The sequence below is a fragment of the Nycticebus coucang genome, chromosome 3, assembly GCF_027406575.1.
Source record: "Nycticebus coucang isolate mNycCou1 chromosome 3, mNycCou1.pri, whole genome shotgun sequence".
NCBI lineage: Eukaryota > Metazoa > Chordata > Mammalia > Primates > Lorisidae > Nycticebus > Nycticebus coucang.
Genome location: NC_069782.1, coordinates 133,617,806 through 133,864,755, shown reverse-complemented (window position 1 = coordinate 133,864,755; position 246,950 = coordinate 133,617,806). Strand labels below are relative to the sequence as shown.

The window sequence follows — 246,950 nt, the reverse complement described above, 5'->3', positions numbered from 1 at the left end:
GACAGTGCTCCTGGCAGTGGGAATGGTGTGTGTGAGCTCCCACAGCAAGGGAGCACAGATATGGGCTGGAAGTTGGAGCCAGGGTGCCCTGAGGACAGCCTTCCAGGGAGCATGAGAGCCAAGAGATCCAGACTCCAGAAAACCTCAGAGGTCTTGCAAAAGCAATTTGGGATTTTTTCCTAGAGGAGCAAAATTAGAGTTTTACTGGGGGAAAAGGGGAAAGTAAGGGGATAGGATGAGCTAATCAGACCTATCTTTAGAAAAGATTGCTCTGCTGCTTGGACAGTAGGCTAGAAGAGGCCATGTCAGCATGGGCCAGCCCAAACATGGCTTCCATTTATGTGACCATTGAGTAGAGTTGAGAGCTGGGCTTTTTCATAGTTGCTGAAGATGAAAATCAGTCAAAATTAACATTATCCTCAAAAATCCCTTGATAACCATCAACAGTGAGCCCAGCTCAGCCCACCCACCACTGGAATAGACCACCAGTTCTTCGGTAGAGCCCCCCAAGAGTCAACTGTGATTAGGGATAAAGTTCTCAGAAATAGATCAAATCAGCTCGCCAGCTGATCTTCAAACTCTTGGTTCCCCTCAGCACGGAGAGGCCTCACCCTCCTGGAAGGCTGGGGGATCTGAGCCTAAGCAGGGAAGAGCAGGCTCAGATTCACACTTTTGATCTCACACTCACTTCAGGACACACCGTCAGTGAGTGTATCTGTCTGCTCAGGCTGCCATTATAAAACACAGAGATAGGTGGCTTAAATAACAGAAATTTATTCTCGTACAGTTCTGAAGTCTGAAAGTCCAAGATCAAGGTGTTGGCAGGGGTTTGTTGCTCCTGAGACCTCTCTCTTTGGCTTGCAGACCATCACCTCCTCGCCCTCTCATGGCCTCTTCGCTGTGCACACACATTCCTGCTGTGTCTTTGTGTGTCCACACATCCTCTCCTTATTAGGAGACCCGTCCTATCAGATTAGAGCCCTCCCTAAGGGTCTCCTTTTAACCTAATCATATCTTTAAAGGCCCTTCATATCTCAGTCACATTCTGAGATATGAAGGGTTAGGGCTTCAACTGGTGAATTTGGAGGAGAAAGACAAAATCTTTCTCTCCCCCTTTCCTCTTCCCTCTTCCTCTTATTCTCTCCAACTGTGCAACAGTTGTGAATTTCCGTGAGGTCATTGCACATACCCCAAACATGAGCTGTTTCAAGGCACCAGACCCAGCTGAGTAGATAGCAGGTACAGTAAATGGCTCAAGTTGAGAAGATAGTAAGCCCTCCTTGAGTGCCCTGGCAGGCACATTGGGAGATGTGACTTCTGAGGGCACCTGTGGACAGATACCTAGGAAAGGAGCAGCCTGCTGACAGAGGGGAAGGGCAGAAAGAAGTGGGAGTTCTGCAGTGGTTGACATTGTCCAGGGGTGTGTTACATCACTAGAGGAGCTGCCAGTGGCAGAGCTTTCACATCAGGGAGGCAGGAGAGATGCTGGTCCAGGGGAGAAGTTGAATTGGGCCAGACTCTGGAGGACCTTCCATGCTAGAACAACAAGTATGGACTTTGCCCTGTAAGTGATGTAAATCCATTCAGAACTTAAAAGTCTAGAAATGGCACAGTGAGGGAAGGGAGGGGACTGCTCCATGCAAACAGTCAATCAGAAATAATACAAGGTTGCAAATAGCCAAAGATTTGGGGTGACATAAGACTTCCTGCAATGTTCTGCTCAAAGTCAAGTTAGAAATAGCTATGATGATCTCAGTCTGAATACCCTGCTCCCAAAAATGACAACAAAAATTAATTTCTGTTTTGCCCTTTGCTTCACAAACGATCTAGATTTTCCAAGGGCAGTAGAAGAAATAAGGTTAACTTTTCCAGTAAGATTATTTCATGCAAGAAACAGTCTCCTTTTCAATAAATAGTTTTAGACCATTCTCCCTGGTTTCTGAATCACACTACTCTCCAAAGATATATAAATATCAGGTAGCAGTTTTATTTCCTATGAGTGGGGAGCTTTGGTTTAATAAGGAGGAGAGAGGCAGGGTGATAGACTCTTGGAGATGAAGCAAGATCTATTAGATCATCTCGGCCATTTCGCTGTGTCCGCCTGAGATTGCTCCCAGCTGCATTGGCATATTCACTGCTGCTCAGGCTAGTCCAGTTTTAAATGATTTAAGGGTAATATATTAAGGACTCATGACTGGCTGTAAAGAGGTGCTTCTTTCTGAGACACTAGCACAGATTTGGCTGTAACTGTACATAGAAGCTCATCCTAGCAGAGGTTGGAGGGCACTTTGCTGTCCTTCAGGTGATGCCAAGGTCACAGAAGTGATGCCCTCCTGGACAGCAGTCAATGTCCAAGGAAAAAGACAACTGCATTATGCATTTATCAAAACCTGAAAGCAACCATGGGCTGTGCTGCTAAAGTAAAGGCCTGAACTCTTAATGTGACAGCACTCAATACAGATATGGTCATTCTGCTCATTTAGAAACCTGATTTGTGCACCAGTTGTGGATGTAGATGGGCAGCTTCCAGGCCCCATTGTGAGGTTCGCAGGGTGTAGCAGGGCCAGTGCGGCTGTCTCCTCCTGTTCCCCACTGAGCATACATATTATCCACCCACCCACCCCTCCCACCCTGACCCCCTGCTGAGACCAGGGAACAATCCACACAGGCCTGGGGTCTCCAGAACTAGGAAAATCTGTGCCTCACATACCCCAAAAGGCCCACAAGGGTCAAAGATGCTCTGACTACATTTAACCATTTGAAAGCCTTGGTGGTGTGGCACAGCCTTAAAAATAGAGAGGGCAAAAAGAAATGAGGTTACTCAACCAAGGGACTAGCGGCCATCCATAATCTCCTAACACAGCTTGGAATTACAATAATGATCACTAGATTCAGCAAACACTTACAACACACCAGGCACATACACAGTTTCTCCTCTGTTGGTAACATCCTTGAGTACTTACTACTATTATTCCTATTTCACAGCTCAGGAAATTGAGATTTAGAGCAGTTCATTCGCCCACTTTTATTTTCATAGCCCTCTACCACACCCACCCAAACAGAAGTTTTTAGGCCCCTCTCAGACTTGCTGTCACAACTCTTCACTTGGATCATTGGCAGCCCAAGATACACACATACTGAAAGCCCTGGGCTCCCTGGTGTGGGATCTGTTTACTACAGGAGATATTAAAAGTCACATCTCTCACTATTTCCAATAAGGCCTTAATTATAACAATTGTAGGAGAGTTTCTTCCAGCCTCAGTACCTGATATAACCACAAGTCTACTGAACAATTTGCTTTAATCTTTGGACATTACAAATTTCTATGAATGGCCAGACATCGTGGGTCATGCCCACCATGAGTAATCCTAGCACTCTGGGAGGCCAAGAGTATAATCTTAGCACTCTGGAAGGCCAAGGCAGGTGGATTGCCTGAGCTCATGAGTTCAAGACCAGCCTGAGCCAAAGCAAGACCTCATGTCTAAATATAGCCAGGTGTTGTGGCAGGCACCTGTAGTTCCAACTACTCATGAGGCTGAGGCAAGAGAATTGCTTAAGCCCAAGAGTTTGAGGTTGCTCTGAGCTATGATGCCAGGACACTCTACTGAGGGTGACAAAGAGAGACTCTGTCTCAAAAAAAAAAAAAAAAAAAAAAAAGTTCTACAACTGACAGTGTCTCCATTTTTACAATCATGACTAGGAAGGCTAGGGATAAATTTCTATCCCACCTCTAGCAAACTGTACAAGACACTTCTTCTATGCACTTGCCATGTAACAAAAATAGAAAACAGGCTTTTTTCTTTCATTGCTTTCCCTCCTCCCACCCCACATTCCTCAGTTAAAATTATTTTTCTCTTAACACAATATGCATTTTTGTAAGCCACGATGAGTAATTTTTGAAATGAGATTAGATACAAATATGTTTTAAAACACAAAACTACCTAGAGGACAATCACAGAGGTGTATATATCTTGTGAAAATGCAAAAATTATCCAACCACACGCTTATGAATTATATACTTTTATGAATGCACATTGTACTTCAATTTAAACATTTAAGAACCAAAAATCATTGGAGTGGATAGCTCTAAGAGTTCATCCTTTCACATATATATTAAAATATCAAGGAAAAACTGTGAGAATCACTTTGTCAGAATGCTAGAAAGCAGTCCAAAGCTTATAGCAACCAAGTGAATGCTGAATCAAGAAAGAGTTAACTTTAAAGTAGAAGAAAACCTTCGTGGCTTTTTCCTTGCTCCAGCCCCATCATCTTCCCAGCTTGGCGGTGGTCTTGTATGCAGCAGCCTGTATTCTCAGTATGGGAGCATGGTCCTGGCTCTGAAGGAGGAGAGCAGACCTTATTCACAAAGAACCATGTGTATCTGGGAGCTACATCAAAGACCAATGCAAGGTGTTTGTCTTCGTTTAGTTTAACCTGGAACTCACTCAGGATGGGAAAGGCAGGGGTCACTTCTTGAAAACTTTGCAAAACAAATGAAGAAATTACAGTTGAGGTATACAATAGAATGCCTAATGCCTGTGAAAAAAACTGAAGAAACAATTACTCTGGGAAATTAGAATATTCCAAAGGCCCATGCACACCAGGGATTTAAGAAAGCCACATACATGCCCAGAGCAAAAATGTGTGCTCAGAAAAGATCTGAGAAGATGCTAAGCTTTTACTTATAGCTGATCTCTTAAGATCAGTGAAGCCAAATATTTAAGTTTAAGGCAAAATTTTAAATGCCCTGACCGAGCTTTAAAGGAGTTCCTTAGTACAGACCCAATCTGCAAAGACTAGGTGAGATGAGGTTTTATTTGTTTCTTTTGCATTTCTCTTTCTCTCTCTCCCTCCCTATTGTTTCCCTGTTCCCCCCCTACCTTCCTCCCTCTCTCCTTTTGGCTGCTGGCATTCAAGGAAATCTTTTCCAAAACATTAGCTGAACCTAAGCAATGAATAGAGACTTCAGAGACCACACAAGAAAAAGAATACAGACTTTCCAAAATAATTTAGGAAAATCACTAAACTAATAGCTAAAGCCTACAGCAAGCAACAAAAACAAACCCTGAAGAAGGGGAAGAATCTGATTTCCAGAATTACTATATTACAATATTTAAAATGTCCCATTTTGTTTTTGCAGTGGTATAACAAATTTTAATTCAAAATAGACACTCTGAAAACAATACATTAAAAAAATAATAATAAAGTTCAACAAGCTCTTTTTCAATTTACAACAGAAAACACCAAAAAATCACAGATCAGTTTCACAATTGCTCAAAAATGCACATTATAGAATTACATGCAAGTATATTTGTAAAATTTTTAATAAAAAATTATGATGCATAAGAGGAAACCAGTATAGGACATTCACAAAAGAAATGAACAGAAACTTTCCCTGAGTAAGCATAGACATTGGACTTACTAGACAAAGACTTTAATTCAACTGTCTTAAATATGCTCAAAGAGCTTAAGAAAGCAATAAACAAACAGCTAAAGGAAACCAGGAAAATGATGTATAAACAAATAGAGAAATTAATTAAAAGGTAGAAATTACAAAAAGAAACCAAAAAAATTATAGAGCTTAAAAGTAAAAGAACTAAAATGAAAAACTTATTAGAAGCTTTCAACAGCAGATTTGAGCAGGCAAAAGAAAGAATCAGCAAACTTGAAGATAAGCCAATTAAAATTACCCAGTCTGAAGAGTATGAAAACCATAAAGAAAATACAAAAAAGAACAGAGGAATCCTAAGGGATCTGTGGGACACATTCACATGTAACAATATATACAAACTAGAAATCCCAGAAGGAGAAAAGAGAGAAGAATCAGCTGAAAGTATATTGAAAGAAATAATATCCCCAAACATCCCTAAATTGATAAAATATACAAATCTACATATTCAAAAATCTCAATGAACTCTAAGAAGGATACATGCAAAGAGATATACACTGAGACATAAATTGTCAAAAGATGAAGACAAAGAGAGAATCCTAAGAGAAGAAAAAGATAAATGACTCATCAGTGCAAGACATCCTCAATAAGATTTATAGATAATTTCTAATCAGAAGCCAGGGAGATCAGAAGGGAATTGAATCAAAGTTTTAAATGTTAAAAGAAAAAAAAAGAAAAGAAAAACTGTCAACTAAGAATTCCATATCCAGCAAAACTATCTTCCTAAAGTGGAGAAATTAAGACATTTCTAGATAAACAAAAGCTGAAAGAGTTTGTTGCTAGCAGACTTTTACTTCATGAAATGATAAAGGAAGTCCTACAGGCTGAAATGAAAGGACACTAGACGATAACTTAAAGCTGTATGAAAAAAAATAAGAAACTCCAGTAACGTTAACTGAAAGTAGACATAAAATACAATATTATTAGATTTTTGTTTATAACTCCTCTCTTTATTTCTCACATGATTTAAAAGATAAATGCATAAACCAATAATTTTAAATCTGTATTAATGAACATGCAATGTGGTGAAACAACATCATAGGAGGGGACAGAGATAGTTAGGAGCAGAGATTTTTGTATGCTAGTGAAGTTAGGTTAGCATCAATTCTAATGATATTGTTATAAATGTGATGTTAATTATAATGCCATGGTAATCACTAAGAAAAGATCTATAAAGTACAGAAAAAGAAAGAGAGGATCAAGATGTTGCAATACAAAAAATCAATTAAGCACAAAAGAAGGCAGTAATGGCAGAAATAAGAAGCCGCAATGATATAAGACAGAGGGGAAAAAGTACCAAAATTACCTAAGTTAGTTCTTTCTTATTTGTAATCACTTTAAATGTAAATATCATTATACTCAATGATAAAAGATTGAAATCTTTACTTTTATGATCGGAAACAATGTAAGTATTTTTACTTTCACTACTGCGATTCAACATGTACTGCAAGTTCTGTACAACAGAATTAGGTAAGAAAAAGAAACAACATTTACCCGTCAGTACCATTTCTATAACAATGAACTTTATCAAAGAAAATTTTAACCAAAGAGGGGAAAAATCTGCACTCTAAAAACTATAAAAAACTGATGAAGGAAATTGAAGATAACACAAATAAATGGAAATATAGCCTATGTTCATAGATTGGAAATATTAATATTGTTAAGATGTTCATATGATCCAAAGTGATCTATAAATTCAATACAATCCCTATCAAAGTATCAGTGACATTTTTCAGAGAAATAGAAAAAACAATCCTAAAATTCATACTGATTTACGAAAGATCCCAAATAGTAAAAGTAATCTCAAGCAAAAGAACAAATCTGGAGGCATCACACTATCTGACTTCAAAATATACTACAAAGCTTTAGTAATAAAAACAGGATAAAACACACATGTGTAGAGCAATAGAACAGAAGAGAGAGCCCAGAAATAAATACACATGTATGCATGGGTCACTACAAAAGTTTTGAGACATACTGTGTTATAATTCATTATTTCACTTCTAAAACACAGTAGACAGTTTCAACTTGCTCAGCTTATTGGCATAGCTGGGAGGGCTTCATTTGTTTCCATCTGCATATATTTTACATTTCTTGATTTTTGTGTAACTCAAGACTTCCGTAATATCCCCCCAAATATCTGTAGTCAACACACAGTGGGGAAATGATAAGAATTTTGTGCTGAGACAACTGATTATCCATATTCAAAAGAATGCAATTAGATCATTGTCTCACACCACATACAAAAACCAATGCAAAATGGATTAAAGACTTAAACATAAGACCTGAAACTGTAAAACTACTGGAAGTAAACATAGGATGAAATCTCCATGAGATCAGTGAGGGTAATGATTTTTTCAATATGGCCACAAAAGCACCAGCAACAAAAGCAAAAATAGACAAAGGGATTACATTAAACTAAAACACTTCTGCACAGGGAAGGTAACAGTCAACAGAGTGACGAGATAACCTACAGATTGGGAGAATATCTTTGCAATCCACATAACCGATAGGGAGTCAATGTTCAAAATATATAAGAAATTCAAATAATTCCATAATGAGAGAATAAATGACCCATTTAAAAAATGGCTAAGAGAGGCTGATAGATAGTTCTCAAAAGAAGATATGCAAAGGGTCTGTGAAAGAATGTTTGATATCATTAATCATCTGGTATCTTAGTCTGTTTCTGCTGCTATAAAAGAATACCTTAGACTGGGTACCTTATAAACAATAGAAATTTATGACTCAGTTCAGAAACCAAGGTGCCAGCAGATTCAGTGTCTGATAAGGGCATTCTCTCTCCTTGCTGTGGTGCCACATGGTGGAAGGGGCAAAGGAGTTCCTTTGAGCCTGTTTTATAAGGGTACTAATCCCATTCATGAAGGTGGAGCCCTCATGACTTAATCACTTCCCAAATTCTACATCTCTTAATACTATCACATGGGGCGTTAGGTTCTCACACACAATGTGCATAAAACAGCACTATTTAGATCATGGCGTCATGAAATGCAAGTTAAAACCACAATAAGGTATCTCTTCATACCTGTTATAATAATTATTAGCAAAAAATATAAAAGATAACGAGTGTTGGCAAGGATGTAGAAAAAAGGGAACTCCTGTATGCTGCTTGTGGGAATGTAAATTAGAACACCCATTATGGAAAACAGTATGGGGGTTCTTCAAAAATTAAAAATAGAACTGCCATATGATTCAATAATTCCACTACTGGGTATATATCCAAAGGAAATGAAATCAGTGTATTAAAAAGATATCTGCACTCCCATCTTCGTTGTAGCATTGTTCACAACAACCAAAATGTAGAATTAACCTACATGTCCATCAAGAGATAAATAAATTATACACACACACTGTCACACACAAAAAATGGAATGCTGCTTTCCCTTTAAAAATATGGAGGCTTGGTGCAGTGACTCATGTCAATAATCCTAACACTCTGGGAGGCCAAGGCAGGAGGATTGTTGAGGTAAGGAGTTTGAGATCAACCTGAGTAAGAGAAGACCCCTATCTCTATGAAAATAGAAAAGAAACTTACCCAGACATGGTGGTATGTCCCTGTAGTCCCAGCTGTTAGGGAGGCTGAGGCAGGAAGATCTCTTGAGCCCAAAGCCCAAGAATTTCAGGTTGCAGCGAGCTATGATGACACCACTGCACTCTACCTGGGACAACAGAACAGGACTGTTGTTAAAAAGAGAGAGAGAGAGAGAAACCCTGCCATTTATGACAACATAAATGAACCTGGAAAAAATTATATTAAGTAAAATAAGATAGACATAGAAAGACAAAGATAGCATGATCTCACTTACACGTGGAAATCTAAAAATGTTAAACTCAAAGAAGCAAAGACTAGAATGGTGGTTTCCAGGGTCTACACAGTAGACTATAGTTTAAAAAAAAAGCTATGAACAAATTCCTATGCACACTGCATATATCTTATTTTGAAGTAAAAAAACAAAACGGGAACAAATACAATCACACGGCCTCATGTGGCCTGTGGGCCACAGTTTGAGGACCCCTGAATGGGGGGTTGGGGAGATATTGGTCAAAGGACACAAAAATCTCAGTTAGGAGAAATAAGTTCAAGAGATTTCCTGTACAACATGGTGACCACAATTAATAGCAATGGTGCCTGTGACTCAAGGAGTAGGGCACCAGCCCCACATGCTGAGGGTCGCAGGTTCAAGCCAAGCCCCAGCCAAAAAAAAAATTTCCTCAGGTTTTATTTTTCCAACTACCAAGCAATTCTCACTCGTTGCTACAAACCATCAACAGACAGGTAAGTATGCAAAGAATTCCCACCACCTGCCCACTGCATCCCATAACTCTGCACCTGCGCACCCTGACAGCAAACCCTTGGTTCCCAAGATTACCAGTATCTTCTCACTGTTTTCTCCATACTTCATGCTGGATTGTACCCAGAGGATGAGTGTACTACACCTCTCAGTTATTATCTTGGAATCAATATTCCAAAAATGAATTACTCTCATGTGCTTTATAACCTTCATCTCCTCCCCCAAGATGCTGGGGGCCAAGAGGAAGTGATTGGGAAGCATTTTTCCAGGTCAAAAGAATGACGGTTCAAGGTTACATGCATCATCCAATTACACAAAGTAGGAGGTTGATTTGAAACTTAAAATGAGAGAGCTTAAGTGGGTGAGACATTTGGCAACACCCATTCTCCCACCCCTAATATATGCTATGTGTTATTTGTAACCATTCTCATTCATCAGCAGAGACCATCTGCCTCCCAGTGCGGATTTTATCTGAAAGCACTTCAGCTGTTACCAGTTCAAAGATGGAATTTCATCACTTTCCAATATTTGCTTACTGCCTGCCTTCCTCACTAGCATGTTACCTCCAAGAGGCAGAGATTTTAACCTAATCCCTTCACTGACAGATTCCTAATCCTAGAATACTACCCAGCATATAGTAGGTGGTCAAAAATACTTGTTGGATGAAATTCTACAAGAACTCCTCTTCAGGGCCTCTAGAAAAGGCTGGGGAGAGAAGTCTGGAACATTGTTACCTCTCTCCAATCTTCATAGGAAATCAGGAAGGAGGAAGAGAAGAGAAAATGTGCCAGATTTCTTCCCCCAACCTTTCTGGAGATCCCAAAGAGGAGAGTAAGGGAGATGGAGAATTGATTGCTGACAAGGCTCTGATTTGCCTAGAGCTCTATTCTCTCACCTTACTGGATCCTCAGTGGAATTTAGAGATAATGTCCTCCGTCCCTGGAGAATCACTAGGCCCCTCCACACAATCTCATGGAGTCCTGAGATCCTCCTGTGAAGAGGCAGGAAAGGGTTATCCCATTACAGAGAGAGATGTCAGGGAGGCTTCTGAGTGACATGAGGAAGCTGAGACCAGAACCCATGTCTCCAGCTGCTTGCTCAGGACTCTCCATGTACAGAGGGGAGAGCCATTTCCCCCTTAGGAGGGTGCATTTATTTTATTTTTAAGCCAGCAAAAGTTTACTTCTTAATCATAATTTTTTTCAGATTAATATAAGGGTACATACAATGGGTCACACAGTTTGTTATCTTTTTAAAACCCTAATTTTTGGCTCGGTGCCCGTAGCTCAGTGGGTATGGTGCCAGCCCATGTCGGGGCTGGTGGGTTCGAACCTAGCCCAGGCCTGCTAAATAACAACTACAACAGAAAAATAGCCGAGTGTTGTGATGGGCACCTGTAGTCCCAGCTACCTGGGAGGCAGAGGCAAAAGAATCTCTTAAGCCCAGGAGTTTTAAGGTTGCTGTGAGCTGTGATGCCACAGCACTCTACTGAGGGTGATATAGTGAGACTGTCTCAAAAAAAATAAAACCCTAATTTTCTACCCCAGCAGGCAGCTACTCCAAAAGCTGTTTGGGGACCAATCAAGTACAAAAGCAGAGGCTCAAGCTTTCTTCAAAAGGTGTTGGCCGATCCGCTATTTTGTTGAATGTTCCTCCGTTTGTGTTTGTCTGATGTTTTGTTATGATCAAACTGAGGGTGTACATTTTGGGAGGAAAGTACCACAGAGGTAAAATCCTGTTCTAAGTGCAATACTCTTTAAAGTCTCAGGGTTATAAAAGACAAGGAAAGACCAAGAAATTTGTTAGACTTCAGAAGATGAAGGAGAAATAACCATTAAATGCAGTGTGGAATCCTGGATAGGGTGCTGGGGTAAGAAAGGAGGTGAGTGGGGAAACGTTCCAAGTCTGCAGTTTATATAATAGTATTGCACTAATATCTATTTCTTAGTCTTGGTGACTGTATTACAGCTATGGAAGGGTTGTTGGTTGTTCTCTCAGTGGAAGCTGAGAGAAGGGTCAAAGAAACTATTATTTTCCAACTTTTTCTGTAAGTCTAACATTAGTTCAAGACAAAAGGTTAAAAAAATGGTGTTCATTGTTCTTTGCTCTCCTTACCTCTATTTAACTGGAAAGAGAAAAGGACGAATTTCTTAGCTTTTATCATCACACAGGTAGCACCAACTGAGCTCAGTTGGGTGACCAGCCAACAGTGGTCTCTTCCTGGAATTCCAAGATGCCCCAGCATGAATAGTTGGCTGAAATACGTGTTCCCACAGAATTAGCTGTACCCGATAGTTGGTCTCATCAAACTCTCAACGCACATGGGGAGCCTACCTGTCTGCACAACCTACTCCTTGTCCTATCCATATGCTGAGGCTCTAGTGGGCACGCAGTTTTAGCATTTCAGAGGATTTATTCCCCCTTCCCGGTCCTGACCCTAATGCTTCCCCAGCTCAACAGTGTTGACATTTTCTGCCATCATCTCTGGTGGCAGTAGCATAGTCTGCGTACTTTGTACATGTTACCCACACCAGCAATTTTCTACTTATACTGTATAATTGTCATACCAACAAGCCAGACTCAAATTTATATTTTGGTGATGTTTGTGACATGGAATTGAGTCAATTGTGGGTAGAAAAAAATCAAGAGGCTTCCAACAAACTCCTATCTAACCATCTTATTCAATATTGTGTCAGATAACGTGGAGCAATGGCAAGTGACTCTCTTCCGATTCTTCCTTTTCCAACACAGAAGAGGTGAATGCTCTCTCCTGAGCCTGGACCCATCCTGCAACCCATCCAGAGGTCTAGATTTAGTCTCAATCCACGGGATGAGTGCACACCCATGGATATGAGGAGAACACGGGTTGGGATCAAAGTGACGGAGGTTTTAACGGATTGAACAAGGACACTTAGTTATTAATTGGATGTGGATGTATCTGGAAGAAGAAAAGAATCACGGAGCCTGTCCTATGGTCCTGTTTTTGGATGCCCATGGCCAGATTCCAGCAAGAGCCTTAGGTCTTAGACCAAGGAGGATTTTTCACCCACCAACCTCAGTGCCCGCTTCTTCCTGTACTAGATTAAGCCCTATGCTCACCCTTACATGAACGCTTTGGGCCCACCCTGACATGAATTTGACTCTCAAGTTCCTGGATTGTTTTAGGGAAGAAGAATGAGGAATGCATAAGCTTTGAGACAGATCCATGGGCTGTCAGAACTCACTTCACTGTTGTGTGTATAACCATGTTGCCTCAGAGGCCTCTGACCCCATCGCATGGTCCCCCCTCCTCCACTGCCTCCAGACTGTTTGGGCTGCTGACCTGCAAAGGTGATGTTCAGGACCACCTTCCCTGAGTGCTGAGGGGAGCTGTTTTTCATTTAGTCCCCTAAATGTGTCTCAGTGTGAGTGAGATGCAGCCAGCCACCTTGTTGCCCAACATGTCAGGGAAGTGAGGCTGCCCCACATCTGCTCAGCCCATGTTTTTAATTGCTTAATAATAGTGAGTGGGCTTCCCTCCTCCCCTCCAGCTCAGCAGCGTGGGGGGCTTTGACATTCAGGGCTCGGTGTGTGGGCAGGAAACACAGATGAGGCAGAGAAAATGTCAGCCTCCTACAGCTTCTCTCCCGGTGAATCACCACGCTGTATGACAGGGCACGCCTCCTCTGAGCAGCACCGGGCTGGCAGTCCAGGGAGCTCTGATCCAGCCGCAGCTCCACTACCAAATTAGCCGTGTGACGCAGAGCAAGCGGCTCACTCTGGGAGACTCAGGTTCCCACTGCTTTGAAACACTTAAAAAGCAGTGAGAATTGGCAAAAAGGATATTTAAGGGATGGTTTTATGGAATAGAAATTAAGAGCACAGGTTTAGCACCCAGACCACTGGCACTTCTGAATCCATCATTTGCCAATAGTAGGACCTCAGAAAATTATTTAACTTGTTTGTGCCACGATCCCCTCAACTGAAAAACAAGAATAGTAGTAACCTATAGAACAAGGAAGGACTTGGAACTGTGCATAGCATGTTGTACCCATTCACAATGCATGTTAGTTGTTACTATTATTCTAATTCTAGTCATTTCCAAGGGAAGTATTTTCATAGATGAATACAGCAGTGAAATAGAGTCTTATGGAGAAGATAAACATATGTATAAAACGTTGTGTGGGGTGGGGAGGTGGGGGCTGCCTGTCACGTGCCCTGTGACAGATGTGAGTGGTTGTACCATGTGTTTAGCATGTCCCAAGGACTGTGCAAGGGGCTCTGCCATTATCCCGCCTTTTATAAAGAGGGAAGCAGTCCCAGAGAATTGGCCTTAGATCACACAGCTTCTAAGTATCAAAGACAGGATTCCAACCCAGGTCTTGATCATTGCTCTTAAAATCTATAACACTGGAGGACTGGGTGAGATTTGAAAAGGCTTCACAAAGGAAGGGGGCAGCCTCAGCCTGCCCATTATTTCTTTTTTTTTTTTTGTAGAGACAGAGTCTCACTTTATGGCCCTCGGTAGAGTGCCGTGGCCTCACACAGCTCACAGCAACCTCCAACTCCTGGGCTTAGGCGATTCTCTTGCCTCAGCCTCCCGAGTAGCTGGGACTACAGGCGTCCGCCACAATGCCCGGCTATTTTTTGGTTGCAGTCTGGCCGGGGCTGGGCTTGAACCCGCCACCCTCGGTATATGGGGCCGGCGCCCTACCAACTGAGCCACAGGCGCCGCCCAGCCTGCCCATTTTTTAGTGTGAAAAGTCGGGATTTCTAGAGCAGCCCTAGCAATTCTTCCTAAGCAGGAAGAATTACACAAGTGATTTTTTTAACTTGAGGCCCAATTTCTTCATTTCTGAATGATATTAATAATAGTGCCCAGCACAGAGTTGACAGGAGGGGTAAATGAGCTTATAGATGTGGAGCTCCTAACACAGTGCATGGTACTGGAACACTTGACAGATGTTAGTTGACAGCAAGACCATCATGTCATCATCATTGTCACTGCTTTTATTATAATCATTATCTATATTCAGTTCCCCTTCAGCCAATAGTCAGGACCACCCATGGATAAAAAAAGAACTTCCATTTTCAAAAGGGCCCTCAATGCCACCTCCAACCCACTTCCTCGCAGGTGCTGAAATATGACAGTCAGCCACTTAGTCCTTAGATGAAGCATTTTTCATTAGTATGGGGGAGTCTCCTTGTAAATATTAAAGCCACCAAGGGGAAGAAAACATGCAATAGATTTTCTTTTCTTTTTTTTAGACATAGTCTCACCCTATTGCCCTGAGGTTGAGTGCCATGCCATCATCATAGCAACCTCAAACTCTTGGGCTCAAGAGGTCCTCATGCCTCAGCTTCCTAAGGAACCAGAACTACAGGTGTCCACCACAATGCATGGCTAGTTTTTCTATTTAGTAGAGACGGGTTCTTGCTCTTGCTCAGGCTGGTCTCAAACCCCAGAGCTCAAGTGATCTACTTTTCTCAGCCTCCCAGAGTGCTAAGATTACAGGCATGAGCCACCATGCCTGGCCACATGTAATTCTTAAAAGCATTCAGTTATTTGAGAAAGGAATTCATGATCTAGGCAAAAACAGAGGACTAGGAAGATAAAGCAGGGACAGGGGAAAATAGGAGAGAAGCCTAAATGTGGCCTGGAAAGTGGGGTGGGGAGGGCGAACAGCTGTCACCTTTACAGTTCCCCCAAGGCTGCTCTGACTCTGTATCTCTCTTCCTAGAGGCTGAGCCCCAGCCTTGGGGCAGGGGCTGTACATGAGTCAGGCCCTCATTATCATGAGCCACCAGAGCTCAGAGGGTGAGTGATGGCTCCCCCAGAACGGAGGCATATTTGATGTTGGCTTGTCAGCCTCACCATCCTTCACCAGCACCTGCAGCCAAGATTCATAGCCTCTGTCAGAGGCTCATCCAGCATCCCGAGATGGCCTCCACCAGGCTCCAATTTTTATACCCTCTCCCTGAGAATGGCAGGCAATCTTGTAGGTTCTGGAGATGGAAAGACACACAGTCATGCTCCATTTTTCCTGGGAATTTCTTGGAGATTGGAGTCAGGATAAACAATGAAGAGGAGAGGGGGATTAGTAAGGAGTGTATTAACTACCACCTCTTCCTATTTTCTGCCATTCTCACTGACGTCCTCACTCCCCCAGCCCCATGCCCGGTTTCCAGGCAAAATCACCTTGAATAATGGTATATTACTGCTTATCTGTTCAGGACACTACGCCCTCACAGCAGGCAGCTGCTCACCAAGAGAGAGCGATGCCATCTCATGCCAAGATCAGATTCACACGAGAAATAAAATCCTTAAATTGAGGTGAAACCGAATATTTGAGTTGAAAGGTCTGTATTGCCTGTCCTTTTCATGTCTGTGTCTCCATGTTTGTATTCACGAGTCCCCATCATGTGCTGGGCAGAGCTCTGGGCACCGGGAGATACTCAGTGATGAGTACGGCAAAATCCCTTCTCCAGAGCCACATCCTGAGCCTGTGTCTCTAAGCCTGCCGAGGGCAGGTGGTGGGGTAGTGCTCTCTGCCTGTGACTGCCATGGTGCCTGGCTCACAGTAGGCACCGGGAGTTGCCTCTTCAATGCAGCATCTTCATCACAGAAGTGATGCTGAAACCAACATGAGTAAAGTCTTACATTCTTTTCCCCTTTCTAATCCGTTCTGTGCAGAAAGGTGTTTTCCTCATTTTTCATTGAGATTGGACAAGAGTAAGGATGCTATAGAAACTGGCGTGACCCCCTCAGCCAGTATCACCACTTATTTGTGTGGTCCTGGCTGAAAGAAATCTGGGCCAGAGGCCTCAAGGTAGTGCTGGCTCCACCCTAGGTCACATGTGATCATTAGACCCCCGGACTTCTCAGAGCCTGGTACCCCATCTACCTGATGGATCGGGACATGAGAGGCAGCAGGAACACAAGTCTGCTTTAAAACAAGAGTTCTGAGCCAAATCTGGGGGTTCAGCTCTCAAAGTCTGTAGTGGAGGCAATAAAGGTAGTCTTCAGGTTACAAATAAGATACGTTCTGTAGGTTTGTTCTTAAGTTGAGTTTGTATGTAAGTTGGAACAGGTACATTTACCTATTACCTATAATAGGTAATATTCCTAAATTCGGGTCATACTTCAGTCTGATGTTTGTAACTCAGGGACTTACTGTAATAGCCTCCATTCATAAGTGCAGGTTGTACAAAAGTCGGATATTTGTAACTTGAGGACTACCTAGAAAATGGTGGCCACTGGAGGCAAGCTGCTGGACCACATAATGTTTTAAAGAAAATTGAATTTATTCCAACATTTAAAATGAGGAGACTTCACATTTTAAAATCAGTTGCTCTTACAAACTATCAGAAAATACGACACCACCAAGACGGAAACTGAACACAACAACAGCCTTTTGTAGTTGAAGATTGTCTCTTTTAGAAGGGGCCTGTGCTCACTGGGTCACCACAGTTCTCACCACAACCAGTCTTCCTCTTACAGGCCACCTCCCTGAACCCTGTAGGCATTTGACTGGTTAATAAATCTGACGAGTTTCACTAGCAGCCCAGGGCAGCCTGTGCCTGATACCATCCCAGGATTTACAGTTACAGGCACAAGGTGGCCCCCGAGGATCCAGAAGAAAGACTGCTCCAGGGTGCTGGGAAATAGTCAAGGAAGGTGGTGAGAAATGCATGTGTCCAGAGTGGGGCTCCGTGTCGGGGAAACCTCGGGGTGGGGGGTGGCTAAGGCTGAGATTGGTAAGTTGAGCCCACATTGTGGGAAGGACAGCCCTGAATGCCAGGTAATATTATTCTCAGTTTTCATGCCAGAAACTCCAGATATAACATGGGCTTTAGGGACTAAGGCTGCCAACCTCACCCCACGCACACTTCCACCCTCACCTTCGTAATGAGAGTTGAAGTGGAAGTCTAGGCCTCAGGAAGTACAAAGATGAGTATGAAGTTCTGGAAACTCCCCTCAGCATTCACAAACCAACCCTCTTCCTGTAGGTTTTCTGAAGCAGCCAGAGGCATGCCACAGAGACCATGGCAGCGTGAATTCTCCCTAAGCACCTCATGGAAAAGAATGGGAGAAAAAAAAACCCTTTCAGCTTCATTAGAGCCCTTGCTTAACTGAGCTAAAAATAAAACTAATTGCTTTTGCTATTCTAATATGAAAAATCAGTTTTTAAAGGATCAAGATTCTCTCCCTGGCTAGAGAACTCATTGAATCGGTAATAGACTGACTGCCAATGAATTATGAATGTCGTAATCAAGCCGTCTTGGAAGGCCAAAGTCTTGGTTACAAATGGGCACTATAATTAGAAATATGTTGAAGCTGCCTAAAACCTACACCCCCTCCCCAACTCCTTGTCTCTTTTTAAAGAGGTATCTGGCTTATTCCTGGACAATGTCTTGTTCTTACCATTTGAGGATACTTCTACACAAAAGAGCAGAGGAAACCACAGGGAGAATGACTCAGAGCTCTTCATCTATTACCTGGGATCCTACAAACTGAAGGTATGCTAGGACCAGCAGCCTCTTTCCAAATCCAAGGAGACCAGGATAAGGGGTGCCAGTCATCCACCTCTTAACCAGTGGATGAATCAGTTTGAACTGGCTGAGCTTTGTAGGATTGGGTGCTGGAGGGGACAGAGTAGGTGTATCAGGGAAGGAAATGAGAAAGGCCCTGTTGAAGATTGAGGATCAAGGGTGAATCACTGTGCATACAGCTGCCTCCCAGCCCAAAGCCCTCAACAGAGAAGGAGGAGCCACCCACACACACACAAAAGCTAGACGATGTGAAAAGCCCATCTGGATTGACAGAGCCAAGAAGATCAAGGACATTCCTCCAAAAAATTATCATGCCTGAAACGAATTACCTTACCTCATTTATTTTGGAGGATAGCTTTATTTTGAACAAAAATGGCTGGGAGTTGCTATCTTTCCTCAAACCCTTTGCTTTTTTGTCTTGGCCTCTGGAGATATAATCAGTTCTAACCAGAAAATTCCTTCAACAGAAGCTACTTCCAACAGCTTAGCTTACCTCAGCCCTGAGAGATCCACTTCAGGGAAGGTCGGGTTTCTGCTTTTCTCTGAGCCTTGAATTGAAAATGAACCATACGGCTTCAACCCCTTTCCACTTGCCAAGTGAGTGTGGATAATCTTAAATGACTGGTTCTCAGCTCTCATTGCACATTAGATCCACCTGCAAGATTTTTAAACGTTAATGCCTGGTCATTCTGAAGACCAATTAAATGGAATGTCTAGGGGTGGCTTCAAGCATCACCTGAAAATTTTAACAAGCTTCCCAGTAATTCTCAAGTGCAGACATGGTGGAGAACCACTCGCTTAATCATTCCCTTCCACCACCTGTTCTCTCTCTCCCTGCCCCTCCTCTCGTTTCCCAGACCCAGATGGAAGGGCTTCTCTAGCATGCAAGGCTCTGGAGGCACCCTGCATCTTTAGAATGGGTGCCAGGTTCTGGGGCATGACTGTATGGCACCCTGAAAAGCTCCCCAATACCCTAAATCATTCCATTAGGAGAGACCTAAGGGCACATCTTATTCAGAGTAGCAAATAGGATTCATCCCTCGAGTCAGCTGTTGGACTAGAAGTGGCTCTCTAGGGCACTATTTTGAGAAATCTTTCTCAACAGGACATGTCCAAGCTCAGTGGGGAAAAAAATATCATATTCAATTATCAATGTCAGCCAAGGGAGCAGAGGAGGGAAATGATGACACAGAAGCCTAGCATTTACTAACCATCAAAAAATTCTCTCATCTGGCTTCTAAGAAAAAAAGAGACACAGAGAAAGGAAGCAGTGTGCCCATTAAACAGTCTCATAAATCAAAAAGTTAGCTTAAAAGATTTGATTTGTGTCTAATACTGCAGAATGGTTTTACTCAAAGTGAGGTCTGTAGACCCTCAGGGTCAGCAGCCCCTGGAAGACTGTCAGATGCAGGGTCTCGGGCTCCACACAAGGCTTACTCAGTACACCTGCATGTTAACAAGTCCCCCATGTGATTTGCTTTAAGAATAAATTATTTGAAAAGTCCCAATAGAAAGTAGACAGAAGATGAAGTAACAGTGGGATCTGCCACAGTCCAGATAAGGAATACAAGGGTGGGGGGGAGGAGGATAAGGAAAGAACAAGGCTCAGCAGAGACGGGAATGCTGCCTGAGCCCAGGAAGTGGAGAGGTCCATGTACGTGAAAAAGTACCAAAGGCTCCAAAGAGCAGGAGGACTTGGGGTGGGGTCTTAAAGGATGGGTGGATTGAAATGAGTGGAGAGGCACCAGCCACTCTCCATCAGCAACCTCTCACCTCTGGGAGCCCCTCTGCCTCTTGTAGCTCTGGACATAGATCCTTTGCTTCTAGCATTAAGGTTCTCTCCCCAATAGTCTGGGGAGCTCTTTGATCCAGGGCTGGTGTCTTCCCCTTGCCCCATCTCCTGTACATGTCCACCTAGGACAGTGGTTCTCAACCTTCCTAATGCCATGAGCCTTTAATACAATTTCTGTGTGTCATGACCACATGTTGGGAACCTCTGACCTAGGACAAGTTTTTAAAAAACCATACGAAACACTTTTTGAATGAATACATGAGTGAATGAACAAATAAGAAAGGACTGATTGACTGTAAGAACATAAGACCCAGCTCCATTCTGCCCCTCTCCATCATTGCTACCCCAAAGTGACCCAATGGAACTTAGACTGGTGCACAAAATGATCAGACTATGACTCAAAAAAAAAAAAAAAAGAAAACTTAAATATAAAATCCCAAACCTCACTCAGGTCTGTCTTGGCAGCTAAGCAGCTGGGGTCCCTTTGTTCTGGGAGAAAACTTACGAGGCACTGTGGTTCCCAGCACTCAAGCCAGAGAGAGAGAGAAGATAATAAGTTTTATAGAAAAGGTGTAGCAGCCTTGCCTAAAATGTTATGGGGTGGGGGAAAGTCGCTCTGGAGGGCCAGTGCTCCAGAGGGCCAGTGAAGACATACTTTCTGATATGACAAGGTACAAAGGTACATTGGGTTATGAGGACCCTACATGTCACCAGCCCAGTCCACAAAATCAGCACGTGTGGAAGTACTTTGTAAAAAGATGTGCATCATCACTGCTGTATGATGGAAGTCCTCGGATGGAATCATGAGTCATGAGTATTTTCCATATATTGACTTCTTTTCCCACTCATTGGGGAACTGTGCAGAAAGAGACAGTGCAGGCTCTGAGGTGACACAGCCTGTATTTGAATCCTGGCTCTGATGCTTTTCAGTTATGTGACACTGAGCAAGTTGTTTTTTCTTCTCTGCTCCTCAGGAGCCTCATCAATAAGATGAAGATAAGAATAATACCACCTATCTCACAGGGTTGCTCTGGGAACTAAAGAACTGGATGCATATATGAGTGTGCAGCTTGTTTCCTAGAACCCATTGCCCACCTTCTCTGCAGGGCCCACCCCATTGCCCATCCCTCCCCAAAGCCTACCCCATTGAGTTGCCTCTGATCATTCACATTCTCCTAGAGATACCACCAAGCCTAATACAGGACAATGTACCTCCTACATTTGACTTTTCCAGCTACCATTCCTTTAGGATATATTCTTAGCAAGCTGGACAAAAAAAAAAAAAAAAAGTGATAATCTAATTTATGTGGAGATGTTGTAGGCTTATAGCTGTCTACATTCTTTTAAAGGTACAGAATATCTGCTCTTCAAAAAGGAACCTAAAGATAGCAATCCCTGTACAAAAAGAGATTATGCATTAGCACTGGAATTTTAGGAACACTTACAGATCAGGCAGATAGGTGTTTTTAAATTGAATGAGGAGAGAAACTTGAATGCCCAACTGTATGGACAATCATCTTCCTAACTCAGTAGAGAGAACAAGAAGGCTCTAGAAAGAATTTTAAGGTAAATGGATGATTTGGTTAGTTTGTTGTTTCTAAATTTAGAGTCTATTTTTTTCTGGGTAAGAGTATATGAGGAAATCTGGGTGATCCCTACCAGTAAGGAGTCCTTCTACAACTGTAGACTGCAGGGACCATCTCTGCTGCTAAAGTCAAATTCCCCTCTGGGATAATAAACCCATGAGCTAATCCTCCCTGAATGTTCCTCGAGCATAGATCAGCATAAACCTCCACCATTTTCTCACCTCTATCCAAGAAAAATATCCATCCTTCCTCCAGGTGCCAGAAGATATGGTGACAATGGCAGGAAAGCTTAACAATGTTGTTCTGCTTTCTCTAGGGCAGACCCTGTTTGTCAGAAACACATGTAGAAAGAAACCCAGGAGGGCAGAGAAAGTGGTACAGGAGCAGCTGGGGATGTAGGACTGCCTGTGCACAGCATCTCAGGCCCCACTCAAGGGTGTTTCAGGAGTCCAGAATAAGACGTAGAACTTTACTTTCTAGCCTTTCCTACTCACCTGACTTCCTAAAGCTCTGGCATCACTTCCTTGCTGCCATCATGTTGTAAAACTTCGCACACATGCACCATCACACAACCAAGACATCATAGGAGATGCCACAAATATACTACAGAGGGCATCAGAAGAATTCCTGGCCCCTGAATGGTAGAGATTTCACCCTTGCAGTAAAAAGAGATGAGCAGAAAAGGAGCAGCTGGCCCACTCCTTTAACAGAGAACTGCTCTGGGTCTCAGCACAAGGGTGTTTCTCACCCTAGGTCAAAACTAGAACTGTATTCTTTCTTACTATCTCCTGCTAAGAGCTCCTCTACTGGGTGACTTCACACAACTAATTTCTGGCCATGTCTGAATAGATATCCAAAAGATAGACAAGTCTGCAGTTTGAGTGTTCTTCTCATCTTGACTTTAACCTGAACCTCCTCTGATGCAATGAAGTCTTGGGTGTGTGCATATTCCTAGCCTACTTTGATACTGTTACTGACTTTTCCCCCTCCTCGGACAAGGGGCCAGCCCTCTAGGCTGCTGGAGATGTTCCTATTCAAGCAGCCTCTACCCCAAATATGAACAATGATAGCAGAAACCCCTGCCCAGAACAGAGCTAGCAGTTGTTAGGGACAAACCTCACTGATATAGTCATAGCTACCATTAGAGAAGTAGATGCGCAGAGAGGAGGCAACTAGTTCTCTAGGCTCTCAGCCAACAAACATCCTCAAATAGCAACCAGAAGTCTCCCCATGCTCAAACATTCATCCCTCTCCATAGTCTATAAAAATGCAAGACTGTTCAGGGGAAAAATCAGTAATATTAGAAGAAAAGCAATAGATTCTTATCTCAAAAATAATTGTCTCACTCCTATCTCTTAATCGTATCATCTGCATTCTTGATGAATGTGCCAGTTCTGTGTACTGCTCATTTGTTCCTTCTATTGAAACAAAGAGTCTCACGCTAAAAAAGGTGAGGCTAAGAGGATTAACTAGAGGAAATTGCTCTTGTCCCCTCTTTAAATGCTACCCAAGAAACAAAAATGAGGGACTCTCTTTAGGCTCGAGGGATCTGAAATACGATAACTGATCGCTTAAGAAGGCTAGAATCTCACCTGGTAGTTGGCCATCAGGAAAGGAGGCTGAATGACATGAAAAGGGACAGTAGTGAAAAAAGAATGAGTTTTAAAATCAGAAAGACCTTGATGTGAATTCCAGTTCTTCCATTTACTTGTTGTGTATCTTTAGATAAGGTTTTTAAGCTGTATGGTACTCAGTCCCTCCATTTAAAATAGAATCATACTATATGACTCCCAGGAATTTTATTAAGATTAAATAAGCTACTGAGTGTCAAGTGGCAGGGCTGCAACAGACACTCAGTAAATGGAACCCAATTATGTAATGACTTTTCAGTTTTCCTTTAAGGTTTTCAATCTCCCTAAAATCTCCCTTAACCAAGAGTTGGCATGTTTTGCTGCAATGACTTTCAAATATTTTTCACGAGCAAAATATATTCTTCAAAATAAATCAAACGGACAAAATTGGAACTTTTATGGTCCCAGCATCCACTTGTCTCTTGAAGGGGCCCCTGAGACAGTGCCCCTGAACCCTAGGAAACTAGTGGTGGAGAATAAGCCAATGACATGGTAAATGGAAGATTTTCTGCATTCTAATACCTGTTATGCCATTAATCCCCAAAGAGACCTTGGACAAGCCACTTCCACTCCCAGGGTCTCAGCTCTTTCAGTATTGAAATGAAGAGGCTTGGGTAGGTGAATACTAATGGTTCTCTGACTTGCAGAACTCAAGGAAGACCCTCGTTACTGGATCTGGTTATTGGTTTCACTGTCTTTTTCTCATGCCTACCCCAAACTAGAATGCTGAATAAATATTTACTGGTACTCTATGAGCTACTATAGCCCCATCACTAGAGTATGCCTACTTCTATTATCAACAGTTCTCAACTGTTGTGACCCGCAGGAACTATATTAATAGGGCCACGGCATTAGGAAGGGTGAGAACCACTGTATTAAATGAAGTAATATCATCACAAGTTGCCTTGCTTTTCATCTAAACACTTAAGTGGGGAAGAATGGAACATGCAGCCATCCTACTGAGAGTGAGCCAAGGATTCTTGGAATGAGGCTGTGGCTTTGGTTATGAAGGAGAAAAAAACAAACAAAAAGTGATGGAGCTACCTTAGTCCAAAGACCCCCCAAAATAGGAAATCAGGAGTGGGAATTCTGTAGGACTTTTAAGAACACCTTATTTCTCTTCAAAAGAAAGTATACTTTATCTCAGAACTACTTTTTATGCAAGAAGATAAATACTTTTCTATTAGTTGGAAGTTTTAGTTTATGTCCAGAGAGTGCATCACCTAGGGCAAAATTGTGCTATGTTCAGTGAATGGCAGGAACTTAAGCAGGAGACATGGAAAGGCAAATTCTTGATGGGTGGGGCAGGTGAGAAAAGACGGTAAGGCAGGGGCCTGGCGCAGACAGGACTTAGGGAGTTTAAAGGGTCAAGTGTAGGTCTGAGCAAGATGACTACTACTAGATTAAAGTCCATAATCATGCCATTTCAGAAAAATCTACTTGAATATAGCTGAACTAAGGGCATGATAAGGTTTAATTTGAGATTGATAGCAAGGCTGCAATTGTGAAAACACAGGCAGGGCAGGCATGGTCATGTGGTGTTCAAGAGATGTGAACTACTTCCAGATCCTACACTTAACCTACACAAAACTCTGTTCTGTAGACCCCTAAGAAATAATAGTATGATTGAGTGGAAACACATTTTAGAGTCCCTTGAAGACAGTTTTAAAATGCCTGACAAACATAAGATGCTATTTATTAAGGGGTGGGAATCAAGGGAATCCTGGTTTGTGGTCAGCACCACAGAAGCTGCCAGCTGGGCTTGATGCTTCCTGGGTCTTCCTTGAGCTGTTAGTCTTCCAGGATGGGCCTTATCTCCAAAATGACTCTTAGGGTTTAAAGGGCCATGATTATCAGAGTAGGTTCAAATTGCCTGTAAAGAACACTCAACATAGGTGCATGTCATGTGGTAGTGTGATGCTTTCCAGTAAATGAGTAGCTCAACTGGGGACCTTACTTAGTGGGCTGTGTGGAGTTAATTCCTCAGTGTCCTCTTGGAGCTAAGGAAGAACCTTGAAACACATCAGTAGAAGAAAATAGAATGTATAGTCAGTAAATTTTTTTTCAAAGGACCAGATAGGAAATATTTTAAGTTTTGTGTCCCATACAGTTTCTGTTGCAACTATTCAACTCTGTCATCTTAAGACAAAAGCATCCATAGTAAATTTGTAAATAAATAGGTGTGGTTTTGTTCCAATAAAGTTTTATTTACAAAAACAGATGGTGGGGCCAGTGTGGTGGCTCACTCCTGTAATCCCAGCACTGTGGGAGGCTGAGGAGGGAGAATCGCTTGAGCTCAGGAGTTGGAGACTCACCTGAGCGACAGTGAGACCCTGACTCATGAAAAAAGTGGAAAACCCCAGTTGGGCGCAGCAGCGAGCACCTGTAATCCCAGCGGCTTCCGGGAGGCTGAGGCAGTGGGGTGCCCACAGCCCGAGTCTGAGGTTGTGGTGAGCTACCACACCCACTGCACTCTGCTCAGGGGCATAGGGTGGGACCCTGTCTCAACAACAACAACAAAAAAAAAAAAAAAAAAAAAAAGATGGTGGGATAGATTTGATCTTCAGATTGTAGTTTGCTGACCCCCAATCAAGAAAATCAATTGCAGATGATTGTAGCCAGCACTGGGTAATCCCTACTGTTAGATATCGGATACATCTGTGTTTCCCAACCCCTGGACCATGGACCAGTACCAGTCTGTGGCCTGTAAGGAACCAGGCCACCCAGCAGGAGCTGAGCAGTGTGCAAGCAAGCAAGGCGTCATCTCTATTTACACAAATCCCTAGCACTTGCATCACTGCCTGAGCTCTGCCTCCTATCACATCAGCAGCATTAGAGTCTCATAGGAACATGAACCCCCCTATGAACGTACATGCAGGGGATCCAGATTGTGTACTCCTTAGAAGAAGGCCTGACAATCGGAGGTAGAGTTGTAATGCACTTGAATCCTCCCAAAACCATCCCAACCCCTGGCCCATGGAAAACTGCCTTCCACAAAACCAGTCCCTGGTGCCAGAAAGGTTGGACAACACTGAAATACATGACCCAATTTGGTTGTGTGATAAGGGGATACTTAACTAGTATGAACCATACTGTTAGTATCTTGAACCTCATCTTTGGGCTTTCTTACAAATAGCCATTTAGGAAATCTCAGGTAATCCTAACAAATAAGTGGTGAATATGGAAAAGATCAAGAAAAGGCCAAAAAAAAAAAAAAGTTAAATAGCTATGAAAGATTAATGGAAAGGAGAACCATGGACATGGGGAGTTTTCAGAGTTGACCTTGTAAAAGATGTAGTGCTTCAACTAGTGGAAGCATTTCCATAATAATTAATAAGAGTAGACCACTGAGAACTGAATGAAAGGGGAAAAGCTTGATGTAGCAGAGGGAATTTAAATCAGATACAAGAAAAAGAAGCTCCACGTCAATTAGGCACTTCATGCTAGGACTAGCACTGGGAGATTTGCCTATGTTATTGAATTTAATCCTCACCACTCCCCCGCAATGGTATATTACGTCTGTTCAAACATGAAGGGAGCCAAGGACCAGGGGGATAAAGTGACATATGCAAGGACATGCTGCTAATGAGAAACCAAGGTGAAATGTAAAATGATTTCACATCAGAGCCCATGCTCCTCCCTAACCCACTCTCTGACTGCCTGCAGGTGCAAAGGCCTAAATGAGTTAAGGAGGCTGATGCACTTACTCCTAAGAGACTCAAGTCCAGAGATCTTGGAGCACCTCTCTCCTCCAACCCACCTGCATTTTAGCTCAGGCCACTCTGGCTAGTTTCCCACTCTCTAGTGCCTTCTCTGTGCAGCTACCCAGATTGGGAACCATTAGGAACCACTCTCCCCCACCCACAAGGACTCACTCTCTTCCTTACATGCAGAGGTCCATATGACCTTCATGCAGTGCCCTGGACAAGACCAGGCGCACAAGACCTACCAAGGAAAAGTAGGGGCGAGCTTAGAGCAGATGAGACTGTCTAAAGACCTCGCGCTCCCAGGGTTATTCCTCCACTGCCCTCCCTGCTCGAAGTGGGCCTGAGTGGCAGCTGCAAACTGCATATGAAATCCATCCCTCAGTGCTGCCAAGGCAGGTGAGGGATGGTGTTAAAGTAAAGCTATAATATGCCTGCAATAAAAGTTTACCAGCTTTTATATAGGTTCCCGATAATGAGAGGAGATATTTCAACAGCTCAGATAGCATCGTGAGAGGAAAAGTAATTCCCAGCACCACTTCTTTAAGGTGAGAATCTGCCTCCCCCACATGGTTCATAACTGGGAGTTTTTCCCATTTAAAGGAAACTACATCAAATTATGTCTGCCTTTCGTTCTTTAGCATGGTTTGTAATGATCCCTGTAGCGAATTTAGAAAGGGAACTTTTCATTGAGGTGGGTGGTGAATTTTTATGCCCCCAAACCTTGGAAGAGTTAAGAGTTACAGCAACGGAGTGCTGAGAAGGTGAGGAACTTTGGAGGGCTGTAGTTCAGGGCCACAGGCAGGAGTATCAGTTAGTATGTTCTCGAGTTGTAGACCTTGGGAAATAAGTTAGGGGTGGATCCTAGTGCTGCTGCTTTAGACGGGGACTTTAAGAGGTCATGTCCCCATGAGGTGGTCAGAAACTTAGAAAGTATGGAGAAGAATCTCCCAAGGTGACTGAGAAGGGGGTGCAGCTGGGGAGGCAGAGAGAGAATGAATGCCACCTGGAAGCAGAGGGAACACGCTCCTAGATGCTGGTGTGGGACAGAAGAGGGAGGACGCCGAGGTAAGGAGCAATACAAGGAAGCCGGGACGATGGCAGATGAACCTGCTATGGGTCCAGGAGAGAAGCCTGCTCTACCACACCAGCCAGAGCAGGAGGACCCTGTCTCCTCTGCAGGAAACTGGGCCAGTGCTGAGATGCCCTTGTGATTTAGCACAGCCCCATGCAATCTGGTGGTGTTCACTGTCTAATGGGCATCCTGTCAGAGCTCATTAACAGAGATATGCCTGATTTCAAATGTATGATCATTTAGACACAGACAAGACTCAAGTTGACACATGAGCTTTCAATGAAAACAGAGTTTGTTACACAAATCAAGAGTGTGAAAGGATCAGGGGCAAGAGGGATAATTAATCTACTTGGAGAAAACCAACTGGTTTCAAGAACTTTGAATGACATTAGCTCCTCTCTCTTTGCATCCAAACAGTGTCACTTGCAAATGACTGCTGTCTAAACCTGGGGTATGTCCATCAGGCCCTGATAACACTTCATTAGTCCCTAATTGGTGCTGCTGCTCATGCCTAAAATGTCAGTAATAGCTCTCTCTCTCTTTCAAGGTCCAGCTCAAATCATCTTTCCTCCATAGGACTTCTCAGCCACACGGCCTTCCCTAAAGCCTCCAGCACATGGGCCACTATGCACCACTTACAGGTTACTTGACCTGTGAGCTCTCCTGTCCCATGCCCAACTCTTATAGCCCTAGTGGGCCTGGAAATCCTTGGAGACAAAAAGTGAGCCTTATTTATGGCAATTTCCACTTGCTAGCTCACCAAGAGCTCTGTGAAAGGGATGAGTGATTTTCTAGCAAAATCTTTACACATGGACACTATGAAATATTAGGAAGCAATCAAAAAGAATGAGTTCGCGCCTTAGATATGGATTGACCTAGAAAAATACCCACTTAATTTCTAGTGAAAAAAAAAAAGTTGATTGTAGGGTTGTGTACATTATATGATTCCATTTTTGAAGAAAAAAACACTTCTTGAATAGAGTAGAACCTCTGCAAATTGACCACCAAAGGCACTATATTAGACTGGCCAACATTGGAAGTGGTCAACATAAGGAGCTACGCCTACTGCATGGCTACATAGACATCCGGTCTATGAAAATTAGGTCAACTTAAGTGTGGCCAATGTTAGGGAGGTGATCAACTATGGAGGTTCTAATATATTTTATAAACATTGAAATATGTTTGAGTAAGCAAAGAGAAAACTAACAAAGGATATAGGATATATGCCAAACTGGTAAATTTGTTTCCTTAGACTGGAGGAGTGGAATTGGGAATCGTGAAAAGAGTTGACATTTTCTTCATATGACTTTTTGTTCTTTTTTTTTTTTTTTTTGTAGAGACGGAGTCTCACTTTATGGCCCTCGGTAGAGTGCCGTGGCCTCACACAGCTCACAGCAACCTCCAACTCCTGGGGCTTATGCGATTCTCTTGCCTCAGCCTCCCGAGTAGCTGGGACAACAGGCGCCCGCCACAACGCCCGGCTATTTTTTGGTTGCAGTTTGGCCGGGGCTGGGTTTGAACCCGCCACCCTCGGTATATGGGGCCGGCGCCTTACCTACTGAGCCACAGGCGCCGCCCTTCATATGACTTTTTGTCATGCGGCTTGTTGAATGAAAGTGCATCACTTTTTACTTTGAGAAGAAGTTGGTAAGCCTTACAAACAGTGCATAGTCAAGCTCTGTCAACCTTTACAGTAACCAGACACCATTGCCTCTCCCCCACAAGGCTGAAGGCCAAGCTCGGGGTGGCAAGGGGCTTCATAGATCATTTGTTCCCCCTGTCTCCCCAAGTAGCATCCACACAAGTCTCCCTGGGAAACTTTGTAAGGGGTCTTTGTAAATGCCACATCCCACATTCCCAACTTTCAGGTTCCAGTCCTGACACTCGCTTCTCCTCGAAGTGACCATGAGTGGGTTTCTGTTTCTTATATCCCAGAAAGCCCTGTCTGAAACAAGGGGATAGCATTGCAGAGCCAGACATTGTTTTTTCTTTTAAAACCCCTCTCTATCCTCCTCCACCCTGCGTGATACCATCAGGAAGCTGGTATCCACAGACCACATCAATAAGACCTCCTCATGGAGTTGTGTTTGGCCAACACAAGGATCCAACAGATAAGAGAGGCAGAGTCTTCCTCCCCCCAATTCTCACCCAGCCCAGCCACAAGTTGGCAATAGCCACATTCCTCTATTGTAAACAGCACCCTCTTCTGAGCTGTAGCTTTCTTGAAGTGTGGTGTTTTCTGTTCTGATGGGGAGCGGGTGGACTAATGGTTTCTGTTACTAATTTTAAGGTGCTTCCCCCCACCTTGCTTTTCCCTTAATTATCCCTATGCCTTTGTGAATTGTCCCCTTATTAAAGTCTCTTAACTATTATCTCCCTTTGAGTGTGTCATCTTTTTCCCACCTGCCCCTGAGCAGCTTCCCTTCTAGCAAAGGGCCCTGGGGCCATCCAGCAGAGAACAAGGACTGTCTCCAAGTGCTTGCCCTGCCACCCCTCCACCCTGGACATCTGTGCACCTTCGAAGTACCACTCTCTGGCAAGCCTACCAGCCTAAACCCAAAGAGAGCTTTACCAGGCACATGGATGTGCCTTATATCTCTTATCCACTAGCCATGGAAAAGTGGTAAACAAGCCCAGCTTACCCCTTTGCAGTCCATTTAAACAATGGAAATGAAAGAGATGGACATCTCCATACCCACTTACAGGCTGGAAACAATCAGAGGGGTGCCGTGAAGCCAGCCACTGCAGCCAAATGACACCCATAGCAAACTTCTGCTTCTGTGCCTCTCACCCAGCAGGTGTCAATCAGGCAAGGAACAGGGAGAGAACAGATGCAAACAAGCCAACTAAAAATACACCCGTTGCAGTCTTCGTTAATGTTCAGGAACATTCTCAGTCCCTGGGGCAACAATGGGACCTCAAGATCTCAAGGGGCAGAAGAGGAACGGCAACTAAAGTAAGACCCAACAGAAAAACAATAGCAATAACGACAAAAATACATACCAAATAACACACACACACAAGCCACAGGAACAACTGTTCATCCTCAAATCCTGGGAGATACTGACATCTAATTATTAATCAACCTGAACAAGAATAAACCATGGCCTCAGAATCAACTTCCTTCAACTGTTTAGAGCTTATCATTAAATATGTGGATGTTGTTAATCCCATGTACTCCAGGAGATGTGGGATAGGCATCCATCTCAGGTCTGCTCCGAGATGCAGCAAGAGGTTCCAGCCCAGTGAAGCCTGAAGGGCAAAGATAGATGATAAGAGACAAGCAAATTGACCACATCCCACTAGATCCTTGGTAGCAAGGAAATGAGGATGCTGTAGACCCAGGTTTAGAATAACCCCTGGGACAAAGGATAGTTTTTGGTATCCACGAGGGCAGATGTGTTATTGTCATGTTAGTGAAAATACTGATCGTATTTGGAAGAAGTTCAGCTTAAACTGGCTTAAGCAAAAAGGGGACTGGTTGGCTCATTTAAATGAAAATTCTGGGGTAGATCAGTCATAGCTGGACCTCAGTCTTCAATGATGTCACCAGGAATCCCTAGTGCACTGACTCTTAGATCTGCTTTCCTTAGTGGAAACTTGATTCTTACCATCCCTAGGTGACCCCATGCAGCACACCTCCCATTCAGCAACTCAAAAGTGCATGCTGCTTTCTAAAAAGTTCCCACCTACATCTCAGATATGCGTTTCCACTGCATGTCTTGTGTCACCTGTCCAACTGTCACTGATATCTGAGAAGTCTGGCACACAGTAGGCACTCCATAGATGGATGTGGATGTTGAATGCACAAAGGAATTAATGGAAGGTCCAGAACTGTGACAGTTCATGGCACACTTGGGAACTGAGTTGGCTACCATGGGGAAAAGACTGTAGCTGGAAAGCCGAGAATGAATGAATGGATAGTATCTGGGGTGGTGGCCACGGGCAAGCACTGAGATGTGCAGAGAAGCTCTGAAAAAAGCATCTGCCTCCTGGAACTTCCACTCTGATAGGAGTCACATGATGGGCTCTACCGGGCAGAGAGGGTGACTTCCCACTTTGGGAAGTCAGAGACCTTTCAGTGGACAGGTAAAAACAAGGAGGAACTCTTTTCAGGCAGAAAGGATGCTTGCGAAGTTGGGTCAGGTAAGGTAGGTCCTCGGAGGAAAGTCCTGAGAGGGAGCCAAGGAAGTGGGGTTGTAAATGGGCTCAGGAGCCTCCCCAGAGAAGATTGAGGTTTTCAAGCCAAGAATTTAGAGCTTTTCTCTGTTGGCTGCCAAGTGCTGCTATCTCTTCTTGGACCAGTTCATTCCAGTCACCATCCTAGAAATTTCTCAGGGACACTTATTCAAATTCATGGTTTTAAGAAATCGACAGCATCTCTCCTGCCCAATAGGCTGCTACCTTAAGAGTGGGCAATTCTTCTCTGAAGGGTGACATCTTCAAACTGCAAATCGGCTCCCTGGCTTTCAACCATTTCCAGCAACAGTGGTATAGCTCATCTTAAGGAGCCTGGTTTCTCGGCATGCGTGATAAACTCAACTTTAAACTGATTATTGAAATCTACAAGCTGTTAATCCAGTGGCTGCCAGCAAAGCCCCGTTCTTTCCACTGTTTAATCTTCACTTACCATGACAGAATTCATATGTTTTCTTGGCAGCTCTCAGCAGCCCCCACCATGCCTCTCTGAGACCTCTCCAGCAGTTATTGCACACAATCTTCACCCCTTCATCTCTCTTTTCCTACCTGTCTGTAACTGAGGCTGATATGGAAATAGCATAAATTACAAGTGAGAAAGTCACTTGATGGGGTAAGTTCTGTGCAGGGGAAATGTGTGGGTTCCCAAGGACTTTTAGCAGAGTTTGCTGCCTTGCAGGGAAGGGGTGCAGAAGATTGCTTGATTTGATGAATGGCCTTGGCTGCCCCTCTGGGTTGGGCCCCTCAACAGTGGTGAATCTTGTCAGGGGCTTCCGTGGAGCAACTGAGGAGCATCTGAGTTGGTGTTGCTCTGTCCTCCAATAAGCAGCCTTCCTGCTGGCCTGGGACTCACAGATGCCAGGACTGGGCCCTCACCTTGCCAAGTCAGAACTGCCTGCCTGCTCCCCACATCAGATGAACCTCAAGCACAGAAGCATCATTTTCATCACTGTCTTTCTATCTGTCCCTTGCTTACACCCAGCAAGGAGGCCTGAAATGGTAACCTGTTGATCAACCAGATTGATCCCACTCACTTCTTAAGGCCTCTCTGCCTCCCTCTTCATAACTCTTGGATTCAGCTAAACTAAACTACCGTCTATTCCCCTCAAGCTCCCCCACCCCCACCCCACTATTTCTCATCTCTATGCCTTTGCTCCCTATGACTCTTCCATCTATCTACTCACCCTGAAGCCATTCCACCCTGACAAATAGCCAACTCTCAAAATCCTACCTAACCTTCACACACAAAGGCCATTCTTCCACAGGTGTCTAAGTGCACATGGGTATCCTTCTCTGAACTCCTGTGGCACTATTTGTACATTATGGCCATTCATACTATTCTATTTTGTGTTACAAGAATACAGCATAGAATCTAAGAGTGTAGAGTCTTACTGTGTGACCTTGGAAAAAATGACTTAACCTCTCTGTGCCTTGATTTCTTAATTCACAAAATAAGAGCCATATTCCTTCCTCAAAGAGTTGTTGAGGAAAATAAAAGGGCCAATATCTTAGAGTGTGTGTGGCAAGATCTGACATAAATTAACTATTTAAAAATCACCAGCTGTATTATAACTGTTAGGGTACCTGTTATTATAATCATTTATTTCCCTTAAAATTCTGTGAGTTCCTTCAGGACAGGACAGTGTCTTTTCATGCTTGAATCTCTCTCATTGCCCAACCCATTGCTAGCACATGGCACGGACTTATGGGTTAAACAATCAAGCAAAAAAAGCACCTTCATAGACCTGTCCTTCCTGCTTATATTAATCAATATTTTAATTTCTTTTTCCTTTGGCCCCTACACACACACACACACACACAAACACACAGGCTGGCTACCTTAGTTACAGAGAAAGAGCAGAGCAAGAATAAGCCTCCCTGGAGTCTGGCAATGGCTGTTTTTCTGGGTATCATGCATATATGCTGCACAGAATGTTACAACAGGTTCTTCTCATCCATTAATTTATTTCACTCAATCAGTTAGTCAACAAACCTTTCCTTAGCATTTACTCTGTGCCAGGTACTGGACTAAATGCCAGGCCAAAATATTCGTAGTACTGCCCCCAGGGAGATTAAATCTCATAAAGGAAACAGACGTTCATGAATATTTACTCAACTATAAGATTATAACAGTACATAGACAACAAAGTGGCATGTAACAGGAGGGACTTCCCCTAGCTGGGGAAGGCAGGCAAGCATCAAAGTGCAGCTCCAGGGGCCTTCATTCATAGCACTGTCAAGGTGCACCAAACAGAGCCAATGGGATAGAAAAAGAGACAGATAAGTGAGAATTCATCATGGAAAGAGTCTGAGAAGTTCCACCATCTGCTGTCTGCAAGTTGGAGAACCAGGAAAGCCAGGGATGTAAGTCCATGCCCAAAGCCCTGAAACCATTGGAGCTCTGACATCTGAGGCCAGAAGAGGATGAAAGAATGTCACAAGTCAAGACAAAATAACCAGTTCACCCTTCCTTTGCATTTTTGTTCTATCCAGGCCCTTAGACATTGAATGATGTCTGCCCACATTGGTGAGGATACTCTTCTTTACTCAGTCTACTTATGCAAATATCTACCGCTTTCAGAAATACCCTCATAGATACACACAGAAATACTGTTTTATCAGCTATTGGGGCATCCCGTAGCCCAGTGTAGTTGACACACCAAGTAACTATTACAGCTTCCATTGGGAGATATCTGTAGGCTAAGACCAACAGAATGAGTAGAGTTCAGCCAGGAGAAGAGGCAGAAGAGAACATTCTAGGCAGAGAGGACAGACTGTGTCATGGCCCTGTGGCAAGAGAAAGCAAGGTAGCTACAAGACCAAGCTGACAACCAAATCAAGAACTTAATCCCATTTACAAGAGCTGCAAAAAATTAAAATACCTAGTAATATATTTAACAAAGGAGAAGAAAGGTCTATAAGAAGGGAACTACAAAATACTGATGGAAGAACTAATAGATAACACAAACAAATGGGAAAAATTCCCTCACTCCAGAATCCCATGATTCTTCCCATGGATCAAAAGAATCAATATTGTTAAAATGCCTATACTGCTCAAAGTGATCTATAGGTTCAATTCAGTCCCTATCACAATATCAACTTTATTTTTCACAGAATTAGAAAAAAGAATTCTAATATTCATACAGAACCACAATGAACCCAAATAGCCAAAGCAATTCTAAACAAAAAGAACAAAACTGGAGGCATTACATCACCTGACTCCAAATTATACTACAAGGCTCTAGTAATAAAAACAGCATGGTACTGGCATAAAAATACTCACACAGATCAGTGGAACAGACTAGAGAACCCAGAAATAAAACTATATCTGTACAACCAACTGATCTTTGACAAGCCACACAAAAACAAACAGTGAGGAGAACAAGCTGCTCAGTAGATGGTGCTGGGGAAAATTAGGTAGCCATATTCAGAAGAGTATCCCTGTGCCTAACTCTCACCATAAACAAAAGTTAACTCAAGATGGAGTAAAGAGATCCAGCGTTTGCGCATGCGCAGAGATTGGACTTCGCCAACGTGGACCCTGTGGCAGAGGGAGAGACTCCCCCCAGTAGGAGAGTTAAAGGACAAAAATTCAGCAAGTAACCTGGTGGATTTGAGCTTCACTAAGAGAGAAGGTTGAAGAATGCACGTCAACCCTGCTGAGGTGAGCTGCGACCACAAGGATACAAACAAAAGCTGAGACTTCAATCCAGAGTATCTGTTTCACTAGGGTGGAAGAGAAACCAGCTAAAAAAAAGACAGAACCACTTAGCCCCACCACACAAGACAGGGCCCCAGTTTCTCAGGCCACAACACTGTACAGGCCCTCAACAAAGCCCCAGGGGAAAAAATCAGAGGGAGTAAAACAACCATGGGGTGGAATCAGCGGAAAAACTCTGGTAACATGAATAACCAGAATAGATCAACCCCCCCCAAGGAAAGATATGGCAGATGCAATTGAAGATCCCATTCATAAACAACTGGCTGAGATGTCAGAAATCAAATTCAGAATTTGGATTGCAGACAAGATTAACAAAGCGGAATTAGGAATTCGAGGAGAAATTCAAAAGTTGTCTCAAGAATTTAACGAATTTAAAGACAAAACCACCAAAGACTTAGACACACTGAAGCAAGAATTTGCAGCCCTCAAAGATATGAAAAATACAGTAGAATCCCTCAGCAATAGAATGGAGCAAGCAGAAGAAAGGATTTCTGACATCGAAGATAAAGCCTTTGAACGCTCTCAAACTCTCAAAGAGGAAGAGAAATGGAGAGCAAAAACACATAACTCTCTCAGAGAGCTCTGGGATAATTCGAAGAAGGCGAATATCCGAATCATAGGAGTTCCAGAAACAGATGAAGTGGCCTCGCTGGGCACAGAGGCCCTTCTGCATGAAATTATGAAAGAGAATTTTCCAGACATGCCTAGAGATTCTGAAATTCAGATAGCGGACAGCTTCAGAACCCCAGCAGGACTCAACGCCAATAAGACATCCCCCAGGCATATCATAATTAACTTCACAAAAGTTAATATGAAGGAGAAAATCCTCAAAGCTGCCAGGAGAAAGAAAACCATTACCTTCAAAGGGAAGAATATTAGAATGACTGCAGATCTCTCTGCTGAAAGTTTTCAAGCCAGAAGAGGGTGGTCACCGACTTTTAATCTCCTAAAGCAAAATAACTTTCAACCCCGGATCTTGTATCCAGCTAAACTGAGTTTCATTTATGATGGAGAAATTAAAAACTTTAATGACATTCATATGTTGAAGAAATTTGCCATAACCAAACCAGCTCTTCAGGATATTCTCAGACCTATCCTCCATAATGACCAACCCAATCCTATACCACAAAAGTAAACTCACTCAGAAACTTCAGATCAAACTCCAATTTCCACATTGGTGAAAGGATTAAAAATGCCTACCGGACTTTTGAAAAACTCGATACCCAAAACTTCACCAGACTTACCAATATTCTCCATTAATGTGAACGGCTTAAACTGTCCTCTAAAGAGGCATAGTTAACTGACTGGCTACAAAAACTCAGGCCAGATATCTGTTGCATACAAGAGTCACATCTTAACTTAAAAGACAAATACAGACTCAGGGTGAAAGGATGGTCATCCATATTTCAGGCAAATGGTATTCAGAAAAAAGCAGGTGTTGCAATTTTATTTGCAGATACAATAGGCTTTAAACCAACAAAAGTAAGGAAGGACAAGAATGGTCACTTCATATTTGTTAAGGGTAATACTCAATGTGATGAGATCTCAATTATAAATATCTATGCACCCAACCAGAACGCACCTCAATTTATAAGAGAAACTCTAACAGACATGAGCAACTTGATTTCCTCAAGCTCCATAATAGTCGGAGATTTCAACACTCCTTTGGCAGTGTTGGATCGATCCTCCAACAAGAACCTGAGCAAAGAAATCTTAGATTTAAACCTAACCATCCAATATTTGGATTTAGAACACATCTACAGAACATTTCATCCCAACAAAACTGAATACACATACTTCTCATCAGCCCATGGAACTTACTCCAAAATTGACCACATTTTAGGTCACAAGTCTAACCTCAGTAAATTTAAAGGAATAGAAATTATTCCATGCATCTTCTCGGACCATCATGGAATAAAACTTGAATTGAGTAACAACAGGAATCTGGATACTCATACAAAAACGTGGAAGTTAAATAACCTTATGCTGAATGATAGCTGGGTCAGAGATGAGATTAAGAAAGAAATCGCCAATTTTCTGGAACAAAACGACAAAGAAGACACAAACTATCAGAACCTCTGGGACACCACACAAAGGCAGTTCTAAGAGGGAAATTTATAGCACTGCAAGCCTTCCTCAAGAGAACGGAAAGAGAGGAAGTTAACAACTTAATGGGACATCTCAAGCAACTGGGAAAGGAAGAACATTCCAACCCCAAACCCAGTAGAAGAAAAGAAATAACCAAAATTAGAGCAGAATTAAATGAAATTGAAAACAAAAGAATAATACAACAGATCAATAAATCAAAAAGCTGGTTTTTTGAAAAAGTCAATAAAATAGAAAAACCTCTGGCCAACCTAATCAGGAAAAAAAGAGTAAAATCTCTAATATCATCAATCAGAAACAACAAAGACGAAATAACCACAGACTCATCAGAAATCCAAAAAATCCTTAATGAATATTACAAGAAACTGTATTCTCAGAAATATGTAAATCTGAAGGAAATAGACCGATACTTGGAAGCACGTCACCTTCCAAGACTTAGCCAGAATCACATGGAAATGTTGAACAGGCCCATATCAAGTTCGGAAATAGCATCAACCATACAAAACCTCCCTAAAAAGAAAAGCCCGGGACCAGATGGTTTCACGTCAGAATTCTACCAAACTTTTAAAGAGGAATTAGTACCTATATTACTCAACCTGTTCCAAAAGGTAGAAAAACAAGGAAGACTACCTAACACGTTCTATGAAGCAAACATCACCCTGATCCCCAAACCAGGAAAAGACCCAACAAGAAAAGAAAATCATAGACCAATATCACTAATGAATATAGATACAAGAATATTCAACAAGATCCTAACAAACAGAATCCAGCAACACATCAAACAAATTATACATCATGACCAAGTCGGTTTTATCCCAGGGTCTCTAGGCTGGTTCAATATACGTAAATCTATAAATGTAATCCAGCACATAAACAAGTTAAAAAACAAAGACCATATGATTCTCTCAATTGATGCAGAAAAAGCTTTTGATAATATCCAGCATCCCTTCATGATCAGAACACTTAAGAAAATCGGTATAGAAGGGACATTTCTTAAACTGATAGAGACCATCTACAGCAAACCCACAGCCAATATCATATTGAATGGAGTTAAATTGGAATCATTTCCACTCAGATCAGGAACCAGACAAGGCTGCCCATTGTCTCCATTGCTTTTTAACATTGTAATGGAAGTTTTAGCCACTGCAATAAGGGAAGAAAAGGCGATCAAGGGCATCCATATAGGGTCAGAAGAGATCAAACTTTCGCTCTTCACGGATGATATGATTGTATATCTGGAAAACACTAGGGATTCTACTACAAAACTCTTAGAAGTGATCAAGGAATACAGCAGCATCTCGGGTTACAAAATTAACATTCATAAATCGGTAGCCTTTATATATACCAACAACAGTCAAGTTGAAAAAACAGTTAAGGACTCTATCCCATTCATAGTAGTGCCAAAGAAGATGAAATATTTGGGAATTTATCTAACAAAGGAAGTGAAAGATCTCTGTAAAGAGAACTATGAAACTCTAAGAAAAGAAATAGCTGAAAATGTTAACAAATGGAAAAACATACCATGCTCATGGCTGGGAAAAATCAACATTGTTAAAATGTCCATACTACCCAAAGCAATATATAATTTCAATGCAATCCCTATTAAAGCTCCACTGTTATACTTTAAAGATCTTGAAAAAATAATACTTCGTTTTATATGGAATCAGAAAAAACCTCGAATAGCCAAGACATTACTCAGAAATAAAAACAAAGCAGGAGGAATTATGCTGCCAGACCTCAGACTGTACTACAAATCGATAGTGATCAAAACAGCATGGTATTGGCACAAAAACAGAGAAGTAGATTCCTGGAACAGAATAGAGAACCAAGAGATGAACCCAGCTACTTACCATTATTTGATCTTTGACAAGCCAATTAAAAACATTCAGTGGGGAAAAGATTCCCTATTTAACAAATGGTGCTGGGTGAACTGGCTGGCAACCTGTAGAAGACTGTAACTGGACCCACACCTTTCACCATTAACTAAGATAGACTCTCACTCGATCAAAGATTTAAACTTAAGACATGAAACTATAAAAATGCTAGAGGAGAGTGCAGGGAAAACCCTTGAAGAAATCGGTCTGGGCGAGTATTTTATGAGGAGGACCCCCCAGGCAATTGAAGCAGCTTCAAAAATACACTACTGGGACTTGATCAAACTAAAAAGCTTCTGCACAGCAAAGAATACAGTAAGTAAAGCAAGCAAACAGCCCTCAGAATGGGAGAAGATATTTGCAGGTTATGTCTCCAACAAAGGTTTAATAACCAGAATCCACAGAGAACTCAAATGCATTAGCAGGAATAGAACAAGGGATCCCATCGCAGGCTGGCAGGGGATTTGAAGAGAAACTTCTCTGAAGAAGACAGGCGTGCAGCCTTCAGACATATGAAAAAATGCTCATCATCTTTAATCATCAGAGAAATGCAAATCAAAACTACTTTGAGATACCATCTAACTCCAGTGAAACTAGCCTATATCACAAAATCCCAAGACCAGAGATGTTGGCACGGATGTGGAGAAAAGGGAACACTTTTGCACTGCTGGTGGGAATGCAAATTAATACATTCCTTTTGGAAAGAGATATGGAGAACACTTAGAGATCTAAAAGTAGATCTGCCATTCAATCCTGTAATCCCTCTACTGGGCATATACCCAGAAGATCAAAAATCACATCATAACAAAGATATTTGTACCAGAATGTTTATTGCAGCCCAATTCATAATTGCTAAGTCATGCAAGAAGCCCAAGTGCCCATCGATCCACGAATGGATTAATAAATTGTGATATATGTACACCATGGAATATTATGCAGCCTTAAAGAAAGATGGAGACTTCACCTCTTTCGTGTTTACATGGATGGAGCTGGAACATATTCTTCTTAGTAAAGTACCTCAGGAATGGAAGAAAAAGTACCCAATGTACTCAGCCCTACTATGAAACTAATTTAGGGTTTTCACATGAAAGCTATAACCCAGTTACAACCTAAGAATAGTGGGAAGGGTGAAAGGGAGGGGAGGGAGGGGGGAGGTGGGTAGAGGGAAGGGGATTGGTGGGATTACACCAGCAGTGCATCTTACAAGGGTATATGTGAAACTTGGTAAATGATCTGTGAAGCTAGTGAATAATGCCCCATGAATATATCAATGTACACAGCTATGATTTAATAAAAAAATAATGACAAATAAAAAAACAAAGATGGAATAAAGACCTAAATGTAAGGGGGAGGAGCAAGATGGCGGCGAAGTAACAGCTTCTTTACAACTGGCCATGGACTCATCGAAACCCTGGTCCAGAGGCATGGCAACTTAAAGAGCAAGAGGAAGTGAAAGGAAAATTAGGGTAAGGAAACAGATAAAAGAAATCACTCATGAGAAAGAATTAGCAAAAAATCCTGGCAACATGAAAAAACCAGTCCAGAGCAACCCCCTCAAGGGACCATGAGGTAGCTACTGCAGAGGATTCCACCTATAAAGAAATGTTGGAAATGACAGAAAGGGAATTAGAATACAGATGATAAAAACAATGAAAGAAATGATGGAAACAATGAAGGAAACTGCTGAAAAAGTGGAAAATAACAAAAAGGAAATCCAAAAACAGAATCAAATAAGAGATGACTGATATGAAGAATACAGAAAGGATATAGCAGAGCTTAAGGAACTGAAGCAGTCAATTAGGGAACTTAAAGATGCAATAGAAAGTATCAACAACAGATTAGACCATGCAGAAGAAAGAATCTCAGAGGTAGAGGACAAAGCTCTTGAGATAACTCAGATAGTTAAAGAGGAAGAAAAGAAGAGAGATAATTGGTAGGACCACACCTACAGTGCATCTTATAAGGGTACATATGAAACTTAGTAAATGTGGAATATAAATGTCTTTTTTTTTTTTTTTTTTTTTTTTGTAGAGACAGAGTCTCACTTTATGGCCCTCGGTAGAGTGCCGTGGCCTCACACAGCTCACAGCAACCTCCAACTCCTGGGCTTAAGCGATTCTCTTGCCTCAGCCTCCAGAGTAGCTGGGACTACAGGCGCCCGCCACAACGCCCGGCTATTTTTATTTTTTTGTTGCAGTTTGGCCGGGGCTGGGTCTGAACCCGCCACCCTCGGCATATGGGGCCGGCGCCTTACCGACTGAGCCACAATAACTAAGAAAATGCCAGGAAGGCTATGTTAACCAGTGTGATGAAAATATGTCAAATGGTATATAAAAATAGTGTATGGTGCCCCATGGTTGCATTAATGTACATAGCTATGATTTAATAAGAAATTCAATTTTTAAAAAAAGAAAGAAAGAAAAGAAGAGAGAGAAAGCAGAACGTTCACTGACAGAATTATGGGATTTTATGGAGCATTCAAACATACGAGTTACAGGTATCCCAGAAGGGGAAGAAGAATGCTTCAGGGGAATGGAAGCCATACTAGAGAATACTATAAATGAAAATTCCCCAAATATCACCAAAGATTCTGACACACTCCTTTCAGAGAGATATCAGACCCCAGGTCACCTCAACTCTAACCAAGCTAAACCAAGACACATTGTGATAAACCTGTCCAAAGTCAAGACAAAAGAAAAGATTCTTCAAGCTGCCAGGAGTAAGCGCCAGTTGACCTACAGGGGCAAATCCATCAGTGTGACTGTAGACTTCTCTAATGAAATTTTCCAAGCAAGAAGACAATGGTCATCTACCTTCAATCTACTTAAAAAGAACAATTTCCAGTCCAGAATTTTATATCCTGCTAAGTTAAGCTTTAAAATTGATGGAGAAATCAAATCATTTACTGATATACAAACATTGAGGAAATTCACCACAACAAAACCAGCTGTACAGGAAATACTTCAACCTGTTCTACACACTGACCATCACAATGGATCAGCAGTAAAGTAAGAACTCAGAAATTAAAGGATACAACCTAACTTCCACAATGATGCAAAAGATAAAACTAAGCAATGGACTCTCACAAAATAAGATGAATAGAATACTACAATACTTATCAATTATCTCAATAAATGTTAATGGCTTGAATTCCCCACTGAAGAGACATAGATTGGTTGACTAGGTTAAAAAACACAAGCCATCCATTTGCTGTCTGCAGGAAACACACCTAGCTTCAAAAGACAAATTAAACTCCCTAGTTAAGGGTTGGAAGACAATTTTTCAGGCAAATGAAATTCAGAAGAAAAGAGGAGTTGCAATCTTATTTTCAGATACATGTGGATTTAAAGCCACTACAATCAAAAAAGACAAAGATGGTCACTTTATATTGGTCAAGGGAAAAATACAACAAGAAGACGTTTCAATTCTAAATATTTATGCACCCAATTTAAATGCTCCCAGATTCCTGAAACAGACCTTACTTAGTCTGAGCAATATGATATCCTATAACACCATAATAACAGGGGACTTTAACACTCCTCTTACAGAGCTGGACAGATCCTCTAAAGAGAAATTAAACAAAATATAAGGGACTTAAATGAGACCCTAGAACAACTGTTCTTGATAGATGCATATAGAACAATCCATCCCAAAGATAAAGAATATACATTCTTCTCATCACCATGGAACATTCCCCAAAATTGATCACATCCTAGGACACAAAACAAACCTCAAAAGAATCAAAAGAATTGCAATTTTACCTTGTGTCTTCTCAGACCACAAGGAACTAAAGGTGGAACTCAATTCCAACAAAAAATGTTCAACCCCACACGAAGACATGGAAATTAAACAATCTTCTGTTGAATGACAGTTGTGTGCAGGAAGAAATAAAAGAGGAAATCATTAACTTCCTTGAGCATAACAACAATGATGACACAAGCTACCAAAACCTGTGGGATACTACAAAAGCAGTTTGGAGAGGAAAATTTATCACTTTAGATGCCTACATTCAAAAAACAGAAAGAGAGCCCATCAACAAACTCATAAGCCATCTTATGGAATTGGAGAAAGAAGAACAATCTAAGCCTAAACCTAGTAGAAGAAAAGAAATCTCCAAAATTGAATCAGAGATCAATGAAATTGAAAACAAAAGAATCATAAAGAAAATTAATAAAACAAGGAGTTGGTTTTTTGAAAAAAAAAATAAAATAGATAAATCTTTGGCCACACTAACTAGAAATAGAAAAGTAAAATCTCTAGTAACCTCAATCAGAAATGATAAAGGGGAAATAACAACTGATGCCATCGATATACAAGAAATCATCTCTGAATACTACCAGAAACTCTATGCCCAGAAATTTGACAATGTGAAGGAAATGGATCAATATTTGGAATCACACCCTCTCCCTAGACTTAGCCAGGAAGAAATAGAGCTTCTGAACAAACCAATTCCATGCACTGAGATTAAAGAAACAATAAAAAACTTCCAACAAAAAAATGCTCTGGTCCAGATGGCTTCACACCAGAATTCTATCAAACCTTCAAGGAAGAGTTTATTCCTGTACTGCAGAAATTATTCCCAAAAAATTGAGGAGGCAGGAATCTTCCCCAACATGTTCTGCAAAGCAAACATCACCCTGATACCAAAACCAGGAAAAGACCCAACTAAAAAGGAGAATTTCAGACTGATTTCATTAATGAATATACATGCAAAAATTCTCAAGAAAATCCTAGCCAATAGATTACAGCTTATCATAAAAAAAGTTGTACATCATGATCAAGTAGATTTCATCCCAGGAATGCAAGGCTGGTTTAACCTACACAAGTCCATAAACATTATCCACCACATTAAAAGAAGGAAAAATAAAGACTATATGATCCTCTCAATAGATGCAGAAAAAGCATTCGATAAAATCCAATATCCTTTTTTAATTAGAACACCGAAGAGTATAGGCATAGGTGGCACATTTCTGAAGCTGATTGAAGCTATCTATGACAAACCCACAAGCCAATATTTTACTGAATGGAGTAAAACTTAAAGCTTTTCCTCTTAGAACTGGAACCAGACAAGGTTGTCCTCTGTCACCTTTACTTTTCAACATAGTGCTGGAAGTTCTAGCCAATACAATTAGGCAAGACATGGAAATAAAGGGAATCCAAATAGGAGCAGAAGAGGTCAAACTCTCTCTCTTTGCTGATGACATGATCTTATACTTACAGAACCCCAAAGACTCAACCACAAGACTCCCAGAAGTCATCAAAAAATAAAGTAATGTCTCAGGATATAAAATCAATGTCCACAAATCAGTTGCCTATGTATATGCCAATAACAGTCAAGATGAAAGGACACAACTCCCTTCGCCACAGCTTCAATGAAAATGAAATACCTAGGAATATACCTAACAAAGGAGGTTAAGGACCTCTATAAAGAAAATTATGAAATCCTCAGAAAGGAAATAGCAGAGGATATTAACAAATGGAAGAACAATACCATGCTCATGGCTGGGAAGAATCAACATTGTTAAAATGTCTATACTTCCCAAAGCAATCTACCTATTCAATGCCATTCCTATTAAAATACCAACATTGTACTTTCAAGATTTGGAAAAAATGATTCTGCATTTTGTATGGAACCAGAAAAAAAACCCATATAGCTAAGGCAGTTCTTGGTAATAAAAATAAAGCTGGGGGCATCACCATACCAGATTTTAGGCTGTATACAAAGCCATAGTGCTCAAGACAGCATGGTATTGGCACAAAAGTAGAGACACAGACATTTAGAATCAAATAGAAAACCAGGGAATGAAGCTAACATCTTACATCCACCTAATTTTAGACAAACCAAACAAGAACATACCTTGGGCAAAAGACTCCCTATTCAATAAATGGTGCAGGAATAACTGGATATCCACATGTAGAAGACTGAAACTGGACCCACACCTTTCCCCACTCACAAAAATTGATTCAAGATGGATAAAGGACTGAAATTTAAGGCATGAAACAATAAAAATCCTCAAAGAAAGCATAGGAAAAACACTGGACGATATTGGCCTGGGGAAAGACTTTATGAAGAAGACTGCCATAGCAATTGCAACAACAACAAAAATAAACAAATGGGACTTCATTAAACTGAAAAGCTTCTGTACAACTAAGGAGGCCACAACCAAAGCAAATCAACAACCTACACAATGGGAAAGGATATTTGCATATTTTCAATCAGACAAAAGCTTGATAACTAGGATCTATAGAGAACTCAAATTAATCCACGTGAAAAAAGCCAACAATCCCATATATCAATGGGCAAGAGACATGAATAGAACCTTCTCTAAAGAAGACAGACTAATGGCTAGCAAACATATGCAAAAATGCTCATCATCCCTAATTATTAGAGAAATGCAAATCAAAACCACCCCGATGGGCGGCGCCTGTGGCTCAGTCGGTAGGGCGCCGGCCCCATATACCGAGGGTGGCGGGTTCAAACCTGGCCCCGGCCAAACTGCAACCAAAAAATAGCCGGGCGTTGTGGCGGCCGCCTGTAGTCCCAGCTACTCGGGAGGCTGAGGCAAGAGAATCGCTTAAGCCCAGGAGTTGGAGGTTGCTGTGAGCTGTGTGATGCCACGGCACTCTACCGAGGGCCATAAAGTGAGACTCTGTCTCTACAAAAAAAAAAAAAAACCACCCCGAGATATCATCTAACCCCAGTGAGAATGGCCCACATCACAAAATCTCAAAACTGCAGATGCTGGCATGGATGTGGAGAGAAGGGAACACTTTTACACTGCCGGTGGGACTGCAAACTAGTACAACCTTTTTGGAAGGAAGTATGGAGAACCCTCAAAGCACTCAAGCTAGACCTCCCATTTGATCCTGCAATCCCATTACTGGGCATCTACCCAGAAGGAAAAAAATCCTTTTATCATGAGGACACTTGCACTAGACTGTTTATTGCAGCTCAATTTACAATCGCCAGAATGTGGAAACAGCCTAAATGCCCACCAACCCAGGAATGGATTAACAAGCTGTGGTATATGTACACCATGGAATAATACTATTTAGCCATTTAAAAAAAATGGGAACTTTACATCCTTTGTATTAACCTGGATGGAAGTGGAACACATTATTCTTAGTAAAGCATCACAAGAATGGAGAAGCATGAATCCTGTGTACTCAATTTTGATACGAGGACAATTAAGGACATGGTGGGGGTGGGGGAAGGGGAGAGCAGAGAGAGAAAGAAGGAGGGAGGGGTGGGGAAAGGAAGAGCAGAGAGAGGGAAAGAGGGTGGTGGGTGGGGCCTCGATGTGTGCCTCGATGTGTGCTTTAGGGGGCAAGACATGACTGTAAGAGGGACTTTATCTAACAAATGCAATCAGTGTAACCTGGTTTCTTGTACCCTCAATGAATCCCCAACAATTAAAAAAAAAGACCTAAACGTTTTTTAAAAAACCTTTTAAAAAAACCTTAAAACTCCTAGGAGAAAACCTAGGAAGTACTGTTCTGGACACTGACTGGCCAAGGCCAAGAATTTATGACTAAGACCTCAAAAGCAAATGCAACAAAAATAAAGATAGAAAAAAGGTATGTATCTAAACTAAAACCTCGGGACAGCAAAAGAAATAATCCAAGGGGCAAATAGAAAACCTACAGAATGGGAAAAAATGGTTCACAAACTATATAACCAACAAAGTACTGATACGCACCATCTACAGGAACTCAAATAACTCAGCAAGAACAAAAAAATGAAAAACCCCATGAAAAAGTGGTCAATGGATAGGTTAGAAAATGTATCCAATGTCACTATTATGTGTTAGTCACACTAAATGGTATAAAGTGGATTAAAATACCTAATATGATACTTTTATACAGTGTATATTGTTTATGATATGATACTTTATATAAACTGTAAAACGTTTGTTTCCTGTATTTAAAAACAGTGGACTAATGACATGAGTAGGTTTTTTTTTTTTTTAAAGAAGATATAAAAAGGGCAAAAAGAAAAATAAGAAAGTAAGAAATGCCCAACATCACTAATCGTCAGAGAAATACAAATCAAAATCACAGTGAGATACCATCTTACTCCAGTTAGAATGACCATCAGTATTAAAAAGCCAAAAAACAATAGACGTTTTCACAGCATAGAAGCAGTGAAAGGAAACACACACTGATGGGGGAAATGCAAATTAGTACAACCTTTATGGAGATCAGTATGGAGAGTTCTCAAAGAACTACAAGCAGGTCTACCATTCAATCCTGCAATCTCAATGCTGGTTACCTACCCAAAGAAAACGAAATCTTTGTATCAAAAGGATACCTGCACTCCTATGTTTATCATAGCACAATTCACAATTACAAAAATATGGAATTGACCTAACTGCCCATCAACTGTGGATAAGTGGATATGGAAAATGTGAATGCTATGGAGCACTATTCAGCTATAAGAAAAAATGCCTTTAGCAGCAATTTGGATGGAACTGGAGGCCATTATCCTACATGAAATAACTCAGAAACAGATAAATAAATGCCTGGACACAATAGATGTTGGCACCCATACAATGAACAGGGAATACTTATGCACCGTTGGTGTGTATGTAACTCAGGAACGGATAAATAAATACTATGTTTTCACTTATAAACTATGCAAGGACACACAGAGTGGTATAATGGATATCGGAGACTCAAAAGAGGAGAGGGTGGGGGTTGAGGAATGAAAAATTACCTATGAGCTCTAATGTACACTGTCGGGTGATGGGTACACCAAAAGCCCAGAGTTTACCACTGTACAATATTTGTGCATATACATGTAACGTAATTAAACTTGTACCCTGTAATTCTATTAAAATGTTTTAAAAGGAAGAAAAAAAACTTAAAAGCCTGTTTAATTTTGTTGACCCTAGCATTGGCTAAAAAACTTTTTCTCCTTCAAACACTATTAATAATTTGTTTTTTCCAAAACACAGTTATAAAGCGATGCATTCTAGTGATAGTATTTATGATTTTGTTGTTGTTTTTACTCTTGTTTTGAAAAGTAGAAATAGCTGAAATTCATATTAGTCGTTGTCTTTGGGACCCATAATATTAAATTTTAATGTAACCACAGAGAAGGCTGGGAAGTACAGACTTTATTCGAGTGGCCATGTGCCCAGATAAAAATCAGATGTTCCACAGAGGACAGAAAAAAAAAAAATACACATTGGAGGATAATCAGTAGCCTCTGCTGAGGGTAACGAGAGGCTTAGACAGTACATGTGCACTTGCCAAGCACAGCTGACCACAGAGAGGCCAGACTGGTCCTGGAGAATTGCAGAGGAAAGGGTCCCTTGACGTGAAAGATTACCCAAGGAAAAGTTTTTCCGGGGATCCTGATTTCACAGATGAGCAAAATGCATCCCCATGGCGGCTGTGTGGCAGCTCAGAAGCGGCAGAGCTGAGATTCAAACCCAAGGCTGCTTAGATGTGAAGCTCTGGTGCTTTAGTTGCGTAACAGAGAAAAGGAAAGGGAGGACAAGATTTGCCTGAAACAAAGAGCCTCAAAAGCCCCCAGAGGCCTTGCTTTGCTTACATAATTTTCTGGATCAGGTGCTGAGGACCTCCTGTGTCCTTACTTCTGGGTTAGGGTATTGCCCTAAACAGACAGGCTTCTGGGAGGGACTGATATTAAGTAGCCATCAACATCAGTGTTTCTAAATATTTGGGCCACTTCCTTTCTTGATGGAGAAGGTGGGGATGGGGAGGGGCAAAGAACCTAGAAAGGAAATTATCACATGGAGTAGAGGGAGGCTTCCCTAGAAAGGGGCAGGTGTCCTCCTGAGAGTGGGGTAGCTGGGCTGGGCTGCTTGCTTATCTTTCTCTGTTGAATTTGATCCATTTATTCTCCTTGATGCTGGGTCTTTCTTCACTGAGACAGTGCCCAGAGTGAGTTCTCAGCCAGGTTCAACATACACCACTAGGTGAGTCTGCTTACACCACTCAGCCAATCAATGGCCCGTAGGTTATTGCAGACTGATGACATCCAGAGCCTGGTGCTTAACTTGGGCTGGAGGGAGGGGGCATGACATGGGGGAGGTGTTTCTTGCCTCAAAAAAACATTTGCCACATTGGAAAGACAGAACTGACCCCCCACAAACCTCCCAGACGATAACTAAATTACAGCAAAGGACATGTGCCAGTTGTCTTAAGAAAAGTTCCCAGAAATGGATACGTGACACCTGCTAACATCACCTCTGCCAGATATGAATGCACCTGCTCTAAGCTGGGTCAGCCAGGCTGGTGCTGGGGGTGGGATGGGTGGTCCAAGAGGCCTTCATAAAACACCTAGACTAGGCAAGTGTGTGTGTGTCGTTGTGTGTGGTGTGCGTGTGTGAGAGTACATCTTCAGCCTGGCCTTTGGCCAAAGTGTTCAGTGGCTGATTTGTCCCTTCTCCCCCTCTCCTCAGCACCACCTGCCTCCCTGCCTTCTCCTCTATCTCCCACCTACAACACACATAAGAACCTGTCACTCCTCCTGCCTAAGTAAGAGCCCATTTATGGTTTTTTTAATTGGCAAATAAAACTTATATATATGTATAATGTACAACATGATGCTTTGATATATGTATACATCGTGGAAGGGCTAAATCAACTTAATTAGCATATGTATTACCTCAAGTACTTATCCTTTTTTTATAGTGAGAACACTTAAATTCTACTTTCTTGGCAATTTTCAAATATACAACATACTGTTCTTAACTGCAGTCACCATGATGTACAATGCATCTCTCAGACATATTCCTCCTTTCTAACCAAAATTTTGTGTCCTTTGATCAACATGTCCCCAACTTTGCTGTGTGATCTTACTTATATGGAGAATCTAAAAAAAAAAAATCAAAAATCAAATTCATAGGAACAGAAAGATAAACAATTTATGATGGTTAAAGGCATGATCCCTTACCAGGAGAGTTTGCCTCTGCATTTTGAAAAGGATAATGCTTAACCACTGGACTGGATCTCTGATGGAGAATGAGAGGGGCAGGGGGATGGCTTTTCCAACAGCTCTTAGAAGGCTTCTCTAAGTCATGTGCAGCACTGGGCAAATTTTGTGCATTATCTTTGTCAACCCTCAAAACAATTCTGCAAAAGATGCAGTCCTCAGCCTCATTTATCAGAAAGGGAAACCGAGGCACTGAGCCAGAAAAGGGGCTTGCCCAGTGTAACTCACTAGTGGAGCAGTGCCTGTTTTCACTACCCAGTGCCTCTTTGGGAACAAAGTATGAGGGTGGGCATGGAGCGGGGAGACATGCCCCTCAGAGTCCCTCCAGACTTGCTCCTCTGGCTGGGCTGACCCCACATCTCACAGGCCCCAAGTCCTCCTGGAGGCATTTCCTCCACCTGCCACCACCAGCAGCCCCCATCCTTCCCTCCCTGATTCCCCTCTGCTCCCTCGCTCTCTCTCTCTCCTCTTTCACTTTGGGAAGTAATTAACAAGGTGGGGTTATCCTGCCCTTGCATTCACACCTCCCTGAAGGAGGCAGCTGGTACTGGGCCATCCCCAAGCAGTTTTTAAGAAAGCAATCTAAGATGAATAGAATGTACTTCCCCCGCCTCAGATTTTAGCAACAGAGTCATTTCTCCGGGAAATAATGATAATGAAAAATTGCCTCCAATTATTCAAAGGCTGTTTCCATGAATAATTCAGGAGCAATAGAGCTGGGCCTCCTTACCTGCTGTCACAGCACCACTGCTCCATTCCACCCCCTCCCTCGCTCCTGGGTGCTTCTTAATTCCCCAGAAATGATTGTCACTCTGGCAAGGAGGCACCTACAGACTCTAACCCTTGGAAATGCCAGCTAAATACCCACCAGTGCTTGTAGAACCCACTCCATGTGCCCGACACTGGGCTAAGCAGGCTGTGTGCTTTCCTCATTTAATCCCACTGTGATCCTTGGAGCTAGGATCTCATATTATCCACATTTTACAGATGAGGAAGCAGAGGTTCAGAAAGGATTAGACATCTGCCCAAAGTCATGTACCTAGAAGTGACACTTAGAGCCTTCCTACTGCAGCAATCTATGGCTGATGTCCATTTACACAGTGGGGGCCATGGCCATTTTCTGGCTGCATTTGCCTCCCGCCCTCACTCTCAGTTGTGAAGCAGGATAGCGCTTTTGGTTCATTCTGAATTTAAAGTTTACACAGAATAATTTCTCTTCCTCAGATGTTTCTGGATCCTCCCATTTTACACACCTATGAGTGGATAGAAACCTGAGAATCCTCAAGATTGCTTCATCTCAGGTCCAGTTCCTCAGAGGGAACTTTCGCAAAGTTTCATGTGTGGGTCAAAACAGCCTCAGCACCCACAACCCCCTCCCACATCTTCCCATCACCATAACAACCTACATCCCAGCAGAACTAGCAGGAGATATGGGACGCACAAGCTTGCAAAGAGGACATGTGCCTTCCACTCTAAGAGCTTTGTACTTGGGTCTGCTCTGATTCTTTGCCAGTTCCTGTGGGACAGGCGCCTTGGTATCCTCAGCATAGGTCCCTGTGGGGGACCAAAACCTAACCCCAAACTTTCCCAGAAAGAGGAAGATGGCACAGTTGACTCTGTCTACACTAATCGTGACGGGGCTCTAATCAGTTCCAAGCAGAGATAGCCACTGAACTCCTGGTAGCCACTGCCCCTTCTTCCTTGGAAACATAACCCTAAGGCTGTTCTGACACAATGTCCCCAGGAATAAAGACTGCATTTCCGGGCCTCCCTGGGCAGCTGGGTTCTGACCACATGAAACGTAAGGAGAAGTATGGCAAGGAAATTCCAGGAAGTCTTCTATAAAGAGGCTGGGGGAGGGTCTCCCTTTCCTTCCCTCTTCTAATCTGCTGCCAGGTGTCCAGCTGCCAGAGCAGCAGAGGACCAGAAGCACACCACAGCAGCAGGAGAGGGCCCGGGCCTCCCAGCTCCTGCCCTCCTAGAACCTGCTGCCTGCCCCCACCACCACCACCACTGGCCAGATCTACCTGGAAGTCAGAGCCGTCCTTCATGGTTGGCCTCGGTGCTCAGAGCAGGGCAGAGAGGAAAGAGGATGGGTGAAGAAAGGCAGATGGAGAATAACTAGCACAGCCACTAATGTACAAGCGTCTGGTCCTCGCAGCTGCAGGCAATTCTCAATGCACACCCACAGCACAAAGGGCACGCAGGATGCCTCCCAGCCTCCTCCTTTATGGATAAGAAAATGAAGATGCTGCCCAGCAATAATGCTGATCCTGGGAGCACAGACAGATGACCTCCAACCAAGGCAACCATGACTCCAGAAGGCAGGAGGCAGAATCCAAATAGTTCCTAACATTTCTGCTGAGCCGGCTCTCCCCCCACCTTTAACCCCACCTCAGCACTCCCAGTCTAAGACATGTGCCAGTTCGCACACAGACTCAGTGTGCTTGTTAATTCTTCTTGTTGTTGCTATGTTCATCTTCAGTTTCGTTATCGTGGTGAAATATATGTAACATAAAACTTACTATTTTAACCATCATTAAGCGTTAAGCGTACAGTTCAGGGTGTTAAGTGCACTCACACAGTTGCAGAGCCATCATTACTATTCAGCTCCAGAACTTTTTCCTCATCTCAAACTGAAATTCTGTACCCACTTAACAACTACCCCCCATTTTCTCCTGCCCCCAGCCTGTGGTAACCACCGTCCTACTTTCTGTCTCCAGGAGTCTGACTATTCTAGGTGCCTCACAGAAGTGGAATTACGCAGTATCTGTCCTTTTATGTTGGGCTTGTTTCACTTGGCGTAATGTCTTTGAGGTTTATCCACATCGTAGTAGGTGTCAGCTCTTTTGTAAAGCGAATATTCCGTTGTCTGTACATACCACATTTTGTTTATCCATCCATCCATTGTCAGGAATGAAGGTCTTGTTGGCTGCCTTGCTTTGGCTTTATTAGGAGGTAAGGGGAGCCACTGAATAATTAAACGGGGAGCCACTTTAATAATTAAAGCAATAATGGTGCAAAGGATAGATTAGCAGGCAGGGAAGAGGTCAGAGGCAGGAAGATAAGTTGAGAAGCCATTGCAAGTTTAACATGTACCATATCATGCACATGTTAAAAGCAATGCTGAGGACAAGATGGTCTGTATTTGGGACTCTGATAGAAGAGTGCACTTATCCTTATCCTCTCCAAGCTGGGGGGACCCAACGTGTGCTGTCTTCCCAAGCCTCTCTCAATCTACATGGGGTGTCAACACCAAGCCAAGTATCAGTTGGCCTTGTGTAGGGCCCACCATGGCAGCATGGCAGTAAAATGACTCCACTTCAATGACTGGAGAGAGGCCAGCTGGTCTGGGCCTAGACAGAGGGCATGGCAGCAACACAGCATGCCCTGTTAGGGAGAGCTCAGGGGAGGCCAAGTCAGGATTTCTCCTGGACTCCAGAGTCTGAGAGATGCTCCACCTTCACCTCCTCCTCGAGTGCCAGCAAGGGAAGCAGGCTCAGACCAGTAGGTGACATCACTGGGAACCACACAGGGCCAAAAGCTCCCACACCTGGAGGCTTTAAGAGAGGCCCCCACGCTTCCCAACAACAGCTTGGTGGTGCAGAGAAGAGAGAACGTGAGCAATAACCCAGCTCAGGCAACACGACTTGTTTCCGCTCACCAGAACGCCAGGTCTATTACAGCTAAAGTGGAAAAGCTGCATGTTCTGTACCAGACAGAGAAAGGCTCTTATGTTATCTTGTATTCCCTGCACTTGGACTAGGACTCCACCTTCGGCACCTCGCATGTGCAGCTCAGTATCCATGAACGTGCAAGGCAGGGAGGCAGGTCCATCGCAGAGCTGAGAAGGAATGAAACACTGCAGGCAGAGCAGGGGAACAGGGTCCCCCACTGCACAAGGGCACCTGGCAGACAAGACCAGTGCCTTTCTCTAACATGCACAAATGCTCCATACAGAGTAGCTCTGACCTTGGTAAGATAGGCTTTGAGTGGCAAGATGGTGCTTCAAAAGTCACTGTTTGTGGTCCTGACATCCCAAAGGCAAACCCCTCTATTACTTGCTCTCATAGCCCAGTGTTGCCCCTGTCGTAGTTACAGATTTACATTTATTTGTGTGACTATTTATCAATGCCTGTCTTCCCCCACTCATAATCTCCATGAAAGGAGGGGGCTCAGGGGCTGCTTTGGTTCCTGACCATGCTTGACACAGGATAGATGTTAAGTAAAAACCACCCTCCCAGCTGTGGGCACCAGAAGGCCCCCCAGGATGACTTCCAGAGCCCAATTTCCTTCCCTCCCACTGGATTCCTATTCTGTGATGAAGGGCTGTGGCTCAGGAATGGGTGATAACCTTGGCTAGAGAAGGAACGCCACCCCCACACCTGACCATCCCCAACCCAAGCTTGTGCTCCAGCACTTCCAGATTTTGAAGGGTGTTTGAAAACTCTCCAGCCGCAAGAGAGGGTGGAAACCCAATTAGGCGCCCTCACCTCTTGTGACCCATCCCTTATGCCGCAGCAATGCCATAGCTGGCCAAGGAATGCCGTGACAGAATGATGGAAAGGTCCAATTTTCTAAAAGCCATCTAAGTCAGACTCTTCGTCTGAAATCCATATACCTTCACACACATACAGGCATTATTTTAGGCTTCAGGGTTACTCAGAAGTCAGCAATGGGAAACAACACCTTTTGTAACAATGGTGGGGGATTCGGCTTTTCAAAGAGGGCTAATTTCTTTTTTCCTCCCACAAAAGTCATCATCTTTCAGGTTTTAACAGCAGCAAGCTTGGCTTATAGAGGAAGGACCTTTGAGAAAATGTTTACACCCATTTGGGGAATAACCAGCCACTTCAAGTCCCTCCTCAATGTTTCATTCTTTCTGAAATGTCTACATCAACCCTTCAAGATGATGAGCGCCACAGAGCTGGCTGTGCTTTTCAGGCTACATTTTGGGTTAACAGTTGTATTAAGTGATGGTTGCTGCATAATAAGCAGCCTCCAAATCTCAGTGGCATCACACAATAAGTATTCATTTTTCACTCACAAGCATGTAGCTTGGCTGGGCAGCTCTGCTATGTGGTTTTCATCCTCCTCCTAAGGATAGGGTGAGTCAGGTGACAGTGAAGCCCAGGGAGCAAGTCAACTTCACAAACATTCTAAGCCTCTGCTTGCACCACGTCTATGAGCATTCCTTTGGCCAAAGCAAGACCAATGGCCAAAGTCAAAGGGAAGGCAAGTAGAATCCAGCTTTGTGAGAGGAACTGCAAGGTAGGACAGCAAAGGGAATGGAGAGAGAGAAGCCAACCCAAGCAGGGGTCCACCAACCCCTGAACATGCTGAGTTTCTGCTACATGCAAGGCATTATGGGATCCCACATTGAATTAGATCTAGTCTCCACACTCAAGGAACTTACAATCCAATAAGGAAAATAAATGGGTCCATTAAAATGTTACATTTGAATGTGAAGAAAGATCTTGAGAATTGGGGAAGCAGTGACACATTTTGTCTATGACAGTCAAGGAATATTTTGCAGGAAGGGAACATCCTAGGTACAAGAATGATTTTGATTCTTAGCTCACCAGCCAAGAGCAAGAAATCCAAGATCAGATGATGATGGTTAACACTGTGTTCTTTTACATTGTAAACTGCTTTAACAATACTGGAAAATAAGGATCCAGAGGATGCCAGACTCCCAGTGACAGCATTGGAGAGGATTTGAGAGGTCCAAGCCTGTATCGGGATCCTCAAACTTTGCTGCAAGGCTCTGGAGATAAACAAAGATGAATAAGACAAGTTCTCTGCTTTCCTATTAGGCAGTCTGTAAAACACTCACAATAACGCAGGCATGGTGGCTCACACCTGTAATCCCAGAATTTCCTGAGGCAAAGAGGATCACTTGAAACCAGGAGTTCAAGACCAGCCTGGACAACGCAGCAAGACTCCTTCTCCACAAAAATTAAAAATTTAACCATGCATGATAGCACACGCCTGTAGTCCCAGCTACTTGAGAAGCTGAGGCAGGAAGATCACTTGAGCTCAAGAACTGAAGGTGTCAGCGAGGCAGGATCACACCATTGCATTCTAGCCCAGGTGACAGTCTCTGTTTATAAAATAACAAACGGAAAGACAAAAACATTCCGCAGAGGATATAAATAAAACGTAACAGGCTTTACAGAAACACCTCTAACAGCACAGATGAGAAATGTCTGCACAGGTATGGCAGGACCTGGCTCCTGATTATAGGAAATCAGTGGGACCAGTTAGTAACAGAAAAAAGACACAAAAGAGGCAAGAGCTAATGCGGCAACCTCCAGGACAAAGAAATCCCGAGAGGCATCTCAGGGTCAGAGTCTCACTCTGCCCCTTTCCCTGGAGGAAGATCCAAATTCTCTGTCTGCACAAGTGCCTGGAGTGGAATTTCTGTTAGGCTCCCAGGTTACAAAGGGTCCAGATCAATTCTGAATATCTTCTAAGAAGTTGGGAATTCGGAGCAAGCTCAAAGAAACCAAGGAGGCATGGCAGATCTTTCTCTTACCAGTGATCAGCCCTCACAAGTTCTCAAGGGCATCTGGAGGTCAGCATGGCACAGAAATTCTCAATGTGAAATCTAGGAATGGTAGTCAGTGTCTGTAAATACCCTGAAATGACATGTAAAATGTGTTTCCTTGAGTGCAATTTTGGAGTAAGAATTCATAGTTTTTATTATATTTATATCCTCAATAGAATTACAAACACTCCTTCCTTCACCCATTTATCCAATGTGCCCACAAATACTTACTAAGGCTGGCAATTTGGAGACCACATGCCCAGCACAGGGGGCACAGGGAGGATGAAGACCGCTCCCCCATCTTAAGGTGGGACAATGTATATGCCATTTTGCTCTTCCAAGGGCCCTGTCAGATGAGTTGGCAGAACTTGAAACCCTTTCAAACTGTGTGCCCATCTGGCCACCCAACATTATTTGTCATGATTCCAAATCCTCTCCCCTCCACAGCTCTTCCCTCCCTTCCTGTTTTCAATTAGTATTTAAGGAGCACCCCCTTTATGCCTTGCCCTGGACTGTGAATCTTGCTTAAACGTTGGAGCCACACTTCAGACTGAGCCAATTCTGACAGAGATCATCTCTACAGCAAAAAGAAAACTCTGAGGTCTCCCTCTTCTTCGACTCTCTTTCCCTCTCCCTGCCACCCTGTCCTGCCCCACTCAGGGAAAGCTTTGTTTTCCCCTTGAAGAAGCTGTAATGAAGACGCCTCCCTCCGTTGACATGGATGGAAGAAGAACGTTACAGCATTGCCATGGTTACAGGCCTGTTCTGCCTTCCTCTGAGGACCAGAAGGGAGCTGGAGGAGAGCACCTCGCAGCAGCTCCTGGTGCTGCTCAGCTGAGAATCATCATTAAAAAAAAAAAAAAAAACCGTTTACATCAGAGGAGAAATTGCTTCTCAAATAGCACAGGGAAAATGCAGGTTTGATGAGATTGTTACGCAGAATCTTGGCCTGGTTGTTTCTCCCTTGCTCTCCCTCCCTCTGCCCCATTATTATTTAAGGTTATATTAAATCAGGCAAAGGGAGCAGATGAGAAAATGCAACCTGGTGTTGGCAGCTCTGGCAGGACGCCCAGGCTCAGTGCTGGCCCCACAGCCCGTCCTCTTCAATCTTCAGCAGCCGCGGCAGCAGTGGTGGCAGCCACCGGGATCAGCATCTTGCAGCAGGCCATGCTTGAAGACCAGCCCGGAGCTGATAATACGGACCTGCCCCAGCCCCCCTAGGGACTGCTGGGCTCAGGCAGACTGTGCAGATTCTGAAACAGAGACAGACCAGGCCAGGACCTGGCACCCACAGTCCTGATCCCTCCCTGCTCCTTACTAGCTGAGTGGACTTGGGCATGTCTCTTTGTCTCTTGGATTTCCTTTGCTTTAAAACGAGGGCATAGATAAGCATCCTGAAAGCAAAGCAAGGGAATGCCATTCCAAGGATCGGGTCACCTGAGTTCAAATCCGGACTCTACCACTTGCTAGTTAGAGCAACCCTGAGCACCCTGGCAAGGCACTGTACCTCTCCATGCCTCTGTTTCCTCACCTGAGAAACAGGAGCATGGACAGCATGGAGTTGCTGTGAGGACACCCACAGTCACAGGTCTGGGCTGGCAGATGTTCAGTGAGTCAGTGCTATCGTCACCATGGCGACGACATAGAGTGTCTCCACTCTTCAGAAAGCCCAGAAATTAATGCTTCCCTCAATAGAGTGTTGCCTGGGCGATGTTGACCCCTTCTCTCTCCCCCTTTCTTCCTCCCAGCCCCTCCTCGGAATGGATGAGTGGACATGGGGTCACTGTGCCACATTCTGAAGGGCTCAACCTGAAGAGATCTGCCTTGGGGAGACCAGATTGCTGCGGCAGGTGTGAGGGGCCCTGAGGGGCTGAAGGCTCCTCCCTGGAGTCAGTGACCACTGGCAGGAGACCTGAATTGATTCACTCTATGCACCCAGAAGCAGAGATGTCTTTGGCAGTGTTCCCTAAACAAGTAAACCAGGAGCTAAGAGATGGCTCTCCATGGGGAAGCCACAGCTGAAGGTGAGCGAACCAGACCACGTCTGTTGAAACGATGGACCCCTGTGTCTGGCAGCGCTGAGTGCCCTGCTCACCTTGCTGCAGTCCCACACCGGCTTCCTGCTGCACACACTATTACACTCCCTGTTTTGCATGTGAAGACGCTACACTATAGCCTCTTCCCCAAGCCCACACAGCATCCATGTGGCCCAGACTGACTTTGACCCTTGGATAGTTTGGGTCTCTGCCCAGTTTCCAAACATGAGGCCCACTGGAAAGTAGGCTGTGGTCATTTCACAAAGTGCTCGAAGCTTCGGACCCCAGATGGCCACCCCCAGCCCCTCTGTTCCTCTTGTCACTGCTCTGTTCTCTGTTGTCTTGTTATTTCTGAGAATTTAATGAAGTCTGGAATATCAGCCTTACCTGGACCGTGTGGAAACTGTGAAGGAGAATTTGGAAAGACAAAAGGCAGTGGCCCACCCCACACGGAGACTCCCACCTGGAGGTGATCTTGGAAGAACCAAGCATCAGTACCTCCAAGAGTGGGGATTCCTCCACACAGGCCTGTAGGTGCCTTGTCAGTTTAACTGGTAGTGGGCTTTACCAGAGGGCGCTAGGCTGCGGGCACACAGGAGGCATGCGCAGCCATCAGAGCACTAATTACCCTTCACTCCTGAGGCCCCCGTTCTGTGCCAGGGGGGGTATCAGCTACTCTGCTTCCATCATATAGCACGGGAACCTCACAACCACAGGAGGAGACAAAGACTAGCTTATTCCTGTTATGTAGCTAGAAAGGTTAGAAGGGTTAGGTACCCTCTCCAAGTTCCTGAAGCAGAAAGTGACTGAGCCAGGATTTCAAGTCAGAACTGTCCAGATCCAGAGTTCAAAGTCCTGCTCTATTCCCTCAGGACCCCTCTTCAAGGCAGACCATGAGAAGAACTGTCATAAGAGCACGAGGCAGGTCTGTCCAGCCCCAAAGCCCTTGCTCTTAGGCATTAGAATCAGTCCCTCTCCTCAAGGAAGTGTGACCAAGGTGGAGGGACAGGGCAGCTGACAAAACCAGCCAGGCAGCACTTCGCAGGGTCCACAGTCAGGGCGAAGGTGGGAGGTGGACAGTAGCTCACAGAGGAGCGATCCCTGAGGGCTGCTGGGGGCACTCCTGGGTGGACGGGGTGGCATGCCCGCAGGATTGACTCCCAACACAGAGGAACAGCTAAGTAAAGGGGGAGAGATGGGGATGTGCTTGGAAGGAGCAGAGGGAAAGGAGGAGGTCTAGAGATGGGGAGGAGGACCCCGGAATGATGAATTAGAATAAACCCCTCCCAGGGGGAATGAGGAGGAAAGGAAAGTCTCCAAGGTCGAGGTCAGCATGTGGTGGACTCCAGCATCAAGACTCGCTGATTGTCCCACAAAAGGAAGCTAAACCACTAGGCTCAGGCCAGGAACCCTGGCGCCCCACATACCTGTAAGCCCCCTTTTCAAAAGGAAAAGTAATTTTCCATATTAATGTATCTGAGTCCCAAACCTGCTGACCTGTGAAAAACCCTTCCTAGTGATTTATTTGTCTCCTCTTGCTAAGACAACTGCCTCATTATTTTAAGTTGCACAAACAGCAGAGGCTCTCACTCGCTTCTGGGATCAGGCTGGGCTTGCCATGGTACCAGAAAGCCCAGGAGGGGGGTCCCCGGGTCCCTGGCATCAGGGAAGCATTGCTCAGCAAGGTTGTTTCCCAGCACTTTGGTCCAGGGACCAGGAGGAACTCTTAAGAGCCCTTCATTCTCCTGAAATCTGGCCAGGAAGGGCCAGACAAAAAGAAAGTCTGGGTTCATGACAGTAGCCAGTAAGATGAATGCTGGGAGGTTTAGGCTACCCATCTGTGAAACAGGGTACTCATTCCTGGCAGATGTCCTAGGATCCCTTTCATGGCGTGTACAGTGGACTAGGCAGGGCATGATCAGGAATGATCCTATACTTAAAAGAGCGTATTTTTCTCAAATAGCAATAAAAATGATAAATAACCCTACCCCCCGTTTTTCTCTCCTTCACTGAGAAAAGATGTGTATGTTAGGTGATGGGTGTTAGGGCCCGTTCAGATCAAAACCAACTCTGAAAGAGAAACTCATTTCCTAGTGGAACAGACATTTATTTGGCACCTGGTCCATGGCAGCCAGGCTTCCCAGCCAGCATCAGAAGGAAGGGAGTTGCACAAGAGATGGCGGGAATGTCCTCCTGGCCAACCTTGGCCAGAGAGGCAAGGAGTGGGAACAACGTGAGCTTTGGAGTCTGACAGTACACAGGCTCAAAGCCAGCTCTGTTCCCGCATTGTGGCACTGGGCATGTTATTCACCTTCTCAGGATGCCCATTTCCTTGTCTGCTAAATGGGGATACTAACCCAAATGGGGATACTAACTGAGAAGATACTCAGTTAACATTATTTCTCCCCTTTCTTTTGTCTCATCTCATTCATTCCACTTTGTGAAACCCTTTCAAACCTCTCCTCCCCCTTGAAATATGAACTGACTACCTCCTGGGGCTTCTTAGCACTGCTGACTATCTACAGGCATTTAAGTATATCATCAAACACTTTGATATACTATACATGCTCTTTCCAGACTAGGTGTGTCATCTAAATTACAGGTGCAGGTTCTTAATGATGAGGCTGTCTTTATAGCTATTGTTGATCCCCTCTGGGATCTGACATAGGGAAGGAGGTGTCGGGGGAAGGGGAAACTCAAGCAAGAGTGTTTAACCAAACTGGCCATGAGGGCAAAAGTGGCCTAAGGGCCAGAATACTCGGACTGCTGGACTGGCTCAATGGGAATGGAGGATGTGGCTTGTCCATTTCCCTGTAAGTGACAGGTGATGGATGGATGGATGGATGAAGAATGGATGATGTGGATAGATGCATGGACGCAGATGTGCATGAATGGGTGGTTAGAATGACCTTCTCCTAGAGATTTCGCTGGTCCCTTAGTCTCTTCAACTTTACTGTGAATCTTCTTTTCTCCTCCACTGGCTCAGTTATTCCAGCCAGGCTGCACCCAAAGGCTCCAGGGGAAGGCTGATTAGTTTTCTCACTTGCTTATGATGTGTAAGTAAATAATATAAAAACAACTCAGTGTCATGTCTCAAACATTTCTGCTGGTGCTGTCAGCCTCCTAATTAATGCCATTGCCTGGCAGGCTCTCAGCAGCCTGTCCCCCTGAGTTGCCTCTGAACCCTCAGCAGGTCACGCCAGGCCTGGCACAGCCTGTGTCAATCCCCAACTAGTTATTTCCTCCCAGAGACACAAACATTTCAGACAGTGAGAGGGAGCTTGATGCCATCACAGTCCCAAGGATATGTTAGCAATTTAATGTAAGAAATAGGCTCTCTCTTTGAGAAAAATGCCAGAACAGACTCTCTATAGCTTCCTTCCCATAGCCTCAAATCTTCCCAGCCCAAATCCCATCCTCTGGGAAGCCTTCCCTGATTTCTCAGCTTTCATCATTTAAGTACGTCATTTAAGTATGGCTATAGGCATTTAAGTATGTCAGTTTCCTCCTCTGCCCCCTTCAACTTTCCATCTACTCCGTAGGGAAGATGAAACTCATTATTTCAACATTGGCCCATCAGAAAAGGCATCTCTTACTAGTTTTTCCCCAATTAATAAGGAGTTACAGGTCAGAATCCAGACCATTCAATGGGCTAACAGGCCATGCTCCACTTCCTCTCTCATCTAATGACTTGGGAAGCTTTCATTCAGAAGAAATACAAAGTTGCAACTAGGAAATTAGGATCAAAGCTGCAAGGAACCCATGCAAATAATGAGCTCTGAAAGCTTTGTTAGCTGCAGGGTAAAACTGCTTCTTTATAGCTCCCTGATGTAGTGTGCTCTCATCTGCTTCCTGCTCCTTCCACAGAATGGGCAGCCTTCAGGGTATGCTGGGGCTGTGGTCTTGGGAGCACTCATTTCCAGCCTCTGTGAAAGCCATCCTGCTAGATGTAAGGCCATCCGCTAGACATAAGGCCATCCTGCTGGATGCAAAGCCATTTTGCTATAAGTAAGGCCACCCCACTAGGCATAAGGCCATCTCACTAGATGTAAGGCCATCCTGGTGGACCTAAGCCCGTCTTACTAGAAGTAAGGCCATCCTGCTAGCTGTAGGGTCATCCTGGTAGAAGTAAGGCCATCTCACTACAAGTAAACCCATCCCTCCAGACATAAGATCATCCTGGACGACGTAAGACTGAGCCAATGCTCTGCCCCGCTCTTCACCCATGTGGCAGGTAATCAGATAAGTGGGCACAGAGGCTGCTTTATAGATCTTGTTTCAAGGAGGAGACATATGTAGGCACCCAGGCCCAAGCCTCTTGCACCTGCACAACTTGCCTTTGCCTGAGCTACCCATCTGACAGCATTATCTTTCACAGCTCCACTGGCAAGAAAAGTTAATAAGGAGACTTTTAGTTTCAACAGAATAAATAAAGTAACATAAATATCCACAAGTCCATAATGATTTAAATAAATGATCGAATAAATAAACGAGACAAAAGAGACAAATCCTCTGCTAAAGAATTCCAAATAGTTTATGAAGAGCAGATTTGGGACTGACTAGAGATATCATCCCAAAAAGAAGAAAAAGTTTCAGGTATAAAAAGCGTAGCCCCAGGGAAATACTGAGGGAGAGTGGCCAGAACTGACCGGAGATCTCATGGGAAGAAGTTGCAGAGCAAGATGCCGACAGAGACGACCCTGAGGATTCAGAGTCCCAGTGGACAGAGTGGGTGGGAGGATTCACTGTTCCTCCCCACACACCTGTGGCAGTGCCCAGCTCCCAATCTGTCCGGGAGCTCTTTCACCTTCACGAGTCCAGGGACTGTTGCACCCCTGAGTCTCTGTATCACTGGATCCACAGCAGCCTTGGCGGGGGTGGGGGGACCAGTGAGTCCCAGGGAACATGGGTCTTGTGGAGCATTCAGGGTGGGTGGCTTCCAGCGTAGAGTGCAGCATGCCAGACGGGACCAGGGACCGGCTCCTGGTAGAAGTAAGGCCATCTCACTACAAGGCCCCATTTAGGGCCTTCTCCTTCTCTTCCTCCCTACCCCTCCCCACTGCTGCTTAGGCAGCCACAGCTGTTTCTGCTCAGGACAGGTGAGGGTTCCACAGGGGATGCTGAAGCCAGGGCCTTGGGAACAGCTTCCCTGCCTCGGACAGAGTGCCTATCACACCCACAGTTCCACAGAACTGCGGGCTTTTACTCCTTTCCTCTGAAAAGCCACAGTAAGTACTTTGTGTGTTCCGAGGACAACAACTACTACCTCTCTGGAGGGACGGTGGGGCCAGCGGTTCCCAGTCCTCCCCTGAGCTTCTAGTCTCTTCAGGGAGGACCCTACCCTCCCTCTCCCCAGAGTCCAGTTCCAGGCACAACCACATCTCCCACACCAGATCATATTAGCCACAGTGCACAGCCAGCTAGCAGCCCTGCACATGGTGGGTTGAGCTGCCCTGACCACCTCTTCTGCAGTTGGGTCAGGGTGGAAACAAGGAACTGTGGAGGTTCTGTGCTCCAGAAGGACAGAGACCAGCCCCACTGCTGAGAGAGGGAGATGTGAGCAGCTGATGCACCTCACAGCTAGCTACCTCTGCTAATGTCATCGGGGGGGCCCACCCCTTATGTTGCAGGCTCACAGTACAATTGCCCTTCTCCTTCCTGAGTGCTCTTCTGGAGCAGGAGCTCACCCCACACCTCACTATTACAGGCAGCACCTGAACTCAGGGAGGCCTGAGGGGAAGTCTGTTAGTCTAGACTCAGTCTGGCCTCTCCAGGATTTAAGCAGACCATCCAGGGGCCTGGAAACTGGAGATTACCTAACCTAGTCCACCACTGCTGGCACTCCTCCTGGGGTTCTGAGGTCCAAGTGACCCAGTGGGCGGCACCAGCACGGTGGGGACCTACCTGCATCTCTTCCTCTGTGTGCTGAGCAGCAGAGTTCCAAGTAGGGGAGGACAGGTGCACTGCAAAGCTATCTGTTTTAAGCTGAAGGAAGAGGTTCCAGATGAGAAGGAACCGGCATAAGAATCCTGGCACTACACAATTCATCTGTGTAACCAAAAATATTACTTGTACTCCCTAAATCTATTCAAATAAAAAATAAAATAAATAAAAATAACTTATGAAAATCTTCACCCCCAAAGAAGATTTGGGGTGAGCTGTACATAGTGACTTCTACCCAAAGAGTACAGTATGAAAAGGGGGGGAAGTGCAACTTTACAAAGGAGATGTACCAAGGTCAACATCAACAGTGACCTTGTTAACGATCTGTACCCTTGAAACTATGTGATGACAATGGTAATTTACCTCCGTGGTCTTCTTCCCAAAAACCTATATCCCCAGTCAAATCATTAAAAAAAAAAAAATTAAGAGACATTCTCCAAAATATCTAACCACTACTCCTCAAAACTGTCAAGGTCATCAAAAACGACAAAATCTGAGAAACTCTCACAGCCAAGAGGAGCCTAAGGAGATGTGGCCACTAAATGTAGCGTGGTACCCTGGGGGGGGATTCTGAACAAGAAAAAGGGCATGAGGTAAAAACTAAGGAACTCTGAATAAAATATGGGTTCTAGTTAATAATAATACATAAATATTGGTTCATGGGTTCATTGCACTGATACAAAATGTCGATCATAGGGAAGCTTGTTTGTGGTATAGAGGGTGATTGATGTAAGGGAAGGTGATGTATCCAAAAGGAAATGGGGTTGCTGCTCCCCGATGAGGCAAGAGAGACCATGTCCATAACTATAGGGGAAACTGAGCCCTGACCTATAGCATAAGACTCACTTCTTGCTTGAGAGACCTGGAGAATCATAAGAATAGCATGTGAGTTGTATGTGTACAGGTGATCAGAAAACTGGCCTCCAAGAGAAAGTGTATGTGTGAGGTGTGGCAAGAATAATTATGGTAAAGATTCTTTAGATCCAAAGGTCTCTTGATGCTGGAGGTAGAGGTTGTGCTCGAGGTCTGCACTTTTGCAAAAAACAAAGGTGGAGACATTCTATCGGACCTTCCCCACGTCCTCCCTGATCAGAGCTAATGTTGGCCAAGCAGCTTTTGTCTATTTCTCCCTGTTTTATGATAATAAATATGGACCCAAGTTTTACTTGGGAGGGTTCCTCCCAGAGTTCTTCAGTCCCCCAACACAGCTTTTGTGTCAATCCTCTTCATTCCTACCCTGTTTCCCCAAAAATAAGACATCCTCCAAAAATAAGACCTACTTACAGGAAAAATAAGACGTCCCCTGAAAATAAGACCTAGCGCATCTTTGGGAGCACACCTTAAAATAAGACATTGAGGAAACAGGGTAACACCAAGACCTCCTTTTCTGGTGACCCCAAGCCCCTTCACGTAACTCAGGGCATCTCTGGGGCATCTTTGGTATTCTTGTGTGCTAGTCAGTGGAAAAGGCAGCAGCCTAACAGATAGATCCCAGGGGAATGAAGGCTTAGGGCACTTGTCAGGTGGGTCGCCGCCCAGCAGGAGCCCACCCCACCAGCACCAACCCTTTTCTGAACTTCTTTCCCTCTGTGTCCAGAGGGAGAAGTCCAACCACAGTAACTACCGGGTGCTTTTTCGTTTTGTTTTAAATCTCAGGGATATTCTCCTATAAGGATTGGATTACAGAATCTTCATTTTTGGCAGTCACTTCAAAAATAATCCCAGTTCAGAGGTTCCTAGAATAGTCAAATTCATAGAATCAGAGTTGCCAGGGTTGGGGGGGAGGGGATGGCAAGTTGGTGTTTAATGGGTAGAGTTTTAGTTTTGCAAGATGAAAATAGGTATGGAGACTGATTGGATAACAATGAGAATTTACTTAACGTCCCTGAACTGTGCACTTAAAAATGGTTAAAATAGTAAATGTTATGTATATTTTCTCACAATGAGAAAAAACAATTCCGTCTTAGCTATCAGCACCACCACTGTTTGGCTCCACTGTCCTTTCTAAGAGGTCTACTCGTCAATGCCACTGACCCTCGGAGAAGCGCAGAGCTCTGAACTGAAACTGGGCACACTTAGTGGGGGTGGAGGGAGGAGGAGGGGCTGGGGGAGGGAGACTGGGGTCGGCAGCGGGTGGAAATGGCTGGTGGTTCTTGTCCTCTATACCTCTGTGATAGGAAAGCATAGACGGTCATATTTTAAATACATCCACCCACCCAATCAGTCACACACACACACAGGGCCATCCTGGCCCTGCCTTTCTCTGCTCTGCACAGAAGACGACCTTGGAGACAGCCTTTCCCAGGCTCCTATGTCAGCTGACTTCTGGCTGGATGGAATAATGAGAGGCATTAGTAGGAGACAGGAAGGCAGGAGAAGCCAGGGTATTTTCTCCCCCTCCTTCCCTGTCTGCGGCAGAGCCTATGGCAACACATGCTTCCAGCTCCCAGCAGAAACACCTGCCCCAGGGATCCAGTGTGTGCCAGGTGGAAACCCCTGCCCTCCACCCCTGCACCCTGCTAACACCACCTCATCCCTCTGCTGCTCCCAGTCTCTGGGTTGCCTCACTATCCATTTCCACTTGAAGCTTTTGCACCATATTGCTTGAAATACATGGTCTGTGTTTTCCTGGTAGGACCCTGGCTTTGGTTACCAGCTTCCCTGGTTAGGTCAGAATTGCAAGCCTGGAAGGCAAATCATCTCTGCAGCTTATTAATGGGCCTGTACTCTGTAACCTCAGACCCCAAGCGGCTAAGGAAGGAGTTCAAACATCTCCTCATTCTGGGGATTGGAACTGCCAGCCCTAGAGCTCCCCACCTATAACTCAGCCTGTCCACTTCTGTGGGCCCTACCCTGCCTCCAGGTACGTGTGGGTGCTCCATAGCCACCTGAACCTTAGAGTCCACTGAGAGTAGGGGGCTGTGGAAGAGGGGATTTGGAGCAGCTTGGGGCAGCCTTTAGAGAAGCCAGCCATCTCCTCCCCACTTCCATGGTGGAGCAGCATAAGCCCTTCCCAGGTGTCCAGGGGTTCTGCATAGACATCCAGACTCCTTCTGAGCAGGAGTGACCTTGTCCAAAGGCCTTCACTGTCCACAACTGTGGCCGTTACCCAGCCACAAGCAGCATTTTTAAGTGTACATTTAAATGAATTAAAATTAAAGATTACAATTTGGTTCTTCGATTGGACAAGCCATGGTTCAACTGCTCAACGTGTGGCTTGTGACTGTCACGTTGGACAGAGCCGACACAGAACATTCCCATCAGCACAGCAAGTCCTACTGGGCTGTGCTGTTCAGGGACAAAGCTCTCTGTCAACAGGAAAGAAGTGAAACATGAGTAATACAAATTAACCAATTACCATTTAAGAACCAAATATTCTCTCACTATGTGTGTTACCAGAGGGTGACTGGGTCTTTACACAGAAATGGCTTTTAGCTGGCTGGATGAGGGGCTCAGGCAGAGTGATAGAGGCATAATTTTCTGATGTCTCTTCCAAAGACGCATGAGCAGAAAGTTGATGGGATTAATGTAAGTGCAAAAACCCAGTGAAGTGAGGAGTTTCTTGAAGACAAAAGAAAGATATTTACCTAAATGGAAAAAAGAAGAAACAACATGTTTACTCTTCACTTGGCTCTCTAAAAGAAAAGAAACAAAAAAGCATCAGCTAAAGTGTCTTTACAGCACAAGCTTAGCAGGCCAGGACTCTGAAGGTGATGCTAGTGGTGGGTGAATGAGCTATTTCACCTGTCTGCTACCATGAGAAAATTAAAGACAGTTGAGTAGGGCATTAAAGTTGGAGAAACAGAGATGGCACCTTCTCCCACTGCAACCCATAGCTAGAAACAGAAGGTTCTACTTCCATATCATTAAAAATTCTACATACCGGGAGGCGGAGCAAGATGGCAGCCGAGTAACAGCTTCCTTGCATCTGGGCACTGTGAGTCTGGGGAGATAGGACTCCAGGCATCTCTGGCTGGTGGGAACTGCCTATCATCACTCCTATGAAAATACAGGGAGTCAGCGAGAGACTTCTGGACCCCAAGAGGAGGACTAAAACAGTGGAAAGCCGGCAAGTGGTCGCGTGTGTTCAATCCGTCTAAACCCGCCCACAACTGTAAGTTCAGTAGCAGCGAGACTGCAAACCAGAAAGGCCTTACCTGTGAACTGTTTTGATGTCCTTGGACTTGGCACTGAGTTGAACTGCCTTGGGGAAGGCCTGAGCGGGAGTGCGGAGAACTTTGGCCGTTGTCTAGGGCCCCAGTCTGAGCCGCTGAGCCAGACGGAGCTGATAGTGTTTGGCGGTGGGTCACACGGATCCATTGTCAGTGATCTGCCCTGGCAAGCTCTGCCCTCAGGGTCGCAGAGCTAGAAACGGGTGGGAGCTGGTAACCCAGCAACCAAGTAGCCTAAGGGTGGGGTCTGAGCCGCCTTGCAGCCCTAACCCTCAGGGGCAGAGTGAGATCGGTTTTGGCACACTGAGTAAGTGCATAGCCACTTCAGCAGCGATTCCAGCGAGAAAGCTGGGAAAGCTTCTGCTCAGCAAGTTTACAAGTTCAAAGTGCCTTTTAAGTAGGCTGAAGAGAGATTTAGGGTGTCTACCTGCTGGGGTTTGAGAAATCAGCAGCCTCCAGTCGTATCAGAACTGTGACTAACATCTCATACCCCAGAAGACCACGTGTTGCCCAGACAATATTCAATAACATATACAAACTGCTTTGTTTTTGGTTGTGTATTTTTTTCTTCTTTTTGTTTTTGGTTTGGTTGTTTTTTTTGTTTGTTTATTTTGACGTTGCTGATGTTCTTTTGTTTTTTTAATTTCAATCTTTTCCACACAGATCCCTTTTTCTTTCTCAATTTTCCTAGTTTAATTATAATTTCCCATTGCTGCCTTTTTTAATAACTTCAACTTCATTTTTGCTAGTGTTTCTACCGATATAATTTGGTTTTTCACCCAATTTTATCCCCGTAAAGTTTTCTGTTTGCTTCTTTTGGTTTGATTTAAAGCATTTTTGTCTTTCCTCTCTACTTGGTGGAGGTGGGGTACTGTGTCTGATCAGGTTAGCAAAGAGCTGCTGACCTCAAGGGAACCACACAACTGGGCATCCCCAGAAGGTGGGGTTTTTTAAGGTTGTGTCAAAGTACCCTACTGTACACCTATATTGCCCTGTCTCCCTCTTTCTGTGCCTCTCTTCTTTTTGTCAATATTCCTTATACCCACCCCCTCTCCTTTCTCTATCTTTCTTTTTTTCTTATCACTCGGTCCTCCTTTCTTTCATCCCCTTTTTTTGCTCTTCAACCTTCTCACCCTTCTGGTCCTATAACCCTTAGTCCACAGGCACAAGAACTTAAAGAGCAAGAGGAAGTGAAAGGAAAATTAGGGCAAGGAAACAGATAAAAGAAATCACTCATGAGGAAGAATCAGCAGAAAACTCCAGGCAACATGAAGAACCAGTCTAGAACAACCCCACCAAGGGACCATGAGGTAGCTACTGCAGATGATTCCACCAGTATAGAAATGTTAGGAATGACAGAAAGGGAATTTAGAATACACATGTTGAAAACAATGAAAGAAATGATGGAAACAATGAAGGAAATTGCTAATAAAGTGGAAAATAACCAAAAGGAAATCCAAAAACAGAATCAAATAAGAGATGAACGATATGAAGAATATAAAAAGGATATAGCAGACCTGAAGGAACTGAAACAGTCAATTAGGGAACTTAAAGATACAATGGAAAGTATCAGCAACAGGTTAGACCATGCAGAAGAAAGAATTTCAGAGGTAGAAGACAAAGTTCTTGAGATAACTCAGACAGTAAAAGAGGCAGAAAAGAAGAGAGAGAAAGCAGAACGTTCACTGTCAGAATTATGGGACTTTATGAAGCGTTCCAACATACGAGTTATAGGAATTCCAGAAGGGGAAGAAGAATGCCCCAGAGGAATGGAAGCCATACTAGAGAATATTATAAAAGAAAATTTCCCAAACATCACCAAAGAGTCTGACACACTGCTTTCAGAGGGCTATCGGACCCCGGGTCGCCTCAACTCTAACCGAGCTTCTCCAAGACACATTGTGATGAACCTGTCCAAAGTCAAGACAAAAGAAAAGATTCTGCAAGCTGCCAGGAGTAAGCGCCAGTTGACCTACAGGGGCAAATCCATCAGAGTGACCGCAGACTTCTCTAATGAAACTTTCCAAGCAAGAAGACAATGGTCATCTACCTTTAATCTACTTAAACAGAACAATTTTCAGCCCAGAATTCTGTACCCTGCTAAGCTAAGCTTCAGAATTGACGGAGAAATCAAATCATTTACGGATATACAAACATTGAGGAAATTCGCCACAACAAGACCAGCTCTACAGGAAATACTTCAACCTGTTCTGCACACTGACCACCACAATGGATCAGCAGCAAAGTAAGAACTCAGAAATCAAAGGACAAAACCTAACCTCCACACTGATGCAAAAGATAAAATTAAGCAATGGACTCTCACCAAATAAGACGAATAGAATACTACCACACTTATCAATTATCTCAATAAATGTTAATGGCCTGAATTCCCCACTGAAGAGACATAGATTGGCTGACTGGATTAAAAAACACAAGCCATCCATTTGCTGTCTGCAAGAAACACACCTGGCCTCAAAAGACAAATTAAAGCTCCGAGTCAAGGGTTGGAAGACAATTTTTCAGGCAAACGGAATTCAGAAGAAAAGAGGAGTTGCAATCTTATTTTCAGATACATGTGGATTTAAAGCAACTAAAGTCAAAAAAGACAAAGATGGTCACTTTATATTGGTCAAGGGAAAACTACAACAAGAAGACATTTCCATTCTAAATATTTATGCACCCAATTTAAATGCTCCCAGATTCTTGAAGCAGACCTTACTCAGTCTGAGCAATATGATATCTGATAATACCATCATAACAGGGGACTTTAACACACCTCTTACAGAGCTGGACAGATCCTCTAAACAGAAATTAAACAAAGATGTAAGAGATTTAAATGAGACCCTAGAACAACTATGCTTGATAGATGCATATAGAACACTCCACCCCAAAGATAAAGAATATACATTCTTCTCACCACCCCATGGAACATTCTCCAAAATTGATCATATCCTGGGACACAAAACAAATATCAACAGAATCAGAAGAATTGAAATTTTACCTTGTATCTTTTCAGACCATAAGGCACTAAAGGTGGAACTCAACTCTAACAAAAATGCTCAAGCCCACCCAAAGGCATGGAAATTAAACAATCTTCTGTTGAATAACAGATGGGTGAAGGAAGAAATAAAACAGGAAATCATTAACTTCCTTGAGCATAACAACAATGAAGACACAAGCTACCAAAACCTGTGGGATACTGCAAAAGCAGTTTTGAGAGGAAAATTCATCGCTTTAGATGCCTACATTCGAAAAACAGAAAGAGAGCACATCAACAATCTCACAAGAGATCTTATGGAATTGGAAAAAGAAGAACAATCTAAGCCTAAACTCAGTAGAAGAAAAGAAATATCCAAAATCAAATCAGAGATCAATGAAATTGAAAACAAAAGAATCATTCAGAAAATTAATGAAACAAGGAGTTGGTTTTTTGAAAAAATAAATAAAATAGATAAACCATTAGCCAGACTAACTAGAAATAGAAAAGTAAAATCTCTAATAACCTCAATCAGAAACGATAAAGGGGAAATAACAACTGATCCCACAGAGATACAAGAGATCATCTCTGAATACTACCAGAAACTCTATGCCCAGAAATTTGACAATGTGAAGGAAATGGATCAATATTTGGAATCACACCCTCTCCCTAGACTTAGCCAGGAAGAAATAGACCTCCTGAACAGACCAATTTCAAGCACTGAGATCAAAGAAACAATAAAAAAGCTTCCAACTAAAAAATGCCCTGGTCCAGATGGCTTCACTCCAGAATTCTATCAAACCTTCAAGGAAGAGCTTATTCCTGTACTGCAGAAATTATTCCAAAAAACTGAGGAAGAAGGAATCTTCCCCAACACATTCTATGAAGCAAACATCACCCTGATACCAAAACCAGGAAAAGACCCAAACACAAAGGAGAATTTCAGACCAATCTCACTCATGAACATAGACGCAAAAATTCTCAACAAAATCCTAGCCAATAGATTACAGCTTATCATCAAAAAAGTCATTCATCATGATCAAGTAGGCTTCATCCCAGGGATGCAAGGCTGGTTTAACATACGCAAGTCTATAAACGTTATCCACCATATTAACAGAGGCAAAAATAAAGATCACATGATCCTCTCAATAGATGCAGAAAAAGCATTTGATAAAATCCAGCATCCTTTTCTAATTAGAACACTGAAGAGTATAGGCATAGGTGGCACATTTCTAAAACTGATTGAAGCTATCTATGACAAACCCACAGCCAATATTTTACTGAATGGAGTAAAACTGAAAGCTTTTCCTCTTAGAACTGGAACCAGACAAGGTTGTCCTCTGTCACCTTTACTATTCAACGTAGTGCTGGAAGTTCTAGCCAATACAATTAGGCAAGACAAGGAAATAAAGGGAATCCAAATGGGAGCAGAGGAGGTCAAACTCTCCCTCTTTGCTGATGACATGATCTTATACTTAGAGAACCCCAAAGACTCAACCACAAGACTCCTAGAAGTCATCAAAAAATACAGTAATGTTTCAGGATATAAAATCAATGTCCACAAGTCAGTAGCTTTTGTATACACCAATAACAGTCAAGATGAGAAGCTAATTAAGGACACAACTCCCTTCACCATAGTTTCAAAGAAAATGAAATACCTAGGAATATACCTAACGAAGGAGGTGAAGGACCTCTATAAAGAAAACTATGAAATCCTCAGAAAGGAAATAGCAGAGGATATTAACAAATGGAAGAACATACCATGCTCATGGATGGGAAGAATCAACATTGTTAAAATGTCTATACTTCCCAAAGCTATCTACCTATTCAATGCCATTCCTATCAAAGTATCTACATCGTACTTTCAAGATTTGGAAAAAATGATTCTGCGTTTTGTATGGAACCGGAAAAAACCCCGTATAGCTAAGGCAGTTCTTAGTAACAAAAATAAAGCTGGGGGCGTCAGCATACCAGATTTTAGTCTGTACTACAAAGCCATAGTGCTCAAGACAGCATGGTACTGGCACAAAAACAGAGACATAGACACTTGGAATCGAATTGAACACCAAGAAATGAAACTAACATCTTACAACCACCTAATCTTTGATAAACCAAACAAGAACTTACCTTGGGGGAAAGACTCCCTATTCAATAAATGGTGTTGGGAGAACTGGATGTCTACATGTAAAAGACTGAAACTGGACCCACACCTTTCCCCACTCACAAAAATTGATTCAAGATGGATAAAGGACTTAAATTTAAGGCATGAAACAATAAAAATCCTCAAAGAAAGCATAGGAAAAACACTGGAAGATATTGGCCTGGGGGAAGACTTCATGAAGAAGACTGCCATGGCAATTGCAACAACATCAAAAATAAACAAATGGGACTTCATTAAACTGAAAAGCTTCTGTACAGCTAAGGACACAATAACCAAAGCAAAGAGACAACCTACACAATGGGAAAGAATATTTGCATATTTTCAATCAGACAAAAGCTTGATAACCAGGATCTATAGAGAACTCAAATTAATCCACATGAAAAAAGTCAACAATCCCTTATATCAATGGGCAAGAGACATGAATAGAACTTTCTCTAAAGATGACAGACGAATGGCTAACAAACATATGAAAAAATGTTCATCATCTCTATATATTAGAGAAATGCAAATCAAAACAACCCTGAGATATCATCTAACCCCAGTGAGAATGGCCCACATCTCAAAATCTCAAAACTGCAGATGCTGGCGTGGATGTGGAGAGAAGGGAACACTTTTACACTGCTGGTGGGACTGCAAACTAGTACAACCTTTCTGGAAGGAAGTATGGAGAAACCTCAAAGCACTCAACCTAGACCTCCCATTCGATCCTGCAATCCCATTACTGGGCATCTACCCAGAAGGAAAAAAATCCTTTTATCATAAGGACACTTGTACTAGACTGTTTATGGCAGCTCAATTTACCATTGCCAAAATGTGGAAACAGCCTAAATGCCCACCAACCCAGGAATGGATTAACAAGCTGTGGTATATGTATACCATGGAATACTATTCAGCTATTTAAAAAAATGGAGACTTTACATCCTTCGTATTAACCTGGATGGAAGTGGAAGACATTATTCTTAGTAAAGCATCACAAGAATCGAGAAGCATGAATCCTATGTACTCAATCTTGATATGAGGACAATTAATGACAATTAAGTTTATGGGGGGGGGGAAGCAGAAAGAGGGATGGAGGGAGGGTGGGGCCTTAGTGTGTGTCACACTTTATGGGGGCAAGACATGATTGCAAGAGGGACTTTACCTAACAATTGCAATCAGTGTAACTGGCTTATTGTACCCTCAATGAATCCCCAACAATAAAAAAAAAAAAAAATTCTACATACCGGGCGGCACCTGTGGCTCAGTGAGTAGGGCGCTGACCCCATATTCCAAGGGTGGCGGGTTCAGACCCGGGCCCGGGCCCGGGCCAAACTGCAACAAAAAATAGCTGGGTGTGTGGCAGGCACCTATAGTCCCAGCTACTGGGGAGGCTGAGACAAGAGAATCACCTAAGCCCAGGAGCTGGAGGTTGCTGTGAGCTGTGATGCCACAACACTCTACCAAGGGCGATAAAGTGAGACTCTGTCTCTACAAAAAAAAAAAAAAATTCTACATACCAAGTGGGGGGGTGCAGAAGGCTAGAAGGAGAAAAGGAGTAGGTCATTAAAAAGTTGACACCTTCATTACAGATGGAAAAGATGAGAAGGCTACAGAGGTATGGTCCTGACCTGGAGCCAGAAGATCCTGTTTCCCAGGACACCTGTTTTCTTGTTTCCCAGGACACTAGCTGTTTACTGGTCTTCACCTTCTCCCCCAATCCAGTAGGTCTGGGGTGGGGGCCACAAATATTCACTTTAACAAGTTCTCAGGTGATCCTGATGCTGTTGTCAGTGAATGAAGAGGGTACCACTGCCTGTCACTGTCAGCCAATTTGCAGAGAAGGGGACAGGTCCACCAAACTTTGTCAGAAGGCCAGCAGCTCTGGAGGACAGTCAGAGTAACCTCCTCAAGACTGCTCTGTTCTTCCATTTCCAAAATCACAGTTTTACACATAGAGGTTCAAAGCAAAGATCACATTCCCCCTTATTTTAAATAATAATCAACATAACTTAGTGACCTATTACAACATTTCCAAGATAGACATCTTGAGGGTGGGAGCCAAATTTACAAAATAATGAGAATAGGAAATGTGAGGTAAACTGACCAGACCAGCTGTGTCATGACGGCCTTAGCCTGACCTACTCCATCTTATTCTCACTACACGTGCTCTCACCGTGGGTGGGAGCCACACTTTAAGAACCACTTCTCCAAAGAGAACTCCAGATAGGGCAGCCCACGTGAGAGTCGCACTCACTGTCTATCCACCAGGGCAGGAAGCAGGACTTCCCACCGAGGGAATGGGATGCATTGGGTTTGATTTGATTTAATTTATCTTGACTACTGAGATTCTGATGCCTCTCAAGATGAGTGTCTCACTCTCCTCACCCTAATCCCAGCCCTGGCTGCAAGATTGGCCCAGTGATCTGTATTTTCTCCCCTCTGAGGTGCTGAGATGTGCAGTGACTTGCCCAAGACCACACAGGCACTGCAGGACCCTGACTCAAACCTGGCATTTTTGACTCTCAGAGTCAAGGACCCTTTCCCCCAGCCTCTGGGGTGACTGTGGTTGGTACACCTGTTTTCTTGTTGCTCCTGTGACTCCTTTGAGCCATAGCCCTGTCACCAGCTAACCCACCATCAGAGCCACATGTGAACAGGGAAGTGCCATGTCCTCTTTCTGTCAACACCCTCAGTCCATGCCGGAAAGGCCTGTTCATCTCTTACAAGCATCCAGCTGAGAAATGACAATTCGCAAATCATAACAAGTAACTCTGAGAAGCAATGTAAGGTGAATCACTAGCATTAATTTAACATTGAACACATCACCTGCATTATCTCATTCAAGCTTTACCTCAAACCTGGGGAAGCAGGTACTTCTGGCCTTCCCATTTCTCAAATGAGGAAAGCATCTTTATTTAGAAGTCATGAAAAAATAAATAAATAAATAAAAGTCATGAAGCCAGAAAGAGGAAAGTGGAGGACTCCAACCTCTATGGAGCCTTCACCCCCCACCATGAGGGAAGAAAGAAGGTACCCATGGTGTGTGTATTAATCACATATTTCATGCAAGAACATTCCAGTTTCTTCTTTCAGCCAAAGACCAGTTGCACACCTACTGTGTGAAGGCACTGATAAAATCTTAGGTTACAGTTCTAGTCCCTGGAGTTTTACATATTTACCTTTTTCAGACACACAGAGAGGTTGGTCCTTCATGGATAATGCCCAGATCATTTTTCTTTTAAACAAAATATAGAGAAAAATAACGACACATTTTTAGCAAGAAAGAAGATGCCAGAAGGTAATTGCTTTGCAAATTACTGTAAGTTATAAACGGATCAATGATTTTCTCCAAAGTCGGAATCAACTGTAATTAGCAATATGCAAATCCCACCCTGAGCCCTCTGTGGCTTACAATAACGTGGGAGGCAACTTCAGCAGCCGCCCTTTACCCTCACCCAGAGAGGGCTGAGTGGATCCTCACCACTGGAGCTGGGTGCCGGCTGTGAGCTGAAGGGAGGGAGGGAGGGTCCTCCTGCCTGAAGCTGGGGACCAGGCCTGAGATGCTCCTCCGAGCTCTTCCCACAGAAGCCTGCTTCTGTCCCCAGCTCAAGCCCAAGTGGGGATAGCAAAGAATGGTTTCAGAAGTTTGGATGAGAGATGACTTTCCTTTTACACTATAGAGTAAGGTTGGGGGAAGGAAGGGAAAACTGTTAAGATTTAATTTCTAAATGAAACCAATATAAACTGTCACACATGACCGAGGATGTCAGGCTGGGTGTGAGGAATGAGCACTGGATGAAGGGTACAGAAACCCCGGTACGAGTCCTGGCTCTGCACTGTATCCCTGTGGCCTCGATCAGGTCACCTGACCTTATAGGTTCTAGATTCCTTACATGTCAAAACAGGGGATTAGATAAGGTGTTCCTTAGGCTTCCTTCTATTCATTTAGTCACCAAGTCCTTATTCTGCCTCCTAGGTGCCAGGCACTATACCAAGTGCTAGGGATAAACAAAACCCCAGAACTACTCATTCCCACAGCTAGGAGCTTCAGTCTGCGGAGAGCAAACGATATGTGCTATGGCTCAAAGAAGTCACATGCTTTTGCAGTGTCTGCTAAAAGCCTTGGTACATGTAGCAACAGTTTTGTTCCAAGGGAGTCAGGAGGGTTTCTCTGGGGATGTGACATTTGCGCTGGGCCTAGAAGAATAATTCCATACTTCATTTCCAAACAATTCACTTACAACTCCATCTAAGGTCACAAAGGGTTTAAGACAGTTAGTGCTTCTTGAGCTTTTGTGAACACACAGATCATTTGGAGAGGGCAGTTACAATACTCAATCTTGGAGCCCATCTTCCACAGGTCCTGATCGATCATCAGAAGAGCCTAGGGAGCTCCATTTTAACAAGGTCATTAGTGATTCTGCAGCATTTGATCTATGAACCATATTCCAAGAAAGTACTGATTTGAGCCTTGTTGATTCTATCCATTTTATTACCAAAAAACAAATATGAAAGCTATTTTCAGACACTTCACAAGAAGCTCCACATTTGAGAACAATTCTAGAACCTTCTGTATAAGTGTCTCCTTTCAAGAAACAAAGCAACAGCTGCTGCCACAATGGTGGAGCCACCCAGGCAATGCAAAAAGCCCAAGTTCCATTCATCACTCCAGAAGGGCCCATGTCTCCTCCCCCCACCCCACCCCACCCACCCCCACCCTGCAGTCACTATTTCTCAGAGGCACTCATGAGGCAGCCTGGGGAAATGTCCCAGGCTGTTCCTTCAATCCTGGTTCTCCTGAGCCCTCCTTGCTGGCTAATGACTGGCTCTATGACCCTGAGGGGCCTGGTTTTCCTACCTCCAGTTTCCTCCTTCTGTTTTTCTCACCCCTGTCAAACATGGAATCTTCCTCCAAATCCCACCTGGAAAGCAGAAGGTAAGGAGGACGTTATAGTAGAGAAAGTTGCACTATCCTGATTAGAATGTTCATACACCCCACCCCACAATCTCCACCTAGCTGGCTCCACACTGTCAGTCAGGCTCACTTCTCCAGGAAGACCTTCCCCCAACAGCCCACTGCATTAACCTCACTATCCTAACTACCATATCTGGGATAGTCCTTTAATTGGTGGTCCCAATACACCATGCCTCCCAGTATTCATGTCTTACACAGTCCTGTTCCCTTCAGTCCAGGCTAGAGTGTAGCCGAGATGATGCTGTGCATTAAGAAGTCCGCATAGCTTCTGTTTTTGTGCTTGTAGAAGCCCAGAGCCCTAATGTAGGAGCGCCCAGTGTTGGGGGCCTAATGCAGCCACAGAAAACCCTTTTCCCCTCCTCTTCCTACTCTCCTCCTAAAACAAAGACACAGAGGATTTGGCGAGCCCCACCTCCCAGAAGTTTGCACCAGGAGACCCTACCCTGGCAGGCAGCCTGGAGATGTGCCCACCACCTGAGGCCATAAAGGTCTATAACTGCCCCAGGGTGCAGACACCATCTTTACACTGCCCAGGCATCACCTTCCCCTTTCAATAAACCTGGCCTGAACATCTCCTCTGCAGCCTCCTCTCTGGGTGCTATCATTTACACCTTTCACCAAGGAGCTCCCCACCTGAAAAGACTACATGGGGGAGGGGGTCTCCTTGATCTCAGCTAACCCCAGGCACCTGTTGACCAGTCAACTACATACAGCCAAACAGATGACTGACACACTGTTTGGGAGCAGGACACAATTATAAGAGGGACTTTACCTAACAAATGCAATCAGTGTAGTGTGGTTCTTTGTATCCTCAATGAATTCCCAAAAGTGAAAAAAAAAAAAAAAAAAGAAGAAGAAGAAAGATTAGTATGGAACCACCCTGCTGAGCCCAGCCCTGATTGTACAATTGTGAAAAAAAAAATCAAATAGTTATTTTAAGCCACCGAGTTCCAGGGTGATTTATTATGCAGCAGTAGTTACCTAATACCATATCATCTGTTTCATTTTTCCAAAATAATTGAAAAATATTTGTCCCCGACCTCCTGGAGGTCAGCTTTATCAAGGACAAAAATATTTGTCCCCTCCTCCTGGAGGTCAGCAGGGGCTGTTTCATCCTTGCTATATTCCCTGTACTCTATCCTTACCTGGCACAGAGCGGGAGCTCCCTACATATGAACTGAATGAATCCACCCCCAGCTCCCCCAAACCTCAGGCAGGACCAGGAGAAAAATGTGAGATGATAATCGAATCCCCAGCAGCCTCTTGGCCAGAGCCAAAGTCAGAAAGATATGTCAGTTTTCCATTAACGAACTTTACACTAATCAAAGCAAACTTTAAAGGAAAAAAAACAAAAACAAAAAAAAACCCAGCCAGTGAGGGATTTTATGCTTGTTTAGAGGCATCATAAACAGCTGGCTTACAAGCAGCAAATGCTGCAGTTCCCCAGGGTCACAGGATGCAGCAGCCGAGACCAAATGGCACTGGCACCAAGTCTTGCTCAGTCCCAGAGCCAACATCTGGCCTTCCGTGCTCTGGTTCACCCCACCACGCACAGAGCCTGCCCATACTGACTAATGGCACTTCCCAAAAGGAGCCTAGGCTGCCGCCTCCCACTGGGAAGAGACAGCTGACGAAGTAGAAGGGAGGAACTCAGCCTCCTCTGGGGTGGGCAAGCTGGCTACATTTGGGACAAAGGATAGTAGTGCAGAAAGATGCTCCCTGGCTGCCTTTTGCACAGATGACTTCCTGACACCAACATAGTCAAAATATATGTATAAACATCTACTGTATATACATACACATGCACACAGAAAGCCCAGATTTTCTGGAATTGTCCCAGGTTTTAGTCAATGGAAATATATAAATTATTTTAAACAGCCCCTACTATAGCCCTCAAGGGGCTGTCAAAGCAAAACAGCCTTGCAGCAGAGTGATTGTAAAGGATGCACAGAGGAGAGGGGAAATATTTCACAGGCTCAGAAATTGGTATTGCTGGCTTGTTTGGAAACAGGCCAGTGAGTTAAGGGAGAGGGAGAGGAATTGTGCATCTTCTGAATCCACTGACTAGGGAGCAGTAGTTCACAGCCCATTAGCTGAGGAAGACTCCTAGGTGGAGGTGGGCGTGGAGGACCAGGGGAGTATGGGTCTACTAGGATGGGGAGACCCATCAGTTGCTCTGAGATCCCTGGAGCAACTACATCAGGATCACAGAAGCACAGACCTCACTCCAGACCAGCGGGATCAGAATCTATGCAAAGGGGATATAAGTCTTTATTTAAACATGACTCCCTGGTAGGACTTATGTATACTTGAGTATTTTCCTAGGGTGTCATCAAGGACCTGCAGAGCTGAGAGTGGGGCGGGGTTGGGGAATGGGAGATTGTTGCTTAATGGGTACAGAGTTTCAGTTTGGAAAGATAAAGTTTGGTAGAAATAGTGGTGAGGGTTGCAGGACAATGTGAATTACACTTAATGTCACTAAACTGTTCACTTAAAAATGGTAACATGGTAAATTTTATGTTATGCATATTTTAAACACAATAAAAATGAAGACCTATCAATGTGATAAAAGTGTAATAAATCATAAAAGTTGAATCCGATTGATTATAAGTCACATTGATAAAGTTATCATAATGTATTAGACATTATATGGAGAACAGAAAGACAAAAACCATGGAGAAGTAATATTTTGAGTACCCCTGTCCATTTGAATAAGTGCTCTGATTCTAACAAAAAACACTTCTGAATGAGCAAAATATCTTCAGAATACATAGGAGGCAATATTCCTTGTGAACACAAACTCCCAGCACTCCTATACTGGGCTCCACAGGCAAGACTTTGACATATGGTTAGGGCCTTCTCAAGCACTCTCCCCACCCTCCCAGGAGGCAATGCCCTTTTCCTGCAGGTGCATGTGACTGGCCTCTGACATCCTGCTGGAAAGGCTTCAGTTGTAAATTTCCCCATCGGCCACAAGCCCCGCTCCCCCGGGAGTATAGTCCTGTTTTGCCACACACACAAAAATCTGTTCCCCAGAACCTCAATCCCTGGCCAGTAGCAAAAACTGAAATTCTAAACCTACCAAGCTAAAGATTCAAATGACCCCCTAAAGGAACACAAATTCTGGGAAGCCCAGCCTGGAAAGTCCAACTCCATCCACCGCCACCTCCCTTGCTACCACCAGCCCCTATAAACACACCTGTTTACAGTGAGAGCACCAGCCAAGCCTGGGAAATGCTCTCATTTGCCCAGCAATGAAAGAAGCATTGTCTGCTTCTGTTTTCCAAGCTCATCACAGTGGATCTGTCAAGTCCCACTTTAATCTCACATCCTCTTGGCTGAATTTTCCAAACTCCACTGATCTCCCCCTTCCCTCTCTTCTAAATGCCTACAGAATCAGAATCAAGGATGTAGCATTTAATTAAGCGTGGCCTTGTGCCTTTTCCTGCCATAAATACCTTGATGGGGTGGGAAAGGCATGGGATTTATAGCCAGATTTAGGTGTGAAGCTACTTTTGCCACTCCCTGGCTGTGACCTTTGACTCTAAGGCAAGTCTGCACCTGCTCGGAGAGTTTAAGAAACTCGGTCAAGGCAATAGAAGTAGGAAGGGGACACAGCAGCTACAAGGGTAGCCAGCCCTGGGCAGGTGCACAACAGGTTCTCTCTGAAGACGCTCCTATGCTTCTGAAGGGTGAGGAACTCTTCCCCCAGAGCTGTTCTGCACCTGGGCTACCTATAGCTTCTCATGCCCAGAGGTCCTGGGGTGGGGCTTGGGCATCTGTTCTTTGAAAGTTTCCCCAACTACTTCCCTAGAGCTCACAACCCAATATTGGGCTCCATAAATGTTCAAAAAGGCTTCAATAAGTTGATTGAGATGCAGAGTTCTGTGATCAATATGATTGACAAGGAGGGATGATTACTTGCAGGCATTATTGTTATTAGTTTCCATTTTAATATTGGAAAAAACCTACAGAAATTAGGTAATTCCAGAGATGCCTTAACTGAGCTGCCAAGCTGCCGAGCATCCCAGCAATGTTTCTGTTAATTACTCACATCCAGCAGCAGCGTCTCTTCACATACTGAGAGTCATTTTTAGGGAAAAAACCATCTTCTCCAAGCTATACTTTGTTTGCTACAGTGGCTACACTCTCAGGAGTGAAGGCTGAGAAGCAGGCTACATAGTTACTAAATTTGACCCCAGAGTCATGTAATTAGAGAATTAGGGGTGAGAGCAACCTCATTAACACAAAAATCATTATCAGAAAAAGAAGGGAAAGGGAGGCCTGGAGGCAGAGGTGTTGAGCTATGAAGGCAGGCGTTTGGAAGGTGCAGGGAGGTCCTGAGGAGCTGCACTGCACTGACACCCACCACCCCAGAGCTCCCATGAGAACAAACACGGCAGTGGAAATGCTCAAGGCACTTTAAAAGCCACCACCTCTGCTTCCCAATGCCGGAGTTGGAGTTGTAGGGAAACACTCCTTGCAGGCATAGGGATCTGCAGAGGTGTCCCTGACTCTCTCCCCTTGGTGCACAGAGATAAGGGGATCCCTGTGATCTGGAAAGTAGCCGAGGCAGGAATCAGAATGAGGCTAAGGACCCAGACCAGGCTGGTCCCAGCTAGTGAGCCCTCTCTGATACCTGCTCCCCCAAGCCCAGCCCCCTCTCCCACCCACCCAGCCCAGATTCTGCCTGTACCTAAGGAGGGTGACTGCTGGCTCCTGGCAGGTCCCATGATCTAAGGAGTAATTTGTGCCCTTGGACTGACCCATTCAGCTAACACACACTATGTTCTTAATCTGTAGCTGTGGGCAGGGAAGTACAGACAGGATAAATTCTGATGAGTGAAGGCGCAAATAGTAAATATTAATAACAACAATAATAACTAGCATTTATTAAACATGGGCTAGGTACTGTGCTAAGTGCCTTATGTTATTATTATATCCTTAAGACAGGAGTTTGAAAGGTGCAGAGAGGTACTTATTATATACTTAAGGAGGATTATATCCTTAAGGATACCATCCCTGAAGAAGGTAGTATTATTATTCCAGTTTTACATATCAGGAAGTTTCAAGAATTTAAACAACCAGTCCAAACATCCAGGAATTGAAAGACCTAAATTTAAGTCCACATCTACCTGCTCCAGCATTTGAAGAGCCATACAGATAAACTAGTGAAAGAACCAGAAAAAACACCACAGACACTCAGCAAGAGGGGAGCAGAGGAGGGCAAGACCAGGGCAGGAGAGGCCGGGGTGCCCCACAGCAGGGAGAACCCACAGATGTTCGGCCAGCAGTTTTTTAAGGTTTGACTTAAGCCATCTTTGGATGCGAAACGCGTACCCTTCGCTAGTGTCTTACCATAGTCTGAAACTCACAAGTCTTTTGTCCAAATCCTATACCCATTCAATTTGGGAGCCTGCAGAAAGATTGTGAGCCCCTAGCAAAAATCAACACTCCCCCCTCCCATGGTGAAGTTAATATTATAATACTCTTTATTTTAAAAATAGCCAGGGACAGGGCAGCGCCTGTGGCTCAGTCGGTAAGGCGCCGGCCCCATATGCCGAGGATGGTGGGTTCTAACCCAGCCCTGGCCAAACTGCAACAAAAAAATACCCAGCGTTGTGGCGGGCACCTGTAGTCCCAGCTGCTTGGGAGGCTGAGGCAGGAGAATCGCCTAAGCCCAGGAGTTGGAGGTTGCTGTGAGCCATGTGACGCCACGGCACTCTACCGAGGGCAATAAAGTGAAACTCTGTCTCTACAAAAAAAAAAAAATATATCCAGGGACTATTTTCTCTTAACCTATTTGAAGATGCATGTGTGTGGGGGGGATTAACAATGTACCAAACAGTTAAGTCCCTGAGCCCTGGATGTGCATACGCTGTCCATTCTCCCTCAAAGCAGATGTTCGGGGCCACACCTACGGTGCATCTTAGAATGGGCACAAGCGAAACTTACTAAAGGCAGAATACAAATGTCTACGTACAATAACTAATAAAATGCCATGAAGGCTACGTTGAACAATTTGATGAGAATATTTCAGATTGTATATGAAACCAGCACATTGTACCCCTTGATTGCACTAATGTACACAGCTATGATTTAACAATAAAAGAAATAAATACATAAAATAAAAAATGTTTCTGAGTAAATAAACAGAATGAATAGAAAAAAAAAAGCAGACATTCACATAACCTACAGGATGCAGTAGCCTTGGCCTACCTTGTTTCATAACTCATTAAAATCCTCTGCATCTTTAGAAAGGAAAAGTTCATTGCATGGCCATTGCCAAGGATTTCAAATCGTTTGTAGGATTTTCCCAAGGATCTTTATGGTATCTACCCATATACTTCCTTGAATATACGAGAAGGAACTGCACAGGAGCATGCATCCCAGCCTGGCTAATCTAGGATGCCTATTAGAGAGCATCAAGCATCCCTACACCATTAGTCAGACGTACTATTCTTAGACGCATAGACAGACCGACACAAGGGGTCAGAGGAACAGGAAACAAGAAGGAGTGGGGCCTAAGCTGCATCAACTCTGGACTCAGACCTGAGGAAGTGGTGACTACCTTTCAGAGATCATTACAAGGACTGCAAGCCTTCTGGCCCTGAAACTCCCAAGAGAAGGAGGTAAGTAAGGAAAAGCTGGACCCAATATTAAGTCCTCAGGATGAGCGGGGAGGTGTGATTCTGCTGGTAGTGTCTAATCTGCCACTTGCCCTTGTCCTTGCCTGGCCTCTGTGCTGAATCACTGGGGCCTTATTAGCTAATTGATGTCAGCTAACATCACAGGGCATGTACAAGGCACACCAAGTTTGGCATGTATTAACTCATTTTGCCTGAAAATAATCCCAAGTTTAGTGCTACTGTTATAGTACTATTTTACAAATGATGATTTTGAATCTTAAATAAATAAATAGTTTTCCCTAGCATGGACATCTACTGATCTGATCAGGAGAATCAAGCTTCAAACCCAGGCAGTTTGAACTCATTGCTCAGCTCTAACCTCATGCTACCCTGACTCCCCAGGAAGACAGACTGAAATGGGAGTTGAAAGAGCTCTAGGCCTGAGGCCTGAGCGTGCTTTAAGGCAGCAGAACTGCTTCAGACAAGCCCAAACCAGAGCCAGCATTCCCCTAACGTTGCCACAGACAACCATGCTTAGTGTCCAGAAAGTCCCTGGGCATTAGTGAGAGAGCAGGTGTTTTTGAGGAAGACAGTGCTGCTCTTTGGAAGGTAGTGGTCGAGGCCAGGAGAAGGACCAGAGCCCTGCAGATGTGGTGATGTCCAGCAGAAGTAGAAATACACACACAGCTGGCCCAGTGGCAGCCTGGGCAGCAGTGCCCAGCAGAAGCCTGCAGCAGGTGACCAGGTAAGTATGTGAGCTCACGCAGGTACTCCCTGGATATACCCAAGAATACTTGAGAGGCTGTACTCAGGGATTGGGGTCTGCCTTAGCAGGAGAGGGAAAGAGCTAGGAAAGCATAGGCGATTATCAACGGCTTGAGCCATTTTTAAACTCAGGCTGCAAAAGCTTGAAGAAATATTTTAAATTCATGGCAGGGTGGGGGGAAGAGAGAGAGCAATCTTGTGCCCAGCCTGACCTTTGTGTTTGAGTGGCCTTGATTTCTTTCAAACCAAAAGGCCAAGTTACACATTAAAAATAATTCTTGGGCGGCGCCTGTGGCTCAGCGGGTAGGGCGCCGGTCCCATATGCCGGAGGTGGCGGGTTCAAACCCAGCCCCGGCCAAATTGAAAAAAAAAAAAAAAAATTCTTGCATCAAAATCAGAGTAATAGTATCCAGTTACCCACCCCAGCCCCTAAACTATACTCAGTATTGATGAGAATCTTTGGCTTCAGTCTTTCCAAGTGTTCTGACCAGCCCTGGGAATGACTGACCTCCTGAGCAGGACCCACACCCCACGGCCCTCAAGCTCATGCAGGTGTGTGCTCTACATATGAATCCAAAGACACCCACACTGTGGAGACCCACCTGCCCACAGTAGAGTTGGCACAGAGAGAGTTAAAGACCTGGGCTTGCTTGTCTCAACAGATGCCAAGTGGGAAAGTGCTGGCCTGGCAGTGCCCTGTGGCTTCAGCAATCAGGCAGGGTAGGCTAATTAGTCAGTCTGAGATGCGTGGGGGAAATGCTGACAAACTCAATGAGCAGTGAGTGCCTGGTCCCGCAGGGGGTGCTGGAACCTTGCAAAGGCAGAGGAGCAGCAGGTCCAGGGGCAGGGGAAGGGCAAACAGGTGCCTCCTGAGAAACACTTACCCAGTGACCGACCTCTTTGACCTTTATTCCAGAGACTATTTTGAAGGAGCTTTAAAGAAGCCTTACCAAGCACCAAGCACTGTGCTGACACTTTCTTGGATGCCTGGGCTTCTAGAAAGCACGAGAAGTAGTGATGGGCAGTTCATGTCAAGGGCCCCAGGACAGTAAAGGTGGATGGGAGAACTTAAATCCCTGTTTCTATGATCCAGCAAGCCCACTACCAGGTGCATATCTAAAAGAAATGAAATCAGTATGTCAAAGAGATGCCTGCACTCACATGTGCATTGCAGCACTATTCACACTGGCCACGGTGTGGAAACAACGTGAGTGTTCATCAGTGGACGGACGGATAAAGAAAATACGGTATATGGACAAGGGAATGCTACTCAGCCTTAAATAGAAGGAGACCCTGATACGCGCAAGAACGTAGATGAACTTGGAGGACGTGATAAGTAAAATAAACTAGGTGCAGAAAAACAAATACTGCATAATCTCACATGTGCAATTTTAAAAGTTGAACTTGTAGAAGTAGAGAGTAGAATGATAATTACTAGGGACTGGGCGGGAGTGCTGCAGAAATGTTGGCTAAATGTTACAAAATTTTAGTTAAGTATAAGGAATAAGATCAAGAGATCTATGAAACAACACAGTGCTTATGGTTAATGAGAAGTACGAAGTAGCTTGATTTAGCCATTCCACAAAGTATACCTATTTCAAAACCTCATGTTGTATACTATAAATACACACAATTTGTGTCAATTTACAAACTTCAGAAAACTAAGTTTAAAAATCCTGTTCAGTCTGCAAGGAGGACATTCAGCCTCCCCAATTATTTCCCAGGTTTTCCTGAGAGCACTGAGGGTACCGTCCAGGTGAAGAGAGATTGCTACCCAGAAAAAAGACACTGGACAAGCCTGACCCGATGTCCTAAGAGCCACTGCACTAGGAGGGGTGTGAGCTGACCCCACCAACTGAGCATAAGGAAACCCTGAAAAAGATAAAATGTGCCCCTTTTCTTGGGGATCAGGGGTAGTGGACACTGGGTCATACCAAGAATAAAACATTCCTTAATTTTTCATTTCTCCTGTTACACCTTCCTTTTGATGAATTGTGACTCAGGACATCACAGAAGCCCAGGAGGTGTGAAAAACTGATTTAGGTTTAATAGTATATTCACACACTTTCTGGACTTAGCGGAAACATTAAATTACAGTGGTTCCCAAGTATTTCTGAAGATTCAAATACATAAAGCTTGGGTGAGTTTTTTATTTCACTGATTTCCTTGCTCAGCTTCCACATGGAAAGACAGACTGCAGGCAGCGGAAGTGAGGTCTGGAGGCTCCCAGGGAAGAGACACTTGGGGGGCGGTGGGGTCAGCCACCAGCAGTGATGCACCTGCCTGGGGAGCCCAGGGTCTCCCACCCGGACAGCCCTGCCCATAGGTGACACCACGCAGAGGGGCGGAAAGTACACTGCTCTGGAATTCAACCATCCCACAAATAGTTGTTGTGGCAGGCACGTGTCCTAGGTATGGGGACACCACAATGAACTAAATAGTCAAAAAGGCTTGTCCTCAAGGAGTGACAGAACTGGTGTAGAACTTGACATGAGTCTACTTGTAACAGCAGCAGCCCCAGCAGTAGCAGCTGGGGCTTAACCTGCTGTTTAATTTATTTCACCTTCACTCGACTTCAACTTCTTGAGCTTCACACAGTTTCCTAGCCTGTAAATGAAGACGGGAGTAATTAGTCATTATTATGAGGGATGTGACAGCTAACTAGTTTAACACACATCGTACAGGAAACACAGCAGAGCCCTGTGATAATGCTGTGGGCTCAGGATCAGAGACTTGAGTTTATGGATGTGACCTTGAAGTCGGCATCCTTTGAACTGCAGAGGGTAGAAAAGCAGGTGAGAATAAAGAGGTACTTTGAACAATGCCTGGCATATTGCACTCCCTAAATATTAGCTTTCAATATGACCAATAATAAAAAAACAAGAAGATACAGAACTGACTGCTCAATAAACGACATCTAATAAATGTTCAACAGATGAACACCTACTGCCTCTCTGTCACCCCCTTCCTGTCCCCACCTGGGTGACAGAGGTGACTGGGAACAGGCTGAATGCAGTGAATATGTCCATGCAATCTCTGAATTCACCACAAACCAAAGAGAAAGGGGTCTGAACTTCCCTTGGTTGTCGGTTGTCACGTCACTTGTACCTGGCAGGTGGTACTGGACTCTGCATTAGGCCAGTCAGAATTGTCCAGGTGCAGGAGGCCAAATGCAGGGATTTTGTTAAAATTTTGCTTTGTTTACCTCCCAATATTCTCCTTTGGATGGGACAATGGAAGCAGGTCACCTTCTATAATGAAACTTAAACACATAAACATAGGAAGGGGGTACTGCAAATTCTGTCAGTTGAATGAAAAGAAAATCTGCACACTATTCCCACACAGAAACGGGCTGCGCCCACCAAATGTAACTAAACTAAAAGCTCGGCTCCGAAGCACCCACCTAGAAGTAGGGAGGAAAACGTCACGCATCACAGCCCCACTCACTGCCTTCCCTTCCCCTAGTTTGACCTCCGCCCCAGGCCACTGGCCTTGAGCTGGGAGGAGGGACCCTGCTCTTATAAAGCAGCAGCACGAAAGAGCCTTGTGAGGCTCTGAGGGGAACAGATGTCCTGATTTCCTCCCTGGGCTCCTTTAATGCTGCTTTCAGCTTAATTAGCCAGCTGTGCTCCCTCACACCTGGATGGGATTCGGGGGGCTGAGCAAACACCCACTGGGCCCCTCCCCACAGGTACCTCTATACCTTCTCTGGTCTCCAGCACTATCTGAGCTACCAAAGGGAAACCACTGAGCTGGCTGGGCCTGTCCTGGGACTTTGGGCCATGGCCAGTATCCTGGAGGGACAGCAGAGGCGAGCTCTGCCAGGAAACAGGCTCCCAAAAATGACCCTCACTTCTCAACTGCTACCTCAGAAGCCAACCCAGCAGTGATCCTTCAGAAGGAGAGGGAGGATGATAAGGGACAGGAGAGAATTAAGGGAGTTCAAGGAAATGAAGACGCCTGGCCCAGTGCCTCAGGCTCACAGGTATTAGGTATAAAAACGTGGCCCCCGCCCATACACCTTGCTGGTATCTTAGTGCCATTCAAAACCCCAACAGTCGTCAGCCCCATCCCCGGCCAGCCGTGAGACCTTGGGAAAGTATTTAATCCCTCTGGGCCTTATTTCCCTTCTCTGTAGAAAGAGGGATATTTTTACTTCCTACATCATCATAGGATTGTGATAAGAATTATGTGACATAATGTTTGTAAGATGAGTCACCAGGCGCCACCACAAAGTGGATATACTCAGCAAACTACTATTTCCATTACTATAATCATTAAAGAGAGTTTTATACAAGACAGAGCTCCTAACCTCTAAGTCAATTTTCATCACTACCTTACTTCTCTGTTCATTGATTAAGAAAAACCAGTTAGGGACAAACAGCTACTCTGAATTTAAGAAATCTTTTTAATAAATTCATATTTTTAAATCTAAAATCTAAATCCAAATAATATCTAAAAACTTAAATGATCTAATAATCTACACATACTGATTAACTCTAACCTTAATTTTTTAATCTAAATGAATCAAATGAATTCAATCTTTTTAATAAATCTGTACTTTTAAAGTTAGATAGAAAAAATAGGGTCTAGTATTCAATATAGTCCAGGCAGAAGATTACAGTTATTAACAATTTCTTGCATATTTCAAACTAAATAGAAAAGAAGAATTGGAATGTTTCCAATATAAAAAGATAAATGTTTAAGGTAATGGATATCCAATTACACTGCTTTAATACTTATTCATTACATACACGGATCCAAATATCCCACGTGCCCCCCAAAATATGAACTATTACGTATCAATAACAAAATTTGTACTTTTAAATAAATTTTATAATCATAAGAAGAGTTGCATATATTTAAAATATCAGTGCCTGTGTGGGAGAGACGTGAAATTTAGTCAGCCTTCCTATCTGCTAGTTTGTGCATGGGTTTGGAAACTCACCGTGGAAGCTCCAGGCCACCACAGGAGTGTACCATAGACAAGCCCACCGCCAAATGCCAACCCCATCTCCAGAGTGTCATTGCATGCAAGTTCATAGGACAGCACGTCACTTACCTATCAGAGCGGAGGAATGATGTGTGTTCCATAAGCACTTTCTAGATGAATGAAAACTTTCCTCATTTTAATGCCAATATGTTAATGTATTTTTTTTTATTTTTTTATTAAATCATAGCTGTGTACATTAATGCAATTACGAGGCACCATACACTGGTTTTATATACAATTTGAAATATTTTTATCCAACTGGTTAACATAGCCTTCCTGGCATTTTCTTAGTTATTGTGTTAAGACATTTATATTCTACATTTAATAAGTTTCACTTGTACACTTTTTCATGTTTACATGGATGGAGCTGGAACATATTCTTCTTAGCAAAGTATCTCAAGAATGGAAAAAGTATCCAATGTACTCAGCCCTACTATGAAACTAATTTATAGCTTTCATATGAAAGCCATAACCCAGTTATAACCTAAGAATATGGGGAAAGGGGAAAGGGAGGGGAGGGGAGAGGGAAGGATGGGTGGAGGGAGGGTAATTGGTGGGACCACACCTACGGTGCATCTTACAAAGGTACATGTTAATGTATTTTGATAGCAATCTTTCTAAGATTTAAAAATTTTTTAATTTTCCCTGTTGTGTTAAGAGCACTTAGAATAGAACTGAATATTCCTTCATCAAATCAAGATCATCAAAATTCAAATATAATCCCATGTACTGCTTTATTCAGAGGCTACAAAGGTGTATTGGGATTTTCACCTCTGTGCTAAATGTTTTCCGATTGCTATGTGTTTGTCTAAAAGCTTGGTGGATGAGCTCACCAGGGACCAAAAATAAGCCAGTGTATTTCAGGTCTGAAGACAAAAATATAGATGTTCAGTCCATCTGTTGGGGGCTGGGGTCCTGATTCCCCATCCAGTTGACCTGATTCAATTACTCAGCTGAGGTAGAGCGTCCAACCAAGGCATGATGGTAAGTGAAAGCAAAAGTGAGTGGAAACTGAAAATCAAACTGGAGCGGCACAGGCAATGTGGATAGAAAGCAAAGTAACCTACACAAGTTTCAGGGTAACAAAGGGATTTTATTTGGGAAGAACAAAGAAAAAGTTTAGAGCACTTCCAAAGAGCGTCGGAAGGGAAGAGGGTCCCTTTCATGAAGGAGCAGAGGTGAGAAGCACTCACAAGGGCAGTGTGGCGGTTAAATACCCCTTCCTCTGTCTTTCATGGGTCTCTTTGCCCTGACAGGCACTATTGCCCTTTTCTATTGGTTGGATGGTGAATGATCCTACAGGCCCCCCAGACTTCCTTGTTCTGCAGGCCAGGTTTTCTTCCCATCCCCCTTGAACCCTTTCTTGGTGTCCCTCCTCACCATCAGTCCAGTATGCCAGTATAACAAGAAATAAACAGAGGTAGAAAACCTGGTTTCTGCCTACAGAGGTTTACAGCTTAATGATGGTGGCTGACCCTTGTCAAGCATTTACCCATACCTCAACCATATATTATATCCGTTTTACAAATAAGGAAAACTGAGACTCAAGGAGGAATATGGCCAGGGACATATCAATCATTTGAGATAGAGCTGGGATTTGAGAGTGGCTCTGACTATCTCCCAAGGAGGTAGGCTTACTCAAGCCACGTGAAAACACTCACCCAGGGACAAGGGCAATCAGGAACACAAGGATCACTCTCCCAAACCCTGCTCCATGCTGTAGATAAGCCTAGGCCAAAGGAGCTAAACTGGATCCCTGTCCCCACCAGGCCCGACTTTGGCTCCTCAGCTCTTCCTGGGGAAAAAGGCAGAACCCTGGGCTTCAGCCTTGTCTCTGGCCAATGCAGCCCCTCTTTGCAAGGGGACATCATGTTCCCTACAGCATGTGTCCACAGGAATCTGCATTCTCCAAACCCTTAGAGCATCTGATCCTCCCAATCTTGAACTTAGGCCTACCCTATTTCACCTGCTCCAGCCACCCTGTCCTATTTCCTCCAGGACAGAGAAGTACAACCTCGTAGCCTTTCCTGGGAAGTTCTCTGTGATTCCAGATTTTTGTAAAAAGTCTTATTTGGCAATTTTTAAGGCTCTTCTGAAGCTCTGAGCATGGAGACGCACTGAGGTTTTTCAAATTCACAATCGTTTATGTTACATTTCAAATAACACCCAGCCTAGATGCCCTCTCCCACCCTCACTGGAACCAAACTAGTAGGGGGATGGACTTGGGGGTCATTTGAAATGTAAAATGAGCCTCCATTTCCTCCTATATAAATAGTTTTGTCTGTGTCCTAGAACCTCCAAATGGATCCTATGGGTACTCAGCCTCGGGCCTGGCCAAGACACATGCTCAGTCAATGGACCTCACCCTGCCTTGTGTCTGCCTTTCCCTTCTTATCCATAAACTAGGGGTTCCCAAATGGTTCTGACCACTGATAATTACAATGAACCAATTAGAGGGTGTCAACTTACAAATTCATATTTAAGTGTTCTCTTTACAATGCCACTGGGTTCAGGAAAATCACAGTATAGCAGATTCAGAATGATTTTTAAAAACCAGAGGTTCTCAACTCTGGCTATATTTAAAATACCTGTAGAGCATTTTTTAAAAGTAGGCAGGTGCCCAAGCTTTACCCCCAGAGATTCTCAGTAGCCAGTCTGCAATGTGTCACTAGTGCTGCTGTGTTAAAAGCTGCTGAGGTAATAATTCCATTCCAGCTCTTTTCCTGCCTATCCAGGCTGTCTATTCCTCTATCACTGTGTCCCTCGCATACAAGCTACTTTCTGTTCTCAGAGGGCCCTGGTGCATCAGCAGATAACTTTATTTTGCACCTAGTTCTATGTATAAGGTGATCCCCTTACACCTGCCTTTAGGAGCTGACCATCACCATCTATGTTATCATTTACTGAGTTTCTATTATGTGCCAGTCCTTGTCTGGAGCAGTCTCACTTACTTCATTACAGGGTATTCCTATTCCAGTTTCAGAGTTTGCTACCAAGAGGTCCCACATCCTACATCCTCAACATCATTTTTTCCAAAAGAAATTAGGACAGTCCAAAGTCTGAGTTGAGATCTAAACTCTGCTATCTACTATCCTTGACAGGTCAGAAACATGACTCCCTGCCCTCTGATTTCCTCTTAAATTTATAATTTGTCCCATGGAAAGGGTATAACCTGGCTTTAGCACAAAGGACGTGTTGTGATAAAAATAAATAAATTTTAAGTAAAACAATTTTTTTTTTAATTTAGAGCAGAGGCATTTGTGTATAAGCTTTGGGAAGGGAAACCCCAAGGATATTCAAGTCTTTGAGGAAACAAAATTCCTGATGTTTCTGAGTGACTTGACTCATTCTGAGTATTCTGATCTAATCTTAGCTGTAGTAATAATACAGCAGAACAATGAAACCAAAAATTCGGGGCACTCTGTCCACAGCTGATTCAATCCATCAGTGGTGGCTACCTGGCCCAATGTCATGGCCTTCCATATACCTTTCCAGGAATCTGAAATGGAAACTTTTGAGAGAACTTTGCCATGTGGAGCTCGGCTGAGTCATGTTAATGGCAAAACACTAACGCTAAGGCCAGGAACCTGCAGCTGCTGTGGTTCTGGGAGGAGCCCGATTCCCACCTTTTCTGTGACTGAAATGGTCAGATTTTACCAGCTGGCCTTTCTCAAACCAGCATAGGGAAGGAGAAATAACCTGAGTGGAAATGGTGGGGAGATAAAGAGAGATCTGAGAGACAGACACAAGAGACAAAAGATCGGATGGGGGTGGGAGGTCTGATGGAAACAGCTTTATTTATAAAGTATCTCTAACAAGGTAAATCTTAACACCTGGGATAAGGATTAACTTTAAGGAGGAAAAGCTGTATGCGTGCCAATAATAAGGAAAGTATGCATGGGCTGCATGACTTCTGATTTGTGAAAAGAATGTTTGTTGTTAAAGGAGGAGAAGCAGCTGGGTGGGGGTCATTCCCTGAATGCCTCCCCAGACTGTGACGGCCCTGCCACCTCACAGCCCATTCCCCACACATGCCCATAACTTTACCATATTATTCCTTTCTTAGGCAAAATCCCACCAACTACTGTTTCTAGCAAATCTATGATTGCTAATAATAAATTGATTTTGCTTAGAAAAGTAAATGTACCTCCTTAACAAAAATACATCAGACATTTTCTCTAGACCTCCAAGTCCTACGTTGAGGTTTGTGGTTGAGACTGAGGAAGGGATAGAGTGATGGAGGTGGTAGCCCAGTCCTACCCTATCAGGGAGGAAGGGTCAGGGATGAGAACACAAGGCCTGGCCCAAAGAGGAAGGGCAGGAAGGAAAGGAGATGACTCTGTTCCCTACTCACTCCTCACTTGCTGCCAGAAGGACAAGCTGGTTTACACTCAGCCAGAGCCCTTCTCTGGGAGCCGGAAAGAGAATAAAGCCATGACCAAACTGGCTTTGCCAAGCCAGTAAACTGCAGTCATGAGAAAGGCAAGCTCAGGCAAGGCCAGTTATCACTAGCAAGAAATGATGCAGGGTATGAAACAAGCTCTCTCCTAGGAGGCTCAGGGACTGAAAGGAACAACTTTTGAAAGCTGCATGTATCTGTATGTAGAGTAGGTGCTTGTGTGTGTACCCCTGCTACCTACTGTGTGTCCTTCAATGAATTACTTCTTAGACCCTTAATTTCTTCACCCATTAAAAAAAAAAAAAGATAAGAAAATCCATATCATGTGGTGATTGGGAGGCTTAAATGATCTAGTGCACAACGGCCGGCAGATACACATAGTAAGTATTTCATAAGCAATGGCTGTTTTTTGTTTTTTGTTTGTTTGTTTGTTTGAAATAGAGTCCCTCCTGGTGCCCTGGGTAGAGTGCCTTGGCATCATAGCCCACAGCAACTTCAAACTCTTGAGCTTAAGCAATCCTCATGCCTCAGCCTCCTGAGTAGCTGGGACTACAAGTACTCACCACTATGTCCAGCTAGTTTTTCTATTTTAGTAGAGACAAGGTCTTGCTCTTGCTCAGGCTGGTCTCAATCTCATGAGCTCAGGCAATCCACCTGCCTAGTGCTAGGATTATAGGCACGAGCCACCACGCCTGGCCAGTTGCTACTTTTTAAAAAAAATCAAGTTGCACATGGGGAGTCATGTCTTATCCCCACAACAAGATCCATCCTCACCCCTTCCTAGCTAAGTAAGAAAGAAATTTCCACCAGCCATTCACTCTGAAACCCCACGGCATTCTTCTGGCATAATTTCTTTTCCTTCACAGGAAAGTTGTTGAGGTGTGCAGCAGAAGAGCAAGTGCAAGAAAATGTGTGTGTCAGTACTTGGCCCCCTTCTGAGTCTGTGTGGTCCCTGCAGAGTTCCATGGCATCTCAGAATGATGCCACAGAAGAGGTGGGGATAGTTTCCACCCTCTCGGCTCCTTTTCTTCATTCCTCGGAAAAAAGCTGGTTCCAAGTCTGGTGCCCTGAGTGTATGAATTCCTTGTTCCCCACATCATCCCTCCGGACTTCCGTCTCTCCCGTGCATTGGGAGAACTGGAAGAGAGGTACTCGGAACTGAATTTGGCACTAACTCAACATGAGGCAGAGTCAGTAACTGCCTGGCTCATTTGGGAACAGAACTGCGTGATGACTCCAGGGGCCACACTCATCGTTCAGAGCTGGCCATGCTCTCGAGTTCCTATTAGACACAGGCCAAGCAGAACACTCCCAGGCCTTGGAGCCCCGCAGTAAGAGGAAGATTAGCCAGAAATCTTTGTTTCTTGCTGTGATGGTTCGTTTACAACCCAAAGATGCATGGGGCGGGGGCAGAGATAGTGGAATCACTTGTGAGCCAGGAGAGTGATAAAAACTTGGAGAGGAAATAAAATAATAAAGAAAAACATTAAGAGCAGGAGGGGTGGGGGAAGAGAAAGAAGATGAAGACAGAGGTGCCCCGTCACAAAGCTGCAAAATTCTGAACTAAAAAATTCACCAGTAAATCCTGGGAAACAAAGACAATAAAAAGGGTCATCAGTCATGTTGTGACTTATTCTGGTGCCACCCAAGCTCGGGGTGGCAGTTACAAGTTCAGGGCCTGCTGTCCTGCCTGTGCTGTGCCCAGGGTGAGTGGGCTCTGCCCACTGCTCCTCATCACCCCTCCACCTTCATCTCTCCCCCTCCAAACCCTGGCGGCTTCCAAATGAGCCCTCAGTTCTGTAAGCCGTTTTCTTAGATTGCATCTAATGGAAAATGTTTCACTAGAATAACTTTGTTTTCATTTCACCAAGCAAGAGAAAAGAACTGAGATGCTTTGAAAAAAACAGGCAAACCCAGGCAGTTTATAATAGTCTGGTGGATAGGGGAATGAAAGTGCTTTAACACAGACTTATAAATAAGTCAAACCTTCAGAGAGATGGTCAGGGACAGAAAGAGCATGCAACGTTAGAGGAGTGGGTTTTTTGAGAATCTCTCTCGAATTCTGACATTTTGCCTAAAATCCAAGACAGGCTCCTGGAAAATGAGTGTCCACAAAGCAGCCCCAAATGAGAAGGCCTATGGGTCACAACTGGAGAGAACTATGTGTGTTTTCCCCAAACACATATGAAGCCCTTGGTCTTTTGGGAAATCATACTAGGGCTCCACTCACCCTGAAAGTGCAATGAGACACCAGGGAGATCTAAATTCAGTCAATTCGTGAATGGAGAGTGGTCCTCCTCTAACCCTGAGTTCTGGAACTTTCTTTGGGAGAGTGAATCAGAAGGGAGTCATTCCCTCCACTGGTAATGAAAGACTTCTTGCTCACTAATGGCCGTCTGCACATGTGACCCCTCCAAGCCGTCCCCCTCACTGCAGCCAGGCTTACCTGGGAAACATGAATCTGACTCTATCAGGGGAGAATCTCATGTGCTGAAACCCTGTTAGTCACTTCCCCTTTTTCAGAATAGCAAGTTTAATATGGCCCAAGAGGGGTGGCCATGGCTATATATTCTATCATCCAAATCAAGACACGGTTGAAAGTATAAAAGGATACTATTCTTAATTTCCCAGGAAAATAGGAGTAAACCAGGACTATCCTTGGCAAACTCAGATGTGTGGTCACCCTCATTCAGGTTCTGCAGTCTCTCTCTCCAGCTCTGCCTGAGTCTCTTGCTGCCTTTGCTCTGAATCCCAGCCAGCCTGGCCTTCTTTTACTCTTCAGAACTCTTCATGCTCTTTCCTACCACAGGACCTTTGCATGTGCTAATCCCTCTCCTTGGAATCCCTTTGGCCACCATGTAACTCCAACTCATCATTCATATCTCAGCTCAAACAACACTTGGGTCAAAAAATGTTTATTGGGACCTCACCATGTGGTGGGAATACATTAGAGGACAAAAGGAACATGGTCCCTGACTTGGAGGGTCCCTGACTTCTTCAGTCTTTCCAGACTCGCAGAATGTGTGTTGAATGAATAAAGGGCTGAAGCTGTGTCTGATGAGATTGGCCTGCCTCTGGAGACAGCGAGTTCTCTAATACCGGAGCCCCAGGAGCAAAGTCAGGGAAGAAAGCAAAGGGGTCTCTGCATTGCGTAGCCTCTAACTGCTAGGGCAGTGCTTTCCGTGACGGTATGTGGGGAGGCATCTCCCAGGGAAAGTATGTTTGTTTAAGTAACTTGTGGGCCATTTTTAGATTTGGACCAGGTGCTGATACACATAAGGAGATCTAATGGTGAGTAAAAACGACACAGCCTGTGCCCGGGGAGTTTACAGTCTACCTGAGGAGACAGAGACCTTACGGGGCCATTACACAACACCATGCTAATAGGGAAAGTACAGGCCACTGTGGGAATGCCAGGAGCAGCAGCTAGCCCAGACTCGGGAGCCCAGAAAGGCTCCCTGGAGGCAGGGAGATATGACCTTTGACCCTGAGACATGAAGGATGAGTAGTCAGCTACAAGTTGTGGTGGAGGAAGGGTGCTCCCAGTAAAAGAAACAGCATGTGCAAAGGCTCGGCTACAAGAATGGGCTATCCAAGGACCCGAAAGAAATGTGGGGCAACAGGATGGTTGGAGATTAGGAAGAGCATTGGAGGGAGCTTGCTGAGGGTCCAGGCCACTTTGCACAGGCCCTAGGAAGCCACGCTAAGGTATATAGATTTTATTGCAAAGGATCGGAAAACATTGCACAGGTATTTATCAAGATTGTGCGAGGCACTGGGATAAGGAGGACAGCAGACAGACGTGCCCCTTGTCTTCGTGAGCTTTACAACCTAGTGTAGGGAACAGACACGGGTGCCAAAGTAGCGAATGAGTAAACGTCTAATCGTAAAGGGAGACAAACGGTCAGGCCTTTCTGTGATAATGGAAGTGTTCTATGTCTACACTGCCCAGCCCAGTATAGCCACACGTTTCTGGAGCCACTTAGAATGTGACTAAGGTGACTGAAGACCCAAATGTTTAATTTTACTTAATTTTTAACAGCTTACATTCAAATTGAAATAGCCACTAGCTACTCCACTGGACAACACGGAAAAGAAGGAACTCAGTTCTCAAAACTGAGATTTTAAAGCTACTCTCCTCCCACCCCAAGCACCACTGCTAGCATGTTGCTGATAATGACAGTCACTGTTGATTGCACACCCAGTGTGTGTCAGAGAGCACAAAACAAAGGGATCTGGTCTCAGCAAGGGGACCAGGAAAGCATTCCTGGGGACGTGACACCACCTAGGACCTCCATTACAAGGCAGATCTCGTGGACTGGCTTGTTGCAACACCCCAACATACAGTGGAAAGAACTAACGTTCAACTAGAATAAATGAGAATTCCATCCAGCCCGGGCCCAGTGTCTTACCAGGTAGCACATTCTTCAGGTCCCCAATTTGTTCTGAACCTCAGTTTCCTCTCCTGTAAAATGAGAATACCCATTCTCCACAATTCATGAAACTGTTAGGAAGATCAAATGAGAGAATTTATGTTAAAAACTGAACACTATAAATACTATAGGAATGTTAAGACATTAAATTTTAATATCTCTTTTACTCATTAGAAGGAAATGCACGCCTGTTGAGGAAAATGTGGAAAATGTATTAACAGAAAGTGTCAAAGTTGAAAATCTGAGAATACACACACGTATGTTAGCTATCTTTTCTGACATTTTTTCTTTGCATATGTGTGTGTCTGCAATTTTTTTTAAACATATCCTGGGAGGACACTTGTGTGCTGTTTTGCAGGCTGCTTTCTCCCTTCGCAATATATCATGAACCCTCCCCCAAGTCCTCAGGTGGTTTTCCTACAACACAGTTTTCAACAGCTGCCGAGAACTCCGTAAGATGTCATTTTACCTTCAGAGCTCATTACTTCCTTCATTAGCAGGTTGAGGGAAGTCCCCAACCACTTTCTCTCCCACCATGAGGCTGGCACTGGGCCCAAGGACGCTGCCAACATATTCAAACTCCAACGTGCCAGGTTCCTAAAATCCATTGCCCTTATGTCCCCAAGTAATCTGAATATGAACAAAGAGGTCTCCTGACCTGAACATTCCCCTGAACTCATCCATATCTAGGCAATCCCATCCCCAGACCTAAAAACAAAGCCCAGCCCAGCTTTGCGGGGCTCACCAGAGATTACATATCAGCCCTGGTCACCAGAGCTGTGTGGGTGGAATTCCCCAGGGGGTGACCCTCAATCTCCCTGTGCCAAACCACTCCCATGCCAGTCATTTGGGGGAATAAGCTTCCTTTCTTTGTCACCAGTAAGCTTCACTGAAATTTAATATTCTCAAAATTCAGGTGGACCTGGACCCTCCGAGCAGCACTCCTGCTGAATTGGTTTTCAGACTGTGCCACTTTAAACATGATTCAAGAAAAATTACCAGAGCCGCCACTCCATCTGTCTCTAGAAATGGTCTTTCTGCTCACATCATTTGCCAGCAACACTCCATCTCCACAATTACCGTGGCTATTTTATCTTTATCTGTCTGGAACACTGAAGGGAAAGCAGCAGATAATGCTGTTATTTAAGTGACTTGTTCAGCTTAAATACTTTTGTACCTCCAGAACATAAAATACCCCCACTGCTGCCCTGGTCCTTCCTGGGGGACCAGGGCCTGCGCTGTCATGGGGTTTAAGTATGATAAAGGGGGCTGCCAGTGAAATGGTTGATGTGCACCAAGGTACATCCCTCGGGAAGGCAGGCATGGGGCTGAATCTCTGGCCATAATTAGAGCTTCATGCGCCTCCTCACCCCCAGTCCTCACACGCCTGCTCTACAACTGGAATTATTTTGCAACGGACAGAGCTTTGGGGTGCCTGAAAGGTCGAGAGGGAATGACAAGGACCAGACAGCCAGACGTTAACCTGCCTCACAGCTCTCTGCTAATGTATCTTTTTATACACTTCCTGTCTGAGCATACGATAGACACTACCACCTGCCTCCTGACTACAGGAGATAAAATATAGAAAGATAATGAACAAAACCAGGTAGCGCAGGCCGGGTAATAATAACAGCCAGCATTTACTGAGCTCTTACTACGTGTCAGGCGTTCTACGAAGTGCTTCATCACATCTTCTCATTTACTCCTCCTAACTATGCTATCTGTGGAGCAAGATGAACCTCGTTCTTCAGATGGGGACGCTGATCTGCAGTGAGATGAAATGGCCTGACGCCACAGGAGCAGGCGCTGTAGTCGGAGCTTTCGGCTTTGTAAGCAACACGCTGCTGCTTCCGAAGGAAGGAGCAGATAGGAGGCAGAAGAGAGGAAGCCCAGCCCTGCTGTCTAATAAAGCCCACGTGGCCAGAAAGGCAGAGAAAGGGCAGGCGGTGGCCCGGGTGGGTGGAGAACCCAGCTCTCTGTGGGTCCCTGTACATCTCCAGGGAAACACCCCCACTTATCCTTCCTGAAGTGTGGGTGTTCAGTATTCTCTCCTTCCTCCCCTTCCTCCCTTCTTTCCTCCCCTCTCTTCCTTCCTTCCTTCCTCTCTTCCTTCCTCCCCTTCCTTCCTTCCTTCCTCTTCCTTCCTTCCTTGCTTCCTTCCTTCTTCTATTCACTTATCCCCTAAAAATGAGATTTGATTCCTTCTACTCAAGATTGAGCCCAAACCAGCAGGAATTCCAGCCACCTGAGAGTCCAGCCAGGTCATCGCCTGGAACATGAGCCAGATCTTCCCTGGAAAGTTCTGTGATTCAAGGTCGGGAAGGGAGCAGGAAGACGTACAGGACCACGAGCCACATCCGGCCTAGACCAAGCTGAAAGAGTCAGGGCAGAACCAGGAAACAAGGTGGGAGGTCTGGTTCAGGCGGGGGGAAGGGGGACCCAGAAGTGGGCTGAAAGTGTGGGTAGTTTCTTTGGGAGGTGATGCCAAGACACAACAGCAGGGAAGGGGCCACTGAGACAAGGACAGGAAGGAGGCAAATTCAGGGTATAGTGATGAGAGTTTGCCGTTTGGGACAATTGGGCTCCACTGCACGGGGGAACTCTGGGAGACCACATAGAACATGCCTCAAGGTTGTGCCCCACCGTGAGGGTCAGGGAGCCGGGGTGTTTACTCCTAAACCCTTCCCATTAATAGTTGAGGTTTCTTCTATCAGCAATGCCACTCAGCCTGTTGGCTCACCCACCTGCTCAGGCTGAGCCAGGTCCTCCTGCAGCCATGGGAAGCCCACAGGCAGACAGGCTCAGTGGCTCGCAGGAAGGGCCATGGCTGGGTATGCCCAGGAATTGACCAGGTCAAAGCCAGAGCGGACAAGGCAAGAACGTGATTAAAACCTCAAGGCTTCAAAGGGGACAGAAAGACTGTGAGCTCACCAGCTTACCTGGCTGATGGCCACATGACTGAGGCACAGGTCGGGCAGGGAGCTCAAGGGTCAGGGTTGCGCAGAGGAGAAGCACTTCCCTTGGGCAAGTTACTTGGGCCATGCCCTTCACACACTTGCCCCCTTGACCCTTTCCTGTCCTAGAAATGAGCTGGTCAACCAGCCTGGGGATCAGATCCCAGGAAATGGCAGGGCCCCTGTGAGTCCTTGGTCCTCCCTCCTGTCACCTTCTAGGGTGTCTCCCCACCCCATTCTGCTCCACCTGACTCCCCATGCACTTCCCCAGGTCATGGGCAGTGTTACTTTGCTGGGATGATACCTTCTCTCCCTACTACCCAGACCCACAGCCTGACCCAGAGCCATCACTCTGCAGACAACTGTGGCTACATGAGAGGTGCTGAAGCCAACCTGACAATTGGGGACAGACACCTATAATTTCATATTTGGAAAAGCCCACCCAACCCTTCAAACAGAAGGCTATTTCAATTTCTCACTCCCATTCTTCTTTAACCTCAGACTAATGAAGGAATAAACCCTCTTTGACTTGCAGACTGCATTCGTTCAAAAGATACTTTATTCTTTTTTAAATGTTTGTTGTTGTTTGTTTGTTTTGCTTGAGACAGACACAGAGGCCCCAAATGAGAATCTGGTACCTCAGTCAGATGACTCAAACTGCCAAAGTTAAGATACAGAATATTGTACTTGCTAACAATCTATCTTTCCTGCTAATTCAAAAGTCAGATAAGTCCACGGAGGTCTTTTTTTTTTTTTTGTCTTCTAGAATTTCAGGCTCCCTGAGGGCTAATTTCTCTGAAAGCTGCATTAAACTAATAGCACCATAAAAGGCCCATTGTGAGATGTAATTGGTTTGCAGGACTTTCCTATAAAAATAATAAAAAGACTGCCAAAGGCAGTTTCCAAAGGTCAATTATCTTTGTGTGGCTTGAGTTGAGTGGAGGTCAGTCCCAGAATTCCATTTTATAGGTATATTAATCAAAACAGGGCCTGCCCTACCCATCTGGACCCCATCAGCTATGAGAGAAGTCACAGGTTTCACCCGTATGCTGGTCGCCAAAAGGGTGCTTTGGGCTCGTCTTTTCCCAGGAAGAGACTGGCCCACTGTCACCACAACAAATGCAGGACTAGAACTGAAATTTTCAAGGCAAACTAAAGGGGGAAGAAACTACCCTGAGCACAGAAAATAAGAGATGAGAATTTAGCAGTCACACCGGCCACAGGCCAGGTCATGTGCTCAGACACCAGATCAGACGGTGAGGGCCCTGGTCACACATGGAAGGCCCTGTCCCCCACATGGCTGGAGAAGCTGGCTGAGCCATGATTCTTTTTTTTTTTTTTTTTTTTTATATTGTTGGGGATTCATTGAGGGTACAATAAGCCAGGTTACACTGATTGCAATTGTTAGGTAAAGTCCCTCTTGCAATCATGTCTTGCCCCCATAAAGTGTGACACACACCAAGGCCCCACCCACCTCCCTCCTTCCCTCTTTCTGTTTCCCCCCCCCATTGAGCCATGATTCTTGATATTATATTTGACCCAAAACAGCTTAAACTATCTTACATGTAAGTGAAGTTTTGTTGGCTGATGTAAGTGAGAATCTCAAGGACAGATGAGTTCAAGGGCTCAAACATTTCAATTGTTTCTCTCGCTGTCTCTGTCCCTCTGTCTCTCCCTCCCTCCCACATCTATGCCTGCTCTGCTGCCCCCCCCTCCCCAGACAGGACGTCTGCCAATGGCAGTCAAAAAGGCCTCAGGAGGGATAGTATGGGATAGTAGGGGGACCACAACTATGGGGCACATTGAAAAAAAAAAGGCTTCAGGCTGCCCTTGTTGCCCATATGCCCCACTGCACTATCTCAGCATAAAGGGAGGCTTTTTCTACTAGTGTTCATGTACCAATTCCAGGAAAAGACTCTGGTTAGCTCTCTTTGGATCTCATGCCCACCCCAGAATAGTCATTATACTCAAGGGTTTGTAAGAACGTAACTTGCACATAACACATCCCTATCCCTGCTCATCTACTCCTGGATTCACAGGAACAGGGTTTTCTGCTTCTTGTCCCTGCTCCGAATGAAATCTGAAAAGCAAGTGCTCTTACAGGACCTAAATTTCTAAGAGGATGAATTTATCAACAAGATGCAAAGGATACAAGTCTCAGTAAGGATGCACAGAAAAGCATGGAAAGAGACACCAGAATATTAACAATGGTGACGTCTAAGTAGTAGGTGGGACTCCTTTTTTCCCTTTCTGAGTATCACATTTTCAGATCTTTCTACAGTGAAAGTGCGTGGCTTGTGTAATTTTAGAAAGGAAAAGATAACGTTAGAAACCTACTAATGTCATTACTCTGATTTTAGATGCACCGAACGACCCTTTCGATGATGCCCAAATCAACTTTGCTGCTAAGGAGATAATGGGCTGACAATCTAGAACACTGAGTGGTTGTGTTTTCCAATGACGCTCTTAGCCAAGCTGTTTTACCAAGTCTGTTTCTGGGTGTTGGATGTATATATCTCCTGCTCACAAGGTGCTAGCCCAACAGCCTGGCCTCTTCTTGGCTCAAGTTGATGGCAGCATCATAAGGCCATAAAGGATAAAAGTGAACAATTTCTCACAATAGCCCTGCTGTATCCAGCCACAAAGCAATTACTCATTAGCAGCCAGCGAAAGCCATGAGGGGGTGGTCTCTGGGTGCAATCAGTCGCCGTCCATACTGACTATGAAAAGGACATGCCCTCCCTGGGAACAGCGGCAGAAATATTCCAGCTGGGGTCAAAAGTTCCATAAAGAGTCATTTCTGTGTTGAGAATAAATGTAGAAATTATCAGACCTTTGAAAGAGCTTAAACTTAGATCTTAATACATCGAATAGAATCAAAGTGGCTTGCTATGATACAGTACTTTTTATGGAGTCCTTTGTCATACAGGTTTGGAGACACACACGCATGTCCGTCAAAAATATTTTTAAACTTTTTCACCAGAGTCTTTTTCATCAGACTTGTCTTGAAAGAGGTAGAAATGCTGGCCAAATAAGAAATAAAATGATTAAAAGGTGTTGATGCTTCTTAGATGTGAAACTGTTAAGTGATTAAACACCCAGTCACATTTATAAAATTCACATGGACTCTAAATCTTACATTTTCCTCAAGGAAAGTAGCTATTGATCAGAAACAAACTAACAGTTACCATTCATCTTTTATGATTTATACATATTATTTCAAGTAGCCCCTTATAACATCCCTGTACATTTTTGAAGATGGGAAATTAATTGAAAAAAACTAGTAATTGAAAGAATGAGAGTTTAACCCCGGTCTGTCTTAACTCTTCCCCATCCTTCCTTCCAGGACACCTGCAGGCCCGTCTCAGCAATCCCCCAACTATATCTGCGCACGGAATCCATACCCGTAGGCATCGCACATGTGACAAACTCATGCAATGTTCAGGTGCCATATACTCTGCACCTTCCGCCTATTAACATGGAGGCAACAGAGAGGGATTGAAAAAATAACTCAAATGAAAAAGGAAACCTCTGAAAGGGTAAAATCCATTTAACTCAAAGACTCCTCTGTCCGCTGCCTAGGAAGTAGCAGCTGAGCAGGGGCTTCTGAACCAGCTTAGCCATTTCTGGCTTAAATACAACCACACCAGAGGAAATTTCCTAAAGTGCCGGGGGGGCATAATTCTAAACATAATGCTGAATATCAATAGGGAAATAAGCCCTGAGGTTATAAATCCCATAAGGAAATAGTAAAAATGTCTCAGACTAGATAACAGTGCGGTGCCACAATGCTCCAGAGACAAGCATAAATGTTAGTTGCTGCTACTTTCAGGAAGCAAAAGTAATGACAAATTCGCTCTGGCTACTTGGCTGAGTCCTTCAGATCAGTGCTTGGAAAGTTACAGGGCCTCAGGGTCTGTTCTCAGGTACCGGGTGCTGGGAGGGGTGCTGGCCAAACTGGGCTTATTTTTTCTCATGCTCAGACTGGGGAAAGTACAAATCTTTCTTTAGAGGTTTATAGAAAACAAGACTGGCTTATTGAGAATACGGCTTTTTGTTGTTGTTCTTTACAATAACAAGAGGATTTGGATACACACTTGAGTTTATAAAATACAAATCCTGCTTGAATCTATAGACGTTAAGAAGACATGGGATGGTTCTTTAGAGAAGAAAGCAGCACCTGAGTGGAACTGCACTGAGCAATGTTCTTTGTTATTGTGAGATATTGATAAATCTCCAGGTCTTCAACAAGGGGAGTCAAGAAGAGGAAACTCATTTCAAATCATATCTCAGGTAGGTGTTTGAGCTGAAATAAGATGAAAGTCATTAATTTTTTTTTTTCTATTAAGCCACCAAGCACAAGTGGAATAGTTCTCTTCATTCCTTATTTTGTCCTGAAATCTGTTAAGGACAAGAGCCAAGATTTCCATTCCAAATCTTCAGAGAACTGCACAAAATTGTTCTTTTCCTTTAACAAAAACAACAAGGTGTGAACAAAACTGTCACTTAATATGGTAATTAATACAGGGAGATATAATTAGCATCTCCAAGCATTTTTTTTTCCGCCTCGAACATCACTGACGCCAAAAGGTTAATATCTCTATTGCTTTTATTGTAATAAGCCCATCTGACAGATAGATGTGTTCTACTCGTCTTAAATGGGTAACACAATGTCCCAAATTAATTTCTGAATGATTTCCCAAATGCTCTTCATAGATTAAAAAAGAGTTGCAGAGACAAAATTCTTCCTCAGGCAAATTCTCTATGTTTTTATCTGTAAACATAAACAGCCTTATACCAAACCATAAACATGGTGAAAACAGTAAGACTGACCCTACAACTCAGAAAGAACTAGAACAATCTCTAAGGGAACAAATCAAACAGTGCTCATGTATGTAACCACCTAAACCAAAAAACACATCACCATCAGTTTACAGGACAGCACAGAACAAAAAAGGTTAAAACACCATCTTCAGTAGGCTATAATTAGATAAAGCTGTGCAGACTGTTTATACTACGCTTCACTTTCCTTGTGCTACAAGAAAGTCAAGTCCGCTCCATGAGAAAGTAAAATCCAGGCCTGCAGTTTGCCTAGTGGTGAGCACGCTGCCTCTTTAGTTGGGTCATTCGATCACTTCCCCATCTTGTCACTTCCCCAGCCAATCATTTCCCCAGCCTGTCGCTTCCCCATAGCATCACTTCCCCAGCCAATCATTTCCCCAGCCTGTCAATTCCCCATAGCATCACTTCCCCATAGCATCACTTCCCCAGCCAATCATTTCCCCAGCCTGTCAATTCCCCATAGCATCACTTCCCCAGCCCATCACTTCCCCCTCCCATCACTTCCCCAGCCCATCACTTCCCCCTCCCATCACTTCCCCAGCCAGTCACTTCCCCCTCCCATCACTTCCCCAGCCAGTCACTTCCCCAGTGCATCACTTCCCCATTGTGTCACTTCCCCAGCCTGTCACTGCCCCTCACTCTTTCTTTCCAGCTGCTTGTGTTCCCATTTTACCTTCTCCCTGTGCCCAGTTCTCTCTCCACATCTGTCCATTGTCACCATCACCTGTAGTTTTGCATACTTCAGTTAGTTCACTGTAGTCTTTGTTTCCCATATTCTTTTTAAAATTGAGAGTTTTAATGTGGCCGTCCCCATCTAATCAGTCATTAGGTATAATTACTTCTTTATGAGTAGAATTACCATTCCATTAAGTTTATTAATTCTCCAGGAAAATGGGGCTGCATAAAACTTGAGTTGGAAGCTCTTCTTCCAATGTCTCTGCGCCAAGCTTTCTCCAGTGCTCAAATCTTGACTTCAATAGCCCTGTCACCATATCGGAGGCAGCCTGTTGGATTGCCAGACCAGGAGCATCTGTGGAATACTCTGCCTTGCATTTCTGATGATGGTCTCTTATGACTTGAGTCTTTGATGCTGGTCCTACTCTCAGGAGCTGTACAGAAGCTGGTCCTACTCTCAGGAGCTGTACCCCTTCTGAGTCAGTATCCCCTCAACCAACAAGGAATGGTGATTGAGTGTTGAGGTCAGACAGCTACAACAGCCAAAACTCACACCAGGTAGGCTTGAGGGACTGAGGGGGGCCAGAGGATGGCTCCTTTATGGGGAGAGGCAGCAGGTGTGACCCCGTGTCACCCCGTGTGATCACTATCATAGAAAAATGGAGATCCAGGGCTACCAGAGTTTTCAACTCTCCAAGAGAAATGCTGAATGTGACTTGGTTGGTCAAATTTCTCAGTTGTTTAAAATTGACAATAAATCATAAAATAATTTTAAACACCAAAGGAAACACATCCACAAGCCAGATCCAAATCCCAGAACACAAGTTGGAACCCATTTCTCTAAAGCCTTCTCTTCTCCAAACCAGAGGTGTGGTGGTCTCTATGACAATAGCAAATGTTGTTTGGAATCCCTTTTTATTTTTATTATCCTACATACTGGCCTGAAGAAAAGGTTGCATCTTGCTGAGAGTATATATTTGCATTTTCCTGGAGGGTTTTTTTTTTTTTTTAAAGCATTTCAACCAAACTAACCTCTCATGCAAATTTGCCTGCATAAATACAAGTTAGATGGTTACAAGTTATTTAGGTAATAAGCCAACATCATTAATGAAACATCCATGTCCTGGGAAATTGGACTTAACCTCTCTGAGCCTCACCTTCATTGTCTGAAAATAGGATTAAAATATCTTCCTTGGTGGAACTTAATCATTACCACCCCTTACTTGGTTGAGGTTGCTCCAGAATTAGTGACTCACTTCCAAACAGTAAAGTAGGGAAAAATGAGGAATAGTGATTTTACAGTGCAGAAACCTGGTAAACCTCTAACCAAATGATGAAGGTGAACATCACCAGGGAACTCTTGTGGCTGTCACATACCTCCTGACACAATGAGACTAGAAGGGCATTCTCCCTTTGTGATATTCCTTCTATAAAGAAAGAATGTCAATTTTAGACCAAGGAACATTCTATAAGATAGTGTTTTAAGAAGGAGGAAGTAGTCAGTTCGGCCAATATGGTTGAGACGTTGTACGATCAGGACAGGAAAGGTTCTACTGTACCTGAACACTTACAGAAGTATAGCTGGAGGCCACAGCTAGATTGGAGAGGGCTGAAGGGCGATGGAACCAAGGAGAGACAATGGGTTCAAGAAGATTTTTTGGAAGACAAAAAAAGAGAAATTAGGGTATGGGCTGAAAGGATGTGAAATCTACGAAGACTGATGGTTTTTTAATGAGCGGTGCTGATACAAATATCTATAACTGATGAGGCAGGAGCAAGTCCTCGAGAAAGTGAGGAGCTGGGATTCAAAGCATCGGGAGAGGGGTTTGGCCTTTGATTAAGGTAAGGACACATCTTCTTTAAAGGGAGGAAAGCAAATAAGACAGGCACAGCTGAAAGTGATTTGCGGGTTTGTTGGTGAGAAGATCATGGCTTTTACATTGTGGATGGAACATGAAGCAAGCCAGGAGTTGAAAGTCAGCATGTAAGGGTTGAGGAGGGGAGGCAGGGGAGACAGTGAAGGCAGACCCACCCGAGGAGCCCTGCCAGTCCATTACAGCACAGCTGGTGGGCCAGGATGTTCAAAGTATTTTCATGGAAGTAACAGCAGCTGTGGGCCCCCAAATCAAAGCAACCCAAGGCAGGAAGGGAAAAAAAGAGATGATTAGTGACAAAACCATGGAGTCAATGTTTCGAGGAGCTTGACAATGTTGGAAAAGTGCTGCACTGGTTATTCTACAACATTTTATCTGGAAGAACAGGAGGGCACCATCAGAGGGTAGATTATCTAAACTCGAGGTTTCATATTCCTAGTGGAATAATTAATATGATGACTCGAGGGGGAAGGGAGAGAGCCTCCTTGGCACTGAGGAACTGAAGGCAACGAGAACCCCAGGCCATTGTGCGCATCATCCAAAGGACCGCTGAAGTCACCAGAGCAATAAGAACAGTCAGTTTGGAAAAGCACACCCCAGACCAAAAGCCAGGGGCACAGGCCTGGGGCACGAGCAGAGGGCCCAGCAGGCAGGTGGGTAAACAGCTGCAATTGGAAGCATTGGTGGGTGGTATGGCTTAGTGACCCCACTTCACATACACTGATATTTTAAGGCAAAAATGAATGACAATGACAGCAGAAATGCAGAGCAAAGATGGCACCTACCCATGTCTTCAATCCAAAGAGCATGGCACACATGAGGCTTGATGAAAAGGTCTCCATCCTAGAGGGCTGTGAGAGAAAAGGAGGAAGCAGAGTCTCCATTAGGGCAAGGAAAGGAAGGGGGACTTTCACTCAGAAAAAAGCCCAAGGACATACAGAAGTTTGCTGATGACAGGTAAGAGTTCAGAGGGCACAAGGAGGGAGGGCTTGGGGACTAGGCCAACCCCATCAGATTAGAGATTACAATAAGCCATAATGTGGGACATGATGAGATTAATCACAGAGGCTGAGCAGTTCAGGTCTTGCCTCCAGAAATCAAGTTCCATGACCCAGCAAAGGTGACACCTACCTCTCTCTCTCACTGGTGACTTCCTCTCTTACCAGAGAGGCTGTGTGAGTGTGAATGGGTGCTTCTCCCAAGGAGGAGTGGCTGTATGTAAAATGGCTCCCAAGCCTGGCTGACCACCAGAACCACCTGGGAACTTTAAAAAAAAAAAAAATCCTGATGGGGCGGCACCTGTGGCTCAAAGGAGTAGGGCGCTGGCCCCATATGCCGGAGGTGGCAGGTTCAAACCCAGCCCCAGCCAGAAACTACCAAAAAAAAAAAAAAAAAAAAAAATCCTGATGCCCACACTACAATCAGGCCAATGAAATCAATATCTCTGGGAAAAGGACCCAGACAGCTGTGTTACTGAGAATTCCCCAGGTGAGTCCCATGTGCAACCAGTTTGAGAATGTGCAGTCCTCTCCCAAAGATTCTGAGTTGTGGCTGATGGACATCAGAGTTTCTACAAGCCTTTGCAATAGTGGCTATTACTGTGATTGTTACTGATTACTGCTTATTAAATTCCCTTATTCCCTTATTAAATTCCCTTGCATCATCACAGCGGGAAGGAGGAGAAGGAACTGTCTTTATTTAAACCACAAAAGAGAATAGTGTTATTTGGGAACTAGGTGAAAGAGTTCCTGGCAGTGTGTCTCAGATTAAGTGTTTAAAAAGACTAATAACTTATGTGAAAGAGACAGAATTGACACAATATACTTTAATAGATATTCAATCTTCTAATATCTATTTAAAAAGCATAATATAAGGCCTCATAATCCAGTGGTGATTCTTGGCCTTGTCCATTCTGACAGCGTTTAGGTGGTTTCCACAATGCTTCTTATTCATTCACCTGACCACTTAGAACAATATTTTTATGAGAGAGGATACCCAAGAAGGGTGAGGTCTAGAAGAACAGGTCTTCTCAAGGAGACCACAAGGATACACATGCAGGGTCCTCTCCACAGTGACTCAGCTCTTGGGAATTTATAAACTTAACTTCCTGAAACTTGGAAATTTCCAAATTCTGTGAAATCCTGTAATTCTGTAGGGGCGGGAATAGCATCTACCATTTGATTCAAATTGGCCAGTGAGAAGGGTACCTGTGGGGTGGAACTTTTTTGACTGTCAATAAAAAGGGAAAGACCAAGGCAGTTGGGGAGCATGGCCATTTGGAATTCTTCTATGCCGTAATCTCCTGGCTGCTGAATAAAGCCCTTCCTCTTATAAACGTGGTGTTTGGGTGCTCTTTCTCTCCACTGGGCCTTGTCTTCCTGCAACATTGAAACTTTCCACACTGGTATTGGGGAGATGATTTTTAGATGCTAATAAAACTGCATTTATTGAACCCTTACTACATTCCATGCACTGTGCAAATATCACATGCAGCTACCTGTAATACCCGTAACAATTCTACAAGATGGGTACTATTATTATCCCCACTTAAATGAAAATCTGAAGGCTGGAGAGGTCACTTAACTTGCCTGAGATCAAACAGCTGTAATTGAAATAGTGTGGATTCAAGTTAAAAATAGACATTTGCATTCCCAAATGTCCATCAAAGGATAAAGAAAAGGTGGTATATATGACAGTGGGATTTGATTTGGTCTTTAAAAAGAAGGGAATTCTGTCGTTTGCAACACCATGGATGAACCCGAAGGACATTAGTTATGCTACGTAAAATAAGCAAGGCACAGAAAGAGAGAGACTCATATTATCTCATGTATATATGGAATCTAAAAAAAGTCAAACATACAAAAATAGGAAAGTGGTGGTTATCAGAAGTCAGGGAGGGTGGGGAAGGGGAATGGGGAGTTGTTGATCAAAAGATACAAAGTTTCACTTAGATGGAAAGAAGGTTTTGAGATCTATCCACAAAAGAATGAAAATATATTGTAGACTTCAACTTTTTTTCATTTAAAAAAATTTTTTAAATGAGCCTCTACTCTAACCTCATACCATACATGAAATCAACTCTAAATAGATTAAAAATGTAAACATAAAAGATAAGCTATCATAAAACTTCTACAGAGGCAAAAAAGTATTACTACCTTGGAGTAGGCAAAAATTACTTTGGAGAAGAAAAGTATAAACAACATAAGACAAATAGGATAAATGGGACCTTATTAAAATTTAAAACATCTACTCTTTAAAATACACTGTTCAGAAAATAAAAATGCAAGCCACGGGCTGAGAGAAAACATAAAATGTGTGGAAGAATTCAAAGGAGAGCTTAGAAGGAAATGTATAGCTTTAAAGGCGTATAGTTTTTAGAAAGTAATAGTCTGATGTCATTTACCTTACAAAGGGATAGGAAGAAGTCAAAATTAAACTCAAGTAAAAGAAAACACTAAGTGTTAGTACAGAAATCAATGAATTGAAAACCTGACAGACAAAAATCGATGAAACAAAAAGGTTTTTCTTTAGAAATAATCAGTAAAATTATATTAATAAACTCACAGCTAAATTCATCAAGAAAAAACAAGATTCAAAATACCAATATCCAGAATGAAATAAGACGCATCTGTTCAGTTCTTACCAATGCTAAGGGTAGTAAAAAGACATTTTGAACAACTTTATGTCAATAAACTCAATAATTAATATAAAATAGACAAACTCATGAAAGACACAAATTATCAAAAGTGATGCAAGATGAAATAGAAAATCTAAATAGCCTGATATTAGGTCTATATGCATTTAAAATCTTTTCTGTAAGAAAGAATATAATTTTAGACAACTTTACTGGAAAATTACATTACTCATTTAAGGAAGAAATAATACCAATCCCACACAAAGTATTTCAGGAAATAGTGAAGAAGCAGCATTTCCCAATTCAATTTATGAGTCCAGCTCAACCTCGATAACAAAACCAGACAGAGACATTATAAGAAAACAAAACTACAGACTAATATCCCTTGTGAACACAGTTATAAAAGTCCTTATTAAAATATTAGTAAATCTAATCCAATAATGTGTATTAATAAAATGATAATATATCATGACTCAGGGGGGTTTACACATAGAATGCAAAGTTGATCTAATATTTGAAAATCAAAGCAATTCTCCAAGTCAAAAAATAAAACTATGTTTAATAATCCTGACACACACAAGAAAGACATCGATAAAATTCAATATCTGTGCATGATTAAAAACTCTTGACAAACAAGAAATAGCAGATAATTTTTCCAATTTAATAAAAGGCATTGATAAAAATCCTACAGCTAGCATCGTCTTCATGATGAAAGACTCAGTACTTTTCCTCTCAGATTAAGAAGGCAGAGATGTTACTCTCACCATTTCAATGTAACATTGCACTGGAAGTTCTGGCTAGTGAAAGTAAGGTGATTACAAGCAAGCAAAGAAACAAACAAATAATAAAAGGAAACAAAAATTGTCCTTATTTATATGAAAGATGATTATGTTCATAGGAAACCCTAAGTAATCCAAAAAGCTATAAACCTAGCATAGAATTGAGCAAAGTCATAGGATACAAAATAAACACAAAAATCAATTGCATTTCTACATAGTAATAGCAAATAAATAGAAAATAAAATGTAAAATACTATTTAACGATAACATCCGAAAACACAGAATATTCAGGCATAAACTTAATGAAATCTGTGCAAAATCTGCACACTGAAAACTAAAAAATGTTCCTAAGAGAAATTTTAAAAGATCTAAGTAAATAGGGACATATACCATGTTTATGGATTGAAATCCTCAGTAGTGTTAAGATGCCAATTCTTCCCTAAATTATTCGATATAGATTAAATCCAATCAAACTTCCAGAAGGCTCTTTTGTAGAAATGACAATTCAATTCTAAGTAATATATAAATATGCAAAGGACCTAGAATAACAAAATAATTGTAAGAAGAAAAATATTGGAGAATTGATATCATTCTATTTCAAGACTTACTATGAAAATATTGTTATCAACACAAATGGAGACAGAAGTACAGAGCAGAATAGAGACTTCAGAATAGAGCTACTCAGATACGGTCAATTGGTTATCAACAAACATACCAAAATAATTCAACAGAAAAAAAGATGGTCTTCTCAACAAATGGTACTGAAAACCTGGATTATCAGTATGGAACAAAAAAGAACCTCTACTCAGAGTAGAATGGTTAGCAGAGACCTGGTGGTGGAGAGAAGGGAAGGAATGGGGAGTCCCTGGTCAAAGAATACAAAGTTTCAGATATACAGGAAGAGGAAGTTTTGAGATCTGTTACACAGCAAGGGGATTAGTCAATAAAAATATATATTTCAATTTTTTTAATTGTACAAATTTTTAAAAATGAATTTCTAATCTCATGTTATACAAAAATTAACTCTAAATGGATCATAAATTTAAATTAAAAAAACTAAAGCTACAATAAAACTTCTAGAGAAAAAGCCAAAAAAATCCTTACTACCTTAGAATAGGAAAAAATTATTTAGTACTAAAAAAAAAATGCAAACCACATAAGAAAAATAAGAACAGATTGGACCTTATTAAAATTTTAAATGCCTGTTCTTCAAAATATATTGTTAAGAAAATGAAAAAATAAGCCGTAGCAAAAATATTTGCAATACATATATCTGACAAAGATTTCATACCCAGATTATACAAAGAACTTTTATAACCTAATAAAATTATTTTAAAAATGTTCTAAAGATTTGAAGACACTTGACAAAATAAACTGATGAATGGCCAAAATTACATGAAAAGATTCTCAACATTAGTAAATCATCAAGAAATAAAAATTTAAATCATAATGAAATGTCACTATACATCCTATACAACAGTTTAAAAAAATGCTGTCAATACCAAATATTAAAAATAATGTGGAGCAACTGAAGTCCACACCTGTTGTTGGCAGAAACGTAAAATGGTACCATCAGGAAGACAGTTTGGCAGTTTTTTATCAAATTAAATGTACACTTACTCTTTTATCCAGCAATTCTCTTCTTTGCTACTTACCCAAGAAAAATGATAATTATGGTCACATAAACACTTGTACATCCATATTTACAGCAACTGTATTCATAAGCGCTAAAAATTTGAAATAACTTGAATTTCCATCAACAGATAAACAACTTATGTTTTTTCCATATAAGGAAATATTGCTCTGCAATAGAAATGAATGAATTACTGATCACACAATGACATGGATGAATCTCAAAAAACATTGTATTACATATTTTGTAAAAGCCAGGCACAAAAGAGTACGTATAGTGCATGATTCCATTTACATGAAATTCTAAGAAAGATAAAACTAATCTACAACAGTGTGAAACAGACCCATGATGGCTTGGGTTAGATGAGGGCTGGGGATACTGACTTGCTAAGGGGCATAAGGGATAGTGATTACTTGACCATATGTATTTGTCCAAATTTACCCACTGTACACTTCAAATATATGCTTTTTATGTGTAAATTATATCTCAAAGTATTATAGAACTCTCTGTACAGTATACACTTATTTTAAAGATCCAGAAAGACACATTCAAAATTATAAAAAACCTATTACGAAGGTGACATTAAAAATATTTAACAATTGAAAGCAGCAGCACTAATTAATCAGAACAAGTCGCGCGTGTAAACAATTGGTACAGCCAACCCATGTGAATGAGATGAGTGTTAGCCCAGGCAAAGAATAGCTATCAACGGATAATGGGATATTGCTGTCCTTTTTCTTCTTTTGTTTATCTGTGTTTCTAAATTTTCTTTTAAACCAATCAAGTACTTTGAAATTAAAAAATCTATTTTTAATTATAAAAAAGAAAAATGTTGATACCGCATTTCATACCATTATAAAATTCTAATGGATCTAAAACCCTAATGGAACTTTTAAATAATAGATATGAGAAATGGTATGCTAAAACAGCATTGAATTAGAAGCTAAAAATGGATAATGCTATAAAGTTTCCATCTACTACAAAGAAAATAGTGAGGTATATTTTTAAATTGCTTTACCATTTTAATATTTTAAAATGCTTTCCCTTTGCTCCTATCCCAACTAGATCCTCCTATAACTGATTATATTTACAAAAGAGATAGTTTCTTTCCTCAAATTTTCTAGTCTCTGAAACGCCATAGCACTCGAAACTCATTATTTGGTATTTTCCTATGGGCATCTTAGTCTAGGGCAAACTTCAGAATCTGTCCGAACAAGTCAGGAAATCAAATGATAATTATCAGCCCTAGATAAATTTTTATGGTAAAATTACAGCCCATGACAAGGAGAGTTGTTGCTGTCTCTGTCTGGCACGACTACCACTGTCTCTATGGCTTATCACAGCAGCAAACCTTTGCTCTGAGCAATTCTTCAGAGCTAAGCACAATGAAAACCAGACTGGAAGAGCAGGCGCTGAGAAGCTCTGAGCAGCAAATAATGGCCAGAGAGTTCCCTTTATCATGTCTCTGTCTATTAACAGAGACACCATACCATATCAGCCCAGTCCGGAGTCAACGGATGGTTTAGCAATAGGATTCCTTTCTAAAACCCTGGGGGTAAAATTAGGCTACTGTACCATCTCCTAATGTTGCTTTACAGTGCAGCTCAACTTTGTGATTTTAAAAGCACCTCAGCCCACTGTGAGTTCACAGTTATCTTTAATGATTTGCAAACCTCCAGTGTTTTTAGCAGCTCATTTTTGTGTTGTGGCTACAGTGGTAACAGTCGCACCTAAATAGTTACTGCTTATAATACCCTGGGCTGGCAGGATAAGCAGTAAAGGAGACGGGAGGGGTATCTTCCACCTTTTCTAGGTTAACTCACTTACACGAGTACACTGCATCCAACACAGTGTACCTTGGAACCTTCCTCCACCGTGGAACCTTGGTGTCTGCTCCTCCTTCCTCCACCATGGCTCAGGGGACTTGTGTCATCAGCAGTAGCTGAACTCTCTTCTCCGTTACACAGAAACAGGAAGCCAGAGACCTCCAGAGTCTTTTCCTCCAGTGATCAGAGGAAGACTGCAAGTTCTCACTATGGAGCTGAAGAGTCAACTTGTCCCCAGATGACAACAATGCAGAAAACACACAGTTTTCACAAGCCAGATAATGTAGCATCTCTACAAGACAATCCATTTTAAGTTACATTTCTAAATCCAGCTTCATCCAGACATTTTACTGTCATCCACCCTCTTTGAGAACTGGAATTGTTAAGTATTGTGGAACAACTTTTCTTCTCCAATTCCAAAACATTAGATATCTCTTATGTAATAATAATGGCAGATATTTACTGAACCATTACTATGTGCCTGAAATTGTTCTAAGCTTACTTACATGCATTAATTGGTTTAATCCTCAAAACAACCCATTGTTACAATAAACTAGGATTTGAACCCAGCATCTCCAGAGTCTTTGCCATACTGAGACAGATCAAGGATTATCCCTGTTTCCCTACAGATGTGAACCTCTTATGAAGCCACCTAAGGACTCAGAATGAAGTTGGCTATGGCTAAACTTCAAAATGTTCCTGGATGAATGAGAAAATCTCCAAGGTTGTACATGTGTCATAACTACCTTACTTTACTCTTAAAAATATTTTGTCTTAATAGAATATGGTTGACTCTGAGGCAAGAGACCAACTTATATTTTCAAAAATGGAAATGGCCCCACTATGACTCTTTAAGTTTAAAGCACTCTTGGTAAATTCTCTAGGGCAGGGATCCTCAAACTTTTTAAACAGGGGGCCAGTTCACTGTCCTTCAGACCATTGGAGGGCCGGACTATAGTTTTTAAAAAAAACCATAAACAAATTCCTATGCACACTGCACATATCTTATTTTGAAGTAAAAAAAACAAAACAGGAACAAATACAATCACACCACCTCATGTGGCCCGCGGGCCGTAGTTTGAGGGTCCCTGCCTAGGGTATATGCCCATTCTCCGATGATCACACCTCATCACAACATTATCAGCTACACTGGCGGTTGCTTTCCATCTGACATTCTCTCACTGGGCCCATTTTCCCCTAAGCCCTTGACCACATTCCCTTCCTACAGTTCACACCTGCTCTCTGTGTCTGAGAGCTGCCATCAATCAAGCTGCCAGACCCTGCCTTGCCTGCAGGCAGGAAAAACCAGAAGGGTCCTCCAGAGCAGTCCTTGGCCAGTGACTGACAGAACTGGGGATATAAACACCCCAGCCCCTTCGACCTTGGAAGAGACAACTCCAAGGTGAGATTGCACTGTCTCCAGAGCTCCCCTGCAAGGTGAAGGCAAGTCTCCCATTGCGGAACTTCACTTTACCTTACACCCTTGTTTGGCCGCCTTGACTTCCTTTCCTGTTTCACTTCTCCACCTTCTTGCTGGCTTCTCCAGGATCACTTTATAATAAAATACTTTCATAGCCATCAGTGTTTCTGGTCCACTTCTGAGAACCTCATCTAATAGAGGAGACTGGCCTTTGGAGACTAATCACAGAACATCCAGAAGCTCCCTCTGAAGTCTCACCTCTACTTGTAGTCTGAACAAGCATCTCGGTCGCTAACGCTCCTACTCTTCACAGCAGAAATCTTGGTCACTGAGCTCAACTGGGAGGTTCTAATGATCCAGTTACATTGAGCTCACTTACTCCTCAATCATCTAGAAGACTACAGAGGTGAAGTTATCATGAGAAGGATGGCCATAGTATCCTCACAGTATATTACTGAATGAACTCTCTCAATGAAGAAACTTTGAAATGATGCCTCTAAAACTGTGGCTTCAACAAAAAGAAAACACAATGGATTCAATAGCCTGGGAACCAAACAGATCTCTGGGCTAAATAACTCTGTTCTCAAGTGGGAGGCCCCCAAAGGACAGTCCTTGGGAGGACACCAGTCCCAATCCCTCATTTTACAATCTTGGTTCCTCTGAACCAAATCCTCATGTTAAACATTCTCACAGTAGTTTTAAACTTTAATTACAAACTCTGCCAAAGCAAAGATCAAAATTTCTACAAAGGTTTTTTTTTATTATTTTTTATGATGAAGTATTTATTAGTATGCCTCTTTAGAATAGACGTTCCTATGCCAGGCCTGAAAAGAAATTCTACCTAGAAATCATTCTCAAAACACTTAAGTTCTTGAGCGTTTGTCCTTCTTTCTCATATCGTGCAGTGACATGTTAATGAGGAATAATTGAAATAGATTCTTATTCCTAAGGTGAAGGGAATGCATTGCATTTCAAGACGATTTTTAAAACATAAATCTTTGAGCGCATCAATGTCTGAAGATCCAAACTGCATCCACATGGAGCGTGGAGACCTGGTGCATTTCAAACCAACAATGTAGAAACAAATAATCTGCTTCGTGCAAGGAGCCAGCCTGACTCACAGATTTACAATCTGTTAATATCAACGTAGACCGTGTAAAACATTATCACTCTTATATGCACATGAGTACAATAGTTCCACATTTCTTTCCATCCTGGAATCTGAGCACCTGATTCTATGATCCAAAGGATCTGAGAGTCCTCCAAAATGTTCCAAAACAAATTTCATGAGCTGTTTGACTGGACCCAGCCAGCTGCATCAAGCTAGGCCTGCATCTTGGATGACTTGAGAGGAAATCCACCCCCAGCATAGCGAGAGCCAGTGGGTCTGCCCATGGGGAAGGTGTTAGCCATAGGTATCCTGTCCTTGTCTCTGTAAGAGAGGAGGTGAGCATTAGCTTCCTTAACACTTCTTTAGTCTTCTAAGTTTGATGTTTGATGTTCCTAGGGTGAGTTAGCAACTGAAAACTACTTTGATTAAAGCTTCTAGTTTTAGAAAAGGTGGTTGTTTAAATCTAATTAGGTGTTCACTGATAATGCAGAGAATTCAGGGAAGACAATTAAACGTGACATGTACTCTCCTGATGTTGATCTCAATATGGACAGAAGACCTCATTATAACCAAACACTGTGGATTGGGTGACTTCTGACTTGTAATCATCTTCCTGTTTTATAAAACATTTGTTTAGCTCCAAAGATCAGTCAGAAGACTCTTTCTCTTGGCTCAATTATAATGACTAATTCATCATTTATCAATTTTTATATTCCCAAGTTCTGGTGGAAACTTATAAATATTTACTACATAGAAGACATCATCATCAAACTTACACATTTATAAAGCACAAGTTTTCCTATGACTCCATACAAGCAACTATAATTACAAGAAATAGTTCATGATACAAGAAAAGTTAGGGAAGATAAATAATATTTTTAGCAACAGATAAAGGGAGTTCTATCCTAAAATCTACAACGTATCTTCTATATAGATTGATATAAATTCCTTTAAATACATAAACACACACTCATATTTAGGTTTCCTGCAAAGATAATGTATACAAGTTTTAACTTTTGTGTAAAAGAGGTCTTATGGAAAACATCTGTGGAATCCTTGTTAATAAAAATTAAGCAAACTGCTAAGACCAAAATCAATCAGATTGGATAACTATGAATGATGTACCCTAGGGGCTTGAATGCTGCCTTTTGGAAAAGAATCTGAATGGTACTGCAGACCAATCCGGGGGCTCAGGGTGGAGGAGAGTGAGGGGAACCCCAGGGGAAGGTGCAGATAAGGATCAGAGTGGGATGAGACACAACACAAGATGAAAGTGTAAAAGCTGGGCGGCGCCTGTGGCTCAGTGAGTAGGGCGCTGGCCCCATATGCCGAGGGTGGCGGGTTCAAACCCAGCCCCGGCCAAACTGCAACAACAAAAAAATAGCCGGGCGTTGTGGCGGGCGCCTGTAGTCCCAGCTACTCGGGAGGCTGAGGCAAGAGAATCGCGTAAGCCCAGGAGTTGGAGGTTGCTGTGAGCTGTGTGAGGCCAGGGCACTCTACTGAGGGCCATAAAGTGAGACTCTGTCTCTACAAAAAAATAAAGAAAAAAAAAAAAAAAAGAAAGTGTAAAAGCAATGTGAGTTGCTGTTTGAAAAAGGGGAGTGTATGGGGAGAACATCCAGAGATTATTCTAAACTATTCCACTTGGAGAGAACCGAAACAACTGGTTAATCAACCCAGGTGTCTCGTAGCAGAATTGATTTCATTATTGCAAATGACCATCCTCCATAAATAGGACAAAAGCTATAGCCCTGAGTGGATCCAGCAAAGAGGATTCCTTCCCGTACATTGGCAACTTGACTGGTGTTAGCGGCAGCAATTCCCCCACCCCTACCCCCGCCCTCTCTTGCCTTAAATAACCTGCGTTTTCCTTTCTGAAGGAGCTTAAGCTTAATGCTTCTGGCTTGGTCTAAGCTGACTAATGGGAATACTGTCTCCTTTATAATATCTTTTTGGTGTATTTATAGACCATTATAATGACTCCCTCAGCCTTCTTCCTTCCAGTCAAAACTTCTCAGCACTTTTATTCTTGCCTCTGCATATTTTTCTGTAGCACTTTAATCTGTCTTACTGGTCTCGCGTGAACTCAACTCTCCGTCTTACAGTTTATAGATCCCCAAGTAGATGGATCCACCAACGAAACCCTAACGAGGTCAGAGTGGCTACAGGTAATGAGGACGGGCAAAGACCTCAGAGCAGCCCTGTCCACGCCAGGCAGAACTGTCCACAGCGACAGAAAAGTCCTAGAGACAGCCACTAGCCATGTGTTGCTTTAAGGTAGCTAGTGAAACAGAGGAGATGCATTTTTAATTTGATTTTGTTATATATTGTTTTAAATGTGAATAGCCACAAGTGGCCCGTGGCTGGGGCAGCACAGTGGAAGTGGATGAGCTGAGCCAGTGAGGGGCAATCCATCATGCCTCTGCGTCCACAAAAACATGGGGACAGGAGACCAGGGGGCAGTAAAAGCAATGAAGACCCGGCCAAACCCCAGCGCCCAGGCAGAAAAGGTAATCAGCTCTGGAAAGGTAATGAACTGTTTAGCCAAGCAATCTGTTTTTAACTGTGTAAACTTGATTGACCGCTGTTTCAAAACAGAGAACATGAACTCTAGAGGATGAATAAGATGATCCTTCGGGAGTAGAAAGAAGATATTAGAGATTCTATTTATACTTTTATCTTGAAAAATTAAAAATTATGCTTTACTAATAGCTATAAACTGACAGCAGCATCTGCGTGTAAATTATAAATTAAAATATATTGGAAGGTAAATCTAAAACCATTCTGAAATAAAAATTTTATTTTTAAAAATATACATATTTATGGGGGGCTGCAAGTTCAAAAATGTTTTACTGATAAGGACTTCAATGCAACCAAAAAGCTTGAAGGCCACTGAGCCAGATGTCTGGCTCATGTGGAAACTTGCTGTGTAGGCGAACACAACCTGGGTATCCTAAAAAACATCTATATTGTTTCCATTCCAATATTCGTACTTTAATTCATACTATTAATGTTAGCAGTTCTCAAACTGAAAATCACCCGAAGGACTGGTTAAATTGCAGATTTCTGAGACCCAACCAGAGCTTACTGAATTTAAATATCTGAAAACAAGGCCTGGGAACCTGCACGTTTAATAAATCTCACTAGACCTACACATCAAGACAGACTTATCTAAACAATAGTAGTATTTAGTATTTTACTCTATCGAGGAACTGGCACCTAAACATGGAACAGGGAAGTATTCTGATTTACAAGAAGGGCACATTTTTACTAGCACATGAATTTGCATCCAGTTATTTTATATAGCCGTTTGCCACTAATAAATCATAGGCAAACCATATTTCACCCTGACCTTCAAATATCCATGTGGATAAATACCAAATGTGATTTTCAACCCATAAGATGAGTCACTACAGAATTAACTGGATGATGTCAGTAATGCCAGGCAGCCGAACTAGTTTCAAACCTACTGGTTCAACTGGACCCCCACTCTCACCCTGGGATCAGGTAAATGATACTAACAGGGTAAAGAGAGCATTTACTTTTCAACATGTTGGCATCCTGAAACCCAAAATGTAAACCCCACATCTGCGTTATCATCTGCTAGAAGAGTAATAGCTCATGTGGACACAGCAGATGCTGAAGTCAGTTACAGGACACAAGAGACAGTTCAGAGATGATTTACCTGAAACACAAGTGAATTACAGTGGTAGAGCTGTGTTATTAGAATGAACTCCTTTACCAAGCCCACCCTCTTAGCAAGAGTACATGTGGTTTTTTAACTGTGAATATGCCTCAGAAGGTGCAGGGCTGATTCTGAACCTCATTTGCAAACACAGTTTTGCGTGATTATCCCCAAACCAGGAGAACAGTGTGGAGGGAAAAATCACATTCTATTTCCTCAGTTCCCTGTTGGATCTGCCTCCAAGGAGATCTCACTGGGTCCCCGTGAAGGTTCTGAGGAGGGGCCTCTGTAGCAGATGAGACAGTGATCTTGCTCTAATACAAACCCAGGTAGTGCCCGGGAGAACGTCATTTGTTCACCCTGTGACTTAGTCTATCCCAGTGAAATCTGCAACTCTGTGACCATTCAACCAAATATTTCTTTCAAGTGGATAATAGGTGCGACAAAATTACTCATTCTTACTTCTGGATTTGTTCTTTACGTTTCTGAGAGAGGTATTTCTTCTTTAAATTCAGCAGTTCATTGCTAAGTTTCTCAATCTCATACTTATATTCTTGGCTCTGTGATTCATACATATTCAATTCGGAAGACAAAACCTAACATGGCAAATAAAGCAGCGTTAACGAGAGTGAGACAACGTGCTGTTCTAAAAGAAATAAGCTTTTAATCTGCTACCATTTACCCCAGCGAGCTAGAGGTACAAAACAACTCCCCAGGTGAACAGTTAAGCTGTGCACGTCCACTGGCTCAAGGTCCATATCTGAGTAGAAGCCTGGCTGAGGGCTGAGACTCAAGTGACAAACTTAAATAAAACATCATTCCTCTGCTTAAAAGAAGAACCGTCGGAATATTCAAGCAGGCTCACAGATGAATGGACATCTGTCCTGAACCTCAAGGAATACGGAGCATAGAGACAGAAAAACTCCCAGACTCACAGTTTAAAATTGCTTTTAAAGCCTTTTTATTAAAAAAAAAAAAAAAAAGCATTCAAGAAAAACATCACTAGGGAGTGTGATTCATCTGAGAATTATGGTAAAAACTATTCTGAAATCATCCTGCCACCACTGCTAACTAAGCATCCAATTTATGTGTTTTCCAGGGTGGTTGTTCCGCAAATGCCCATCACATCTTTATTGTGTTCTTGGGACTATTCAGAGGTTCTCCCTTTGTCCCAGCACTGGGGCACTTACCTTTAAGAAGCAGGGAGCTGAGACTTGTGCGTAGAGCCTAATGTGAGTGAGGGGCTAGAAAAAGAAGCCTCATTATCTGCCTCTTTCTTTCTTTTTTTTTTTTTTAATTAAATCATAGCCGTGCAATCACGGGGTTCGATGTGCTGGTTTTATATACAATTTGAAAGATTTTCATCTAACTGGTTAACATAGCCTTCATGGCATTTTCTTAGTTATTGTGTTAAGACATATTCTACATTTAGCAAATTTCATATGTACCCTTGTAAGACGCACTCTCGGTGTGCTCCCACCGATTACCCTCCCTTCATCCATCCTTCCCCCCTCTTCTCTCTCCCCTTTCCCCATACTCTTGGGCTGTAATTGGGTTATAGCTTTCATATGACCCATATGCCCCATATAACCCATATAATTGGGTTATAGCTTTCATAAACCTATAAATTGGTTTATCTGCCTCTTTCCATGGCTGTGTTCAATACACACTACTGGTCTCAGGCCAGACACTACCAGTGGGAAATCCCCCATCTGATAGGACACAGAGCATACCAAAGCTACGGTGTGCTCTCCAGCAAAACCAAACAGAGGAAAGATAGGCTATTGGTCTAAGGGGCACACAATAAATTTGATTTGTTTTTTCCTCTTGCTCTCTATTTTAAAGATTTGCATAAAAGGAAGATCTTCATCTTTCTAGTGTTAATCTGTTTCTGAACTCATTCCCCTTAATTGCTGTGAGAATGAGTCTGACCACACTATCATGAGCTAATGAATGTGATTTTCACATTAGAAGAAAACCTGTCTCAATATTTAAACTCTTAGAAACAAAGAATCCTTTTTCTAGATCAGGCATCCTCAAACTTTTTAAACAGGGGGCCAATTCACTGTCCCTCAGACCGTTGGAGGGCCGGACTATAGTTTAAAAAAAAAAAAAAAACTATGAACAAATTCCTATGCCCACTGCACATATCTTATTTTGAAGTAAAAAACAAAACGGGAAGGGCGGCGCCTGTGGCTCAGTGAGTAGGGCGCTGGCCCCATATGCCAAGGGTGGCGGGTTCATACCCGGCCCCGGCCAAACTACAACCAAAAAATAGCTGGGCGTTGTGGCGGGCGCCTGTAGTCCCAGCTACTCGGGAGGCTGAGGCAAGAGAATCGCGTAAGCCCAAGAGTTAGAGGTTGCTGTGAGCTGTGTGAGGCCATGGCACTCTACCCGAGGGTGGTATAGTGAGACTCTGTCTCTACAAAAAAAAAAAAAAAAAAACGGGAACAAATACAATTCATACCGCTTCATGTGGCCCGCGGGCCGCAGCTTGAGGACGCCTGTTCTAGATGATGGATATAGCCAGCGTGATGGCTTGCACCTGTAATCCTAACACTCTGGGAGGCCAACACAAGTGGCTTCCTTGAGCTCAGGAGTTGCAGACCAGTCTGAACAAGAGCAAGACCCCATCTCTACTAAAAATAGAAAAATCAGCAAGGTATTGTGGCAGGACCTTGTAGTCCCAGCTACTTGGGAGGCTGAGGCAAGAGGATTGTGTCAGCCCAAGAGTTTGGGCTTGCTGTGACAACGCCACAGCACTCTACCCACGGTGGTGGAGTGACACTCTGTCTCAAAAATAATAAAAGAACAAAGAACGAATGTGGCATTTCCTCAGAGTCCAGATGAGGAGGACAAACTAGCCTACACGCTTAGTACCACCTATCTCTGAACCTCTTCCTCAGCATGTCACATCTCATGTCAGGGAAAACATTTCGATTTCTTGACAGAAAGAGTTAAAGTTTAAAGCAATCTGGTGCTATGGGGTGATGGGAAAGATGTGCGCTTTTCTAATCTACAACAACCCCCTGAGAAAACAAGAAAATAATGTTTTATTTCAATTGAAATATTCAGTTGTTTAAAGGAACAAAAAGATAAAAGACCATGCCTTATGTAAATGATGTCTCAGGATACGCATGTGAAATGGACATTCGGAATGACAAGTTGAAAATTAATGCTCTAATGAGACTTCTGTTTCATCTGCCCTTTTTAAGGAAAAGGACACAATCTTACAATGCCCTGTTTTTGAAAGGGCCACTGCTATCCTCGTAGGGTGGCATCTATTTTCCTCCGGGAAGAAAGGCAACGATTATTACGCTCACTGGGCAGGTAAGTGCCAGATTTCAACTGGCAAGTGCTTCATCCCGAGCATGTGTGTGAAAAACTTTCCCCGACATGCCAAGAATATCTAAGTCCTTGCTTAGGAGGTAAAGCTCAAAATATAGTGTGAACACAATTTTTGAAAGAACTTTAAAAAGGCACATATAAAAGTAAAACACTCCATCTCTCCAACAGAGGTTCCCACGTGACTTAGAATTATGCTACAAAATTCTTGCCTGACTTTATTTCTCTTTCATGGCTACTTATCTGACAGTTGGCCATGAAGCAAGGCCCTCCGGGCTGGGCAGTAGCCAGAGCTCTGTGGAAGTTTATCCCCGATGGGGTAGGGTAGCAGGGACCTGCCGTGGCCCAGTGGTCTGTTTCAGCTGGGTGATGGTATGAAACTGTTCCTCAGCTCTTCCCCACCTTCCAAGTCCTAAGTCTGCAGTCCCCAACCTCCCTGGGCCACAGACCTGTAGCAGTCCAAGGCCTGGTAGGAACTGGGCCACACAGCAGGAGGGGAGCTGCAGGTGAGTGAGCAAAGCTTCTGCTGTATTCACAGCTGCTCCCTGTCACTCACATCACTGGCTGAGCTCTGCCTCCTGTCTGATAAGCGGCAGCATGAGGGTCTCATAGGAGCACGAAGCCTCCCACAAACTGCACCTGTGAGGGGTCTAGGTCATGAGCATCCACTGCCTGACAGTCTAAGGTGGAATGTTACGCAGTGGAACCATCCCAAAACCATTCCCCTCCACCCCAGTCCCTGGAAAATTGCCTGCCATGAGACTGGTCCCTGTTGCCAAAAAGGTCAGTGACCATGCTCGAAGTCACCTTGAGATCATCCATACAAGCCTTATCCCCTTATATCCATTCCATTGCCATTAGCTTCTCCCCAGCTCTCTCCTCTCTTGCTCATCTGTCTTCTTCTGGAAATGGAGGGTGGTGGTGTCTAGGAGGCAAGAAGCCTGCCCAGCTCCACCAGGACTGGAGCTCTGAGACAGCTGAGCTTGGGACAGTGAGGCATTTGGGAGATGGGCATATTGTCCCAAGGGTATGGACTTCTCCAGGTATATTCCCCAGAGCAGAGCCGCTCTCGGACCAGGAAAGCACAGAGGCAGCCACTTACCTTTAGCTGCTTGGTCTTCTCCCGAAGCGTGTGTCGGTAGATCTGAAGCTGTTCTGCAGCCTCAGGCCCAGGCTGCCGCGCCAAGATGTGCTTTAGTTCCACGTACAGTTTCTCCTTTTCCTGGTGGAGAGCACAGCCGGGAGAACAGTCCCATTAAAACAAGGAAAGTTCCTTTAACAGCAGGGCTGGGATCACTTGGGAGTGGCCTGAGCTCCCACACAGCTGCAGGCTGACCACATTCACCCACAGGCCCATCGAGCCACCATCAGCCCACTCCTCATCAAGGGCCTCGGTGCACCCAGTTGGATACAAACAGGAAGACAATGAGTAAGAGAACGTCCTTCACCTGAGTACATGACTCACAACTGTGAGGACAAGGGCAGTGAGATGTCATCTGGACACAGTGTTGTCACCAACGAGTTAGGGGAGGCTTCACAAAAATGCCATTAGAAGGATGAGTAGACGTTTCCTCTCGCACAGAGAGAGATAAGAGGAGCTGGTCAGACCAAGCCTCAGGGATAGGATGGAACAGAGAGTACAGTGGTGACCCAGGTGTCCCTTGGGATCTGGTTTGGGAGCATAGCCATCAGGTAGTTGGGATCAGGGATGAGCTCCCCCTGGGTTTGTCTTTGGAAGAATAACTCCAGCAGCAAAGAAAATGATGGGACACAAAACTTCCCAGGGCACCAGGAGGAGCAGAAGATGAGGAGAGCAGGCCCTGAACCAGCCAGGATGGAAGGCAAGTAGAGGTGAGGACAAGATGGAACTGGGGGGATTTGGTAAACAGTGTGAACAGTCAGACGAGTGAGTATGAAAGAGGCAGGAGCCAAGATGACTCCGAAGTCTCCAAGGTGGCGGTGAGAGTGTTGGAGGTGGGAGGCCAGAAAAGTGGACGGTGCCAAGGAACAGAAATGTGACGGCAGATCTGTGGGTTTGGCCACAATGAGATGTCACTGCTGACCTTAGTCAGAAAGGTTTCAGTGACATTTGGGAAGCAAAGACCACACAGATTAAAGAACAAATCAGAATGAAATAAAGACAATGAGTCTCTTGCCCTGACCAGGAACTGCAGGAGCCGCGCAACCCTACGTCCTCCCTCCTATATCCTCCCTGCCTCCACACTGGCCTGCTTGTCTGGCCAGGGACTCTGGTAGCCGTGTGCCCTCCAGAGCCCTCCCTGCCTCTGTGCAGAGCCCTTCTCCTGGCCAGAGACTGCTAGAGCCTTGGGCTTTCTGTGCTAAAGTCACTGGGCACCAGGCACTCCCAGAACCATTGCTGGATCCGGGTGTGTCACATTCCAGATCTGCTTCCACAACCAGAACTCCCTGGCAGGGGAAGTCCCAGAGGAACTACACAGGGTCACTCCCTACAAAGATCCAGCAACAATAGAGTGATCCCTCTGGGGTCTAATCTTGGAGAGACACCTCCCCAACTGTGAGGATGGCCAGAGGCAATGGTGAAAAACAATCATGAGGAGAAATCAACAGAAAAACTCTGGCAATATGAATAATCAGAGTAGATTAACTCCCCCAAGGATCAATGGGGCAGACACAGCACAAGATCCCATGCACAAACAAATAGCTGAGATGTCAGAAATCAAATTCAGAATCTGGATAGCAAATAAGATCGAATTAGAATTCCAAGCAGTAACCCAAAAGATATCTCAAGAATTCAACAAATTCAAAGACCAAATGACCAAAGATTTTGACACATTGAGACAAGAAGTTGCAGCCCTCAAAGATCTGAGAAACACAGTAGAATCCCTCAGTAACAGAATGGAACAAGCAGAAGAAAGGATTTCTGACATTGGAGACAAAGCTTTCAAATGCTCCCAAACTCTCAAAGGAAGTGAAATGGAGGGCAAAAACAGATCACTCTCTCAGAGAAATGTGGGATAATTCACAGAAAATCAATATTCGTCTTATAGGGATCCCCAAAAGTGACGAACTGGCTTCACAAGGCACAGAGTCTCTTCTCCATGAGATTATGAAGGAGAACTTTCCAGACATGCTAAGAGATTCTGAAATTCAGATAGCAGACAGTTTGAAAACTCCAGCACGACTTAACCCAAATAAGACATCCCCCATACACATCATAATCAATTTCACTAAAGTTAATATGAAGGAGAAAATTCTGAAAGCAGCCAGATGAAAGAAAACCATCACCTACAAGGGCAAGAATATTAGAATAACTGCAGATCTCTCTGCTGAAACCTTTCAAGCTAGAAGAGGATGGTCATCGACTTTTAATCTCCTAAAACAAAATAACTTTCAACCCAGGATCCTGTACCCAGCTAAACGGAGTTTCACTTATGATGAAGAAATTAAATACTTCAATGACATTCACGTGTTAAAGAAATTTGCCATAACTAAACCAGCTCTCCAGGATATTCTCAGACCTATCCTCCATAAAGACCAACATAATCCTCCACCACAAAAGTAAACCCACCCAGAAAATTTTGATCAAATTCCAACTTCCACAGTCACAAAAGGATTAAAAATGTCCACCGGACTCTTGAAAAGGCTTATCAAAATTCTCAATTAATGTGAATGGTTTAAATTGTCCTCTAAAGAGGCACAGGTTGGCTGACTGGATACAAAAACTCAAGCCAGATATCTGCTGCATACAAGAATCGCATCTTACATTAAATGAAAAATATAGACTCAAGGTAAAGGGATGGTCATCTATACTCCAGGCAAATGGAAAGCAGAAAAAAGCAAGCATTGCAATCCTATTCACACACGCAATAGGCTTTAAACCAACCGAAATAAGGAAGGATAAGGATGGATACTTCACATTTGTTAAAAGTAATACTCAATATGATGAGATTTCAATTATTAATATTTATGCACCCAACCAGAATGCACCTCAATTTATAAGAGAAACTCTAACAGACATGAGCAACTTGATTTCCTCCAGTTCCATAGTAGTTGGAGATTTTAACACCCCTTTAGTAGTGCTGGATAGATCCTCCAAAAAGAAGCTAAGCAAAGAAATTTTAGATTTAAACTTAACCATTCAACATCTGGACTGAACAGACATCTACAGAACATTTCATCCCAACAGAACTGAATACACATTCTTCTCATCAGCCCACGGAACATACTTCAACATCGACCACATCCTAGGCCACAAATCTAGCCTAGGCAAATTTAAAAAAATAGAAATTATTCCTTGCATCTTATCAGACCATCCTGGAATAAAAGTTGAACTCCATAACAACAGGAACCTGCATACCCATACAAAAACATGGAAGCAAAACAACCTTATGCTGAAGGATAGATGGGTTATAGATGAGATTAAGAAGGAAATCACCAAATTTTTGGAACAAAACAACAATCAAGACACGAATTACCAGAACCTCTGGGATACTGCAAAGGCAGTCCTAAGAGGGAAATTTATAGCACTGCAAGCCTTCCTTAAGAAAACGGAAAGAGAGGAAGTTAATAACTTAATGGGACATCTCAAGCAACTGGAGAAGGAAAAACATTCCAACCCCAAACCCAGCAGAAGAAAAGAAATAACCAAAATCAGAGTAGAATTAAATGAAATTGAAAACAAAAGAATTATACAACAGATCAATAAATCCAAAAGTTGGTTTTTTTGAAAAGATCAATAAAATAGATAAAACTTTGGCCAACCTAACCAGGAAAAAAAAGAGTAAAATCTCTAATTTCATCAATCAGAAATGCTAATGATGAAATAACAACAGACCCCTCAGAAATTCAAAAAATCCTTAACGAATACTACAACAAACTCTACTCTCAGAAATATGAAAGTCTGAAAGAAATCAACCAATACCTGGAAGTACACCACCTATCAAGACTTAGCCAGAATGAAGTGGAAATGTTGAACAGGCCTATATCAAGTTCTGAAATAGCATCAACTATACAAAATCTCCCTAAAAAGAAAAGCCCAGGACCAGATGGCTTTATGTCAGAATTCTACCAAACCTTTAAAGAAGAACTAGTCCCTATATTACTAAACCCCTTCCAAAATATAGAAAATGAAGGAATATTACCCAACACATTCTACGAAGCAAACATCACCTTGATCCCCAAACCAGGGAAAGACCCAATAAGAAAAGAAAATTATAGACCAATATCACTAACGAATATTGATGCTAAAATACTCAAGAAGATCCTAACAAACAGAATCCAACAACACATCAAAAAAATTATACACCACAACCAAGTGGGATTTATCCCAGGGTCTCAAGGCTGGTTCGACATACATAAATCTATAAATGTAATTCAGCACATAAACAAACTAAAAAATAAGGATCGTATGATTCTTTCAATTGATGCAGAAAAAGCTTTTGATAATATCCAGCATCCCTTCATGATCAGAACACTTAAGAAAATTGGTATAAGACCACAAAAAGACCATGAATAAATTAAATCAACAATTAAAAAAAAGAAAAGAAAATTGGTATAGAAGGGGCTTTTCTTAAACTAATAGAGGCCATCTACAGCAAACCCACAGCCAATATCATATTGAATGGTGTTAAATTGAAATCATTTCCACTTGGATCAGGAACCAGGCAAGGTTGCCCATTGTCTCCATTGCTCTTTAACATTGTAATGGAAGTTTTAGCCATTGCAATTAGGGAAGAAAAGGCGATCAAGGGTATCCACATAGGGTCAGAAGAGATCAAGCTTTCACTCTTCACAGATGATATGATCGTATATCTGGAAAACACTAGGGATTCTACTACAAAACTTTTAGAAAGGATCAAGGAATACAGCAATGTCTCAGGCTACAAAATCAACACCCATAAATCTGTAGCCTTTATATATGCCAACAATAACCAAGCCAAAAAAACAGTCAAGGACTCTATTCCTTTCATGGTAGTGCCAAAGAAGATGAAATATTTGGTAGTATACCTAACAAAGGACGTGAAAGATGTCTACAAAAAGAACTATGAAACTTTAAGAAAAGAAATAGCTGAAGATGTTAACAAATGGAAAAATATACCATGCCCATGGCTGGGAAGAATCAACATTGTTAAAATGTCTATACTACCCAAAGCAATATATAATTTTAATGCAATTCCTATTAAACATCCATTGTCATATTTTAAAGATCTTGGAAAAATAATACTTTGTTTTATATGGAATCAGAAGAAACCTCGAATAGCCAAAACATTACTCAGCAATAAAAACACAGCAAGAGGAATCACACTACCAGATCTGAGACTGTACTATAAATCGATAGTGATCAAAACAGCATGGTATTGGCACAAAAACAGATAAGTAGATATCTGGAACAGAATAGAGAACCAAGAGATGGATCCAGCTCCTTACCGTTATTTGATCTTTGACAAGCCAATTCAAAACATTCAGAGGGGAAAAGATTCCCTATTTAACAAATGGTGCTGGGTGAACTGGCTGGCAACCTGTAGAAGATTGAAACTGGACCCACACCTTTCACCATTAACTAAGATAGACTCTCACTGGACAAAAGATTTAAACTTAAGACATGAAACTATAAAAATACTTGAAGAAAGTGCAGGGAAAACTCTTGAAAGAATCGGCCTGGGTGAATATTTTATGAGGAGGAATCCCCAGGTAATTGAAGCAGTATCAAAAATACACTACAGGGACCTGATCAAACTAAAAAGCTTCTGCACAGTCAAGAACATAATAAGTAAAGCAAGCAGACAGCCCTCAGAATGGGAGAAAATATTTGCAGGTTATACCTCCGATAAAGGTCTAATAACCAGAATCCACAGAGAACTCAAACGTATTAGCAAAACGTGATCCCATCTCAGGGTGGGCAAGGGACTTGAAGAAAAACTTCTCTAAAGGAGACAGACGCACGATCTACAAACACATGAAAAAAAGCTCATCATCCTTAATCATCAGAGAAATGCAAATCAAAACTACTTTGAGATATCACCCAACCCCAATGAGAGTAGCCCACATAACAAAATCCCCAAACCAGAGATGTTGGCATGGATGTGGAGAAAAGGGAACACTTCTACACTGCTGGTGGGAATGCACACTAATACGTTCCTTCTGGAAGGATGTTTGGAGAATACTTAGAGACCTAAAAATAGACCTGCCATTCGATCCTATAATTCCTTTGCTAGGTTTATACCTAGAAGACCAAAAATCACAATATAACAAAGACATCTGTACCAGAATGTTTATTGCAGCCCAATTCATAATTGCTAAGTCATGGAAGAAGCCAAAGTGCTCATCAACCCACGAATGGACTAGCAAATTGTGGTACATGTATACCATGGAATATTATGCAGCCTTAAAGAAAGATGGAGACTTTACCTCTTTCATGTTTACATGGATGGAGCTGGAACATATTCTTCTTAGCAAAGTATCTCAGGAATGGAAGAAAAAGTAACCAATGTACTCAGCCCTACTATGAAGCTAATTTATAGCTTTCACATGAAGGCTATAACCCAACTATAGCACAAGACTATGAGAAAAGGGCCAAGGAAGGGGAAGGGAGGGGGGAGGTCAGGGTGGAGGGAGGGTAATGGGTGGGGCCACACCTACGGTGCATCTTAGAATGGGTATAGGCGAAACTTACTAAAGGCAGAATACAAATGTCTGCATACAATAACTAAGAAAATGCCATGAAGGCTACGTTGAACAGTTTGATGAGAATATTTCAGATTGCATATGAAACCAGCACATTGTACCCCTTGATTGCACTAATATACACAGCTATGATTTAACAATAAAAAACAAGATGTAAACTGAATGAGGGTTATAGATCATTAAAATTTTCTTTGTAAAAAAAAAAAAAGACAATGAGTCCTTTGAGAAATACATTGTCATGGGAAGAAAGGAGAGTTGGAAATGGTTTGAGGGAATAGGTAAAAATTCAGGAAAAATAGGATACTCTAGACCTAAGGAACCCAAAGCAAACAGTAATTCTGTGACTTAATTTAAACAATAAATAATTTGGAATTCCCATTTGTATCTTAGAGTGTAATTGCTTGTAACAGGTTTTTAGATCCTTGAACTAAAGATATTACATAAAGATTCATTTCTAAAGCATCTGAACTCTAGATTCCCATACCTCTAAACTATAATAATGGGAACAAACATTGGTAAAGACAAGTGTGTCTACTCATTAGTCTCTGTACACATTTATTTCCTTAAGGTAATTATGCTAAAGAAAAAATATGATAAGTACAAGCCCTCTCATTAAAAAAAAAAAATCCATTCGAATGGAAACTGATTTTTACCTAGAGCTAAGTATTCTCAGCATGGTCATCAAATAATCTGCTTTTGCCAGTGAACATAAAAGTCATTTAAAAAATAGGTGAAAGAAAATTCATTAACTAGTCATCATTACCATTTGTTTTAGTTCGTCTTTTTCCCTGGTCAAATTAATATAAACTTTATTACAGACAACATAGGTCTAATTACAGAAGAGTGTATGCAACCTAAAAATTAGTTGGATGGAATAAACTTCTGAGAAAAAAACAAATAAAAATAATACTCATCATTTAAGAAATAATTCCAGCAATGACAAGGAAACCCCAAAGCTTGCATTAAAGAAGAAAACTTGAAGAAATAGAATTACAAAGCGGTGATTTTCCCTTACTGTACAACACCTGTCACACCTTACCATATAATCCTCACAGTAAATGGATGTAGCAAGCAAGGAGAAAGATATCAGGAGGAGAGTTTATTTTCTATAGCCACCTAACACCCGCTCTGTTGGAAAAATAACACTTTTGACAAGGCTTTGAGATTCAGTTTGGAGAGGGTAATAAATATGTGGAGAAACCCATGAAACTGTTTTGTCCATTTCTTTCAACTCACCTTTTTCTGTACCAGAGTATGGATAGACTTGAAAAGTAAAGAACCCTACAAAGATGAAGAGGGAAAAATCTGCTTTGGTATATAATAATATCTTCAACAGAAAAGACCACCTTACTCCAAGAATCTTGAAATGTTCTCACAGGTGGTAACTCTTTCAATTACTCTTGGTAGAAAGGAAGGAGAGAGACACAGAGAAGAAAGTTTAGAAGCAGCAAATATTGTTACCTCACCACATAGGTGAGAATCCCAAGATCAACAGGAATTAATGGTGTCTCTAAACTCCCTCGATGGGTCAAAAACTTAGTCACGGTATGCCCAAGGATCACTTTTCTTGTGCAAAATTTCCCATGGAGCTAAAAGACATGTTATCACTTTGAAAAAATCTGGATCAAATTGAGCTACAAAATCTCTGAAGACTACGTGGTAAAGTCAATAGTTGAATCAAACCAGAAGAGGGTATCAGAATCAAAGCCAGGTTATCAGGTGTTAAAGCGGAAAGCATGACCACTCCGCCAGCTCCCCACCTATGCCACCTGCATGAGCCCTGCCCAGGTCCTCCGGCAGGGAAGACAGGCCACTGGCACGGAGCGAATAATGTCCTTCCACCTGTCATCTTCCATCACTTCCAGTTTTAGTTCAAGGCTATAACATTAATTAGATTGGATTTATTCTAACAAATCAGTATGTGAGCATTTACTAAATAAACAAGTACGTGAGCAAATGCATAATGGGGGCTCACAAGTGTAGCAGAATGTGAAGAAAATGAATGAATTACCATTAAAACTATCTGACTATTCAAAGAGTTCTAACCCAGAACAAGTGATGCCTGTCATGGTAGTGAAAGAAATACCAAATGAAACTTCAGGAAGTAAGAAACGTGGAGAACAGAGGCAAAGGGGATGGGGAGTCGTGGCTGGAGTGGGTCACCAGGCTTCTTCTACATGCGTTAATTTGGGTCTAGGCTCACAGTGGAAAACCTGACTAATAAAGCCAAAGTGAAGTCTGGTCAACATTAGCATTCTAGCCATGTGTATTGTACAGATTTGTATTTTGGAAGAATGTGCTAGTAATTTAGATAAATATGAAGTGTTTGATTGATTGAAGGTCTTAAGTACAATTGTCTTCCAATTTATTTCTCTCCTAAACCTCTACAAGGGCCAACCAAGCTCTTCAAACATTGTGCAATGGTGTGTATAATAGCCCCATTTAGAGACAAAGCGTGCAATTCTATTATAAAGAGAATCTCTCTTATGCAACAGAGACTCATTAGCTGTCCGACATATATTGTCTCCATAAGCCAGCAGCGGCAGAACCAGCTGCCTTATAATACACACCCTGTCCTTCTTCATTAAGCCACATCCATTCTCTTTAAACCAAGTCAATTAATTTGTCACTTGGTTAGAAACACCATATGTCAATGAAACATCATAAGAAAATCACAAAGAGTTTATTATTTCCCCAGCAACAAAAGATTGCATCTCCTGGTTGGCATATCTTTATTTATTTAGAGTTTGTTCACAATGCACATCAATATTACTTTACAGCATGCCGCACTCCTTAAATTATTTTATGAACAGCTATACTAGAATAAAGCTTGAGTATTAATACCAAGAGCCTAGCTTTCTCTTTGGCTGAGCATGTCTTGAGATCACTAACCATACTATGTTCATCCTTGAAAGGATACTCTCTTCCTAGACGTGCTCTTCTCTCAGTTGGACAGACTGCCAGATATGAGTATGGATTCTTTTGCTACAAGGGTCTCTGCCAGGTTATGATGGGTATCAAACAGCACATCTCATTGTCAATATCAGCTGAGTATAGCAGTAAGAAATTAATTACAGTATTAGTTTTAAATAATACTGTCATTATATGGTGACAGTTTGAAATTCCATATTAGAAACTCCAAATATATTCTGAACAGCCTATATGCAAATGAGAAGCGGTGCTATTCCAGCTACAACACAGAGGAAGAAATTGAGTTGCTCATGGAACTCCTTTCCCCACCAAACTACAGTCTTATAATCATCTGTTTATATTCCCTGTCTTTGCTTTGCAACTTCAGCTGAAAACAGAAGGTAGTTCACGTTCAATGGGCACCTTAGCACCCCTCTTCCTCAGCTCTCCTCCTTGAAGCAATAACTGACTGAGAGGAACTAATTTATTCTGTTTTCATCTGAATCTGTGTTTGGTAAATGCCAGTGCATTGATTCTGCTCACCCTGGAGTCATCAATTTGCTTGGGTGAGAGTTGGGAATAATCGCCTCGTTCTGTGAACAAGCTGACTCATGTGAAACAGGCAGCTTTCTTCCAGACCAAAGACAGACACACACACTTATCTACACCCACCAGGGTGAGAGCCACCCACTCAGACACTTGAGTACCAGGAGTTCCAAGGAAAGAAGTACCATCCTGCTGTCACTCCGGACTCACTCAGTGGTTTCAAGATAAGGTTGGGTTGTTTTTTTTTTTTTTTAATCCCATAACCATACTTTTGAAAGAACCTACTTCATAGAACATACAGAAAATCTCTTTTTCAAAATGTCAACAGACATCATGGGTGTTGCTACCTACGATATTTTATCTGCGTGAACCCATACTTTCCTCTACTTGAACTACCAGCGTTTGAGGCAAGAACCACGACGACTCTCTCTATATATACTCATCCCTACTGTGGAGCTCTTCTCATTCTAGGTGCCCAAAAACTTTCTTGATTGCAATTATCCTGTCAGCAAAGCATGCCCATCGTAGCTTAGTAGTATTCATCAATAGAGGTACAGTGTTTGTGTTGAGAACTTTTGCTTGAATTAGACCATTCAGTAACATCTTCCAGTTAGCAGAGCTTGCATAATTTACCTTACTGACCTGGGGCTCTGAGTTGCATCGCCTTCAGTTGTATGTTTTCATTGTTTATATTGTGTATAACTCAGGAAATCACTTGTTATATCATCTTGATCTCTTAGTTAAATGTTTATAGAGGTTTTCTGATAGTTCAAGCAGTTTCAAATACTTCTTTTAATTCCCAAGACTTGGAAATGCATCCCCATTAATTGGCTCTGAAAACACTGCTTGCACATGCATGTACATACCCATACACGTGAATAGGAAAATGCAAGCATCGCTCTTAAACTACATTCCTCAACTAAATAATGTGTCGACTTTTTAAACAGCCTCCTTAAACACAGGAATCTTAATTGCACACATAACTCTTTTCCAGAATAAAAACAAAAGCAATACATTTTTGCCTCTTAACTTAGCTTCAGCCTCTTTTCCATTCCCCCACCCCCATCCATAATTCTTAACAAAAGACTAAAGCCACATTTAAAATTCTAAGCAAAATTGCTTCCTTCTCTCTATAAAGGCAACTCCAGAACACTGCCTAATTTATCTGGAAATGCCTGTTTTCATTAGTAGAAAAATAAATTAGAAACTCTGTAAGCATATTACATTTCTATTTAGCTTTAGAAAAGGAAAAAAATGCTAGCTAATACCTTGCGGCTTTCTTGTTTATTGCCTTTATAACGAAGATGTCAGCTAAACTCAACTCTGAACCCATCTTGTTTATGATGTCATGAAATGGTAAAGCCCCCTGGAGAGGACGGGAGATGCTGGAAATGGGAATGAAACGGAATTACACAGCCAAGTTCCTTCTGAGCAGGGAACTAGCTGGTTATACAGTGGTTCTTGGCTTTGGATGTAGATGAGTAAGTGTTTTATGAGGCATATGAGAAATTTACATGCACTAACCTTCACCATTTTTATAACAATAGGAAAAATGCTTCTGGCTCTTTCTGATATAAGCAACACAAACTTTCTTGAGAGATCTTTTTTGCAAGGGATTTTATTTCCAAAGTGCAAATTCATGTATGTGAAATTTGGTACATAGTATATACAATTCCCTAGACTAGCCTGAGTTTTGGCCATTTGCCTGTTCTAGCAACTTAATAGTATATGAGGAATTTGTACATATTTAATCATGATAGTGTGGTCTTCTCCTAAAGCTATTAATGAAATAGGTCCAGAGAAATTCAACTCAATGAGGTACATATTCAGCAAGAATTTCATGCATGATTGTGCCAGGCTCATATAAAGATAAGTAAGGTCCACAACTTCAAGGAGCTTACTATCCAGTTCAGGAAAATAAATGACCAAGTCATTATAAAAGACAAAGTAAGTTGCTAGAAGTGTGCAGTATAGGGGTAGGTTCCAAAGTAGAGAGGTTATCCATTGGGTGGGCCACAGAAAGGAAAATATTTCAGTTGCATCTTGGTGGGATGAATAGAAGTAATAATATTTGTATTCATAGATCTGAAAATATTTCACTATCAAAGGACAAATTTAATAGATAAACTCACTTGAAGTTAATCCATTTAAAATGGTATCCATCATCTCTACAATGATTCAATTCTAAAATTTATCTGAACACCACAGAGAAATGTGTTGGGGGGGAATTTGATAGTTATTGATGTGCATCTGTTAAACTCATGACAGATATAACTCATCATTCCTCTGAACCTTTTTTGATTATAGTATTTAATATTTTGTCTCCTCTTTTTGGGGTGTTTTGGGGGTTTTATTTGTTTATTTGTTTGTTTGTTTGTTATAAAGGTTTGGATTAGAGGGGACTTGGATCCCAATCCTTGGAGCTGGATCATGGACGTCAAATCATAACTTGAGTAGGAAAGGGCTGATGAATTACAAAGAGTTATGGATGAATACCAAGAATGTAGGAATGTATTCCTGCCCCAAGCATACTGTCTTCATGTGGATATTTTTTTAATTTAAATTAATTGACTATTCCAAACATTGTTTCTTTCTATTCTTGGTGGATGGAGCCCTTCAGATGCGCAATGGAATTGTGTTTTACATTTATAGCAAAAGAAACAAAGGAAGGGCCTATAAGATATGTGCTGGGGCAACCTCCTTGGGAGGGGAGAAGATGATTAAATGGTAAATATTTCAAGGGTAAAAAGGGAAGTTATTTAAAGTAGTAAATCAGTAAGTCACTTCTAAATTTAAAATAGAGTTGAAGAATAAGTATCCAACTGGCAAGTGTGATTTTTCTTTGAAAATATAAAAGTGTGTCCAATATCATAATAAAGAATAAAAAGCGTCAATGAGATTTTTTCTTTGAGAAATGAATCTAAAACTCATAAAAATTCTTTTTGTCTTATAATTAACAAAATTTACACTTTAATTGTAATGATGCAATACTTATTAGAACAAACAAACAATTAACCTCAACTAAAATGACTGGGGGTTTTGGCATAATGGATAACATCGTATGATGATGTGACTTGACTTCCCACATACATCTGACTTCCGTACAACATTTTCTTAAGTTTTTATAATGTAACAACCATACAAAGAATATATGTAGCATCTATAAAACTATAAAGTACAATAATAAATACTCATGATGAACCCATCACCCCACTTATGAAAGAGACCACTATCAGTATGTGCATTCCCTTCTCCACCTTCCCTGTGTCTCCATCATCCAAGGTAAGCACCATTCTGAATCCTGTTACTATCATTGCCTTGATTTTTTTATATAGTTTTATTATTTATCTATTACTTAGATTTGAGCTTTATAAAAATATATCCAAGCATATGTAGTGCTCTTTGACTTGCCTGTTCTCTTCAACGTTATGGTTCTAACATTTATTCAACTGTAAATCTTATGGCTATTGCAAGTTCTGGTCCATACAGTTGATTTGATATTCGATTGTTGAGAATTCCACAATCTACCCGTCTCCTATCAGTGGGTCCATGGTTTTGTTTTGATGGGAAATGTGCTGTGAGCACTCTTGCGCACATCGTCCCACCCCCAAAGTGCTTCGTACAATTTCCCATGGATCTGCACTCCTGCCACTGCTCAGTATCACCAGGCATTGCTAAGCAAAAGACCCAGCCATTGAGCTGTGCCCAGACACCTGGACCACTGAAGTTCTAAGATAATGTGCGTTGATTTAAGCTGCTGAATTTGTGGCAATTTCTAAAGGAGCAGTGGATAACTCATGCAGACATCTTAACAATGTGATCATGTACTACATTTCCCTGCTTTAAATAAAGCTGAGCTTTTTTTTTCTCTCCTTTAAGGTTTATGTACCATGTGCTCCCCTTCTGAGAAATACTTGTTCAAATACATAGTTTTCCTATTTTCTATTAGTTACCTTTTTCTTGATTTGTCATTATTTCTATACTCTGCACATACAAAAATACATAAAGTTCATGCTTTACTTTGTTTTCCCTTTCTTTATGATTTCTCTTAAGAAATAAACATTCTTCTATGAAACTGACTTACATTTACTCACACTTTCTTATGAAAGATAGAACACAACTATAGCTCAGGATGAAGGAGAGAAAAGGAGTGGGAAGGGAGGGGAGCGGGGAGTCTGATAGAGGGAGGGTAAAAGGCAGGACCACACCTATGGAGCATATTGCAAGGGTACAAGTCAAGTCTGTCAAGTGTAGAACATAAATGTCTTAACACAATAATCAAGTAAATGAGGCGAAAGCTATATTGATTGTTTTGATGTAACCACATCAGATTATATTAAAAAAAAATACATTGTACCCCACACATGCATAAATGTATTCATGATCTATGTATATGACTTAATAAAAAAATTAAAAATAAATAAACAAGAAATAAACATTCTTATATTTTAATGTAGTAAGATTTATCCATAATTTCTTTTATGACTGATGCTTTTTGTTTTTTTAAAATACTACAACCAAGTATTTGTTAAAGATTTCTTTTAGCAGAAATACTTAAAAGCGTCACTAATTTCACCCAAATCCCCTCTCAATCCACTGATATTTAAAAGACTCTCGTGAAGTGCCTGTACTTACACTTGTTCCGTTTTCTCTTTTTCCACCACATCTCGATTTAACATTGCCTTTGTATATGGTGCCAACATTTTTCTAATATGACTTGCACTGCCTTCATGGTATCTGACATCTTTTGCAAAGCTTACAGTTTTATTCTACAGTTGCTTTGCATTGTACTGTTGGATGTTAATGACATTAGATAATCCTACTAAAAAGGGAGACCAACGGTATCAAGATGGGCAGGAATTGGCCGTAGGATTCTGGAAGGATTGTCTGAGTTGAGAATCATCATATAAATGGTGAGTGCACTAGTAAATATTTTTGTGTTATGGCAGCCTTCACTTTCTTGCACAATCACACAATTAGAATTAGACAAAGAACACAGGAAAAGAGAAATACCAGAAGCTGGAGCAGCCGCTCTTACTTACAGAAAAGGTATTATGGGCAGGCAAGGCAGGACACTGAGCTCCACACATGTATTATTTCCAAAATTCATCACAGCAAACCTGTGAACTGATTTTTCTTATCCCTGTTTCCCAAATGAGAAACTTGAGGCTCAGAAGAGTCAATGACTTGCCCAAATAAAACAATTAGAAAGTGGCAGAACCAAGATTTGAACCTCTATAAAACAGAACCTTTTAAAGATTGAGATTAACCTGTTTATATACACTGCTTGCTCTTAACCACTACACATACTGCTTCTTATAGCAGGTGGAGAGTAAGATAAGAGAACCACACAAAGGCATAAAGGTGCAGAAGTGAGAGCTTAAAAGCGTCCAGTAAGCAGTTCAATTTGGCTAGAGGCTGCGGTGTACAGAAGAGGGGCTGTGAGGGGCTGCCTTACTAGACGAGGAAGGAGGACTCTACGTGTCTTCAGTGACAGGAAGGTGAGTTTATTTTCAACATGATAGGCAGTTGAAAGCAAAGCCATTGAGGGTTTCTTGGTGTATATTATTATCCTATTAATAATAATATATTATTATACACTGCTCTAATAAGTTATTTACACTACAAGACATATGTAAAACGGAACATTTCAAGGACTGAGATAAAAACGCATATGTGTAGAAATTCTAATAGTTTCTTCCAACCCTCAGCGCTCCCTTTTAGAGAAGTGGTCTAACTTTAGAGGACCTGAATCAGGATAGTGCCTGGAGGAAACAATTTCGGAAGTTGGAGACAGATGCAAGAGCATGTGGAGATGGCATTTACATGATCGGCAGCTGACTGGAACATGAGTGGGAGGAGTCAGAAATGACTCTGGTATTTCAAGGCTCAGGAGCCTGGAAAACCTGCTGCACTGTGAATGTGCACACTCATGCCAGGGAAGGAGCTGGCTTCAGGCAGAAGATGGTGAGCTCTGTGGAATCAGCAGGATATTCTTTGGATAAACAAGTATTAAAAAAAATACGAGCCCAGAATGCAGGAGAGTCTAGATAAGCCATCTCGACTTCATTGACATCAAGGTGATAATGGAAGCCTTAATAAAGAATGAGATCCTTGAAGGTGAAAGCCGGAAAAGCAATGTTCAAGAATATGCCTTGGAGAAGGGTTAACAAGGGGGGGAGGGAGAAAGAAAGAATGGGGGGGGGGAATCCAAGAAAGAAGACAGAAGGAACAGGCAGTTAAGAGAGGAGAATCAGCCAACTTCAGAGCCCTGAAAAATAAGGCAAGAGGCACCTGCAGAGTGTGAGTGACAACATCAGTGTGGTAGAGGTCAAAGGACAAGGGTGAAGTCAGCCCGCTGGAATTGTTGACTCAAAATACTTAAACATACATTTAATAAACCATTCATTCACCCAACCATCATCTACCCACATAAAATGTACTGATAGGCACACTGGGTGCTACTACGCTCTGGCATTATCATCCCTGTTGTCATGGTTATTCTCATAGTCACCAGCTGCCATTTATTAAGCAACTACCATGCACACGTACGCCAGTCACCTTTTGTAAATAATATCCAATCCTTATAACAATACCATAAATCACTGCGCTTCTTTATTTTACAGATGAGGAAACAAGTAATTTGACCAAGCTCACTAGTCCTAGACCAAGATCACAAGTCCTCCAATAACTTAAACGAGGTCACTAGTCCCAATTCCAAAAGACCAATGCTCCTTCCTGTAAAGTGTGTGGTTCTCAAGGAATTTAGAATTTAATGGTAGAAACAGACAAGTGACTCCGTAGCATTCTGTGATAAGAACAATTCTTGACAGTTACAATTAATGCCACATCAATTAGAGAGGGAACATCTCTGAAAAGAAAGGCCCCTCGAGATTCCATCACCAATAATGGTCTATCACTTCCCAAGAGCTCAAAAATTTATCTCCGAAGGTCACCTGGCTGGACCCATGAGTTTTTCTGTGAATCTCTCCCTCTAGAGTCCTTGCTTCTTGGTGATTTTTCAGGGGTGGGATGAACCATGCAGTATGAATGTTGGGGTTCCAGAGAGAGAAATTCCATGGGCATGTTTCACTCAGGCTCATACTCTATGATCCTAAAGGGGACTTATTCCTTAGTCCCTGTATAATTTGTCCAACTTAGAAGGAGACCTGAGGCCTCCTACACTTTGCTCCTTAGAGCCTGGGGTCAAGAGTCAGCCCAGACAGTAAATTCCCAGCTTCCTCTCACCTACCTGGACTGAGGTAGAAAACACAATGGAAATTCTAGAACCATAAATAATTAGGCCTATAATAGAAATGATATTCTATAGGGGAGAAGCAGGATGATTCCAATTTTTCATAAAGGGTAATTTTAATAATAACTAACATTTGGCTGGGTGCCCATAGCTCAGTGGTTTAAGTCATTGGCCACATGCTCTGGGGCTGGTGGGTTAGAACCCAGCCTGAGCCTGCTACACACACACACACACAAAAAAAAAAAAAAAAAAATAGCCAGGTGTTGTGACAGGCACCTATAGTGCCAGCTACTTGGGAGGCTGAGGCAAGAGAATCGCTTGAGCCCAAGAGTTTGAGGTTGCTGCGACATATGACTCCACGGCACTCTACCAAAGATGACAAAGTGAGACTCTGTCTCAATTAAAAATAATAATAATAAAAACTAACACTTATTGAGCACATACCATAAGCTCTGAAAACCACTCCATAGACTTCACTCCTGTATTCCTCACACATCAACTCCATTTCCCAGATGGAGAAACAGAGGCTCAGTGAGGCTAAGCAATTTGCCCAAGATCACACACTTAAGAATTGCTGAGTGAGAATCGGAACACAGGCCAGTGTAACCAACCCCAAGCCTGGATCAGCTTACTCTCGGCTTCTTCCAGTATGTTGCAAAGCACCCTCCGTCTGCCACTCTCAAACCACAAGGCCAAACCAAAGGGATGGACAAGGAAGTGAGAGTTCAGGAGAGAAAAGGGCAAGCAGTCCTGTGACAAGCCATGCATACACAATACACAATATACCAGCTGCATAAGGAAAGACTCTTAGACGAGAAACTGGACAAAACATACGAAGGAGCCGATGTAAAGGCAGCTTGATGAGATCTTACTAGCTTTGAAAATTCATTGGAATAGTAAACTAAAATAAATTCTGAAAACAAGAAATATTCGGGTGGAATTAAATAACTGGTAGAGTTGTAACTCCAATTAAGTTGGATTTTATAATTAAATCCTATAAAGCTTCCAGTAAAATTGGACCATAATATCACAGGACAGGCTAGAGCAGAAGGGGCTCCATCCCTGCTCTCCCCTCCTCCGGGTCCCCTGAACGTCCATCACACTCAATCACTGTCACTCCCTGGTCCACTCAGGTTCACGTGTCACTTCTTCCCTTTGTGCTGGCCACTCCTTTTCCTAGAATGCCCTTGCCCTATTTCCACCCTCACCCCTTGGCAAACATCTTTTTATTCTTCAAGACCCTGCTCAAAGTAACTTCTTCTGGGAGACCTTTCAAATTTCCTCAAATTAACTGCATCTTTGGTGTTATCAAAGTTCGGTCGGGTTTTTTAACCTAGGGCTGATTTAGTCATGGTCTTCATTGGTTCATGCAAGGCCACGTTTAATGGGCAGCATAAATAACACGACAATAAGCATCCTTAGTGAGACATTTATACACAATTCTGATTTATTTTCTCTGGATTAATTCCTAACAAAGAATTTCTGAGTCAGAGTTTTCACATTTTAAGGCCTTTGATACATATTACCGAACTCTCTTCTAGAAAGTTGACACCAGTTTAAACTCTACCCACAATATATAAAAGTGCCTATTACCCCTACATTCTCACAAATTCTCACAAACACCGGCTATTATCATTTTTTTTCATCTTTTCCAGTTTGATAGGTAAACAAAAGAATAATTCTTTTAATTTTTGTTATTTTGACTGCTGATAAGATTATCATCTTTTTACATGTTCACTAGCTGCTCATGTTTATTCTGCTGTGAAATGTTTGTTATAATCTATACCAATTCATTCACCGACAGTCCTCTTTTTCAAATCAGTTTGCAAAAACTCTTTACGTATTAAAGATACTGACTTTTTCTCTTTCATATTTGTTACGAATAATTTTTCCAGATTTTTTCCCTCATTTTTAAAGTGTTTTCTGGTGATGTTTTAAACTTTTTGTGTAGAAAAAGCTATCATTCTTTTCCTTTATGGTTTCTGCCCTTGGTATTATACTTACTTAGTCCTTCCCCTACTTTTAGACATATACCCTAGAGAGATGCTCACATATCTGTATGAGAAAACTTGTGCAGGAATGCCTCTGGAACATTTTCACAATAGTGAAAATTTGAAAGAATGTTAACTCAAATGTCCATCATTTTAAAAATGGATATAGTATAGCCAGTGAAACTACTGACATCTTCAACGTGTATCAACAACATGGATAGGTCTCAAAAATATCATGTTGAGGAAAGAAAAAAGAAGAAAATGAATACTAATGCATGCAGCACAATACCATGTGTGCAAATGTAGAATGTGCCCAATAATTCTACCCATTGCTCACAGATGCATCCATTTTCAGTAGAAGTACAAAAATATACTTAAGGAATATATATCAAATTAATGATAGTTTTTGCACCTGGGAAAGGCAGGCAAGAAACAAGACTTTGAAGAAAAAGAAGTCTTCCCTTAGTCTGAAAATCTATTACTTCGTTATTTAAAAAATGGAAACAAACGTGACAAACCATTAACACTATTTGGGGTGAATGGAGGATATGCATGTTTTATTATACTCTATTGTTCTGTATTGGCATTTTTTTTCTTCTTTTTTTTTTTTTTTTTAAATGGGAAAGCGTGAACGCAGTCCCCCACTACCACAAATTATGCAGTCAAGTTTCCCACATCTGGGGAAATCGCAGGGGTCAGTATTGGCATTTTTTTAAAGCAATAAAACCGGTTTTTCCTACCTCCAAGCATATATAGAAATTCATTTATAGTTTATTCTAGAACTTTTACAATATTTTTTAAACAATTAGTCTATGGTATGAACGGGGACTCATTTAATTTTTCTATATATAGATCCATAAGACTTTGTCTATGTTTCTAGTATAGATCTTTGTCATTACTATAGTTATAGTCACTTATTTGCATGTCTATCTGTTCCACTAGATTTTGCCATCATCAAAACTAAGGACTGTTCCTTGTGTCTTTTTGCATCCCTAGAGTAAGCATTAGACCTGGTACTCAGTGTTTGTTGAATGAATGAAAATTAAAATAAGTGACTAAATGAATGACTGTCTCTTTAAATGACTAAACAATTCTCTGCCACTCCCATGAATGCCCTCATTCAGATTATATCAAATATGGCCAGTACATTAAGAAGAACTTAGCAGCCAAACTGGTACCCAAGTAATCATGCCCATAAAACAGACCTGTGCTGGTCAGTATGATAGCCACTAGCCACCGGTGGCTATCAAGAGCTTGAAGTGTAGACAGACTGAATTGATATTTGCTCTAAGTATTAATACACACCAGATACTGTAGACTTAATCCAAAAGAGAATACAAAATAGCTCATTAATAATAAAATCCATTTCATGTTGAAATGATATTGTTTTGGATAAATTGGGCTGAACAATATGTATGTTATTAAAATTAATTCTTCCTGATTCTTTTTACATTTTCTTATTGCGGCTATAAGAAAATTTAAAATTACGTGTCCAGCTTGCATTATATTTTTATTGGACATCACTTAAATAGAGCAACAGTGGTGCTTTAGATGTAAAACTGTAAAAGAAAATACATGTCCAGTTTTCATACATGCCTAATTTGAATGCAAACCAACCACACCTTTATATAAATAATGGCATGAAACTAGATGAGAAAGTATGAGGTCATTATGCTGCACAGCCGATAACTTGGAAAATTAGACCTTACCCAAATTGTTCCATAAAGCACTTAATAAAATTTTAGGGAAGTGGAAAATTGTGTATTAAGTTCTGTAATGCAAAGTAGATTCGTTTCCAAAAGAAGACTATAGGTGGGAAGGTAGTGTGAAAAGCACCTACCATAAGTTGCCGAGCTCCTCATGTTTCTACTGCCCCATGAACCATCATGGGACCAACTCTGGTTACTTCTACAATCCTGAGGTTACCCGCTTCTCATGCCACCGGCTCTTGACTGGTAAGCAATGATTCTAGCATAGCTCCACTGACACTCAGACCCGCGTGATCCAGTTGCAGAGAAGTGTCATGAGAAAAGCCAACAACCAGCAAGTACCTTCTGGCGAACTTCAGTCCTATGTTAGCATCTCTCGACCTTTGGGAAGGGGATGCATTATCCACATCAGTGCTTCAAACCCTGCTTGCCTCGTCCAAGCAATTGCTCTCACATTTGTGATTTCAAAAGTCCTAGATGAACTCCTTTCATGCTCTGCCATCTGCCCATCCCTTACCACCACCACGACTGTGTACCTCAAAAGCTGAGAGAACTGCGCTGAGCAGCAGACCTCTCCCCCAAGACAGTGAGAGAGCAGAGCCAGAACCTCTGGACCAGGCAGAAGAGGAAAAGTGGGGCGGGGGCTGACATCATCATGAATCTCACCCCTCTCCCTAAAATGTTTAGCAAGGGGCTGGGTGCGGTGGCTCAGGGCTATAACCCCAGTACTCTAAGAGGCCAAGGTGAGTGGATTGCCTGAGCTCAGGAGTCCACAACCAGCCAGAGCAAGAGTAAGATCCCATCTCCACTAAAAACAGAAAAACTAAAAAACAAAATAAATGAATAAATAAATAAAAATAGAAAAACTAACTGGGCATTGTGGCAGGCACCTGTAGAGGATCACTTGAGCCCAAAAGCATGAGGTAACTGTGAGCTATGATGATGCCTCAGCACTCTACCCATAGAGGGCCACAGAGTGAGATTCTGTCTAAAAAAAATAACAATAATGAATGAATTAATTAATTAAAAATAAAATAAAATGTTTGTCAAGGATAGAAGACTATATGTCATTCCATCACACTCAGAGAGCGGGACTAAGACAAGAAAAGGAAAGAGGTCTTGCATGGTTTGTTCTATGCTTTTCTAAATTCTTCGAATCTTTTACAACAAGAATGTATTGTGTTTTGCATGTGTGTTTTTACAGTTTTTTTCCTCCAATCTCTCATGGATAAATGTCTCATTCAGGTAACCCAAGTCTGTTGCTTCTGCTGTCTCATGTCCCTTCCCTTCTGGGCCCTTGGCAGCTGGGCTTGATCCCCAACAACCTCCCAGGACTGGATTCTCACAGGGCAGCAGTGGACTGTGGCCACCTCCTTCTCTCACTTCTGCTTCTCTTAGCAGATGTAACAGAGGCAACCGCTCCCTCCTAGAAATTCTCTCCTCCCTTGGTCTCTGTGATACCAACCATCCTCTGAGTTCCATCGCGACATCAGACACATTTCACTGAAGACCCTGCAAACAACCAAATAAGCTTTCCTCTTCTTTCTCCTCAAATCGAGGAAGAAAATTTGCCTAAGCAAGGAATATGGAGCCTCCTGAGGTGCATGCGAAATGTCATCCTCTAAACAGCACTCTGCCCCTGCTCACGAGACAGCCACCTTCTCCACTGTCTTCACTTTGGGAACAAGCCAAAGAGGATAAGTCCATGCCAACATTTCTAAAACACCAAGCACGGCCAAAGGGACTTCTTCTCAACCTTCCTCTATGTGCAGTCTCTCAGAGCCACTGGGCTGGGTACTCCCTTCTCGAGCTGCCTGGCTCAGCCTCTCTCCACTCCACCTCTGTCCTTGTGGGCAAAAGGCAAAGATAATGTCGTAATTGAACAGAGTTTTGAGAAATGAAGAGGGGTTCAGAGTATGGACAGGCAAGGGTGCACATTCTCTATGGGGAATTTCATTTTCAAAGGCAAAAAACAATCCATGTTTAGAGAGCCACCAGCAGACACAGGCGCTGAGTGTATGTTAGAAATTAATGAGCATGAGCACTAAATGAGGTGGTAGAGGCCAAGTGCTCTGCACATGTAACTTGCTAGACAAATGTTAAATTCTTCTATCATCGTCCATCTTGCAGAGTTGCTGAAGACCAAATGAGACAATATATGTAAAATTGCTTTATCAATTTTAAAGAGAAAAAACACTTAGAAATTGTAATTATTCTGTGATATTTTGCCTCTAGCTAGATTGAGAGTCAGACAATGGCAATGTTGAAGAAAATTAAAATACCTGCTAATTTCTTTTGAATCCACATTCCTGGAACTGTTTTCATAAGCTGAGAATTCTAATTAATTTCCTCCCTCTCCCCTCTCTCCAGATGAATAGATCACAATAAACTTCAAATTCTATTAATAACCTAGCCAAGTTCTTGGGGACGTCAATAGTCACCGGACTTGGACTTGAAGCCTGAAGGTCATCTTTTGTACCCTGCCCACAATAACAAAGCCAGTCAATTTTCTTTTGTGAGTATTTCAATTTCCCTCATTTCAATCTCTTTGGGCATTATAACATCACAATTCCCCTTGCAGGAGCTTGCTGGCCATTCACTCTACCTTTAGTCTTTCTGATTTCAGTCCATCCTTCCTACTGGTGCTCAGAAACCCAACATCACTTCATTATTGCAACTATTATTTTTAAATAACTGCTATTATAAACAAAGCAATAAGTCAGGAAATAAATACAAATGGAATAATTATTGGGAAGAAGAGGAAAGCCATTATTTCCTAAAGAAGGTATTATTATATACCTAGAAACCCCAGAAAATTAACTTAGAAGCTACTTATTATGATAGGTTGGATACAAATAGGCATGCAAAATTCAACAGCTTTCCAACACACCAACAGTAACCAGCTGGAACACATCATGGGGAAAGATTTCTTTCCCCATAACTGCCAATCTGAACCAGAGGCACAATTCAAGAAGAGTGAAATGGAATGAAAACAATACTGGACTTAAAAAAGGTTTGCAGCCTGCCTGTGATAGGGGTTTTCTTTCCCTGTTTGTTTTGTCTTTTGTTGTTGTTGGCCTCTGTTCATCAAGGTTTAAAGAGTCTTAAAGTCCAAGTTTCAGCCTGGACAGCTGTGGGAGTAATGGGGGCAGGGGAGTGGGAAAAGGAGTATGCTGTGGTTTAACAGGCCCCAGGCAACAGATCAGTTTTGTCAACTGTGGAGTGACAGTGACCAGGAGGCAAGCTGAAGGCCTCCTTTGCCCCTCTCCCTTGTCTCTCACAGGTATTCAATTGCCAAGTCCCCTATGCTGCTGGTCTTTTTAAGATACAGACTTTCTCCTCTCTCCTCATCCCCAGTGCCTGCCCCTTGCCAACATCCTCAGTACCTTGGGCCCACGTCACAGCTGTTCCTTAGCTTCTCCTATAGCTCCAGTCCCTAGCCTCAGGCTTCCCTCCTCCTCACTTTCACAGAGTCACACCCCTGACTGATTAATAACAGCCAACCAACCTTAGCCAGAAGTGGAAGTTGCCGCTCACAGCACACGGCGCTGGTTTAAACCCCAGCTGGCTCTGCCACTGGATAGCTGCGTGACCTTAACCATAGTACTTAATCACTCTGAGCCTCAGTTCCCTCATTTGTAAAACTTGCCTAATACCTAAATGATAAAAATTCTTGTGAGGATAATATATGTAATATAACACACAATCATATCACAGGCATTCGAGACCCATTAACTGCTACTCTGGGAGCTATCATCACTGTCACGATCAGAGTACACCATTGTCTACTGGAGCAAGTTTAAAGCCTCTGGTTGGTCTCCAAGACCATATAATTGTTCCCTACTGAATGTTTTCAAAGGCTCTCCTCCAAACAAAATAGCCACCTCTTTGTGTGACTCTCAACCACACCCCCAACACCACGGATGTTCTCACCCACCTCAGACTTTGACTTTTCATCTTCCCGCTGCCTAAAATTCCCTTTTGATTTGTTTCCAAATATACCTCCTTCAAGAAAACATTCCCTCACCCGACCCGCATGCCTGCACGGTGCCTTTTCTAGATCCACGCCGCCACCACCATATATGTAGTGTCTGTGCTGCGTGTCTAGCTGTCCTAGACAATTTAAATCACTTAACCCATCTGATGCTCACAGAGGCCCTGGACCTCAGGTACTGCTCCTCCCTCTGCTTTCCAGCTGGAGTTCTGGAGCTCTCAAAGGGTGAGGTACTTGCCCAAGATCACAAAGTCAGTCATGGAGTCATTGGTAAATTCAAGACCTCAAATTAGGTCCAAGCTCTCAGCTTCTGTGCCATCCTGCCTCAATGCATGCTTTTTAGCAATAACTGGATGAGTCACTTTAACACCTCAAGGCCCAGCCCAAATGCATCTTCTTTGTCCATGAGGAAGCCAGTTCTTATTCATCTCCTCTGCACTTATCCCTCTGGTACGTACAGCTGTTTTAAACAATAAACACCTCATTATATCCTGCCCGAGACAGTGGTTCTTCTGCATAATTAGGCACTCACCATTGTCAAGGCCCAGTATATGTGATTAGGCATAATTGTGTATTGTTCACTAAACGGAACCATAAAGTAATGGTCTGGATTTTCACATACTGCTCATAGAGATCAGTTTCATTTCTTCCCAAATACACCTCGGAATCTTCTCAAAGAGACCACAAATTGCTTGTGGGTAAGGACCATGTGTTATATTCCTTTGTGTCTCACAAACTTCTGTAGATATTACAGAAACCCAAAAATGCTTTTTAGTTCATAATTAGTCTCCAAAAAGGCTCTTTTAACTGGGGGTAGGGGGAAGGGCAGATCTCTGGAGGTATACAACACAGAAGGATGTAAGAGAGAATGGTCTATTATCATCTCAGAACAGACCGTACACTGAGCCCCTACACACATTGGAGGAAAATGTCCCCAATTGTCAGAAGCCAGAATCTGACTGGGTTTGATGGCATCAGTATAATGCTTAATGTGCTACATATTTGGCATCTGTTCCTGTGGAGGCTGTGTGTCAGGAACTCAGAAAAGGTCTCCCGGGCATATAGGCAGTTCCCAGGCTGTCTCCTACACATTAAATACACTCAGAGTAGGAAATATACATTTTTAAATGCACGAAACGTGAACCAGGCTTGACATCCATCTATCAGCGCTGCTTTAAGGATAATAAAATCAGCACTGCCATTATAAGGAGAGGAATCTTGGTGACCCACTGGAGATTTCTTCCTATCTAAATGATTCTATAAATTCCCCTAAAATCATAAAAAAAAAGCAGATTAAGGATTCATATAGGTGTTTGGACTATAAACACAAATTAGTTTCTGCTCCACCTGCAATTTTTCTCATCCTTGCCAGAAGCACCTCCATCTCTGAGACATTTCTGGATAAAACACCAACAGAGAAACTAAACATAGACAAGACTCCCCCCAGTTCTTGTTGGCAACTATTTTCTTCTAATTTCACAAATAAATCCTTATCGTGAAATGAACTGAATTGAATCTTGCTGCTGCCCAAAAACATCTATCACTAAGAATCTGTTTTGTTTAGGGAGCAAGATATAATTGTATACAGATTCAATAAGAACCTAAATGTTCCACTGAGAAAATCTTTATTGAAAATGTTTTGTTTGGACTCTTAAGTAATCTATTTCCTTTTTCAGTTACAAGATATATTATTGCTATTTTTTTAACTTAAAAAAATATTTCCTGCTTAAACACTACTCTTATGAAAAGCTTGAATAGTTTCTGTCTCAGAAACTCATATTGTTCTGCAGGTCATTTGGTCTCATGCAACTTAATTCAAACTGACCCCTATACAAGAAAAAAAAATTACTTTTTAACTTTCCCTCCCCTATTATGGCTCAATAACTGGAAATCAAAAGAAAATAATAAATGTTAACATTTTTATAGATTAATTTAGCAGCTAATACATTTTCAGTTTACATATTTGCCCTGCTTAATATGAAAATCAGAGACCAAAATAGAAAGGAACAAATGGATGGTGGATCGTGTTTCCAAATGCATGGGGATAAATGCATATCCCTAAGGAATGTGCTGTTATGACATCACAGCTGTTTCCCCTATAAAAAGAACTATGTCCTGCAGCAAACTATAATTTCCCAAATAAAGGGAATAAAAGATTAAAGGGAACAAAAACATGTCAGCAATAATATCCAAGGATAGCGACCAGACGCCAGGCATACTGAAGTAGCATATCCAACAAAGAACTGAAAAAAGAAGTCTTGGTACAATTATTGTGTGCCAATTAAAAATGAAAGTAAAATTTTAAAAAAGAAATCTTGCACCATTTGAATGCTTAAATACAAAGTGCTTACAAAGTGCTTCCACTCAAACTCTCCAAAGAAAGGAACAGTGGTATATTGTTGCAACAATGGCCACCTGTATCTATGATCCTGGGTAGTCGCTTCCCTCATTTACTCTGGGCTTGGCCATGTGACTTGCTTTGGCCAATGGGACGTTAGCAAACATGACACAAATGGAGACTCAAAAACTATTTGTATGTTGGGGTTTGACCTTTCTTGCTGCTCTTTGGAAAACCTGAAGTTGTCAACCATGAGAATAAACCTGGGCTAACGTGGTGGAAGCACATGGTTCAGTCCACTTCTGTTACCCCCCAACCAACTGCCAGGGCCAACCACTGCCCATGTGAGTGATACCATGTAGATCAACCAGCTCCTGGCCAACTCCCCAGTTGGCTGCAAAAGCATGAGTGAAAGTGTTTAGCTTTCCTGAAAGGGAAACAGAAGAACAGGCCACCTGAGCCCAGCCCAAATTGCCAACAGACAGAATCACAACCTAATACGTGATTGTTGTTTTAAGCCACTAAGTTGTGGAGTGGTCTGTTATACAGCAAAAGTTAATGGATACAGAGATGATCACGGAAACCTACCTCATGAGCTCAGTAATTAATGGGCCGGATGCCATAGAAGGAAAGTGAGAGACTGCTTTGAGAACGGATGGTCCATGCAATTATTCCTGAAAGTAGAGTGACTCATGTATGAAATGCTGAGTCATACTGAGGTGTGTGTAAGCTATTTATGCATTTTAGAAGCCCTTGTGAAATTTAAATCTAAAGTGCAATACTATGATAATATCAGCTAACATTTACTAAGTGTAAACATTGAGCTATGTGCTTGATAAAGATGATTTTGCTTACTCTACACAAAAACTTCATATGAAAGATATTATCTCTATATTTTGCAAATCAAGAATTGAGCCTTAAAGAAGTTAAGTGAGCTGCTCTGAGTCATGCAGCAATATAAGTGAAGTTGGATTCACAAATCTGATTTGTTCAAGAGTTGATCTCTTGTTGCAGTTTGGACAGGGCCATGTTTGAACTCGCCACCCTCGGTACATGGGGCCAGTGACCTACTCACTGAGCCACAGGTGCCACCCCAAGAGTTGGATCTCTTAATCACTATACTTTTCTTCTGGATACCACCCCAGGTAAACCTTCTCTAGTCCACCAGGCTGGAGAATTGTGTGGACCAAGAGATCTACTCTCTCTTTCTTGAATCTTAGATGGCCCAGAAGAGAAGACCAAATGAAGTTTAACCACGTGGTCAAAGATACAGAGGAGATGGGATGAATGATGGACATGGAAGGTCTTGCCCAGACCTGGTGACCACACAGAGACTAGAAAAGCAAGAGAGCTTCAGTTCTTGGGCAGGAGCTATTTAGCATACAGTGGCCTGTCCCACCAACAACATGTGGCTCAAGTCTCAAGCTAGGACCAACCAGATTAGCAATGCCTCCTTTCCCATTCATGGGAAGAAATGGGAGAAGAAAGAGCTAAGGAGTCTTAAAAGGGGACTAGAAAAATAGGTGAAAAGTTGGACAGAAATTGATTCCTTCTCATGGGTAGTAAAGGTGTTCCCATGAGGAGGGCAGAGGTTTCATACCTACTCCTCACTTAAAATATGTCAGCCCTTTATTAACTAAATCTCTGCAATCAAATCTCTACTTCCTGGATTTCTAACTGTTTAATACGTCTCAACCCTAACTCTTAAAATTGAGATAAAAACATGGATGAGGAGAAGGAAGTCAATCAAGACTGCCCCCTTTTGAAAACCATTTGTCTCAAAATCCGTAACATGAACAAGATTCTTGCTAATCAAATCAAAGATGGAGACCCATGGTTATCAGTGTACCAACACAGGTGGGCTGAAATTACAAGTGTTTAAGGTACTTACAGTTTAAGGTATCAACTGGTTTTTAACCTCTGTCTGACTAATTGAGCCTATCAGAGGCAATCTCTTTTTTAAGAAACTCCTAACACTATGTGCTTGAGAACTTTGGGAAGTTATTCCTGGCACACCGAGAGAGAACTACTAAGAGGGAATATGAGACAGCATTTGATAATTGAGAACATTAAGTATACCTAGGCAAGTGTGAAGGGACACAGATTGAGAAACTTCATCCTAAATGAAGCTGAACACAATTGTTAAAAAAAAAAAAAGTCCTAAACATCTGCATATTAAAAGCCTGCTCACTTAAAGCAGACCCCAGAGCCTAGACAACCCTACCCTAATACCCTTTCTAATTAGGGCCACCAGCAGGGCAGAAACACTTTCTGAGGGCCCATAAATCTCTCCAAGCTCTAGATCCCTAATCTGCTAAATAGGATTTTGCAAAGGTTAAGAGATAAAGTACCACTTCCTAGATTTTAGATTTCTCAGACCTGTATATTTTCCCCCAAATCTTGGAGATACCAGCACAGTCTTGCCAACTTCTCCATCTTCTAAGTTTTAACATGAAAAAGAAAAAGAAAAAATATTAGTAATATTAATGTAGTGTTTTCTGTGTGTCAGGGAGTATTCTAAATGTTTTACATATGATGTCAGATAATTAAGTTTGTGAACTTGTCCTAGAAAGGTGCTATACACCTCATCGTTGAATATTTGAAGTACTCCCCTTAGGAAGCTATCCATCATCGCCAACACCTAGGCCACCCTGCAAAGCACTTTTCATAGAATGAGTTTGCAAATGTAAGTGTCCAACCTTACGTAGTGATACAATCTCACCAACAACCATAGGAGAATGGTATGATTATCCCTTCGTAACAAATGAGGAAACCAAGTCAGCATCCACACACGGTCCATGCTCTTGACTAACAGGAAATACGAGCTTTACCATTCCATAAAGGAGAAGGACACACCAAAAAAAAAAAAATATATGACAATGCCATCTCAACAAAGAAATCTCCATGGATCTTAAAGTGAGCTGATTAAAATTAATTAATGAATGAAAAAAGAAATCCCCAAAAGTAAAACCTATGGACACATAAAAAAAGAGCAGTTCCTAAAATTGAGAAGTAAGTTTGGCTTTATACTACACAGTCCTTACCATGCTCATTTCATTGTAGACTGATAAATATTATATTTGGGACTGTATAGTTTCTCCCGGTCCTCAGATCGGCACTGGGGAGCTACTAAGATAAGATACAAGGCATGCCAAGAACTTTGAAAATGTCAGATGTTGAGGCTGGCTGGTGTGGAATCAGACCATGAGCAACGTGGCCTGAGCCCACCCTCTGAGACACACACTTCACACTGAGGCCATACTGTGGTTTAGACAAACCAAGGAGTTCAAGGCAGATAATGTCCCACAGACAGGCCACATGGAGGTACACACATGGTACCTCCTAGCAGCAGCTTTGTGTTTTCTGAACAGCCCACCTCCAGCTGCTCCTCCCATCCTCCCTACATGCAGGGGCATGTGCAGGGAAGCGGGCATCCCCTAGAAGGCCCAGGAGGGAGCAATGCCCCAGAAGAAACATATGGGGGAAGAAGCCTCCTCAACCATTTCTAACACATTATGTGTCCTTGAGCCACAGACGCTGCCCTGCAGAAGCTGTTTTGTCCTCTCAGCTCCAGCTCATTCTTCCACCCCTTGATTTTAGAACAGAGCAAAAGCCCATAGATGGGCCTCTGTTCAATGGCTTCAGCTTATACTGTACCTGTCAGCCTCACACTATCTCTCTAGGGAGGGAGTGTCTTCAACAACTTCAGCTCAGCTATGGCGAAGATAACTGAGTTATCTACTAACAGCAAGCAAGAATTAAGTTTAGTGTAGGCTACCAGCAATGGGGACGCAGTATTAGAATTCTGCCTTCCAAATCTTAAAGTAGTTCTTTAATAATAAACAATCAGGCTGAGCGCAGTGGCTCATACCTGTAATCCTAGCACTCTCGGAGACTGAGGCAAATGGATTGCTTGAGGTCACAAGTTCGAGACCAGCCTGAGCAAGAGCAAGAACCTGGTCCTAAAGAAAATGGCTGGTCATTGTGGCAGACACCTGGAGTCCCCCTTACTTGGGAGGCTGAAGTAAGAGGATCCCTTGAGCCCAAGAGTTTGAGATTGCTGTGAGCCATGATGCCATGGCCCTCTACTGAGGGCAACAAATTGAGACTCTGTCTCAAAAACATAAAAAAAAATTAAAAAATGAACAATCACTTTGGAATTAGGAGTGGAGGGAGAAGTCGTGGACTGAAATGTTTAGTGGCTCTATTAGGAGGTACCAGTGAATGGCAGAGAGGGGCTCTGTTCTGGATTCCAATGAGTAAGGTTTGTAAGAAGGATCTACAAACACTTCCTGTAAATGGCCAGATAGAACCGTTGAAGGCTTTGTGAGTTCTGTAGTCTTTGTCATCATTATTCAACTGTGCTGTAGCACAAAAGCAGCCGTGGACATTACATGGATAGAGTGTGGCTGTGTGTCGATAAAGCTTTATTTATGGCTACTAAAATCTGAATTTCATATCATTTTTATGTGTCATGAGATATTATTCTTGTGATTGTTTTTTCTAACCACTTACATATATAGGTGACATTTTTGGTGTAGGACACAGAAAAGCAGATGGTAGGTCGGAGGTAGCCCACTGCAGGCCATAGTCTCTCAAACTCTGGTTTATAATCAGAGCTCTGGTCTTTCTCAGCTATAACCTCGTAAGCAAGTTTTGTTTTCCCTCCTGTATGAACTTCTGTGCAAATTCCATTCCTTCCTCTGTAAAATGGGAACAATAACTGTATCAACCTCATCTGTGTCTTCAGCAGATGCAGCAGAAGCAATACGCTTAGCACAAGGCAGCGAGGCACATACTCAGCATTGGACAAATGGGAACTGTGACTCAGCATTCCTCCACTCTTCAAAACTCCCCACAGCTTCTGCCAAACACATTCAGACGACCACCAAACAGGACCAACCATTGTCATGTCTCTATCCACAAAGAAACACTTTCCATACTAACATCAGTAGCCTTCAGAAGTTTATGTGGTCCTAAAACGTGCCTCAAGCTCTGGATACACGCATTCCTCAGTTTCCTCCTAGATGCTTGAGGAAAGAGTGAAAGGCCATAGTTTGAGGCTATCATGCTCCAAACTATAAACAATGATATTTGCAGAGCACTGGCAATTCTCAAGCATTCTACTAAATGTTTTATGTCATTCTTCCTCTTAATCTTCATGGCAACCAAAGGATGTGGATAAGTTGATAAGCTCCGAGTTTCAGGAAAGGAAAGCAAAGCAAAGCATAGGAAGGTCAAGCAACGAGGCAAGGTCGCACAGCTGGTGGCCAGGAGATATGAAGCTCAGAGCACAAAGGTCTACACAAAGAAGGGGTGACCAACTTCTAAGGCACCAGTGCTTCTCAGACGGAACCAGCACGCTGAATCCTTGGGGATCTTGGTAAAATACAGATTCTGATTCAGGCAGACTGGAGCTATCTTGATATTCATGCCAATGTTTCTGGTCCTGGGGCCATTCCAGGAGTAGCAAGGCTGTAGACAGTGAGAAATGTGAATCCCAGGGCAGGACAATGGTGTCCCTACCTAGTCCTAAGGAGCCTGTGGAAGCAGACTGGCAAAGTTTAACTCAATGTTCCACCAGCTACCAGTCCTTTGGCCTCAGGAGAAACTTTTTCTGTGCCAGCTGTTGCCTTGTCTATTAACAGCTCTTCTAGGGTTGCAGTGACAATTAAATGAGATGATACCGATATAAAGCATTCAGAGCAGTGTCTAGCACACATTGTAAATGTTCAATAAATACAATCAGAAGATCAAGAAAAGATCTCTTGCTCACAAAAGAATCATCTAAAACTGGTCTGTATGAGGTTTTTTTCCCTCTCTGCACAGCTAATAACTCGTGCAGATCCATTGAAACCCTCCTATCATTCAAGCCATTTTACAGTTAAGTAAACCAGACTTCCATCCAGTCAGTCATAAAATTAAATTAGAGAGAAAGTTCACCTTGAAAGGGCAGGACCCAGATGCCAGCAAAGAAGCGGCGATTTCCACTTCAGTTCATGATTTATTTATCAAAGGAATATGCCCATTACCTAGGCCTCCAGTTGCATGTAAAAGAAGGCATGTGACAATTTTTTAAAGCAACAGAAATCGCACAAATCCAAACTCTACCCAGGTGGTTTTCTCACCTGGGTCACTTCAGTGCATCTCTGTTAATTAGGTAGTGTGCCTTCACCCAGCATAACACCCCACAGTAATCACCCCTTCCACTGACACATCGCTACTACATTTTAAGGGGAAATGCCTCAGTATTCTCATCTGTAGAATAAAATGTTCTGGGTAGGATCATTCAGTTGTAACACTCTAGGAGGTCAGGTTTGTTTGTTCTTTCCCCCAAATTGTAACAACACCTCCCAGATGGACACATGTCATTTCATCCCCACCATCCTGCAAGCTAATCATTATGCACTCACCACCACTCCCTGATGTCTGTGTATAGGGAAGGTACCATGCCTGGCATGCAGTAAGCCTCAATTCAAGCTGTCATTTAAATTAACTATAGTATGATTACAGCATCTGGGTACTAGCTATGAACTGAACCGGCCATAGGGTGGGTGAGATGAGGGGAGAGCTTGGAGCTTGGCTGAAAAAATGGCCACTGCCTTTTCTAAGTCAGATTAGCAAAAAAAAAAGGGGGGAGGGTGGGGAGTAATACATGCATCAGAGGGTCTGGAGATAATCCTTGGTATTTTCAACAATTCAGAGAAGTTTTTTCTGTTTTAGAAAAGTTTATAAAAGTAAGAATCATTAGTAGCAAGGGAAAAGACATCTACACAGAAGGCCCATCTTCTGTGAAGCCCACTCACCCTGCCCCCCAGTACACAGCCCTGGCTTCTCTGCCTCTCTGCTGGCCTCCTGGGAAGAAGCCAGCCTCATTCACCCCTGATTGTTGCTGTCATACCCCCCACAGCCTGCTCCTTCTCTTCCCGCCCCATCTCCTCTTTCCCTTTTGATTTTGTAGCTCTGTGATTCCATCAAGGAATCACAACAGAGAATTAGATTACAAAACAAGTAAAGCTGCTTGTATAGCTGGTGTTTCTTTCTTTCTTTCTTTCTTTCTTTTTATGGAGACAGAGTCTCACTTTACCACTCTTGGTAGAGTGCTGTGGCATCACAGCTCACAGCAACCTCCAACTCCTGGGCTTAGGTGATTTTCTTGCCTCAGCCTTCCAGTAGCTGGGACTACAGGTGCCCGCCACAACGCCTGGCTATTTTTTTGTTGCAGTTTGGCCAGGGCCAGGTTTGAACCTGCCACTCCCAGTATACGGCGCCAGCGCCCTACTCACTGAGCCACAGGCACTGCCCTGCAGAAGCCATTTTGAGATGCTGTGTTCTCAGCGTTCTTTGTGTTTGTAAGTCCCTCTAGCAAGATATTAAAGCTTCCTACTCTAATGCTATCATGGCTTATGCCCATTAGTGGGAATGCCATGATAATAATCATGATGATGATGATATCATGATATTCGGGTAATGGAGAGCAGTTACTGAAGGCACAAATGCCTGTCTGATCTTGAAGATGCCTGTTTTAAAATTAAGAAGTCATGAATCCTAAAGAACTCAGGAGCCAGGGAACAAATGGAGCAAAGACAGAGAGGAGAGGCCTCCAGGAGGCACACTGCAGGTATGGGTCCATTGCCCTTGTTTCCCTGAAGTGAACCATAGCCTGGCAGGCAAAAGAAAAGAAATTCTTTTTATCCATGCCTGAGATTCCAATCTGGCAAGAATATAGATTTCTTCATTTTATCACCAAAGCTATAAAGTTAGGCTCAAGAACCATTTTCATGTCAATTCCAAGCAAGGGGAGAACTTTTGAGCACACCCACATGAATCAGCTTGCCTCAGCACACAAAAAGGACACAGCCCGGTTGCATCTTGTTGAGAGATCCATATACCCAGTAAATTCCAGACTCCAGCAAAGTTATAAGTCTATACAAAACTGCAAAGGCCATAGGAAGAATACTTCCCCTAACCTCTCAGAGATCAAAGACAGAACTTAAATGACTGTGAGACATATCACCTTTTTTTTTTCTTCTTTTCCTTTCCCTTACCCACTCCTTCCTTCTCTGTCTGGTCTCCCCTTCCCCTATGCCCCACTGTGTCATTAATTGTCATTAATTGTCCTCATATCAGAAATATACCATTTTTGAAGGACCACCAGTCTTCCAATATTTACTCAGTCATTAGACAAATATTTGTGAGCAAGAAACTGGGAATGCAATAATAAGACAGACACAGAAACTATTTTTGTGAAGCTTATGGTCTAGTAGAAAAGTCATTAAGTACACAATTACAGATATTTTATTAATTACAATGTGACATGTGGTATAAAAGAGAAGTCAAGGCTTAGGAACTTGGACCAAGACACCTAACCTAGAAAAAGGAGTTTCCCTAAGGAAAAGCATTTAGGCTGAGATCTAAAGTGTAAGAGTCGCCCAGACAAAGACCCTGTCATTTATTGAACACTTACTTTGTGTCCAGTCCTGTATCAGGCACTGGGGCTTAGAGACATGAATTATGAAATGTATTTCCTCAAAGGGCTCACAGTCTAGTGGGGGAACATGGGCTGGGAAATGATGAGGTCTCTCCATCATTATGTAACAGATTAAATAATCATTTAAAAATTGTTCTTATCCTCAGAAGAACTCAACCAAAAAGCTTCATAATTGCAAAAATGATCTGTTGTGAGTTCAGAGAAATTCCCTAATAATTTAATAAAACAGATGAAATTGATAAACTGTCAAATCCCATGGAGCACCTGGGGCTTTACCAAGAAAATAAGGCTTGTTGTCTGGGGATATGCAAGCTGCTGAGGAAATTCACAGCAGGCATAGGGAAGCCCAACCATCTGAAAAAAAAAAAAGGGCTAAATAAGGAATTGACTAGAGGGGAGTGAGACAGGATATTAAACTTTGGAGATCTGGAAAATTTGCTTAGTGATTAACAATATTAATAATCATAATAATAATGTTAATGATAACGTTATTAATGACAATTAAGCACTCTGCTAAACTGTTATGAGTACTATCATTGTCCCTATTTTATGGATTAGAAAACTAGTGATTATATAGCTGAAGTCTACAAAGCATTAGATGTACTGAGTAAAACAACTCAGCATGAGCTTTAATCACAAGATGAAGTTTGCAAGTACTTTGCTCAAGTCTCAAAATCAAAGGGTGAACTGCGTATTAAAGCAGTGAATATATATACAGAGGGCGCCAAAAAAGATATATACATTTTAAGAAAGGAAAAAACTATACTAAAGTTATAATACTCAATATATACCAATAACATTTGTTATCTTATATCTTATATCTCTTAATTGCAGAAGTCAAACATGACTTCAGTGTTACAATTTTAATAGTTTTTTTTTTTCCTTTCTTAAAATGTGTATGCATTCTTGGCACCATGTGTGTGTGTAGCAACTATCCCTAGAAGGGTTACTGGGGCCAGTGGCTGAACTCACTGAACAGGGACCTGGAGTTTGGTAGCCACCAAAGGATAAACAGTGAGGTTCTGACCCGGTGTGAAGTGGGTAGTTGATACTGAGATTCTTCCCACGTAAAGTTAGTGATTTTAAAAAGTTATACCCTTAGTGAAAAGATACAGCAAATAGAAACCCAACCACTAGGATAGGAAGACTAGTAGGATACTTAACTATCTCTCTTAGGCTCTGGGAGTGGGAGAAGTAGCTCCTCTGAAAATTTGTATCCACGGATATTCTGTCATATGAGTTTGGGGTTCTTAGAAAAAGAGTTTGAGGTTTTCATGTATATTTACCATGTGATCCAAGAAGCCCTAAGGTGAGAATTTAACATAAAAAATTATTCTAAGCAAATGATATCGCCCAAGGCACCTACCAAAAACAAATGAAGGGACATACATTTAACCTGAACCATTCCTAAGTCCCAAAATAAAGACTTTCTGAAAATGAATTCACAATCCAAAGTTACAAAACCCAAAAGGAAAAATTCAAAATTAATGAAAGTCACTAGTTACAACAAACAACGGGGATAAAAATAAATAAATAGTAGAACACTGAGATAAAAATATGAAATAAAATAAAAATGTACATATATGCAAGAATTAAACTTTTGAATGTATTGAAGATATAAAGAAAGAATGAAATAATGAGAAAAGATTAAGAAACTATCAACAAAGACAAGGCATATGTGAAAAATAATTTCTAGAAAATAAAAATAGAAGGGGAGGAGGCAAAATGGCTGACTGGAGCCAGCTTTCCACAGAGGCTCCCATCCAGAAGGAGAGTTAAAGGACAGAAGTTAAAGGATCTGGTGGATTAGAGCTGAGCCACGAGAGAAGGTTGAAGAATGAATATCAACCCTGCTGAAGCCAGCTTCAACCCCAAGGATACAAACAAAGGTACAAAATCTATCGCCAAGCGGACAGGAGTCCCCTCCCCCATAAGAATGGCTTGCACTATTCCATACAAACAAGTGAGCAGAGTTCAAAAGTCCTCCCATTTTATCCCACGGGAGAGACCCTCTAAAAACCAGACCTCCTTCCCCTACTAGGGTGCCATGGCACTCTCCTGCCAGGCATAAAACTCTATAAAACTGTACATACTCTCTACCTGCAGTTCTGAACCCCCAGCACTCCCCTCCACTCTCACTCCAAGGTCTGGAAGCCTGTCCCCCAGAAGTCCAGATTCTTGGGTATTTTCTCTAGAGGTGTGGACAGGGCATGGACTGCTGCTGGTCAGTGCTGATTGTATGGCACAGGAGTAAGGAGAGGACAGTCAGCTAAGAGGGAACCATATAAGAGCGGCATTGGCCCAGGTACAGAGCAGCAGCTGCAGAGGCAACAATACATTCACACCCCTGGATATTCCAGACTCATACTCCCTGTCTCTCTGAGCAACCAGAGGAGGCTGGGCATCTTCTCTGGTGGCAGCCACTGGTGGAACAGATCTCAGACAGAAATACAGACCCCGTGAGTAAAGGGTTTGCCTGAGGTGGTACCAGCCTGGGTCGGGCCCGGGGACTAGAATACATATATGGGCAGAGACGGCAACTCCCAGGGTGGGGCTGACCCAGAGGACCGCTTTACTGAGCCTAAGATGCACCCAGCCTTCAGGGAATCCTAGCTGAGACAAAGGAGGGCAGGCAGAGGCTGGAACTGATAGCTAACCATGCCACCCGGATACAAACTGCAGCTAAGACGGGGCAGTGGCACAGACTGGGCCTGAGTCGCAGTTTCTGTGAACTCAAACAGCATGTTATCTGCAGGGGAATATAGCCAGGACAGAAACAAATTCTGCAAAGTTGTTTTGTTCTGTCAGCAACATAAATCAAGGGTGGGTGAACCACCCCAGCCTCCATCACACCTCCCCATGCCAGATAGTGGCAGAGAGCAGTGGCCTGGCTGAGGACACATAGATCTCCCTGTGATTCAGGCAGGCGTAAACCCCTGGAGTATCTGCTCATTGCAGGGAACTGGGTCACAACCCTGCAGGGTTATCAGTTATCAGTGACTGGGTATGACAGAGGTACAAGGTGGGGAAGGAGGCATCAACCTTCCCAGACTAAACTATTTGCTGGGTGGGTCCTCCTGACCTCATAGAACACCAGAGCAAGTCATACTTGAGTTGCCAGCAGACCCCTGCAATCTAGTTGCTGGAGACCTTTTGAACTCTCCCACCTGAGACAGGTGCTGACTGAGACAATTGATTGGAACTTTTGAATTGGGCCAATCACCTGAGCACTAACCAAGTGGTATCCTGGGTGTGTGGTTGTAGGAAGGTTTGATTTTCCTTCTCCAATTGTTGCCTGTGGGGGGCAGGATGACTTAACAGCTGAGACTTCAACCCAGAGTAACTGATTTACTAGGGTAGGACAGAGACCAGCTGAATACAACACAGAGCCACTTAGCTCCACCAAAACAAGCAGGTCCCCAGGTTCTCAGGCCATAGCACTATACAGGTACTTGGCAAAACTCCAGGGGAAAGGTCGAATGGTGTAAAATAATCATGGGGTGGAATAAGCAGAAAAACTCCAGTAACATGAATAACCAGAGTAGATCAACATCCTCCCCCACCAAAGAAAGATATGGCAGACACAACTGAAGATCCCATTCATAAACAGATGGCTGAGATGTCAGAAATCAAATTCAGAATTTGGATTGCAAATAAGATTAATAGAATAGAGCAAAAGTTGGAATTAGAAATTCCAGGAGCATTTCAAAAGTTGTCTCAAGAATTCAATGGATGGAGAATTTAAAGACAAAATCACCAAATATTTTGACACATTGAAACAAGAATTTGCAGCCCAAAAAGATCTGAAAAATACAGTAGAATCCCTCAGTAACAGAATGGAGCAAGCAGAAGAAAGGATTTCTGACATTGAAGACAAAGCTTTTGAACACTCCCAAACTCTCAAAGAGGAAGAGAAATGGAGAGCAAAAATGTATCATTCTCTCAGAGAGCTCTGGGATAATTCGAAGAAAACTAATATTTGCCTCATAGGAATCCCTGGAAGTGACGAAGTGGCTTCACAAGGCACAGAGGCTCTTCTTCATGAAATTATGAAAGAGAATTTTACAGACATGCCAAGAGATTCTGAAATTCAGAGAGCAGACAGTTTCAGAACCCCAGCATGACTCAACCCGAAAAAGATATCCTCCAGGCACATCATAATTAACTTCATTAAAGTTAATATGAAGGAGAAAATTCTGAAAGCAGCCAGATGTAAGAAAACCATAACCTACAAAGGGAAGAATATTAGAATGACTGCAGATCCCTCTGCTGAAACCTTTCAAGCTAGAAGAGGGTGGTCATCGACTTTTAATCTCCTAAAACAAAATAACTTTCAACCCAGGATCCTGTATCCAGCTAAATTGAGTTTCATTTATGATGGAGAAATTAAATACTTTAATGACATTCACATGTTGAAGAAATTTGCCATAACTAAACCAGCTCTCCAGGATATTCTCAGACCTATCCTCCATAATGACCAATGCAATCTTCACCACAAAAGTAAACTCACTCAGAAACTTTTGATCAAATTCCAACTTGCACAGTGGTGAAAGGACTAAAAATGTCCCCTGGACTTTTGAAAAACTTGATACACAAAATTCTACCAGGCTTATCAATATTCTCAATTAATGTGAATGGCTTAAATTGTCCTCTAAAGAGACACAGGTTGGCTGACTAGATACAAAAACTCAGGCCAGATATCTGCTGCATGCAAGAATTTCATCTTACCTTAAACGATAAATATAGATTTAGGGTGAAGGGATGGTCATCTATATTTCAGGCAAATGGAAATCAGAAAAAAACAGGTGTTGCAATTTTATTTGCAGATTCAATAGGCTTTAAACCAACAAAAGTAAGGAAGGATAAGAATGGTCACTTTATATTTGTTAAGTGTAATACTCAATATGATGAGATTTCAATTATTAATATTTATGCCCAACCAGAATGCACCTCAATTTATGAGAGAGACTCTTAACAAGAATGAGCAACTGGATTTACTCTAGCTCCATAATAGTCGGAGATTGTAACACTCCTTTGGCAGTATTGGATAGATCCTCCAATAAGAAGCTAAGCAAAGAAATTTAGATTTGAACTTAACCATTCAACATTTGGATTTAACAGACATCTACAAACATTTCATCCTAACAAAACTGATACACATACTTCTCATCAGCCCACGGAACATACTCCAAAATTGATCAAATCTTAGGTCTCAAGTCTAACCTCAGCAAATTTAAAAGAATAGAAATTATTCCTTGCATCTTCTCAGACCATCATGGAATAAAAGTTGAACTGAGTAACAACGGGAATCTGCATAGTCATACAAAACATGGAAGCTAAATAACCTTATGCTGAATGATAGCTGGGTCATAGACGAGATTAAGAAATAAATTACCAAATTTTTGGAACAAAATGATAATAAAGACATGAAATATCACTGCAAGCCTTCCTCAAGAGAACGGAAAGAGAGGAAGTTAACAACTTGATGGGACATCTCAAGCAACTGGAAAAGGAAGAACATTCCAATCCCAAACCCAGTAGAAGAAAAGAAATAACCAAAATTAGAGCACAATTAAATTGAATTGAAAACAAAAGAAGTATACAACAGATCAATAAATCGAAAAGCTGGTTTTTTGAAAAGGTCAATAAAATAGACAAACCTTTGGCTAACCTAACCAGAAAAAAAAAAGGGGGGGTAAAATCTCTAATTTCATCAGTCAGAAATGGTAATGATGAAATAACAACAGACTCCTCAGAAATTCAAAAAATCCTTAATGAATATTACAAGAAACTTTATTCTCACAAATATGAAAATCTGAAGAAAATTGACCAATACTTGGAAGCACATCACCTTCCAAGACTTAGCCAGAATCAAGTGGAAATGTTGAACAGCCCTATGTCAAATTCTGAAATATCATCAACTATACAAAATCTCCCTAAAAAGAAAAGCCCGGAGCCAGATGGCTTCACATCAAAATTCTACCAAACCTTTAAAGAGGAACTGATACCTATATTATCCCCTTTTCCAAAATATAGAAAAAGAAGGAATACTATGAAGCAAACATCACCTTGATCCCCAAACCAGGAAAAGAAAAGACCCAACAAGAAAAGAAAATTATAGACCAATATCACTAATGAATATTGATGCAAAAATATTCAACAAAATCCTAACAAACAGAATCCAGCAACACATCAAACAAATTATACATCACGACCAAGTCGGTTTTATCCCAGGGTCTCAAGGCTGGTTCAATATACGTAAACCTATAAATATAATTCACCACATAAACAAATTAAAAAACAAAGACCATATGATTCTCTCAATTGATGCAGAAAAAGCTTTTGATAATATCCAGCATCCCTTCATGATCAGAACACTTAAGAATATTGGTATAGAAGGGACATTTCTTAAACTGATGGAGGCCATGTACAGCAAACCCACAGCCAATATCATATTGAATGGAGTTAAATTTAAATCATTTCCACTCAGATCAGGAACCAGGCAAGGTTTCCCATTGTCTCCACTGTTCTTCAACATTATAATGAAAGTCTTAGCCATCACAATTAGGCAAGAAAAGGCGATCAGGGGTGTCTATATAGGGTCAGAAGAGATCAAATTTTCACTCTTCACAGATGATATGATTGTATATCTGGAAAACACCAAGGATTCTACTACAAAACTCTTAGATGTGATCAAGGAATACAGCAACATCTCAGGTTACAAAATCAACACTCATATATCCGTAGCCTTTATATATACCAACAATAGTCATGTTGAAAAAACAGTCAAAGACTCTATTCTGTTCACAGTTGTGCCAGAGAAGATGAAATATTTGGGACGTTACCAAACAAAGGACACAAAAGATCTCCATAAAGAAAACTACAAAACTCTGAGAAAAGAAATAGCTGAAGATGTTAACAAATGGAAAAACATACCATGCTCATGGCTGAGAAGAATCAACCTTGTTAAAATGTCCATACTACCACTCGTTTCACCATAGTTTCAAAGAAAATTAAATACCTAGGAATATACCTAACAAAAGAGGTGAAAATTATGAAATCCTAAGAAATGAAATAGCAGAGGATATTAACAAATGAAAAAATATACCATGCTCATAGCTGGGAAGAATCAACATTGTTAAAATGTCTATACTTCCCAAAGCAATCTACCTATTCAATGCCATTTCTATTAAGATACCAACATCATACTTTCAAGATTTGGAAAAAATGATTCTGCATTTTGTATGGAACCAGAAAAAAACCGGTATAGCTAAGGCAGTTCTTGGTAATAAAAATAAAGCTGGGGGCATCAGCATACCAGATTTTAGGCTGTACTACAAATCCATAGTGCTCAAGACAGCATGGTACTGGCACAAAAACAGAGACACAGACATTTGGAATAGAATAGAAAACCAGGAAATGAAACTAACATCTTACAACCACCTAATCTTCAATAAACCAAACAAGAACATACCGTGGGGGAAAGACTCCCTATTCAATCGATGGTCTTGGGAGAACTGGATATCCACATGTAAAAGACTGAAACTGGACCCACACCTCTGTCCACTCACAAAAATTGATTCAAGATGGGTAAAAGACTTAAATTTAAGGCATGAAACAATAAAAATCCTCAAAGAAAGCATAGGAAAAACACTGGAAGATATTGGCCTGGGGAAAGACTTCATGAAGAAGACTGCCATAGCAATTGCAACGACAAAAATAAACAAATGGGACTTCATTAAACTGAAAAGCTTCTGTATAGCTAAGAAGACAACAACCAAAGCAAATACACAACCTACATAATGGGAAAGGATATTTGCATATTTTGAATCAGACAAAAGCTCAATAACTAGGATCTATAGAGAACTCAAATTAATCCACATGAAAAAAGCCAACAATCCCATATATCAACAGGCAAGAGACATGAATAGAACCTTCTCTAAAGAAGACAGACGAATGGTTAACAAACATATGAAAAAATGTTCATCATCCCTATCTATTAGAGAAATGCAAATCAAAACCACCCTTAGATACCATCTAACCCCAGCGAGAATGGCCCACACCACAAAATCTCAAAACTGCAGATGCTGGTGTGGATGTGGAGAGAAGGGAACACTTCTACATTGCTGGTGGGAATGCAAACTAGTACAACCTTTCTGGAAGGAGGTATGGAGAACCCTCAAAGAACTCAAGCTAGACCTCCCATTTGATCCTGCAATCCCATTACTGGGCATCTACCCAGAAGGAAAAAAATCCTTTTATCATGAGGACACTTGCACTAGACTGTTTATTGCAGCTCAATTTACAATCGCCATAATGTGGAAACAGCCCAAATGCCCATCAACCCAGGAATGGATTAACAAGCTGTGGTATATGTACACCATAGAATACTATTCAGCCGTTTTAAAAAATGGAGACTTTATATCCTTTATATTAACCTGGATGGAAGTGGAACACATTATTCTTAGTAAAGCATCACAAGAATGGAGAAGCATGAATCCTATGTACTCAATTTTGATATGAGAACAATTAATGACAATTAAGGACACGGTGGGAGTTGGGGAAGGGAAGAGCAGAGAGAGAAAGAAGGAGGGAGGGGTGGGGAAAGGAAGAACAAAGAGAGGGAAGGAGGGAGGGGGTGGGGCCTTAGGGTGTGTCACACCTTTTGGGGGCAAGACACGATTGCAAGAGAGACGTTGCTTAAAAAATGCAATCAGTGTAACCTGGTCTATTGTACCCTCCATGAATCCCCAACAATAAAAAAAAGAAAATGTCCATACTACCCAAAGCAATATACAATTTTAATGCAATCCCTATTAAAGCTCTACTGTCATACTTTAAGGATCTCAAAAAAAAAAATACTTCTTTTTATATGGATTAAGGAAAAAACCTTGAATAGCCAAGACATTACTCAGAAATAAAAACAAAGCAGGAGGAATCATGCTACCAGACCTCAGACTATACTATAAATCAATAGTTATCAAACAGCATGTTACTGGCACAAAAACAGAGAGGTAGATGTATGGAACAGAATAGAGAACCAAGAGATGAACCAGCTATTTACCATTATTTGATCTTTGATAAGCTGATTAAAAACATTCAATGGGGAAAAGATTCCCTATTTAACAAATGGTGCTGGGTGAACTAGCTGGTGACCTGTAGTAAGACTGAAACTGGACCTACACCTCTCACCATTAACTAAGATAGACTCTCACTGGATTAAAGATTTAAACTTAAGACATGAAACTATAAAAATACTAGAAGAGAGTGCAGGGAAAACTCTTGAAGAAATCGGCCTGGGTGAATATTTTATGAGGAGGACCCCCCTGGGCAATTGAAGCAACATCAAAAATACACTACTGGGACCTGATCAAACTAAAAAGCTTCTGCATAGCCAAGAACACAGTAAGTAAAGCAAGCAGAGAGCCTTCAGAATGGGAAAAGATATTTGCAGGTTATGTCTCCAACAAAGGTTTAATAACCAGAATCCACAGAGATCTCAAATATATTAGCAAGAAAAGAACAAGTCATCCGATCTCAGGGTGGGCAAGGGACTTGAAGAGAAACTTTTCTGAAGAAGACATGCACACAGCCTACAGACATAAGAAAAAAAAGCTCATAATCCTTAATCATCAGAGAAATGTAAATCAAAACTACTTTGAGATATCATCTAACTCCAGTAAGATTAGCCCACATCACAAAATCCCCAAACCAGAGATGTTGGCGTGGATGTGGAGAAAAGGGAACACTTCTACATTGCTGGTGGGAATGCAAACTAATATGTTCCTTTTGGAAAGATGTTTGGAGAATGCTTAGAGATCTCGATTTGCCATTCATTCCCACAATTTCTCTACTAGGTATATATCCAGAAGACCAAAAATCACATTATAACGAAGATATATGTGCCAGAATGTTTATTGCAGCCCAATTGATAATTGCTAAGACATGGAAGAAACCCAAGTGCCCATCGACCCATGAATGGATCAATAAATTGTGGTATATGTACACCACGGAATATTATGCAGCCTTAAAGAAAGATGGAGATTTTACCTCTTACATGTTTATATGGATGGAGCTGGAACATATTCTTCTTAGCAAAGTATCTCAAGAATGGAAGAAAAAGTATCCAATATACACAGTCTTAGTATGAAACCAATTTATAGCTTTCTTATGAAAGCTATAACCCAATTATATCCCAAGAAGAAGGGGAAGGGGGAGAGGGAAGGGAGGGGAGGGGGCAGGATGGGTGGAGGGAGAGTAATTTGTAGGACCACACCTACAGTGCATCTTACAAGGGTACATGTGAAATTTACTAGGTGTAGAATATAAAGGTCTTAACACAATAACTAAAAAAATGCCAGGAAGGCTTTGTTAACCAGTTTGGTGAAAACATTTCAAAATTTATAAAACCAGCACATTGTACCCCACGATTGCATTAATGTACACAGCTATGATTTAATAAAAAAATAATAAAGTGGACAAATGACATGAACAAGCATTTGTTCAAAAGAAGATATACAGCACTCCAGGACACCAAGGCAGGTGAATTGCTTGAGCTCAGGAGTTCAAGACCATCCTAAGCAAGAGAAAGACCCCATCTCTAAAACTAGCTCAGTGTTGTGGTAGGCACCTGTAGTCCCAGCTACTCAGGAGGCTGAGGCAAGAGGATTGCTTGAGCCCAAGAGTTTGAGGTTTCCATGAGCTATGATACCATGGCACTCTACCAAGTGAGACTCTGTCTCAAAAAAAAAAAAGATATACAAATGCTCAACACATCATTAATCACCAGAGAAATGCAAATTAAAACATATTGAGATGTCATCTTACTCCAATTAAAATGGCCATTATTAAAAAGTCAAAAAATAGGAGACACTATCTTCCAGCAGTTCACCAAAATGACCAACACAAAGAGAGAGAGGAGAGGCACCCAATACATGTTCTCTAGGCCTTTTAGAAACATGCAATTGTTCCTTTGGCCATATACATATGAATCTGCAAGAAAAGGTGATATTTTATATATCAGGAGAATGGGTAGTGTTCAAAAAGGCATGCCACACAAATGTCACTGTGGCAAAACTGGAAGAGTCTACAGTGTTACCCAGCATGCTGTTGGCATTGCTGTAAACAAACAAGGGCAAGATTCTTGCCACAAGGATTAATGTTTGTATTAAGCACATTAAGCACTCTAAGAACCAAGATAGCTCCCTAAAATGCATGAAGGAAAATGATCAGAGAAAAAATGAAGCCAAAGAAAAAGATACCTGGGTTCAGTTGAAGTGCTGGCCTGCTCTACCAGAGAAGCACACTCTGTAAAAACCAATGGAAAGGAGCCTAAGCTGCTGGAACCCATTCCTTATTAATTCATAGCATAATAGGTGTAAAACATAAAAGGCTACTGTAAAAAAAAAAAAGAAGAAGTCAAAAAATAGATGTGGGCATGAATGTGGTGAAAAGGGAACACTAATGAACTGTTGGTTGGAATGTAAATTAGTACAGCCACTGTGGAGACTAGTGTGGAGATTTCAAAAAACAAATTTTTTTAAGTAGATCTACCACTTGGTCCTGCCATCCTCCTACTAAGAAAAAGAAATAATTATATCAAAAAGATTCCTGCACCTATATGTTTATTGCAGCACAAATCACAATTTAAAGATATATACTCTCCTTAAGTGCCCGTTGACTGATGAGTGGATAAAGAAAATGTGGTTTATGTTTACCATGGAGCACTACTCAGTGATAAGGAAGTATGAAATAATGTCTCTTGCAGCAACCTGGATAGAACAGGAGGCCCTTATCCTAAGTAAAGTAACTCAGGAACAGAAAAATAAATGTCACATGTTCTCATTTATAAGTGGGAGGTACACTATGGCTACACAAGGACCCATAGAGTAGTACAATGGCAGGAGTATCTTCCTGCCATAATGAAAATGGATACTATTATTTCCATTTTATAGATGGTAAAACTGAGGTTTGGCAAATTTATGTAACCCTCCAGCAACTATCAAATGCTGGAAGTGATTCAAGACCAGGTCTTTCTGACACCACAGTGTACCCTCTGAACCTACACACTCTTCTAAGAGAAGAGGAAAATCCCTGTCTGCCAGTCAGTGGAGTGCTGCTCTGGAAGGCTATTTACTGTATAAACAACTTCCGAAAACATCCTTTTAAAGATAGAATAATAATCTGGTGGTGAAAATTACAGGCTTTGGAATCAGAAATAATACTAATATTCATCAGACACTGTGTTACCAAGCATAGCACTAAGTTCTTAAAATCCTTACAACATCCATTTTCACAGGTTCTATTACTGTCCTGGAATATAGACTAACAAGCACAGGTGTGGTGATTAAACTCACATAGTTATTGGCAGAAGCAGGATGCTGACCATCTAACCCAAGAACTAACTCTCACATACACACTAAACTCCTGGGGCCCGATTTCCATACCCGTCAACGGGGGAGGGAAAGGAGATGAGATAGGTAAAGCCACCAGCACGCAGTAAGTGGTGATAGAAATGACAGTGGTGATGGTGATGATGATAAAGAGGATGGTGATGACAACTGGTACTTGCAAAGACATAGGCCAATCGCTCCAGAACAACTCACTGCATAACATCCTCAAAAAGAAAATCTTTCCTTCCATTTCACTCACACAAATCTTCACGGGGACAGATCATTTGTGCTCTCTCTATGCAAAAGCTTATTTTCAAAATTCAAATCACAGCATTTTGCATTCTATGAAGGTAAGAAGAAAAGTGTTTAAAAGAACCTGACAAATAAAACTGTAGAGAAGTGGGGGGAAATGCTCACATTATCCACTGCAGTATGCGTAGCCTTGAACTTAATTTTCCAGAATCCTCGAAATATCAGTGATCGCAGCACAAGAGACCAATTAATCAGGCTGTGTTTGTTCTCTATGTGTGAGTCACTGTTGCCATCTACAGTTACATATGGGGCATGCAGCGCTGCCAGATAACTGATAAATCCTAAGAGCAGAGTCCCGGAGATGATGGTGCTGAGAAAATACATATGTTCAGTGAGTACAGAAAAAGAAAATGGTACCTGAAGCAGCAGCTCTTTTTCAACCACCTCTTCAGTCTTGGTGATGAGACGCTTCTGCAAGGTGTGAATTTTCTGAATCAGCTCAAAGGTACTGGGGTCACTGGCCTGTCCAGGGGGAACAAAAAGAAGTAGCTGAAATAGCATCCGTTTCAAAGAACTGAGGTACCTATGTAAGAAAATTATCGTCTTATTAAGATCTATTGCCAACCTGCAGACCCAATACAGAGAGCATTAGAACAAACAACAAAAAAAAATCATAAAACATGGGATAGTTATGCCTATAAATACCTGCCCCCAACAAACATAGACTGCAGTTTTCTGAGTGTCTTATCTCTATCTCTAGTTAACCTATATATAGAAAGTAAATACAGTAAAATCTCTGTTAGTTGAACACCCCACAGGAATGTCACAGACTGGTCAACATACAGAGGTGATTGACATAAGGAACTAGAGCTATTTACTGATATGTACCCATGGTGCATGTCCAGTCTATGAAAATTAGGTCAACTTAAGGAGATGGTCAATATGGGGAGATGGTCAACTATGGAGGTTCTGCTGTATGTTTATTCTACAAATGGGAATAATAATAATGGTGGCTACTAGGCGGTGCCTGTGGTTCAGTGGGTAGGGCACCAGCCCCCTATACCGAGGGTGGTGGCTTCAAACCGGGCCCCAGCCAAACTGCAACAAAAAATAGCCAGGTGTTGTACCGGGCACCTGTAGTCCCAGCTACTTGGGAGGCTGAGGCAAGAGAATCACCCAAGCCCAGGAGTTGGAGGTTGCTGTGAGCTGTGATGTCACCACACTCTACCAAAGGCGATAAAGTAAGACTCTGTCTCCAAAAAAGAAAAAATAAATGGTAGCTACTATGCATGATATCTGATTCTTTGCCACCATCCATACACTATGTGAAGCGCTTTTCATACAATGTTACATTTAGACAGTCTTAAGACAGTCTTCTCTTTTTACAGATAAGAAAATTGAGACTTAGAGAAATTATATCGTTTACCCAGACTTGTAAGGATCAGAGCTGGAGTCAAGTCCAGACAGGGCTGGCTCCAAAGGCTTGGTTCCTCCTAATTACTGTGTTCTAAGGCTTTCCCTGCCATCCCCTCTGTTTCTGTAGGAATAAGGCAGGCTTCCCTAATTCGCTCGGCCCTAGGGTTCTCCTTTGGTAATTGTCAACAGGAAGATTCATTGCAGTCTATGACGGGGAAGGTTTCCAGGATGTGGACTCCAGCTAATTATTGGCAGCAGAACGCAACCGTGGCATTTAGCTCTGAAATGGAATTATCAATCCACAAAGAGTTGATGCTCCTTCAATAGCTTTGTGCGTACAATTCAAACAAGATATGTAGTTATAAATTGATCATCTGTCCTCTAGACTTTGAGCCAAGGTGTCACTTTCAACTGTACTGACATTATGAATTAATCTAACAGCTAAATATTTTCAACTGCCTCCCGGAGTCTCCATTTTCTAATTCTTTAATAGAAATTGACATAGAATTGGAAACTTTAAACATCTACATGGAATAAACTAATGTGACAGTAAATGAATTTAAAATCTTCAGCTCCACTTCCCCAGATACACTCATATTATCATTGGGTTAGTAAACTATACCACCTTTGGCAAAGAGCAATAAATGAGGGTCTAAAAGAAAGATTTTTCAAAAGGAGATTCTATTGACTCTGACTTTGCTTAAGAAATATTAAGCAGCGCCGACTGATAACCATATATCGGGACTAAATTTGGCACACATTTACTTAGCAGGACTGGATGTTGTTAAAATTCAGGCCCCATGTTGACGTAACAATTTATAATACATTATCCTTAATGCCTTCTTCAATTAAATAAAAAATAAAAAATAAACACCTACTTGGCCAACTTTCTACTTGCCCTGCTCTTTCTTATATCACATACTTAAATCTCCCAATAACCTAATTGTTCATTTAGTCAAAGCCCCTTTTTGGCACTCATGCTACTAAAGAAGATGGCCATCCTTTTCTTGAATAAGCAGAGTTTGTCTTTAACTGTTATTTTTAGTTCTGGAGGAAATGTCAAAGTCATAAAATTGGAAGGTGATCATCCATCTCTTACCAATGAAACTTTGGTTGTGTCCTCAGATCCTAAGAGAAAGGGTTTGGTTAACACAGTACTAGTCCTTCAAAAAGACAGCTAGCTCATAAAAGCATATTTCCTGTAAGAAATAAAAGTATAGAAAGACCAACCCAAAGATGGTGAAGATACTGGTGGCCAATATATTTAAGGCCCATTAACAATCCAAGACCAACAGGCAGCCGCAGGATAACTGGTTCCAAAAATCACCTAAACATCAATTGGTGAGGCCTGTTCACAGCTGCCATTGGGCCTTCTTTAGACAGAAAGGATTTTGTCCAATACTTTCAAAACAAAACCCAAATGAACCATCTGGTTCTGGAGCAGTTCAATTTACATTTTCTCTAACCTTATATTTTAGGTGACAATTTACACAGCATTAAATAAAACCATGTTTCTCATTTTGCTTTATGTTAGAAGCTTCACGTGGGCTGGGAAGAGAGATTTGAGTATGGGAAGAATTCTCTGCCAGATGTTACCTCAAGCTTCCTCCATCTGTGCACGTTCATGGGGTTCTCCAGTTCCTCCTCCAGGGCTCGGCATCGTGTCCGCTCCTTCAAGAATTCTCTTTGCATGTGAAAAAGTTCTTGCCTAAATAAGACAAACTTCGTTTTGCATAGAAATTCTTCATCCATTGGAATATCATGTCGTTAGATGGTTACATGCACGCTACATCTTATATAAAAAGTTGGAATTAGGCAGGCTTTGTGAGCACTGTGATCAGCCTTCTAAATCTGGGCAAGACACAGATAATATCAATTCTTGCAGAGCTCAAAGACTGCATTAGAGTTAAAAAGAGAGAGACTGAGAGCAGTGGTTCACTCCTGTAATCCTAACACTGGGAGGCCAAGGCAGGAGAAACCCTGGAGCTCAGGAGTTCGAGACCAGCCTGAGCAAAAGGGAGACCCCCACCTCTACTAAAAATAGAAAAAATTAGCCAGACATCCCAGCAGGGTCCTGTAGCCACAGCTACTTAGGAGGTTGAGGCAAGAAGGTAGCTTGAACCCAGGAGTTTGAAGTTGCTGTGAGCTAGGCTGATGCCATGGCACTCTAGCCTGGGGCAACAGAGTGAGACTTTGTCTCAAAAAAAAGAAAAATGAAAAAAAGAGCCAGGGCTTCAGCATCTTGATTCTGGATACTCAAAAAATTTAGAAGTAAAAAAAAAAAAAAAATGTAGAAGTATATGAAAAGAATGAAGTGGGGGGGCAAGGTGAATTATAAGAGTTTTCATACACATCTTGATGTTTCTAAATGACTCTAAAGTAGTAGAAAGTAAACAGTCTATATTCCTCACACACAGTACCCGATCCCAAGACATCTAGGCTCAGGTAATAACCTGACACCTATTAGGCCGTACATTTCCACCACCATTCCCAGGGAGCTTTGAAAACATCTCTTTGCCTGGACCCACTCCCCATAGGGATTCTATTGTCATGGTGTATCTGGGTCCTGGGCTTCATAGCTTTTAATTCTCATGTGCAGCCAGGATTGAGGAACACCGAGTGAGGAAAGACAGTGACATTCTATCTTGCACTCCACAACTACACAGATGGCTGGAAATGTCCTGACGAACTAGCTCTGACTCACACATACTGCTAAAATCTGTTGAAATCTCTAGTTAATAAGTAATACGCGACAGCCAAACCTCAGTATCCTGTGAGCTGGCTGTAACCCTATCAAATGAGAAGCTTTGTTGGGAGGCAGAGAAGAAGTGGGCACTTGCATTGACATGGGCAATAAGGATATTATTATCTGTCCTCGTGTGCTGCGGGTGTGCAGATTACTAATACTAAGCCATCTCTTTTACCTAATTGCTTCATTTAAACCAATAATACAACTTTCCCTCATTAGCAAGACAAACCATTAGAATTAACTGCATGATGTTCACTCAACAGGGAGCTGGGAGCAAGCTGCTTAGAACTAAAAGCATATTTTTAACGCTTCCATTTTCCAGAGTGTCATCAGAAGGGGAGGGTAAAAGTACTAGCTACTGTATTTGACAGCTTACTTTGTTGGGTTTTTTGTTTGTTTGTTTGTTTGTTTGTTTGTTTTAATGTTTGCATGAAAACAACATTTTATTTTATTTCATTTTATTTTATTTATTTATTTATTTTTTTTTTGGTTGTAGTTGTCTTTGTTGTTTGGTAGGCCCGGGCTGGATTCAAACCTGCCAGCTCCGGTGTATGTGGCTGGCACTTTAGCCACTTGAGCTATAGGTGCCGAGCCTGACAGCTTACTTTGGACTAGACTCTGTGCTGGGCACATCACATTTGTTTTATGTGTTTAATGGTAACTACAAGTACAAACCCAAGGAAGTTCAGGTTGGCCAAGGTTACACAGCCCATCGGAAGCAAAATGAGATTGAAATTCATGCCTGCTGGCCTCCAGTCTTTATTGTGTTATCTTCCCATTGAAAAGAAAAATAAAATCTATTATCAAGAAACTAGCAATATTGACTACAAATGGGTAAGATTTGGTCCTTTGTGTATGTAATAAAAATGACTCATGGCTGACAAGTTTAGTGATGGTCTTGGCGACCATTCAATAGCTACTTAGAATGAATCCATTTGTCTCCAAGATGTCAATCGTAGTATCTCTGGGTAGTAAAGTTATGAGCGATTTTCTAATCCTTCCTTTATATTTTTTCTGCATTTCCCACATTTTCTACAATGAATTTTTGTACCACTTTCATCATCTGAAAGAAAAGCAACTCTTAAAAAAAAAAAGTATTGATCCATCCTTCATAGTGGTAACCTTGCTATTCCTGAAAACATTCACTGCATCTAAATACCAAAACTATCTTCTAACCCAATTAGGTGAGAAGCAGATCCAAATTGTGTCCTTATCCCAAGGAGGTCAAGAATACTGTTCATCTACAAATCTGTGGGCACAAGGATAGCTGCCAAGAAAAAAATACCAGACCTCTTATTTGGATTTCTGAAATTGCCTACATAAAACATGGGGCTATTTTCCCAAAGGGAATGTAGATCTTACATGATGCAAAATGTAAACAAAGAAGGGGCACTGAGCTAAAGTGAAAGCTGCAGAAAATACATCAAGAGTAAGTCACAAAATTTGGCTGCCTTGTAAGGAGACAGTTTTCAAATAATGATAAAATTAAATTTTCCACCTCTTTGCATCCTGTATATAATTCCAAGAAAAACGTATGCAAATGTTACCAGGATTAAATCTAAAAATTGATGCTCCATCTCTTGCATTATCACCTTATTAAAGAAATTCAAAAAAGCTCATTGGAGAAAAAAAAAGTCTGCATTTTAATTAATTTGTGTTGGCGATTTGACTTGAAATTTCTCTTGTAAAATACAGAATAAAGTTATTTTAAAAAAACTTTTTTGCCCTGGCCCTAACCCCACCCCCCAAAAGGAAACTAATTCATTTCTGTGACACAGCATTGGGTACAACATAGATTTCACGAAAACGTTGTTCTCTTTAATTGCTAATGATTTCATCATTTAAAATTCATTTTGTACAATTTGATAAAGATCTTCCATGACCGGCTTCACGCCTATAGCTCAGCGGCTAGAGCACCAGCCACACACACCAGAGCTAGCGGGTTCTAACCCAGCCCAGGCCTGCCAAACAACTACAACCAAAAAATAGCTGGGCATCGTGGTGGGCGCCGATAGTCCCAGCTACTTGGGAGTCTGAGGCAAGAGAACCACTTAAGCCCAAGAGTTTGAAGGTGCTGTGAGCTGTGATGCCAGGGCACTCTATCGAGAGTGACATAGTGACACCCTGTCGTAAAAAAAAATCTTCCATGACCAACAAGTAAGAACACAAGGTCACTTCAGAGGCTCCCCATGCATTGCTGTACCCTCAGCCCTGAGGGCCTCCTGTTACCTGAGTTCCTCCACATTAGCCACACTTCTGGCAAGAATCCCCTTTTCCCGGCGAAGCTTCTTGATCTCAAGTTTGAGGATCCTCATGTCCTCCAGCCTCTGGTTGTACTGAGTCTCGCCTTTATTCAGCACTGATTGTTGGATCTTGATCTTCTCGTAGAGCAACGCTAACTCATCATTGCGTCGAACAAGCTGAGACCCCAAAATATCTCTCTCACTGATGACCTAGAAAGGTAGGGAAGAGCGTGGCCACAGGAAACAATAAGTTATGTTTTTCATTACAGTGGCAGCATGTACTCAGTCAATGAATACCTACCAAATGTCCACATATGCATTTAAATGTTTACATTTGACTTTGTGGTGGGTTAGTTCTTGCCAAGTTCCACTACACCTTGCTATCTTGCATTGGCCAATTTCCCTCTTTTCCAGGTCCTTGAAAGATTTACATTTTTAACTCCCAAGTTTCTATCTTAAATTTCTATCTCCCAAGTGATGCAATTCTGAATGCCATGATAGGCTAGCAATTGTACTAGAATGTAAGCTCCCTGAGAACAGGGACTTCCATGTCTTATTGGCCAAAGTCTCCCCCGTGCCTAGAGGAAGTATTCATGTGAGTTTAATAAATGAGTGAATACATCATCATTAATCAACACAAGACTAGCTTCCGCTGCCGTTCCTCTGATAGGATGGGATGGCAGAGCTTAGAAAGGAATGAGGATTCGAGAAGAGTGGAATCAAACACAGGTGTCTGCTGATGAGGTCTGCAAGGCTGGTGAGGAGGTACTCTACCTGGTCTAATTCCTTCTTCTGTCTCAACCTCTCCCCATCAGCCTCAGCAATGATTCGCAGGAGTTTTCTCTCTTCAGCTTCTTGCTTATCAATGAAGTGTTTGGTCTCCAGGGCTTGTTGCCTCAGCTTCTGCAGCTCAGCCTGACAAAGAGTGGAAGATACTGACAAATTCCATTCCATGACAGCACAGACTCAGAGCACAGGGCCCAGATCTTTCGAAGCACAACTCTTTAAACTTTCCTCTGATGTTTCATTTACCACAGTTTGATCATGCTCACAAGCAAAACAAGCTTACAGCACGCACACCACACACACACACCCCTATAAAGAAAAAAACAGCAACGCACACTACAGTGATCATGTTTATTCTCTGAGTGTGCCCTTGAGGGATTCTTATCATTTTCTGTATATGTGTATCACAGGCTTCCCTGGTATTCAGTAGCACTTCATCCCCTACCAGCTGAGACCGGGAGACTTCACAAAGCATGGTACAGCAGAGGATGTGGGCTGAGGACCCAGGAGGCCTCCAAACCAGCCCCTGTAATGATCCTAACACCATCAGCAGAGATAAAAGCACACTGCAAGCAAAAATTAAATTAGTCAAAGATAACAACTAAGTGTCTATCTTGTAAAACATCCTGATCATATTTTACACTCAAATACTAAGGAGTCCAGGTAAAATGTTCCTGGATATAAGCTTCTTTCCTTTAAATAACTCCATGATGAGCATTCTAAGCATTATCATCATGCGGACAGTGAAGTGATCCTATAGGAAGTCAGCACTGGGCTGAGGTCAACACAGATGCTTTCTCAGAGAGTTCTCACCTGGATCTGGCCCCCGAGCACACATGGAAATCATAGGGTTTGTGGGGGAAAGGTGCTATGGCTGGTAACTTTCAAAAGTAATATTTATCTCATCAAGGTACACATTCACTTCTATACCACAAGTACTCACATGTCTTGGGCCTGATACTAGGCATTTTGTCACTCTTATCTCCATTTTATAAATATAATTGTAGAAAGAACAAAAAGAAAAAGAAAACCACTTGCCCAAGTTCACAAAGTTATTAAGTAGCACAGCTGAGACTCCAACCTAGATCTTTTTATTCCAAAGCCTGTGCTCCCTCAGTCACCACTCAATAGTTTCAAGCCAAATACAAAAGATGAATAAGACCTGATGGATTCACCATCCACTGAAGGTGATGACCATAACCAGCAACAGTGTGAAAATGCCATCTACCTGCACCAAAGGAACATATGCATACCCCTGAAGGGACTTCGATTTCCACCCGGGGTTTGGAGGAAAGAACCAGTCAGGTTGTTGGCAGTAGACAGACATTGCCCATTGGAGAGGTATGTGTTGGGGGATACGGCATACAACGTTCAGGCTTGTGTGATAAAAGGCATGAGAGCTGCAAAGTACCTGGGTGTTCACCAGACAGCAAAACACCCAATATGGCTGGTTTAGAGAGTTAGGTAAGGAACAGCTGTCTCTGCCAGACTGAGAAGCGCCTTGGGTGCCATGCACTGTATGGGTATGCCATGGTGAACCACAGAGTTACTTATATTAAAGGAAAAAAGCATATGTCTTTGAGAGGTTCCATGCCCATCAGGGAAGGACAAGGGGTTACCCAGACACATGAACACAAATGAGGAAAACCAATGAGGAGGAAGAGCTCTGCTTCCACCCATGCCTGGAATCACAGGGAGATGACAAGATGATATAAAGGTTTCAACTTGTCAATGGCTTGCAGCTTGGCAAGTGACAGAAAGAGAGGAATAATTTTTTCCTTCAAGTAAGTATTGGAACCCATACCCTCATCCACCCAGAAAGGTCACCAAGATGATGGAAAACCTCATACTTGCAAGTGCCCATGAACCGACACAACTCTCACCTAATTCTGCCTCAAACCCATGGAGAAAACCAAGAGTCATTCATTCACCCCATCAGACGTGTCCAAACAGTGTGAAGATACCGTGTGCCTAGTAATGGATGTCTAATGTCACAAACTAAACGCAGCCAGCTATGTAAACCAAGGGTTTATTTTACAACATTTTGTTTGTTCATACATGAAATATGTTTTGGTCTAGGGATAAGCAAACAGAAATACTTATAGAGAAAAGATCTGGTCTTAGTATTTACCATTTGGGGGAACTGCCTGTTAGGCAGTCAGAGAGAACCAGCCTTTCTGTTTCTACAGCCATTTCAGGTGACAGCAAAGACAGCAATAAAATACCTGTTTGGCTCATGCTTTCTTTAATAAAACTTTTATTTTCCCAGATGTGCAACATTCACTTCCCTGTTCTTAAGTGCCAAGAGCTGATCAGAATCCATCAGCAGAACAAAATGAAACCCTTGTTATATTAAAATGCAATCAGCAGTGTGTAAAGTATCTGTCTGAAATGTAAAACCATCCGTGCATTTGGCATAGCTAGGTACTTTTTTTATAATATATCAAAATTCTGAGTAGTTGCCTTATGTCATAAATTTATGGGCTGTAAACAAGATGTGGCATTAGATGTTAGCAGCAAATGTTAACATCAACAAAATACCTTGAGTCTAATGCATTTAGCAGTTATAAATCTGAGCTGTAGCACCCAGGGAGGATGGTGACAACTGCTGTGTGCCTGAAAGCTCATCAAGTGATGTCGTAGGTGGGATCTGAGGTGTCAGCACCTATGGAAATGTTACTGGTGGTATGAAGTTGGAATTAAATGACAGGACACACCCTTTAATCACTGCTTCCACAATTATGCAATTTCAAAATAGGTACTTACGGACTAAATATAATGTAATTTTGCTATGGGCATATATCATATTTCAAAGGCCATATTGGCAGGAGTCTCACCCATTCATACCCCCACATTCACTGGTTTTCATAGAAGCCATCTGTTTAAATCTAGCAAAACAAATAGGACCACCTCAAGTCTTCTAGCCATGAGAATCATTAGCCTTTTTCTCTCTTTCTTTCTCATGGATGACAGCTCCCCATCTGTGGCAGGCTGCAGAGTCCACTGAGGAAAAAGATATGGTGCCCTGAAGCCAGTCCCTAGTGTGGTGCTGAGCTCTGGACATAGAGAACTTGCTGCTGAATTATTCACCAAGAATCAAAGAGCTGTCGGATAGATGTGGGATGATTGGGAAGTGATGAGACAGAATCAGAAGCTTGTTAGAACGGGAAGGCAGACACTCCAAACGAGATGGCTGCTTCAGTGCTGATGAAACATGACCGGGACAGGACAGGCAGATGAACACAGATGCAACAGGGAACTATTGATATTCTGTCATGACCATAATGTGCTGACGGTGTCTGGAATACCAAACCATAAACTGACCTGGTAGCAACTGAAAAAGTAAAAGAAACAAGGAAGGACGAGATTTTCCATTGGGGGGATGAATAAGGAATGGAGATGACCTCCTATGGACAACTGTTTGTCTATCAGCCTGGAGAAGTAGTAAATTGGATTGTCCCGTCAAAGGGCGTGTCACGGTCAACCAAACAGGCTAGAGCTTTCTCCTCCAGGAGGGATTATGTAGTCATGTAGCTTTGTAGAATTCACAATAATAAGATAAATGTCTCTTGGAGCAAAGGTACTAGAAAATCTGCCCTTTCTCAGGGTTTTAGTTTGCAAACTTTAGATGCATGAAATCCAGAGACCTATGTGAAGTGTGATTCAAATTCTTAAGCTAAAAAAGTCAAGAGGCTAAAACTCAACATTTGAGCTGTCATATTTTTCTGAAGAATGTCAAATGAGCTTAATGATAGGCCAAAATTGTCCAGTCGGAGCACCACTGCAAGTCACCCTTGGATAGCCTCCAATAATAAATCAAACAAGCGTCTGTCTCTGCTCCTCATTCTTGCTTCAATGGGAAATGCTGAGAGTAAAGGCAGCACAGTTCCGCATTGAGTTCAAAGCTATTATCTTCCTATAACCGAAGACCCAACGCCATCCAGACCTGGGATTTCTCATTTGGAGCAGACTCTCCCAAACACAAGCCTTTTGCTCATCCTTCATGTCCACCAGCTGCCAACTCTGCTGGGCCAGGACCAAATCCCAGAACTCCATTGCCCTTTGTTTTACTAAGATGTTTCTTTGGAGCTGTATGTGTAAATGCCTGATGGTAGAGGGCATAATTAAAACAAATAGTGACTAAAGTCAAACTCTGAGGAACGAGAAATGATTGATCTTTTATATAGGACATTTCTTCTACAGCAGGATTTAGTAGAAGACAGTTAGTTCCACCTTGGGCCCCAGTATAGGGCAATAACTAATCTCTTAATAGAGCATCACCTAGGAAAAGAAGAGATGAGAGTCAATGCAGTCCCTAAAGAGAAAGGGATGATGCATCAAATGGATTACACTGAGTGTTGCTGACATGGGGCTCCTGGGTGAAGCAAAGTTTATAGTAAGACTTTTCTGATTCATTCAGCAAGAAATACACCCCTTCCCACTACAGGCTCCCGGGTAGAACAAACCACTTTTTTTTTTTTACAAACCACTTTCTATAAAACTCTGCTTTCAAACAAGGGGAATAAGAGCAAAGATACAGTGTATTTTCAAATTTTAGAAAATACATGTATGTTTCTTTATAGTATATAAATAAATTTTAATGCAGAATTTTCTATTCTTTTTCTATCATAAGCTGGAGTGGGAGAGAGGAAAGTCCCAGATAAATATATCAATTATAATATCTTTTTGGAAAGATGCTTTTGGTACAGCTTAACCTTTCTAAAAAAAAAAAAAAATACGTGCCTGAACTTAATGTAATGTAGTAGTTCTATTTCCATGAAAACCTACCATTAAGTTGACAAAACTCATTATTAAATTGAAAGTAAAAATTTCAATCTGTGGCATCTTAGAATTAAGGAAATATGGCATTAAACCTGCCCAACATCAGATGCACAGTTTCAAGACAGGAACTATCTTTGCACACTCACAAACATGCACAGAATCCAAGGTACCCAGTCTCTGACTTGTTGCAAACAGTTTCTGCAAATGCTTCATAAGCATCCTTGAGGATTCTTGATGTACATTTTCAAAAGAAGTGGCATCGTTTTCCTAGAAGTTCCCTTCTTGAGTCATTTGTTTAATAGATTAGAAGGCAAATCTACTGGATTGGATAGGAAAGGGAAAATATGTTATGTTTAGTGATGTATATCATGAAACATATATGGCTATAGGATTTGAAATGGTGTAATTATTTGGTATGTGTTTTCTTGGAAAGAGACCTTATGTTTGCTGACATAGAATGTTCTAAATTAGCAGGTTGAAAAGGACGTGTCTTAGTGAGATGTATGAAGACAGAAATGATGCCTGGAAGAGCAAAGTTCGCAGCCCCCTGGAGGTAAAGTGAATTATGAAGCTGGTTGAAGCATACCCAGTGAGGACAGAGTTCTGACACCCACTTGATGAGATTGCAGACACCGAAGTCACATCCACACAAAGTAAACAATGGTTAGGAGCAGAAGGACAAAGCATTGCTGTATAGAAGGCCCAGGGAGGAGTTTGGGAGTTGGGTGTGACCACAATGGCTGGACTTGGGCTGTGAACACACAGGGGTCAGAGGGAGCCTGCATGCCCAAGGACGTCTTGGCCACTGTGGGCCTGCTAGGTTCTCTCCCTGGGTGCGTGACAGCCAGCACGGAAGAACGGGGTATTTGTGCATCTCCGCTGCTCCCACCGCGTTCTACCTGGGAGCACTACCTATATGGAACTCTGACCTGGAGACATAAGAGGTCGTCCTGCAGGGCTGCCTTGTGTGGCTCAGTTTGGGGAACCAGCAGCTGTCCAGACCGCAGGGGCAACCTTGACCTTCTCCCTGGCCCTTGCTGCCCTCAGCGAGAATGGAGGCTGCCTTGCACAGGGCCAAACAGTCCCTCCCTTCGTTACAAGGTCGGTACCTTCAGTGTTTCCTTTTCCTTTTCTATTCGCTGCTGTTCCAGATGCAGCTTCACCAGTGCTGCCTCTTTGGCAGAGATTTCTTCTTTCAGCTGATCGACCTGATGGGTCATAATCTTTAACTTTCTCTTCATTTCTGTTATTTCATCCTAACAAAAGGAAAGGAGAAATGTTTGAAATACATCATCATTCCTATGGAAATTCAGTACATATTTAAGAGCTTTAAAGGGATGCTCTCTCAAAGCAGCGATCTCACGACCAGTTAGGACTGGGCTATTCCTTTGTCTCTTATGCCCGTCTTTACAGCATTGCCTCTCAAAATATTCTCATGACATGTATACAAAGTACACATAATGAATATCACACATGCGCACACATATTCCTCACTTTACAAAAGGAATTGGAAGCAGACAAACACGATAGCTAAAAGACTTCAAAGCCAAGCTACGGAATTAACTAACAAGAGTGCGTAGCTGCCCTGTGCATCAAGGCAGCTGTCAGCAGTTTTAAAAATTAGAAAAGATAGCATGGCAATTCTCCGTGATATTTAAAAGTAGGACCATGTTCTCCACCTCCTAGGAAGCTGGGTCATTTCCATTGCAAACAACCTGATAGTTCTGCATAAATTGATCTTTTTCAGGTGAATTCCACGAGATTTCTTTTCTTGATCCATTCTACACTCTGCCATTAGGATAAGAGAAACTGTTTTACACCCAGGGGAGAGAGAAATTAAAACATAAAGATATAGAAGGATATTCTTTACCTGAGCCTCAACCAGATTTTTGCTATAGAGATTCCTGTCTGATCTCACAGCCTCATACAGGTTCTGCTGTTGTTTTAATTTAGTCTCTGATTCAGCGATTTTTTTCCTGTAGTCAAAAATCTGCATTTCACGGACTTTTATGTCTTCCATGTTTATGAGGACCTGGAGGAGAAAGAAGTGTGTGAATGGGGTTAAACAGCCCATCTGTGCTTATCAGTTCAGGACAAATGGAGTTTTTTTATCTAAGGGTGGCTGGTGAGATGCCAGCAATCAGAAAATCTAACTACGGTTATAATCACTACAGTACAACACAGAAACTCAGCGCAGTGATTAGGGGCAAACATACATTTTACCCGCTACAGAGTTCTGCTCAAGTATAAAGGCCTAATACAGTTATTTTGTGATCATAAGAGAGAAAAAGAAAAAAAAAATTCTTTCAAAAAAGAAATTCTCAAACCCTCTCCTGACCACCCTACCCACCTACTGAAAAAGAAAAAAATAAAAATAAAAAGCCACAGGCTTAACACAAAGCACTAAGAAAGATAAGAGATAACTTAGCTGGTTGGCCATGTCGAATGCTTTATACAGCTAACCATGAGACAGGAAAGTGGCCTTTGAACCTGATAGTGATCTTAACGCTATCTTGCCAAAGTCAGACTGCAAACTCCTCCATCAGGGGAACAAAAAGCATTTCATTAAAAATGCATTCTATGACCTGGCACCCATTGCTCAGTGGTTAGGGCACCAGCAGGCAGGTGGATTCAAACACAAACCAGACCTGCTAAACAACGACAACTACAACAAAAAAAATAGCTGGGCATCGTGGTGGGCACCTGTAGTCGCAGCTACTTGGGAGGCTGAGGCAAGAGAATCACTTACACCCAATAGTTTGAGGTTGCTGTGAGTTGTGACAGTACTCTACCCAGGGTGACATAGAGGGGCCTGTGGCTCAAGGAGTAGGGTGCCAGCCCCATATACCGGGGGTGGCAGGTTCAAGCCTGGCCCTGGCCAAAACTGCAAAAAAAAAAAGGAAAAATGCATTCTACCCAATGTTCTCACACCTATAACTCCAGTTCCCTGGCAGGCCAACGGGAAAGATCCCTTAAGCTCATTCCGCTCAGGGGTTCAAGACTCCCCTGAGCAAGAGGGAGACCCATCTCTACTAAAAATAGAAAACAAAAAAAATTACCCAAGCGGGCAGCACCTGTGGCTCAAGGAGTAGGGCACCAGCCCCATATACCAGAGGTGGTGGGTTCAAACACAGCCCCGGCCAAAAACAGCCAAAAAAAATACCCAGGCGTTGTGGCTAGGGCCTATAGCCCCAGCTACTCAGGAGGCTAAGGCAAGAGGATCTCTTGACCCAAGAGTTTGAAGTTGCTGTAAGCTATAACATCACAGCACTCTACCCAAGGTGACAGAGTCAGACTCTGTCTCTAAAAAAAAAAAAAAATGCATCCTAGGCTGCCATCATGGCTTATGCTTGTAATCCTAGCATTTTGGAAGGTTAAAGCAGGAGGATCCCTTGAGCCTAGGAGTTTGAGACCAGCCTGAGCAACACAGCAAGACTCAGTCTCTACAAAAGAATAATAAAACTTAGGCTGATATGGTGACTCGCACCTGTAGACACAACTAATCAGGAGACTGAGGCAGGAGGATCACTTGAGCCCAGGAGTCTGAGGTTGTAGTTGAGCTATGATGATGCCACTGCACTCCAGCCTGGGCAGAAAGACTGTGTCTCAAAAAAAAGGGTTCTAGTATGAATGAATGAAATTCTTCCAGGAAAGATGAGGTGCAAGAGTGATCACCACCCTTTTGAAACTATGAAAAACCAAAGCCTAAAATCCCACCATAAGCTGATACCTCTCCAGAGGCAATCCATACAGTAGAAATTACATAATCCTGACTTTCAGCTACAGTGTCTACAGAAATCAACTTTTTTAAGGATGAATTTCTTCAAAAACTTCTTAGGAAGAAAAAATTTAGTGAGGAAAACTGATTAAAGTGATCAAACTAAGGTGTAAGTAACAGCTAGAACACAGAAGGAAAAAAATCTTTAGAAGGTTTCACTGCGTTTGCACGGAATTCTCTTAATTAATAATTACAACTGAAGGATACAGAAATAGCAGTATGACAGAGCACGGAGGAAGGGTGACATACTTCCCATAACATGGCCATGGCATGTTCCTCTGAGGAAGGGACATTTTACCTAAAACCCTGAAGGTGGAAGAGGACCTCTTAGACTTTTGCCACCCCAATACTCATCATGATTCAGGTGCAGACTACTTGCGAGCAACATGTCCTCAAATTTTTGCGCTAAAAGAAATCCTTTCTTTTCACTTGTGGAATTATTATTTCAGAAAATACACTCTGAGAAGCCATGTTCTATTGTTTTCCCATCAGAGTTAATAATGGCTATTGTTTAAAATATTTGTACCTTTCAGAATGGTAGGATCACACCTATGGTGCATAACACAAGGGAACTTGTCGGATTTATTAAGTATAGAGTATAAATGGCTTAACTTATAAGCCATTACTTATAATTAAGTAAACAAGATGAGGTTTATATTAACCAGTGTGATATAAACACTCCTAATTGTATATGAAATCAGCACATTGTACCCCATACATGCATTAATGTACACACGATTTATGTGTTTATGATTTAATAAAAATAAAATAAAGTACCTTTCAGAAATTTTCCTATAAATACTTAAGAAGGAAGGAGAGAAAATTTTAGTAAATGCCTTTCGATATATGTATTTTTTTTTCTTATTGGATCAACTGATTTGATATAATTAGTATTACAGTTTTTCCTTTTAAAAACATTTAATTTCTTTATATGTAATCCCATGTGCCATAATTTAAAATAAACTTATAAATGTGAAATATACACTTATTTTCTTTTCCTTATTTACTGGGCTTTCCTTTTCCCTTCAACCCACACCAGCCCCTCATCTACACATAACGAGGTTAACAATCTGGTCTGTGCACATCCATATTTTTCTTCGAATTCTGCATAGTCTGCTCAGGTCAATAAACCTAATAATAACAGCTAATATTCACCAGGGACTGTCTACGTACCTGATATTTAACATGTATTAACTCCTTTAGTCTTCACAAAAATCCCATAAAATGTATACTATTATCACCCCAAGTTTACAAAGAAGGAAACTGAGGTCAAAAGAAGAAATAGTCACAAAGTTATTCAACTAGTAATATACATATTTATTTTCCTTTGTTTTTTGTTTTGCTTTGGGGGTTTTGTTTCTATTTTCAGCCAAATGGTATCTCATTATATATACTTTTACGCACTTTGCATTTTATCACTCAGTATACCTTGTGGAAATCATCGAGAAAGCTAATTTGTTCTCCCTAAAGGTTGCATAACATCCTACAGTGTGGGTGCACCATCACGCACTTAACTCTTCCCCTCAGATGGGAATTAACTTTGCTGCCACTCCGCGCCACTCTGAACTATGCTGCAGTGAACATTTGTGTACACGTGTTCTCCTGCACTTGTACCTTTATTTCTGTGGGATGGATTCCCAGGAGTGGAATAGCTGCCTCAAAAGACATATATATTTTTAACTTTAATAGATATTGCCAGATTGCTTTCCAAATTGGCTGTAACACTTTACATTTCCACACTGCCAGTAACAGTTTTCTTAATAGAAAACTATCCTTGCAGTTTCATGATAAACCCTCCTGTTCATACTGGTTGATTTTTTTAATGTACATTAAATTTGGTTTGCTTGAATTTCATTTAGGATTATGCATTCATTTTCCTAAGTGATCTATGGCTATAGCTTTCTTTTTAGTTCTATTTTAACATCAAGGTTCCTGTTAGTTTCATAAATTGAACAGAGTACCTTTCTGTTCACGCATTCATTCACTCACCCACTTATTTTTTCATTCAATGAACATTGTACTGAGAAACTCTTCCTGGCAGGCACTGTAAAAACACGAGTGATGTAAAGAAGAGGGTATGCTTTCCCTATCCTCAAGTTCACCTCTAGTGAGTGACCCACCAAAGGAGGGATAATCAAGGAAAAGATACAAGGAAATTGAGATATGCCCAATGTGTTATAGGAGAATCGAAGTCTGAATTTCTGAGGATGGACCTCTGCGTCTTCCCCAGTTAATATTAGAGATTTGCATAATTTGTGGGAACTGCTGCTTCTTTCTTAGTCAACTATACCAACCAAGGGCTCACCTTGGACCCCAGAGTCTCTGCCAGGCCTGGAATCTTTCTGCATTACCACTGGAGAAGGCATGAGTGATACCAGTAAAGCAATGCCTATCAACATAATATAAAGTGCATGAGTAATGCTTTTCCAAAATTCACACACAAAAAAGTACACGATGATAATTACCTAATTCTTAAAAGTTTAAAGGAACTCAATTCTAAATTTAGTAAGTGCTCTGTCAGTTTTGGAGCTAATTCTCTACTTGTTCAGTGGCTCCCATAGAATGTCCCAAAAGTAGATTGCCCCTAAAGTTACCATATATAGGGAAAATGGAGAATTTGTACCTAAATGTACCTTTATTTATAAAACATTCATTATAAAATTTTACAAAGGGGTAGCCAATACATAGAGAATATTTTGAAAATATGTTTTAAAATATGTATGGCAATTTTATGGGCAACTTTTGGGATGCCATGTACAATAATTTTTCTACTTTTCCTTGAGTCAAACCTCAATGCATGTATTTTCAAAAGAATTATGTATTTTAACCAATTTTTAAAATGCATGCAACTAGAATTGTACACACTATTTTTATAGGTTTTATGGTTGTTTCATTATTATTGTTATCAATAAGGATAACAAAGTAAGGATATATACAAACTCAGTGGTGATTAGCATTGATGGTTGGTGAGAACTTAGAAAGAGGAAGATTAGAAAATCAAAGAAGGTGGTCTGGGGAAAAGACATGTGGATAGATCTGAAATGAAAAGAAATACTCTTCCATCTTCCATCATTTCTTTGATCCACATCTTTGCAATTGAGTAGTTTTCAAGGCCTTTTCAGATATCAATACTGGTCGTTCACATGTTTAAGTTAGGAATAAATATGAAACTGAAATAAGATGTCTATCACCAAATCTGTTTTCATTTGCTTTTTTATTAAAAAAAAGGCACTACTTTAGCCTAAAACTTAGCCTTTCTATAAATAAGATATCACCCCCACCCCTGGCATGAATGAAATGAATAGATTGAAATACTTTGAACAGCATCATCAGCATTCAAAATATCAAGAAAAGAAAAAAACGTTTGTTCAATCACTTTGAGAGAAGTTATAATGAGAATAATCCTTTGTACAGACAAAATAATGCTCCAGAGAAAGGATGAAGCTGAGAGCATTTTTTTTGGTTTTTTGTTTTTTTTTAGTATCCAACTAGTAGAGTCCATCTTTCTGCACACAGAAGTGCACAAAATCACACACTTGGTCCTGAATTCTTGAATCTGGGAGTAATAAGAACCCATCGTGATACAAAAAAGATCAAAGGAATTGAAGTTAAATGACAATGAAAAATAACAAGTATTGAAACTAGAAGACAAAGACAATTTACAAAGCAATTCCTTTCTAAGCATTGAGACTCCATTAATTTTGATGGAAATCATTTAAACCAATGTCAGGCAGACGTTCAAATCCTGAAAATTCATAAAATATATGGAGTGTTAAGTAGCAGCAAAACCTCCTGCCAGCAAACTGCTGTCCCCTGTTAAAAGTGGCATGTCACAGACGCAGGATGCCAGCTGTGGAGGTGGAGCTTGCTTAATTGATTATACTTTCAGATACTTCAAATCAACTTGTGAGATAGATCACATCAATTGTAGAAAGTTTTATTACAGCCAGAGGGTGGGAGCCCCTAGCATTTGTAGTCCTGCTTCAGAGGAGCCCAGAAAATGCTTACGGTGCGTGACGGGGGAGGGGACAGTACCAGTGTATAGCCTATTCCTACCTTTTCTTTTCCTATTAAAATGACCTGCCAATAGAAGTAAGAGTGAGGTAAAAATCAGTAGTACATACTGCAAAACTGCAGCATGGTTAAAACATCATATAGACTAAGGCAGGATAAGAAAGTAGCTCACTGAATTTAGAACCCTTCCACGTATATTTGATGACATATCAACGCAACAAACTTCTCAGATAAGTTTTTCTGCTCAATGTCAATGTTGACAATGCCTTTACCTTCATAACGAAACTGAACAACCCTCTCTCTGAACACAGAAAATACCTATACATATGCCCAGGCTCATGAAATTTTGAGTCTTCTTATTTTATCCCCTAATCTTAAATTAAGAACATACTTATGATCTTTTTGTATAGCCTGTTTTGTTATATTATAAATGGTGTGGGGGGGGGCGTATCATGCTATCTACCTCAGAGGCTTATTATGAGCATTTAAGCAAGAAAAGATACATTGTGCCACCATATAAATACCCAGAACATAGTAATTGAATTATTTAATAAATGTTAAAAAAATAAATAATGTTAACAGATTATTATGCTAGGTTATACTATGTTATACAACAGTAGCACTTAAAAAATTAATTTGATTTTTCTAGGAATCACATCCTGTTCTGCAGGGAAGTAATGATACGTTGTACACTTCTTTCATTATAACGCAAAATGCTTATAATTTGTGTCTGTGTCCTTGACTTCTGTCTCTAGGCTTCTGCCCAATTAAGGATGTTCTGAATAAAATTCAAATTCACATCAAAAAAACAGGAGTTTTATTTCATTATGAAGATATCTATCTAGTGGAAAACATTTCCTTAATCAACTTTTTGCTTTCTTTGCTTGCTTCTAAGCCCTTGAAAGCACACTATCCTTCATTTCTCGGAACCTCTGTCCAGAGAGCTTTGCTCGACGCTATTATAGGCAAATGAGCAAAGAGCTTTAAAAAAGTGTCAGTAGAAATTTGTTGCAAAAGAATGCTTTTTTTGTTACATAAAATGTCTGAGAGGTGATGGTCAGAAGTTTAATATTTGGAATGAAAAAGAAGCTGTCCTAGAATGAGGTTAGTGCATAATGTGCAAGATGTTCAGCAGATTTAATAACTAACTAGGAACAGTGTTACCTGGAACTTGTAAAAGTTCAGAAAGAAGTAAATATGGCGGACCACATCTTATAATGCCATTGCTCCTCCTCTCAATTTATCCGAATAGTAAAATTTAGAGTGCTCAGGGGCAGTGGTTTATGCCTTTAGTCCTCGTGCTTCGGGAAGCCAAGGTGGGAAGGTCACTTCAGGCCAGGAGTGTGAGTCCAGCTTGGGCAACATGGTGAGAAGTTGTCTCAGCCAAAAAAAAATTAAAAAATTAGCCAGGTATGGTAGGTGCCATGTACCTATGGTCCCAGCTACTCGGGAGGCTAAGTCAGGAAGGCAGGAGGGATTGGTTAAGCCCAGGAATTAGAGCTTTCAGTAAACTATGATCAATGCCTGCATTCTAGCTTGGACAACAGAACAAGACCCTGCCTTTAAAAAAAAAAGAGTACAACAAAGAAAAAAATCATGAAGACAGAGAATGCTGAACCCCATTAGATTATCTTAAGGTTCAACAAATACTCACTTTCCCCTTGTCCCATAGTCTCATGGGAGGAGTATATTAATTTCTTCATGTTGCCAATATTGGACTTGGCCATGTGACTTGCTATAGCCATGTGCATCTGGGATGTTAGAACATTAGGCAGGTAGAGAGACATGAAATGCACTTGCAAGGGTGAGTTTTTATTCTCCTTCCTTTTTCCATGAGAAGAACACACACCTGGAGGGTGAGAAACTTATGGTTCAGAACTGGGCCCAAGCCCAAGAGCCAAGCACAGTCAAACCCAGCCTAGGACAGCTGAACTTCAGCCACCTGCTGGTGTGTGAGTGAGAAATAAGTGTGTGACCTTGTATACCACCAAGATGTTGTAGCTGTTTATTATGCAGCATTATTATAGCAAGTATTAACTGAGAAAAAACATACAAGGTTTGAGATTCTGAGCCATCCAGTTCTGGCAAAAAAAGGAGGTCTTCTCATTTGCAATTGCCAACTTAAATTAATAAAAATGCAAGGTAGGCTTTCAGCATCCTACATTTCACCTTTTTTTTTTTTTTCTCTAAGCCACAAAGAACTCTAGAAGGCAAATGTTGACGTTGCTTTTGAAGCCCAGAAGAAAGAAGAAAGCATACCTGGAAGTCACTGGCAGCTAAAAATGCTAAGAATAATGCAGGTCAGATCATCCATTGTGTCAACACATTTCACAGGAGTTTAAAGGGAGGGAAGACCCTATACTATTGTAACATAGATACTTAAAAGTAAGTTTTCAGCTAGTTAATTCGGGTTTCCAACTATGCTTTCCATTCTTTCAAAAAATATGTGAGTAGTTATTTAGTAAGTAAGTAATATGAAGAACTCAAAAATGAGTAAGGCTTGTCCCCAAGGAGCAGTGAGCAGAAAGAGACAGACATACAAATAATGGTAAGTCAACATGGGAGTCCTCAAGGGAACCAAGTACAGAGGAGTTAGGAATCATTTTTAATAAAGTTCTTTTGGAAAAGTGGGATTTTATTATATTCAATCCTCAAAGGAAGGGCAAGGTGTTATTAATATTTATTATTTATTATCAGGATACTAAAGCAATATACTCATATTAGAAATTTTGAAAAATATAAAAGCACAAAAGGAGAAAATTAAAATAATCCACAGTCTTACAACTCAGAGAGAACCACTATTAATATTTAATAGACTTCTTTCCACTTTTTCCTGTGTTGGAAAAAATAAAAAGGCAATCGGCATTTGATTTTTCTTCCTGCCTAAATTCTCAGAGACTACTTTTCTTCATCATTACAGGTAAAACACACATAAACATTCCCCTCCAGGGAAGGTCTGCATGAGTGTCTCTGTCACTGATTTTGCCACATAGTCAGTCTACACAGACAGTTCTTTCTTCATCTCTGGAAAATATTTTCCCTTTATATCTTTGATTGTTAAACCACCAGAAAGCAACTCTCTGTAGGCTGGGTTCTGTTCTCTGTCCTTCTTATCTCTTATCTTCTCTTTGATTATTATTATTATATTTATATCTTCATTCTAAGAGAATTCTTCAAGTTTGCACTCTTATTGATTCCATTGTCCATGTCAATTCTGTTTTTTACTAGCTGCAGTGTGGATTTTAAATATGCTATTGTTCATTTTCACTTTGCTTGGGTTTTGCTTATTTTTTAGTTTCTTTACAATTGTTCCTTCCTTTATCTATCTCTTCCTTTTTGTTTTACCTTTGATTTTCCCTAGATGAAATGCCATTTTGGATTTATAACCCAGATGACAGTCTTACATCTATCAGGATCACCCTATCTTTAATAATAAGAAATCTAGAATCCCTATTCTATGTGTCAGGAAACTCAACATCCTTCCTAATGTCTCTGAGAATTCTAGGACTTTCTAGTTTCTCCTACTCATTGTGGCTCTGGTTTCCTGTGGCCATAGCACTCTGGACTCTTAGTGGCATCCTGTCTCTTCCACATATTGTCCTACTGGTGTGAGGTAACTTCTGCCCCCCAAAGTGTAATCACTACTGCAGGGTTGATGACTGTCACTGGAGGTCTGAGGAACTTAAACCCAAATATTGGGCCAAGGGTGGTAGGTCATGCCTATAATCTCAGCACTGTGGGAGGCCAAGGCCAGAGGATCACTTGAGCCCAGGAGTTTAACATAAGCCTGCACAACATAGTAAGACCCCCTTCTCTACAAAAAAATTTTAAAAAGTAAACAGGCAAAGTGGCATGCACCTGTAGTCCTAGCTACTCAGGAGGCTGAGGCAGGTGGATGGCTTGAACCCAAGAGTTCAAGGCTGTAGTAAGCTATGATCACACCACTGCACTCCAGCTTGGGTGATGGAATGACTGTCTCTTAAGAAAAAAAAATCAAATATTGGACATTGCCCTTTCACCATTCCTGCTTCTGGGAACCCTGTACTGGTTGTCTCTCTGGAAGAGCCCAACCTCCTCCCTTGATGTAGATGCTGTCTGTTCTCCTCTCTCATCCTTTCCCTTCTCCTCCCACTTCCTGTCACCACCCTGTCCCCTTCCCAATTCCTATTACTTTCTTACATTACATTGTTTCACTCCAATTCACGGGGGCTTCACCTTTCATATCAATGCAAGTATCAAGGTATTTTGATAATCATAGACTGCTCTTCCCATTAGAGGAAACCTGGCACCAGGTTGTTACACGTGTACATTCTCTGAAGGAAGCCAAACCTTCTCTTTGCATTTTCTTCTGTTATGTGAAACTTTATGAAATCAATGATAGTCAATTTTTTTTTTTTTTACAAACAAGGCTGTTTCAGAGGATTCAACCTAAAGATTTGCCATCGATGAATTTTCACAGCCAGGCCTTTACCTGGGGCACCTAGAAGCCATTCTCTTTTCTGCCTCTAAGGCGTATTTTTTCCATAAGATTCACTAAGCTTGGGGAAGAAGGAAGATGGCCAACTATAGGCAGCTTTCACCAAAGGCTTCTGTCCAGAGGGACAGATACTGGACATAAGTGGACTCAGTGAAGCCAAAGGTGAGGAGCTAAGCTAAGAAAGAAAATAAACAAGTACACATCATCTCTGCTAAAGCAGAGATGCAACTCCAAGAAAAAGTGATTCAAGAAAACAAAGTCCATACAAAGCCCATTGCCAAGAGGACAAGAGACCCCTCCTCCAAGTGGGAGGCTCACTGTGGGCTCTCTGCAAGTGAGCAGGGAACAAAACACTCCCAATTTACCCCATGGGCGAGAGCTGCTAAACACTAGGCCTTCTTTTCCAGGAAAGTCCCACTTGTGAGCCTAGGCATCATCCTACCAGGCATAACATTGAACAAATATTTTCCCGGCAATTCTGAACTCCCAATCCACCCTTCCCCCCTCACCTAGTGGTCTAAAGGTCCCTTGCATATACCAGAGTGTTTGGCAATTCCCTTAGAGTCCTGGGCATTGTGTGGGCTACTGGACAGCAGCACAGAAACCAGTGACTCAAGTGGAAGCACGGGGTGTGGGAAGAAAGGGATGTGGGGGAGAGAAGGAAGTACAATGGTGCTTGGAGGGTGGAGGCACTGACACCCTTGTTCTGACTTTGGCAGGCATTTTCTGACTCGGTGGCTCATGGAAGACACCAGGCTACATCCCCTCGGGTTTGTAGGACAGAACTAACCGTGGATTTCTACTATCAGACACTGGAGACCCATTGAACTCTCCCTGTTAAGCAGTCATTGTACTGCCCAGGACAAGCTGATTAGAACTCTCAACCCGGGTTGTCCACCCAGGGACCCGCTGAGGTTGAGCAGCAATTGTTTTGTAATGAGAAAGGACTGAATCTCCTCCTCCAGCTATTGCTGGTGAGGGGCAGGATGCCACAGTTGCTTGTATCTCTCCCCAGTTGAGATTTCAGCCTAAACTGCAATTCATTAGGATTGGGTAGAGGTTGGCTGACTTCAAGACAGAACCAGCTTGTACTATCTCACCAAGCAGGTCCTTAGAGTGTTTGGCTGCAACTCTGAAAGAGACTTTTGTAAGGCTGTAGAGGAAAAGCCACAATCAGAAGCCCTAATTTACTGGTAAAGGGCTGGTTAATTCTACTTCCTGGGGCCCCCAATCCAATCTCACCCTACCAATTTTATTTGCCAAATTGCAGAAAATACTTATGGGGCAGAAGCAACAGAAGAACTCTGGCAACATGAATAATCAAAGTAAATCAACTCCCCCAAGGAATGACAAAGGAGATGCAACAGAAGATGCCATTCATGGACAAATGGCTAAATTGTCAGAAATAGAATTCAGAATATGGATGGCAAATAAGAAGAAAAGAATGGAGGAAAGGATGAAAATAGAAATCCAAAGAGTGGGGCGGCACCTGTGGCTCAGTGAGTAGGGCGCCGGCCCCATATGCTGAGGGTGGCGGGTTCAAACCCAGCCCCGGCCAAACTAACAAAAAAAAAAAAAATAGCCTGTAGTCTCAGCTGCTCGGGAGGCTGAGGCAAGAAAATCACGTAAGCCCAAGAGTTAGAGGTTGTTTTGAGCCATGTGACGCCACGGCACTCTACCCAAGGGCGGTACAGTGAGACTCTGTCTCTACAAAAAAAAAAAGAAATCCAAAGAGTGGTTCAAAAGTTGTCTCAAGAAATTAATGAATTCAAAGACAAAGTCATCAGGGATATGGACATAATGAGAAAAGATATAGCAGAGCTCTAGGAAGTGAAAATGTTATTCAAAGAGCTTTGAAATACAGTGGAATCCCTCAGTCATAGAGTTGAGCAGGCAGAAGAAAAGATCTCAGAAACTGAAGACAAGGCTTTTGAATGATCCCAAGCATTCAAAGGGCAGAAAAATGAAAAACAAGAACAAAACATTCCCTGAGAGAGTTGTGGGATCATTCTAAAAGATCAAACATCTGACTTATAGGAATTCCTGAAGGAGAAGATGATGGGCTCGGTGCCCGTAGGTGATTATGGCATCAGCCACATGCACCGAGACTGGTGGGTTCAAGCCTGGCTGGGGCCAGCTAAACAACAATGACAACTGCAACGAGAAAATAGCTGGGAGTTGTGGTGGGCACCTGTAGTCCCAGATACTTGGGAGGTTGAGGCAAGAGAATCACTTTAGCCCAAGAGTTTGAGATGATGCCACAGCACTCTGCCAAGGTGACACAGTAAGACTGTCAAAAAAAAAAGAAAGAAAGAAAAGAAAAGAAAAAAGAGAAAGAGAAGAATATGGTCCTAAAGGCACAGATGCTCTACTCCAAGATACCATGGAGGAGAATTTCCCAAGCATTGCAAGAGATAGTTTCAGATAGTAGATAGTTTCAGAACCCCAGCAAGACTCAATCCAAATAAAGTATCTCCTTGACACATTATAATTAACTTTGCCAAAGTTAACATGAAGGAGAAAATCCTGCAAGCAGCCAGACATAAGAAAAGCATTACCTACAAAGGAGAAATCTTAGAATGACTTATAGATCTTTTAGCCAAAACTTTTCAAGCCAAAAGAGGATGGTCATTGACCTTCAATCTTCTAAAACAAAACAGCTTTCAGCCAAGGATTCTGTATCCAGCTAAACTGAGTTTCATTTGTTATGGAGAAGTCAAATACTTTATTGACATACACATGTTGAGGAAAGTTGCCATAACTAAACCAGCTCTCCAGGAAACACTGAGACCCATTTTCCATAAGAACCAGCACAATGGTCTACCACCAAAGTAAACTTACCCAGAATTTATTGAACAAAATCTAACTTCCAATGGTGAAAGGCTTAAAAATATACATTGGACATTTGAAAAACATGATGGCCAAAACACTTCAATACCCATCAACTCTCTCATTAATGTGAATGGCTTAAATTGTCCTTGAAAGAGGCAAGGGCTGGCTGGCTGAATACATAAACTCAGACCAGATATCTGCTGCATACAAGCATCTCATCTTATCTTGAAAGATAAAAATAGACTCAGGGTGAAGGGATGGACATCTATAATACAGGCAAAAGGAAATCAGAAAAAAAGCAGGGGTTGCAATTTTATTTGCAGATACAATAGGATTTAAACCAACAAATACAAGGAAAGACAAGGATGGACACTACATATTTGTCAAGGGAAACACTCATCATGACAAGAGTTCAATAATTAACATGTATGTGCCCTACCTGAATGCTCCTCAATTTATAAAGCAAACCCTAATGGATATGAACAATTTCATATCTTCCTGCACTATAATAGTTAGAGATTTGAACATCCTTTGGTCAATTCTGGATAGATCCTCCAAGGAGAAACTAAACAAAGAAATAATGGGCTTAAACTTAACCCTTAACAGACATCACAGAATATTTCATTCTAATTAAACTGAATATACATTCTTCTCATTAGCCCATGGATCATCCTCCAAAATTGATCATATCTTAGGACACAAATCTAACTTCAACAAATTCAAAAGAACAGAAATTATTCCTTGTATCTTCTCGGACCCTCAAGGAATAAAGGTTGAACTCAATAGCAACAGAAATCTTCATACTCAAAGTCATGGAAACTAAATAACCTTAGGTTGAATGATACCTGGATCAAAGATGAGATTAAGAAGGAAATCATCAAATTTTTGGAACAAAATGATAATGAAGACACAAATTATCAAAACCTGAAATACTGCAAAGGCCGTCCTAAGAGGGAAATTTATAGCATTAGAAGGCTTCATCAAGAAAATAGAAAGAGAGGAAGTCAACAACCTAATGGGTCATCTCCAGCTGGAAAAGGAAGAACAATCCAACACCAAACCCAGCAGAAGAAAAGAAATAACCAAAATTAGAGCAGAATTAAATGAAACTGAAAACAAAAGAAACATTCAGAAGATCAATGAAACAAAAACTTGGTTCTTTGAAAAGATTAATAAAATTGATAAACTTTTGGCTAGCCTAACCAGAAAAGTAAAATCACTAATAATGTCAATCAAAAATGATAAAGGAAAAATAACAACAGATACCACAGAAATTCAAAAAATTCTCAATGATTACTACAAAAAAACTCTATTCTTAGAAATATGAAAATCTGGAGGAAATGGAAAAATACCTGGAAGCACGCCACCTTCCTAGACTCAATCAGAAAGAATTAGAAAATTTGAATAGACCTATATCAAGCACTGAAATAGCATCAACTATACAAACTCTCCCCAAAAAGAAAAGTCTGGGACCAGATGGCTTCACATCAAAATTCTAACAAACCTTCAAAGAGGAACTAGCACATCTATTACATAACCTTTTCTAAAACATAGAAAAAGAAGAAATCCTCCCCAACACATTCTCTGAAGCAAATATCACCCTGATCCCCAAAGCAGAAAAGGATCCAAACAAAGAAAGAAAACTATAGACCACTATCATTAATGACTATCAATGCAAAAATATTCAATAAGATCCTATACATTACAATCAAGTTGGTTTTATCCCAGGGTCGCAAAGTTGATTCAACATATGTAAATCTATAAATATAATACACCACATAAATAAAATAAAAAACAAAGACCATATAATTCTATCAATTGATACAGAAAAATCTTTTGATAACATCCAACATCATTTCATGATTAGAACACTTAAGAAAATAGGCTTAGATGGGACATTTCTTAAACTGATAGAGGCCATCTACAACAAACCCATAGCCAGTATCACATTGAATGAAGCAAAATTGAAAACATTTCCACTCAGATCTGGAACTAGACAAGGATGCCCATTGTCACCACTGCTATTCAACATAGTAATGGAAGTCCTTTCTGATCTCAATCAGGAAGAGAAGAGGATCGAATCAAATGAGGTCAGAGGAGGTCAAACCCTCACTCTTTGCAGATGACACCATAATCTTATACCTGGAAAACCCCAGGGACTCAACTACAAATCTCCTAGAAGTGATCAAGCAATATAGCAGTGTCTCAGAATACAAAATCATTATTTACAAATCACTAGCTTTTATATATACCAACAATAGTCAAGTCAAAAATATACCCAAGGACACTATTCCTTTTACAATAGTGCCAAAGAAGATTCTCAAATAGTCAATACATTATTGAGAAATAAAAGCAAACCAGGAGGCATCGTGTTATCAGACTTCAGGTTGTACTACAAATCTATAGTGACCAAAACTGCATGGTACTGACACAAAAATCGATATGTAGATATATGGAACAGAATAGAGAATCTGGAGATGAAGCCAGCCACATACCATCATTTGATCTTTGATAAGCCTAACAAAAACATACATTGCAGAAAAGATTCCCTATTTAACAAATGGTGCTGGAAGCACTGGCTAGTGACTTGTAGAAGACTGAAACTGGATCCTCACCTTTCACTACTAACAAAAATTGATTCTCACTAGATAAAAAATTTAAATTTAAGCCACGAAACTATAAAAATACTAGAAGAAAATGCAGGGAAAATATTGAAGGTATTGGCCTAGGAAAATATTTTATGAGGAGGAACCCCCTGGCAATCGAAGCAACACCAAAAATACGTTACTGGGATCTGATAAAGCTAAAAAGCTTCTGCACAGCCAAGGGCGCTGCAAGTAAAGCAACAGCCTTCAGAATGGGAGAAGATTTTTGCACATTATGATTCTGACAAAGGTCTGATAACTAGAATCTACAGAGAACTCAAATTAATCAATAAGAAAAGAACAAACAACCTCATTTCTTTGTGGGCAAGAGGCTTGAACAGAAACTTCTCTGAAGATGACAGGTGAATGGCCAACAAACACATGAAGAAATGCTCATCATCTTTAATCATCAGAGAAATGCAAATCAAAACCACTTTGAGAAATCACCTAACTCCAGGAAGATTAGCCCACATCACAAAATCCCCAAACTGCAGATATTAGCATGGATTTGGAGAGAAGAGAACACTCCTACACTGCTGGTGGGATTGCAAACTAATACAGCCATTTTGGAAAGAGGTATGGAGAAGTCTCAAGGAACTAAAAGTTGACCTCCTGTTTGATCCTGCAATTCCATGATTAGGTATCTAACCAGATGAACAAAAATCAATTTCCAAAAAAACATTCACACCAGAATGTTTATTGCAGCCCAATTCATAATTGCCAAGTCATGGAAGCATTCCAAATGCTCATCAATCCATGAATGGATTAACAAACTGTGGTATAAGTAAGCAATGGAATACTGTGCAGCCATAAAAAAGATGGAGACTTTACATCTTTTATGTTTACCTGGGTGGAGCTGGAACATATTCTTCTTAGTAAAGTATCCGAAGAATGGGGGAGGGGGAGTATCTGGTGTACTCAATACTATTATGAAACCAATATACCATCACTTACACATTCATACAAATGATAAAACACAAATATAGTCCAGAAAAAAAGGAGGGGAGGGGGGAGTGAGTAGAGAGTCGTATTTGGTGGGCTCTCACCTACTGTGCACAACGCAAGGGTATATTTCAAAACAACTAAGAGTATATTATAAATGTCCTACCACAAAAAATAAGTAAGTGAAGCGATGGTTCTATTAATCAGTTTGATTTAAGCATTCCATATTGTATATCAAATCATCACATTGTACCCCATAAATATATACAGTTATGATTTAATAAAAATTAAATTTTAAAAAAAGGATTCACTAAGCTGCTTTTTTCTTTATTCACTCTTGAGCAGGGTGGGATCTATTGCAACCTAAAAGCAATACCACTAGGATGGGTGGGTTTACCCTAGTCCAACTCCTTGTCCTCCAGGATGGTGTTGGATCCACTTTCAAATCTACAGCTAGAAACACAGTGATGTGCAGAATCCCAGGTCACTTCCAACTTCTATTGTTCTTTCATTCAGCCTCTTGCTAATGCCCTTGTCCTCTGGGCTGATGGAAAACTATAATTGCTGCTATGCCCTACTATCTTGGTGATTCTCCCAGCTCTCTCCCTGTCACACTTCTAAGCCACATTCCTTGGAATGCACTGGGCCATAACCAGTTTCCCCAATGCCTGTCCACTCATTCTCTGGGTTTGTCATATTTTCCTGACAGGTGTGAGATGATTAATTGCATGTGTCTACTTGACGGGTTATGGAGTGTCCAGATTAAACACTATTTGTGTGTGTGCCCATGTGGGTGTTTCCAGGTGAAATCAGCATTTGAATCTATGGTGTCAGGAAAGCAGATGGCCCTTCCCAAAGCAGGAGGCCCACTGAGGGCCTGAAAAGAACAAAATGTAGAGAAAGGAGGAGTTATTCCCTTTTTACTTTCTGCCTGCCCGCTCAAGCTGGGACATCTCATCCCATGTTCCCTGAATCTGGGACAGGGATTTGTGCCCTGGTCCTCAGACTCAAGGACACCACCAGCTTTCCTGGGTATCCAGCTTACAGATGGCAGATAGTGGGACATCCCAGCCTCCACAACCATGCAAGCAAATACATATATATATATGTATTTATACGTATAAATATATATACACAGAACGAGTAAGACACATATATCTGTTCTGCTCCTGTAAAGAGCCCTGACTAATACAGGAGGTGACACGGAATCAGTTCTAGGATAGACCAGGCTCCGAGTCAGGGAGGAGATGGGGGAGGGTTCCAGAGCATCTTTCTAGCTCCTCTCAGGTTCTCTCTTATATGAAGCAAATTGAAGGGGCCTGAATCAAGGTCACCTCTATTGGCTTTAAAGTTCTCATCCATTCTCTTATATTGTAATATCAGTCTTCACGTCAGCGTTAGTGTTGGATGCCGAGACGTTTCATCTATGACTGCAACCTACTGGAATCTAACAAGAAGGTGAGAACAGCTACACTCAAATGATACTCTGAGGGAAAACACCAGACTGTCTATCAACAAATGTGTTTGTTTATGTGATGTCTAGGTGCCAAAGATCACTTTAAGTATTTCACAAACATTATCTCATTTAATTCTCTCATACAACCCAAGTATGCCTCCAATCCTTTTTGTATGCACACAGACATAAGTGGGGTTAAACTATGTAAGTTTACATTGTCTTCAAACACATGATTTTTAACAGCTGCATAATACTGTGCCAAATGTAGCATGATTTATTTAAGCTTTCTTTTTCTTTACGTTTGGACTGATTCCTAGTTTTCATGACTACAAACTATGTTTTGAAGAATATTCTTTTATAATAATCCTTGCATTTATTATTTGTCCTTAGATTCAGTTTTTACAAGAGAAATTTCTGGGTCAAAAAGATAAATTTGGAACTATGTATACTTACTTTAGAAGTAGATGAAAATGCCAGTTTTTTGACATCTTCTCCAGCCCTTGGTATTATTCCTCAATGCCCTATAAACATAATGCACAAAAGGGAGCTTTTTGTTTGTGGGAATGAGATAGAGGTGTGTGAGAGAGAGAGAGAGTAAAGAAAAAAAGAAATTTGAGGAGGGTCAAAAAGACATACACAAGAAGTCCACAGATGGCACAAGTTGCTGTAGCAACGGATATACACTGTCAAGGGTTCAGAAAGAGAGAGAAAAAATATAGGCAATAAGTGATATGTTTTGAGAACTTGTACTGAAATTATTTAGGTGAAACACTATATAACCTGTGCATTTAAATATCAGAACCTGTGAAAAACAGTCGACAGCAAAAATTGGTACCAGAATCTCTCCTTTATAAAAAACGCTGAGAAAAATATGTAACCTTATATTAAAATAAGTGGCTGCGTTCTTTTTACTACTCATCATCTCTCCATCTGTGGATGCTGGAAATAAGGAAATGACAGGATAAAGTCCTTACTCCCAAAAGCTCACTGTCAAGTAGAGAAAAACAATATACAAATAAATAATTACACTAGAAGCTGATAAGTATCATTCCAGTGATGTCAACAAATGCATAAAGTAGGAAGTGACCAACTCTGCCTAGGGAGACAGAGCAGCTTGACCTGAGCATCTAAGTGAGGTCTTAAAGGTTGAACAGGAGTTTTCCAAGCAGAGAAGGAGAAGAAAGACTTTCCAGGGAAAACAGAGAGCTTGGACTCCATCCTATGGGTCAGAGTGTCCCAGCTTCTATGCCTTGCATGGGTTACAGATATGTACCAAAATTCTGATGCACTCTACCCACAGGATGGCCAGGTGAGGCCTGGGCAGCTGGCATCCCTGGGTTAGTGCCCTCCAGCCCTGAACAGCTTTGTCCCCTTATTCACATATGCCATTGAAATGCAATCTGCTACGTGCACTGTAATGAGAAAAATGTTAGAAAACACTGCCAGGGGAAGCTGAGAGGTGACAGAGGTTTGTAAGACCACAATAGTAATAAAACCATATTGGAATTTTTAAAAGTTAGCTCCGTTGTCATGATGGCAGCCTGGAGTGGAGTGAGCCTGCTTATCAAGAGAAGGAACACAAGGCTATAATAGATGGTATTATATGATCAAATACATTCGCTGCCCCACCCTACAAGGCCCCTCCTTTAGGAGGACCACACTCCTGCCCCGGACGTCAGGCGTGGCCAGTGGAGTATGAGTGGACAGGCCCTGTGCCCTCCCCTTGTTGGCAGGAGCTCAGAGGGTCCACTCTTCTTTTCCCTCGGTCAAGAGACCAGCACCTCCTGACAGAGTCAGCCTGGAGTGAAAAGAGCATGAAGCAGGACTGCGCTGTCCCGCAAAGGCCATTAATGTGAGCGAAACGTGGGTCTTTGTTGCTGCAGACCTTTGAGGTTTGCAGGTTTGTTGTTACAGTGTAAGGTGACGAACACAGAAGGGTATGTACTTGTACAAGCTTGAGAACGCGAGTGCTTGACCGGACCAGTCATCTCAGAGTCAAAAAGTCCATCAGCGGAGTGTCTAAGATGCTTAAGTCAGAAGGGGAGCATGCTCCACTCCAGTGGCCCCGATCAAGGGAGTGAGACTCCCTTGGGGATCACTGTCCTGCAGGGTGGTTGCAGCACAGCTCTGGCACTCCTCCAGCAGCGCTTCTGTGACCATCTGCTCCACCAGACTTCATCTAAGTGGGAAGAAGCTCATTTCCTATGGGTAATTCTCCAGTTTATGTGGAGAAGTGGAGAATTGGAATGTTGGCTTTCTCCTTGTCGTCTCCTGGATTTCACTCTCGTAAACAAAACCAAGCTTCAGCATGTAGGAGCACTGGTCACTGCCCTAGAATTTACTATGGATTTCACTTAGGGAATGGACAAGATGACTTATACTACATAGCAGACATTTTACTGGGGCACAGCAGGGCGGGGGGTGATTAAATTAGTTTTTCTCCCCAAACTCTCTTCTCAGCCTCCCAACTAAAACGTTTCTCCATTGCCCAGCCTCCCCACCCCCATCCCTGGACCACTGCTCTGGGCCATCTACAAATGCACTATAGTGAGCATGGTTTAACTGGCCGTGCTTAATGCAGGCCAGGCACCCAGACAGCTGGTTAACCTGAAACCCACATCCACCTGTAGTTCCATCCTTCTCCCTCCTAAGCAGCCTAGAAGAACTAGAGATCTAGAAGTCTGGTTCTAGTGTGTGGATTTCCACTTAGTCGTGGGGTTTTCTGTTCACAGTAGTTTGAAAATTTAAAAAATGGTCTGAATATGTGACATGTCTAGCTGATGCCAGTAGTCACTTACATCTTAATTTGAGGTTTAATTTAATTAGGTTCTTTTCTCCTAACAACCAGTTGGAATCCTCGCTCTGAGGAAACAAGAGTCTCAGTGACAGATGGAGTAGGGGAGGAAGGAATCAAGGGTTGAGAGACGCACTGCCAGCAGCCCTGGGGAGGCCACCCTGGGGTCACTGCACAGCAGGGAGGATCCAGAAGCTGGAAGAGGGCCCTGGAAAGCAGAGCCCCCTTGTCCATTTCACAGTTTGGCCCAGGACCAGCTCTGAGACAGCTTGTATTCTGTCCACATCGTTCCCCTGAAATCTTCACGCAAACCACCAGCAGAAATCTTGCAACAGTTGGTGACACTGAGAAACGAGGAGGAAAGAATGTGCCTGTGCTCCACCCTTGACATCAGTGAGCGGCTTACCTTTTGGGTGAGGTCACTGGCTTCGTTGATGTACCGATCTCGCTCCTTTTCCAGCTGAAAAATGATCTTTCTCTGCTTCTGAGCCTCATCCTTGTAGTTCTGGATTTCTTCTTCCAAATTCCTCTTGGCTTGTTCATGGAGCTTTACCAGGTCTATCTGCTTCTGGGTCGCGTTGATGGCCTTGAGCATATTCTAAAAATAAGGGCAGCAAAGCAGTCACATTACTCACAGTCTTGGAGGATTTCTAGTCACGTTTACCCCCTGACTCATACCTAAAATAATCAGGTGCTTTGTGTTTTGGGTGAGCAAAAATAATCGTATTCTCTAAAGCTTATTTCAGAGCTTGTTACGTTAACTTTGCACAAGGCACTTTAAACACATACAAATGAACTTAGCAAACACGGCATCCCTAAGAAATGGACACAGTATTGCTCCCATTTGAGGAGTTGGAAACTGAGAACAAAGGGTTAAGCTACTTGCCTACAAGTTAATAAAACAGGAAACTGGCAGAGCCAGGATTTGAATCCATGGTCAGCTGACCCCAAAGTCCACACTTTGAACCTCTAACCCAGCTCTTGCTTTTACCTACCGAGGTTGGAACAACTGAACCTAATCACATAACTCAGGCTTTGACTATAAAGTAAGATAAAAATCAGCTTATTAAAAAATGCGGATTCCTAGAATGAACACATGACCCAACAATTTCACTCCTGAGTATACATGCACACCCAAAAGAAATGATAACAAAAACTTGCCCATGAATGTTCATGGTGACGGTATTCACAAACTCCTAAAGATGGAAACAACTCAAATGTCCATCAACTGATAGACAATGAAGTCTACCCATGTAGTAGAATATTATCCAGCCATGGAAGGAATAACATAACTGATACACACTACAACAGGAAAGAAACTTGAAAACACAGTTGTGAGAGACCTTATAAAAGGTCACATCATGTAGGGTCTTGTTTTCATAAATATCCAGAATAGAAGAATCTAGAGAAACAGAGGATTGGTGGTTGTCAAGGGTGGGGGGATATGGGGATAGGGTTTCCTTCTGGGGGTAATGAGGATGTTCTGGAACTAGATGGTAGTTCTGGTTGTACAACATTGTGAATGTACTAAATGCCACTAAGGGTAAATTTGTGTTATCTGAATTTTACCACAATAAAAATTTATCCTAGTTTTTTTTTTTAATGCAGATTTGGATGTTCCAATTCCAGTTTCGGATTCAGTGGGTCTGGTATATGACCAGGGCATCTAACATCCTTTTTTAAGTGTATTGGTGATTTCTGGTGCTGAAATGGAAGCGGCGTGGGTTGGTTGCCCAAGTTTCTCTGAAGTACAGGCTTAATAGCAGTGCAATCTGGCCACCACACTCGTGCAAGAGCATCCACCTCTTTATCCCCAACTGAATGAAGCAAATGACCCTTCCCAGGGACTTTTGAAATACAGCCTTTAGATTTTCACAATTCAGTAAAGATGTAAACCTGGGAGCTGTTAGTGACAACGATTGTTTCCCAAATGGACTGGAAAACAGAGAGACTTTCTTCATTGAAAGAGGAATGAACCAAAAACTCAGCAGGAAGTCTACTGATGGGAAAGGAAGGCTTGCGTTCCAAGAGTGCCAGGTTCCAACTGGCTGCGGGGCCCAGAAGTATTCTTGAGTTCCATGAAGCACCTTATAGTTACTTCTTTAATCTCTAACCAACACAGAACCTGCAGCTAGGTCTGATAACCACTGGGCTATGCACAGGTAGAATGCCCGTTAAACGTTGGTTGAGCAACAGTGTAGAAAGCAGAAAAGGTCAACTTTATTTTCAGGTGTTGGGTTAAACATTCATTGTATAAAAGATAAAGCTGCTTCAACATGACACTGAAAGAACCAAAATAATATTCATGTTGCTGCCTGTCAACACTATGTCACTCATTCCTTGGATGAAGGTGGCATTTCAAGTCAGTGGGGAAAGAATGTATTATCAATAAAAGTTGATTTTCTACTTGCAGAGCTGGGTGCTGTGCTAAGACTGAGAATGAAAGAAAAAAAAAAGTATAACCTGCCCTAAAGGAAGAAATTGCATTAATCAAATCAAACAAATAAATGTAAAATTACCATTCTGCTATGCATCTTATCATGGTAGAAAACCTGTTAGTTGTTTACTAGCATATATAAAATATAAATGGATCAAATGTTGTATGTTAAAAATAAACTTAAAAATCTAAACCAAATATAATTGTTTTTATGTAAAAAATTATAGACTAAAGGAATAGCTTCCAGGATTGTTTAAAAAAATTTTTTTCAATGATTTTTTTAAAGAGGTTTTAGCACGTAAACAGCTAATCTCCTACCATTTCCTGAGATTCTCTAAAGCCTAAATAGTCTACTTTAGTCTGTGTTGTTAACATTGGTTCAATTCTGAGAAACCTAAAGAATTAATGAAAGTCAGAATGAGCAAGTATAACCCATTTCTACTTTGATGAGATAAAGCTGTCTTGGCCAAAAGCCATCGCACTGTCTGCTTGGAAGCAGCCTCCTCCTTCCATGGTTGGCCTCTGGTTTCTTCCTTCCTGTAGGAAATCCTTGAGCAGGAAAATTATCCTGCATACTTGAAAGTAGTTCATCTAAGAAATGAACTACTTGAAAGTAGTTCATCTAAGAAATGAACTACTTTCATTCAGGAGTCTTCTGAAAGGGGGCAAGAAAGATAGGAGGATTCTTCATTTAAGAAGGATCTCCAAGTCTCTCCAAGTTCCTCCAACTCCTCCATCAGCTTTGAGCCCCATGGAGCTCAAAGATAACAAGAGGTAAGGACCGAGGACAAAAGTCAAACTGACAACAATCCTGAAAAGATGGAGAAAAGCTTAAAGGTTTCATATCACTGATCTGCCATTCTTACACCTAACACCTCAGAGTTAAAAATTAATTAGCACTCACTTGTAATTTTTGGATTAGCAAAAGTTGTAGATTACAGATATTAAATTCAGAAATTTTGGTCCACTGCTTATGGTGCCAAATAACACATTAGCAATGAAAACAGAATCCACAAAATACTCTGAAAGCCCCTGCTGGCTTATATGCTAATTCTCCAAAGTCTTTTTGTATTCTCAGGTGATAATGCAGTTTCAATTTATGGCCAGTGACTATAGGCAGCTGCTTAGAGGAAAAGTAAGCACTATTATTTATTCTAATCTACTTTTGTTTGCCTCAGGGTTTTTTTTCCCCATAGGTAGATGCTGTAGCACTAAAGAAAGGTACCCATTTACTAGTGTTACTGTAACAAACTCACCTTGTTTAGTATGTCCCTTTCTCTCATAAGCTCATCCATTGCTTTCTTATCAAGTTCTGCTTGTTTCTTTGAAGACTCCACCTCTAAATAGTAACAGAGGGAGGGAAATAATAATAAGTGCAGAGTCAACCTTAAGAACCTGCCAAAAGGGCGGCGCCTGTGGCTCAGCGGGTAGGGCGCCGGTCCCATATGCCGGAGGTGGCGGGTTCAAACCCAGCCCCGGCCAAATTAAAAAAAAAAAAAAAAAAAAAGAACCTGCCAAAACCAAAGTGATACAAAAACTGCTTTACAAGGCTAGGCACCCATGCTCAGTGGTTAGGGTGCCGGCCACATAATGAGGCAGGCTGGTTTGAACCCAGCCCAGGCCTGCTAAACAACAACGACAACTGCAACAAAATAATAGCCTAGCATTGTGGTGGGCACTTGTAGTCCCAGCTACTTGGGAGGCTGAGGCAAGAGAATCACTTAAGCCCAAGAGTTTGAGGTTGCTGTGAGCTGTGATGCTGCAGGACTCTACAGAGGGTGACATAGTAAGACTCTGTCTCAAAAAAAAAAAACTGCTTTACATGTCTCTGTAGCTATAAAGCTACTATTAATCGAGTGTTACGTGATTTTAGTTATGATTCATTGAGGTAGGTCTTCCTGTTCCACTAAACAGATAGAAACTAAGGCTTAGATTGAGCCATTTGCCAAAAGTCTGAAGCCAATAGGTTTCAGGGCTAATATTAGAAACTAGATTTATGGCCAGATGCGGCGGCTCATGCCTGTAATCTTAGCATTTTGAGAGACTGAGGCGGGTGGATTGCTTGAACTCAGGAGTTCAAGACCAGCCTAAGCAAGAGTAAGACCCAGTCTCTACTAAAAACAAAAAAACAGCCGGGCATAGTAGCACACTCTTATAGTCCCAGCTACTTGGGAGGCTGAAGCAAGAGGATTGCTCAAGCCCAAGAGTTTGAGGTTGCTGTGAGCTATGACAGCATGGCAATATACCCAGGGCGACAGAGTGACTCTATCTCAAAAATAAATAAATAAATAAACTAGATTTGCCTGATTTTTTTCAAAAAAGTCCTTGCTTTTTTTTATACAAAAAGAAATACAAAATGAAATTAGAAATACCTAGATCAACAAAAGGGAAAAAAATTGAAATCAGCCAGAATTTTACTTAGTATTTTGATATGTCTTTTTCCAGGCTTATTTGGTTATTTCCATATACAGATATATTTGTGTATAGTAGTATAAATAAATAAATGTTTATTTATAAATACACACATACCCCAAAGGGAATCAGAATACAGTACTATTTTGTAGCTTCATTTTATAATTAACAAACATAGACTAAACATCTTTTTATATTATATATGTGCACCAACATCAGAGTTTTTATTAACTCTGTAGTTTTTCACTGTGTAGAAATACATAATTTATTTAACCAATTTCCCATTTTAACATTTAGGCTGTTTCCAATTTTTTTTTTTTTGTAGTTGTAAGCAATAATCCTGTGAAAGTTCTTACTCATTTTTCCCTCTGCAAGAGGAAATCTTGGATCAAAGGGGATTTTTTTAAAGACATTTCTCTCCTACTACCAAATTTCTGTCTAGAAAATTAATAGCAATTTAAATCTACCTCCAAACCACCACTGAATATTATCATTCTCTTTGATCTTTGACAATCTGATAGATTTTTTAAAACTAGTAAGTCAGTACTTAATTTGCATTTCATTTATTAGTAGTAAATTGACTACTTTTTCATGTTCTGTGACCATTTATTTGTATTTGTTTTTTTTAATCGCCCACATTTTCCTTTTGCCTTTTTTTTCATGAATTGTTTATCCTTTCCATGGATTTTTTTTTTTTTTTTTGGTTCAGTTTTTGGCCGGGACTGGGTTTGAACCCGCCACCTCCAGCATATGGGGCTGGCGCCCTACTCCTTTGAGCCACAGGCGCCGCCCATCCATGGATGTTTTTTAAAGCTCTTTATGTAGAAAAAAGATACTAACTTTGACATCTTTTGGTCAATTTGCTTTTACTTATAGTGTTTTGCTATATAGAAAATTTAATTTTTGTTTCATTGAATCTCTCAAGCTTGGCTTTATGGTGTCAACATTTGGTATGAACTTTTTCCCCCCCAAGAAGTAGCTTATTGCCATGCTAGCATTTTCTTAACAATCAATACTGTACACTGGTATGAAATAACACCTCATCTTAGACGATAATCTTGGGTCTTTTCTGGCCTTTCCAATCATTTCCATTGATCTGTTTATTTGTCACTATACCATTCAGTTATTGAAGCTTAATAATACATTTAAATGTCTGGTAAGGCAAATGTTCTGTCATCATTCTTTTCTCCCAGAATTTTCTAGCTATTATCATATGTTTATTCTCCTGTAGAAATTCTAGAATCAATTTTTGAGTCCCATACAATGTAACTCACTAAATTTTTATAAGAAAAATTAAATGTGTAGATTAAGTTGGACAGGTTTATATCTTTATCCTATTGAATTCTCCCATCTAGGACCTTGGTATATTTCTCCATCTTTCAAGTTTTCCTTTATATCCCCCAATAGATTTTTTTACATATAGGTCTCGTGAATATCTTCGTAACTTTATTCATAGATATTTTATTACGTTAGTTGCTATTCTGAAAAGGAGTTTTCAGAATAGTTTTCATATAGTCTGATTTGGGGATATGAAAAAAATATGGGATGTCCATAAAGTTCATGTGCAATTTACTATGTTAAATTACTTAAAATTGCACATGAACTTTATGTCCACCCTGTATATTGATATCTGTTTATTTATTTTATAACTTGCCTTCTATTTGAACTCCCTGGTCAGTTCTGGCAGTTTTTTAGTTCATTTCTTGGGTTTTGTGGTAGAAAATTATACCACGTGGAAGACTCGTGCTTCTAACCATTATGCCCAATGGCACTCTTTGATCAGGTACATCAAAAGGAAGAAGTCCCTAGGAAGGGATACCTATACCTATGTTAAGGATACCTATAAAGTAATCAGAAGCCAAATAATGATGACTTCATAGGATAAAGAATTAGGTTCAAGGCTGAATGGGTAAAAGCAAAAAAAATCAAAGCTTAGAACTGTTTCAAGCAAAAAAAATACATATATATACAGAAATTTAAATATGGAAGTGTTTGACAGTCACTCAGCCAACTACAAAACATGCTTCTTGTTCCGTTTGCCTTCATATCTGTCACTAACGACATTGGGCTGCAAACTTGCTCTAGACAGGTTCCCTGAAGGCAGAGCCCTCCACACACCCAGGGCCTAGCATGGTGTCTGCACGTGGTCTGCACTCAGCTTATTGAGTGGATGAATGGAGAAACTGCCGATAAGCTGCAACTGCACCTTGATACAAGATTTCCTCATGTCTCAGAAACAAAAAAATCTGTACTTCTCAAAGACTTAGGCGGCAAATATTTCTAATAATTCTATCCAGAGATTTAGATTTCACCTAACTTATGATGGGACAATGTAGGCTTCTGTACTTTTGTGTGTATTCTCTCATTCAGGGATTTGTAACCCACAGTAGCCTTTGTGAGGTCAGTGGGGCACCGGAGTTCCTGCCTCATTTTCCAGCATAGTTGGAACTCACACCCAGATTCCTCATCTCCAAGTCCAGAGCTGTTTCTGACACACCAAAGTTGACAAGGATCCTCTGTTTTAAATTATATTCTTATTCAGAAAACAATAGTATATCTAGATGACGATAGATGACACTTGATTAGCACTTACCGTGCCAGGTGTCAACTGCAAGGGTTCTACGTGTGTTAGTTCATTCCATCCCCCAACAAAGAGATGTGATGGAGGGAGGAGCTAACCCCAGGCAGCTCTGGCTCCAGAGTTTGTACCCTTACTGACTTCTCTGTACCTGCCTGTGGCACCTAAATTTGTCCTCTACAGGTCGTTTGCAGCTATGCAAAACAGGGGTTCATCACATGGTAAGGTACTAGCAGAGAAGCGATGTTAGAAGCCATTTATTTTTGTTCCACTGATTCTCGATGCAATACGTGTATTGTCCCAGATACTGCTAATGAGGGATTTCATTTTACTTTATCCCCATCTTCTGTGGATAAAGAGAACTAGAGCAAAAGGTCATGTAGACCCCAGACCTAAGAGTTTAAGTTACCAACTCCACTGACAAGTACAAAGTGATACTTGAAGTTGGATTTACACTGTGCTGATAAAATCTGTGAAAGAATTATTTTAAGGTAAGAGAGTTGAAACTATTCAAATTGATGCCCCCACATGTTGAACGTTTACCAGTTTGAGTGTTGTTTTACTGTTTCCTTTGGCATGGTTTGTGTTTGTACACATGGAAACTTGACAGCATTAGTCACCAATGAAACTTTTGTAAATTAAGGAAGCCAGAATTGTTTACCTCTCTCTAGGCCCAAGATCTGATTTTTTAGGGTTTCCTTGTGCTGTTCCACTTCTGACTTTTGCTCTTCAATCTGACGCAACTTTTTATGGATTTGTTCTCGGATTTTGTTGAGCTTCCCAATGTCAATGCGCATCTGATGGACTTCTTCCTCTTTGGCCTATAATTAGGGAGAAAGAATTAACCAGGACACTATGTAAATAAGGGGCCAGTGTCTGGATGATGGTAAATTCAGAAGCAATATGAGGAAAAGTTCTCCCTTGTCAGTGTGAAGTTGTTCTCTGAGATGAAGTCAAAGCATACACTGTTTGGTTTTGAAAGAAGTTGAGAAACTCTATTCTCTGAATAAAATACGTGGCTATATAAACTAAAAATAACACAAAGACTAATGAAATCCAATGTTTTAAGGTACATGTAATTATGGGATCAAACAAGAAAAAAAATGCTAAATTTTATGTATTAAAAACATGGGAATTGGGGCGGCGCCTGTGGCTCAGTCGGTAGGACGCTGGCCCCATATACCGAGGGTGGCGGGTTCAAACCCGGCCCCGGCCAAACTACAACCAAAAAATAGCTGGGCGCTGTGGCAGGTGCCTGTAGTCCCAGCTACTCAGGAGGCTGAGGCAAGAGAATCACTTAAGCCCAGGAGTAGGAGGTTGCTGTGAGCTGTGTGATGCCACGGCACTCTACCGAGGGCCATAAAGTGAGACTCTGTCTCTACAAAAAAAAAAAAAACATGGGAATTGGAGCGGTGCCTGTGGCTCAAAGGAGTAGGGTACTGGCCCCATGTACTGGAGGTGGTGGGTTCAAACCCAGCCCTGGCCAAAAACTGCAAAAAAAAAAAAAAAACCACGGGAATTGTGGCTTATAGGTGCAGATGGTCACACCTGTAATTCTAGCACTCTGGGAGGCCTATGCAGAAGCATTGCTTGAGCTCGTGAGTTGCAGATCAGCCTAAGCATCAGCAAGATCCCACCTCAACTAAAATCAGAAAAATTAGCCAGGCATGGTGACACAGGCCTATAGTCTCACCTACTCAGGAGGCTCAGGGGAACTCTTAAGCGTAGGAGTTTGAGGTTGCTATGAGCTATGATGACACCACTGCACTCTACCCAGGACCAAAGAGTGAGACTCTGTCTCAAAAAATACATATATGTGGGCTCGGTGCCCATAGCTCAGTGAGTAGGGCACCATCCACATACACCGAAGGGGGTGGGTTCAAGCCCAGCCCAGGCCTGCTAAACAACAATGACAACTGCAACCAAAATAAGATAAAATAGCCAGCCATTGTGGCAGGCGCCTGTAGTCCCAGCTACCCAGGAGGCTGAGGCAAGAGAATCACTTAAGGCCAAGACCCCAAGATTTGGAGGTTGCTGTGAGCTGTGATGCCACTGCACTCTACCAAGGGCAATATAGTGAGACTCTGTCTCAAAAAACAACAAAAAAATAAATGTGGATTGTGTATCCAAATACTGTATTTGATTAGCAATTTTCATGAACTTATAAAGTGATCCCTTTAAGAAGGTTACTTACATGCTATAAAATATTCAAACACTGTTTTGGAACCATGAGGCCACTGTCACCCAGTTTCATACACTAGAGAAGGGGTCCTCCTTCCCCAACATATGTTAATTTATGGACATACAACAGACAGGTGGACCGGGCCGTATGAATACGCAACCTATGTGATTGCAAAAGGTATGAAAAAAGTAATCCCAAAAAAGGAAATCACTCCATTTTTGTGTATGGACTTCAAGTTTTATGGATCTTTTTTAAAATTTGAATTAAATTAAATTTTTTTTAAATTTTCAATTAGAAATAAAAGGAAAATAAGCTCAGTATTCTTCTACAAAGGTTAGCAATTATATCAGCTCACGACAATGAGGAAACTGAAATTAGCTGTTCATTTTATCCTCAGATTATTACTAAAGGCTAAATCCCATTCAGTTCAGGATCTGATAACAGAAACAGTGCATCTTTCAAGATGCCCCATTCGTGTTATCAAAGGAGAGAATTAATAGCCTAAGTCTTTTTATTTTAATTTCACTTTAGAGCTAACATATAATTTTTACTTAAGTAGTCATCTCACTTACACTTCAATCTACTGCCTTCTATAAGGAGTGGTGTCAAGTCAACCCATTCTGCTTTTTTTTTTTTTTTAATTCTATCCGGGTGACTTTTTATTTATATTTTTTTGCAGTTTTTGGCCAGGGCCAGGTCTGAACCCGCCACCTCTGGCATATGGGGCTGGCGCCCTACCCCTTTGAGCCACAGGAGCCACCCCTATTCTGCTTTAAATTTTCCTCAGCCTCTGACCCTATTGGGATCCAATGAGTTAACCTTAAAGCCTCCTCCAATTCTGAATGTTCTATTTCAGTGGTGTTTAAGCCAGACCCTGAGGTTGGACTTCAGAAAAAATCCTGGAAACCTCCTCTATTTCTGGGATGCATATAACACAAGATGCCAAGATGTGTAAATAAGTGTGTGTGTGCCTGGGTATGCTTTCATCAGATTCCCAAAAGATACTGTGACACCGAAGTGTTATAGTTCACTGCTCAAATCTGTGTCTTATTCCTGCTAATTCCTCTTATTCCTGCTTATTCCTCTTTTTAGGCCCAGCATTCTAACGCAACCAGAGTAGGGAGTAGTGATGTTTTCAGATTTAAAGTGATGGACTTAAAGCTGCTCTGTTAAGTACGTGGGCGTACAGTATGTATCTGAGCATAAACTGTTATCCAGACTTAGCCTGCAAGCACTCTTCAGTGAGGGTAAGGGAAAGGACAGGAAAACGTCTTGAAATGTACATTGGACAGAAGAAAAAATCATGATTCCACAATCCTGTAAGTAAATACTAAATAGTACCAGCCCCCAGCCCTCCCTTTCTCCATATAAATAGTAAAATATAATCTGAATTATTTGCTACTCATGCATATGAATGGTTTCTAGCTCTGAGCAACTGGTTACTTGCAAGGCTAATTACAGAGATGAATATCTGAGCTCGTTCTGGAAACCATTTGCATAAAACCATATGATCAATAATCAGCTTTGTGATTTTATAAGTAAGACTGGAAGTTACTCAACTGTCTGCTTCTAGGCATAAAGCAATCACCGTAGGCTTGCACCTGCGTCTCATGTGCCAAAGTACTCAGCAGAGCTAACGCAGGCTGTCCAACCCAGGGCTCCAAACACAAAGGCAAACCCCTGTTAATAGGTAATGAGGAAGGAAGAGCTAGGGAACAGACATGTCACTTGAGTTTACTTTGAGCTCAAACGCTTTCTGCTGGTTTTCCTGGGATAGCTGCTCACAAATCAAATTGTGTTGTTCATTTTCTTGCTGAAGTTTAGTATTTCTCATCTGAAACTGCTCGAGTTCCTTTGCAGCTCTCTCATTCAATATCTGAAAAGCATGGAACGAGCTGGTTAATGCTTTTTAATGTGATTACAATACAGATATATCGTATCGGGTATATATCGTATATACGCAAAGGAAGCCCCACAAACCTTCTGGGAAGATAAGAGCAACTCTGCTTTTTTTGTCTTTGTAGAAATTGTTCTTTATCCCTGATGATAGCACTAACACACTCAAATATGATGAATGTTAAATTGCTGGAGAAAATGATGCCTTTTAATGAATACCACAGCGAGCGTAATTTTTTTCTGAGAGCTTTGGGAAGTCTTGTTCACAGGTGGTGGATAAATATTTTAATGCCTGTTTGCCATTTGGCTGGCTTCACATACGCAACAATTGCTATAATCATTGCAAATGAGCAGAGATTCAAATGGGTTTTATCATCTGTGGGGCTCAGAAGCTCCATCTTCAGAAGCAAATCCTGCATTAACATGCCTACGACATTTTCATCAACAGAAACGTTCACTAACACCAACACAGAGACAATTCCCTTTTAATCCAACTTAAGTCAAAACCGTGGAACAGCAGTGGAGTGATTTATAATCTGCCTGACTTCAGTGTCAACCAGATTTTCCTCTTCCCTATCTAGAAGAAACCATGTCTAGCCTGAGCAGACATGGTTTTATAAAAACAAAGGATTATCTGTTGGGTAGTCATTTCTATTGGGGGAATATTGGAGATGTGGAGGGAGAGCAAATGGACTGAAGGAGGAGGAAAAGAAAGAGATGAAAGCTTATGTATTTTCTCCAAAATATAACTTTCAGGCATGTAAAAATTAAACATGAAAAGATAACATCTGACTCCCCATCGACAGGGACAAATAAAATGTAACTAGCAATGAAATGAAATAAAATGTAACCAGAAATGAAATGAAATTGTGTTTTACGTGAGTCCTGGATATTGCCAAACAAAGCACTGTAGTTTGATCCTGATATCCAAAAGCCTCTCTCTTAAATCTTATGCTCAAAGAAGTCTTAGGTTTTTCTCCTAGAGATAGCACATTGTGAATTATCTATTTCACTTCTGGCTTCATATAAAATTAATAAAGCAACTGACAAAAATGCGTTCTGATTTCTATTTTTGTTTTAAGTAGAAAATGCTATGTGACTTGACAGTTCTTTGGAAACAAACTCCTTGAGGGAAAATATTTTTAAGAAAAGCCTTTTCAGGCCAGGCCCTATGGCTCATGTCTGTAATCCTAGAACTCTGGGAGGCCAAGGAATGGGAGGTAGATTGAGCTCACAAGTTTGAGACCAGCTTGAGCAAGATCAAGATCCCATCTCTACCAAAAATAAGGAAAAAACAAAAAACTAACCAGGCATTGTGGCAGGTGCCTATAGTCCTAGCTACTCAGGAGGCTGAGGCAAGAGGATCACTTGAGCCCAAGAGTTTGAGGTTGCTATGAGCTATGATGCCACAGCACTCTACCCAGGGCAATGCAGTGAGACTCTGTCTCAAAAAAAAAAAAAAAAGCCTTTTCAATTATGTGAATTGGTTCTTTAAGAAATGAGAGAAGAATAAAAAAAAAAAGAAGAGGGCAAGCTTAGGAGTGCTATATAAGAGTGTGTTCCCAAAGGGGAGAAGTCCCCCCACACAGCTGCTGTGTAAGGCAAAGTAAGGCAAAGCCCAAATAAATTGGGAGATTTAGCACTCTTCTCCCAGCCCTAAAAATGTTTTATTTGGAATAAAGTTTAATTAAAGGCAAAAGAGCAGAAAAAAAAAAAAAAGAAATGAGAGAAGACATAGTAGAATTATTAATATTTGTGTTACCTTAAACTGCTATAATGGGAACGGGGTATTAAAGAAAAGTGCAATATTAAATATGCATAAAGATTGAGTATGTTTTTCCGAACTTGAAACTTAAAAATAAACCTGTTAAAAGTGAATTATGTTAAACTCATCCAGTGGAATATAGTACGGCAATGAGAGTGAATGGCCTGCTGAGCTCTGTCCAGTAGAACTTTATTCAATGGTGTGAGTGTTCTCTATCTGTGCTAATATGCCATCTACTAACTAGATGGGTCTATTGAGCAAACAAAATGATGCTAGTGTAACTGAGGAGTTGAATTTTTTATTTCATTTAATTTTAAATAAATTTAAACAGCCACATCTAGCTAGTGGCTACCATATTGGACATCAGGAGTCTATAAGTACGTGGCAACAGCATGAATGAATCTCACAAATAGAATTTAGCAGAAGTCGACACAAAGAGTACATCTTGTAATATCATCTCTACAAAGTTCAACAACTGGAAGGCTAATCTCTGCTTAGAATTCAGGATACAGGGGGCCTTTTGTGAGGAGGATGAATGGGAGGGGAGACAGGGGATTCTGGGGGGAACTGGCAATGTTCTGTGTCTTAGGCTGGCTGCAGGTGACAAGATGGGTTCAAGTGGCAGAAATTCATCAAGCTGTACACTTGCAACAGCTTTTCTGTATGATATGTTATAGATCAATAAAAGGTTAAAAAGAAATGAATGAGGGCGGCGCCTGTGGCTCAGTCGGTAAGGCGCCAGCCCCATATACCGAGGGTGGTGGGTTCAAGCCCAGCCCCGGCTGAACTGCAACCAAAAAATAGCCGGGCGTTGTGGCAGGCACCTGTAGTCCCAGCTACTCGGGAGGCTGAGGCAAGAGAATTGCTTAAGCCCAGGAGTTGGAGGTTGCTGTGAGCTGTGTGATGCCACGGCACTCTACCGAGGGCCATAAAGTGAGACTCTGTCTCTACAAAAAAAAAAAAAAAAAAGAAATGAATGAGCCTGTTGGAGCTGGGAGGTGGGGGAAGGAGACATAACTACCTTGAAAGAGCTGCTCAAAGACCAAACTGCAGTGCAAATGTTATGTGGCCAGCATCAGTGGGGAAGGAAGTTTGCTGCCTCCCAGGAAAATGTGAAATGTGCAAGGGGGCTGAGCATGAAGGCGCCCTTCTTGCTTTTTCAGGGGGGTTTGCAATGGCTGCCAGTTCAGCTCACACCAGACTCACCCTCTGCTCCTTCAGCTGCTGCTCCAGTTTCTGAAGCTCCTCCTTGCTCTTGTGCACATACTGCTGCAAGGCCTTGATTTCCGTCTGCCTGCTGTCCATGTCCACTTGAATCTGTTTGAGCTCTTTCTCCAGCTTTTCCTTCTTCCGAGACTCACGCGAAGCTTCGTTCTGACGCTGCTGGACTTCTTGTTGGTACTGCAGGTGCAGAAAGGACAGGGAAGAAAACTAAGCCCCCCTTCCCATGGCGGGTGACAGCCAGACAAGTTTCCCCCACCTCAGGTCTGTTCCTGTCAGGACAGACATTTGAGAGTGGCATTTCCCTTGGAAGACAGATACCCTTGAGCCCCAGAATTGAAGCTTTTCACAAATATTCTCTATTGTTTTTCAGGGCCTTCACACCAAATGTCCACCCTGTTGGTGGGCAACAAATTCACAACAGGTAGCGTGAAATCAACTAAATATGGCACCTCAGAGTTCTAGGGACACTAAACAAAGAAAGGATTCATCCCGTTCTCCACCAACAGGGAGGGAGCAAATGAAATGCAGCTGGCTACCCTAAGTATTGTTTTGCATGATCTTGGATCTTGCTAAACAGAACACTGTAAGTTTATCTCAATGTCCAAATTCGATCAAAAACTTTTCTCATCTCATGTTCAGAGAAGCTTCATGTTTTTCTCGTAGAGACTGCACAGAAGGATTCAGTTAGATGGGTTTCTTATAAAGGAGAGGGCACAGTAACTATTTGCACCATCCCCAGATGCTGGAGCCCCTCGCCTTCACAGGGGACATCTTCTTGAGCCAGAATTGTAGGCAGAGAGTCCTTGCCTTAGTGACTTTTCAGACAGAGAATATGGAGAGAGAAGGCGTCTTTAGAGAATAAGCCATAGAAACAAACAGAACCAAGGATGCTTCATTTGGACACAAGTGGATACATTTGAGAGAGGAACAAGATGGAAAGAGAGCCAGGGGCAGGACACACAAATATTCCTTCACTCCCACTCTGCGGAGGGGCTGACCTGAGTTATGGTCTGCTCCGCCTCCTCTTTCGATCGCTCCATTTCTTGCTGCTGTTCTGTGATCTGAGCTAAGGTCTCTCGTAACTTCACCACTTCTGACAAGAGCTGGTCTCGCTCCTTTGTCACTTCTTCTTTGAACTTTAGTAAATCTCGGATACTAAAAAGGAAGAACACAAGAGTCAGACTAAATGGCCATCTGTTCAGAAGTCCTTCATAGCGTGCTCTGAGCTTGTGCTTATGGGGAAGACTTCAGGTCAGTGACTAAGACTATTCAAGTCTTAAAAAGGAAAATCTTTATGCCCTGACATGGGAATTGTTTGTGAGCTGTTAACAGAAAAGAAGTGCCAATGCTAATACTCATAGTATGATAGATTGTTTTTATTTTTAAGAAGATAGCATTATCTATTCAAGTGTAAATGTGTGTGTGTATGCGTAACAGGCATTTTTGTAAAATCCCAGAAAAATAGATACAAATCAGGTCACTGATTATCTCTGAGAAATTTAGGATGGAAAGTTGGGAGAGGGGAATGATACTTTCCAATCTTCTGTATTATTTGAATTTCTTAACAAGAGCATAATGCTATCGTCAACTCTTGTAATTAATCCTAAAGATATGTGAATTCAAAAAATTATGTGTTTAATGTATCCCTTGGAGGGCTACGATCATAGATATAAAGTCTAGAATGAAGCATAAACATAAGCAAATGATATGCATTACCAATTTTCTATCAATTTACCCAAAGAGATACATTTCTCCCAAAGGGATTCAGCCCAGATAAAATGTTCCCAAGAACAAAATTTGGAAAATCATTCATGATGCCTGTTTTTAGAGAGTATGTGATAATGTTCATTGATTTGAATTGCAAACCAGTTACCTCTGAATTTCAAAAACCATTCCCTATGATTTGGCATGATTTTCTGCAGAATGAGCACTTTGCGAGTGGAAGTTCAGTGTCTGATATGACCTCTGCAGTAGAATGAATCTGGAGCAAGACAGCTCTTGGAGCTAGGAGAGCAGAGGAGGACTCGCACAGCAGACTCTTGTAGCTGACGGTCATCAAACAACTGCTCCAAACAGTAATTTGACAAGGTTCATTTCCCAAAACCTTTGAAGTTAATATAAATGTTGACATAACGTTTACTAAGGAATCTTCAAACCAGCACTCAAACTCTTCTCCAGAAACAAAACCTCAAATTCTAAGGTGACAATGAAGAGAGAGATGGCTACACCTGGGGACACTGTTTGAGGTAAAATTATGGGCTGAATAGCTTCTTCAGTTCGCCTTCCTCCAGCACTCATTACAAACGGCTCCCATCTGATCAGTTCCCTTGCAATGCTCTTCAGTAGTTGCTCTGAATATGCAGAACTTCTTCCAGAAGAAGATAGAGTCCATCGCTGCAAGGATCACACTTTCTGTTTGTCTTTCCTATACCCTTCCCCTAATACTGGCACTGAGAACTATCTGGCAATGGTGGATCGCCACATCAAAAAGGCATAAAAATTGACAGCAATATTAGATTTGATTAAGGATACCCAGGAAGTGTATGCTCATTCCTGATTCATTAACTGATGTGATGTTTTGCATGCCCTGCCCAGTACTGGACTCCTGGAAGCAATATAAAGGCGTCTTCCTTTGTGGCGTTCACAACCTAATGGTTAGAGAAGCACATCAACAGATAATTTTAATACGAAGTGATCAGTGCCACACTGGAGGTAAGTGTCAGGTTCCAAGGAAACAGAGAACACAGTGACTTTTCTGCCTGGAGATGGAAAAGAGTTTGGAACAGTGATGGTGATGAAACTAAGATGGTGTTTGAGATGGGTCTCAAGGATGCATAGGAGTTGACCACTGGGTGGATAGAAGAAAAGGCACTGGGGGCACACCAAAGACCATGGGCAAAGGCATGGAGGTATGAGCAGCATGGTAGACTGGACCTGAGGCTGGAGAGGCTCACCAGGGAAGATTCATGAAGGGCTTTCACCAACATGCTCAAGACTCTTTTATCCTTTAGTTATGGATACAATTGGAAGTGCTTACATTGGAGATAGATGCTTATATATTTCAGAAGCATAAATCTGGTAGCAATGATGAAATAAAGTGGGAGATGTCTCCTGCAGGCAGGGAAACCAGTTAGGAGGCTACTGCCAAACCTAGCAGAAAGTACGGAGCAAACCAAGATGGCAGCACTGGAGACAGGAAGAAGGCAAAGGTGATGCTTAGCAGCCTGAATCAACAAAGCTTTAAGGATGAGGAGTTGTGCAGGTGAAAAGCTGCTCTATTTTCTGAAATTGAATGGGGGGGGGGGGAGGTGGTGGTATTGAGACTAATTGTAGGGGGTAGATGGCAGGGGCTGGGACTCTGAGCAGAAAGGCAACCAGTTTCACTCTACCCAAGTTTGAGAGAAGTAAATCTGAAATAGTTACTCGTTTTGAAACTACAAGGTGTCCCGCAAGTCATCCCTAAAGTCACCATAGGAAAAATGGGAAATTATAGCTAAATGTACCTTTAAAACTATTCATTAGTAAATTTTACAAAATATTTTAGACATGTCAGCTTCCTCTTTACAGAATTGTCTTATGAATATTTTGTAAATAAAGGTACATTTAGCTACAATTTCCCATTATCCCTATGTTTGGTGACTTTAGAAGCAAATTTTGAGTTACCCACTGATGCTTATAAAGCCAGAAGTTTAATATAACCACAAAGTAGAAGTTCTTGGGTGTGGAGAAAGGAAGTATTAGAGAAAATAGCAATAGACAGAAAACAATCTCTGGGAACCCAAGAAAGGAGAGTTTTGTATCACAGAGTAGGTTCAAGAAGACACTGACAAACAAGCCCTGGGCCGTCTGTTGAAGAAGGAGACCTCTGCAAAAGCAAGTTCAACATGCATGGGAAGGCTTTGACTTACTTGCTATCCTGATCCATCGACAGTCCAGACCCTTGCTCAACTAGTTTGGTCAGGTTCACTATTTCCTCTTTCAGGGCAAGAATGGTCTCCTTTGCCTTCTGCTCCTTGTCATAGGCTGAGTCAACCATCTTCCAGGCCTTTTCAATTTCCTGGATGGGTCACGGAACATCAATGAGTAAAACCAAATTGGGTTCCAGATACAAGATAAACTAGCAAGTAGAATAACACCATTACTATAGTGTAGTAGCAATTTATGAGGATAGGATATTATATACATCATGTGTTACGCATAAATGTATATTGACTTATTGAATTGTTCAACATGAGCTAGTCAAGAGTAAACAGTAGGGCAGCGCCTGTGGCTCAGTCGATAAGGCGCCAGCCCCATATACCGAGGGTGGCGGGTTCAAACCCGGCCCCGGCCAAACTGCAACCAAAAAATAGCTGGGTGTTGTGGTGGGCGCCTGTAGTCCCAGCTACTCAGGAGGCTGAGGCAAGAGAATCGCTTAAGCCCAGGAGTTGGAGGTTGCTGTGAGATGTGTGAGGCCACGGCACTCTACCGAGGGCCATAAAGTGAGACTCTGTCTCTACAAAAAAAAAAAAAGAGTAAACAGTATATTTAAAGAGGGAGAATGGTAAGGGCATTTTTTCTTATGTAGGTGAGTGTGGCCGCAAGGGTCCCATACTTGCAAGGTGCACAAAATTAAAAATAAAACCTTATGTGTTTTCTAAGTCCAGATTTAAAATATATATAAATAAGTTTTATCATGTAAGGAATGATCATAGACCCAAGCCCTAAACTGATAGATTGAATTGGCCTTATTGATATATTTGCAAATAAAAATATATTTTGCCCTCCAGACCCAAGTGAGCTCCTAGATGGCAATGTGAGCTCTAGAACAATCCACAGCAATATTGTTCTTCCCTGTTACATAATTGTGCAAAACAATCTTGGTAATTCCCATTTTCAGAAACTCAAACCCAGGCCTTCTCATCAAATCTTACAATGGGAAAAAAATAAAATCCATAGCAGGGAATGGCAGTAATGACTCATGGGGCTTTAGCTTCCTTACTGTTGTGAAATGCAAACATACTTAAAAGGAATCAGCCATCCAAGTAACACAGTTAAGACTTGCAACAGCCTTGAGTTTCAGCCCACCACTTCACTTTCCTGAAAAATTTTGTCAAGTATAAGGGGAGATCATTTATACAGATCAGATCCTGTAAGTTAGGCGAAAATATTCTACTTTTACATTTACAAGGAATAAAGTTGGTGAAAGAGTGTATATTTAATTTAATAAATTAATGCTTACTATTACATTAGACAGTGATTACTCTTGGGTTACAACAGCACATAATTTAGTGATTCAAAATAGAATATGAATTTGTGGGATATGTTCTTATATATCAAAGATAGGTACTATTTTTGACAAGACAATCAAGGATATTTAAACTAAAATGCAATAATATAAATTTTTATCTAAATCAATTTCACCAGTTACACTGTATTTTAATCAATTCATGACTTCTATTTCCAGTTTTTAAATTTAAAACGTAAAGCGTTTTTCCCATCATAAAATGAATTAAAGCTTTCTTATATTGTTTTTTCAACAACTAGAAGAAGAATATGATAATAGAGGGGGGAAAATGATACTTAAAAAAAGAGTAGTATCGAAGCAAACAGATAAGCCATATTTTGTATTGGTCATGAAAATTAATTTGAATTTAGTGACATCTAAATGCATGATAATAAGGGAATTATCTAAAAAGTTTATGAATTATTTCCCATAACTAGGGAAATAATTCATAAACTTATTCCCACTAGGGCTTTAATTCTAAATTAATCATAAATTGTTAATTAATATGTTTCAATATCTTACCACCCTGGGATCAACAAGGAACATTTATTTTTTACCTTCAAACTAATGCAACACGCTTGAGGATGAAACAAAACAGAGTAAAACAAAGCCATGTTTCCTCAATATCCCCCACCCCACAACCCTTGACTGAATCCCTGGTCTCCTATTTGAGAAATTGGAAGGACCAAGCAGAAAGCATACAGGTACCAGGAAGAAAGGTCATGAAACTTACTATGTGGAAATTCTCAAGGCAATCTCTCCTAAAACGGGGGGAAAAGTGAAAGTACAAAAATATCTTTGGTGAGCTATCATCATGAGATACTTAATTATTCATCTTGCATCAAACAAGACACACTGAGATTCCTAAAATTACATTTACTTACCTCTAAGTCTTTTTAGCCAACTGTTATTTCCAAGAAACCAAACCAATAAGGCTCTCCATTATTTCCTGCATGGTGTAATTCACCCAGGCTAATTACTTTTTTAAATGAACATTATTCCTTAGGCTTAATAGATATAGTATAAGTGGTAAATTTTTACCTAACAACTCATTTACTAGCAGCCTGGAGCCGTCAATATAAGGAAAGAACGCTGTTTTAAATATAGATTTGTTCCATTTCTAGAAGATCACTGACCTTCTTCAGGGATGCGATGGTGGTCTGATCATCCTGAGAGAGCTTCAGGGCAGTGGCAACCTTCGCAGAATTAACCACAATCTCTGCATTTAGCTCTCTGCATTTGGCCATCAGACGTTTTTCATTGTCATAAGACTTTTTCATGACAGCATGAAGTTTCTCATATTCAATCCTAAATTTTTCCAGACTTTTGTCTCCTGAAAGTTCGCTGAGAACCTCTTGAAAATCTTTTTCAATTTCTTCATATGCAGTTTCTTCCAGCGCTAGTTTGTCACCCTTTTCCTGTGTAAAAGAATAGGAATGGAATGGACACTGTAATATTTGCAACCATTACTAGCAAGGAGTTACTGCTAGCTATCATCTCTGAATGAAAGGCCTTCATACAAGCAAAATAAAAGCCACTGAGAGACAGAAAAATGAAACTATATGGTGAGAAGAGTCCTTATTTAACCCCTGACGTATGTTTTATATATATATATGTAATATGTATGCACATATTCATCATATCCATTATATATTTATACACATTACATATATATTAGATATGTATGTATTTAGATATATATGCAGAATATATATGCATTAGGATAACATTATTTTCTACCACATGATGTTGCTAAGGATTAGATTAAATGGGAGCATTGATGTTAAACACTTGGCCAAGTGCCTGGCAAACAGTAGGTACTCAATGAATTTTGACAGCTCTTGAATTATTCCAGACCTGATCTCTCTACATTTGGTTCTGCTTCTTGGGCTGCAGAGGAGAGCCATGGTATATCTACATCACATATAGGGAGATTTTGGCATAGATATCATGAAATTGCATATACTCACAGTGCAACCCACCTGAAATAGGGGATGTTTTCCCTAAAGAGAGTCCATTATTTTTATCCTTTTAAAAAATCAGGCTAGGTCACACCTACCAGTCTACTAAGATACCCCTATGCAATTCTCATGGGCCTTTTCCACATTTGCATTCCATGATTAGCTGGGCAACAAATTAGTCGAAAATATAATTCCAGACATATAAATGTAATTCAAGCAAGTCTGGCACTGTGACTTATATAAGAATCCAGGAGTTAGTTATATTGGGACTTTTCTTTCCCTATGGCTATAAATTAAACTATATCCCCCAAAAAGGTCTGCAGCAGTCCTAACCCTATGAATCTGACCTCATTTGGAAATAGAGTCATTGCATATATAATTAGTTAAGAGGAGGTCATGCTAAAGTGGGCACCAATCCAATATGTCTGGTATCCTTATAAAAAGGAAAATTCTGTACACAGACAGACATGCACACAGGGAGAACATGAAGATGGAGGCAGAGATTGGACTGATACAGCAGCAATCCAAGAAAAGCTAAGGATCGGCAGCCACTACCAGTAGCTAAGGAAGAGGCAAAAAAGAATTAGACTCTTGGAGGGAGAATGACCCTGCCAACACCTTGGTTTTAGGCTCCTAGCCTCAGAACTGTGAAACAGTAAATTTCTGCTGTTTAAGCCACACAGTTGGTGGTAGTTTGTTATGGCTGCAATAGCAAACAAATACACCTACTTCTTGTTAGGTAAAACACAATAACAAAAAAGAATAGGTGTGGTTAATATATTTTTTCATTCATTGAGCAAGTTTGTTCTGAACATCTGCTATATATAAATTCTGTGATGGAACCTACAGGAGATACCAAGGAATCACAGCCCACCCATATGGAATTTATACTTTAATTGCTGGTGGAGTATATATGCAGATAATGAAAATATACAATTTGGTACTGCCATAAACTAAACTCAAAGTTCCATATAAACCCATAGCATGAGGGAATTACTCCAAGCAGCAAGAATAAAACAAATTTCGTGACTGAAGCCAGCTTTCCACAGAGGCTCCCATCCAGAAGGAGAGTGAAAAGACAGAAATTTAGCAAGTAACCTGGTGGACTAGAGCTGCACCAAGAGAAAAGGTTGAATAACACATATCAACCCTGCTGAGGCAAGCTGCGACCCCAAGGATACAAACAAAAGGTACAAAATCCACCACCAAGCGGACAGGAGTCCCTTCCCCCATGAAAATGGCTCAGAGTGCCCCACAAACAAAAGAGCAGAGTTCAAAGGTCCTCCCACTACACTCCAGGGGAGAGACCCTCTAAAAACTGGACCTACCTCCCCTACTAGAGTGCCACGGCATTCTCCTGCCAGGCATAAAACTTTATAAAATGGTATATATCCTCTACCTGCAATTCAGAGCTCCCAGCACTCCCCTCCACTCTCACTCTGAGGTCTAGAGGCCTGTCTCCCAGGAGTCCATATTCGTGGGTGATTTCTCAAGGGGTGTGGACAGGGTCTAGACTGCAGCTGGTCAGTGCTGACTGCAGCACGGGAGTGAGGAGAGGATGGTCAGCTGAAAGGGTGCCCCAAGGTGCAGAGCAGCAGCCGTTTTTGGCAACAATAGGGCTCACCCTGGATATTCCAAAGCCACACCCCCTGTCTCCCTGGGCAACCAGAGGAGGACAGGCATCTTCTCAGGTGGCAATCACCAAGGTACAGATCTGGGACTGAAACACAGGCCCCGTGAGTAAAGAGTTCGCCTGAGGCGGTACCGGCCTGGGTGGAGCGCAGGGACTAGAAAACGTACACGCAGAGCCGGGAAATTCCCAGGGCAGGGCTGACCCAGAGGACTGCTTTACTGAGCCTAAGCTGCACCTGCCCCTCAAAGGATCGTCAGCCTATAAACAAAGGAAGGTAAGAGGCTAGAACTGACACCTAACTGTGCTGCGAATACAATTCTGTAGGAGCAAAGACAGAGCCTGAGGCACAGGTTCTGAGAACTCAAAACAGCTTCTCTTATGCAGGGGAATTTAGCAGGGACAGAAACAAATTCCCGCAAAGTTGTTCTATTCTGTCAGTAACATCATCAGGGGTGGGGCTAGAACTGAGTAAACACCCCCCAGCCTCCATCAAGTGCCCAAGGTTGTCAGACTTCACGTCCCCCTGCTGGATAGAGGCAGAGAGCAGTGGCCTGGCTGAGCAGATATAGATTTCCTTGTGATTCAGGCAGGTGCACCCCCTAGAGTATCTGCTCACTGGAGGCAACTGGGTCACAGCCCTGTGGGGCTATCGATGACTGGGTGTGACAGAGGTACAAGGTGGGAAAGGAAGCATCAACCTTCCCAGACTAATCTATTTACTGGGTGGGACCTCCTGACTTCACAGAGCACTGCAAATCTCTATGGTGCAAGTCATATTTGAGTTGTCAGCAGACCCCTGCAATCCAGTTGCCAGAGACGTTTTAAACTCTCCCACCTGAGACAGGTGCTGACTGAGACAATTGATTTAGAGCTTTTGAACAGACCCAATCACCCAAGGACTATTCAAGTGGTGCCCTGGGTGGTTATAGGAACGTTTGATTTTCCTTTTCCAATTGTTGCCTGTGGGGGGCGGGGTGACTTAATTGCCGTTATTTCTCCACAGCTAAGACTTCAACCCAGAGTAACTGTTTCACCAGGGTCAGACGGAGACCAGCTGAAAACAAGACAGAGCCACATAGCCCCACTGCACCAAACAGGTCCCCAGTTTCTCAGGCCGTAGCACTGTACGGGTCCTCGACAAAGCTCCAGGGGAAAAGTCAAACAGTGTAAAATAATCATAGGGCGGCATCAGCAGAAAAAATCTGGTAACATAAATAACCAGAATAGATCAGCCTCCCCCCCACCCCCGAAGGAAAGATATGGCAGATGTAACTGAAGACCCATTCATAAACAGCTGGCTGAGATGTCAGAAATCAAATTCAGAATTTGGATTGCAAATAAGATTGATAGAATGGCATAAAATTTGGAATTAGAAATTTGAGGAGCAATTCAAAAGTTGGAATTAGGGGCGGTGCCTGTGGCTCAGTGAGTAGGGTGCCGGCCCCATATGCCGAGGGTGGCGGGTTCAAACCCAGCCCCGGCCAAACTGCAACAACAACAACAAAAAAAAAAATAGCCGGGCATTGTGGCGGGCACCGGTGGTCCCAGCTGCTCTGGAGGCTGAGGCAAGAGAATCGAGTAAGCCCAAGAGTTAGAGGTTGCTGTGAGCCATGTGACACCATGGCACTCTACCCGAGGGCGGTATAGTGAGACTCTGTCTCTACAAAAAAAAAAAAAAAAGAACCAAAAGTTGGAATTAGAACTTGGAGGAGAAATTCAAAAGTTGTCTCAAGAATTTAATGAATTTAAAGACAAAACCACCAAAGATTTTGATGCACTGAAGCAAGAATTTGCAGCCCTCAAAGATGTAAAAAATACAATAGAAGTCCTCAGTAACAGACTGGAGCAAGCAGAAGAAAGGATTTTTGACATTGAAGACAAAGCTTTTGAACACTCCCAAACTCTCAAAGAGAAAGAGAAATGGAGAGCAAAAATGGATCATTCTCTCAGAGAGCTCTGGGATAATTTGAAGAAGGGTAATATCCACCACATTGGAATCCCTGAAAGTGATGAAGTGGCCTCACAAGGCACAGAAGCCCTTCTCTGTGAAATTATGAAAGAGAATTTTCCAGACATGCCAAGAGATTCTACAATTCAGATAGCAGACAGTTAAAGAACCCCAGCATGACTCAATCTGAATAAGACATCCCCCAGACATATCATAATTAACTTCACTAATGTTAATATGAAGGAGAAAATGCTGAAAGCTGCCAGACGTAAGAAATCTATGACCTACAAAGGGAAGAATATTAGAATGACTGCAGATATCTCTGCTGAAACTTTTCAAGCCAGAAGAGGGTGGTCATTGACTTTTAATCTCCTAAAGCAAAATAACTTTCAACCCCGGATCCTGTATCCAGCTAAACTGAGTTTCTTTTATGATGGAGAAATTAAATACTTTAATGACATTCATATGTGGGAGAAATTTGCCATAACCAAACCAGCTCTTCAGGATATTCTCAGAGCTATCCTCTATAATGACCAGCCCAATCCTCTACCACAAAAGTAAACTCACTCAGAAACTTTTTATCAAACTCCAACTTCCACAGCGGTGAAAGGATTAAAAATGTCCACTGGACTTTCAAAAAGCTCATTACCCAAAACTTTACCAGACTTATCAATATTCTTCATTAATGTGAACGGCTTAAACTGTCCTCTAAAGAGGCACAGGTTAGCTGACTGGATACAAAAACTCAGGCCAGATATTTGCTGCATACAAGAGTCACATCTTACCTTAAAAGATAAAAATAGACTCAGGGTGAAAGGATAGTCATCCATATTACAGGCAAATGGTAATCAGAAAAAAGCAGCTGTTGCAATTCTATTTGCAGACACAATAGGCTTTAAACCAACAAAAGTAAGGAAGGACAAGAATGGTCACTTCATATTTGTTAAGGGTAATACTCAATATGATGACATTTCGATTATTCATATTTATGCACCCAATCAGAATGCACCACAATTAATAAGAGAAACTCTAACAGACATGAGCAACTTGATTTCCTCCCGCTCCATAATCGTCGGAGATTTCAACACTCCTTTGGCAGTGTTGGATCGATCCTCCAACAAGAAGCTGAGCAAAGAGATCTTAGATTTAAACCTAACCATCCAACATTTGGATTTAGCAGACATCTACAGAACATTTCATCCCAACAAAACTGAATACACATACTTCTCATCAGCCCACGGAACTCTCCAAAATCGATCACATCTTAGGTCACAAGTCTAACCTCAGTAAATTTAACTGAATAGCAATTATTCCTTGCATCTTCTCAGACCACCATGGAATAAAAGTTGAACTCAGTAACAATAGGAATCTGCATACTCATACAAAAACATGGAAGTTAAATAACCTTATGCTGAATGATAGCTGGGTCAGAGATGAGATTAAGAAGGAAACTGCCAAATTTTTGGAACAAAATGACAATGAAGACATGAATTATCAGAACCTCTGGAATCCCGCAAAGGCAGTTCTAAGAGGGAAATTTATAGCACTAAAAGCCTTCCTCAAGAGAACGGAAAGAGAGGAAGTTAACAACTTAATGGGACATCTCAAGCAACTGGAAAAGGAAGAACATTCCAACCCCAAACCCAGTAGAAGAAAAGAAATAACCAAAATTAGAGCAGAATTAAATGAAATTGAAAACAAAAGAATTATACAACAGATCAATACATGAAAAAGTTGGTTTTTTGAAAAGGTCAATAAAATAGATAAACCTTTGGCTAACCTAACCAGGAAAAAAAGGGTAAAATCTACAATCTCATCGATCAGAAATGACAAAGACGAAATAACAATAGACTCCTCAGAAATTCAAAAAATCCTTAATGAATATTACAAGAAACTTTATTCTCAGAAGTAGAAAAATCTGAAGGAAATTGACCAATACTTGGAAGCATGTCACCTTCCAAGACTTAGCCAGAATGAAGTGGAAATCTTGAACAGGCCCATATCAAGTTCGGTAATAGCATCAACCATACAAAACCTCCCCAAAAAGAAAAAGCCCGGGACAAGATGGCTTCACATCATAATTCTACCAAACCTTTAAAGAGGAACTAGTACCTATATTACTCAACATGTTCCAAAATGTAGAAAAAGAAGGAAGACAACCCAACACGTTCTATGAAGCAAACATCACCTTGATCCCCAAACCAAGAAAAGACCCAACATGAAAAGAAAATTATAGACCAATATCACTAATGAATACAGATGCAAAAATATTCAACAAGATCGTAACAAACAGAATCCAACAGCACATCAAACAAATTATACATCATGACCAAGTCGGTTTTATCCCAGGGTCTCAAGGCTGGTTCAATATACATAAATCTATAAGTATAATTCAGCACATAAACAAATTAAAAAACAAAGACCATATGATTCTTTCAATTAATGCAGAAAAAGCTTTCGATAATATCCAGCATCCCTTCATGATCAGAACACTTAAGAAAATTGGTATAGAAAGGACATTTCTTAAACTGATAGAGGCCATCTACAGCAAACCCACAGCCAATATCATATTGAATGGAGTTAAATTGAAATCATTTCCACTCAGATCAGGAACCAGACAAGGCTGCCCATTGTCTCCACCACTCTTTAACATTGTAATGGAAGTTTTAGCCACTGCAATTAGGGAAGAAAAGGCGATCAAGGGTATCCATACAGGGTCAGAAGAGATCAAACTTTCATCACAGATGATATGATTGTGTATCTGAAAAACACCAGGGATTCTACTACAAAACTCTTAGAAGTGATCAAGGAATACAGCAGCGTCTCAGGTTACAAAATCAACATTCATAAATCAGTGGCCTTTATATACACCAACAATAGTCAAGCTGAAAAAACAGTTAAGGACTCCATTCCATTCACAGTAGTGCCAAAGAAGATGAAATATTTGGGAGTTTATCTAACAAAGGACGTGAAAGATCTCTATAAAGAGAACTATGAAACTCTAAGAAAAGAAATAGCTGAAAATGTTAACAAATGGAAAAACATACCATGCTCATGGCTGGGAAGAATCAACATTGTTAAAATGTCCATACTACCCAAAGCAATATACAATTTTAATGCAATCCCTATTAAAGCTCCACTGTCATACTTTAAAGATCTTGAAAAAATACTTCGTTTTATATGGAATCAGAAAAAACCTCGAATAGCCAAGACATTACTCAGAAATAAAAACAAAGCAGGAGGAATCACGCTACCGGACCTCAGACTATACTATAAATCAATAGTGATCAAAACAGCATGGTACTGGCACAAAAACAGAGAGGTAGATGTCTGGAACAGAATAGAGAACCAAGAGATGAATCCAGCTATTTACCATTATTTGATCTTTGATTAGCCAATTAAAAACATTCAGTGGGGAAAAGATTCCCTATTTAACAAATGGTGATATGATGAGATTTCAATTATTCATATTTATGCACCCAACTGGCTGGCAACCTGCAGAAGACTGCAACTGGACCTGCACCTTTCATCATTAACTAAGATAGACTCTCACTGGATTAAAGATTTAAACTTAAGACATGAAACTATAAAAATACTAGAAGAGAGTGCAGGGAAAACCCTTGAAGAAATTGGTCTGGGCGAGTATTTTATGAGGAGGACCCCCTAGGCAATTGAAGCAGCTTCAAAAATACACTACTGGGAACTGATCAAACTAAAAAGCTTCTGCACAGCCAAGAACACAGTAAGGAAAGCAAGCAAACAGCCCTCAGAATGGGAGAAGATATTTTCAGGGTATGTCTCTGACAAAGTTTTAATAACCAGAATCCACAGAGAACTCAAACGTATAAGCAAGAAAAGAACAAGTGATCCCATCGCAGGCTGGGCAAGGGACTTGAAGAGAAACTTCTGTGAAGAAGACAGGCACACAGCCTACAGACATGAAAAAATGCTCATCATCTTTAATCATCAGAGAAATGCAAATCAAAACTACTTTGAGATACCATCTAACTCCAGTAAGATTAGCCCATATCACAAAATCCCAAAACCAAAGATGTTGGCGTGGATGTGGAGAAAAGGGAACATTTCTACACTGCTGGTGGGAATGCAAATTAATACGTTTCTTTTGGAAAGATGTTTGGAGAACACTTAGAGATCTAAAAATAGATCTGCCATTCAATCCTATAATTCCTCTACTAGGCATATACCCAGAAGACCAAAAATCATATCATAACAAAGATATTTGTACCAGAATGTTTACTGCAGCCCAATTCGTAATTGCTAAGTCATGGAAAAAGCCCAAGTGCCCATCGATCCATGAATGGATTAATAAATTGTGGTATATGTACACCATGGAATATTATGCAGCCTTAAAGAAAAATGGAGACTTTACCTCTTTCATGTTTACGTGGATGGAGCTGGAACATATTCTCCTAAGTAAACTATCTCAAGAATGGACGAAAAAGTATCCAATGTACTCAGCCCTACTATGAAACTAATTTATGGCTTTTACATGAAAGCTATAACCCAGTTATAATCTAAGAATAGGGGAAAGGGGGAAAGGGAGGGGAGGGAGGGGGGAGGTGAGTGGAGGGAGGGTGATTGGTGGAATTACAACTGCAGTGCATCTTACAAGGGTATATGTGAAACTTAGTAAATGTAGAACATAAATGTCTTAACACAATAACTAAGAAAATGCCAGGAAGGCTATGTTAACCAGTGTGATGAAAATGTGTCAAACGGTCTATAAAACCAGTGTATGGTGCCCCATGATCACATTAATGTACACAGCTATGATTTAATAATAAAAAAAGAATAAAACAAATTTCATAAAGCAAATGGCATTTGAATGGGGCCAGAAGAAAGAATAGAATTTTTTCACAGGTGAGTATGAAGAAAAATGGCATTCCCAGTAGAGAGAAAAGCTTGAGCAAATACTCAGGACCAAGAAAGCATCCCAGCTGGTGAAGAACAAGATATTTGACAGAGAGTTGGAAGAAGACTAGCTAGGGAGTAAGAGATAGACTGTGGAGGCCCTGAATGATATTCTAAGGACTGAAGAGATCTGCAAAGCCTTATTTATGTTTACAACATATGCTTTGATATTCTACACTAAAAACATCTTTAGCATAAACACTCTGTTGCTAATTTTAAAAACCAACTAAGATGATTTCTATTCCCAATAATAAAGTAAAATTCCAAATCACCCTGAAGACTTTAAGTCAGTAGTCTAGCTTAGACCTCCCATTTTCACAAGCCTATCTTGCCCACTATGGAGAAAGTCTACATTTTTTTGGTTTTCAAAAACACTCATACTATTAATTAAATCTCTAAAGATGACACACAAGAAAAACACAATCTTTGGAGATAAAAATAGATGTAGAGTCACAAGCCTGTCTTTAACATTTTGTATAGTAACTTTAGTACTAATTTTAAATGCCACAGAGGTTTTTTCTTCCTGACGAAAAGCAGATTATTGGAAAGACCACAATGTAGTAATTCCACAAAGAAGGAAAAAATCCTATTAAGGAAATATGGATATGCTGCTGCTGTTCTGTGCTTCTCCCTTGTTGATGCTAAACATAAGCACACACAACAATTTATCACAATAATGTTCTCGGTTCCATCCCTGTAAATGGTATTAATGTCAACACTTGATCACCAGCCTAATGATTTGTTTGCAGACTAGGTTTTCCCTGTATACCTGGCTTTTAGCACAGAAATGCAACACCACCAAAGAAAGTAAAGTTTGAAAGAAACATTTATGAACAAAAGAGATTTGTTCATAATGTCATTGAATGGTGAAAGCAAAGCAAAAATAATCTCTTGACTGTGACAAATAAATACTTGGTATCTACACTGTTACAGCATAGAATGAGATCTGTGCTAAAAGCTTGTATGGACACGAACTGGTCAGAGAACTAAGGCATGCTTACATTCATCACCTATCCATTAGGTGTTTGCTATGCACCACTATCTCAGGTACTGAGAATACCCATTAGTGGAGAGACGGAAACGAAAAAGGGAAAGAGAGCTGCAGTATAAGACAAGGCCAGGGTAGAAAAAGGGAATCGTGGGCAGCAGCTCTGGCTCAGTGAGTAGGGCGCCGGCCCCATATACCAAGGGTGGCGAGTTTGAACCCAGCCCCAGCCAAACTGCAACAAAAATTTAAAAAAGAAAAAGAGCTTGTGAAAGCAGAAGCAAGGAAAAGTTGGCTAAGATAAGTGGGAAGAAAAGTACCAGAAAGGAAGAAATGAGAAGAGATAATTAAAGGGAAATGGGGAATCATTAATTCATAGTGTTGGTATCTGGAGTTTATGTATGGAAAAAGAAGAATGAAACAAATCAAGATAATTAGTGCGGGAGAACAGGAGGAAAAACTCCAAAGCAATAATTGGAAAAAGAAGGAATTAGAAGGCACAAAAGAGGAATGGGAAAAAAAGATATCTGAATGAGCATGGGTAACCAGAAGTGATGGGGCCACAGCACTGTGGATGTTTGAGAGAGACGGGAAGATGGAGCCCAGTGAGTGAGAAAGACGGGGATTTGGAAAGATCTCTATGATAAGAAAAAGAAAGAACTGCTGACCACAGGAAGGACTTATAAAGGGAGAGTAGAGGTGGAGGAAATGTAATGAGGGTATGTGAATGGTGCAGAAAAGACAAGGTAGCAGCTAGAATGGGGGCATGGTGGTGCTGAGAAAAAACAGGACCTGGACTGGCTTCATGAGCACAAGACCTACTCAGTTGCTCCCAAGGACCCCACCCTTGGTTGAGTGCTCTGCTGTCCTGTCTTAAAATGCTTAATAATTTTTAGAGATGCTTTGTGTTTTCATTTTGCACTGGGCCTCACAAATCACAAATCACATAGCTGGTCCTGGCCAGGACTGACTATGGAATGGGGAAGGGGAGGAGGGCTTTGACTGGGCAGAAGGATTTGGGCCAGGAGATGGAGACTGTGAATGGCAAGTAATGATGGGGACCCAGGGTTGTTAAGGTTATAAATAAGGGGGTTAATGGATAGGCAGGGAGTCACTGAAGGGTTGCAGAAATGACCTCTTATGGTGGCAGCTGTAGATGGCATGTACTATAATAGGAGGGCTGAAGGGAGGCTGCAGTATTTTCACACAGAGGTCAGTGACCTCACAGGGCAGTGGTGACAGGCTGGCAAGCCTTAATGAGAAGTTAGACAGCAGGCGTCCATGTTAGGGAATCAGGGTGTGACAAGTGGACAAGAGTCAGTGAACAGGGGTGCGGGTGGGTATCTACGGAGCCTTTGTGCAGGTTTCCCCAATCAGGCAAGAGGCATCTCTGATATTTCTGTATGAATTTCTCTTACGGTATCACCTCATGGCCTAAAATCTAGAGGTGGATGCATGCCACGTGTGCATCTGGAAACTCATGGATAGCCTACCTCGCTTAGCACAGCGCCAATGAATGGGGCGGGTGCCCACCCTATTGAAGGAGGCACGGGAGATAATGGGCCAGGCCAATGGAGAAAGGTGAGAGAGTGCAGGTGCAGGTGGGGATAGGATGTTGATGGAGGGACGACTGGAGTCAGTGTATGTGACAGTCGATAGTAGGGGAGGGACGAATGGGAAGGGCTTAGGCGAGAAACGACAGAGAGGGGCGCTGACTCCTGACCTCGGCCATCTCGACGCTCTCCGCGGGCGGCCTCAGAGGCTGCTATGGAGATCGCAGAAACCGGGCGGAGTCGGGAAGGGGGAGTGCACTACCCCCACGTCTAAAAGGGCGACGAGTTCTCTCTGTCGCCCGCTGGGGGCTGAAACCCAGCGCTCAACGCGTCCTCTGTCGCCTGGCAACCGCCACGCCCTCTAGGGGAGTGCACAGAAGTTCGGAAGGGGAGGAGCTTCTGCGGTCGCGCTTGGGCGGTACTCCACAAAGAAATATGCAAATATACCCTGGATGGGACGGGATCAGAGAAATTAGAGGCGGTGTCTCTGAGGGCTGGGCGGAGTCCCAAGGTGGGGCCTAAGTTAGCAACGCTGGGAAGAGGCAACGCAGAAAGGGCGGTGGGGGACACCAGGGAGTCAATAATGGGGAACCAAGGACGAACGCCTAGAAGGAAATATGGACCAGAGGGTTCCAGCTGAGGGCAGGGCTCGTAGCTACTCTCTGCCCTCCGTGACAGTGAGGAATAATCTCAGTTCCAGTCGTCTCAACCCCGTAAAGCTGCCACTGTGTGCAAGACAAACAGGAGAAACTTAAGAGCAAACACAGACCGCGCCTTCAAAACCCTCAGTCATAGGGGTGAGAAGAACGGTGCAGAGCTTAAGGCACCTGGAAAAATTTATGTACAGCCACATCGCAGAAATCTCCCTTTCCTCTGGGGCTACCCTAGCAAGATCATTTCTTCTCCTTCTCTTGTGCAAGTAAGAGTCTCAAGCCCATGAAGCCAGCCTGGTCCCATCCTCTGCTGCTCCCTTGTCTCTTCTGCATGA

At 41.8% G+C, this 246,950-nt stretch overlaps 1 protein-coding gene across 1 annotated transcript; it reads right to left on the bottom strand.

Annotated features, from left to right (window-relative positions):
* Nucleotides 1-121,915: 121,915 nt before the first annotated feature.
* On the bottom strand, nucleotides 121,916-246,141 carry CFAP58 (cilia and flagella associated protein 58). Its single transcript, XM_053583513.1, has 18 exons — nucleotides 246,133-246,141; nucleotides 234,087-234,368; nucleotides 231,593-231,741; nucleotides 228,683-228,839; nucleotides 227,667-227,861; nucleotides 224,538-224,675; nucleotides 221,279-221,438; nucleotides 216,884-216,966; nucleotides 213,597-213,788; nucleotides 192,123-192,284; nucleotides 191,362-191,508; nucleotides 185,459-185,599; nucleotides 184,671-184,894; nucleotides 181,289-181,400; nucleotides 178,694-178,798; nucleotides 129,836-129,955; nucleotides 125,851-125,984; nucleotides 121,916-122,024 (listed from the first exon to the last, which is right to left on the bottom strand). Exons 1-18 carry the CDS (start codon nucleotides 246,139-246,141, stop codon nucleotides 121,916-121,918), a joined length of 2,619 nt encoding a protein of 872 aa, XP_053439488.1.
* Between the last annotated feature and the right edge of the window lie 809 nt (nucleotides 246,142-246,950).

Excerpts from the sequence above, each read along its gene's own strand:
- CFAP58 (XM_053583513.1), bottom strand. Across the intron at positions 228,840-231,592 it reads TCGATGGATCAGGATAGCAA|TATCCGAGATTTACTAAAGT; the intron begins GTAAGTCAAAGC and ends CTTCCTTTTTAG. Across the intron at positions 191,509-192,122 it reads AAAATCTGGTTGAGGCTCAG|GATGAAATAACAGAAATGAA; the intron begins GTAAAGAATATC and ends TCCTTTTGTTAG.